Below are 288,358 nucleotides of genomic sequence, written 5' to 3' on the forward strand. Positions count from 1 at the left end.
ACTTGACCCACAGTAATTGGTGTACATCACTAGTGAGTGCAGACCATTACGCCACCGCATACTACTGGTTTTTGAGTTTTTGAATTCTGTTGTTGAGTAACTCTTCGGAAAGCATCATGTCTCTGAATGGGAAAGCGCCCAGTGAGGAGGCAGAGATAGATTTGGAATTCTCGATTGAAGATCTGTACTCCTACTCAGTAAAGCAACTTAGGAAATTCTGCCTTGAGTTTGAGTGCCCCATAAAAAGCGCCTACAGGAAAGAGGAGCTGCAGAGAATCTTGAAAGCCCATTGGGAGGCACAAGAGGGAGATGATGATGTGGATGTAGAAAATGCTTTTCAAGGCAAAGATCTGCCAGTGGGCAGAGTAGGCTCAGGAGTTGGCAGCAACCACTCCAGTAGGGGCCTCACCCCAGAAGAGTTACAAGAAAATCAAAGAATAAGAGAATATGACTTGGAGGTCATGAAAATGAAGATGAAGCAATTGGAAGTAGAGAAGGCGGCGGAGGAGAGCAAGAATGCCCGCGCCTTAGAGGAGAAGAAATTGCTTTTGGCTCACGAGTTGAGACTGAAAGAGCTGGATCTGAAAAACAAGGAGGTGGATGCCAGTTCTAATGGTGGCAGCGCGCAGCCAGTGCATGGGGGTAAAGTATATATTCCCAAAGACCTGGTACAGAGTTACCATAGGAGTGAGGATATTTATGCCTGGTTCACTTCGTATGAAATTGCATTGAAGATGAATGATGTGCCTGACAAGTATTGGGGGGCGGGCCTGTGGAAACATTTTGAGGCGTCTGGGAGGAGTGCTCTAGAGCCTTTAGAGTTGACAGGTGCCATGACCTACCCCAATATGAAGGAGGCCTTATGTCTCAGGTATGGCCTTACTCCAGAGCAGTACAGACTGCAGTTTAGAAACTCCAAGAAGAAAGAGTCTGAGACTTGGATGGAGTGTGTGAATGGGTACTCGCGTGCACTGGAAGGTTGGATGAAGGGCAGTAAAGTAACTGATTTGAAGGGGTTGTTGCATTTAATCAGTTGGGAGCACTTGAGTAGTCTTTGTGTTCCAGAGCTGCGCCAGCATCTTTTAGACAGCAAGCTGACAGACCCCATTGAGCTTGCTAAGGAGGCGGACCGCTGGTCCAGTACCAGGGTCCACAAAGGAATTGTGGGTACCACAGCCAAAGGTGGGCAGGGTCCCCAGCAGAAGAGTGGGGGGGACAAGGGTAGCCAAAAGGAGTTCTCGCAAGGGCCCCAAAGTAGTTCCCCGGAAAAGGATTCCCAAACCCCCAAGCCTAAACAGCCATGGCCCTCTAAGGGTAGGCGGGACAAGAGAAATAACCAGGGTCCCCCTACCTGCTATCACTGCAACGAGGTGGGCCATATTGCTCCGAAATGTCCCAAGAAGAAGCCCGCACCCACTGGTGCTCCCGCCCCAGCGTTAGCTAGTGTAGCTTTGGGTGGGGATTTTGTTTCTAGTGACTGGGGAGAGCTAGCAGTTATGACCCTTGTCTCGCTAGGAGACCAAGAGGTGGTCCAGGAAACCTTACTGCCCTCTAACACTAAGAAATATGGGCAGAAGGTGACCATCAATGGGAGGGAGGTTGAGGCTCTGAGAGACACCGGAGCCAGTGTGACATCCGTGAGGTGTCAGTGGGTGTCTGACGAGCAAATCATCCCGGGCGTACTCCGCCCTGTAGTGGCCGCTGACAGCTCAGTGCGCCTCTGCAAGTTAGCGAAGGTTTCCTTTGAATGGGGAGGAGTCTCTGGTTTTTTGGAGGTAGTTGTCAGTGATGCCTTGCCTGTGGACTGTCTGTTAGGCAACGACCTGGAGAGTTCTCCATGGAAAGACATAGAACACCGAACTCACTTGGAGATGTTGGGTCTGCCGGCGTGGATCTGCGTGACCACGCGTGCTATGGCAGCCAGTAAGGGTGAATCAGCAGAACTGGAGCCTGAAACAGTGGCCCAGAAACCTGCCAGGAGAGGAAGAGGCAGAGGGCACGGGAAACCAGCCCCAGCCGTTCCCACGGTCCAGGAAGAAGCAGAACCTGAGGGGGATGCCCTGGAACCTACAGGGGAACAGGTGGCCGAACTGGGAGACCTACCTGAGCTGACCCATTGGCAGCAAGAAGGTGGTCCCTCCAGGGAGGAGTTCTGCCAGGCGCAGAAGGAATGCCCTTCCCTCATTGGTCTGCGGCAACAGGCTGTAGATCAGGCAGCAGGTGGAGCAGTCAAAGATCACTATGTTTACTGGGAAGGTGACCTACTTTATAGCGAGCCTAAGTTTGCTGAGCCCGGTGCAGCCCGTGTGCTGGTGGTACCCGAGAGCTTCAGAAACTTCCTAATGGGTCTGGCTCATGACGTGCCTCTTGCAGGACATCTGGGGCAAGACAAGACCCTAAACCGGCTTGTCACCCACTTCCACTGGCCCCAGATGAGAAAGCACGTCGGTTCCTTTTGCAGATCTTGCCAAACCTGCCAAGCTAGTGGCAAGACTGGAATGAAGTTGAAGGCCCCCCTTCAACCCTTCCCAGTGGTGAGCACCCCTTTCGAGCGGGTGGGCATAGATATCGTAGGGCCCCTGGACCCCAAGACAGCCTTAGGCAACAGGTTCATCCTGGTCTTGGTGGACCATGCCACCCGGTACCCGGAAGCAGTCCCTCTCAGGACAATCACAGCACCCGTGGTGGGCCGTGCATTGATGGGGATCTTTTCCCGTGTGGGGTTCCCCAGAGAGGTGGTCTCCGACCGGGGTACCAACTTCATCTCTAGGTACATGAAGTCTCTGTGGGAGGAGTGTGGGGTAACTTATAAGTTCACCACTCCTTACCATCCTCAAGGAAACGGGTTGGTTGAAAGGTTCAACCGGACCCTGAAAGGTATGATTATGGGCCTAGCGGAGCCCATGAGACGTAAGTGGGACGTCTTGTTACCATGCCTGTTGTTTGCCTACAGGGAGGTGCCTCAGAAGTCCTTAGGGTTCAGTCCCTTTGAACTCCTGTATGGCCACCCTGTTAGAGGACCTCTCTCGCTGGTGAAGGAGGGTTGGGAAAAGTCCCGTGGGAAAACCCCCCAGGATGTGTTCAGCTATGTGCTGGCCATCCGCAACCAGACACAACGCTTCAGGAAACTCGCTCAGGCGAACCTAGAAGCAAGCCAGGAAGAAATGAAAAGATGGTACGACCAGAATACCACTCTGGTCGAATTTCAACCTGGGCAGAAAGTGTGGGTGATGGCGCCAGTGGAGCCTTGCGCGCTCCAGGACAAGTGGTCTGGGCCATACGAGGTGGTGGAAAGGAAGAGTGAGGTAACCTACCTGGTTAACCTGAAGACTCCCAGGCAGCCCCTGAGAGTTTTGCACGTGAACCGCCTCAAACCACACTTTGAGAGGTCTGAAGTAACCATGCTCATGGCTACAGATGCAGGGATGGAAGAGGATAGCGATCCTCTCCCTGACCTCCTGTCAGTTAAGGAGCACGATGGGTCAGTGGATGGTGTGGTCCTCTCGCCCACCCTGACCCCAGAACAGCAGAATGACTGTCGCCAAGTGTTGGGTCAGTTCTCCTCTCTGTTCTCCCTGACCGCAGGAGTCACCACCTGGTGCGTCCATGATGTGGACACTGGAGACAGTCTGCCTGTGAAGCAAAAATTTTACAGGGTAGCTGACAAGGTCAGGGCCAGCATCAAGGAAGAAGTTTCCAAGATGTTGGCGCTAGGGGTGATTGAGCCCTCCAGCAGCCCCTGGGCTAGCCCAGTGGTCTTGGTCCCCAAGAAAGCTGCTACCCCCGGTGGCCCGCCAGAACTCCGGTTTTGCGTGGACTACCATGGGCTCAATGCGGTCACGAAGACTGACGCACACCCTATCCCCAGAGCTGATGAGCTCGTGGATCGGTTGGGAGCTGCCAAGTACCTCAGTACGTTCGATTTGACTTCGGGGTACTGGCAGATTGCCTTAACTGATGGGGCCAAAGAGAGGTCAGCATTTTCAACGCCAGAGGGGCACTTCCAGTTCCGTGTCATGCCCTTTGGGTTGAAGAATGCCCCTGCCACGTTCCAGAGACTGGTTAACCAGGTGCTGTCCGGGCTGGAGGAATTCAGCGCCGCATACCTGGATGACATTGCTGTGTTCAGCTCCACGTGGGAGGAACACTTGCAACACCTCTGCGAAGTGTTGAAGGCTCTGCAAAAGGCAGGCCTCACTATCAAGGCCAGTAAGTGCCAGATAGGGCAGGGATCTGTGGTGTATTTGGGACACCAGGTGGGGAGCGGCCAGGTGGCGCCCCTACAGGCAAAGATTGATACCATTCTGGCTTGGGAGCCCCCCAAGACCCAGACAGAGGTGAGAGCCTTTTTAGGACTCACCGGGTATTACAGACGGTTTGTCAAGGGATATGGCACCATTGTCGCCCCCTTGACAGAACTCACTTCCAAGAAGTTGCCCAAAAGAGTTGACTGGACTGACGCCTGCCAAACTGCTTTTGAGGCCCTGAAGACTGCGATGTGCACAGCACCGGTGCTCAAGGCACCTGACTTTTCCAGTGAGTTCATAGTTCAGACGGAAGCTTCAGAGCATGGTGTGGGAGCAGTACTCTCACAAGCCACTGAGGAGAATGGAGACCAGCCAGTAGCTTTCATTAGTCGGAGGCTACTCCCCAGGGAACAGAAGTGGAGTGCGATTGAAAGGGAGGCTTTTGCTGTGGTCTGGGCTCTGAAAAAGTTGAGGCCCTACCTGTTTGGGACTCACTTTCGTGTTCAGACCGACCACAGGCCCCTCAGGTGGTTAATGCACATGAGGGGTGAAAATCCAAAACTGTTGAGGTGGTCCATCTCCCTACAGGGAATGGACTTTACGGTGGAACACCGCTCTGGTACAGAACACGCCAACGCTGATGGTCTGTCCAGGTTTTTCCGCCTTAGTGAAGAGAACTCCCAAGAGGGTGGGTAGTTCTCCCCACTTTCAGCTGGAGGGGACACGTGTTAGACCTGACATCTTTGGCGTGATTACCCCCATCTTTTTGCCTCTGCCTCCTGTATTTTTTGATGCTGTGCTGGATTCGTTTTTGCTGGTTTAGATGCTTTGGACACTCTGCCACTGCTGATCAGTGCCAGAGTGTAAGTGCTCCCTATGTAAATTGTTATTCTGATTGGATATACATGTTTGGCATATTTGTATCACCATGAAGTCCCTCGTAAAGGGCACTAGGTGTGCCAGGGCCGGTGATGACAAATGCTGCTCGTGGGCCGCAGCACTGATTGTGCCACCCACAGGAGTAGCTCTAAAATGGTGTCTCGGGCCTGCCACTGCAGCGCCTACGGGCAGTTTAGAACTGCCATGTCCTCCTGGTCCGCGTCCCCGCTGACCAGGCCTAACCCTTCCCTTTTCGTGCACATCAGTCACCCCTATGGAAGGCCCAAGGTACCCCCCTGGGCAGGGTGCAGTGTATGTGAAAGGTAGAGCATGTACTAGTGCAGGTGACATGCTCTGGTAGTGAATTACAGCCATTTTCGTTTTTCACTATTGTAAGGCTATCTTGCTCCATAGGTTAACATGGGGGATGCTGGCTACAGTGGTTAACGGCATTTCTTCCCATAGGAACAAGATAGGACATAAGTATCTAGTATCCCTGAACTCAGAATTTAATAACGCATCTTTTAGGAAAGATGGTTTTTAGATCCTGTGTTTGAGGACAGCGCTTTTAGAAAGTTGCTGTTCTCTTGTCTGACCCTTCTGTGTGCCTGAGACTGTTTGTGTATTGACTGTCTGGTTTGTGAGTGACAGGGGCTGGGGAGTCCCCCCAGAGGCTGGATGAGTCAGCACTAGGCTGAGTGGAGCAATTGCTACCTGAGTGGTGGGAGGAGTTAGCACCTGAGCTGAATAGGGCTGTGCCTGCCTGCCACAGTGCTGGCTCCACCTCCTGCTGGGCGGCTGAGGACTCTGCCCCTCACTCTGAAAGGAAAGATGCAGCCAGCAAAACAAAGTGCTCCGGATCCACCCAGAACTGGTTCAGACCGGGCTCAGGGCCCACATGCACTGAGAGGACAAAGACTTTAAGGGTATAAGTACAGGACCCCTGACAACAGAAAATTAGATCATCCGGGAAATCAAGAAGGAACCTCTGCCAAGGAGAAAGCTGACTCTGAAGAAGGAAGACTGTCCCGCTGTTGCTCTGCTGGACTGACCTGCTGTTGCTTTGCTGCCAAGGAGAGGGGAAGGACTTTGCTGTGAGCTGTGTCCCCTGTCTTGTAAGGAATCTCCAAGGGCCTGAGAAGAGCTGGCTCCCTGTTTCCGAAGTCCCAGGAACAAAAGGACTTCACCCCCAGTCTCCCTGAACTCTGCTGAGAGAGTTCTGTCCTTCGTAGAGTGCTTGATCCAGTTGTGGGGCCTCTAGAAGTTGAACCTGAGCTGGGAAGCTTGAGACTAAGCTGAGAAACTTGTGAAGCTGAAAAGTGTCGCATCGCTCGCTTGCGGAGCGCATCCCCGACAGTGCGAGAAGTTTCCCGCCGCTACGAAGGTCGAGATCGGCGCAGCGCCTGACATCGCTGCCGGAGCCGTCGCACCCTTCGTTTGCGGGACGCACCAGACCGGTGCGGGAGAATCGAACATCGCTGCGAGTGTCGTCGCAGAGCCTGTCGTCTGGGTGAGATCGCCGCACCGCTTGCTTGCGGACCGCATCACGTCGCTGCAGACATCGCTGCAGAAGCATCTCACCGAGGAGCTGCGAGAGAGAGGATCACCGCTGGACCGCGCATCGTCGCCCCGGAGATCGTCGCAGCCCCTACGAGATCATCGCATCGTACCTTTGCGAGAACAGACTTCCCACGGAACCTACGCACCGGAATCTACGCAAGCTGCCTTCCTCCCCTTACAGACCGGATTCGTCGCCGCACGCCCGCTGCTGCAGCGGGGCTGTCGCATCGCCTCCCCAGGGTCTCAGGAGTAGCGCATCGCTTGTTTCCACCGCACCAGCTTCCTGCTTGTGGAACTTTGTTGCATCTAAAAGGTACTGTGAGTAAACGTGACGCAACTGTGAACTTTTCACGCATCTGTGGATCATTTGATCACAACTTAAAGAACTTTGATTACAACCTGAAGAACTCTTTTGAAACCATATCCTTGAATTGTGTATGTTGGATTTTTGCCGTTTTTGGTCTTGTGTAGTTTAGAATAAATATCTTTATTTTCCTAAACTGTTGTGGGATCAGTTTGTGGTGTTTTCACTGTGTTACTGTGAGTGTTGGTACAAATACTTTACGCATTGCCTCTGGTTAGCCTAGACTGCTCAGGCCAAGCTACCTTGAGGGCGAGCAGGGGTTATCTAAGAGGGTTGTCTCCTCGTCCTGACTAGAAGCAAGGGTCCCTATTTGGACATTGGTACCTACCTCTGCCAACTAGAGACCCCCAGTTCTAACAATTAGTATGTTACATCACTCCCATCAGACTAATAATGCTACAAACTGTTGGATATGTGGCCGACTCCCTCCCTATCAGAAATACAAGGGAGTTCTGCCCCTCTTTCCGTACCCGTTTACACACAATGGCTCATGTGGAGCATGGTTTAGAATAATTAATTCCTTAGATCCTGATATTGCTGTTTTCGAAGGAAACTGGGTTTGGGGAAACTTGAACTTAGTTCTGCTTAACGCCTGTTATCCTGACAAAAAGGGACTTCCCACTAGAATAGGAACTGATCTAGAAAATGAAGTATATGGATTAGGTAATTATACAATTAACCTTATGATTCTTACTGTCGAATCCGAAGCTGCACCAGTTCTCCCTGCTATGTCAGTATTACCAGTCACAGGTGACTTATGTGTCAGAAAGAAGGGTTCAGTACATTTAGGTCATAGCAAATGTACTACTGTGGTCGAATTCAGTGATCAAGGCAAATCTTCCTTTAGAGCTACTCGACATTCCTACTTTGTTTGTGGCCATACCGCATACATACGCTTACCTCCAGATTGGGATGGTACCTGTTACATTGCATTCCTTCTGCCACCTGTTTTTCTAGCCCCTCCTGATTATCATAGAAATACAAATCTAGTAAAGAATAGACTCCGAAGAGATCTCCCGATTGTCGACTATACTGAAACGGCATGGGAGCAATACACAGATTTCAATAAAGGTTTCTTCCCCTACTTAGGTACTGTCTTTAATAGTAAACTGATACGAAGATTAACTAGAACACTCGAAGCAGTAGTGAATGAAACTACCTCCGCTCTAGGCAACTTAACAGAGGAGCAATCTGCCATGCGGGTTGTTGTTCTCCAGAATCGTCTTGTTATTGACGTCATCCTAGCAGATAGGGGCGGAGCTTGTAAGGTCATCGGGTCAAGTTGCTGTGTTTTCATTCCAGAAAACGCGCCAACAGTATATAAAGCTATTACACGTCTTCATAAAATTGCAAGTTTGATACATCAGAATCCAGGCACCTGGACTTGGTCCGGTTGGTTCTGGACAACATTGACCGCTTGGGGATGGAAGATCCTATCCTTCCTAGGCATTGCCCTTGTCATAGTATTCAGTTGCTGCCTGTGCCTACAGTGTGGGCCAGCGATTTGTGGTCTGTGCGCCACTTCATGTATTCCACATTCCAGTTTTCACTCAAAACGCGAAAAGAAGAAAGAAGAGCAAATGATGTTACAAGAACAGACTGATCGGTTCATGAGAATCGATATATCATGAAGGGTCCGTAGGGAACAAGGAGGGAATGAGGAAATATAAATTTTATGGTCAAGAAATGTTCCCTAACGTGTACCCCACCGTCTCCATGTACCAGCTTAAAGTGCATGTAACTTCCCTCCTGTGCCAGCTATGAAGACGCAAATACATTTGCGTCCAACGTTAACATGTCCTCTTTCAGATCCACCCTGAACGGGTTGAATATTCCGTTCCTAAGTATGCCATGCCAACGTCTTTTTGTGGTGTACTTTACACGTTTTTCAGCTCTGGCGAAGTAGGCCCTGAATTCTGCCATCGAGCCATTTTCTGCTTTCTGACTCTGAACGCCTCAGCCTGGGCTGCCTCTGTACCCGTGACCTCTGCCTTACTCCCTGTGCGGCTAACGGCGCTTGGCTCAGCCTGCTGCCTGCCAAAACTGTATTCAACCTTTGAATTATCTGTTCCGCTCCTCAAACATACATTCCTGCCTACTAGTTCAAGTAAACATCCTTCCAGCTGCAGAGCAAAGGGCCCGGCCTCACTGTCTCCGTGCAAGTAATTCATAGCCTCTGTTACCATGGTAGGCCCATGCCCCCTCGCATCTCATGCAGACACTTAGACGCTTATACACGCACTCACAGTCAGTATAGAATAGCCTCTGCCCAAGAGACCTTTCCCTCTAGATAATATGGTTCCCAAACATCAGATATCAGATATGATATAGGTACGAGTTGATCTGACATGCCAGACTTCTGTCTCTTTCCGCTAGTGTAAATGTCAAGTCCCCTGTACCCTCCAGTTCCACGTCAATCACGCGTCATGCAGCTGCGCGCGCATCCAGGCCTCAGATTTCTGCTGACATTGCCAAATTCTGCTAAGTACCCACCTACTCGTGACACTTACATGTGACGTTTCTAGCACACACCTCTATGTCCACGCCTAGTTCACGCCTTTTGATTACGTATTGCTAACACGTGTATGCTGTTATCTTGTTTCTCTCAGCTGTTACGCCTACTGTATTGGTATTCATTATATGGTTTAAGTATAAAAGTTATGTCTTGTCAATAAAGTATGCTCTATCCCTTCCTGCACCCCAGTGGATGCAGGAACACGATATCCGGTACCTGAACCATTCCTTTTTAAGGAATAAAGGGACCGATTCACAGAACTAACTTAAGACAAAATCCTAAACTTACTACTATTTTGGTATTCACAGAATGCACTTACTACTTTTGGTATTCACAGAAGTTAGGATTTTGTCTTAAGTCTGTCTTAAGACAGACTTAAGACAGACTTAAGACAGACTTAAGACAAAATCCTAACTTTTGTGAATACCAAAAGTAGTAAGTGCATTCTGTGAATACCAAAATAGTAGTAAGTTTTGAATTGAGTCTTAAGTTCATTCTGTGAATCGGGCCCAAAACCCCTAAGAACTCTAACACCACGGACTCTGCGTCTTTCTTTCCGATTGAGTTATTTTTGTTAAGTACTTACCTGCATAGAAATTAGGACGGTAAATCAAATATTTACCACAGCGTGAGTTGATCACGTTTGAGTTGGTGACAAGAGGGCTGGGGGAATTGCCCCATTGCTGTTATGACGATGGGGAGGTGGCGTTGTTCCGATTGTGCATGGTCTGGATGTTCTTCGGAGCATTTCGGGTGTCGGAATTGTTGGGAGTGCGTGGTGCTCAGGGACGATTGTTTGAGGATGTGAGGGTGGATGGGGCCCGGCTGGGTATATGGTTGGGTCGTTCGAAGACGGACCAGACGGGTCGAGGCAAATGGGTGTGGCTGAGGGAGAGTGGGTGTGTGGGCGTGTGCCCGGTGTGTGAGTGGATGGCCTTTTTGGGGCGAGTGCAGAAGTCGGATGGAGAGATTTTTGTGCATGCTTCTTTGAGGCGCTTGACATCCTTTCAGTTGTTGGCGGTGTTGCGAATGGCTTTGCGGAGGATTGGCAGGGTTCCAGCGTGTTTTGGCACTCACTCGTTTCGGATTGGTGCAGCTACGGCGGCGGCCGGTTTGGGTTGGTCATGGGAGGAGATTCAAAGAATTGGGCGCTGGAGGTCCCGCTGCTGCGAACAATATGTGCGTAAATGAAGGGAGTCAGAGTAAGGGTAGAAGGGGGGGCTGCTGTGGTTGTGTTGAAGATCTGTATTTTGCTGTGGTGTTAATCTCTTTCTCTTCGTAGGTTGCGTTCGGTGGCCAGGGGCCAAGGCGGTCACCTGGATTGTTGGACACTCCTTTATACACTGAGCCTCAAAATATGCGGACAGGCAGGTGTACGGTCATAGCCTGGGCCTGCGGAGCAGTCATCATGAGGTCCATTGGTGGGGTAAGAGCGGGATGCGCTGGGGCGATCTGTTGCCTTGGCTGACGAAGAAGGTGTCTCAGCTTGGTTGGCCGGACATGCTCGTTATACACCTGGGAGAAAAGGACTTGGTTTAATTATCAGGAGTGTCCTTGTTACATTTGATGCAGAGGGATCTGGAGGCAATGAGGAGCAATATGGCAGGTGCCTGTACTGTTTGGACTGAGTTTGTACCATGAAGAATGTGGAGGGGGGCACTTAAGCCTGCAGCCATTGAAAGGGCGAGGCAGAAATTGAACAGGGCAATGATACTCTTTTGTGATGCCCAAGGAATCAAAGTACTGGCGCACGTGGGGCTCCGGCTTGAGGAGTGCACCTTTCGCACATGGAAATGCTTACTATCTAATGGAAATGCGAGATACCATCAGCCTGTTGTGGAACGAGTCTATCAGGTGCAGGCGAGATTGAGTGCGAAAGGTGGACGATTGGTGGGGCAGGAAACCGCCCTCTGGGGGTTTCCTGGGTGGCAGGACTTGGGAGGGGTGGGGAGTCCATGACGGGCAGAATCACCCTTCCGGGGAGGGGGTTACAGGGGCAGGATGGGGGTGTGGTAGACGGAGGTGAGATGGCGGGAGATGCTGGAGGAGTCTGAAGGTGAAAGGGGAAAGTGAATGGTATGCATGAAGAGGTCGTGGTGTGAATTGGAGTGAGTAGTGGAGTATGTGAATGGATGATGTTTGGAGGTCAGGATGTTGGGGGGATTGTTAATGGTTATTGAGGTTATGTTGAAATTTGGTTGTCATACCTGTCCTAATAAATGGCCTTTTACGCTAAGTCATGCGTTGAGTGGATATTTTCGCGACGTCTCACCGCACACCGAAGGGTCAAAATAAAATCAAGGTGTCTCGAGGCAGCCACGCCACAGCTGGGGCCAGCAGACCAGCTCGGGAGCCTCAAAAGATCTCCAGAGCTCTGGGCGTGGTAGAGATGCTCGTGCATGGGTGTCCGCATGGGGCCCCCAGTGCCAAGGTCGGTCTGAGGCATTAAGGGCCCCTGTACTCCAGGTGTTGCTGCTTCCGGACTCAGTTTGACGCCAGGTGGGGGTCTTCTGTGTCAGGCCTGACAGGTTCTTGTCGTTGGTTTACTGAAGGCAGGGCTTTAAGTGGGATGAAAAAATCGGGCGGATCTCTCCAAGGGGTGTGGTCAATGTAATTAAGGGTGTGGCTTTAAACACGTAAACTAAAAATCTGTGTTTAGCACAGTGTGCCGCCAGACTTGTATTTTGCTGTTCCTGTCATAGCATTCAGATATGTGATACAACAAGTAACATCATACCTACAAGTCAGGACTATTGGCTTTGTCAATGGTTGCTGTTGCATAAGACAAATAAGCAGCAACTACGGCTTGTATATAATATTGAAAAAAACTTCCACTTAAAGCCCTGGTGACACCACGACAATGTTGCTGCTCCTGAGATTCAAAAAAGAGAAGGGAAATTCTGAGAGAAAATGACTCTCTTTTAAGGATTTCCCTTCCCCTTATAATGCTCCCCTGGCATGACGTCATGCTGTAACTTCTCCACTAGTGAGAAGTGAGCAGTGTGAGAAGCGCACATCGATGCGCCTGCTGTCACTGTAGTCCGGAAAAAAACCGGACCCCCTGTGCCAGGGCACGAATCAGAGACCGATAGAGACCCGTTTTAAGGCCCCATTAAAAAAGCTGCCAGTGCTCAGACCTGGTGAGACCTGGCCTACTTAAAGCCCTGACTGAAGGGAAGGAAAGACATGCACCACAAAGACACTGCAGTCAGACGGAGGTCAAAGATTCTGGCGTCGATGGTGCGTACTCCAAAGACAAGGCATGGAGCAGCGTAACTTCAGCTGCACCCTTGCTCGTCACGAATACGGAATGCTGACGTGCATTTAGCATTATATATACTATGTGCCTTGATCTTAAGTGAAGTTCCAAACATATTATTGGAGTGCACGCACTGTCGACGTTAGAGATTCACATAGGGCGTGCTTTAATATTGTAACTATAACGTATACATTGTAGTTCTATTCACACTTATATTGTGTATTTTGAATTACGGTTCTTTCACTGGCAGTACATTTCTTATGCACTCCTATTCTTTTATCAATGTCGTATTTATGTTTTAATCGTATCTGCATACATGTACATTAACTGCTTTACTAAGTCAGCCTATAAGGCCTTAATCATTTGGGGGCTCATTTACAAGAGGCCTGCACCGCTGAAGTGACACTTCTATTGACGCTCCTGCGGTGCTGGCCTCTCAACCATATCTATGAGGTCTTGCAAGGCCACTAAGCGTGGCTTTGAAGGGCCTCATACATATGGAGGAAGGCAAGGCAGCGCGAAGAACTGCACTGCCTTACTCCATGCCAGGAGGCATTCCAAGGGCGCTGCAGTGGGTTTTCACTGGCACCTCCCATGGATTTAGATGCTTCCCATTTACAAAAACACGTACACCTGGAGCTACGCCAAATCCTTACACCTCCCCAGAGCCGGCATAACGAGGAAAAATGTTTTAATTTCTCTCTATTTTTTTCCATCCTGCAGGACACATAGAATGAGGGAAATGCATCTCTGGATTGTTTTTGTGAAGGAAAGCTTCCCTTTCTGCACAAAAACTATCCTGCCAACAACGCATACACCATGGTGCAAGGGTGCCTGTGTTGGCACTAGGCAGCAAATTATGCACCGACTGAAAGAACAGGAATGCGCCATATCTAAATACAGAACTTGCCTGCCCTTTTGAGTTGGCATAGGGCAACGCAGCAAAAAGACTCACAGCACTGACCTCGCCAATTCATTGTAATTAATCCCCTTGGTCTTCTCTGTATGACCTTCGACGTGAAAGTTTTGCTTATGCTGCAGTGTTCTTTCTTTTGCAGGTGTTCACATGATCTCATAGCTAGTGAAAGACATCTATGGTCTTGCCTTCAAATGAATCTATGGCGAGCAGGGCATGCTTATTGGGAAAGAGGATTAAGAACACTAGGCCTGAAAGACCTTTGGGGCGTGCAAGTAAGCCATAATGAATTCAAACGACTAGCGAAAATAAGCACAAAAAAGCTCTCTTCCGTGGAAGACAAGGCTCGGCTGGCAAAAAGAAGTCACGGATGGATGTCCTTGCAATCCTATGTCCTGTTGACCCCACAGGAGTACCTATCTCAACCATTCACTGCTCGAACAAAATTAAGTTTCCTAAAGTTGAGAATGGGAGTAATCAACCTGTTGGTTCATTTGCCAAAATGGAAAAGAGCCCATGGACAGGAACAATGTAGACTCTGTGGGAATCAAAAAGAAGACATAGTACACATCCTTTGTCTTTGCCCAAACCTGCTGAACGAAAGACGGTCCCTCCTGAGGAAACTCTGGAACACAAACATGATTAGATCATGTAGAGCAGCAGTCTTGGCTTGTTTTGACCCTCGGAACAGTAAATTAAACTGTGCCCTAGTAAGGTTTTTGGAACAAGCAGAAAAAAAACTTGGTGAGGTGTCCCAAGTGTGCGATCTCTCACCAGCACAATTACTAGCCTAGTTCCAACTCCCACCTTACTGTATAATGGACATGATCCTTAGCTCTCCTTTTTATAAGTATGTTTTACACATTTTTATAATCTTCATAACGCATAGGATCCTATACTTATTTTTATATGTATTTATTGATATATCGTTCTTAAAATTCTGTAACTTGCAAAGGTTTTTAAAAAAAAATGCAATAAAGATTTCTCTATTACTCCGCTTGTCCCGAAACAATATTTCTAGTGAAAGGCATACTGTGTATTAGAGATAGTGAGGTTCGAGAGGAAACATTTGGCAAGGACGAGAGGCACTAACAAACTAGTGGAAAGAAGACCTCCATTCATGTGGTATCAGGATCAGGGAGACAGCCAAGGTTAGCCTAATGTTCAAACGGTAGGATGGGAAAACTGAGTAAAGTTGCCAATTAGTACTGTGAAGAGGTGGAAATCTACTGGAGTTGATGGTGTGGGATTCTCCAAATGTTCTGTGGGTTAAGTGGGTTTGCATTGTTAGTCTTTAGAGCACATGCCCCTTGGACTTGGAGAGGTACAGACCTCTCGGCTCATATTCCCCTTGTGTGGCTTTATTCTGTACATTTCCCTGTTTTGAGAACTTTAACTTGAAGTCTCCACTAAGCTGACATCTTGCTGCTTTCCCTGATTTAACTAGGGTATCTCTGTTGTCCCACATTACTTTCGGATTATCTAGGTGAATTTAGATTTACCCACGCATAGACAGGAGGATCGGAATCTGTATACTGACCATTAAATTCTGTTTGAATTGCTGCAACTGAATTTTTTGCATGCTTTGTATAATTGAGACAAAATGTTGGTTGACATTTGGATTCCCTGTGAGTATCCTGTATCTTTACAGTATATTTTTGAGATTCATTTTCATTAGTTTGGTTTTGAATTTGTAATAACCCCCTTCACATTGTGTGGTCAAATGGACTACACTGTAAGTGAATTGTTTAGTGGATGTTAACTCCCCCTTACCTCTCAGGCATACTAAAAAGATATGTTGCAGGGAAGAATTGGTAAGAATAAACCCAGATCTCCATCAGCCGCTTGCTAGAGCAGCTCTGGGAGCCTAAAATTAAATCCCTTTTCATCTAGAAATGTGCTGCTGACAAGGAGAAAAGGAATGCTGTCCACATGAAGAGTGGGCATTTTGAATCCAGCGAGGCCTGAGCCTGCATGTGGATCCATAGGCTCAAGTGACAGAGGTGCTGTGGCTTATGAGAGCAATACGGTGGGCAGGCGGTGAGAGTGCTGCGACAGTGGACCGGAGGAGATGTCTGTATGCATGGCATCCCTGAAGGAAGGAGGGCGATGCATTGTGGGTACAGGGACCCGTTAAGGAAGGCCAGGCCTCCAGAACAATGCCACTGAGACATTGTGGGGTGTAGTTGGGGTGAGTGCTTCCAACTTCCCATGCAGTGACATTCATTGGTGCCAATTCCTTGCCTGGGCTTTCATGGAAAACCAGTCTGAGCCACTGTAAGGGACCCAAAACACAGCAACGAGGGACAATCCCACACTTCTTCTGAGTCCACCCCATCTCGTTCGGACAGTGAAGGCAACAAGCCACCCAGTAGGGAAAACCAGAAGGCCGCGGGTACGACAGAAGATGGTTGTGCTATGCGCACTGGCAGGCAAAGCTGAATGCAGCTATCTGGCACGGAAAAGATAGCTCTGGAAGAAAGCTGCTTATTTTGCTGTGACCTGTGACTGTGACTGCGCCTACTATGAAAACAGGAGATGCTGTGTCACCAGTACTATGATGGGGGCAAAAGAGGGATAGAGACCCAGCAAAGCAAAATGGACAAGTACTAAGTGGCTATGATGATATCGGATCCAAGCTCACAGACTGGCGAGCGGTTTTCTCTCCTTGCACAAAAAGAAACTCACAAAGAATCAGAACTCTCTCTTAAAGATATTATGGCAGCAATTTAGAAGATGAGAGGCTCACTGGAATCCAAATTGACTCTGTGACAATGGAGGCCCACCTCCTAAGTAAGCATGGGCGGAAAATCCGTTTCGCTCGCGGATTTTGCGGATTTTCGGTAAATTCGCAATCCGCGAGATTCGCGAATCTCCCGCAAAATCCGCAAATCCGCGAGCAGCGGATTTTATGGCTTGCTCGCACTGTTCGCGTGAGTTCGCGGCTTCCCAGTACAACTTCGCGCCCCGCGAATAAGCGCTAAATTGCAGAAATACGATCTTAGCAAAACTGAAACTACTTACCAGGTTCAAAAGTTCAGGCTCATCATTAGTAGCCATTTCCTGTAGTGCTTCCTGAGGGGCCCCTCCAGAGTTCAGTTGCCAGTTGCAACTATTATGTGACCCTGCTCTGAACCTCAGAATAGTTACACATATGCCACAAAGGTCCTGAATTACAGCTAAGGGAGACAAGCAGGAGCCAGGCTGGAAGTTCAAATCCATTAATCAGCCCCTAATTCATTATTGTCAGTTGGGGCAGGGCAGGTGTTGTAACTAATTTTGCAACAATGAAAGCACTTAGCAAGTGCAAAAGATCACTAATCAGGAAGCACTAAGGAAGCAGGTGCCAGCTAAAAAAATATTCTGTGACACATTAATCAGCCCCAAATTAATTCAGGTCACTTGAGGCAGGGAAGGTGTGCTTTGCTTTGCCACAATAATGTACACTGACTGGACAACCAGAGGGTGCTGTGATGAAACAGAGGGTGGCATGGGTGGGCCAGAGGGTGGCATGAGTAGTCAGAGAGTGGCAGTGGTGACAGAGAGTGGCAGTGGTGAAGAAGAGTGTCCCAAACAGGCTGGACACGTAGAAACAACAAGTTCGCAAAACTTGCGACCCGACAGGTAAGTTCGCGTTTGCGAAATTGTACAAAACCCTCGCGAACTGGCAGAAACCAGCGCGAACACAAAAAAAAAATCTGCAAATTCGCGAGAATTCGCGGATTTTGCGGATTGCGAGTTCGCAAATCCGCAAAATTCGCGAACGTGAGATTCGCAAAATTCGCCCATGCTTACTCCTAAGGCAGACGTTAAGAAAAGGAACAAAAGAGTAACAAAGCCAGAAAATTTGCTCGCTGAGCTGCAAGCTGACACGAAAACTCTCCATGCAACGGTAAGCAAAATGAACCGATTAAGGGGAAGCGGAGGACTGTGAAGGGTGAGCTAGAAGGAATAATATGACAGTGGTGGGGTCCCAGAGAGGGTGGAAATGCTCGGGGTCAGATTTACAAGCCCCTTGCCCCACTTTGCGCACCCGTTGCATCACTTCTGTGACGCAGCGGTGGCGTAAACCATGCACCACATTGCACTCTATTTACAACGTGATGCATCTAGGGAGATGTGTCACGTTGTAAAGCCCTGCGCCACATGAAACCTGCGTCAGGTTTCATGTGGGCATTCTGGTGCCGGGTGGGGTGGGAGGCGGGCGGTTCTGGTGCAGGAAAGCCTCGGTAAAGTGCCTGACTGAAATCTACAAGATTCCACTCATTCAATTTTCCGACGCCGCTGCGTCAAAACCTTGCGCCTGCTTGAAGCAGGCGTAAGGCATGACGCACCACGGTAGGTATGGGCAGGCCATGATCATTGCTGGAGTTGCGTCGCGCTTGCGAGACGACTCCAGCAATGCACCATCCTTCCGACGGGAGATTTGTTACGCATCTGTTTATCCTTGCGCAACAATGCTTCGCATAGTAAATGCTGTGCATCTGTGGTGGCGCAAGGGTAAACTTGCGTGACGCATCTTACCTGGCGCATTCCTGCTGATTTGCAGGGATGCGTCAGTCATCGTGAATCTGCCCCCCAGTGTTTAATTTGTTTTTGGAAGACCTCATATTACAGACATGAAACCTAAAACACTGTCTACATTTTCTACATAGAGAATGCATAAAGAGCCCTAGTGCTGCCACCCCTTCCTGGGGATCTGACCCAGTCATATTATCACGGATTTTGAACAGTTTCAACTGGCATGCCATACTCCAGGCAATGTGCAATATGAAAACACCAAAATCCATCATTCTTTTGCCCACTACGCCACTCTAGTTTGGACCCAGCCATATGCAAGTCAGTCTTGGCCCTGTGCCTCATGGGAACAGTCCAGACCGAACTGCCAGGCCGGGACCTCCCTGGACCGGAAACAAGCATCCTGGGACCGGTTTCGGGTTCATAACCCTCATCAGCCAGGCTATCTTGAATCCAGTGGCACAGTGAGCAAGGGATCCACGGCTGGGCATACCCATCCCACTTAGGGAGAAAAGTGTTACAGCAAACAAATGATGGACAGAATGTTGACAATGCAAACATTCTCCCCCAGTCAAAATATCTGGGTTAAATCCATTGTTCTTTTGCCCACTACGCCACCCCAGGGAGGACCTTGCCTGGCAGTTCAGGCTGGACTATTCCCGTTGGTTGCAGGGTCAGGACTGATTTGCATATGGCTGGGTCTAAATTGGAATGGCATGGTGAGCAAAAAAACGATGGATTTAGGCCCAGATCACTGTACTGAGATGAATGTATGACATTGGTCTGCATTCTGTCCATCAATTGTTCTTTTTGCATTTGTAAAGAACAACATCAGCCATACCCAGACGGGTTAACAACCTGGCAACATTAACACCACCATTTCCTACACTCTCGAAATTCCAGAACTATAAAAAAAACAACGTATCTGGCTTTCAAGAAAAACAACTCTTCAACATTAAGTGACTGTAACTAGTAAATAAAGCTCATAAGATCAAATGTTTGGAAATCAGTTTTGGTTGTGGTATGACATATAAAGAAACTTCTGCAGCAAACCTGAAATATTTGGGTAACAGAGGAGCAAGCGGGATTATGCGAAACATCACTGTTTTGAAGGGAAAAATGTACAGGTGCAGCATGGGTGGTAAAAGAAATGAGCATGCACTTTCCACAAGTTGGAAGATAAGTGTGCATCAATCTTTGGTACTGATCAAAAGTGAAATGATCGGTTCAAACTTACAAGTGTAACATAGATACATCATTCTGTGCATATCCAGAACCTTTCAGCAATAAGTGGAAACTGAACTGGGGCTTAGCTATGAGTGGTAAGCAGACAATTCTTATGAGTGATTTAATTGACTATAATGTTGTTTCATGTGTAATAAGAATCTAGGACATATAGGTTGCACACGACAATTGACTTGCTTGCTGCTTCTACCTGCCACCGATGCTCCATCCTCACCACCAAGAATTAAGAATAAAGTATTAACCTTTGATCTAAAACACGAGAAATGAAGAGGTATCCTTTGAGTGGCTTTCTGGGATTCCTGTGGACAAAACTCCAACTCACTAACCTCACCTTGGATTGCTGGTGGGTTCTGCTCCCTGCTGCTACTGTTTGCCGCTGTTTGCCGCTGCGACTTGCCGGACCCGCTTCGCGGGTCCCGCTGCGCGGCTGACAGCCTTGCTACCGTCACCCTTCAGTGGGGATTTGGGCGTTCCTGTAGACCGGCAGGGCTGCGAGCATCTAGCGGGGGACTCCGAGGACCAGGAGTCCCCGCGCGCCCGTCACCACCTGGGCTGCTCTCCCTGCCGGCTCCACCCCCATCCTTCCGTTAAAATCGGCGGCTAAACCCTGGTGAAGCAGATTCCTGTGGACAAAACTCCAACTCACTAACCTCACCTTGGATTGTTGGTGGGTTCTGCTCCCTGCTGCTGCTGTTTGCCGCTGTTTGCCGCTGCGGCTTGCCGGGCCCGCTTCGCGGGTCCCGCTGCGCGGCTGACAGCCTTGCTACCGTCACCCTTCAGTGGGGATTTGGGCGTTCCTGTAGACCGGCAGGGCTGCGAGCATCTAGCGGGGGACTCCGAGGACCAGGAGTCCCCGCGCGCCCGTCACCACCTGGGCTGCTCTCCCTGCCGGCTCCACCCCCTTATCCAGCAGCCTCATAGACATAAAAGCACAGTAACACCCCCGCGGCGCGGGAGCGCGCGGGAGGGCGCCGGGAGAAGCCCGGGACAAGGGCGGGACCGTTTGAGGCCGTTCGAGGACAGAGAGGACTGGCCTGGCCCACCCCCCTTGGCTCTTTGCAAGGTGATCGTCCCTGGGCATTGACTCTAGTGAGTACCATATAGAAAACTGCCACTATCATGTGTACCCGGGGGAGTCGCAGCAAGACCGCGCTGGGTCTAACCAAGCCAAAAGGCACCTTGGACACTTTCCTCGTAAAAACAAACTTGGCAATAGATGCCGAAATCTTAAAAATGCAGAAGAGGGTCTCCATTGAGTTAGATGCTGCACGCAGACTTTCCCAAACATTTGCTAACTCTAAAAAATCCTCCCTGGGAAATATCGCGTCTGCTGCATCTCCCCAACAGATGGAACGTCCGCCTCTTTTATTGATCCCTGCCGATGTCCATCATTCCCCCTTTCCTTCCTCTCCCCCAGCTTTAGATTCTTCATTTATCTTCTCCCCCATGACTGTCCAACCTAGAGAAAGTGACCCATCTACTGATCAGGGAAATCCCTCCACCCTCCCGGTTATAACTGCTCCCTCGTTTTCTGTACCAAAAAGTACAAACCCAGGTCGCCAAGCACCGAGAAAGAAAAACAATGTAAAATCTGCCTATGCTCGCAAAAAAGCTAAAGTTGCAAGGCAGCAGTTTTTCAACCATAGAAGACCATTACCCAATGTAGGGGACCATAAACCAACACTACCCCCAGCCATCCACCAAATAGGGGGGAATAGTAACCTCGCTATGGCTCCTGTGGTAGAAAATCCCATTACCCCAGCAGAAAATCCAACACTGGGAGGGTTAAACGAGACAGCTAGGAACGAGGACAAAGCGGGTGATGATGAAGATTTTCTTCAGACAGTCTGGGTCACCTTAAAACAACTACTGACACCGTTTGAACTCAGACTGTCACGCATTGAGAGTCACTTACTCGAGATGGATAAAACGTTAGTGTCCCTGGCTACGCTCAGCTTAAAACAGCTGGAAGCCGCACATCCCCATATTAACGATAGCCAATCTCTGGTTAGAAAGTCCGGCATCCAACCGGTTCCAGCCTCTAACACTGGCACTAAAACAGCTACAGCACCTAAGGAGGTTTCTTCAGCCCCCTTGACTCTTCCCGCACCCGTACTACCCCCGTCATCCAAACCGACCCCGATCCCCAAACCGAGGACGCTGGCAAATGTTGCGGCCAACCCCCCAAAAACAGAGGAAAAACCCCCTAAAAAACTTCTTCAGCCCAAACCCCCTCCCAGAGCCGAGCAGAAGGCGAACAATCCCATCACTCCCCTCCTAGAGTGCACACCAAATTTACACCCAAATTACCAGAACTTCCGCGGAGGTTACATTGATCTTCCCCCTGAGGCTGGGCCCTACGTGGTCATCCTGGCAGGGGTACCACCACTTGCCCCGGATATTGTTGAAACCCAGTGGTCCTTAAAAAATAAAGTGATCCACTGGTTAAATACTAATAGGCAGATTCCTTACCCTAATAGGAGCAGGGTACTAATGGTCAGGAGAGTCCCTTGGGTGGGCCGTACCCACAAATCGATATCAGGAGACTGTATCGTGGTGTCTTTTGCAGACCCTCATACAGCCCACCTCATTTCCACATGGGACCAATACGTGACCGAACAGATCATTGTCACCAAACCCCTAACCTTCTTCTACCCTCCAAAACAGCTAGTAGAGCATCCCGGGACTTGGACCACTATCCACAATCACAGACGGAAGGGCCAGATGCAGGGATGGCAAAACGCCAATGATGGGTGGGAAGGTATACACACCATGAATAGGTTTGGATGCTTAGATCAGGTGGACTGACTGGGAACAGTAGATCAAACACCCCGATCAAGCGATCAGAACCACGTAATGATTACCACTAACAGCCACTCATTGCCACCCATAGCCAAGCACCGGACCCATTCGATGGTGGTTCCACCCACCCCCGTCCAGTACCCGCCCCCTGTGCAAGCTATACAACACCTAGACAGGGCACATTTCCAAGATCAGGTAGAGTTAATAGAGAGAGAGGGCCACATACATCAGGTAGATAGTGAACCGAAACACTCACTTCTGTCCTGGAATGTAGCAGGACTAGGCAATAAGATCAAGCATCCGCTCTGGCTGGAGACGGTTCACAAGCATGGCATACTTTGCCTGCAAGAAACCTGGCTGGTGGAACAAAGGCATATCCTGGGGTACCGTACGTTCCATACACCTGCTGTTCCTGCCACTCAGGGCCGCAATAAAGGGGGTCTGTGTATATACGTTTCGAATGTGGGGGACATAAAAGTGTATAACTTCCACTCAAACCAATACTTTCAAATTCTTTCTTTTAAATGGGGCACTACACAAAAGGTTTTACTGGTGAATTTCTATAACAATATGCCACTTAACGAGATGGAATTCATCTTAAACAAAATGCTTAGTCGCATCCATAAAGCGAGAGATCAAAATGCGGGAGACCATACAATTATCTGGGTGGGAGATTTTAATTGTGCAGTCTGCCCACTTTCTGAGTTAGGTTTGTGCGGCCTTGCAGATCGTGAGGAGGACGGTCATTTCCACTTCTCACACACCAAATTGGGGTGTCTCCTTAACAGTATTATGTTTGCTTTTGACCTCACTTTCGTTAACCAGGCATGCTCTCCCCCAGTTCCCTTTGCCCCAACATATAATGGAAGAGGTTGTGAATCCACAATCGACTTTGCACTGATATCCCCCACCGCGCCCAACTTTATAACCTCTTGGGAGATAGGGGAAGATCCAATGAGTGATCATTACCCTATTACCTTTGGGGTTAGGCTCCCAGTAGAGAAACTAAAGGAACCTAGTGGCCCACAATATCCATTCGAGGTTTCCTTAGCAAAGATAAATGGATATGTGGTAAAGTGGGAGAATTTAAACCCCAGCATTTTCTTCCACAAATTAATTTCATCCTGCCTTGAAGACATATTCGTATGCTTAGAAGTAGATGCGGAACCTAAGGCGATTATGGCAGCTTTCGCCAATATACAGGAATACATAAAAGGGGTTTTAACCAAGAGCCATAATAAGAAGGGGAGACGTGCATCCAGGTGGTTTGATTCTAGGTGCACTGCCGCCCTAAAGAACTTGAAGAAAGCTTTAAACACCGTCCCGAAAAATAGGGCCCAAATCTCTGAGGCTAGACGAGAATACAAGAGAGAAATCAACCTCCGGAAAGCAACCATAAAAAAGGAGGCCTGGGAAGCACTGGGAGAAGCTGCCAGGAATAAAGACACCAATCTTTTCTGGAAAGTGATTAGATCAGTATACAACCCAAAACATACTGATAACTGCTTAGATGTAGCAGTTACAGCAGAGCTTTGGGTTGAACATTACGAGAAACTCTACACTGATAGACAGGGGAACAGCACGAATCAAGAAAAGGCACTTTTATCACCGAAGAAACCCATGCGGGACTTCCAGCAAAGTGATCCCATAGCCTCGCCATACCCAATTGACTTGGTCTTCACCATCCTAGAGGTTGATAACGCAATTAGGGAATGTCCTTCAGGGAAAGCTCCTGGTCCGGATCACACACCAGTGGATGCCTACAAAACAAACTTGGAATTTTGGGCTCCGCTTTTAACGAACGTTTTGAACATGGGAAATAAATGCGGCTTAATTAAGACCTGGTCTGATGCCATTGTAGTTCCCATTTTCAAAAAGGGAAACAGGGACGATCCGGCTTGCTACCGTCCCATATCCTTACTAGACGGCCTCATGAAAATTGCAGGAAGGATCGTTCTAAAGAGGATCCAGCACTGGGAGGTAGAACATAAGGTTATTTCGGAACTCCAATATGGATTCCGAAAGGGACTGGGAACCCAAGAGCAATGCCTAAACCTGTCCTTACTAATGTCCAAATACACTGAGGCCAAAAAAGGGGATCTATTTGTTACATTTGTTGACCTTAGCTCAGCCTTTGATTGTGTGGATCATCTGCAGCTTTGGTCAACTTTGGAGAACATTGGGGTGGATCCCACAATAGTGGTTTTTATCAAAGAACTTTACAGAGAGGCTGGTGCAAGGGTTAGGTTTGGGACCCAGGGGCAGTGCACACAGAAATTCCCTATAAATAGAGGGGTTAGGCAAGGGTGCATACTCGCGCCCCTCCTATTTAGTTTTTATATTAATTCAGTTGTAGAAGACCTAACAAATCTCCAGAATGACTACCCAGCTATCAATGGTAGGCCTGTTCCCATCCTATTATATGCCGATGACGCGGCTATTATGTCTAGGACTAGGGTAGGGTTGCAGAGAGCGGTAAGAGAATTTTCGTCCTACATGGGGAAAAGAAATTTGAAAGTCAACATCTCAAAAACTTTCTCCATGCCGTGCACCCTAAAGAGTATAAGGCCACAATGCTCGATATACCTTGACGAGCAAAAAATCGAGACCACAGACACTTTTTGCTATCTGGGTGTCGTTTTTGAGAGAAAAGGAGCCTGGAAACATGCAGTAACGGCTAGGAGGCTTGCCTTTACCCGTGCTATTGGTGCCCTGAGAACTTTTGCAGCGAAAATTGGGGGCAAACCGACTGCCGAGATGATACAGATTTACCAAGCAAAGTGTATAGCGACAGTCACCTATGGAGCAGGCTTATGGGGCTTTGAAGATGTGTCCTCCCTCCAAATTTGCGAAAATCATTTTATCCGCTACTTATTGGGGGTGAGCAAATCCACTTCAACCTTCATTACTCACATTGAGACTGGCCTCAAATACCTTAGCGACCTCATAAAGCTGTCACCATGCTTGCTCTGGCACAAAATTTGGTCTACTAGGGAATGCCAACTTAATAGAGAACTAATCAGGGATTGCATGAGCTTGGATGCCGCAGCCAAAATTAAATGGTTGCGACACGTCCGGTTGATGTTTGCCCAGGCTGGCTGCCCGGAATACTATGATGACCCAGAGTCCCTTGAAAATCTGTCCAGGTCGTCTCTTAAAAAACTTTTACTTGCCCACTTGGAGGGACTTAGATGGGATGCAGTGCGTCTCAAAAATACTATCTTGAGTCACCAAAGAATTACTCCCACCGAAGGTTTGCAATTGTACCTCAGGACGGAAACGGCGCCTTACCCTCGTATGCTTCTCACCAGGCTGCGCCTAGGTACCTTCTTTCGTATGGTCACCCTCCCTAAACAAAACGATTGGACTGCCCCAAACCTCATCTGCCCATGCGACGATCACTCATCACAAAGTAATATTCATATTATGTTCTTTTGCAACCTGTATTCTGCCCCAAGGAAATTGTATTTATTACCTCTTTTAAAACAATGGGGCTTAAGAACATGCAAAGACGCTTACCTTAAATTACTTTTGTTAGATGAGGTGTATGTCATCTTTGTTGTTTCACGTTTTTTAATCTCAGTAATGAAATATAGAAATTCCATGATGTAACTTGTACATGTTTTAACCTTTTTCTTATGTTTTTACATGAGGTTAATTGCTGCAATTTCATTATTGAATCTTTTTGATCTGGAAAACTGTTTCATAGAATCTCACAAAAACTTCGTTGAGGTAATCTTTTTAAACTTGTTGTATGAAATGTATCTGTATGCTTTTATGATTTTATCAAACAAATCGAATAAAGCTAAATTTGAATTTGAATTTGAATTTGAGTGGCTGAATTGAACAATGTGAAAGCAGAAATCCTGGAATTAAATCAGACTTCCAAACTTGACTATATTGGGTGATTCAAGGAAAATATCTCTTTTGTGTTTAACTTAGTGGACTATAATGTTGTTCAATTAATAATAGGAATCTAGGCCACATACAAGTTGCACATGGCAAATGACTTGTACATGGCTTCTGCTTGCCACCTAAACTCTAAACTCATGTTTCATGAATAAAAGAAAAGTCATTAACCTTTGATATAAAACAGAAGAAATAAAGTGAAGTCCAACTAGTGGCAGAATTAACCAACTTGTAGGGAGAAAACCTGGGATCAATCCTGGCTTTCCCACTTGACCAAATTGTGTTATCGTAGGCAAATCTTTCTCTTATGCTTGAACTAATACACTAAAATGTTGCTCCATGTGCAATATGAATCAAGGCCACATAAAGGGTGTTCATGGCAATTGACTTGCCTCCTTGTTCATTCTCAGCATAGTTGTCAAGGTTTGGCTGGGTATGAATGTTTCTAAATTCACACTAAATTTACTCTATCACTTTTGGTAAAGGCCTGTGAATGCACTGGTATAATCTCAAATACGATGGCGAAACGTTTCTGCCTTCTTACTAAATTTGTTTCAATTGTGAAGTGATTTTGCGGCATGATTTAATTGTCATTTTCATGGCCCTTCTTGCACAGGCTCCCCCTTTTAAATGGTTAGGGAGCCCATTTCTAAAGAAACTTGGGGCATATTAGCAGGAACCTCAGTAAAATTATCGACGTTTTTAGTGGCAGGAAACTGCTGCTAAAACGTCGATATTGGGCTTGATAATATGCACTATAGAATTCCAATAGAATCCCAGATTAGATCTGCAGGGCATCTAACCTGGGCTTCTATTGGAATTCTATACCGCATATTAGCAAGTCCATTATCGCCATTTTAGCGGCAGTTTCCTGCCGCTAAAAAGGCGATAATTTTACAGAGATTCCTGCAAATATGCCCCCTAGAGTTTTGAAGCAAATCTGGCGGTGGGTGGCTGTAATGGTTTCCTTGAGCCCAGCTTTTGGAGTCAGATACTTTTCCTTGAAATCAGCTGCATGAGAAGCAGATGCCGAATTACAGGGGCACCATTTTCTCCAAAGATAAGATGCAGTATTTCCTTTTGCAGAAGGATGGGGTGAATTCTAGTTGGGGTAGCAGTAGTTGCCAAGAGCTGGAAAGAAGACCTGGAAACAGCTGACACCTCCTCACCAGCAATCTCCATCTTTCTTCTTTCGTCCTCTTCCTGTCCATGAGCAGTGCGTGCTTCAGCTTCAATGCATGATTTAAATTCCAAAAGTGATACTGGCTCTACTTGTGGAAAGTCCATACAGCCAACCCCAAGCACCTGTTTGGCTCTTCCTGTGAATTTCTTGTCTCACCCAGTGCTTGATTTGAGTCGGTGGCTGCAGGTGGGCCTGCCAGCGCAGGACTTAATTTTGGGGACCAGTATGTATTCTTCTCATCAAACTTTGACCCAGAGCAACAAAGAAAAAAACACAAAAAGAAGAGAAAAATAGCAAAAAGTGACAGAAGAGAAAGCAGGGATCAAAAAGAACGTGAATGTGTGAGATAAAGGGGTGGGAATGCAATGTCTGTTGTTGGATGAAAAAGGCATGAGGTAGAATCTAGGATGTGCAGAAGTATTAAGTCTAGGTGGAGTTCACAGAGTTCAGCGTAGCAGAACTCTGCGAAGTGACAAAAAAACTGCCTCTCTACGCGGAGTTCCACGAGCAATGGAGTACGTTGGGGTCAAACTGTTCGCAGTGATTTTGAACAATGGGTATTTTTCCTGCACTGTAAAATCATCACAAATGCCACAATGTGCAGCACAAGAGGGTGCAGCTTCTTTTCAGCTGCTCAAGTAGATTTTCTACTTGAGCTGCAGCTTTCTCAACGCAAACTGAAAGTTTCTCAACATGGGTGTTTACGACCTGCCATGACCACTCGCATTAAGAAATCTCTTCAGGAAGTTGATTTTCCTCACTCATGCTCGGCGAGTACGAGCAAGGAAAAATATCGCCAGGAGGTGTATTTTCCTCGCTCACAATTGCCAACTTGACGTTCACAAGCGCGAGTGAGGAAAACAACTCTGCTCCTCGGAGTGAGTTTTTGGAAACTCCACATGGTCTGTGGAGTGCGGAAAACTCTGCAAACTCTGCGAACAGAGCCGAGTTCACCACCTAGGGTTAATAAGTATTCAGCACTCCGACAGCTGATTGCAAGTTTATGAGCAAAACTTTGGGCATCAGCACCTATTTTTTTAAACAAACGAATCACTGACTGGCCCAATTCTAAGCATTATTCTGGCAAACTCATCTGTAACTCAGTTCTACTTATGATCACAGACGGAACTAGGGACATATTTTCTACCTCTCTAATAAAGGCGATTCCAGGCCAGATTTTTGGCATGATAGGCACCTGGGATTATAGACTAGACTTGAAAGTCTAGCTGTCTACCTCTTCGGCTTCCGTGTGCAGATGGGACTGCGGCATGCTTTATACCTCTCTTACATTTGAAGATTACAGACCGGCCTTGTTTCATGCTCTGTACTGCTCTTCTACTTAAGGTTACAGATTAGATTCATGACACACTCTGTCCACATCTAACACAGGAGATTATAGACTGGACTCAGGGAATGCTCCATACCTCTGTAAGGACGGTGGTTACAGACCAGACTCAAGGCATGCTTTGTATCTCTCATAAGAGGGGCTTACAGACCAGACTCAGGGCATGCTCTCTGTACCTCTCTTAGGAGGAGCTTACAGACCAGACTCAAGGCATGCTCTGTACCTCTCTTAGGAGGGGCTTACAAACCAGACTCAAGGCATGCTCTGTACCACTTTTAAGAGGAAGGTTACAGACTGGTCTCAGGGCATGCTCTGTACCTCTCTTAGGAGGGTCTTACAGACCAGACTCAGGGCATGCTCTCTGTACCTCTCTTAGGAGGGGCTTACAGACAAGACTCAAGGCATGCTCTGTACCTCTCTTAGGAGGGGCTTACAGACCAGACTCAGGGCATGCTCTGTACCACTTTTAAGAGGAAGGTTACAGACTGGTCTCAGGGCATGCTCTGTACCTCTCTTAGGATGGGGTTACAAACCATACCAGTTACAGACTGGTCTCAAGGCATGCTCTGTACCTCTCTTAAGTGGGGCTTACAGACCAGACTGTCTCACTCCAATTAATAAAACAGAAATCTCACATACCTTTGGTAAAACAACAAGTAACTCTATCTTTAGGTGCTAAAACGCATTTAGTCAATGTCATCTCACAAAAGTGAAAATGAAAATATAGCAATCAGTGAGAGAGGTGATGATTTTGGGGTCCTGCCTACCCTAAGGAAAGAACCAAGGAGATGCCTTGAACGCAACGAGCACATCATGCTGAACGATTGGTGGTGGTCCCACCCTCCTAGGACCACCCCATGCACAGTTATTGGCAAAAATACAACCCTAACCAAAGGCCCTGCAAAGCGTTATGGGATGAGATTCTAGAGTGCAGTGAATATTATAGTATCCAATATCAAAACATTCCTCAAGTGGCAGTGGCTCTCCCTACTCTCCCAGCTCAGCTGAGAGCTAATACTATATTATTCACTGCACTCTAGAATCTCACCCCATAATGCTTTGCTGGGCCTTTGGTTGGCATTGTATTTTTGCCCATGACTTTGCTTGGGGTGGTCCTAGGAGGATGGGACCACCACTGAATCGTTCAGCATGTTATGCTCTTTGTGTTCAATGTATCTGCTTGGTCCTCCCCCTAGGTTAGCGGTGACCCCAAAATCATCACCTCTCTCATTGCCTGACATGTTTCAAAGCTCATTTTTGTGAATTGGTTCTATGCTTTTTAGCATGTAAAGTACAGTTATTTTATCAAAGGATTGTGGGTGCATTAGGTAATTCTGCTATCTCTCTTGCAAAGCAAGTTGCTTACAGACTTGTGGTGTTTTCCATTTTTCTCCTATAAAGCATATTACTTGTGGTGTGTTGTATACCTTTCATAAAACAGGTTACCCACAGAAAAGAATGTAGCATGCTTTACACCTCTCTTACAAAGCAAGTGTTTTACAGACCAGACTTGTGGTGTGTTGTACACATTTCTTATAAAGCAGGTTACCTACAGATGGGATTGTGGCATGCTGTATGCCTCTTCTATAAAGCAGGTTACTTACTGACCAGAGGGTGGCAGGCTGTACATCTGTTTTATAAAGCAAGTTACTTAAAGAGCAGACTTGTTGCATGGTGTAAGCCTCTCTTATAAAGTAAGTTACTTACAAACCAAACTTGTGGTGTGTTGTATACCTCTCTTATAAAGCAGTTTACCTACAGACCAGATTGTGGGATGAGCTATACCTCTCTTATAAAGGAGGTTTCCTACAGACAAGATTGTTGCATGCTGTGCACCTCTCTTATAAAGCAGGTCACTTACTGACCAGATGGTAGCAGGCTGTATGCCTCTCTTATGAAGAAAATTATTTACAGACCAGATTTGTGGTGTGCTGTATACCTCTCTTAAAAAGCAGGTTACCTACAGACCAGATTATTGCATGCCTTTTACCACTCTTATAGAGCAGGTTACTTACAAACCAGATGGTGGCATGCTCTATATCTCTCTTATAAAGCAGGTTACCTACAGACCATTGTACATGCTCCACACCTCTCTTATAAACCAGGTTATCTACAGACCTGATTGTGGCATGCTATATCCCTCTCTTATAAATCAGGTTACCTACAGACCAGATTGTGACATGCTCTATACCTCTCTTATAAAGCAGGTTACCTTATCGCTGTTCTGCTGAGAGGAGTCATCAGCTTTGTTGAGGCATTGCGTGTTTTTTATGTTACTTTTAACAATGGCAGCCTGGTTTTTAGCCACTAGAAATATTTTGGCTGGAGGAGGGTGTGCCAAACTAGCATCTTTATTGTCTCTGGAGTCTTTGCTAGAAGCCCCTGCCCCTGTCTGGCCAGTATTTGTTTTTGCCCCAATAGCCCCACTGACCTGTTTGGACTTGTTCTTGCCGGTGTCATCTCCCGCTGAAGAATCCTTTCCTGCGATAGGTGTCTTCGCCTTTAAGTTTTTTTTGCTCCCACGAGAGCTCATCTTTCTGGTTCTGCTGCCGAAACCTGTTCCCTCCAATACTCTGTGCTGCCCCCAAAATCAACACAGCGCCAATAGCACTATGTATACCAGCACCAGGACGCTGAAGCCCCGGAAGAACACTTCCCACCATTCAGAGCGGCACCTCTCAGTCCGTTTCGCCGAGCGCTCAGCGGGTGTCTGTGTCTTAAGCCCACGGCCGCTGCAAAAAACCTCGTTTGTTGAAAATGTTTTTTATCCGGCGGAGAAAACCAGCAGATCCGCGTGGCAAGTCTCTTTGCTGTAGCGTCTCTCCAATGCTCTAACGAGTGCCTCGAGTGGTCCTGTGGCTCCGTGCGAGTTCCGCAACAACCTCCGCCGCCTCAATACTCGGTACACCTGAGCCTGGGATCCCAGCATCACTGATCCACAGGACAGGTAGCCGATCACCTGAGGGTCCGGTGACTAGCGTGGCGTGGCAGCCGCGCACACAAGCTTACGCTGACTCCATCTTGCCCCGTAAAGCAGATTACATAGAGACCATTGTGCATGCTCTACACCTCTCTTATAAACCAGGTTACCTACAGACCAGATTCTGTAGGTAAGAGAGGGATACCTCTCTTATAAATCAGGTTACCTACAGACCAGATTGTGACATGCTCTACCCCTCTCTTATAACTCAGTCTACCTACAGACCAGATTGTGGCATGCTATACCCATCTATTATAAATCAGGTTACCTACAGACCAGATTGTGGCATGCTACACCCTTCACTTATGAAGCAACAGGATACGTTTGTGACACACACTGCACCCCTCTTCTGCTCGAAAGGATTGGTGTGGTCTGTGGCATGCACTGTCTGCACTACTATGCTGCTTGAGGGGATATGGTGGGTTTGTGACAGGCTCTGCATCCCTCTGCTACTCGAAGGGACAGGGTAGGTTTGTGACAGGCTCTATACTTTTCTGCTGCTCAAATGGGCAGGGTGGGTTGATGGCAGACACTGCACCCCTCGGCTGCGTAACTTGTCAGGATGGGTTTGTGACAAGCTGTGCACCCCTCTGTGCCTGAAGGGACAGGGTGGGTTTGTGACAGGCTCTGCCCCCTCTGCGCCTGAAGGGACTGGGTGGGTTTGAGAAAGACTCTGCATTCCTCTGCTGCTCGAAGGGACAGGGTGGGTTTGTGGCAGGCTTTGCACCCCTCTACTGCTCAGAGGGACAGGGTGGGTTTGCGACAGGTTCTGCACCCCTCTGCTGTTCGAATTGACAGGTTGGGTTTGTGACAACTCTGCACCTCTCTAGTGCTGAAAGGGACAGGGTGGGTTTGCGACAGGTTCTGCACCCCTTTGCTGCCCAAAGGCATAGGATGGGTTTGTGGCAGGCTCTGCACTCCTCTGATGTTTGAAGGGACAGGGTGGGTATTTGACAGGTTCTGCACCCTTCTGATGATCAAGGAGACAGGGTGGGTGTGTGAGATGCTCTGCACTAGGCCTGTGTGTAGAACTACGCTACGCTTGTGTAGTTTGCGTAGTTTTCGCAACTACGCGGTACGCAAATTGCATGTAGCACAGTGCAAAAACGCGTAGCAGCAATTTTTTGCTTGCTCGCGGTCCTCAAATTCAAGTTGGCAAAATAACATCCCGGCGAGACTTTTTTCTCGTTCACGATCAGCAACATCAAGTTGCCGATCGCGAGCGTGGAAAATAAACCTCTCAGCGAGATTTTCAACGTGGGGAGGACAGGTTTCTCATTGTTAGTGGTCGTGTATGCTCGCAACCGCTCACGATGAGGAACTATCATTCCACATTAAGAAAGCTGCCGCATGAGTACAAATCTATTCGGGTGGCAGAAAGCAACATCTTGCACTGTGCAAGATGCGGTTTGCAATGATTGCACAGTGCGGACAAGCACCCAGAACTGTGCAATCAGTGCAAACAGCATTTTGCACAGTGCACTACGCAGTTCGCGTAGCTACACATAGCTTGTGTATTGCGAAGTGCACTTCGCTTAGATATGCGTAGCGCTACTACGCAAATTAGGCCCAGGGTTACTCTGCACCCCTTTGCTGCTCGAAAGGACAGGCTGGGTTTGTGACAGGCTCTGCACCCCTCTGCTGCTTGAAGGGACAGGGTGAGTTTGTGACAAGCTCTGCACCCCTGTGCTGCTTGAAGGGACAGGGTGGGTTTGTGACAGGCTCTGCACCCCTCGGCTGCTTGTTGGGACAGGGTGGGTTGATGACAGGCTCTGCACCCCTGTGCTGCTTGAAGGAACAGGGTGGGTTTGCAACATGCTCTGCACCCCTCTGCTGCTCGAAGGGACAGGGTGTGTTGTTGACAGGCTCTCCACCCCGGTGCTGCACGAAGGGACAGGGTTGGTATTTGAGATGCTCTGCACCCCTCTTCTGCTGGAGGAGACTGGGTGGGGTGGCGACTAACCCTGGGCAATGATCTGTGCTCCACTCTCCAAGTTTGCTTAGATCGCATTCCATAAAAAAATCCGCTCACCCACATAGTGTAGCCCACTTCGAAACTGCACCCACAAATGCATTGATAAAGACATTTTACATGTTAAAAAGCATATAACCAATTTACAAAAGTGAAAATTGAAAATGATGAGTCAATGAGAGAGGTGATGATTTTGGGCTCCCTCCTAACCTAGGGGGAGGACCAAGCAGATGCCTTGAACACAAAGAGCATATCATGCTGAACGATTCAGTGGTGGTCCCGTCCTAGGACCACCCCAAGCACAGTTATTATGGGCAAAAATACAATCCCAACCAAAGGCCCTGCAAAGCATTATGGGATGAGATTAGCAGTGGTGCAGGCTCTGCACCACTCTTCTGCTGGAGGGGACTGGGTGGGTTGGTGACATGCTCTGCACCCCTCAGCTGCTCGAAGAGACAGGGTGGGTTGGTGACAGGCTCTGTACCCCTCAGCTGCTCGAAGGGACAGGGTGGGTTGGTGACAGGCTCTGTACCCCTCAGCTGCTCGAAGGGACAGGGTGGGTTGGTGACAGGTTCTGCACAGCTCTACTGCCAAAGGCCAGGTTGGTTTTGTGACACGCTCTGCACCCCTCTGCTGCTTGAATGGACATGGTTGGTTTGTGACAGGCTCTGTCTGCACCCCTCTGCTGCTTGAAGGGACAGGGTGGGTATGTGACAAGCTCTGCACCTCTCTGCTGCTTGAAGGGACAGGGTGGGTATGTGACAAGCTCTGCACCCCTGTGCTGCTTGTAGGGACAGTGTAGGTTTGTGACAGGCTCTGCACCCCTCTACTGCCCAAAGGGACAGATTGGGTTACGGACAGGCTCTCCACCCCTCTGCTGCTCGAAGGGACAGGGTGGGTTGGTGACAGGCTCTGTACCCCTCAGCTGCTCGAAGGGACAGGGTGGGTTGGTGACAGGCTCTGTACCCCTGTGCTGCTCGAAGGGACAGGGCTGGATTTTGAGATGCTCTGCACCACTCTTCTGCTGGAGGGGACTGGGTGGGTTTGTTACAGGCTCTGCACCCCTCTGCTGCTCGAAGGGATAGGGTGGGCTTGTGACAAGCTCTTTCTCCTCAAGGGGCAGGCCTCCCAACCATGCCCCCACCCCTCTATCAGAGCAGAATGTTCTTAAATTAATGTAACACCATCTGCAATCAGCACCTATTAAAGATCTTTTATGAAGTGGATAATTGAGCCCGCAGAAGCCTCGCCTTCAGCAGATCTGTGCAGTGACTCACTTCGTGCCAGTCCTTGGCATCGAGCTCTACGGTTGGTGCCAGCAGAAATGGCATGAGAGGCCAGGAGCGCTTGAAGCCCTGCGGGATTGGGCAGAGGAGGGGCTGTAATCCCTCCTCGATTTGAATATTTAAAATCAAAGCTACGATATAAGGAGGAGAGGGAAGTTTGTCTGTTCATTTGTTTGTCCATCCATCTGTCTGTCCCCCCATCAATCAATGCTCATCCATCCATCCGTCTATCTATCTATCTATCTATCTATCTATCTATCTATCTATCTATCTATCTATCTATCTATTGTCCTCACTCTATCTATCTATCTATCTATATATCTATTGTCCTCACTCTATCTATCTATCTATTGTCCTCACTCTATCTATCATCTATCTATCTATCTATCTATCTATCTATCTATCTATCTATCTATCTATCTATCTATCTATCTATCTATCTCTCTATCTATCTATCTATTGTCCTCTATCTATCTATCTATCTATCTATCTATCTATCTATCTATTGTCCTCACTCTATCTATCTATCTATCTATCTATCTATCTATCTATCTATCTATCTATCTATCTATCTATCTATCTATCCATCCATCTGTACCTCTATTTATCTATATCTGAGAGATAGACTGATAGTGAGATACATTCATATTGCTGTTGTCAACAGTAGAGATATTTGCTTCACTGTCACTCAGCTGGTTAAAATACCGCCCTGACTAATTTGAATTGTGGTGAGTCTCAGTGTGTCTAATAACTTTAGCACCATTTGACTATCATCCACAATACTTTCCAAAACGTCTTTCTTTTTTGACTAGTTCCTTCATGGAAAGTTTTGGGGTGCTACATCAAGTGGGGGGGGCTAGAAAAAGGGGGGATCCACATGCATTTTCCATGGACTAGGCAGTGCGACTGCAAAAACTGATTTAAACTAAATTTGTCAGAAAGCTAAATCTTGATCTAGAAAGAGTGCGTTGTGTGAATTGGGGTAAATATGTTCAGTAGTTTTTAATTCATTAAGGGTAAATAGATGGCTGCCACTACATCAACAGCAATGTGGCAGCAGCTATCTTAGGACTCTGACTCAGTCTCATGTCCTAAAACAAAGCAAAAAAACACTAAAACATGTAAGGGGCTAGATAGGGATATCTTGCCCCCCAAGGCCTGGTGGGTGTTTCAGTGAGACTCCCTTCTGGGGAATAATTTCTTTTTTTAAATTTTACTGCAAATTTACGGTGGATCCTCTGTATTTTTTCTTTTTTTAACCACAATATATATACATTTTTAAAACGCAATGGGCCAGGGCACTGGGGCTGGCTCAAACTTATTAATAAGGGGAGGGGCGCATGTGCCCCCCCCCCCCTTCAAGATCTGAATAGACCCCGGAGACCCATCCTCCAGGCCCAATATGTAAATATTTATTTTTTTATTTATTTTGTATGAAACTTATAAAGCGCACTATCCCCTGGCAGGCATCCTGGCGCTGAACTGCTCAAAGGATTGAGAGTGTGTACAGTATAGCGGCACTAGAGTGTAGGAAATAGCCAGGTCTTAATGGCTTTTCTGAAAGGAAGTAACTCCTGAATTTGTCTGATTTCACAGGGCAGACTATTCCAGAGCTTAGCCGCTACAACTTCAAACAGTCTGCCTCCCATTCTGACTCTTCTAAATTTAGGTATCCTCACCAGTCTTGCCGAAGAGGAGCGAAGACTTCTTGAAGGAGTGTACCAGACAAATTTTTTATGCAGGGATAGGGGACCGGTCTCATGAAGAGCTTTAAATACAAGACAGAGAGATTTAAATTGTACTCTCTGTCTCAAGGGGAGCCAATGGAGTGTTGCTAGGGCTGCAGATGCCGAGGCTCTTCTAGAAAGACCAAGTACTAGTTTGGCAGCTGCTGACTGGATTCTCTGCAATCTATCCAGCACAAATTCAGAAGAATTTAGCAGAAGGGCATTGAAGTAATCGAGCCTGCTAATTATTGTACATCGTGCTACTTGAGCCCGATATTAAGGGGGTGCAACGATGATTAAGGGGCGGGGGGAACGCTGCCTCCCTCCCCGATCCTTAACCAGGCTCCAGGGACCCCAAACCCGGGGAAGGTAATTGACAAAAGGGGAGGGGGATGTTTGACCCCCTCCCCAAGCCTTTTAGAGGCCAGTGGACCCCATCCCCCACGACAACATTCATTTTTAATGGGAGGGGGACACAGCCCCCCTTCCCAGGCTTACTAGGAGCCCTGGGGACCCATCCTCAGGGGCTGATAACTTAAAAAAAGGGAGAAGGGCTTGTGTGGATGGAGCTCAGTGTGCATGTGACAGGAGCAATCCGGAGGAACTTGTCCTTACAAGTAGTGTGTCTCCTGGGCATGGGCAACTCGACTTGGCAGTAGGCGAAGGCTCTACGTTCGTCAAAAGAACAGTTGCCCATTGACAGCTTCATGTGTCTATTTGTTCATTCTGGTCGTGTCACAATGCTCTGGAGCTTTGTTGAAGAGTTCCCTGGTGTTTGTGAGTTCTTGTAGTGTGTTATCATCTTATGTGCAGCCTGTGCTCACTTGTCACTGTAAAATGGTCAAGAGGCCTTGCAGTGTGGAGCAAGCATAGGGTTATACACCGATTGTCATTGAGTGAATACTGTGTGCTGGACTTGTGTGTTCTTGTGCAGTCATTGTGGAAGTGTGGCCTTTATTATTTATTCCTATGGACTGAACTACATTTCCCAGCATTGGGAGTCTTTAAATTGGAGGGAAAGGCAGCATTGTTTACCCTATATAGAGATAAAAAACTAAGGGGCATATTATCAAGGGGGGCCATAGGAAAATATCGCTTTTGAGATAAACGTTGCTAATAGCACGTTATCTCAGCAATAATATCCGGCGATGTGCGGCGATAAAAAAAATTGCCGCTAAGCCTATTTAGCGATAAATATCGCTAGTTGTTGGTAATATGACCCTAAGAGTGAGATGAACTTCAGAAGATAGATGAAACAATAGCTATTTCCAAGGGGTCTCATTTATGAAAAGTGACGCATCGCTGCGTGAAAACAGCGATGGGTCACTTTTCACTGTACCCTCCTTGCGAGACCAATGATGCGTCATATTTACAGTATGACGCATCATGGCGCAAGGAGTTACAGATACGTCAGTGTTTCTGACGTATCTTTATGGCGCATTGATGGAGTGTGTCACAAAAGTGAGACTACTCCAGCAATGTGTCCTTTCACATGGGGCAAGCCCCATGTGAAAGGGCCTGCATCAGTCTTACGCCTGCTGTGAGGCAGGCGTAAGAAATTGACGCATTTGTGTCCTATTGTATATATATATCTTATAGATTTCACTATGTCACTTCTATGACCCTGTCTTGCATCAGAACGCCCCCCTGCACACATTATACCTGGCGTAGGTATAATGTAGCGCAGGGGTTTACAAAGTGACGCATCTACCTAGATGTGTCACTTTGTAAATATGGTGCAACAAGGCACATTTTTTACGCTGCTGGTGCGTCACAAAAAGTGACGCACCGGCGGCGTAAAAGTGACGCACAGCCTCATAAAAGAGGCCCAAGATGTCTACATCATCACAGAAGTCTGAGGTGCAACCCAGCACAACAACTGCTATTTCAAGTACCGTCTATAGTTCACAGATACCAGCCCGACCAGTCCACTCTCCTCATGTTGGTAAACACTCTAACATGCTGTGAAATTCCTCGGGCTACTTCATCGGCAAACTAGAAACAGAATTATATAAATGATGGTAGTGATGATACTAGAAATAGGAAAATACAAAATTATTTATTGCGAAATAAATTCATAACATTTTTGTTTTTATAAGGCTATTAAATCACAGAAAAAAACCTGTATCACATTCTAGCTAGAGTCAATCATTCATTCACACATACTTCATTCTAAGGATTTTTATACATTGTCAGCATACTGGAATGTTTAGATGTCTGACCAAAGTCACACGCATTATAAAAAGTTAGAATATTGAATCTCATGGATTTCTATAATTGTAGGGTAGAGAACTGCCTTCCTCAGGAGAGCCACCTCCAATACAATTTTTCAGGTAAAAGATGTCACAATAGTCTAACCAAGCGGAGCACGAGGTACAATTATTGGCATATAATGAATGCAAGATCCCATAAATATGCACACAGCGGTGTAATAATACTCGTGGTGAGGCCCAAAGTGGTGTAGAACTTCCGAGTGTCTGAATCCTACAGGATTCTTGTAACTAATGGTTGGATGTTAATATGGGCGAGCTGCCATTGCCTATGGACGCATGGATATAATGCAAATACAAAATGATGAAGCGTATAAAAAAAGGAACCTAGCCAACAGATCAATCTTCTCCGTAACTGCGACCGGTGAAGACTATTTTGCAAGCACTCTAACAACTTTCTCTGGCGAGGTAAAGTAAGAAGCATAGATCTGTGTCTAGCCTGGATATTGTATAGTATATAGAGCTGGGGGCCGTTCTTTTCGCATTTTCGGGGCGAAGCTCTGGAATTCGCTCCCTGTTTCCATCAGAGCATTCCAGAACCACCTGGCTTTCCAAAAAGCCATAAAGACCTGGGGCCTCATTTATGAAAAGTGACGCATTGCTGCGTGAAAACAGCGATGCGTCACTTTTCACTGCGCCCTTCTTGCGACACCAATGATGCGTCATATTTACAGTATGACGCATCATGGCGCAAGGAGTTACAGAAAACGTCAGTATTTCTGACGTATCTGTACGGCGCAAAAGTGACGCATTGCTGGAGTGTGTCACAAAAGTGACGCAACTCCAGCAATGGGTCATTTACACATGGGGCAAGCCCCATGTGAAAGGGCCTGCGTCAGTCTTACGCCTGCAGTGAGGCAGGCGTAACAAATTGACGCATTTGTGTCCTAGAAGTGGCGCAGTGAAATCATATAGATTTCACTGCGTCACTTCCATGACCCTTTCTTGCGTCAGAATGCCCCGCTTGCATACATTATACCTGGCGCAGGTATAATGTAGCACAGGGGTTTACAAAGTGACGCATCTACCTAGATGCATGACTTTGCAAATACGGTGCAACAAGGCACATTTTTTACGCTGCTGGTGCATCACAAAAAGTGACGTACCGATGGCTTAAAAGTGACGCATGGCCTCATAAATGAGACCCCTGGCTTTTCCCTGTTTAACTTTCCATTCTTCTTCCCAGGGTTCCTGTTTAGGGTCTGTTGTCGCACTGGGACGCCCCTTCGCTGGGGCAGCTATGCGCTATACAAATCCGTCAAATAAATAAAATAAATAAAAAACCCTCCTGGCTCACACTAATACTAATACTACAACACTCAGCGGTCGTGCAGACGACCGTCGTTCAAACAGGCTGCATAATAAACTGCTTGGCCCTCTTACACTCACATAAGACTGAGCCACTCCCGGTCACGCCCATTACCCAGTGCTGTGCCAGTCCGCAGCAACAAACCACCCATTCTCAGCAGAAGAGGTGTGGGACTAGTGAAGAGATCTGCCACCCAGCGCTGGCTGCCCACCGAGTCTGATCTGCAGGTTGCAAAGAGCTACTTACTATGACCACTTCTGGGCATCTCACAAGGACAGACAGACAGACATAGGATGGTTGTAACAAACTCCATCCCTGCAGATCTCTCCACCATCTCTCTCTCTCTAACTCATACCTGCTCAGGACCATAAACATGGACACAGATCACAAAGTAGAGACGCCTTTGTGGTAACTAGCTCTTTGGATTGTAATCTTAAGAAATACCAGAAAAAGACCTCCAAAGCTCCTCGAAGCTGCCAGCTCACTATAACCCGTAAACTGTGCGCCTCTCTTTCACAGCTCTTCATCCACCACACTGCTAAGCGCTGCGTTCCTTAACACGATAACCACACCTCGTGGGCAGCAAGCCCAATATGGAAACACTTTACACATTGCATCAGAAACAAATGCTGCTCCCTTCCAACCGGAAACCCTACATGGTGTAGGGTGCTACCCATGTTGGTAAGCGCCTCAGCACCCCATATAGTGGTAGTAAACATTATATAAATATTACAATGCAATACAACTGCGCAGTTAAAAGGAGTAGATGCAGAAGAGTGACACTGACGGTCATCTTAAGGTCATTTTGAATTGCTGTTTATGAAGCATGGCTCAGCCTTTCTTTTGTGGCAATTTGGTTTATCTGTCGCTAACATCAGTTAGCGGCAGCTTGTAGGCGATAGCGAGCAGTTTGGGGCCCGCTTTGCAAGTTAGCGATATTTATCGCTAATGACATGCAAAGTGGGTGTACCCAACCTGTTAGCGACTGAAAGCAGTCGCTATCATCGCTATCGCCTATTATCAACGCAGTCGTAGCGATTAAAAAATTTGCGCTAAGTGCGAATGTCGCTGAACACTAACGCCTGCTCAAACCATGACTTAACCTGCATATCCAAAGGGAGTTGGATATTCAGGTTAAGACCCTATTGGCGTTAATGCCTGAATATCGCTGGATTCCAAGCGATATTCACGTATTTCGCCGCTATCGCCGGATATTTTATTGCATTGGAGATAAATGTTGCTAACAGCATGTCATTTCTGCGATAAAATCCGGCGATTGCGCGTTGATAAAAAAAATGTCGCTAAGCTTATTTAGCGATAAGTATCGCTAGTTGTTGATAATATGCCCCCAGGTTCTGCCTCTTCAGGGGAGAAGAACTGTGGACCTTATTGCAACTGCTAGTATTTGGGGTACATGCTGGCGAACAGGGGGATACCGGAGTGAAGGGGCCCCTGGAGAGTTTGATTCTTTTTTTGCTGGCGTGTATTTATGCACATGCCATCCTTAGAGAGGGATGAGTGTGTGGGAGTATGGTGTGATGTGGTCCTTGTAAGTGTTGCCACAGAGTGTACAATACAATGAGTAGGTGCTGCACAACTCTGTATCAACGGCATTTGTATGGTGTGGGAGGAGTTCACTATTGTAGTGTGTGCATTCGTGTAATGTACAAGGAGCACAGAAGGGGATATGTGCATTTGTAGAGTGCGCCACGGTTCACAACTAGGGTGAATGCAGGTGTGTGGTGTGTAAGGAGTGTATAACTGCAGTGTGTTTGTTTGTATACTATACAATAGGTTCACAATCATTGTGGGTACTGGTGTATTTATGTGCAGTGCAGAAGATGAGCACAACTGTGGTAAATATGTTTGTATGTATGCAAAGAGCTCACAACTGTTGTGCATGCATTTGTATAGTATGCACGAAGCGAACTAATGTAGTATGTGTGTTTGCACAGTGTGCAATGAGTTCACAATTATTGAATATACCTATGTGTGGTGTGCGAGAAGAGCTCAACTGTTTTACAAACGTTTGTATGTTGTGTAACGGAAGGGGTTCACACCTGTTGTATGTTTGTTTGTTCAATGTGCAATGAGTTCACAATTATAGTATGTACTTATGTGCTGTGTGCGAGAAGAGCATGACTGTAGTGCATACGTTTGAATGTTGTGCAAGGAGTTCACAACTGTAGTATGTGTGTTTGTGTGGTATGCAAGGAGTTCACAACTGTAGTATGTGTGTTTGCATGATGTGCTAGTGGTTCACAATTGTAGAATGTGTTTGCATGGGTTAAGAGGAGTGTACAACTACAGTATGTGTGTTTGTGTGGTGTGCGAATAGTTCACAACTGTAGTATGTGTGTTTGTGTGGTGTGCAAGAAGTTCACAACTGTAGTATGTGTGTTTGCGTGGTGTGCTAGTGGTTCACAATTGTAGAATGTGTTTGCATGGGGTGCGAGGAGTGTACAACTACAGTATGTGTGGTTGTGTGGTGTGCGAATAGTTCACAACTGTAGTATGTGTGCTTGTGTGGTGTGCAAGGAGTTTACAACTGTAGTATGTGTGTTTGTGTGGTGTGCTAGTGGTTCACAATTGTAGAATGTGTTTGCATGGGGTGCGAGGAGTGTACAGCTACAGTATGTGTGTTTGTTTGGTGTGCGAATAGATCCCAACGGTAGTATGTGTGTTTGTGTGGTGTGCAAGAAGTTAACAACTGTAGTATGTGTGTTTGCATGGTGTGCTAGTGGTTCACAATTGTAGAATGTGTTTGCATCGGGTGCGAGGAGTGTACAACTACAGTATGTGTGTTTGTGTGGTGTGCGAATAGTTCACAACTGTAGTATGTGTGTTTGTGTGGTGTGCAAGGAGTTCACAACTGTAGTATGTGTGTGTTGTGTGGTGTGCGAATAGTTCACAACTGTAGTATGTGTGTTTGTGTGGTGTGTGAGGAGTTCACAACTGTAGTATGTGTGTGTTGTGTGGTGTGCGAATAGTTCACAACTGTAGTATGTGTGTTTGTGTGGTGTGCAAGGAGTTCACAACTGTAGTATGTGTGTTTGCATGGTGTGCTAGTGGTTCACAATTGTAGAATGTTTTTGCATGGGGTGCGAGGAGTGTACAACTACAGTATGTGTGTTTGTGTGGTGTGCGAATAGTTCACAACTGTAGTATGTGTGTTTGTGTGGTGTGCAAGGAGTTCACAACTGAAGTATGTGTGTGTTGTGTGGTGTGCGAATAGTTCACAACTGTAGTATGTGTGTTTGTGTGGTGTGCAAGGAGTTCACAACTGTAGTATGTGTGTGTTGTGTGGTGTGCGAATAGTTCACAACTGTAGTATGTGTGTTTGTGTGGTGTGCAAGTAGTTCACAACTGTAGTATGTGTGTTTGCATGGTGTGCTAGTGGTTCACAATTGTAGAATGTGTTTTCATGGGGTGCGAGGAGTGTACAACTACAGTATGTGTGTTTGTACGGTGTGCAAATAGTTCACAACTGTAGTGCATGTGTTCTCACAGTGTTCCCAGACTGCACTAGTGTAGCACGTTTTCTGGTACAGGTTTGTCATTTTTTCGTCAAACATTAGTTGGGGCGAGGAATGTGACTGTTCGAGGTGTGTGTCGGTTTCTGGACGTGGTTTGGGCCCTGGTTGGTGTGTTGACTAGAACTGCTAGAGGTTACATATGCACATGTATGTGGCGTAGTGGAGGGAGGGGATATGTTGGGTTCTGCGTCTTGCATGCCTCAGTGTATGCGGTCTCTGTAAAGGAGGGGGTGCAGGGCTCTGCTTATGCTGCGCCCTTCATGGCATCGGCTGTGCCCGCCTGTCCTCCTCGGGGTGGCAGAGATGCCACCATGTTTTGAGTGGGAGAAGGAGACCGAGCAGCAGCTGCCCAGCTCCTGATGGGCCTCTAAAGAAACATATCTTGCTGGTTAATTGTCCTTTTTCCTGATTAAAAAAACCCTACAAAACAACCTTTTTACCCAATACAGTAGCTCACTCCTCGGGGCATCTTGAGCTCGCCCGAACGAAGAGTAGGTCCCAGCCCAGGAGGGGTCCCATGCGACCTTTGACCCCAGAAGTAGGAGCTTCGACGTCAGAGTTGGGGAATGCCTGGCTCAGCGACCTTTCCACCGAGGGCCACCGGTTCAAAGCCCTCCAGCTGCACCTTCATCAGAGGTCACCGCCGATCGATCACCCTAATCAATGCACTGATCGACGCTCATTTCACCGGGTGGACGAATGACCTCAGGTGACCCTACCTTCGGGGTGAAGGGTCAGCGCAGCATGTGTGTGTGTCTGTATCTGACTGAAACTTGTCTTCACACTTTAACACACATGACCTCGATGATACACATTAGAATTATGTCAGAGTATAAGCGTGCCATAAATTGTGCACCACGAGCTCCTGGGCGCAGAGGAGGGCTGTCTATTGATGAAATGCAGAGAAAAGCTTTTCTGTGAAAGGCTAGATGGGCTGGGGCTAAGAGTTGGCCTTTTGTCAAGCTTGGTCTTCGAACAGGCGTGTAACTGGGGTGGAGATTCCTACACATCAGACTCCCCTCTGAAGGGCCAATAGAACAAGGGAAGAGACCCTCACAAGTGAGGCTAGTGTAGTGCTTAATTAGTAAAAAAAAATGAAGGCCCTTGCGCTGCCAGTGCGTCACGTTTTGTGACGCACCGGCAGGGCATTTTTCTGCCTCATCTTTTCAAGAACAGGAAAAGCCAACCTGCGTGACTTTTCCTGTCCTTGTGAATATGGCCTCTTTATATACAGCACTTTGGGTGAAAGGGGCGTTCCATGGGTGTTGCTGTGGGTGTTCCCACGCAACACCCATGGAACCAGACATATTTCCAGATTTACAAGAAATCGGAAAACTGGAAATGTGTCTGAATGCTACGCCTCCCCAGGAGAGGCATAGGGAGGCGCATTTCTCCTAGTTGTTTTCCTCTTTCTATGCGTGCTGCATTCTGCAGCACACGTGGAATGAGAAAATAACCTTTAATGATTGTTTATGTACAGGTAGGGTCCCCTTCCTGCGCATAAACAATCATCCCTGTGACGCAGTCATCCGTGCACCATGGTGCAAGGGACCCTGCGTCGGTGCATGGCAGCAGTATTTGCACCAGCACAGGGGGAAGCACAGAGATACGACATACGGTTGTAAATATGTCGCATCCCTGTGCTTCAAAACGAACACAGCACCGTGCAGCAAAATGCCTTGATGCATCGCGCTGCGATAATTTATTGTAAATCTGCCCCTAAGTGTCAGGGCCCTCATCAGGAAGTCACTCCAGCTTGCACTAACTATTGCCCCTGGCAGAACTGCAGATGACAGTAACAACACAACTACTAACCCTTACAAGTGTGACAGTTCTGACTATTCCAGGCCTCCAAAGCGATAAGAATGTCTTGGAAGGCAGGTATTAGTCATTTATAATGTACATTGCATTAATGGAAAGGGGCGACCATTCGGTCCCCCCGAACGTATGGTGGAGTACTACGATCCCCCCGGGAAGCCATCTTGGGCGGGAGGCGAGTCTCGGCTGGTATGCCCGAAGCGGCGTAGCCGGGGCGCGACTTTTCCCGCCCTAGAGTGGGTTGTCCTAGACACGGACGCGACCGGCCACGCCCTCGGAGGCAGGCGGGGGCGGGTTTACGCCCACCCTGAAGAGGGATAAAAGGAGCAACAAGCCAAGAAAGCTTCCTCTTGTTCCTGTGCTCTGAAGCTGCACCTCCCCGCTGCACGTGAGCTCGAGACGGAACGAAGAGTCAATTTTTGAGCGTGGTAATCTTTCTTTTTGTCTTACAGATACTCCGTCTGAGAATGCCCAAGAAAGTCGGAAAGCGGGTCAGTACCGACCAGATGCTCCGCATGCTCATGAAAGAGGTAGCCGACTTGAAGAAGCAGATGGCGGCTAAGGACGGGGAAGGAGGACCGAAACGACCTTTGCCGGGAGTAGTCCCCGGAGGGAGAGGCAAGAGGTCCAGAAGGGGGGCACCTGGGGGGGAAACACCGGTTCCCGATATCCCACTTGAAGAGCCAACTCCGGTGCCGAAGGAGGGGAATCCGATTCCCGTGGTGGTCACTCCCGTGTCCGGGGAAGATATGCCTCCCGAGTTAGCAGCACAATTGGCAGCGTGGTTGGGGAAAGATAGCAAGGGCGCCACGGCTGACGACGCCCGGGTGTTAATGAGACAACTGCGGGAAACTAGGGAGGCTGCGAAGGCACCATCGTCAGTTACCCCTTTGGCTCCGGCGGTGGAAAATGCAACAGGCCCAGGTTCAGCGGCAAACGCAGCTTCTGGTTCAGGTAAGCGGCCATTGCCGATCGCGGGGGAGGGGTCTGCACCTTCACGAAGGGAGAAGGTGGCTCAGCATGTTCCACTGGAAATTAAGGAGAAGATTTGGGCGAATAAGTATGTAAACATTTTTTCTTTACTTACCGACCATTATGAGATGGAGCATGTTAAGAGCCAAAAGGAGCTCATGCACCCGAGTGTTTGGCGCGCAAAAATGGCCGCCTTTAAGGTTGACGAAAACATTGGTACTTGGGGTAGAGCATGGGGAATTTTTACCTCCATCATGGGCGAGCGTAGGCCCGAGCTGCCTATTTATCAGTCACGTATCATGGAGTATTCCGTAGCATATGGGGGCAATCAGTGGTTCTGCTATGATAATATTTTTAGAAAAGCGAAAGAACACGACCCAATCCTGACTTGGGATTGTTACGACTCCGTTTCATGGTCAAAAATGGAGAGTACAGGAATGTTGAAAGTACCATTGGTAGGAAGTAGTGGGGGTGAATCCTCCCGCCAATACTCTGGGACGCCCTTTCGGGCGGGTACAGGTAACGAATATCACTCAAAACCGAGTGGCAATGCAGGTAAAAGGGGGATTTGTTGGAATTTTAACAGAGGAAAATGTACGAGGCCCCAGGGGTCATGCAAGTTCAAACATGAATGTGGGGGTTGTGGGCAGCCATCCCATCCTGAGTCCATGTGCAGAGCCAAAACGGGTGATAACGGTGGTAGGGGAAGCGCCAAACAGGTCTGAAATAGTCCGAGGGGCGCCTTTACCTACTCCGATTGATACCATGGCAATGATTCCTTGGCTCAACGAATACCCGGATCATGCTTCCGCTGGGGTGTTGCGAAACGGGTTTTCATATGGTTTCCGCATCCCAGTGGGGGATTTTCAGGGTGTAGCAGAATGTAAGAACCAAATGTCCGTCTTGCAGCATACGACCGTGGTACAGGTAAAGATTGGGAAGGAGGTTATTAGAGGTCGAGTCGCCGGTCCATTTGATGTGCCACCGGTTGCTAACTTTGTTTGTTCCCCTTTAGGGGTGGTCCCCAAGATGGACCTGGGTGAGTTTCGGCTGATACATAACTTGTCAGCCCCACGTGGTCTTTCCGTGAATGATGCGATAGACCCGGAAGTGTGTTCGGTGCGGTACGCATCTTTCGATGAGGCCGTCGCCATGTTGAATCGCCTGGGGCCCGGAGCGCTGATGGCGAAATCAGATATTGAGTCAGCGTCCGGTTGCTCCCGGTACACCCAGACGATCAGCGTCTGCTAGGTTTCATGTTTCAGGGTCGCTATTACATGGATAGGTGTATGCCAATGGGATGCTCTATATCTTGTGCCTATTTTGAAAAGTTCAGTTGTTTTTTGCAATGGGTCTTCACGAAGAAGACGGGTTTTCAACATGTTATGCATTATCTTGATGACTTTCTGTTTCTGGGGGCAGCCGGGGATCCAGAATGTGGACAGGCTTTGAATACATTTTGTGCCTTGATGAATCAGTTTGGTGTGCCGTTGGCGCCAGGTAAGACTGTGGGTCCCTCGACTTGCCTCGAGTTTCTGGGGATCGAGCTCGACTCGGAGGAAGGTTGTTTTCGATTACCAAGAGAAAAAGTGTTAAAATTCAGGGCATCCCTTGACACGTGTATTAGTGAGTCTAAAGTGAAACTACATCAATTGCAACAATTGGTGGGCCAGTTAAATTTTGCCCTGAGAGTAATGCCGATGGCCCGCCCCTTTTCCCGCTCGATCGCTCAAGCCATGGTCGGCCTTAAGGAGGGTCATCATCGCACGAGGCTCTCGGCAGAGGTTCGCCAGGACATGCGCATTTGGTTGGCATTTCTGGCGGATTTCAATGGTCGAATTGTCTGGAACAAACCGGCGGTGTCCTCCGAGGAGCTGGGGCTGTGGACTGATTCGGCAGGGAGTATTGGTTTTGGTGCCATATTCGGCACACAATGGTCGGCCCAAAAATGGCCGTCATGGTGGCACGAGTAACATTGCTTTTCTTGAACTTTTCCCTATTCTGGTGGCCTTGAAAACTTGGCCTGAGGGGTTCAGAGATCACTCTGTGGTGTTCTGGTCTGATAACATGACCGTGGTTGAGTGTATCAATAGTCAGGCAGCACGATGCAAATAGATTCTGAGACTGCTCAAAGAAATTGTGTTATTGTGTATGCAATTGAATGTGCTATTTAAGGCAAGACATGTGCCGGGGGTAATGAACCAAGCGGCTGATGCGCTTTCTCGTTTCCGTATGCAGGCCTTTTGGGGTTTTCTGCCCACAGCGGACCCGGTGGCGGCACCCTTTCCCGAAGCTCTCTGGTATCTCGGTGATCCGAACTACAAAACCTTGTGGGAGAGAGTTTAGCACCCAGGACGAGGAAGGCATATGAAGGGGCGTTCCGTTCCTATTGGGCCTTTTTGGGGACTGCTAGGGGGGAGCTTTGGGGCCAGGAAGAGTTTGTAGTGAAATTTCTGCTGTCTTTACATCAGGCAGGCAAATCAGTGGCTACGGCCCAGAGGCATCGGGCCGCCATCTCCTTTATGGCAAGGGCTCATGGGATCCAGGACCGACAGCATCTTTTGTTGTGCAAAAAGCGCTACGTGGGTGGCAACGCCTTGAGGGTCGCAGAGTAGATGAGAGGCACCCGATAGGTCTGGATAGGTTGGCCCTGTTATTATCCGTACTCCCTGCAACGTGTTCATCCCGGTATGAAACAGTGTTATTCCGAGCCGCTTTTGCGCTAGCATTCCATGGGGCTATGCGGGTAAGCGAACTAGTGGCGAAGAACAAGCAGGATGCGATGGGGGGACTGTGCCGAGAGCACATTCAGGTCAAGGGGGAGACGATGACTGTCTCGTTTGTCAGGGAAAAAAACCGATCAGGGTGCGATTGGGGATTGCATACTCATACAAAGGATTCCCGGGTCTTCCATGTGCCCTGTGGTTTGCGTAGAGGAATATTTAGCGCACAGGGTGGCATCATGGGGGGGGACCTTGTTGAGACACGCTGACGCCACCCCACTGACGAGGTTTCAGTTCCAGCGGGTGCTTGCGATGTCGATTTCGGCCGTGGGCTTGAACCCCGGCGAGTTTGGGACCCATTCCTTTCGGATAGGGGCTGCTACAGAGGCGACAGCCAGGGGTCTGAGTGTAGAACAAGTAAAACGTGTGGGGCGTTGGTCCTCGAACTGTTATAAGAGGTATGTGCGGTTGCACATGTTGTGAAGCTGTAATGATGTACTCACGCTTCTTGTTTTTGTTTGGTTTTCAGTTGCGCAAGCCTACGAGGCGGGGCGGACTGTGCAGTCGACCCGACACCTGGGGACCAGCGGTCAGACATCACCGGCTGTGAAAAAGGAGGTGTGGGTCGTGGGCCACTCATACGTGAGGCGTGCCACGGACGTATTCAAAGCAGGTGACATGTTTCACGTGGCTGGGGAATACGGGTACAGTGTGTCCTTCTACGGAAAGGGCGGGCTCTGTATTGACCAGTTTCAATCATTTTTTGAGGGTTTGTTAGGGCGGACAAGGTCACCACCGTCTATAATCATAGTCCATCTTGGGGGCAACGATTTGGTGGCCACTGGTAGACGACTTCTTTTTGAGGCGAAGCTTTCCACAGTAAGTTGGTTGGCAAGGAGAGTTCCAGGGTGCACAATTGAATGGTCCCATATGATCCCACGAAAAGTATGGCGGGGGGCTATTTCGGTTTCTGCTCTGAATCATTCAGTAAGAAAAATTAATAACAAAGTGAGTAGATTGTTTCGTTCAAGACACTGCATTCTGTTTCGCATAGTTGTATTAAAGGGGACAGTATGTATTTGGTGGACGGTGTTCATTTGTCCCGGGTGGGGAATGAGTTACTCATAGGAGACTTCATAGCTTAGTTAAAGAGTTTATAACATGACCTTTAGGCAGGAGTGTTGTGGGGGGTCCGGATAGCCGGTCAACTATCTGGCCTGTGGCGGTAAGGTCATGATCGGTGAGCAGTAATTGGAAGATCCCTATGGGGGGGCGTCACCCATTACGGATGGGAGCGCTCGGGGGAGGTGGCCATTGGCCCCTCAACGGGGAGGCGGTCCCGTCTAAGGATAGGCCGCCGGAAGGAAAGGAAAGGTGGTCAAGGCCCCTTCCTGGATAGGAGGGGCTACGGGCCCTCCTGGGGAATTTCCCGTGGCCAGGACATCTGCGACGGCAGATGTGTAAGTTGTGTGGGGTTCGGGAGGGGGTTTACGCTACCTTTTAGACACCTCACACGAGTCCTCGGACGACCGTAAAATGGCGTTGAGTTCATTGGGGCCCCCGTCAAGTCCAAGGGAAATTGGTAGATGCACGTGAGGCACGCCTCTGTGCGGTTGGTCCCCTCACAAGTGAGGGTGATATTTCTGGTTTAGGGATCTGACACCGGTTACGACCTTGCCGTTGGCCCTTAACGTTAGGATGTACAATTTCAAGTCAAATGTTTTGTAGGATGTTAGTTCGGCTAGGAGAACCTTTGTATTAGAAATCTGTTAAGGTTAGCCAAACATCGTAATGTGGAAATGAAATTGTACATAATATGAAACTGTTATTTTAATGTTTTGATTTTGTTTCATATTTTAATAAATACGGCCGGGAGGGTCACTCCCTCCCGCCGTCCAAAAGTTCAGAACCGTTTCCGGATTTCCATCCTTGGGGATTGTGTTGAGAGGGGGTGACGGGTATCTCAGCCATATTAACAACTGTTGTTCTGCTCATCTCCACATTAGAGAATCGGTGACACGATGCGGCAGGCTGTCACCAGTGCTGGTACTGACAATTATGTGGTATAGCCGAGCACCCTAAAAAACCGGCTCAAATTAAGCACTGCTAGTTCAGAAGCGACAGGCTGGACCATATAGGACTGTGTTAGATATAAAGATTACCTTCCACGAGCCGACTGGGCTGGGGAACAGCCATTCACATCAGGCTCATCTGTTAAAGTTTAATAGGGCCAGGTTGAACACAGCCACACTTTAGGGGCACACTTTGAAAAGGCTGAATCTGGTGGAGGTGGAGTTGGCAATTTGCCAGTCATTCAGGGAGGGTATAACTTTGTAATTTCTTGGTCAGTCCGCTGCAGCGCCCAGTGGAAATTCCATCACATGGGAACATTGCAATTTCCGAACACTGAGGTACAGATACACAAAGGTTTAGCATAGGGCTAGTTGAATGAATGATAAATGAATGATGAATGAATGATGAAAAGATTTGTAGAGTGCACAAACACCAGCGGCTTCTTGGCGCTTTGGGAAAGGCAAGAGCTAACTGCAAAATGGGGAGATCTTACTCAAATGCTTGAGAAAACAGCCACGTCTTAAGAGCTTTCCTAAATGACTGATAAGAAGAAATGAGACGGAGGTCAAAGGGGAGGGAATTCCAAAGGTGGGGGGCTTGCGACGCATATCTTAGGCCCCCAAGCCTCTTCCGCTTGAAAGGACATGAGGACAGCAAATTAAGGCCCGCCGAGCGGAGTGCTCGGGAAGGAGTATAACAGTGGAGGAGAGCGGCAATGAATGATGGGCCTTGGTCGCTAAGGGCTTGATAGGTTAAGCAGCCGACCTTAAAGAGGCTGCGCTGGACTACAGGGAGCCAGTGTAGGTTTCTCAACAGTGATTTTGCAGAAATTGTCCTAGGCTGCCGAAAAACCAGTCTTGCGGCTTGATTTTGGACAAGTTGGAATTGGTGGGACTGGTAGGGAGGAATCCCAATATACAGTGAGTGCGCGTAATTAATGCGGGAAACCACTAGCCCCAGTGTGGCATGGACCAAAGCGTCATGGGTAAGGAATCTGCTAATCTTACAGATACTGCTTAGGTGGAAGACACATACCGATATCACAGATTTAATTTGGTGTTTTATAGACAGATCCTTACTGATGGTTACACCAAGACTCTTGACCGAGCTCGCAGGGCAGGGAGCACAGCCCAGCGAGTGTGGCCAAAAGCCCGGATGCCATGGGTTGGTCAGGGGTCCTGTGAGTACCAGCTCAGTCTTGTCTGGGTTAAGCTTGAGCTGATTGGCACTCATCCAGCTTGATGAGTCAATATTAAAAATAAGCTGGAGGTCATCCGCATAGTTGAAGATGACCACCGGCTTTTTCCTAAGGTTAGAAATCAGTGGAAGGATGTATAAATTAAATAACAGGGGAGACAGGGAGGAACCCTGAGGGACCCCACAGGTAAGATCCTTCACCTCAGACATGAAAGAACTAAGCCGAACCGCTTGCTTACAATCTTGTAAAAATGATGCAAGCCATCCGAGCGCGGTGCCCCTGATGCTGGCGTTCTCGACCCGCTGAAGTGATCAACGGTGTCGAACGCAGCCGAAAAATCAAGGAGCACCAAGGCCTGGGAGACATTTTGGTCGGCCCCCTTTCTGAGTTCGTCATGAACTACCACCATGACTGATTCGATTGAATGCTGGGGGTCTAAAACCCGCATGGTGCTGGTCTAAAAAATGTGAACTCTCAATGAAGGAGCCAAGGCAACTGGCGACGTGGGCTTCCAGTAGTTTACCTAAAAACGGGAGCAGGGATATTGGTCGAACGTTGCTAAGAGTGGCCAGATCTGCCCCTGGTTTTTTAAGTATAGGTGCTACAACAGCCAATTTAAAGGACTTGCAGACCAGGCCCTGGCCTAGGGAATTATTGAGCAGAGAGAGGGGGACATCAGGAAGACCCGAAAAAATCTCACGGGCAATATGGGCAGGGCAGCAATCAGAGTGGGAGCCTGATCAAACTCTGCAAAGAAGTGAAGGGAATGTCTCTTTGGTGACTAAGGGAAGGGTCAAGAGAGAGGAGGGATTTGTTGGGGGACAGCCTATATCTATCCCTGATATAGGGTTAGGAATACTTGCTTTGATTAAATCAATCTTCTCAATAAACTAATTGTTGAGAGAGTCGCAGAGAGGCTGAGAGAACAAAGGAGTCATCGTAACGCTATCAGGTTTAGCAAGTTCATCCACTATGGTGAAAATCTCCCTCGATTTATTAGAGGAGTTAAGAATCTTTTGCGAAAAATACTCCATTTGGCTGCAAGGATTCCAGATTTATATTCTTTCAATGCCATCAAAAAGGCTGTCTTCTTGAGGGGGCAGCAACCGGCCCTCCACTTTCGCTCTGCTTGCCAAAGGGCAAGTTTCATATCAGTTAACTCTTTGGAGAACCAACGCTGAGCGTCGTGGGGGCGCTTTATTCTAAGTCTCTTTAGTGGGGCAACGGCGTCTCGGGCGTCTGCCAGCCAGGTGTTGATGTTATCAGCCTGATCATGGACCGACAAGGGAGACAGCCGTCCCCTTGAGAGAGGGAGTCGTTGTGGCCAATAAAAAAGCAGAGTGAAGGGAGGTCGACTCGGTCCCAGTTGCGGATCAAAGGGGGGTTGTTGGAACGTGCTTTTGTAGTGGAGGCCTTGGGAACAACAAAGGAAGTAAAAAAATGGTCTGACCAGACACATGGGAAAATCTGTAAGTTGTGAATGTCCTGATTTAATACCCACAGCTGGTCAAGAGTGTGACCCTTAGCGTGGGTAGGAACATGGATAAACTGCGAAAAATTAAGACCAGTTAAGAGGGAGGTGAACTCCCTGGAGGGGGCATTTTCATGCAAGGCGTTTGGCCAGTAATTGAAATCCCCAATTATTAGGATCCTGGCGTGAGTAATTGCCAATTCGGCTATCATGTTTCCAAAAGGATGCAGGAAGCTGGGTGACGAGACAGGGGGGCGGTACAGTAGAACGAAGGTTAGAGGGAAAATATCCAGCTCGAGAGTGGAGGTAATGAAATCTACAGATTGTATAGGAAGAATCGTTAGGGACTTGGATTTATAAGAGTGAGAGATAATGGCCACCACTCCCCCCCCCAGTTTTGCCCTGGGTACGATCTGCCTGCAGAACATAGAAGCCGTTAGGAACAGCTGCCAAAACATCGGAGGTGGACTCAGCTGTGAGCCAAGTTTCTGACAGTAAAAGTATGTCCGGCTTTACAGTGTCGAGGAGATAAAATATCTCAGTTTGATGCTTGACGAGCAAGCGGGTGTTCAGGTACCAAATTGACAGACAATCAGGTGTAACGGGCAGGTGATGTGAGAGGGGTCTGTAATGTGATGGGTCTACATCCGAGTCGCCAGTTGGCGGTGGCGTGACAGTAGGAGCAAAGGAGGAGTGTTGCGTTAAAGTAGGACATGCTTGCATATCTGGTTAGGGCTTAGGGGGGGACTCTAGGCCGCGTAAGGAAATCAATTCCTCTGATAAGTACACCCGATTAAGAGGGCACCCAGCAGGGGGACTGGGCCCTGTTCCCGGCCAGGAGCGGACGGGCGCAGACGGGCTTGCCTTTGGCGCGCCTTCGGCTTTTAGGGGTTAACAAACCAACACAAATTGGTATTTGCATTGGTTTGCTTGGAAAAGTAGCCCAAACCAGCACGAAACGCTGATTTGCATTACTTAGTGTTACAGGGGTGTTACATGGGTGGGACATGGGCATTCCCATGGACCACCCATGATGTTTGATGCAAAACCTTATCTGCTAACATTAGAAGACAGGGATTTGCCCCAAAAATGAATGCAGCTGAAAAGCAGGTGTTAAAGGAGAAACGTTTTCATTTCTCTTTGCTTTCCCTACTTTGCATGTGTGCTGCTCTGTACAGCACACAAATAGAGTATGAAAAGGTTTTAACTTTGTCTAGCCATAGAATTTTGTAGGAGACGGGGCGGCCTTCCTGTAAAAAAATCCATGGTAGACTCAGGCATGGTGGGAAGGTGTGTGCCTGGCACATAGCAACTAAAATCAGCACCGGTGCTAGAGAGAGGGGAGGAAAGAGCCACATCTTTTTAGATTTTGCCCTCTTCTGCTCCCTCCCTATCAGGCGATGCAGAGCAGCATTTTAGGCTGCTTTTGCTGCGTTCCATGAATCTGTTGAGAATATGGGTCAGAGACTACCGCGTGATGTGGGTGTTAACATACTGCTTCGTGCTAAACTGCAGGGCAAACACCATGGAACAGGAGAATTTCACAGGTTTTAGCTTCAAGGTTATGGGGTGACTTCAGAAGGGTTTTGCAGGCACTCATGCACCCTGGTGCAACTTTGTGCTACACTGGTGAGCTTTATAATGGTAAGTAAATCTACGTGCTTCTTTGCGTCACTTCGCGCCATGCTAGCATCCATCATAGAACAACAGTTCTGCAGCTGAATATCAAATGAGACTATGCAGAAAAGATGATGTACACAGCTGTGCCTGGCACCACATCTCTTACGGTGGAGGTGGTACACTTGTAGTTGAATACATTCATAAACTTCTTGCAAAGGGCGCAATACTCTTGGGCAGGTGTTCGTTGCAGTTCCCCTGAAATCCTGGGGATTTATTTATGAAAAGTGACGCATCGCTGCGTGAAAACAGCGATGCGTCACTTTTCACTGCGCACTCCTTGCGACACCAATGATGCGTCATATTTAATGTATGACGCATCATGTCGCAAGGAGTTACAGATACGTCAGTATTTCTGACGTATCTGTAAGCGCAAAAGGGACGCATTGCTGGAGTGTGTCACAAAAGTGCAAAAGTGCAGCGCAAAACTGACGCAAGGCCTCATAAATGAGGCCCCTGGTCTCGTATATCATGATAGGCTTTGTTGTGACGGCGCAGACACCAGCTCTTGTTTTTATATACCTGCAGCGTATAAAGTGAATTCATTTAACCCAATATTTCTTGTAGTTAATGCTTCATTTTCAGATGATGCTGCTCTGAAACAGTGAACAAGGTTTGGTTCTTTCTTCTGCTAATCTCTTCCCTGCAGCCGGGCTTCTGCAATGTGCCCATATAATTCTAAGCGATCCAATTAAAGTAACTATTGACACAATCCGTACGAGAACTGACTACTGACCTGACACTAACAGGATGTAGGTGCAAAGACGGAAAATGCTGGTTACGTTGCTTTATTCTTTTTTTTAGCTTCCTGCTTTGCAGTCTGATGTTGTTCCGGCTGTCGGTGTGCCAAGAACCACCAGAGATGGTGAGCTTTTCTCCAGGATATGTCGGGTGATGGTCGTGATGGCTTTGTAAATGATGTAGCTGGTTTTGAAGATGGCATGGGCTGGCTTTGGGAACCATTGGCGCTCCATTAACCTGTTTGCTGCTTCTGTCGAAAAACGGCCGTCGCGAACACCACCTCGGTAGTGCTGCGCACGTCCGTTGGCTGACGCAGCCCCGCCCACCTAATAGAAAGTTCCGCACTGGAGCAGAACGTTCAAAGCTGCAAACTGGTTAAGATGGAGGTAATAGCATGAATTTCTTGGCCCTGGATGAACCATGGCCCCGCTTGTAGGGTGCCCCTAAGGGGTGCAGTGTAGAGTCTAAAAAGCCACAGATTAGGCATTACCATTATCCAACTTGAGAAACCAGAGCATGAGTAGCAGCTCTGAAGTCGTTTTCTGCTAGAGATGGTTTTCACTTTCTTTAGAAGAGAGAGACAGTACCGAGCCATCTTTGATTTTTTGGCAATGTGTTCCTTGAGGGTGAGGTTGGTGTCCAGAGTAAATCCAAGAGTATTGGCATTTGGTGAAAGTTGAGGATGATCAAAACTGTCAAAGTTCATGTCATTGAGCCCGATATGTGCAGTATCTTGTTATTCTGGGCAAATAAGAGAAATTATCTCTGAGTTGGGTTGAGCTCCAGGCAGACACTCGACATCCAGCTCTGGAGAATATGCAGGCAGTATTTGAGGCAGTGCATGTCTGAAGCAGAAGACAACTTTCAAGTAGATTTGAGTATCATCAACATATTAGTGGATCTTGATGCTGCTATCTGCGAGTAGAGCACCAAGTTGCCACATGTAAATATTGAAGACAACAAAAGTCAGTATGGAACACTGGGGGACTCGACAAGTGATAGGGATTTTTTGTGACCTGGATATTCCCAAGAGACCAACCTGATCTTAGTTGGAAAGGTAGAAGAACCATTGAAGGTCATTGCTGGTGAATCCCATTCAGGACTCCAAGTTGCGCATGTAGGTTGATTAGTCGACCGTGTCGAAGGCAGCTGTGTGGTCCAGCAATATCAAGCCACAAGTGCTAGCTTCATCTGTGGCCAAGAGGTCTTTGTGTATGAGGAGTATGGTAGTGATCCCAGTGCTGCAGAGTTACCTGAAGCCAGACTGGTAGTTGTGCAGAAGATGCTTAGTAATGATGTGACCTTGGAGATGAACACAGACTGCTTTTTCAATGATCTTGTTCATGAATGTTAGGTGAGTGTTGTTTCATTTAGCAGTGGGAGGATCTGGCCTGTCTTTAGAGCTGCTGAAAGAAGTCATTTGGCTAAGCATCTGTATCGATCTGGAGCACCCTTTACTCTCACTACCTGAAAATCTGCCCTCCACAGCTCAGGTCGCCTAGTGATGTCAAAGGTCACTTCTAGATATTAAATATGAAGGGTGATAAATGGTGAAAGGACAAGATAAAAAAATGATCCCAGTTGCACTGATTGGACTTGTTCCTGGAGAAATAGAGCCAGAGTCTGGAGCCAGTCTAACCGTATAGAGCAGCTGATGGTATAGAATACCACAGAGTTGTTGAACCAGATCGGCATGGACAAGAGACCTTCACCCTTCCCTTGCAGAAGGTTGACTAAGGTGGTCCCGAGGATGTGTTTTGTATTGCCAGTGGTGAAATCCCAACTGGTTGTGGTTCATGCATGATACTATAGCAGTCCTACATCAGTACACCGGCTGCATGTCATCCATCAATGGGGCGATGATGCTGCCGCAGTCTACTGAGTAGGCTGAACCACACGTGCTCTTTAAATCTTAGGGGGCATATTTACAAGCCCCTTGCGTTGCTTTTGCACCGCTGTTACGTCACTTTTGTGACGCAGTGGCGGCGCAAAAGATGTGCCATGGTGTGGGGTATTTACAATGTGACACATCTGGGAGACGTGTCATGTTGTAAAGCCCTGCGCCAGAAGAAGGCGTTCCTGTGCAGGTGGGGTGTTCTGGTGTAGGAACGGCTCCTGAAAGTGGCATCTACAAGATTTCACTCAGTCATTTTGGTGCCCATGCTGCGTCAAAACCCTGCGCCTGCTTGAAGCAGGCGTAAGGATTGACGCAGCATTAGAATAATAGGGCCCCCAGAGCCCTGTGCCTTTTTTGCCCCATGGTGCGCCGCAATTTAAATGCAGCGCAACCATGATGGCGTAGGCATGGCGCACAATAAGTGGCGCATCCCTGCTGATATGCAGGGATGCGCCACTTATTGTAAATATGCCCCTCTGTGTTTTATTTGCTCATCTGTTTGACTCCAGTAAGACAGGAGTCAATGCACAAGGTTCAAGTTCTGAGAAGCCGAAGTCCCAACCCCTTCTTCCTGATGTGTCTGTAGGCTGTGCCGTTTCCTGGCAGCCACTCCTTCATAAACATACCCACAGCTATGTGAAATGTAAAGTAGCATTGAGCTTCCAACTTTTCACTGGAAACTGTGATCATCACCCCTTTTAGAGAGTAAAGGTAAACTGGGCAGAAAAGACGAGTGGCACAATTTGACTTAAATGACCCTGTATGCTCAGGACATTTATGAGATTTGAGAACTTTTATGACTTTATCTCCTACATTGCATTTCAGTGGCATAGACATTCCTGTCTGAAAGCACTTGGCCTTCTTATCCCAATACTGGTCTACATTGCATCATATTAGAGTAGAGGTTGCATGTTGCCTACTAGACAAGTGTTGGCTTCAAGAGAGAACCAGCCTCACCCTTCCGTTTCCACAGTGCAGGATGGGGAGGATTGTCGCTGCCCAGTTGAAGTGTTGACTGGGCAGAGTGGTTGTCCTTTGTGCTTTATATGGGCTTGTTGGGAGGAAAACATTTGGAGATGGGATGTAAAGGAGATATCTGCAGAGCTGAGACAAGGTCTTACCCTCTTTGATCTTAGATGATTGGATCACAGGGACAACTTAGATGCTACAAATGTAAGGATATGTTGATAATATATAAGATATACCCCAATGTTGAAGACAATGAATATTGTCTGTCTATTTGAAGCCCGAAAAAGCTTATCAAAGACATAAATAAATGGTCTATGAATTCACAGAAATGGGTGTCAAAGGTTCCGCTTGCACTGAATCAGCTTAATCGGCTTATGGTACATGGATAATAATGAAGGTCATGTGATTAAAAATACAAAGATGGCGCTGGCGCAGACTCTCATATTGTTACACCAATATAAACTGCAGTGAAGGACACTGGAGATGATACGGAGGCTGCACCTCAACTGAAAGACAGCGTTAGGATATCAAGGCTTCAGGTAAGTGCAAATGTTGGACATGGCCCTTCTTAGGAGAAATTTCCCCAAAACATTTAGATTTTTCCTCCTAGTCATTTCCGACTCTCTGCCTGACCATAGGAATCTGGGCACCTTCCCTCTGTACTGCAGAGGGAAGGTAAGGTGTGCATGCCCGCTAGGTGGGGGTGCGTATGGGATGGGTTTAGGTGCAGTACCTCCATGCAGCCCATAATAGGCACTTCATATACCTGGTGCAGGTACAGCACTGGCTAATAGGGGGACAGCTCACTAAGTGTGTCACTCACTGTATAGCCTGTCAACCATGTACTGGGCCTGCCATTTCAGGCCTGTGGGGAGCTATTGCACACCTGCCAAGGTTGGCAACACTTACGCCTCAGCCAACCCTGAGTGGGTCTTCCCATACCAAGAGGGCACCTCCCAGGCAGCACTGAAGGGCACCGGGAGGTGTTATGCTGAATTCTGAGTGGGTACATATAAATGTTCCCTGCCCAGGTAGTTCCGAACTCTCTGCCTTGGAGTTTGGCTTTTCCAATCAGTATAATCCTGGGGTATTCCCAACTCTCTTAAGGGGCTGCATGGTGCTTCCCCACTGTCAAGGCAGTGAGGAAGTATGTGCGTGTTCCTAAGCGAGCTAAGAAGAGGTGCTGACACGGCCTTCTGGAACAAGGGACTGTCTGCGAAAGCAGACCAAGGAGTACGCACTTCCCCCTGTAGGATGTTAACTAAGCACACAACCTGCCCTTACAGGCCTGGATGTATGCGCCGGCCGATATGCTGTTTCAAATATGTGTCCAGTCTGCTGTTGCAAGCTTGAGGTGTTGCCCTGCCATCTATGGTATTTTGGATATGTGCCTGGCATACCATCATGGCAAATGAGTGCATAACTGTATCCTTGGTGTTCTAATACCCGGGTGAGTCCCGCAGTTGCAGGCCTGTGTGCAAGCACCTGCACCTCTGATGCTAATGGCAAGGTGCCCGGTCCACTGTTGCAGGCAAGGTGTGCCCAGTTATCGAAGGTAAATAGCACATTTGAGAGAACTAAAAAAAACACATGAATACCCAAACCCCAATCCCTTTTCGCAAATGTACACATGAAGTCAAATAAATTTCATTGCCTCCGCTCTTAAGCTTTAGTGCTGTATAAATATGGCAAAACGTATCTGTTAATCAAAGTTCACATATACCATTATATCGTTTTCTATCATATGAGTACATAAAGTGCTTGCTTGTTTTTCCCCAAAAAAAGAAAACTTCTCCTTTTCTCCCCTGTCATCTTTCAAAAAGTTTGAGAGGTCAAAATGTCAAAGCAGACCTTGCTCTGCGAGCCATGCTAGGGTTCTAAATATAGAACTGACTTTTAACTCTTCCCAGCTGTCCTATTTTGTGTGCGAATGCAGCCCCATTCCCCTGTTTGTCAGTTTAGAGTTAAGAAAATAACTTCTGCTCATTTTTTATACATATTTTCAATTATAAGCAGTGTGCAGTATACTTGTTGAACATTATAGAAGTCAGCTATTTGCATTATACCTAAATGTATGCATTTACTGAAGCCTAAGGCACTTTAAAAGCTGCTCTGAATGCAGAATTTGTTTTTAAATTAGTGAATTTTGCCCAATTTTCACTTTGATATTTGGGGCACTTAAAAATGAATATCCTATAATTTTTTTGCATAATAGTCATCCTCAGAATGCTCTCTACATAGCCCAGGAGTTGAAAATTAAAAATAATCATATATACCCTTAAAAAAATGAGTTTTTTACGCCTGCGCGGCGTTATATTTCATATGCAAATTTCATCATTATGCGGTAGAACACAACTTAAATTAAATTTTAATGCTAGGAGGTCACAGTATGTGTATTAAGCTTTACAAATATCAAAAAACAAATTTAAAAGCACTTATTTTTTAAATATTTTTTTCATAATTAATAATTTTCTTTTTTTTAAAATAAATAAAACCAATCATTTTGATAATTCCACATAGGAAAAGCAAGCTTCATTCCTTGCCTATCATATTTAGACGCAATCATTCATAAGCCTAAGCACAGAAGCCTAACTTGAAACATGAAACTTTTTGCACCACTTTTTAAAAGGACAATTATTATTTATTTCAGAACCAAGAATGTGCTTATGTAAAATAGCCTTAAGAAAGGAAATCCCTACTTTAAATGTTTTCCTGTTTTCTAAAATAATGAACCTGGTTTTTGTAACTTTTAAAAACAGCAGTCTGAAATGCAGGATTTTACCCCGTGCTTGCACTGACAAAATCCTAGCTGAATCCACAGCCCTTCCTCTGTGGCCTACAATCAAAACGACAGCTGCTGCTAAGCAACAGTTAAAACACAGCTGTTGTAAAGCTTTTTTTTAGTGTTGAAATGGAAACACAGTGACTGTCTATTTAAAACTGAGGCTTTTCTAGTTCTAAAATGTGTGTGTAGTTCAACAACATCCAATTTACTCAGATTATGTGTTTGCCTGTTTATATCTAGCACAATGTATCTAAGGAAAATGTTGTAACATTTTATAATTATTTAGTTATTGCAAAAACACACATTTGGTTTTTTTTAGGCTTATTTTATTCCTATTCAATGTGAATTCTAATTTTATCTTTTAAGCATTGGCAGTCTGTACATGGAAAGGGGCGACCATTCGGTCCCCCCGAACGTATGGTGGAGTACCACAATCCCCCCGGGAAGCCATCTTGGGCGGGAGGCGAGCCTCGGCTGGTATGCCCGAAGCGGCGTAGCCGGGGCGCGCCTTTTTCCCGCCCTGGAGTGGGCTGGCCTAGACACTGACGCGGCCGGCCACGCCCTTTGGGGCAGGCAGGGGCGGGTGTACGCCCGCCCTGAAGACGGATAAAAGGAGCAACAAGCCAAGAAAGCATCCTCTTGTTCCTGTGCTCTGAAGCTGCACCTCCTCGCTGCACGTGAGCTCGAGACGGAACGAAGAGCCAATTTTGAGCGTTGTAATCTTTCTTGTTTGTTTTGCAGATACTCTGTTGGAGAATGCCTAAAAAGGCGGGAAAGAGAATGACTACCGAACAGATGCTGCGTGTTCTCATGAAGGAGGTGACCGACCTAAAGAAGCGAATGGCGGATAAAGACGAGGAAGGGGGGCCGAAACGGCCTTTGGCAGGAACAGCTCCAGGTGGAAAAGGCAAGAGGCCCAGAAGGGGAGCAGCGGGGGGAGACGTCCCAGTTCCCTGTAACCCACGTGAGACACCCATTCCTGGGCCGGAGGAAGGGAATCCGATTCCCGTGGTGGTCACCCCCGTGTCCGGAGAAGATATGCCGCCCGAGCTGGCAGCACAATTAGCAGCGTGGTTGGGTAAAGGTAGCAAGGGCGCCACGGCTGACGACGCGCAGGTGTTGATGAAGCAGCTGCGGGAAACAAGGGAAGCGACGAAGGCGCCATTGCCGGCTGTGGCAGTCGCAGATACAGCTTCCAGTTCAGGTAAGCGGTCTTTGCCGGTTGCTAGGGATGAGTCGGCACCCTCTCGAAGGGAAAAGTTGGGTCAACATGTCCCTCTAGCTATCAAAGAGAAGATATGGGCAGGGGAGTATATAAACATCTTCTCGTTGCTGACCGATCATTATGAGATGGAGCATGTTAAGAGCCAGAAGGAGCTCATGCATCCGAGTGTTTGGCGCGCAAAGATGGCCGCCTTCAAGGTAAATGAAAACATTGGCAATTGGGGCAAAGCATGGGGGGTTTTTACATCCATTTTGGGTGAACGGAGGCCCGAATTGCTGCCCGAATTGCCGATTTATCAGTCACGAATCATGGGGTATTCTGTATCACACGAGGGCAATCATTGGTTCTGTTACGATAATATTTTCAGAAAAGCGAAAGAGCATGATAGAAACTTAACTTGGGATTGTTATGATTCTGTGTCCTGGTCCAAAATGGAAGACTCTGGTATGTTGAAAGTCCCTTTAGTAGGGAGTAATGTTGGTGAATCCTCCCGCCAATATGCGGGGACGCCCTTTCGATCAGGTACGAGTAACGACAATCACTCAAGGCCAATCGGCAACACAGGTAAAAGGGGGGTATGTTGGAACTTTAACAGGGGAAAATGTACTAGGCCCCAGGGGTCATGCAAATTTAGGCACGAGTGTAGTGGGTGTGGGCAATCATCCCATCCTGAGTCCATGTGCAGAGCCAAGACTGGTGATAACGGGGGTAGAGGAGGCGCCAAACAGGTCTGACATAGTCCGAGGGGCGCCTTTACCTACTCCAATTGATACCATGGCAATGATTCCTTGGCTCAACGAATACCCGGATCACGCTTCCGCTCGGGTGTTGCGGGACGGGTTTTCATATGGTTTCCGCATCCCAGTGGGGGATTTTCAGGGTATAGCTAAATGTAAAAACCAGATATCGGTCTTGCAGCATACGACCGTGGTACAAGAAAAGATCGGGAAAGAGGTGGCTCGAGGTCGAGTCGCCGGTCCATTTAATGTACCACCAGTGGTTAACTTTGTTTGTTCCCCTTTAGGGGTGGTCCCCAAGAAGGACCCGGGTGAGTTTCGGCTGATACATAATTTATCAGCCCCACGTGGTCTTTCCGTAAACGATGCGATAGACCCGGAAGTGTGTTCGGTGCGGTACGCATCCTTCGATGAGGCCGTAGCCATATTGAATCGCCTGGGGCCCGGGGCGCTGATGGCAAAATCTGATATCGAGTCAGCGTTCCGGTTGCTCCCGGTACATCCAGACGATCAGCGTCTTCTTGGTTTCATATTTCAGGGTCACTATTACATGGATAAATGTATGCCGATGGGGTGCTCTATATCTTGTGCCTATTTCGAAAAGTTCAGTTGCTTCCTGCAATGGGTCTTCACAAAGAAGACGGGGTTTCACCATGTTATGCATTATCTCGATGACTTTTTGTTTCTGGGGGCAGCCGGGGATCCGGAATGTGGGCAGGCTTTGACTGCATTTTGTGTCTTGATGAATCAGTTTGGCGTGCCACTGGCACCAGGTAAGACTGTAGGTCCCTCGACTTGCCTCGAGTTTCTGGGGATCGAGCTCGATTCCGAAGAAGGTTGTTTTCGTTTACCAGGTGACAAAGTTTTAAGATTCAGGGCATCCCTGCAAATGTGTATAAGTGAGTCAAAGGTTAAGCTACATCAATTACAGCAATTGGTGGGACAATTGAATTTTGCCCTAAGAGTGATACCGATGGCCCGCCACTTTTCTCGCTCGATCGCTCAAGCCATGGTCGGCCTGAAGGAGGGTCATCATCACACAAGGCTCTCGGCAGAGGTTCGCCAGGACATGCGCATTTGGTTGGCATTTCTGGCGGATTTCAATGGTCGAATTGTCTGGAACAAACCGGCCGTGTCCTCGGAGGAGCTGGGGCTGTGGACAGATTCGGCAGGGAGCATTGGTTTTGGTGCCATATTCGGCACTCAGTGGTCGGCACAAAAATGGCCGTCATGGTGGCATGAGAGTGGACTGACAAGTAACATTGCTTTCCTAGAACTTTTTCCCATTCTGGTGGCCCTGAGAACTTGGCCTGAGGGATTCAGAGATCACTCTGTGGTATTCTGGTCTGATAACATGACCGTTGTTGAGTGTATCAATAGCCAGGCAGCCCGATGCAAATGGATTCTGAGATTGCTCAAGGAAATCGTATTACTATGTATGCAATTGAATGTACTATTTAGGGCAAGACATGTCCCGGGGGTGATGAACAAGGCAGCTGATGCGCTTTCTCGTTTTCGTATGCAGGCCTTCTGGGGTTTTCTGCCCACAGCGGACCCGGTGGCGGCACCCTTTCCCGAAGCTCTCTGGTCTCTCGGTGCCCCGAACTTCGTAACCTCGTGGGAGAGAGTTTAGCACCCAGGACGAAAAAGGCATATGAAGGGGCGTTCCGATCCTATTGGGCCTTTTTGGGGGCTGCTAGGGGGGAGCTTTGGGGCCAGGAAGAGTCTGTAGTAAACTTTCTGCTGTCTTTACATCAGGCAGGCAAATCAGTGGCTACGGCCCAGAGGCATCGGGCCGCCATTTCTTTTGTGGCTAGGGCTCATGGGATTCAGGACCCGACAGCGTCTTTCGTTGTGCAAAAAGCGCTACGTGGGTGGCAACGCCTTGAGGGTCGCAAAGTAGATGAAAGGCGCCCGATAGGTTTGGATAGGTTGGCCCTATTATTATCCAGACTCCCTGCAACATGTTCGTCCCAATTTGAAACAGTGTTATTCCGAGCCGCTTTTACGCTGGCATTCCACGGGGCTATGCGGGTGAGCGAACTAGTGGCGAGGAACAAGCAGGATGTGATGGGGGGACTGTGCCGAGAGCACGTTCAGATCAGAGGGGAGACAATGACTGTCTCGTTTGTCAGGTCCAAGACCGATCAGGGTGCGATGGGTGATTGCATAATCATACAAAGGATTCCCGGGTCCTCCATGTGCCCGGTGAGTTGTGTAGAGAAATATTTAGCACAAAGGGTGGCATCATGGGGGGGGACCTTGTTGAGACACGCTGACGCCACCCCACTGACGAGGTTTCAGTTTCAGCGGGTGCTTGCGATGTCGATTACTGCTGCGGGCTTGAACCCGGGCGAGTTTGGGACCCATTCCTTTCGGATAGGGGCTGCTACAGAGGCTACAGCCAGGGGTCTGAATGTTGAACAAGTTAAACGTGTGGGGCGTTGGTCCTCCAATTGTTATAAAAGGTATGTGCGGTTGCACATGTTGTGAAGCTGTAATGATGTACTCACGCTTCTTGTTTTTGTTTGGTTTCAGTTGCGCGAGCCTACGAGGCAGGGCGAACTATGCAGTCGACCCAACACCGGGCCAGCGGTCAGACTTCACCTGCTGTGAAAAAGGAGGTGTGGGTCGTGGGCCACTCATACGTGAGGCGTGCCGCGGACGTATTCAAAGCAGGTGACATGATTCACGTGGCTGGGGAATACGGGTACAGGGTGTCCTTCTACGGAAGGGGCGGACTCTGTATTGACCAGTTTCAATCATTTTTTGAGGGTTTGCTAGGGCGGACGAGGTCACCGCCGTCTATAGTCATAGTACATCTTGGGGGCAATGATTTGGTCACCACTGGTAGACGACTTCTTCTTGAGGCAATGCTTTCCACTGTAAGTTGGTTGGCAAGGAGAGTTCCAGGGTGCACGATTGCATGGTCCCATTTGATCCCACGAAAAGTATGGCGGGGGGCTATTTCTGTTTCTGCTCTGAATCATTCAGTAAGGAAAATTAATAACAAAGTGAGTAGATTGTTCCGTTCCAATACACTGCATTCTATTTCGCATGGTTGTATTACTGGTGACAGTATGTATCTGGGGGATGGTGTTCATTTGTCCCGGGTGGGGAACGAGTTACTCATAGGGGACTGTATAGCTTGGCTACAGATTTTAAGACATGACCTTTAGGTAGGAGTTTTGTGGGGGGTCCGGATAGCCGGTCAACTATCCGGCCTGTGGCGGTAAGGTCATGATCGGTGAGCACTAATTGGTAGATCCCTATGAGTGGGCGTCACCCATTACGGATGGGAGCGCTCGAGGGAGGTGGCCATTGGCCCCTCAACGGGGAGGCGGTTCCTTCTAAGGATGGGCCGCCGAAAGGAAAGGAAAGGCGGTCAAGGCCCCTTCCTGGGTAGGAGGGGTTACAGCCCCCTCCTGGAGAATTTCCCGGGGCCATGTCATCTGCGACGGCAGATGTGGTAAGTTGTGTGGGGTTTGGGAGGGGGGTCTACGCTACCTTCTAGATACCTCACACGAGTCCTCGAACGACCTTTAAGTGGCGTCGAGTTTAATGGGGCCCCCGTCAAGTCAAGGGAAATTGGTAGTTGCACTTGAGGTACGCCTCTGTGCGGTCGCCCCTCACAAGTGAGGGGGTCATTTCTGGTTTAGGGATCTTGACACCGGTTACGACCTTGCCGTTGGCCCTTAAACGTTAGGATGTACAATTTCAAATTGCAAGTTAATATTTTGTAGGATGTTAGTTCGGCTAGGAGAACCTTTGTATTAGAGCATATGTTAAGGTTAGCCAAACATCGCAAATGTGGTAATGAAATTGTACATAATATGAAACTGTTATTTTAATGTTTTAATTTTGTTTCATATTTTAATAAATACGGCCGGGAGGGTCACTCCCTCCCGTCTTCCAAAAGTTCAGAACTGTTTCCGGTTTCCCATCCTTGGGGATTGTGTTGCGAGGGGGTGGCGGGTATCTCAGCCATATGGAAAGGGGCGACCATTCGGTCCCCCCGAACGTATGGTGGAGTACCACGATCCCCCCGGGAAGCCATCTTGGGCGGGAGGCGAGCCTCGGCTGGTATGCCCGAAGCGGCGTAGCCGGGGCGCGCCTTTTTCCCGCCCTGGAGTGGGCTGGCCTAGACACTGACGCGGCCGGCCACGCCCTTTGGGGCAGGCAGGGGCGGGGGTACGCCCGCCCTGAAGATGGATAAAAGGAGCAACAAGCCAAGAAAGCATCCTCTTGTTCCTGTGCTCTGAAGCTGCACCTCCTCGCTGCACGTGAGCTCGAGACGGAACAAAGAGCCAATTTTGACCCACCCACCAGCCCCTGAGGACAGCTATTTGTTGTGAATAAAGTTTTTTATGTGGTAACTCTATTTTTCTTTCAGGTTGTGACGACTGTCGTGATAATTTGAATCTGCAATAAAGATGGTCATGTGTTGGATGTTTTCAAATAAAGTATTTGCACTAGTGTTGATCAATAATCATGCTTCTAATATATAATTCTTTAGTAATTTAGTAATTTAGATAGTTTGTCGTATTTATTGTCGGGCGGTAAGGTCATGATCGGTGAGCACTAATTGGTAGATCCCTATGAGTGGGCGTCACCCATTACGGATGGGAGCGCTCGAGGGAGGTGGCCATTGGCCCCTCAACGGGGAGGCGGTTCCTTCTAAGGATGGGCCGCCGAAAGGAAAGGAAAGGCAGTCAAGGCCCCTTCCTGGGTAGGAGGGGTTACAGCCCCCTCCTGGAGAATTTCCCGGGGCCATGTCATCTGCGACGGCAGATGTGGTAAGTTGTGTGGGGTTTGGGAGGGGGGTCTACGCTACCTTCTAGATACCTCACACGAGTCCTCGAACGACCTTTAAGTGGCGTCGAGTTTAATGGGGCCCCCGTCAAGTCAAGGGAAATTGGTAGTTGCACTTGAGGTACGCCTCTGTGCGGTCGCCCCTCACAAGTGAGGGGGTCATTTCTGGTTTAGGGATCTTGACACCGGTTACGACCTTGCCATTGGCCCTTAAACGTTAGGATGTACAATTTCAAATTGCAAGTTAATATTTTGTAGGATGTTAGTTCGGCTAGGAGAACCTTTGTATTAGAGCATATGTTAAGGTTAGCCAAACATCGCAAATGTGGTAATGAAATTGTACATAATATGAAACTGTTATTTTAATGTTTTAATTTTGTTTCATATTTTAATAAATACGGCCGGGAGGGTCACTCCCTCCCGTCTTCCAAAAGTTCAGAACTGTTTCCGGTTTCCCATCCTTGGGGATTGTGTTGCGAGGGGGTGGCGGGTATCTCAGCCATATGTGCATAGATGCTTACTCTTATCAATCTAATAGTAACATGTAGTTATTTAGCATATCATATGGTTAATTTCTTGATTTTTATTTAATATTAATTAAATGACATTTTGCATAACAGACTAATGACGGCAAGAAAACACAAACAAACACGTTGAGCTCATTCCAGACATATACAGAAGGGGGTAAAACACTCAGGACACAAAATACAGCGCGCTTAAGGCTAGCACTTATTTCACAAATAACACAATCGCTATTTACTTACAGAAGTATCACTAATGTGAAACCATGAACCACATAGACATTTAAACACACATTTAACCCACAGATCAACACTTAGGACAGAAACAAAGGACAGCCCACAGACTGTACTTAAACCAAACTATTTGTAAATACTAGTTGTAAGTCATATTTACAAGAAGAGCTTCCCAATAGTATTTCAAAAGACTGCAAAAAAAAAAAGCCCAACAGACTGTTTTATTTTCAAGAAGCCAAAATACACTCAAGTTTTATTTTATTTATGTTGTGGAACTCTTAACAGAGGTCCACATAAAATCATCCAACATTGATATTTGAAGCATTGTCAACAATTTACAAAAAACAAATCTAATATATATCCAAGAAACTTTTAAATACACGCAATTCACTAGCTTTGCCTGGCAGAACACCAAAAAATCACTCTGCATATCTCCATTTATAAATGTGCGCAGGAAACGATCTTTGTTTGTTTTATTGTCATATTTTAATTCCTGGGGATAAGTCACCAAGGACGAAATACATTTTTATACCTAAACCTATTTAGGTATTCCCTCAGGGGAGCCGGCTAATTTAATTCTCATCTCACTATGGTACCTCCAAAAAGCAACACATTCTTTGATGTATGCTTGAAACAGGCATGCCAGAAATAGTGCAGAATATGCAGTATTATAATCACGCTTCAGGCACTCTTCGTACGTTGCGCCGTTCAAACAAATTCAAACAGAGAAAAATCTCCTCATTACCTGCCTACATAAATTGCAATGTACATATTACATACATACAAATACAAATATTGGCCAATCATACTAATCCAAAGCCACAGTAAGCGTTACTAAACTACCTTACTAATCTAAGGCATCAAAAACCAACAGCAAGCGCCGCAGAACGACTCTTACCAAACAAATGGTTGTCCAAATTCTAACTGCCAAGTTCTGAATGACCTAACGGTCGTTTTTTTTTTAGAATATTACCAAAAAGGTTCTCAGTCAGGAGTGACATCATGTGGAGGATCAAAATCAGGAAGACCAGAAATATACTGGGCTGCAGAGACAGAGAATCCCCAGAATCTCCATGCACAGAGTACCTCCTTAGTAGACTCCTGTCCTCGTCAGTAGATTTCTGTCTCCTGACAAGATCACTCCCTTAGAAAGCCACTTCTCTGATGAGGTTCACGTTGGAGCGCCATTTGTAGAAAATAGAAACCTTCTCAGTGGTCCCACTGATACTTGGTCCTTTTAAACCAACAAAGAAGAAATTGGCACAGAAGCTGAAATATAAAAGTAACATCTTTATTAACCCCTTCGATGCTCTTGACGAGCTCAGCTCATCATGAGGTACACCTCTAGTGTGCTCATGACGAGCTGAGCTCATCATGAAAAAGGAGATTCAAGAACTTTCAGCACAGGAGGGGAAACCATCAGCAGTGATGGTGTTATCCTCACATGAGGGAGACTACGTCACACAGAAACCTTAGCAACTGAATGAGTTCAGAAAACTGGGGCCTTATATATGCTTAGGGTTACATAGTCAGCATAAGACCAAGGGGAAGTCCTGGCACATGTAAGCATGCAAAATGACTAATATGGACATGCAAGATCTGTTTGCTCAACAAAGTGGGAGGAGCTAACAGTTGCTAATTCTGGTGAACACATCCTGACATTTACAGCCTAGGAACAGTTGCAAGGACAGCTGCAAGCTCAACTGAGCATGTGCGAAGGTGGAAGATGCTAAATATAGTTTGTTTCTAGGCAGTTTACAAGAGCAGTCAACACTGAGGGAGGACAGAGCACATGGCAAGCATGTGGCAGCACATGGCAAACAAGATGGCTGAATAGTCTACGAGTCGGTTTTTAAGTGTTCAGAATTTTGGCGCTCAACTTCTCACGGTAAAGTATTGGTTTGTCCTGGTATCAATGTAGGTGCTTCTTGGCCAGAGAAGAACCTTAACCTCTGTAAATTTCATGGCTTTCCGGAAAGCCAAAAAAACCTTTCTGTTTTAGTTGCCCCTTCTAGTTTCTGCTTGTTTTGTTGTGTTATTAAACTTTTCTACCTGGCACTTACCGAGAAAGGTCATCCTGGGGGCGACGGGGCTGATGAAATTAATTCCAACCTGGACCAGCGTATCCTGGAAGCCCTGAATCAGGTGGCACCTCTGGGTATGGTGAAATCAGGCGGCCGAATACAACGGTCGGCGCCTTGGTACAATGAGGATTTGCGAACGGCCAAAGCTGCATGTAAACGTGCTGAAAGGCAATGGAGGATTGCATACTCCATGCAGGCCAAAATTGTTTACACTGATTGCAGACGTGCCTATCACATGTTGATTAGGAAGGCCAAATCATCGTACTATTGCATTAAAATTGAGGAAGCTAAGCAGTCCACCAAGGAGCTTTTCTCTATCTACAAATCCATTGCAATAGGAAAATCCGCCGCAGCGCCGAAGAAACTTTGCACCACGGAGGGTTGTAATCGTATTGCGGAGTACTTTGCAACCAAGGTCTCCAACATATACAACTCCTTCCCCCAGAGGACTGACAGCGGCCTTGGCCCTTTGGAACTCCCAAGAAGGGAAGGGGAACATCGGCTAACCATGTTCGTCACTCCTTCCACTACGGAGCTTCTCCGCATTTGTGGATCCATCAAATCCGGTTCCCCCAGAGATCCGACCACCCCCAGCCGGCTCAAGGACAGCTTGCCAGTGCTAGAGCCCTATGTGCGTCAGCTGCTGGATACCTCCTTTGAGTCTCAGGTGGTCCCGAAGGCCTGGAAACAGGCGGTGGTACTTCCCCTGCAAAAAAAGGCCAACGTTAGCTTTGAAAAGCTGGATAACCTCCGTCCTATTTCCCTCCTTCCCTACATGGCGAAGGTGGCGGAAAAAATAGCCAACATACAGCTCATGCAGTTCGTGGAGACGGCTTCGCTACTCCACGACTCGCAGTTTGGCTTCCGTCCCCGTCATTCGACGGAGTCTGCTCTCCTCGTGGCGGTAGAAGCACTCAGACAGGGAGTAGACGAGGGCCAGACGATGGCACTGATCCTTCTTGACTTAAGCGCAGCATTCGACACTGTAGCACATTCCACCTTGCTACAGTGTCTGAATGGAGGTGGGGTGACAGGAGCTGCGCTTGGCTGGATCAAGTCCTTCCTCTCTGAGAGGTGCTTTCAAGTCAGACTGGGTGAGTGCTATTCCAGGGAGATTGAGCTGGGCCAGGGCGTACCTCAGGGTTCGTCCCTGAGCCCAACTCTATTCAACATCTACGTCTCCCCCCTGGCGGCCATTGTGGAGGGTCATGGCCTCCGCCTGGTGTCCTACGCCGATGACACGCAGTTGGTCATCTCCCTATCGTGCGCGCCCGGTCTTGCGGCAGACATCTTCAGGAACTGCATGAAAGACCTTGCTGCCTGGATGTCTGCCAACTGTTTAAAGTTGAATGGGAGCAAGACCGAGGTGCTCGTGGTGGGGGGTGCACCGTCGGCGTGGTCGTCGGCGTGGTGGCCACCTTGTCTGGGGGAAGTCCCCGCTCCCTGCCGTGAGGCCAGGAACCTGGGCGTGTGGCTCGATAAGGACCTCACCTTTGGCCCACATGTCGGTCGGGTGGCGGGGTATGCTTCAGTGTTCTGAGAGCCCTCAGGAAAGTCTTAGACCTGCTTCCCATCTCTGCTCGTCAGACGCTGGTGCATGCCTTGGTCACCTCCCGACTTGATTATGGGAATCTGCTCTATTTGGGGGCCACAGGCAGGGTCATCGGCCACCTGCAGGTTCTTCAAAACGCGGCAGCGCGGTTGGTCCTCAGACTCCCCAGGAGGTCATCTGCCAAGCCAGCCTTGCGAGCGCTCCTCTGGCTCCCCATCGAGAGGAGAGTGAAGTTTAAGGCCCTTGCCACTTGCCATCGTATTCTGAACGGCAAGGCACCTCTCCCGCTCCAGAGCCTGGCAGCCTATTACGAGCCCACACGCAGTCTCCGGTCCTCGCAGACCGGGCTGTTAAAAGTTCCAAGAATATCTAAAGCTCGTATGGGAGGCAGATCCTTCAGATACCTTGCTCCCAAGTGCTGGAATAATCTGCCACTGGAACTTCGGCTTGAACCCTCCGAAATCCAGTTTAGGAAAAAACTCAAAACACATCTTTTTCAGTAGATAGCTTGGTTGGGAAGAGGGGGACAGTCACTCCACAGCGCGGGGACACGCCAGTGGCGTAACCAGGCGCTTAATAAATGTCCAATAATAATAATAATAATAATAATAAACTTAGAATGGTCCCTTCTAGTTTTCTGCTTGTTCCTGTTGTGTTATGTTCCTCCTTGTCAATGCGCCAGGACGCTCCTTAGCTGGAGTAGCTGTGCGCACAACAAATAACAATAACATAACATAAAGAAAGGGGGGCAGAGACCTCCCTTTTGTTCTGTTTGGGCAGGGATCCAGAGCACACTATATGTATCTGTAGAATGTTTCCTTGTTAGAGTATCGTTCATTCGGGATAGATCAAACCAAACGTGAATTTTCAAAAGTTTTATTCATCAGCAGTGTTCACCATTTGGGAATCACTGTACATGTCACTCAAGCCTACACGTGTTTCATCACAGCATGTGGCTGTGACTCTTCAGCCCTGAACATTGGGTTTAAAAAGAGCTCAAGTTTTGTGTATTTACAGACTTTTGACATATTTGTGACCTGTGTTGTACCATATAACTGTGTGGGACTGTATTGTCAGGATTGCCAAGGTAGGCCTGGGGTGGAGAGTGTAGGTTAGGATTTGTTCCCAATGTGTATACTCTTGATATCATAACAATATAAGTGGAACTAGAACTGCTGGTGATGTTGCCAAATGTTTTTTATGCCCAAAAGTACCTGATGTTGATGTTATGAATACAAACGTTTTTTTTGCATACAGCCTGTTTGAAGTCTCTTTTGTGACACTCAGTGTATTTATTGTGAGAGTCTCTGCTATGCCTTTGCTTTACACATTTCTCCTGAATTAAGCCTGACTGCTCAGTGCCAAGCTACCTAATGGTGAGCGCATGTTATAAAGCACATGTAATCACCCACCCTTGACAGGAACAATATGTTCTGCCTGGCAGGGGTCTTCCCTTCAGCCAACCTAAAAGTGCCGGTTCCAACCGCAAGTAACTGAGGATGACGAGGCATGAGAGCAATACACAGAGGACAGATCTGGTAAAGAAGGTATGGAAGAAGGGATAAGAGTACCAGGAGGAGAACAAGCATTTACAATGCAATGGTCTCGGCATCATTAAAGGTAGAGCAATTGGCATTGCTCATGACATTTCTTTTTTTTCTTTAAATCATAAATAAATGGCATTGTCATTTACATTGCCAATACACACCACTCTGCACCTGCACTCACTGCTCTGCACACTCACTACTCTGCACACTCACTACTCTGCACACTCACTACTCTGCACTCACTACTCTGCACACTCACTACTCTGCACTCACTACTCTGCACTCACTACTCTGCACTCACTACTCTGCACTCACTACTCTGCACTCACTACTCTGCACTCACTACTCTGCACTCACTACTCTGCACTCTGCACTCACTACTCTGCACTCTGCACTCACTACTCTGCACTCTGCACTCACTACTCTGCACTCACTACTCTGCACTCACTACTCTGCACTCACTACTCTGCACTCACTACTCTGCACTCACTACTCTGCACTCACTACTCTGCACTCTGCACTCACTACTCTGCACTCTGCACTCACTACTCTGCACTCACTACTCTGCACTCTGCACTCACTACTCTGCACTCACTACTCTGCACTCACTACTCTGCACTCACTACTCTGCACTCACTACTCTGCACTCGGCACTCACTACTCTGCACTCGGCACTCACTACTCTGCACTCGGCACTCACTACTCTGCACTCTGCACTCACTACTCTGCACTCTGCACTCACTACTCTGCACTCTGCACTCACTACTCTGCACTCTGCACTCACTACTCTGCACTCACTACTCTGCACTCACTACTCTGCACTCACTACTCTGCACTCACTACTCTGCACTCACTACTCTGCACTCACTACTCTGCACTCACTACTCTGCACTCACTACTCTGCACTCACTACTCTGCACTCACTACTCTGCACTCACTAGTCTGCACTCACTAGTCTGCACTCTGCACTCACTACTCTGCACTCTGCACTCACTACTCTGCACTCTGCACTCACTACTCTGCACTCTGCACTCACTACTCTGCACTCACTACTCTGCACTCACTACTCTGCACTCACTACTCTGCACTCACTACTCTGCACTCACTACTCTGCACTCACTACTCTGCACTCACTACTCTGCACTCACTACTCTGCACTCTGCACTCACTACTCTGCACTCACTACTCTGCACTCACTACTCTGCACTCACTACTCTGCACTCACTACTCTGCACTCTGCACTCACTACTCTGCACTCTGCACTCACTACTCTGCACTCACTACTCTGCACTCACTACTCTGCATTACCACTCTGCACTCACTACTCTGCACTCACTACTCTGCACTCACTACTCTGCACTCACTACTCTGCACTCACTACTCTGCACTCTGCACTCACTACTCTGCACTCTGCACTCACTACTCTGCACTCTGCACTCACTACTCTGCACTCTGCACTCACTACTCTGCACTCACTACTCTGCACTCACTACTCTGCACTCACTACTCTGCACTCACTACTCTGCACTCACTACTCTGCATTACCACTCTGCACTCACTACTCTGCACTCACTACTCTGCACTCACTACTCTGCACTCACTACTCTGCACTCACTACTCTGCACTCACTACTCTGCACTCACTACTCTGCACTCACTACTCTGCACTCACTACTCTGCACTCACTACTCTACACTCACTGCTCTGCACTCACTGCTCTGGTCTCACTGCTCTGCACTCACTGCTCTGCACTCACTACACTCACTACTCTGCATTACCACTCTGCACTCACTACTCACTACTCTGCATTACCAGTTGGCTTAAGTTCACTTAAGTTATTAAAGATGAGCAAACAGGAAAGGAAATACCTAGGTACTTCTCATGGTGGCAGCGTGGTGGGGACGCTTGATCAGTTTATTCTTAGGGGACCTCTGTACCGAGCATCTGTTGTCTCTGGTCCAGTTATTAAATAGGAGATCTTCCCTAGGGACTATAGCTACAGCTCGCTCGCCAGCTCATCAAGATGTAATCATTATTATACCATCGACTAATATTGAGGTTGGCGTTGAAGTTCCATATCCCCTTGGAACACTAGAGGATTCCCCAAAATATCTTCCCTAGGGACTATAGCTACAGCTCGCTCGCCAGCTCATCAAGATGTAATCATTATTATACCATCGACTAATATTGAGGTTGGCGTTGAAGTTCCATATCCCCTTGGAACACTAGAGGATTCCCCAAAATCGCCACTGACCCAAAGTAACATTACAGCCAGTGTCTCTACACGTGCATCTGCCACATCCCCAAATAAAAAAACCTCTACCAAATGATTAACTCTGGAACCGGCAGTAAAAAGGAAGCGGGGAGGAGGACCACAAAGGCCTTGTAGAGCCTTGTAGAGCAAAAGTGGCAAGGTCGAACAAAACCCGTGACAGTGTCTCACCCGAGGAGGGCAGTCCTATAATTAATGCCGATTTGGTTGATGGTGATACCAATTATGCAGCGGGAAATGGTATTAACTCGAACTGTGATTTAGAACAGTGGAAGACATTTGAGAGTATTTTAACTACCTTGCTATCTCCTATTACACAAAAACTAACCAAGATAGAGGAATGTTTGGACAATTACGAATCTCTGGTGAGGTCAAGGTTTGTTGTAAAAAGGGATAACATCTGCAATACACACACACTTGGATCGACAAGCTTTTATACCCAACGAGCTGCAAGCGAAACCTAACGTGGGGCGGGACTGAGAAAACGAAACCTATCGTGGGGCGGGACTTCCGTTTTGTGAAGCCCGCGCCCACGGAGTGCCTGGAGGAGCACCGAGGGAGAGCCCCGCGGTCGGAGGGCCTTTGACCGGTGAGCGGAGCGGAGGGGGGGGGGGGAGGGGAGAGAGAATGCCTGTATGTCTGCGTGTCCGGAGGGCCTTTGACCGGTGAGCGGAGCGGGGGGGGGGGGAGAGAATGCCTGTATGTCTGCGTGTGTGTGTGCGCGACGGCGGAGGGGTGGGGGGCGGGGTGCGACGGCGGAGGGGAGGGGTGCGACAACGGAGGGGTGGGGGGGGATGCTCGGTGCACGTGTGTGTGTGTGTGTGTATGCATGCGACGCTGGGTTCGCTGTATGTGTGGGTGCGTGCGTGCATGAGCGCTCGTGTGTGTCTGTCGCTGTTTCTGCGCATGCGCGTGTGGTGTAGCTGCTTCCCAGGAGACAGCAGCTGAGCGCGTTCGCGAGCGCGTGGCCAGCGGAAATCGCCTCCTTGAGGCAATGCGCGTGACCAAGGCTGTCTCCTGGGAAGCATCGTCCCTGACATAAGATCTCGGCGGAGACGCGCTTACGCGCGTCTTTTAGCCGAGACCTAAAAACTATAAATGTGGAGAAGGTAAAGGCAGGTGACAAAATTTGATAGCAGTGGAAACCAAAACAATAAGGGACATTGCCAGGCACACATGAAGTGGATATGAGATGTTTATATACTGGCTGTGCCCTGCTTGCCCGGGAAGTCGCACCCCACTGAGAAAGTGTAACAGCAAAATCTACAACATTTGTTTCCATGTTTCGTTTTTCTTGCTCTCCAGGTTTAACCTCTTTAGAACTTAAAGAAGGCTCTAACCCTTGCAGACATCAGCCTCGATCCTTTGCTTTCGGAAACTCCCAGATATTTCTGACAACAAAGAACATTTCCAGAAAGGGTAGTAGTCCCTATTGTCTCATAAAAGATGAGTTGGAAGCCTTAAGATATTTATCATAATTTGTTTAGGAATGACCACCAATAGTAAATCACTTTACTCTTTAAAAGCCCTTGCTTGAGCCACTGCAAGGAGAGAACATGCTTGCAACTGGAGGATGGATCTGACCTTTTCCGGCGAATTCACTAATTTGAGAAAATTACCTGAAAAAACAATGCTAACAAATATGCATTTTAAGGAGTCGTCATTATGATTAAAACCTATTTTACTATATAGAACTGAAAAGAAATCAAATGTCAAAGTGACGTTATAGTAAGGTGTTGAAATAACAGAAAAAGTAGCATAAAAAACTGAAATTCAGCAGGCATACAAATAACAGAAAGACCCCATGTCATTTAAAATGTCATCAATGATGTAATCAAAGTTGTAATTTAACAGGACATGAATGATGTAATGTGTGAGATCATGAGCAGTGCACGGCAGGAACACAAGTTATAGCTAGCTCAATGAACTATAAGAACTGAATTTCAGTGTAGTTTCTCTTTTGAGACTGGAATATGAATTGGTAAAATTAGATCCTATTCAAAGAGAACCTTCTTGTTTTAACTTGTACGTTTTTCTTTTTATATATTAGCTCCTTAACCCTGGGCAAGGAACTCCGCTCCGCTAGGGTAGTTTGTGGAGATTTATTAACTACCCATTCCATTAAAAACATCGAATTAAGGCAAAAACTTAGTTCCTCCACGTAGCAGAGTCAGCTACTAAACTGCAGCTACAAATGCTTTGATAAAGCAACTTTACATTCTAAATAGCATATAAACAATTCACAAAAGTGAACTTTGAAATTGCTAAATATCAGGCAATGAGAGAGGTGATGCTTTTAGGGTTTCCCCTAACCTAGAAGGAGGACCAAGCAGATGCCTTGAACACAACGAGCATATCATGCTGAACGATTTAGTAGTGGTCTCATCCTCTTAGGACCACCCCAAGCACAGTTATGGGCAAAAATACCATCCCAACCAAAGGCCCTGCAAAGCATTATGGGACGAGATTTGCAGTGGGCAGTGAATATTATAGTATCCCATATCAAAATAATTCTACAAAGAGCTGCAGTTGAACTAGTCATTATTAGGTGTCTCTCACGAGTCAAATGCAAAAGCATTTGCATTTGACTCATGAGGAACACCTAGGGTCCGATTCACAGAATGAACTTAAGACTCAATCCTAAACTTACTACTATTTTGGTATTCACAGAATGCACTTACTACTTTTGGCATTCACAGAATGAACTTACTACTTTTGGTATTCACAGAAGTTAGGAGTTTGTCTTAAGCCTGTCTTAAGTTTGTCTTAAGACAAACTTAAGACAAAATCCTAACTTCTGTGAATACCAAAAGTAGAAAGTGCATTCTGTGAATGCCAAAAGTAGTAAGTGCATTCTGTGAATACCAAAATAGTAGTAAGTTTAGGATTGAGTCTTAAGTTCATTCTGTGAATCGGGCCCATTGTAACGACTAGTGGAACTGCAGCTTCATGAAAGGGTTTCAATGCTTTTGCATTTGACTGGTGAGGGACACCTAGTAACGACTAGTGAAACTCCAGCTTGATGTAATATTGTCAATGCTTTTGCATTTAAATTTGTGTTTTTTCGTGAGGCAAGATCTTATTACTACGACTATCTATAACATCTCTTTAACCTTTCAGTGGATTTCAATTTTTCATATTCATCTGACACCCTCACTGCACGTGGTCTTCGGCAATGCGGAGCAGGGTGTTGGCCAAGGCACATAGCCTGTGGTTTGCCAACCCACTGCAGCCTGCCTTGCAAAGCCAGGTTGCTGCCTCTGCCCCATGTCCCACCGGTCCTCTGTTCTTCGTCTACATGCCTCTGCCTGCTCCCTCCTTCTATCCTGTCATCTGTGGTCAGCTTGCAGCCCCTAACCATCTCCATCTTCCCCTTTCTGTTTCTGATCTCTTGCCCCCGCCCTGAACTATTGCACCTCCATAACTCCTGTTTTGCCACTCCCCTTCTTTGGTGCCCCTACCCCTTTCCACCCTGCCCACAGTTCTCCCCTTCCTCCTCACCCTTATTCTGTGTGCCCCTCCAACCCACTCTTTGATCCATTGTACTGCTATTGCCCCTGTTCTGTAATTCCCTTCTGTTCCTGCCCCTATTCATCTCCCCAACCTGAGCTCTCTGCTCCTCCCTCTCTCTGCTGCCACTACCCTGGTGCTGCCACTGTGATCCATTGCTCTCCCTCTCCCCCTCCTTCTCTTGTGCGTGCCCTTCTTCCCTCTCTCCCTGGTGCTGTTGTTTCCCCGGCACCCCTGCCTCCTCCCGTTCAGATCATTACTCTATGTGGTGGTGTAGAGAGAACACACTTAGCCTTGCCTTGGTCAATTCACAAGGATTTAGGATCCTTTTGACATTTACCTGAATGGAGCTTCAGCTGGGGCACCTGCTGTGCTCATGTTTGTAAGTGCTTCCTGTTCAGGTTTAATTTCTCTAAATTGAGCATCTGTTCCAGAATGGAAACTTGCCTGTATATTTTTCCAAGTAGAGTCCACAGTTTTGCATTAACTGTCTACCTAACCGGAGTTCTTTCAGTTTAAAAAAAATAAGGCACAACACCACAGTATCAGCACTAGTAGCGTGGTACCGCAGGATGTTGCGCTATGTACTGTGGTACCACCTGTTTAGTATCATGACACCCACTGGCTGAAATTACTTTTTAACAGAAGAAGTCACTTTTGGCCCCCTCGCCCTATACGCTCTTGGAGGTCAGAGTAGGCTCACTCTGTTCCCTTATGGCCTTCTTACAAATAAAATTCAGCACTCTGGAAGTGAGTCCCAAGTCAAGGAGCAGCAAGGAGAAGAAATGGGATCCAGTGGACACCTTCTACGCAGCTTGACGACCTGCACTTTGCAGTCTTCATGGCCTTACTCTCCCATACCCATCTGCATATGCAAGTGAACACTGATGAAGTGGCAGCCACGTCAGCACAACTTGGCCTCAGCATCCGCAGAGGAAAATCCAAGATCCTGAAGAATAACACGGCCAGCATAAGTGCAGTCACTCCTGCAGGCGATACACTGGAAGAGGATAAGGCCTTCACCTACCTGACAGTGTCATACACATTCAGGTCGGCACAGATCCCAACGTCAAGGCAAGAATCGGCAAAGCACGTGTTGCCTTCATGCAGCAAAAAACAGATCTGGAGCTCCAAGGATCGAATGCTGCAAACCAAGATCTACACCAATGTAAAATCAGTCCTTCTGTTTGGAGCAGAAACCTGGAGGACAACAGTAACCACCACCAATGTAATCCGGAGCTTCATCAACACCTGTCTGAAGAAAATCCCACAAATCAACTGGTCAAACAGCATCAGCAACATCAACCTATGGCAGCAGACAAAACCCCCTACTCACATAGAAATCATGAAAATACTTGGGGTCACACTTTCCGCAAGCTCACATCAAACACCACCAGGGAAAATGAAAGGGGATGGCCAAACAGCACCTGATGCCCAGGCCTCGAGGCTGACTATAAGGTAGTGGGTTACACCTGGAGTCAGATTGAAAGAAAAGCTCAGGACAGAGATAGCTGGATAGTCTTTTTTTATGGCCTATCCCCCAGGAGGGGTAGTGGGCATTAGTAAGTAACTGATGTGAGCAGCGCAAGCAGTCCCTGTGCACAACTTCCCTTTGGAAATCAAGTTGAGTGGCATTGGCAGGTGGTGTCCATGGCAACCTATGCAGGCTCCTCCAGAAGTCTTCTCCTTATATGAAGATTTGTTTAAAAGCGCACCTGTCCCATTAAGCTTCAAGTAAAGCACAAATAGCGGCAGTGTGAGCTTCACTCACACACACTGAACAGGAACAGCACAGGCAGCAGCAACAGGAGCTTCATTCATACACACTGAACAGTAACAGCACAGGCAGCAGCAACAGGAGCTTCACTCACACGCACTGAACAGGAACAGGGCAGGCGTCAGTAGTGCGAGCTTCACTCACAGACATAGAACAAAAACAGCACAAGCAGCTGCAGTACGAGCTTCACTCACACACACTGAACAGGAACAGCACAGGCAGCAGCAGTGCGAGCTTCACTCACACACACTGAACAGGAACAGCACAGGCATCAGCAGTGTGAGCTTCACTCACACACACTGAACAGGAACAGCACAGGTAGCTTTAGTGCGAGCTTCACTCACTCACACACACACACACACACTGAACAGGAATAGCACAGGCATCTGCAGTGGGAGCTTCACTCACTCACACAGAACAGGAAAAGCACAGGCATCAGCAGTGTGAGCTTCACTCACATAGACAGAAGAGGACCAGCACAGGCAGCTGCAGTGCAAGCTTCACTCACACACACTGAACAGGAGCAGCACAGACAGCTGCAGTGCAAGCTTCACTCACACACACTGAACAGGAACAGCACAGGCAGCAGCAGTGCAAGCTGCACTCACACACTGAACAGGAACAGCACATGCAGTAGCAGTGCAAGCGTCACTCACACACTGTACAGGAACAGCAAAGGCAGCTGCAGCGGGAACTTTACTCACACACACTGAACAGGAAAAGCACAGGCAGCTGCAGTGCGAGCTTCACTCATACACACTGAACAGGAACAGCACAGGCAGCAGCTGTGTGATCTTCCCTCACACACACTGAACAGGAACAGCACAGGCAGCAGCAACAGGAGCTTCACTCACACACACTGAACAGGAACAGCACAGGCAGCAGCAGTGCGAGCTTCACTCACAGACATAGAACAAAAACACCACAGGCAGCTGCAGTATGAGCTTCACTCACACACACTGAACAGGAACAGCCCAGGCAGCAGCAGTGCGAGCTTCACTCACACACACTGAACAGGAACAGCACAGGCAGCAGCAGTGCGAGCTTCACTCACACACACTGAACAGGAACAGCACAGGCAGCAGCAGTGCGAGCTTCACTCACACACACTGAACAGGAACAGCACAGGCATCAGCAGTGCGAGCTTCACTCACACAAACTGAACAGGAACAGCACAGGTAGCTGTAGTGCGAGCTTCACTCACTCACACACACACACACACACACACACACACACTGAACAGGAACAACACAGGTATCTGCAGTGGGAGCTTCACTCACACACACAGAACAGGAAAAGCACAGGCATCAGCAGTGTGAGCTTCACTCACATAGACAGAAGAGGAACAGCACAGGCAGCTGCAGTGCAAGCTTCACTCACACACACTGAACAGGAGCAGCACAGACAGCTGCAGTGCAAGCTTCACTCACACACACTGAACAGGAACAGCACAGGCAGCAGCAGTGCAAGCTTCACTCATACACTGAACAGGCACTGCACAGGCAGCTGCAATGCGAGCTTCACTCACACACTGTTCAAGAACAGCACAGGCAGCAGCAGTGCGAGTTTCGCTTACACACAGAACAGGAACAGCACAGGCATTAGCAGTGTGAGCTTCACTCACACACACAGAACAGGAAGAGCGTAGGCGTCAGCAGTGCAAGCTTCACTCACACACTGAACAGGAACAGCACAGGCAGCAGTAGTGCAAGCTTCACTCCCACACTGAACAGGACCAGCACAGGCGTCAGCAGTGTGAGATTCACTCACACACACAGAACAGGAACAGCACAGGCATCAGCAGTGTGAGCTTCACTCACACACACAGAACAGGAACAGCACAGGCAGCAGCAGTGCGAGCTTCGCTTACACACAGAACAGGAACAGCACAGGTGTCAACAGTGAGAGCTTCACTCACACACACAGAACAGGAACTGCACAGGCGTCAGCAGTGCGAGCTTCACTCACACACTGAACAGGAACAGCACAGGCATCAGCAGTGCGAGCTTCACTCACACACTGAATAGGAACAGCACTGGCTGCAGCAGTGCGAGCTTCACTCACATAGACAGAACAGGAACAGCACAGGCAGCTGCAGTGCAAGCTTCACTCACACACTGAACAGGAACAGCACAGGCAGCTGAAGTGCAAGCTTCACTCACACACTGAACAGGAACAGCACAGGTAGCAGCAGTGCGAGCTTCACTCACATAGACAGAAAATGAACAGCACAGGCAGCTGCAGTGCAAGCTTTACTCACACACACTGAACAGGAACAGCACAGGCCGCAGCTGTGCAAGCTTCACTCATACACTGAACAGGAACAGAACAGGCAGCTGCAGTGCAAGCTTCACTCACACACTGTACAGGAACAGCACAGGCAGCTGCACTGCAAGCTTCACTCACACACTGTACAGGAACAGCACAGGCAGCAGCAGTGCGAGCTTCACTCACACACACTGAACAGGAACCGCACAGGCAGCAGCAGTGCAAGCTTCACTCTCACACAGAACAGGAACAGCAAAGGCAGCAGCAGTGCAAGCTTCACTCACACACACTGAAGAGGTAAAGCACTGACAGTTATAAAGCAAGTGAAGATGTAGCCATATGGCTAGAGCGTTCGACCTCGAAGCTGGAGAATCGGGTTCGGGTCTCGGCATCGACGCTCAACATCCTGTGATTCTGGGCAAATCACTTATTCTCCCTGTGCCTAACAAAAAAAAAGAATGTGTCCATCTGTCACAAAACTGGTGCTCATGTAAAGCGCTCTGAGACCTGATATCTCCGGGTCTAGTTTGCGCTATTCGAAAAACTCTAAAAAAAAAAAAAAAAAAAAGCTTTATTTACCCAAAGGGAGCAAGTACAAGAGAGGAAGCAGCAATTCGAGCGTCATTCACACACACACAAAACAGGTACAGGAGAGGAAAGAGATCGGTAAGCTTCTGTCCACATTTAAAATCATACAGCAGCAGTAACAGTGCAAGACCTATTTGCATTGCCCCCAAAGCAGGACCAGGAGAGACAGCAGCACAGCAGCTTAAGCTACACTTACATGCACAGGTACACACATTGTGCAGCATTTAACATAAAGCTCATGCTTTGGCTTTATAAAGTCAGAGGACGTGCACTCCTGCCATGGAAAAACACTTTGCTTTAACCCTTTTCATGCTTGACGTGCCTTGCAAAGACCTCCATGCTCAGTAATGTATACTCTGTTGTTCAATGTGTATGTCAAGCTAAGACATCATTTAACCACTTGACTGCCAGGGCTTTCACCCACGGTGCTAGGCCCTTTTTTGGAAGTGTTTATAGTAGCTCATGCTTAAACATTCATAACTTTTGTCAAAAAAAAGGTGTCAATGGCAAATTTCATTCATTTTTTCCCAGCAACCTGGCAATTCTAAATGCATCCGGGTTATGTAGATTCCCATATTGAAAACCAAGAAAATAGCTAAAATATAGCTAATTGTTGGTTTTTGTGCAAAAAAAGAAAGAAATGCAGCGCAAGAAACCGTCTTTTTTCTTTTTTTGTTTTAAATTTCATTAGTAAAAAGTTTCCTGTGCTAGGGTCACCATCTTCTCAGCTTTGAGAAACAAGCAGATCTGTATAAAAAACAAACACAGGCTCTGCATTTTTAAGGTAGTCCATTTTTTTCCTAATTTTTGTGGCTTCAGCTAATTGACCTTTGTGGTGCAAAGAGGTGTAAAACCTATGAGTGATCCCATAAAGCTAAACATTTCTGACAAGTGGACAACGGTCTGAATAAGGCCAGGGGTAATTTGTGTAGATCCCTCATGGTTTCCCCAAATAAACGAATATTACAAATAAAAAAAGAAAATGAAAATAAGTAGGAAAAAGACAGATATATGTAACAGCGCTTGGACGCCCCCGGGCAGCTATTTGCGCTTTATAAAACTCATTTTCATTTCATTTCATTCATCTGTTATTTATTCACGATGTTCGATTCACAAAAGCATAATAATATTACATCTGATAGAGTCTTCTGTATATATAGGTTTGTAGGTTCTCCAAAAACATGTGATACCCAGAGCCAGCCCCTGAGCTGCACCTAAGACTGGTGTACCAACCATACAAGAATTCATAAGGCAAAATATAAGGAACGAAAAATGGGTTTGACGGAAACCTATGTATTTCTGAAATGCGCACAAGAGACTTAGCTTAGAAACAGTGGGCCCGATTCACAGAACTAACTTAAGACAAATTCCTAAACGTACTACTTTTGTTATTCACAGAAGTTAGGAGTTTGTCTTAAGACAGACTTAAGACAGAATCCTGACTTAAGTCTGTCGTAAGTCTGTCTTAAGTCTGTTTTAAGACAAAATCCTAACTTCTGTGAATACCAAAAGTAGTAAGTTTAGGATTTTGTCTTAAGTTAGTTCTGTGAATCGGGCCCTGCTGTGTTTATTTCTACACCTCTGAATTTGTGGCTACCTATAGTACCATTTGGTTCAAACTGCATTTTGGAAAATACCTTCTTTCCTGCACACTTCATTACATGTGGAAGACACAGGTTAAATGTTGTACTATGCTGTATTGCCATTGTCTCCCAATACAAAGGTATCCCTCTTGTGTGAAATGGTCTACAGCCTGTGTCAGAGAAGGACCTGAAACTCTACATTCAGAGATTAAATGTTTCCCCTCATAACGGACTCTTTCTTGCAATGTGGGTAGCTATGATTTTTGGGCCTGTTCTCATCACCACCCAGTGAAGCCTACCAAACCAAGACATGTCTTACAACTAGACACGCAGGGGAGTGCATGGTGGTGTAGCTTGCATGGATCTCATGAGGTGTTTTGTGCTTAGAATGACTTGTAAACTTCAAACTTTGGCTAAAAACACACATTTTCCTCACATTTATGTAAGGGATCCACAAATTTACCTCCACTCAGCATATCCAAATGTCTCCTCATAAAAAAGGCGAACATTTTCCACTTAACGCCAACCCTTTTTTTAAAATGTGGGTTGCGGTGGATTTTACTTCCGGCTCGCCCACCCCTCATGAAACCTACCAAGACCAGTTATTTCTGAAAACGAAACACCTGGGGGAGTCCAGGATGGTGTGCCTAGTGTGGATCCCATGACTGTTTTGTGGTATACACCCGTTACAACGCATCTTTTACTCCGCACTACCATTACAACGCGACTTTTACAACGCATACCATTACAACGCATTGCGCTGGGGGGCGCTCTAGGATAGGGAATAAGTATAATTTACTATCCAACACCTTCCCTAGGGTTCACGGGGACTGGAGTTAGAATAGTAAATTATACTTACCACTATCCAGCACCTCAAAGCGCTATGCGTTGTAATGGTATGCGTTGTAATGGTCGCGTTGTAATAGTAGGTAGTTGTAACGGTATGCGTTGTAACATGGTACATCCCTGTTTTGTACCCACAATGCCCTGCAAAACTCAAACTGTGCTTAAAATCACACATTTACCTCAAATTTGTTTGAGAGAAAGTTCCTGAATCTGTGGCATTCCATAGATGTCCTACCTCCCAGGGTTCCCACACTTGTCCTGATACAGATGCTGCCACACCTGCGTGGGTGGGCCTAGTGCCCGCTACACGAATAGATACAACCAGAGAAAACAGGAGTTCTCCCAAGGTGACATATGCACATGGTGCTTCAAGAGTACCTTTAATTGCTGAACATTCATAATCACAAAATAAATCCCCCTTTTCAATTGACATTCAAACTGGAGAAGGGAAAAATCAAAGCACCTATCTCATGATTCATGCCATTCTATCAAGTGAAATTGGATCATTTTCTCCTTAATTCTTTTGCCCTACCTTCAATCTCCTCTGCTCTTTCTACATGCACACTTCTGGGCAGTAACCTCTGACTCTGCCAAGTAAGAAAAATGGGAGGAGGTGCAAGAAGGGATATAGAGCCAAAGAGAACATTATAGTGAGAAAAGTGAAATAGAGGGAGAATGGAGGTAGAAAATAAGATAAAGTAGAAAGATTGGTGAGAAGGAGAGACATCCAAGGTAAAGTGAGAAAGGAGAATGAGCTAGAGAAAGATGTTGAGAGGTAGAAAGTGAATGAGGTGGGTAAGGAGATGTAGCAATAGATAGAGAGAGCTAGAGAGAGGGACACAGAAATGTATAAGGGGGTGAGGTTTGCACAATGTTAGTACTATAATTGGTGGAGTCCCTGGGAGACTGGTCATTTTTCCCCTGCCTTGACACTACTCATTGTCAATGCCAAGTCTGTTCTTGCACTCAGCACAGTCTGTGTCCGATACCACAATTACTAAACAGAGAGAGACTAACCTGTGATCACCGTCCCGGCAGGAGAAATACACAATGCTTGTCCTTCCACACCCCCTGATGCTAAACCATGCGAGTTGTACACAGCACTCATTCTGGAGGAACACCAAGGGGAATGGGACAAAATAAGAAAATAGCCAACCACTGACTGTGTGACAGCTTCCTTGTATCACGCTTCAGGCTCGTCTGTCATCTGCCTCTCAGTGTGCGAGTGCCTGAACAACAACAACAAATATTTAGTTTTTTTTTGTAAGTCTTCAGCTTTTGATTTACAGATTCAATCATCTACCTTTTGTCTCTCAATCTAGATTCAGAATACCTGTTAATTCTCATGAGAATCCATTAAAACATTAGTTCTCTCTGTTCTATTTGTATCTTCACTAGAATTAAACTAGTTTCTGGATTTATCACCCTCTGCGTGGTTCCCTTAGTGTCTCTCTCTCTGATTAGCACAGATTGCGTGACTCACTGAATATTATTTACATGTCTTACTCCTTTTCACTATTTAGGATCATCGAGAACTCTCTCCAGGAAGTGCAAGGTTCACAGAAGAAGAAGGGGGCATATTATCAAGGACCTTAATTCATGTGTTAGCGACATTTTCCGGTTGCTAACGCATGAATTAATTATCGTCCTATTATCAAAGCGTTGCTAACTCCGGTTAGCGACGCATTTCATGCGTTATTCATTGCCCCCATGCTGGGGGCGATGAATAACGCTAATGAGACGCAGGGTGGGCGTTCCCACGTCCAACCACATGTAAAATGTGGTTGGAGGTGGGATTGCCTTTATCACAAGGCAGGCCTTGGGAGAAGGAGACCTGCGATAAACGTGTCTATCGCAGGTCTCCCAATGCCTGCTTTTAGGCATTGTTAATATGAGGGGGTGGATCATAAAGCTGAATCCACCCCCCATATCATCAAAGCACACATTAGCGCGTGAAAACAGTGCTTGTTTTCATGTGCTAATGAGACCTATCGACTATTTCACATCGCCTGTTGGCTTTAGCGTTGAGAATACGCTGCTAGCAGGCGATGTGTAATCGGCGATAGAGTTTTCCACGTTATCAACGCTGTGCGATATTTTTTGCACAGCGTTGGTAATATGCCCCAAGATTCCCTGGATGCACAGGTAAGCTGAGTTGGCGGGAAAACCATGGGTGATGTCTTCACTGGAACTCTGATTGCCTATCGAAGGGTGTGGTCCAAGAGAGTGACATTTATAACCTCCTGAAATCAAAGATGGCTGCCACCATTGTATGGCTGTTTTTCTAAACCTTGTGGTTTTTCCAGATAGATAGCAATGTGCTTTCAAATTCTATTCATAGGCGATTAGTAGATAACTTTGTTTCGCTCTACCTACAGTCTTAAATTACGCTTGTTTATTACTGTTCAATTACATTTTAACACTTGTGACTTTCCCCTGCCTTTAAAGCTTTGGGAACCATTTTTTTGCATCTCCAAAAACATACCCCAAAATACCACCCTTGGGATAATTTGTGAAAGACCTGACTTTGTAAACTGGGTGGCCACGACAGTTTGCTATTGCTTGAAACAAAAAGAAGACCTATGGCATAGAAGAATTTCGGGGCACCATGCAGGGTTTAAAACTTCCCACTTTTGTGAATTGGGAGCTGTGCACCTTTGACAAAATTAGTGATACTTCTTCAGAAAGTCGTAGGGGGCATATTATCAAGAGACATTGTTAACATTATCGCTGCTTTAGCGGCAGAAAACTGCTGCAAAAGCGGCGATAATGGGCTTGATAATACGCCCTTGTGAATTCCCATAGAATGTTCTGGTGTAAACCTGGGCTTCTATGGGAATTCTCTATGGCGTATTATCAAGCCCATTATCGCCGCTTTAGCGTCAGTTTTCTGCCGCTAAAGTGGCGATAATGTTAACGCCTTGCTTGATAATATGCCCCGTCGTTTTTCCAGTAAGCAGGTCGCATTAACCTTTAAAAGGTGGAGCATTTTATGAGAAGTTCTAGGATAGTTGAAGTAAAGAGCATTGAATCCTTTTGTGTAGGAGCGATTCAAGGTCAGGACTGACTGAATTCAACGTGAGAAGACTACAAATTGAGTGGTCTTTTCTGTGAGTGAAAACTATCTTCACAGCTAGAGGTGAGCGAAGGTAAAAACCATTGCATAAGGAGCCTGGTTAAATAGAACATTCACAGATACAAAGTGTTCCTATACACCGATCACACACTGCAAGGGTGTAGCTACCATTGGTGCAGCTGGTGCAGTGACACTGGGGCCCAGAGCCCTGAGGGGCCCATTGAACCCTCAGAATGTGTGTATATAACTACCCCAGCAACAGTCATATGGACCATTTTCTTCACTTGCACCTGGGCCCATAGCAGCCTTTCTACACTGCTGCACAACTAGGCAATTTCCAGCTGCATGACTTCCCAATTCAAAATAGCCAGGCGCAGGGCTTACTTTCGACCAGGGCCGGACTGGCCGTAGCGGGCACAGGGCGTTTTCCCAGTGAGTCGGAAGGGTGGGACCCCTGGGCGCCGGTTTTAAAACAGTGCTGTAATATCGGCCACCTGTAACAAAATGGGCTGTGGTCAAGCTGGTTGCCAGGGCTGGTTTCAGTTCCCAGTCTGTCCGGGCTTTCGACTAGCAGTTGCACAAATTGAGTTTTACGCAGATTTTGGGAACAAGGACACTTTAATCATCCTCAGAGAGATAAAAGGCAGAAAAGGAAGAAAAAAGGAAGACGCAACCTTGGAGGGGAGGGTGGAGGGTGGAGGGTGTAGGGCTGACGTAGCAGAGAATGATGAGAAGAGTAGAGGTTTGATAGGAGAATGCCAGAGTGATGAGTCTTAAGGGAGATGGCTGCTGTCGGAACTCACAACCTTGCGGAGCTTACCCTAATCTTTTTGCCTTCCATCCTCCATTGTTGCTGACTTGTTGGCTTTAGGTCTCCGACCACTTTACCACTGCTAACCAGTACTACAGAGCTGGTGCTCTCTCCTTGAACCATGATACAATTGGTTTGCAGTGAATTAGCACATGTAATACTTGTAACCCCCTAGCAAAGTGGTACCCCATGCACCCTGTGCTTGCAAATTAAATGCCTCTAGTTGGCTTGCATATCTAATTGTGCCGCCACTTAAGTAGCCTTTATAAACATGTTTCAGGCTTTCCATTGTAGCCTGTGTGTGCAATATTAAAACTGACATTTCAACCTGGCAAAATAAACTTTTTTGCCAGACCTAAACCTCCATTTTCAATACATATATATCACCCCTAGGGTATGTATTAAGCAGTCCAGAGGGTTGGGTGCAGTGATTTTCAATTGTCGGACTTGTACTTCTAACTTTTCCATGTCCTAGTAGTAAAAAGCTCTTAAATCCATTTTCACTTCTGCAAAACCTACATCTCCCATCGGAAAACATTGTGTTTCCTTTAAACAATTAATAAGTGATAACTTTGAATTGGGAGCAAGTAGGAATGTTGAGTGTGGTGTCTAAAGAATTGTAATTTAAAACCCATCTTTAATGGTAAAGTAGGATTTTAAGTCATATTTCTGAAACTGCCACTTTTAGAAAGTTGTCATTTTTCACCCTATTTGGTGCCTACAGCCTGCATCCTGGGTCACATGACTAGGTGTAACTGGCAATTGGTCTCTGTGTAATGCTCCCAGACAGTGAAACAAAGGGCAATAGGTATTGGCAAAATTGCCATCTGTAACTTGATGAGGGATAGGTGCTGTCACCTACCACACTTACAATCACAAAGGCTCTGCCTGTGCACACTGACAAAGGGCTTGACACTAGTCTTTTGTGACCACAGACAAGCTGGTGCCAGGGCAGGAAGGCATGCAATTCCTAGTTCATCTGTGGGTTGAAGTCTTGAGAAACTTCTCCTACTTCAAAGTGGGCGTGAGGTATAAATAATGGATCCTCAGATGCAACACTTCAGTACACCGCTGCTAATGTGGAATACTGAGAAGGACTGCTATGCTGCTCTGCAACCCTGCTGCCTGAGAGAAAAGGACTGGACCCAGTACCACCAGAGTGACTCCATGGGCTAGTTGGCTGGCCCCCTGATCAAAGCCTCCGGAACCGAAAAGGCTCCAACTACCTTGAACCCAGTAGCTGAACTCTGTCTTCTGTAAGTCCTATCCCAGAAGTGGTGCCACCCCATTCTTGGGCCCTCGGAAGTGGGCCTGAGTGCACTCTGACAGCCCAGCTGTGGTCCTGTAAACAAAATGGAAGTGCGATGCATCTTCTTGCAGCCTAATCAGAACTGACGATTCACGACACATCCCCAATGCAGGCCCTCCCATCACAGCCGATACCTTCCTCAGAATTGCCGCACCGTAATGCATCCTCGGTGCAGGCTCTCACATCACAAGCCCCTTGTTGATGGCATCCCCAATGATGATATAGAATTTTCAATTCAATTCATGAAGTTTTATTCGGAACATGTAAAATGACCATAAAAGCACAATTTAAAAATACATGAATCAACAATTTATAAAAAGAATGTCATGGAATACGGACCAAGAACATTAAAATATCATGCCTTTTCGCATACTGATAGACTTGTTTAAAAACACAGCAGTATAAAAACAAATATCAGCGGATATCATATTGAAAATAAGACTCATTGCCTCATCAACTGTACGTGCACCATATTTGACAAACATAGGTTTTAAATACGTAATACGAAGGTTCATGTACAGTTTACATATTAGTAGAAAGTGCAAGGTGCTCTGTTTAGATGTGCCGTCACACAAACATGGACCTTTGGGATGTTGCTTAAGGTTAGGTAAGGCCACCAGATGATGAACTATTCCAAACCTTAGTCTGGTTAGGACAAACTTGTGGGTTTGCCTAGTCACCAAAGCTAGGTAGGGTGGGAAACCTTCAGTGAGGTAATATCTACTGAAAAACGTGACAGTTAACATGGATCCACTGGCAAAAGCTCTCTTCCTTGCCAAATTATCCAGGAATTTTACTTTCAGCTCAGCTTTTGGTATCGCCAAAGCTGCCCTTGGGTCAGTCAGAACATTGAGGTTAAATATTTGCAAAAAACAATCAGCGACATATTTTATCCAGGGGATTTTCCTGTACATGTCCTATGAAAGACAATCCTCAATTATTGATCTATTAAAGGACTTTTCATCCTGGAGCCATATGGAGCGCCATAACATAAGTGGTCTTAAAGATAATAGATCAATCAGGAAGTTGATGTCTAATTCCCGGTGGATCAGCACAGTGGTGGCAGAGGTGGGTAAACACAGGAGCCTTTTTAATTTTCCTCCAGCTGTAATTTATGGTCACAGCTGCAACCTCAAATAGCCGCCCCATACAGTGCAATTGTAGTGCATCTAGCTTGATAAATTTGCAACATGTCCCTGGTTCGTCTGTCCCCAACTTTGGCTGCAAATCTGAAGATACCATGGGCGCTTTTTGCCATTTTATTACTAATATTATTAAATTCATTGGTCCATTTTCTGTCATTAGAAAAAGTAATTCCAAGATAACAAAATGTATCAACTCTTTGCACCTTATTACAATCAATAAAAAAGGCATTAGATTTATTATTGGCCCCATAGGTCACAGTATGCGTTTTTTCCTTATTGATGAGCAGTTTCCTGTCCTTAATAAACAATGAAAATCTGTTCATCAAACGTTAGAGACCCAAAGGGGTTCTGGAAAGAAGCACTGCATCATCTGCATATAATAACACCGATACGGATACGCCTTTTAACCTAGGGGCATCAGCTTGAACACTCTAAAATTACATCAATTTCATTTATGAATAGAATAAACAGTAACGGGGCTAGTACACAGCCTTGTCTAAAGCCGTATTGAACACTAAATTTGGGGGTACATTCTCCCCTAGTTCCATAACGCACACAGGTTTGCGGCTTTTGGTACAGCCTGGCAAGGAAGAAAATAATACCCTCAGGGGCTCCCATCCGTAACAAGATTTGCCATAAAATGGCGTGGTCAACCATATCAAAGGCGCTGCTTAGATCAGCAAAGCATAGATATAATGCACCGCCTTTCGCTTCAACGTATTTACCAATTATGAGGTCAAGGTTTAAACACTGATCTAATGTGACCCATCCCTTCCTAAATCCATACTGGATCAAAGATTTTGTTGTTTGTTGAATTCGGTCTTTGAGAAATGTAGCAGTGATAAAACAAAAATAGAAAGTGTTTCTGATATTCGAAATGTTTTAGACAGACGTTCTGGTGTAAATAAATGTTCACAGAATATTCAGCAAGATTGTCAGGAATTTCTAATGTATATGCTTGTTGTATTGCAAGATGAAGGTATAGATATTGAAAATCTTTTTGGCCTTTCTTATAAATGGCAACATGACTGTAACAATTGTTCCTTTTCAAGTAGTACTAGAATAGACACTGAAAGATTTATATATTTGACTTTACCAGACAGTGTCTTTTAATAATCTAGTTAGGGAAGCAGATCAAAACATGGTCTGTATCCAATGTAACTCTGAAATGCTATCAAGATTATTTATACAAAGATATGGACAGTATGTCATTTTAATGTTCCAACGATGTAGACCTGATGGAACTAAATTGACAACTTTAATTAAAAACTTTGTGTCTTCCCAATTATCAATTTCAGGAAGAACTTTTGTAACTGTTGCAATTATTTTTCATGATGGTCCTTCTACAACATCAGGACATTATACAGCTTATTTAAAATGTAAAAAAGGCTGGACTTATTGTAATGATACTGAATTGACTTTCAGACAACGTTTGCCTTTTGACTTACGAAATTCTTACCTAGTGTTTTTGGAACCCACATTTTAGGGAAAATAATTGGCCTATGAAGATTAGTGCAGTAAATAAAAGTTAGTCTGCTGTTAAAAATTACTTTATGAGTGAAGGTGATCATTCAGAAGATCGCAAAATGGAAGGTTAAGAGTTCTATTAAGTACTTTTCAAAAAAAGGAATTTTTATATACTATTTGGCCATGTGGAAAAGTATGTTATTAAAAATGCGTATATCGGGTAAAAGTTGGTGATATATGTTTATACATAACTTTACTTTGAGAGTATAAAAAAGAAGTACGAATGTTTAATTGTTTTTATTTACGTAAGAAATTGTTGTTTGGAAGAAAACATTTAAGATATGTTTTTTCCCAATTTTGACATTATGTATTGAAATGTTATATGGGTTTTTTAAACATAATCATTTTGATTGTTTTTTTTTTTTGTAAAATTTTTATTTATAGTTTGCAAAGTTGAAAGTAGAAAAAGAGAGGAATAAAAAAAAAAGAGCAAGAGAAGGGAGAAGGAGAAAAAAGAAACAGGCGACATTCTGCGACATAACCCCACACAGGGGGTATTAAAGAGCATTATTGCAAAAAATAGGATAAAAGGAAACCCAAATCGTGCATCAAGAGGGACGGCAACCAGCAGAGACAACCGGAGTGCTAATGATATGGACCTGCAGCCCACATTGTCCGAAGTGTGCACTGAAGTCCCAGCGGTTAGTGCAAAGTTCCCAGAAGGATAATCCAATCACGATCATAATCATAGCGTCCTCTTGCGAAGGTATATCAAGTCGCAACAAGAGAAAAACAACAACCCCAACTAACACCCCGCCTCCCGCCTCCCTCCTTTCCCCCCCATCCCCCACCCCCCACCCAGTGGTGGCGACCAGCACTCATGCAAAACAGCAGCATACACACCGGTGATTAAATTTGAAAGAGATGAAGTGCCCGTAGTGCTGAAGGGCAAACTGCCGAAGGCAAACCACGTGACAAAAATCTCACCAGGGGGCCCCAATTGAACATGAAGTTTTTAAAATTCCCCAGGAAGATATCTGAGAGTCGCTCCATACTCAGTAGACGCCATAGCCGTGCATGCCATAAGGAAATGGCAGGAGCAGTCGGCCTTTTCCAAGCAGCAGCCAAAGTTAGCTTGGCTGCCCCCAGGCATAGCCACACAATGCGCTTATCAGCCCTAGTCTGGTGTTCAAGCAGCGGGTCCCTGAGGCCCAACAAGACAAAGTCCATTGAATCCGGGAGTGGGTGACCCAGCACATCTTTAATGTGGGAGAGGATCTCGGACCAAAATGGCCGGATAGTGGGGCAGTCCCACCAGATGTGGCTGAAGTCACCCAACATCCCGCAGCCCCACCAACACCTATCTGAAGTAGTCGGGAATATTCGGTGCAATTTGGATGGATACAAATACCAGTCGAATAAAAGCTTCATATGAGCCTCTCGGAGATCAGTAGAGTGGTTATGTGCAGTCACATCTCGCCATAAGCTCCTCCATTCGCTGTCGGAAATGTCCCTCCCAAGAGTACTCTCCCAGTGATCCATATACCGGGGCCGAGGGGACATCGCGGTGTCTAATAGCATCCCATACAGAAAAGAAATTGCCCCCTTCATGGTGGATGTGCGAAGAATAAAGGTTTCAAATTTCGTCAAAGGTCTGGTAGCTGCGTCCACCACTCCAGGGGACGTCGCCCAGTGCAGAAGCTGAAGGTGACGAAAGCGCTCTGTTGGCAGAACACCATAATCCCTCATAAAATTATGGAAAGTAAGGGGTGTGGCACCATGAAACAGGTGGGTGAGGGCCCTACAGCCACCCTCCCTCCAGACACCAAAGGGACCCTCCGTCAACGCCGGAGGGAAGGCCGGGTTGAAATGGATAGGGGTGAAAAGGGACGGGAATGTGGTCCACCGATCATCGCTACTGACTGTGTCCCAGACCTTTAACACCGTGCTGGTAGGGGTGCTAATGTACGCGTTTCTGGGCCGGTCCACCTTAGGCTTCCAAGCTAGATCCCAGATGGAACGTCCCGCAACGCTTCGATCCATATGGAGCCAGTGCTTCTCCGAGAGCTGTTGGGACCATTCCACCAGAACTCTCAATTGAGCAGCCTTGTAATACAAGTGCAAGTCCGGGAACCCCACCCCCCCTCCAGTCGCGTACGTCGGAGAACCGCATACGAAAGTCGCGCCCGACCGCCCTGCCAGACGTATTTCAACATCAAGGTCTTAAGCCGACGGAAATAATCCACTCCTATCGGGATGGGCAAGGCTTGGAAGAGGTACAGGAGTTTAGGCAGGAGGACCATTTTAAGCGCATGAATCCTACCCAACCACGAGATATATTTGGGTTTCCACCGCTCTAGTTCCGCACGAATCGATGCCAGCATCGGAGGGAAATTGGCCTGGAATAAGGCGCCTATGGTAGAGGTCAGCCGTACGCCCAGATATAACAGGGAGGAAGCTGACCACGAGAGTGGAGTAAGCGACCGGATCCGGTGCACCTCACCAGGCGGTAGGGTTAAGTTCAAGATGTATGACTTATCAAAGTTAACTTTGAAGCCCGCCACCGTTTCATACTCAGATAGCACTGTATGGACATGGGGTAACGACAACGCCGGATCTCAAATGGAGAATAATACGTCATCAGCGAAGAGTGAAATCTTATGTTGCTCACCCGTGAAGGGGAGACCCAAGATCCGCTCGTTCTCCCGAATCGCCAACGCCAACGGTTCTTTGCTAAGCGCAAAGAGAAGTGGCGAGAGCGGACAGCCCTGGCGTGTCCCTCTGGAGTGGTGGAAACTCCCGGACCTGTGACCGTTAACCAGCACCGAGAGGTGGGACTGTTGCAATTGGCCTGAAGCATTCTTATGAATCGGGGCGAGAACCCGAAGGCCACCAACGTGCGGTGTAAAAAACCCCAATCCACACGATCAAAGGCTTTTTCCGCGTCAAGCCCTACCAACACCGCCGGTATGTGAAACCGCTCGGCCTTCTCAATCGAATGGATGACGCGCCACAAATTGTCGTGAGTTTGTCGACCTTTTATAAATCCGGACTGATCTGGGTGGATCAGAGCCGGCATCAAGTCCTGCAGTCTGCCAGCAAGGATAGAGGAGTACAATTTAGCATCCAGGTTAAGGAGCGCTATCGGACGGTAAGAGGCGCAGTAGGTAGGATCCTTCCCCGGTTTGGGGATAATAGTAATCATGGCCTCGGCCATGGTGTCCGATGTCCTACCCTCAGAGGCCATCGGGTTGAAAAGGGAAACTAGGTAGTCGCAGATGTCGGATGCGAATGTTTTGTAAAACAGGGCCATGTAACCGTCAGGACCGGGGGCCTTATGTAGTTTCAGAGCCTTAATGGCGTCCAGCACCTCCTCCCTAGAGATGGGGGAAGACAGCAACTCATTTCATTCCCTAGAGACCTGTGGGAGAGGAAGACCACCCAAGAACGCAGACTGGGCCTCTGGATCTAGGGCGTCGCCCGAGTAGAGATCCTCGTAGAAGCGACCAAAGATGGCCGCCTTTTCCACATCCTTATGCTGAACAGAACCCGTATGGTCCCCTATACCCCCGATGTAATCCCTCTCGCGCTTATCTCGAAGCTGCCGGGCAAGGTGGCGCCCAACCTTATTCCCCTGGGAGTAGGAGACACGTCTAAGACGTAGGAGGGTGAATTCAGCCCTGTTGCTGTAATGGGCCTTCAATTTCCCTCGTACCGCCGTAAGCGGGCGAAGGGTCACCCTGGAAGGGTTCGACTTGTGCGCCTGCTCCAGGGTCGCAAGCTCCGATTCCAGAGCTTCCCTCTCCTTCCGCCGAAGTTTGTTAAGATTCGCGTTAAGGGCGAGGCACATACCCCGCAAGGAGGCCTTGCACGCATCCCACGTGGTATACACCGACGTGTCAGAAGGCGGGTTAAGAGTAAAAAAGTCTCCGATAGCCTTTCGCAGCTCCTTACAGGACACCTCATCCCGCACCAGTGCAGCTGGGAGGTACCACTTCCGCCAGCCGTCCCCCCCTACAGACCAATGCAACCCAAGCACCACTAAACTATGGTCCGACAATGAGAGCGGGAAGATATCAGCCATTCGAATATCCCCCCTGAGAGCCTGCTAACAAAAATGTGATCTATGCGGGAGTACGAGCGATGGACGTGAGAAAAGAAAGTATAATCCTTGGCCTGAGCGTGGACGAAGCGCCAGCTATCCACCAGTCCCAATTCGCCTACTTGACGTTGCGTTTCCTCCGAGAAGACATCAGTATCTGCCCTGCGCGCCCCCGAACTATCTAAATCCCTGTCCCACACCATGTTGAAGTCCCCCAGCAGTATCAAGTGCCCATCTACAAAGTCCCCCATCTTGTCCATCAAGCATTGCAAAAAACCATTTTGGCCCGCATTCGGAGCATACATCACAACAAAGGTACATAAGCGGCCATATAACGTCCCTTTCACCATTAAAGAACGGCCCTCCTTATCACGGCTCACCCCCAGGGGTTGAAAGTGGAGAGAGCCCCGAAAGAGGAGGGCCACCCCTCTATTTATTTATGTATTTATTTATTTATTTATTTTTAAGATTTGTAGAGCGCAACAAATACCACATGTGGTGTCTCGGCGCTGAGTTAGCAGAAAAAAGAAAAAAGGCGGCACTCCCTGTAAGTTAGTGAGTAAATAGCCATGTCTTCAGTTTCTTTCTGAAAATCATCAAAGATGGGCTGCATTTTATGTGGGTAGGCAAAGAGTTCCAGAGTTTAGATGCGGCCACAAGGAAGCGTCTGTCTCCCCATGTGACCGTTCTCACCCGTTGAATACATAGAGCCGCAGAAGAGGCTGATCTTAAGACTCTGTTAGGGACATATCTACACAGAGATTCCCTGAAAAACTCAGGTCCCAGGCTGTTTAATGCTTTGTAGGTTATGCATAAAGCTTTAAATTTAGTACTCTTTCTGACCGGGAGCCAATGAAGTTGGTGTATAATAGGGGAAATGGAAGCAAACCTTGGGGTTTTGATCAGAATTCGTGAGGCTGCGTTCTGTACCATTTGTAGTTTGTTGAAAACCTGCTCCTGGGCATTCACCAGAAGCCCATTACAGTAGTCCACCTTGGACAACACCAAGGAGGACATGAGGGTTTTTCCAGCCGACAGAGGAAGGAATGGTAACAACTTTTTTACCTTACGAAGCGTAAAAAAGGATGAAGATACCACCGCGTTGGCGTGACTGGTAAAGTTTAACTTGTTATCAAACAACACTCCCAGATTTCTGACCTTCGGAACCGGGATAGGAGGATTACCCATCTCCGAAGGCCACCAAGTTGGAGACCAAGATGGCTGTAGATCTCCAAACACCATTACCTCAGTCTTTTCTGTGTTCAGTTTTAGGCAGTTCCTATCCATCCATTGACTAATTGCTCTCATGCCTGACTGGAAGTTAGCTGCGACCTCACTCCCGTTTTCTTTCACTGCCAGCACCAGTTGAGTGTCGTCTGCATACGAAGTCACTCCTATCCCAAAGGTTTTGATGACCCTCGCCAAGTCCGACACATAGATGTTAAAGAGTGTCGGACTTAGCGAGGATCCCCGGGGGACTCCGCAGGGCAACTTAAAGGTCGGGGAATAGAAACTTCCCATCTTTACCGAATGCTCCCTGTTCGACAGAAAAGAAGCCAGGAGTTCGACAGCTTTGCCCTGTATGCCCATGGCGGTGACACGGTCGATCAGAGTGTTATGATCGACCGTGTCAAAGGCCGCTGAGAGATCCAGCAGAATCAGGACTGCCGTGCCACCCTGGTCCATGATCTGTCTGATCTCCTCAGAGGCCTTTATAAGCGCTGTCCCCGTGCCATGGCCTCCTCTGAACCCAAACTGGGTGTTGTCAAGCATGTTGTTCTGGTCAATGTAGCTCGCTAGCTGTTTATTTATTACCTTTTCAAGTATTTTGGCAGGGAAAGGCAACGCTGCTATCGGACAATAGCTTTTTAGTTCTGAGGTATCAAGAGTAGGTTTCTTCAAAAGTGGCTTTATTATAGCTGATTTCCAGCTTTGAGGGTAGTTCCCTGATTTACAGGTAGTATTGAAAATATTTTCCAGTATTGGGGCCACCACGTCGGTGGATGATTTTATGATGGTCGGTGGACAGGGGTCCAGAGGAGAACCCGACATGGTGGCTTTGATGAGATCCTTTATTTCTAGCAGGGATGGAGGGTTAAATTCAACTAAAGAGGGAGTAGTGGGTGATGTGTTGTTCGGTGATCTCGAGGGTTCCACATCTGTAATGTTATTGAATTTGTCAAAGATTTCTGTGACCTTAGTCCTAAAAAAATCAGCCATTTTGTTACAGAATTCTTGATTCGTATCTATGGTTGTGGGAGTTGGAGTGTTTGATAGTGTTGCCACTACCTGGTATAGTTGTTTGCTGGAGTTCTGGGCCAACTCTATTTGTTCGCAGAAGTATCTGCTTTTTTCCGTTCTTAATGTCTTTCGATAGCCTGACCATGCTAGTTTATATCTTTCTTTATCATTGTTGTCATAGCTGACTCGCCAGCGTCTTTCAAGGTTGTGGCATTTCTGCCTCTCCAGTCTTAAAGATTCTGAGAACCAAGGGGCCGATGGTAATACGCGATTCAGGCGCAATTTCTTTAAGGGCGCTACTTGGTTAATAGTGTCTGTGAGCCATTGATTGTAGTTATTGACTGCTAGATGAGTATTTGACACTATAGGTGGTTTGTTGTTTTCAAGCTTCTCAGCTAAAGCTTTGGTATTTATGTTTTTCCAGTCCCTACATAGCCTATGATTACTTTTAGCCGTCTGTAAATTTTTGTGTTGTTTAACGGGGATGTAGAAGACCACTACTGCATGGTCTGACCACACAACTGGGACAACCGTGGGGGGGTGATAGCTGGATTGCACGTAAATAGGCCATCAAGAATGTGGCCTGCTGTATGCGTGGCTGAGGTGACTAGCTGATTTAGCCCAGCTGCCTTAAAATCATCAGTGAGATTTGATGTATCTTTATCTGCTGTGTTTTCCAAATGAAAATTGAAATCTCTGAGTACTGTAAAATCTGGGGCTACTAATGCCAGTTCCTGTAGCGTGCTTATCGATTGGAGAAAAGGCGCTCTGGCTGCCGGGGGGCGGTATAGCAGAATACCGTTAAACGTTTGAATAGGGGATAGAGTGATAGCAAAGCCTAATACTTCTGCAGAAATGTTGTCTGGTATTACTGTTTTCAATGCTAGCTCTAGCCGTAGGATTATAGCGAGGCCACCCCCCTTTTTTCCCTGCGGTCTATCCTGTCTTACAATATAGTGCCCTCTGGAACGGCTGCTACCAGGTCTGGGCCAGATGCCAGATCGGCCCATGTCTCTGTAACGAAGAGGATGCTTCGTGGGCGCAGACGCCCTGTAGATAAGGGGGAAATGTCTATGACGGAGTCTCAGTTCATCTCTCCTGGCCAAGTGGATCTCCTGGAGGGCAACAACATCTAGGTGGTGGTCTGAAAGATGCTTCCAGAGCTTCTGCTGTTTCTGCGGGGAATTGAGACCTTTCACATTCCAGGTGCCTATACTAACAGGCATGATAAGGACATGAGACTCCATTCTATGCGTTTGCTAAGGCATCCAGAGTCCAACCCCCGACCTCCGCCATTCACCAAACCACACTCATACTGAAAGTAATTATACAAAGACAGCCAGAATAAATCCCCAAGCACCTTCCGGCCATGGGGGACCACACCCACCCCTCCCCAGCTCCCCAGAGAGGCCTCCCCCCTGCAAATCACAAGAAATGGAGAGGTAACATCGTAGTGCAAGATAAGAAGAGCAGAGAAGAACACCACTAGCGTCAACAACAGCACACAGACACCATTCTCGGTCGCCATCACACCCCCCCTCCCCACCAACCCCAACCCCAACAATCCCACCATAGTACCAACTTCCAGAACTCCCTCCTTCCCACCCCCCTCCAGCAAACCAAGAAACAAGAAGACAGAGCTCAAGGCCCTAAACCTGAACCAAGCACTCAGCAGTTCCAATGGGCCACGGGCCACAAGGTCCACATAAGACTGGAATCGGGGTGGGGGCACCAGTTCAGGGGCCCCCAGGGCCACGGCCCGGGGTGTCTTCTCCCATAGTACCCCGGGACCTTAGGGACAGAGACTCTCCGGCGCCCAACCATCAAGAAAGTCAGGGATCATGCCGCTCCAGAGATCTGCTGAGTATCTGCAAGCGTGGCCGAAGCCACCAACGGCACCGCAGACCCTCTCTCCTGTAAGCTAGCAGCGTGGTCCGGACGCCCCCGGTCCGGGGAAGAACCAACTCGATGCCACGAGGAAGATCGGCGCCGTCCCCTCGATGGGGAGGGATGCGCCGCCTGAGAGGAAGGAACGTCCTCCATCCCCAGAAGATCTTTCGCGGCCTGCAGGGAGCGAATTTGCACCAGCCTGTTCTGCCATCGGAATATTATACGGAAGGGGTGCCCCCAGGAATACGAGATGTTACGCTCCCGCAAGAAAGCAGTCACTGGGCGGAAGTCTCTCCTCTTCTGGAGCGTGGACGCCGCTAAGTCCTGGTATAGTTGCGGCCGGTGGTCTCTAAATTGTAAGGAGGTGATGGCTCTAGCTTTCCGGAGGATACGCTCCTTCGTCTGAAAGTCATGCACACACACGAGGATGTCCGGGGGGGGCCACCCCCTCGCCTAGGCAGGCCAACTCTGTGCACCCTATCTATTTTGATTTCCTGCACGTCCTCCTCGTCCAATATCTGCAGGAACAGGGCCTGGACATACTCTCGCAAGTCTCCAGCCTCACCGTCCCAAGGGACTGCTCTAATGCGAATATTGTTTCTCCTGGAGCAATTCTCCAAGTCCTCCGCGTGGGCCTGCAGGTCCAAATTCTGCTCCATAAGGCGAATAATATCCTGTTGTAGTTGGTGCACATCATTCGCCACACTCAAGTCGTGATCTTCCAGGGTTGCCACTCGTTCACCAATGCCATCGACATCCCTCCGGACCTCCCAGAGATCCGAAGCCAGCTGGGCGCGAAGCTCGGAGATATCCTCCTTGATAGAGGCGAACAGCTCCGTCATGAAGGCCTTGGGGGCGGGCGCCTCCTCGTCCGATTGCCTAGACGAACCACTAGCCTCTGGGGAAGATGGCGGCTGCGATAATTTAGAGGCTCCGTCCTTTACCGTCCTCCCCTTGCGTGGCACATTAGACATCACGGAGGCCCGGCCGTGCCGTGGAGTCAAGGCTATCGCACCCCCACCGGGGACGAAGAGTGCTCAGGAGTAACTGCGTCACGGGCGGCTGCCGCTTGACCAAGATGGCGGCTCAGGAGCTTCCCGCCAGAGTCCAAAAGTCAATGCAGGGATAGTGTCGTCAGGCAATAAGGCCCAGGTTCTCCGCCTCTATCAACCGGGCCACCAAGACAGCCACGTGCCCCCGCCAAACCTCAAATCAGTCCACGGCCACCGGAGAGAGAACAGCGTGGGTCAGACAGTCAGCCCGCAGGGCAGAATAGGCCTCTAGTTCCGCTCACATGCCGGACCGGGGTCCAATGCCTTCGATCCGTAGTCGTTTCACGCCACGGGCTCCACCTTAGAGTGTTAGGTCGCTTGCAGGGACGAGGAGGACACTCTGCCTCATCAGTGGACGCAGGTAGCCGTCTCTGCGATGTCCAGTAACAGCCACGCACGGGGTGTACAGCTCCGCTGAGGATCCGAGGCTCACCCTCCACGTGGCCAGTCGTCTGTTGAGGTCTTCGGTCCGTTGCAGCAGAGCGCCCAAGATCGCCCCAGTGCCTCGATAGTGCGGATCAACACTGGCGGCGATAAGGGGGCAGGAAGTGAACCGCTGCTCTGCGATGCCACGCCCAGCCGGCGCCGGCTCCACTGCACTCACAGGCCGGCCTCCCCCTCATGCAAGGCCAGTGCGTAATAGGCCGGGCGACGAACTGTCCGCAATGGCGCTGTTCGGTCACTTAGGGCCTCGCCGGGGGCACCGGACCTCTCCACTCGATGCTGGTGGTCTCTGCGAGTGTCTCAGAGTCGATTGGCACCCCGAAAGCGATGCTATACAAAGCTTAGCAGGTCGGGTGCCGGAGCGACTCGAAAGCACGTCTTACTCCGACGCCATCTTGGCCACGCCCCCTGATTGTTTTTTTTTACCGCTGTCATATGATGAGTAGTATTGAAGTCACTGTTTTTAGTGAAATTCAATATATTCTGAGAACAGCAAAATAAAACATATGACATATTGAACAAGTTATTTTGTATTTTGTATTGTGAAATATATATTATAACTCTATTGTTTATTATCTTCCACAGATATTACATTTATAAGGTAAGTACGACAAACAAAAAATACTTTTTGATCACTTTGTTACTTGTCTTTCTCTTTATCCTTTCTTCAGTTTCTCTCTTACTCCTTCACCTTTACTCATCTTACTCTTCTTCCCTCATTTTATTTACTCACGTACATTCACCTTTACACTCCTTCTTTCACATCAGTACTCTTCCTTCACCCTCACTTATCTTGTGCAACTGTCTCATTCGCCTGTCTGTCCTTCACTTGTTTTTTATCTTCCTCCATCACTACTCTTGTCTTGCTATATCGATCATTCTGTTTTCACTGCCCTCTTACTGAATTTCCTTCACATCATCCCCGGAGTGACCTTCACTCACTTCATTTCTTTCACTTTATCACTCCCTTTAGTTCAGTCCCCTTTCTTCCACCCATCTGTAAGTCTGTTCCTCTGTGTCTGTCACTATAACTGATTTAGTTTTTCCCAGTCCGTCACTCTTCCTCTGCTTGTCTCTTTTACTGCCTCCTTCTCTGTCCACCACTCTTCCTTTTCTTTTCTATCTCTTTCCATAAATCCTTCTGTCTGTCACTTGTTTCGTTTTCCTTTCTCAATATGCTTTGTTTTCCATCACTCCCCTTCCCTTACCTTTATATCCCTTCCCTCACTGTCACTCCCCTTCATTCAATCTGAGTCCTATTCCTCCACTTCAACCAATACACTTACTGCCCTTCCTTCCATTTTACAGTCTTTCTGTCACTATCAGTACTCTCTGTTCATCCTCAATCATCTTTTCCAACTCCTTCTTTCTTCTGTTTGTCTCTCATTGCTCTTTTCTATTTTCCTCTATCACTACCCTTGTGTTAGTGTATGACTTAGTGTCTTCTCATTCACCTCTTACTCTCTTTTAATAACATTACCCCTCATTCACCTTCACTCACTCCCTTTCTCTCAGTCCCTTACTCCCTTTTCCCTTTTGCTCACTCTCCTTCCTTTATACCCTCCCTCACTCCCCTTTTTTTCATCTGTGTGTAAGTCTCTTCCTGTGTCTCAGTCACTATAACTGCCTCACTCCCTTACAGTCTCTCATTTTCCCTCTCTTTCTCTCTCTCCTTGTGTTCCTCTGTCTTCACAAATCTACCTTTGGTCAATGACACAATTGTTAGTGATAGCCTTATGTGCCTTTTTAGCTTTTTTCTTGATGTTTTGCTTTGGCCCTCCCTTAGTTGTTTCCCGACTCTCATCTTGAACCGTTCTCTTTTGCATAACCTTGGATCAATCTTGGTGCAACAAGTGCTAAGTTATATGTGCTTTAACCAGAAAACCCAGAATTCACTCTTTACCCAGTACTCGGGAAATCACAAAGGTAGAAATAGTAAAAAAATAACCATAGTACAATGGTTGTCCCAGAGTCCTTAGCTGACAAAAATGTTGTTCACAACAGTACCTCTTTAAAAAGCTGCAATGAAAATCTGGGTACGTCCACCAGAACTAAGAGGGGGGGCCCAGCCCAGCCACTTTCTAGCTAAGAGAGGCACAGATGGGCCTGCCCTTGGCCCAGGTTTTGCCTGCGTGTGTCCCACGCTGCGGGAGCCCTGATGTAAATGTAAGCTCCTCCTGGTGCACACAGATGGCGGCAAACTTTGGCGCTCTCCCTCTCTTTCTCTCTCTCTCTCTCTCTCTCTCTCTCTCTCTCTATCCTTCATTCTTTCTCTCTTTCCCTTTCTGTTTCAATCACTCCTACTATATCACTCAGTCCCCTTTCCTGACTCTTAATCTCCTTCCTTTTCTCTTATATTGTGAAATATATAGTGTATATATTATAATTAATTTTTTTCTTGTCTTTCAGAGATATTATATTTATAATAAATATTTAATTTACTTTTTTTATTTCTTAGAAGGTAAGTATAACAAATAAAAAACTACTTTCTCAAACTGTCTAAGTTTTCATTATTTATAAGGTAAGTATGAGAAACAAACAAAAGTTTTATCATCACGCTCTTATTGTGACAGAATAACTGCCTCACTCTTTCTCAGTCCCTTGCTCTCCCTCTCTCTCCTTGTCTCTTCCTTACACTTAATCATCTTTCCTCTCTCTTTCTACCACTCCTCCTCTCTCCCTCACTCACTTTCCCTCTCTCTTAATTTTTTTTCTTCGCCCTTATTCCCCTTCCCTCACTCTCTTATCCATTTCTTAACTGTCACTAAGCCTTCACTCATTCGCACTCCACTTCCCCCACTCCACTTCTTCCTGTCTGTTTCTCGCACCCCTTCCCTTTTGCACTGACTTTCGCTTACTCCCCTTTGCTTTCTTTTGCAAAGAGGTGCAGGATTTGTATGTAGTATAAGCCCAAAAGTGTCTGAATGAAATATTATACATTTTACTTATTCACTTTTAGGAGGCGTTCCTGCATCTGAACATTCCCCATGTATGCAGGAAAGCCTTCTTTTGGTGCATTGTTTTACAGTAAATGCACCTTGCAAGTACATCAGATTGTAAAAACCATACTTTATGGTGCATCTTTTGTACCACTGCTGCATCACAAATGTGATGCAACAGTTGTGTAAAAGACACACAAGGGGATTATAAAACTGCCCTTAATAGATATAAATTCATTCACGCACTTTCACTAATAGTGCAAATTGAAGCATAGAGTTGTAACATATTTATATACATATGTTACATTTTAGTGCTTTGGAAGTACTACAGTATACTATAGGTAAACACCCTATAGATTTATGCTGTACCACATCCTTATAGTTTTGCACTTTGACATTTACTATAACAAACCTTTACATACAAACATAGAAATATAGTTCTTTTTTTTGACCAGTAGAGGTAGTTCTAAAAAGAACTGGGTTTATTTTGTATTTTTTTTTTTTGCTGGAAAAACGGTGAGAAAAAATGAACTTTTTAACCAAAACGATTGTTCAACATGAACAAACAATGAAAAAGAAAGAAAACAATTATTTGGTGCACTTGTGGCTCCTGTTTTTTTGCAAATAACTTCTATGGACTGTTGTCCGAAGGCAATTAATTGATTGCAGTGTATGCATTGCATCATCAGATTTTTGAGATCCGGCTGGATATTTGCAACCATGGAAGATGGCATTGGTGGTGGTCCTGTTGTTGCTGTGGAAGTTCTTGGAGCAGAGCCATGCTCATCAGATCTTCGCACTACAGCTCTAGCCCAATTGTTGGGATGCATATTTTTGACCTGACGTTCCATGCTATGAGTACCAAAAGAGTACTTTTTGTTTGGATTGCCTCTAGACAATACCGTGTGACAGATTATGCATGTGACATGCGGTGCATTAACTTTATTTAAATCTTCTGGGAAGGTAAAAGACTTCCACACTATGGACTCCTTTTTTTTTGTTGGGCGGGGGTCCGCTTCAAAATAAAGTGACACATCTGTATAGATGCATCACTTTCCCTGCTCCACCATTAGAAACCCTTGCGCCACTATGGATGTGCCGTATTAACAATACGGTGCACCATGGCGCAAGGATTGACAGATGCATCAGAAATTCTGACGCATCTGTTGACGCAAAAGTCATGCATTGTTGAAGTTGTGTCGCAAGCACCACACAACTCCAGCAATGTAGGGGACGCCTATCCTCATTCCACTGCGTCACTCCTTACGCCTGCTTCAAGCAGGCGTAAGAATTTGACGCAGTGGCGTCCTAGAAGTGGCACAGTGAAATCTCGTAGATTTCACTGCGTCACTTCTACAAGGTTTTTTTGCGCTGGAACACCCAACCCGCGTACATTATACCTGAAGCAGGTACAATGTGACGCAGGGCTTTACAATGTGGCACATCTCCCGAGGTGCATCACATTGTAAATGGGTTGCATTTTTAAGCTGCTGCTGTGTCACAAAAAGTAAAGCAATAACGGCAAATAAATGACGGAATGGGCTTGTAAATCTGCCCCAGTGTCCCTTAGGGCTCCTCACGTAGCCCAACTTTATTCAATGTATACATCTGCCCAGTGGCGGTTCTTCCATGGGGGAGTTTGGGCACCGCCCCCCCGCTTTCTCGCCGTGCGAGAAGAAGGCAGAAACAAATGGTAGTTATTTATTTATAACTACCATTTGTTTCTGCCTGCCCTTCTCGCACGGCGAGAAAGCAGTCAGCAGAACTTCTTCCTGGTTACAATACTCGAGCCTCAGGGCAGGGGGGAGTGGCTTGGGGGAGTGGCTTGCCCACTGTTGTTAATACTGACTGTTTGGACAGCCTGAGAGGCTGTCCAAACAGACAGTATTAGCAACAGTGGGCAAGCCGCCCCCCCCAAGCCACCTCCCACTCTCCGTTCTGCAGGATGCAGACTAGGAGAAATGACGCGGTTAGGGCAGCCGGCCGAACCAATCAGCGCCGGCTGCCATGGAGGGGAGAGAGGCTGCCTGCAGCCTTCAGTGATGAGAGCCGACACCAGGTCAGATGCAGCGGCGCCAGCGGCATTCACGGGACTCGAGTCGGGAGTCAGCGCGGGAAGCCAATGTACGTTTTTACTTTTTTATATTTATTTAAAATAAAAGCCCAACTTGCAGAAGACTGTCAGCGGTAACTGGTTCTGAGGATTCGAGGAGGGACGGGGGGGTGGGGGGGCTGCGGTGAGCACTGATGCAAGTATATGAGAAATCAATGGCGCTCTTTCAACACCCCCATCCCTAGCAGCTCTGTTTTGGTGTGGCCTTGTACTGGACTCGAGGGTTTTGCTCCACAGCACTTAGTGATGGGCAGGTTTCTGTAAATGTCCTGCAGACCCTCGGCTGTTGTAATGAGGACCGAGCATTTTTACCATCAACAAGGCCGGTTTGGTGTAGGGTCTGGGGCATTTATCAGTTTTACTTCATAAAAACATATCCCTACCGCTCCTTATTGGCTTATCATTCACTATTAGGATGAGACCACCGTGCTGATGCAGCAAGTGCAGTGCCACCGGTCCCCAGGATCGTGCTTACGCCTCACCAATTTCAAATGTCACCAGCCGCCACTGCATCTGCCAAATCATTTTTATAACCACCATGCATAATGTGGATGATAGGCAAAAGAATACCACCAGCTCTGAACCAAATGTTAAACCTGCCTTTCGGAAGCCATTATGTGGATGAATAAACATTTCCTAACCTGCAATGCCGATAAAATGGAAAATGTACTTTTTGGGAGTAACAACCAGTTCTCTATCTTGGACTGGTGCCCAAACAATCATGATAGCCACCCCCAGCATCTACGAAGGTGGTGAAGAACTTTGAAGTCAAGTTCTATCATTTTTATTATCCCCAAGTAAATATCACGTGAGGGATGTGTTTATCTGTGATTAAGTTTCTAAAATGTTTGTTGACCTCCTACCTTTTTTGGCAAGTAAGTTGTTTGTTCATGTCCTGGTCACCTCAAGGCTTGACTATTGAAGTAGTCTCTTCTTGGGTCTTCCAAGTTATCTGATCCAGAAGCTGCAGGTGGTACAAAATGCTGCAGAAAAACAGGTACTTCCTCGTCAAAGCTCCATCACAGAGGGTTTGTGGGAGCTCCATTGATTACCAGTTGTTATATCAATTATTTTTAAAGTTGTAACACATTTTCTTTTTTTATGTTTGTTTGTTATGTGTCTTTTGTTTACCTGTCCAATTCATACCTTACTTCTTGCCATGTAAAGCGCTCTGATACCCTCTAGGTTCATGTTCTCGCTATCCAAAAGTTTATAAATAATATATTTTTTTTATTGAGTACAGGGCTTATTATCAAACCTTTCCCAAATATCTCTGTGTTCGATTTCTTCCCTACCGGCCAATGAGAACGTTGTGATCTGACTGTAATAATATTCCATCTATCCTGAAGTTCAGTTTACAAACTACCTCTCAAGGTGGCTGTTCCACTTTATAAATGCCAAGTTCATTCCTTCATTCGAGGCTCATATGGAGAAGGCTGTCCATCTCTGCAGTTCCCATTTAGAGTAAGGTTCCAGTTCTGCACATCACAGTGAGAAGAGTGAGCTTAGCTCTGGGTGATGAATGTGATGGTTATGTCCAGTTCTTGAGATCAGGTCTACAATATAGTGACCCAAATCAGGAGCACATATGGAGAAGGCTGTCTAATTTTGGAGGTCCAATTTGAAGTAGAGTGTCCAGTTCTGCACATCCTAAGTCTGTCTTAAGTTTGTCTTAAGACAAACTTGAGACAAAATCCAAACTTCTGTGAATACCAAAAGTAGTAGGTGCATTCTGTGAATACCAAAATAATAGTAAGTTTAGGATTGAGTCTTAGGTTCATTCTGTGAATCGGGCCCTCTGTGCTTATTTATGGGCCCTTGCATCACTTTTGCCCCGCCGGCGCATCACTTTTTGTGACGCACCGGCAGGGTACAAAATGCGTCATGTTGCATCATATTTACAAAGTGACGCATCTAGGTAGATGCGTCACTTTGTAAACCCCTGCGCCCCATTATACCTGCGTCAGGTATATTGTATTTTATGGAGGGGTTCTAACCCAAGTAAGCCTCGTAGAAATGACACAGTGAAATCTGACGTATCTGTAACTCCTTGCGACATCATGCGTCATATTGTAAATATGACTCATCAATCACATCGCAAGGAGGGCGCACTGCGAAGTGACGCATCGCTGCCTTCACTTCTCATAAATGAGGCCCTGAGACTAGCTCCTGGTGATGCCTGTGGTCACCATGTCCAGTTCTGGAGATCAGATTAAGGGGCTCATTTACAACCCGAGTGCGCTGCCAGAACTTCACTTTTTTGACGTTCCGGTAGTGCACAGTACAGACTGATATTTACGAGGCCTAGGAAGGCACTCTACATGGCTTTTCATGGCCTCCTAGATATGGTGTAAGGTAACACAGCGAAAGTCATTGCGTTGCCTCACACTGCGTCATGGAGGGGTGCCATGGGAGTTGAAGTAGGTGTTCCCATTCAGCACCAAAGGATTTTGACACTTTCTCTGACTTACAACATAGCATAAATCAAGAAATGTGTGAAAGCCATGTGCCTCCCCAGGGCAGGTGCAATGGTTATTTTTGCGAAGGAAGGTGTTCCTTCCTGTACAAAACTATCACAATTTCAATGCAGGCACCTTATCGCCATGGCACAAATGAGTCTATGTTGGCACAAAGCTGGCTAACCATCGGCACACCAAGGAAAACAGCAGGGATGCGTCTTATTGCCACAAGTAGAACACATTCCTGCGCTTTCCTTATGGCGCGGCACTGCAAGCTGGATTGCGGCACCGTGTAGCGTAATTTTCTTGTAAATAAGTTCCCTACTGTCTAATGTTCAACATCAAGAGCACATATGTAGAAGGTTGCCTAGCTGTGAGGTTTCATATGAAGTAGTATGTCCAGTTCGAGGTCACATAAAGGTGGAGACCATGCAGCACTTTTGTGTCAAAGGTTATCAGGGAATAGAGGCAGTCCAGGCGCCTGAGTGTGAATGCCCAGGATGCATGTCTGGGATTTGTTACACATGATAAAATACAACACCAAGGGGTTCGGGTTCTGGTGTGGGTGAATGCATCAACTTCTGCATGTACCGGTAATTACCAGGGTTTTCCACCTTCCTATATTCCAGCAGGTTTGACCTGCTAACATATAATAGGGCCTCGAAAGTTACAGGTATCTATTGGGGCCCCAATTGCAAATGCCCAGAGCAGTGGATGCTATTTTGTTAAAAACTGATACCCCTGGGTTTAGAATTTAACTAATTCAATAATGATCACCAGGTACCAGCAGAACCCTTAAAAATGGTGCATAATATGCAGATTGTTGTGCTTTTTTGCATCAAAATGCACATGCCCCATGATTTATCATGGTTTTTCTAAACTTCGATATTCGTAGGTTTGACCTGCTGACATTTATCGTAGAAAAATTCTAAGGTGTGGTTTTTAATGTTTCGGGGAATAGTCAAAGGGAAAAGATGCAAGCAGCACATTTTTATGGACTTTTCATTCTCTGGGGCTCATTTACACCACTTTTGCGTCATTTTTAACATGGGGAAAGTGATGTATGGGTGGCACAATGGGTTTGTAAATAAGCCCCTCTAGGGAATATTATCAAGGAAAGTTTTGCCGCTTTTCTGGCACATATTGACTGGAATTATTTGGGAAGTAGGGGACCCCTATATTAGAATGCACTAGCTATACAAAGGGAAAACTTACTAGTTTGGAAAGGTCTATAGCTAGTAAATAGTTAAATAAACCTAACTTAGGACATACAACTATATTTTATAGCCCATTACATACAAACTTTTCACCAACTCCATAAATCAGTTTTGCCGTTTTATTATTTAAATTCATATTTATTTTTTTATGTTGTATATATAGCCATTTTTTTGGAGTATAAATATACTTTTTTTAAATACAAAATGTTTTGATATTTTTGAGATAATATATACAGATTAGTTCATAAAAAACATATAACACACACATAGATGAGCATAAGATAAAAAAAGTGATGGAGGCAAAGTGGTAGATGACGGGAAAGCAGCGATTTCCCTTTCACACTATCACCATGGACTCGCTAACATGCGTTAGCGCTAGTATCCTTCTGATAGCTGCCGTGCATCCTGCCGCTTTGCATGTCAGCGATATTTATCGCTAATAATATGCAAAGTAGGCGTTCCTCACTGAAATAACATGAAAACTGTTGCTAACACAACTTGCCTCTATTATCAATCCGGCCCCGGGCCTGCATAGCGATAATAAAGGTAGCGCTAACCGCTATCGCTGGAATTTGAACGCCAGATTGAAACCTGACTTAGCCATCCTGTCAATGGGAGGTGGATTGTCAGGATAAGTCCAATATGGCTAAATATCAACGATTTCCCTATCGCTGTTTTTTATCGCTGGATTTCCAGTGATATTTAGGCATTTCGCCGCTATCGCTGGATTTTTAATCGCTTTGGAGTTAAGCGCTAAGTGCTAACTCGGCGATGTAATCCAGCAATAGCCGGTGATATTAAATATTGCGCAAAGCGCGCTTAGCGATAGTATTAGCTGCCTGTTGATAATATGCCCCTCTATATTTAAGGAAAAGAAGGCTGTTGTAATCTCTCTTCCCCTTTTCCCCCTCACCTTCTGCTGTGTGCTTCCTTCCACTCCTCCCACTTGGTACCTTCACCCTCTCCCTGCCTTTACCTGCCTTTTGGAACGTTCCACTAGAGTTCACATTAGAATGTTGGATGTGTTTTCAGTTGCGGAGAGCAGATGACAGAATAAAGACATTTTGAACGTACCTTGCCTCAGAGTTCATTTTATTTACAACAAAAGCATTGGGGCAAATTAGCAACAAATAGCGATATTTATCGCTAAATGCGCTTAGTGCATTTATTTTATCGCTGCCTATCGTTGGATATTATCACAGAGATAACATGCTATTAGCAATGTTTATCTCTAATGCGGTAAAATATCCGGCGATGGCGGCTCACTGCGTGAATATCGCTGGAAATCCAGCGATATTCAGGTATTTACGCTAATAGGGACTTAACCTGAATATCCACCTCCCATTGGATATACAGGTTAACTAGTGGCCTGAGCAGGGGTTAGAATCTGGCGATAATCGCGCTTAGAGTGACTTTTTTAATCGCACAGCCTGCCTTGCTAATAGGCGATAGCTGTGTTAGCGACTGCTTTCAGTCGCTGACAGGTTGGATACGGCCACTTTGCATGTCATTAGCGATAAATATCGCTGACATGGAACGTGGGCCCTAAACCGGTCGCTATCGTCTACAAGCTGTCGCTAACTGCTGTCAGCGACTGCTTGCTAATAGGGCGATAAAATTATCGCTGCTTTAGCAGGAAAAAGTCCAGCTGAAGCGGCGATAGTGCCCTTGCTAATATGCCCCATTGTTCTTTGTTCTGCTATATACCACATGCAAGTGGGAATCCTGCTCAAACATCTGTGATATGAAAGGCACTGGTAATGGACTCCTAGGTGCGACCTCAACTGGGATTTCCAACTCCTGAACTGACAGAAGTTTGTGCATGGGTGGGTGGGTAGCTTCAGGCCCGGTTCCAACCAGGGCGTAAATCGCCCAGTCTGAGAGCTCATTATGCGGTCTTTCTTAAAAGATGATTATCACCATTGAACGTCAAAGTGAGCCAGGAGTTCAGATTTCAAGACACATTAAAATTCCAAAGCTGTGTGCCTGGTGAGCCGTTCTTCGCTTAAAAGCAGCCGAGTGTGCGTTCAGAGGCTGTTAAGAAAGCTCCCCGTCCGGGGGTCTCTCTCTCTGCTGTAATTCACGCTTCTTCGCTTGATAATTGAGGCAGAAACAAATGCCTGTAAGAAAGTGGCTGTTATCAGCTTGATACAGCAGCACAAAGAACAATGCCTTCTTTTCCTTAAATACAGGGAATGAAAGTCCATTAAAATTTGCTGCTGGCAATTCCTTTTACCTTTGACTTGTGAAACTATCTGTCCCACACTCTGATGTTAGTGGAAATATGTATTAACACTCAAGTAGTAACAATACATCAGTTGACAGATTTAATAAGGCCTTGAGTTGTCCTTGTGTGACGTCTGACGTCGCAAGGCGATGCAAATCCTTAAATTTGATTTAAAAAGCCACACAAGGGGTGAATTGCTCTGCCTTCCATGACATTATCAAGAATTGTAATGTAATGCAGAAGCTTGTGCTGTGTTGCATTGCACTTCGTTGTAGTAGGCATTTCATGGGTGGAATATTGGCGTTCTCATGCATCCACCCATGGAATTTGAGGCAGTCCCAGATCTAGTAAAGTCACCAAAACTGCACGAAAATGGTGCGCCTACCACAGAAACATCTTACTGTAAATATGACACATCAGGAATGTCGCAAGGAGTGTGCACTGAGAAGTGACGCATTGCTGCTTTCACGCAGCGATGCGTAATTTCTCATAAATGAGGCCCCTGGGACTGTCAGTCCAATTTGAGGATCATCTCTGAAAGGCTGTAGGACTAGAGAGTGTCAGTGTCACGTCAGGATTCTTTCAAAAAGCACATTAAGCTGAGGACGAGTCAGTCGTGAATTAGGGTCAGCTCTTAAAGACGTCTAGAGCTGGGCAGGGCTGAGGCCATTATCTCAGGCATCTGATAATTTGGCAGATGGTAGTTCACCAGGGTGGCAGAGATAATGTCTTTTGCCAATCTGTGGGACTGTACTTCATCCGCCAAAGTCTAAAGCAGACCCTATGTCTCATGTTAGGTTCACCAGTACATTGCTGGAAGGGCTGGAGTAGGTCAGTCATATCCATCTACGTTGAAAGGTCGGTAGAGCTGGGAGTAAAATCAATCTCTTCCTAGGATCACCTCAAAAAGGATGATTTAGGATACTTGTCATATTGCCAATCCCACTAGCTGTGACTGAGTCAGGCTCAATGCAGACATCACACTGGAAGGTGTGTGAAGGAATCGGTCACTAGTCATAACGACATCTGAATCGTAGAGAGGGTTGGGGGTCACCATTTCCAAATGTAACCGTCCTTTTTGAAAGGTCAGATGTCTGATGCTAAGGTCAGGGGCTGCGGTAGAATGAGTGGCTATTCAGACTCTCATCTGAAAGCTCTGAGCCAGAGTCAGTCGTCCGTTGTGGTCCTATCGTAAGGGTGATGGGTTCGGAGCAGGAGCCAGCCACAGGCAGGAGGTGCTGTGATCCGAGTGTGTGGGGAGGACAGAGTTGGAGGCCATGGACAGTGCTTAACTTGAGCCAGTGGTGGCAAATGTAGGGGCTTCGGGCCCGATGTAGGTGGCCCAAATACCAGTCGGTAAGGGTGAAATTCGGTAAATTTCACCGTTACGGACCGGTATGTAGGCATTCCTGATGTAGGGAAGGATTCGGTATTAAGGAATCGGTAAATACTGATTCCTTAATACCGATTCCTAATTGCCCTTGCATTTAAGGAATCGGTAATACAGATTCCTTAAATGCAATGTAGGAAGCACTTTTAAGAGTGCTTTTGGGCCTTAGGAATTTGTTAATTACCACCAACTTAATTTGGTGGTAATTAGCGAATTCCTTTAAAAAAGCACGTTTGCTTCTTTAAAAGTGCCATGTGGCACACATCCATGCCCTTAGGGCATGCATGTGTGCCACATGTACACACATGCACATTTCAGGGGTGCAACAGGGTGTCCTTTGGACACCCTGGCACCCTTGAAATACCTCCCGGTATTACCGATTCTGTAATACCGAATTGGTAATACCGAATGTCTTCACATTCATTCCTATGGGCCTCCAATCCCATAGGAATGAATGGGTAGGTATTCCTTATTACCGAATCGGTAATAAGGAATATTAACGATTCGGTATTTTTTACCAAAAATTTACCTACATCACAAATACCAAATTCTTAATACCGAATCGGTAAAATTCGGTATTTGGCAATTACCTACATATGGCCCTTCGTTACAAGCCCCTTGAGCCACTTTTGCGTCACTTTTCTCATGTTAAAAGTGAAGCAAAAGTGGCGATAGGTACTTGTAAGTCTGCCCCTTAACCCCTTAGCAATCTTTTCTTTGAAATGGACTTAATTTTAATCATCAGCCTTCGACCCAGGTCAAGAGTAGGAAAGGCAGCAAAGGGGGAAGAAAGGAGGAAGAAAGATCAAACAATAGGAAAGGGAGAAAGCAGATATGTAAAAGAAGCTGAAAGAGTGAGATAAAGGGGCAGAGAGATCAAAATGGCGAATGAGAGGCACCCACAGACTTGATTTACGAATTAAGTAATGTCTAAGGCCATCATTAGGAGTGGCATCTTAATTCCGATGCGCACTGGCCTTCCAGGCTCTGTGGCAGTGCCGCACTCCACATGGGTGACAGAGTTACTTCCTTTGTGCTCTTCATTCCCCAAGGGTAGGGAGGGCTAGGGTTGGTGACCTTCTCAGCAGGTGATAGATGATTCTAAGCCAGATACTGTCTGACACAAGTGATGGGACTCGATAAACGTAATCTACACTCCGAGTTATGGGGCTTATTTACAAGCCCCTTGCCCCACTTTTGCGTCACTTTTCCCATGTTAAAAATGATGCAAAAGTTGCACAATGGGCTTGTAAATCTGCCCCTATAACTTTTAAAACATGTTAATTCACATATGAGAAACCAGGGGCGCTACATTAAAACCAGCACGGATGTCCTGAAGGACTTATCAGAATCTAGGGCCAGGATATATACCCCAGAGGCCCTAAAAATATCCCATAGAGAAGGGTTTGGGAATTTTCAGCTAACTTCCAGATGTTTACTAGGGGAAACTAATACACATTCCAGTCAACGGGAACACAGTGTCAAACAGTACACTACTTTGTGAAATTGCTAAGATCTTTTTGTCTAGTTTCTCATCTGCCCTAATTGCAATGCGGGAGAGATAAGAGTGTTTGAGTCCAGGCTGCTGAAAATGTATATTGAACATTCAAGTCTTCCAAAAGCCGCCACACTTAAAAATAAGAATCCCTCTAAAACCAAAAGTTAATGTATTCTAATTGTTAAATTCAAGATAGACCTGGAGGCATATTAATGTCTTTTGTGGCACAGGGCAGTGCTCAAGTCACTTTGCTGCGCTTCCCTGCGTCACAGGGAAAGGGCACGAGTGTGCTGTATTTATCCACTATGGTGCATTCCTGTCCTTTTCCCTTGCACTGGTGTCAATTTGGCAGCCTGGTGCCCTTGCACCATATTACAAGGGTGCATGCGTTGTAGGTAGGATTTATTTTGTGCCGGAAGCTACACCTTCCTGCACAAAAAGAAACCAGAGAGGCTTTTTTCTCTTTTTATGTGTGCAGCAGAATACAGCATACATAGAAAGAGAAAAAAACGAGGAGAAATAAAGATATTTCTCCTTGTTATGCCTTGCCTGGGAAGGCGTATCTTTTTGGCCCATTACCAAGTTTACAAGTCCCGTTAATATGGGAATGTGTCAGAAACCATAGGAATTGTGTAGGAACACCCACTGCAATGCCCCTGGAATGCCTCCCTTTGCACAGTTTAACGCAACGCAACAATTTGCGCTGGATTGCCGTACTCCAGATTTTTTAAGCCATTGAAAGTCACATGAAGTGGTTTTGCGTGGATTAAAAAAGCTGACTTAGAGGTTTGTGTCTCGCAAGTACTATGCTAGGAAGTGTAAGCATGATGCAAAGCTATGCCCTCTGGTGTCTAGTTAGCAGGTCTTCTGTGTAGTTCATAGTTCGTGTCTGGAGCACTGGGCACAATTGAAAGAAGACAAGTTGCAAGCCCACATGGTCTTGTGAGCCAAAATAATGGAATTGGACAACTGGTGCAGGAGACGTGATAACAGAAATACAAGTGGAACACAGGCATGTATTGTGAAATTGCCATATGTTAGTTTGCATTTTATGAAATGAAATGACGAATTTCTAAAGCGCGACATGATCAGAAGGTATCTAGGCGCTAAGACATTAGAAAGCAGTTCGTCCCAGAGAAGTGTTACTGGTAGAGCTATGTCTTTAAGCGCTTTCTGAATTGTAGCAGATTATATTCGTTTTTCATGGCGGTGGGCAAGGAGTTCCAAAGTTTAGTGGTAGTATCGGAGAAGCTTTTGCCTCCCCATTTTGCTCTTGAGATCTTGGGGATGGCAAGATTTCCAGTCTTGGCAGATCTTAGTGGTCTTTCTGGGATTTAGGGCCCGATTCACAAAATGAACTAAAGACTCAATCCTAAACTTACTACTATTTTGGTATTCACAGAATGCACTTACTACTTTTGGCATTCACAGAGTGAACTTACTACTTTTGGTATTCACAGAAGTTGGGATTTTGTCTTAAGTCTGTCTTAAGTCTGCCTTAAGTTTGTCTTAAGACAAACCTAAGACAAAATCCTAACTTCTGTGAACGCCAAAAGTAGTAAGTGCATTCTGTGAATACCAAAATAGTAGTAAGTTTAGGATTGAGTCTTAAATTCATTCTGTGAATCGGGCCTGTAGGGTTTAAGGGGTTGTGATAGTTGGACCACTTGATGGAAGAGGGTTTAAGCGCTAGGTTTCAAAACTGCTACAAACTATAATTTCTAAAGAACTGTGAGGACTACCAATGGAAACACCGTGGCGGTCCTAAGAGGAACGGGCTATTGAAAAGGCCAGTGTTAGCACAGGGTGGGCCTGGTGTGGTGAAGTGATACTGCTACAATGCTGATTGCAAGTCCATGAGCCTTTGACCACAAAAATGTCCTTACGGTTGATGCTCACCGGTTCAGTTCTCATCAATAACATTATCAACAATATCATAGAACAGCTTGAGTGATGTCTTATAAGTCATTAAGTCATATTCCCTGCGTGGTGAGGGCACAAGTTATAGTTACATTAAGGCATGAGTTATAGTTATTTGAGACAACTATAACTGCTGAGTTTCAGTGGTTTTGTAAATTTAAATTGGTATGTTTTAAATGACCCTTACACTTTACTATAACGTCCCTTTATGCTTTGTTTTTTTCAGTCTCTCTCTGTCTATATATGTATATAAATATACAAGTATAGCCAGAGGTCCTGGCGGGGTGTCCTGGGAACTGCTAGTGTGAGAGCAGACCGTGCTTTTAATTGCTTCTTGCTGGTTAATACATCAAGTATTGAACACATTGAACATGTCAGTGAGCTGGTCACCTGAGGGCGGATCACAAAGAAAATGCTTAGCCCATATTGATCTCTTCTAGTGCATGGCCACTGCTGGGCCTGTCGGGACTTGTCCATCTCCCATTGATGAGTCACAGGCTTGGGTCACAGGCACAATTGTTCACGTATCTTTCAAAGGGAGACCTACGTCTTGCACATATCACTGGCAGAGAGAATATTGGATGGAGACTGCTCTAGAACTCAGAACACATAAATGAGACAACAAACAGCTAGAGAGGAGATGGTGAACTGGCAAGAATACCTCAGCCAGCGCAGCCTTCAAGACCTCCCTCAACCTCTACCACCACCTGCAGAGGACAACACAAAGACAGCCCTATCCACACAAATTGAAACTAGCGCCAACAACACCAAGTAACTTTTCACTATTGTTAAGGAACTCTCCAATCTGGCTGCCAGTGTAAACAACATCACAACCTTACAGGAGCTGTGCGACAACCTCACCAACTTCTTCCATGAAAATATTGCAATCATACCCAGAAATTTCAAACCGCAACTGACACCTACAGACTTCCTCAACAGATATACCACCATCGCAACCGACACAAACCACAGACCACTTTAAACCTCCTCTTCACCCAATACACCACCTCCACCATGAAATCCATCCATTTAGTAGCTCCCACAGATGCATTCCCGCACCAAATCTTCAACCTCCAAGACCAAAGGATCCACCAGAAACTCATCACTCTGTTCAACACCTCTATCACCACCGCAACATTTCCTGATACCTGGAAACACGCCAACGTTAAAGCACTACTCAAAAAACCCTCCTTCAACCTCAGTGAACTAAAACACTACTGGCCAATGTCCCTGCTCCCACTGCCAGGGAATGTACTGGAACATAACATCTAGAACAGAACAAGTTACTCAATGCCTCCCAATCTGGCTTCCACATCAATCACAGCATGGAAATTGCCCTGATCTCAGCCACCAATGACATCCAAATACTCCACGAACAAGGAAAAACAGGAGCTTTAATTCTCCTTGACCTCTCAGTCGCCTTTGACACCATATCCCACCACAAGCTGATTGAAAGACTCCACTACATCGACATTGAAGGGTACGTGCTCAGATTCATCTCTGTCTTCCTCACCTGAAGAAGTTGAACCCAGAGGACTCATCTTCCAACTTTCACCTCCGAACGCAAGGAGATAACCTGCAGTTTCACCCAGGGCTCATCCCTCAGCCCCAGGCTCTTAAACAAATATATTACATCTCTGGCCAACATCATCCGATGCCACATTCTCAACATAATATCCTATACAGATGACTCCAACCTCATCCTCTCACTCACCAATGACCCCACCACCACCAGAACCAACTTCCTCAGATGCATGACAAGCGTCACCAATTGGATGAAGAACAACTATCTGCAGCTGAACACAGACAAGAAGGAAGTACTGATCTTTATCAACAGCAGCAACACACGGAACAACTCCTGGTGGCCATCAGACCTTAGACCTGCACACACTCCCTCCGATCACGTCAGAAACCTCAGAATCATCACTGACAACAAACTCACCATGAAATCACAGATCAATGCTTTCTCCTCTGCCTGTTTCCTCACTTTGCGCATGCTACGTAAGAAGTTCAAGTGGCTACCCCTACCCAGGAGATCCACCGTGACACAGGCCCTCTTCACCAGCCTACTAGACTATGACAATGTTCTCCATGTTGTAATCGCTGCACACATCCTACAGAGACTTTAGACCATACAGAACACCACACCCAGACTCATCCTCGGCCTTCCCCGATGACCCACATCACACGCCATCTCAGGCAGCTCCACTGGCTTCTTATACAGAAAAGATGCCGATCCAAGCTGCTGACCCACGTATAAAAGGCTCTACCCAACCAAGAACCCACCTACATTGGCCACCATCGGAACTTCCGCCAACCACCGTGAAGCCTACGCTCCACCTCCCTTTCACTTGCCCATACTCCCCACATCTACCGAAGCAGAAGTGGAGGACGCTCCTTCTCCCACATCACAGCAAACTCCTGGAACATCCTCCGGACCATCACCTCACTTCTGGAATCCCGATGGCCCTCATGACCTGGCTGTCGGAATAAGCCTCCTGGACGTGCATGCACCTGGATACCCTATTGGGTGATTAGCCGCACTTTATAAATCCTGATTGATTGATTGATTGATTGATTGATTGATTGATCTATGCAAAAAGGGAGAAGCCACATCTAGTGGACTGGAACAACTTGAAAGCACACAAGGCCGGCGTGTGACCCTGCCCCAGCCCTCCCAAGCTTACCGAAAAAACTACTTTGGCAGGAAAACTCCCATCACTATCCACACGCAGATTTTCAACAAACAGTTAAAGCACTTCCCTTTTTAGAGCATTTTTCAGCAAACAAAGTCCTGTTATATATTTCCAAACGAACAAAAAAAGACCCGAGGTAATTAAAAAACGGCATTAAAATGAAATTTGTTTTTTATTTACTGTACTGCTCGGTAATGGTCTTTACTCTAAAACGAACCAATAAGGTCGAAAACAGACGTGAAAGACATTTTACAAAAGGAAACACTTTGAAAATATTTCAAACATAAATTTACATTAGATCACTCATTTCTGTTCACTTTCGGTCTTGAGAAAGCAATTTCTTTGATAAACAGTATCATCTGAAGTACAATAAAGAGCGAAAATTGTGCAGGGCTTCGTGTCCCAGGTGTTTTGATTTTTGTGGGTGCTGGATAGGAATGGCGCGGGGTGCTCAAGTCTACCGTTCTAGGTGCTGATGCTGACATATATAGGTGACTGACGTCAGCTAACCAGTGCTGCTGGCTGCTCGAAGTGATCTGCACAGGATGTGTTGCTCGGGGCGCTAAAGGAGGCGCCCTAAAATAATAAAGGCTGCTGTCGAGGGGGATGATTCTGCTTTCATGTTACAGAGATAATCAATCAATCAATCAATAAATAAGGCATTTGTTAAGCGTGACCACTCACCCGTAAGGGTGTCAAGGTAGGTGCTGAGGGTGGGGGGTGGGGGGGTTGCAGGGGCGAGCAGGCTCCAGTCCATCAAGGGAGGGGTCTGTCAAAGAGCCAGGTTTTGAGGTTTATTGCGAAGATGGGGAGCGATGTTGTCTGTCTGAAGTGGAGCGGCAGGGCGATAATTTGACCTGAGTGCTGCTGGCCGTTCAGTGCTGAAAGTTGCTGTGCAGTGTGCAGTATGAGTTACCTGGGCAGTGAAGGAGGCGCCCCAGATTATGAAGGCCGCTGTCCAGGGTGCTGATGCTGTTTTATCCCTCGCTGACGTCAGCTGACAATGACCTGCTGGCAATTCTCGAGCCTTACAGCTGTTCTGCAGTGCAGGGGATGCATTGCCTTGGGCACTGAATGAGGCGCCCTAGATTATGAAGGCTGCTGTCCAGGGTGCTGATGCTGTTTTATCGCTCGCTGACGTCAGCTGACAATGACCTGCTGGCAATTCTCGAGCCTTACAGCTGTTCTGCAGTGCAGGGGATGCATTGCCTTGGGCACCGAAGGAGGCGCCCTAGATTATGAAGGCTGCTGTCCAGGGTGCTGATGCTGTTTTATAGTTTCTGACGTCAGCTGACCAGAGTGCTGCTGTCTGTTCTCGGTGCTGAAAGCTTCTGTGCAGTGCACAGGATTTGTTACCCAGGGCGCTGAAAGAGAAGCTCTATAGATTATGAAGGCTGTTGTCCAGGGTGCTGATGCCTTCGCATACATTTTGACGTCAGCTCACCACCTTGCTGCAGGCCGTTCTCGGTCCTGTACGGTGCTGTGCAGTGCATGGGACGTGTTTTCCTGGGCTCTGAAGGAGGTGCCGTGGAATGACGAAGGCGCTGTCCAGGGTACTGATGCTGTCTGATTGGTTGTAGAGGGCCCTCTCGTGCACTTTGAAGGCCGAGGTCAGGGGTGCTCAAGTTTGCTTCCAGTTTGAACTGAATGCATTTGCTTAGTAGAATCGACACATTTCTTAGGAAAAAAGACCGGCCATTGATTTATGTTTTAAGATTCTGTAAGGATGGGGATCTGACATTTAAATATAACTTCATGTAAAATCCTTTGTAATTATTTATAACATGGCATTTCTGCCTTTGTTTGCCTCAAATTCCGTAGAGGGGTGGTTTAGGCGGCTCAGGTGCACCTTTTGAAAGTGATTTCTTCTTGTATTAACTGCTGTGAGTGTGTACTGGAAAGGGTAAAAATACCAACTTTGGCTGACTTTCCTGCATGTCTTGCCCACATTGGCATGAACACACTGGTCCGGCCAGTGAAAAAGGCAGCCAGATGGCAACCTTCAAACGCGTGTTGTTGATAGATGAAATCCAGGATGCTAACTGCTGTTGTTCAGGGGGCACTTTGAAGGTTGATCTTTTGGGTGTCTCTTCTTTTGGCTGCTGTCAGAATGTGCTGAAGCACCTGCCAGAGTGCTGCGAGTGAACAGCCTCAATGCTGAAGCCTGATGTCCTGGATTCTACAGGCTGCTCTCTTGGATTCTACAGGCTGCTGTCTTGGATTCTGCAGGCTGCTACCCTGGATTCTGCAGGCTGTTGAGGGGATTCTGCAGGCTGCTGTGCTGGATTCTGCAGGCTGCTGAGGGGATTCTGCAGGCTGCTGTCCTAGATTCGGCATGCCTTTGTCCTGGATTCCGCAGTCTGCTGTTCTGGATTCTACAGGTTGCTGTCTTGGATTTTGCAGGCTGCTGTCTTGGATTCTACAGGCTGTTGTGCTGGATGCTGCAGGCTGTTGTCCTTGATGTTTCAGTCTTCTGTGCTGGATTCTGCAGGCTGCTGTGCTGGATTCTACAGGCTGCTGTCTTGGATTCTGCAGGCTGCTGTGCTGGATTCTGCAGGCTGCTGTGCTGGATTCTGCAGGCTGCTGTCCTGGATTCGGCATGCCTTTGTCCTGGATTCCGCAGTCTGCTGTTCTGGATTCTACAGGATGCTGTCTTGGATTTTGCAGGCTGCTGTCTTGGATTCTACAGGCTGTTGTGCTGGATGCTGCAGGCTGTTGTCCTTGATGTTTCAGTCTTCTGTGCTGGATTCTGCAGGCTGCTGTGCTGGATTCTACAGGCTGCTGTCTTGGATTCTGCAGGCTGCTGTGCTGGATTCTGCAGGCTGCTGTGCTGGATTCTGCAGGCTGCTGTCCTGGATTCTGCAGGCTGCTGTCTTGTATTCTACAGGTTGCTGTCTTAAATTCTACAGGCTGCTGTCCTGGATTCTGCAGGCTGCTCTTTGGATTCTGCAGGCTGCTGTGCTGGATTCTGCAGGCTGCTGTCTTGGATTCTACAGGCTGCTGTCTTGCATTCTGCAGGCTGCTGTCTTGGATTCTACAGGCTGCTGTCTTGGATTCTACAGGATGCTGTCTTGGATTCTGCAGGCTGCTGTCTTGGATTCTACAGGCTGCTGTCTTGGATTCTACAAGCTGCTGTGGTGGATTTTGCAGTCTTCTGTCCTGGATTCTGCAGTCTTCTGTGCTGGATTCTGCAGCCTGTTGTCCTGGCTTCTGTAGGGTGCTGTGGGCATTCTGCAGGCTGCTGTGCTGGATTTTGCAGTCTTCTGTCCTGGATGTTGCAGCCTTCTGTCCTGGATTCTGCAGCCTGTTGCCCTGGCTTCTGCAGGGTGTTGTGGGCATTCTGCAGGCTGCTGTCCTGGATTCTGCAGGCTGCTGTCCTGGCTTCTGCAAGCTGCTGCCCTGACTTTTGCAGGCTGCTGTCCTGACTTCTGCAGGCTGATGTCCTCGATTTTGCAGTCTTCTGTGCTGGATTTTGCAGTCTTCTGTCCTGGATTTTGCAGTCTTTTGTGCTGGGTTCTGCAGGCTGTTGTGCTGGATTCTGCAGGCTGCTGTCCTGGCTTCTGCAAGCTGCTGTCCTGACTTCTGCAGGCTGATGTCCTCGATTTTGCAGTCTTCTGTGCTGGATTTTGCAGTCTTCTGTGCTGGATTTTGCAGTCTTTTGTCCTGGATTTTGCAGTCTTCTGTGCTGGGTTCTGCAGGCTGCTGTGCTGGATTCTGCAGGCTGCTGTGCTGGATTCTGCAGGCTGCTGTGCTGGATTCTGCAGGCTGCTGTGCTTGATTCTGCAGGCTGCTGTCCTGGCTACTGCAAGCTGCTGTCCTGACTTTTGCAGGCTGCTGTCCTGACTTCTGCAGGCTGATGTCCTCGATTTTGCAGTCTTCTGTGCTGGATTTTGCAGTCTTCTGTCCTGGATTTTGCAGTCTTTTGTGCTGGGTTCTGCAGGCTGCTGTGCTGGATTCTGCAGGCTGCTGTGCTGGATTCTGCAGGCTGCTGTCCTGGCTTCTGCAAGCTGCTGTCCTGACTTCTGCAGGCTGATGTCCTCGATTTTGCAGTCTTCTGTGCTGGATTTTGCAGTCTTCTGTGCTGGATTTTGCAGTCTTTTGTCCTGGATTTTGCAGTCTTCTGTGCTGGATTCTGCAGGCTGTTGTGCTGGATTCTGCAGGCTGCTGTGCTGGATTCTGCAGGCTGCTGTGCTGGATTCTGCAGGCTGCTGTGCTGGATTCTGCAGGCTGCTGTGCTTGATTCTGCAGGCTGCTGTCCTGGCTACTGCAAGCTGCTGTCCTGACTTTTGCAGGCTGCTGTCCTGACTTCTGCAGGCTGACGTCCTCGATTTTGCAGTCTTCTGTGCTGGATTTTGCAGTCTTCTGTGCTGGATTTTGCAGTCTTCTGTGCTGGATTTTGCAGTCTTCTGTCCTGGATTTTGCAGTCTTCTGTCCTGGATTTTGCAGTCTTCTGTGCTGGATTATGCAGGCTGCTGTCCTGGATCCTGCAGGCCGATGTCCTGGGTGCCTAAGACTGTCCTGCTGTCTTCTGCCTGCTGTCGTCTTTGGTACTTAAGGCTGCTGTTCCAGGTACTGATTCCTGATGTTTCAGACTGATTTCTTACATTCTGCAGGCTGCGGTCCTGTGTGCTGAATACCACTGTCCTGGATTGTGTAGGCTGCCATCCCGAGTGCCTGAAACTGCTGGCACAGAAACACCTAGGACAGCAGACTAGAGCACCTGATACAACTGACCACAGCATGTAGGACAGCAGTCTACTTCACTTAGGACAGCAGTCTAAAGCCCGAGGATAGCAATCAACAGCACCAGAGACAGCATTCTTCAGGACTGAGAACAGCAGTACACAGCAATTAAGATTTCAGACTACAGCACCTCTAACAGCTGTCTACAGAGTCTAGGACAGAGGTCTGCAGCACCTATCAAAGCAATCTATAGCACCTAGGACTGCAGTCTAAATCATCTATTAACAGCAGTCTACAGCACCTAGCACAGCAATGTATAGCAACTGTGACTGGATGCCACAGCACCTTGGACAGCGCCTTCAGGGTTTAGGATAGCAGTCTTCAGCAACCAGGACAGCAGATTACAGCACCGAGGACAACAGTCTGCAGAGCCCAGGAGAGCAGTCTACAGCACCTCGGGCAGCAGTCTTCAAGCGTGTGAGACGCCGAATGACTGCACCTAGGATTGCAATCTACAGCACCGAGAGCAGCACCTTCAGGATTTAGGGAAGCAGTCTACAGCCCCTTGTAAAACCACAGACTTCATCAAGTAGAACGGCAGATTATAGCACCTAGGACAGCAGTCTCAGTTGTTTACACAGTACCTAAGAGAGCAATTTGTATTTCCTGAGACACTGACTACAGCACCAAGGACAGCAACTTCAGGACTTAGGACAGCGGCCAGCACCTTGTAAAACCACAGACTTCAGCAACTAGGATAGCAGATTACAACACCTATGACAGAAGTCTACAGAGTCTAGCAGAACCCTGGGCAGCAGTCTGCAGCATCTGAGATATCAGATTACAGCAAGTAGAACTGCAGTGTACAGCAACTAGGACATCAGTCTGCAGTGCCAGAGACACCAAACTACAGCACCTAGGCCTGCAGTCTACAGCACCAAGAGCAGCACCTTCAGGATTTAGCACAGCAGCCTGCAGCACCTTGTAAAACCATAGACTTCATCAAGTAGGACGGCAGATTATAGCACCTAGGACAGCAGTCTACAGAGCCTAGGAGAGTCGTCTACAGCACCCTGGGCAGCAGTCTCCAGCGCCTGAGATAGCAGACTACAGCACCTAGGACTGCACATTCAGGACTTAGGACAGCAGTCTACAGCACCTTGTAAAATCGCAGACTTCATCAAGTAGGACCGCGGATTACAGCACCTAGGACAGTAGGCTGCAGAGCCTAGGAGAGCAGTCTACAGCACCTAGGGCAGAAGTCTGTATTACCTGATACACTGACTACAGCATCTAGGACTCCAGTCTGTAGCACCTAGGACAGCACCTTCAGAATTTAAGTCAGCAGTCTACAGCACCGCGTAAAACCACTGACTTCAGGACCTAGAAAAGCAGATTACAGCACCTAGTACAGCAGTCTACAGAGCCTAGGAGAGTCATCTACAGCACCTAGGACAGTAGTCTACAGAGCCTAGGTGAGTTGTCTACAGCACCTAGGGCAAAAGTCTGTATTTTCTGAGACACTGACTACAGCACCTTGGATAGCAACTTCAGGATTTAGAACACCAGTCAGCCCCTTGTAAAACCACAGACTTCAGCAACTAGGACAACAGATTACAGCACCTACGACATACGTCTACAGAGTCTAGCTGAGCCCCGGGCAGCAGTCTGCAGCACCTGAGACAGCATAATACAGCAACTAGGACTGCAGGCTACAGTACCTAGAACAGCACCTTCAGGACTAAAGACAGCAGTCTACAGCACCTTGTAAAACTACAGACTTCATCAAGTAGGACGGCAGATTAGAGCACCTAGGACAGTAGTCTACGGAGCCCAGGGAGCAGTCTACAGCACCTACTGCAGAAGTATGTATTACCTGAGACACTGACTACAGCATCTAGGACTCCAGTCTTTAGCACCTAGGGCTTCACCTTCAGAATTTAGGTCAGCAGTCTACAACACCTTGTAAAATCGCAGACTTCATCAAGTAGAACGGCAGATTACAGAGCCTAGGACAGTCGTCTACAGCACCCTGGGCAGCAGTCTCCAGCGCCTTGAGATAGCAGACTACAGCAACTAGGACTGCACATTCAGGACTTGGGACAGCAGTCTACAGCACCTAAGACAGCAGACTACAGCACTTAGAGCAGAATTCTTTAAATCCCGACAGTAGTCCAAAGCACCGGGACAGCATTCTTCAGGACAAAAAAATCTGCTGTCTACAGCAACTAGGACATCAGTCTACATCAAGCGGGACAGCAGATTACTGCACCTTGGGCAGTGGTCTACTAAGCCTAGGAAATCAGTTTACAAACCACAGGACAGCTATCTATAGCACCTAGGACAGCAGCCTGCAGCACCTAGGACAGCAGTCCATGAAACCTAGTACTGCAGGTTGAAATGAACCCTTCAGGACGTAGGATAGCAGCCTTCAACCTCTTGTAAAACCACAGACTTCAGCAACTAGGACTGAGTCCTTCAGCAACTAGGACTGAGACCTTCAGCAACAATAAGAGCCCATTGTCACCAATGATGGCAAATACTCAGCAGCCAGGGCCTGCAATCTTCAGCATAGACTGCTGCAGAATGTAGCACACAGGAACAACTCCAGACAACATCATTTTGAGCAGAATAATGCACCTGTCTGGGCAGACTTTACACTGTGCAGCAAGCATTCAGCACCCTGGGCCGTAGCTTTCCTACCCTGCAGCACCCAGGACAGCCTTCAACAGCCTGGAGAGAAGCTTGTGCTGCATAGGACAGCCTTCTGCAACCTGCAGACAAGCCTCTGAAGCACCTGATAGACTTTAGCAGCCTGAAGAACAGTTTTTGCTGCGCAGGACAGGCATCTGCAGCCTGAAAATCAGCCTTTGCAGCACCTGATAGACTTCTGCAGCCTTGAGAACAGCCTGTGCTGCACAGGACAGCCTTCAGCAGCTGGGACTGTGGAACAGGAGCCCATATTACCATCGATGCCCAGGCTGCTGGCGCTATGCGCCTCTTAGTTCCCATTCTGAATAGTTACCAAATAAAGAGACGGGCGCTGGAGGCAGGAATCACAAGAACAGGATTTATTACTCATGAGGAGAGCCTGTCATTTCCGACACGAAACAAGGTGTCATCGGGAGGTGCTCTAACAAGTGAGCTGAGACATCGTCTTTTATACCTTACAAAATACTTGGCATTACAATCACGATATTGTGAAACAAGGAAAAGACATCCCCATAATCCTCGTGTCAATCCTAGTATCTCCTGGCTTAGGCGATGACCTCAGACATGTGTGGACAGTCAATCGCGGAGGGAGGGTTTACTAACAGAGGGGTTATTCATGAAAGGAAAGGAGGTGCTGGTCAGGCGCGGCCGTGACTCCCAAGGACAGGGTCTTGCAGAAGAAGAAGGTTTATGACTTGCCCGTGTGAGGGAGAAGGGGAGGGGGGAAGCCAGGGTGTGCACAGGGACAGAGTCGCACAGAGAGAGATCTTATGACCCGTGCATGAGAGAGCGGGGGCAGTCAGGTGCAGCTGGGGAGGGCTATGTCAGCTGAGGCAAAGGATGCCTCTTCAAGAGGAAATGGGGGGTTTGCGTGGGTCAAGCAGAAGGGTTGCCTTTCAGGGCAGGGTCGCGCAGAGGGAGAGGGTTTCATGGTCTATGCATGTGAGAGAGGGGGGGGGGGGGGTTTCAAATATGCGCAGAAGGGAAGCCGGTGATTCTAATGAGCGGGAAAAAAAGGCCAGGGTGCCTAGAATGGCTGTTATGTACATATGGGTACGGGCTTTTACTGGCGGAGTGATGCGGTCAATATTTTATGGTATTCATGGTGCTTACAGGGAGAGGAGTGAAAAAGGGCAAATGAACACTGCTTATGTACATCACTTTTCCTAATTTTCCACAGTCGCCCCTTTTTACATAACAGAGTTTATTTTTGTAATTGATGGGGGTACATATAAACAGGCGTGGTTGAAGAATTAGCATTTGTCAATACTAACATTTGGCATATAATCATGGACAGTTGATGTGATGGGCAGAATGCAGCACATAGGAAATTGCATTTGTCGAGTTCCTAACATTCAAACGCACTACACAGCATAAATGTTTCTGACTTAAAAATGTGACCAATGAACATTTTGACCAAGTAGTTGAGGGCGGAATTCAGTTCAATACGCAAGATCTCTTCGTCACAGTGTCTTTTTAGCAGTGAGCCATCACTGGTAGGCTCTAGTCCGTGTCCTTCAGTTGGCGCTGTTGAGCACCGGCGGTGGAGCTATAGGTCCAGCTCGTATTTAACCTTTCGCGTTGCAAGGTGCGGTCTGTCCTCTGCTGTTAGACCACAGTCCTGTTCCCTAACCAATCCCTTTAGTGGCGCCTTATGCTCGGCACCTATATTTCCGTGGCAACACCCTATTCCCACCTGAATGCTGTTCTTCCTTTTGGCAAAAAGTCACATGGAAAAGAGGGTGTGTTGTTCAAATAGTCGATAGGAGAGGGGGCGGAGTGGGGTCAGATTTCCTGGGACACACCAATGGGACCAAGGGAGCAATGGATAACAAGCAGGCAGGCCCATCAATCGGGCTTAAAATGGGGGACGGAGGCTTCAGGCACACGTGGGTTAGCAGACTGAGGGCTTCAGGGCAGCCCGTCAAGTTTCATTTTCCACGTTTGGATTTGTTGTCTCGTCCCGTATCTTGTTGCTCTGCAGCTCCACCTTTGGTCGAGGTCATATGTGTCTCAAGATCTGTAGCCAGGCTGTACGTCACGTCCGACCCTTCTCCTCCGGTGATCGTAAATCTTTGAATAGGTACAAAACAAGCTTTAGAGAACTGGTCAGGAGAAGACATTTATGCATGTGAATTCTTCCCTCAATCCTACGCACTTGGGAGATACGCTCATCGGTCACAGTCAGAGGTTCATTACCAAGCAGTGCATATGTCAGTATTCCTACTGAGTTCATGCCAAGTTTTATTCATCGTCTATTCATGTCACATATGGAGAAAAGTCAGACTCTTATCAACTGTGCATTTCATCAAACTCAACATTTCGGAACCTCCAGGGAGACTCGTCTTTCTAACCTGAGCCTTAACAGTCTAACATTTCCCTTCAAGGCTGGCTAACCTTTTCAAACAGGGCGGGGGTGCTATCATCGAGAGTCAGGGTAAAACAGGTTTTTCTCGAGGGACGACAGTTACTCATGGTCATCATGTTTATATCCGGGACAGCAGCTGGGGTCAATCAAGTGGGGCGGGGATGCTTCGGGCATTTGCGCTTGGGTGCAAAGGGGTGGGGCAATCTGGGCATTGGGGGTCAATCTTGACGTTGGCGTTCGTCTCTGATGAACTAAAAAATAAGTTGCCATTGACATACAGTTCCCCTGTAAAAGGCCAGATTGGGGGACTTTAGTCGTCTTACCTGTCCTTTCCTTCTCAGCCAATTCGAGTTCATTCATTTTGCAGAAAGGAGAGGTAGTAATATGGTGAGATACGATCATTTTAGTTTCGGTCAATTTCGCTGAACACCTTCGCGTTCAATAAGTATCCAATCAGACTGGTGCCGGTGGGGCACAATTTTACCACAAAAAGGAAGAGGAAATAGGGAGACTCTCATAGAGAGTGAGAGTCGTCCGCAATCTAAATGAGCCATTCGGTACACGTATGACATGTAGAGAGAGAGAGAGAGAGAGAGAGAGAGAGAGAGAGACGTGTACGAAAATAGGTCATTTAGTGCGCTCACAACACAGAGCAGCAGGGAGTCAGGTAACGGAGAGACGCAAACAGAGGGAGGACATAAATCCCTACAGTACACACACACAAACTCCGACAAAGGAAGACAGTACATGTATTACATATATAAGACATTCACGACAAAACATAAAACAAATTTTGGCCAGAAAGATCTATCTTTACATCCTGCGTATCTTTAATATCCTATTTACCTACGTGCTTAGCTCTTTTTACCTTTCCCTCCTTTTCCCTCTCGCTTGCTATCTTTGCGAACGTTCTCAATTGCCAATACTTACGCCTCGGTCAGCCGGTCAGAAATTAACTTGGTGGGGCTATTTACCCACGGTTGGATCTTAAACCATTTTTCAGTTTCTTCCTCTGGTGGGAAGTTCTCCAGGCTGAGGCAACGGCGGGTATGGATCGGGAGAACAGTCGGACAGCTTGGTTATATCTATAAGAGTGTGAGAAGGAGGCGGTACATTTTGAACATCAGCAACATTCCTAACTTCCCAGACGGGTGGTGCCTTGGTAATCCTTACCCCGGCACTCTTCTTTGTCCTTTCCCTATCTAGTCAAACGTCTAGTTACATTATTTAACATGCTATTTCGAGTCAATTTTCGTCATACAGTACCCGTCAAGTTTCTATGTCAGTCCATCCTCCCAGTCGCTACATTCTAAGGAGGAACAGTCATGTCTAAGTCTACGTCTTTTTTAAAAACTCAACAACATAAGGGCTATGCTCATATTCCCTCCTTCCCTTTTCGTCGGTTGTTTGATCATCGCTCTTCCACACTTCAGTCGTCGTTCCGACGCGACCTGCAGAAGGGAGGAGAAAGAAGGGGGTGGGGGCAGCATTCAAACCACATCAGCATGCAGTAGTCCGAAAATGTTTTTACTTACCACATACTCGACCTATCTCAATGTAGTGCATTTCTCTACCATCTCGGCGTTTAAGCCCAGTGGGACCAGTAGTGTCAGATAGATAATCATTGACGATCTGCGTATCTACATGAGTCACTTGGTCGCGACCCCTTTAGGTTGCGTGCAAGGGTGGCGGTCAGGTGGCATTTCTGTGGTGTCGTTTAAGGGCGTCTAAAACACTTTTCCGGCTGCCTGTGACACATAATGTAGCTGCTAAATATCGGGCCCTTTTTAACCTTCAGCCTTAATCATACTTATTCTTCGCTCACAGTAGTAATACATTCAAAACTCATTAATGCAACCGCTACAATTATACTTTCTTTTTCAAAATACCTTTAATAAAAAGTGTTGATGTACAAATACGGGCCTACAACCCAGTGGACCGGCCACGGAGCAGACTGGAACTGTACATAAGAGGGACGAAGTTGGTGGCCGTTCATTGCATAAAGTGCAGCAGTGCAATAAAATCGTATCGAACTTTCCTACAGGGCAAGCATGATGCATGTCAAGAATTCAGTTTTTCAATTAAATCATTAATTCATTATCCAAATGCTCACTCAGTGCCTACATTACACCAATTCATTGCTCCCAATCATAATTAGTACCCACCCTAAATCAGTTCATTGTCCCAACACATGATCAATATCTGTCTTACATTGCTTTCTTCTCTAAGCACATAATCACTATCCATCTTATCGACTTTCATTGTCCAAAAAGTGCATACATATCTCGGAGCATCAAGATTTGAGCAATCCGGGTGAACAGGGAGTTGGGAAAGTTTTGTTTCGTGTATCGGCGCCATTTTGGGCGAGGTCAGGCAGGTTCCAGTATAGTCAGAATGTCTCCAATGACTCGTGGTTGGACCAGAACCTCTTTTGGCAGTTCAAAAAGTTTTCGTAATGGGGTGGCAGACTAACAATATGAATCATCAGTCAAAAAGTGGGGAGGGAGGCAACAATCTTTTCCTACCAGGTCATTCTGGTGTTCCACCGGAACTGAACAAGTCTGTACCTTGGCTGTATTTTAGCCATTTCCAAACTGAGGCTGGCGCAGGCAGGAGTGCGCCGATGTCGCGACTCCCAGTGAGGGGGACGGGGGCGCCCATGCGGAGGGGTCGGGGGGGGCCCTCCGGCTCTCATAGAATCTTCAAAGTTGAGGAGAGAAGGCATGGGGCGTGTGCCCGTCCCGGGCGAAAGACCGCTTTTCGATGTGGACCCTCTTTAAGCAAGAGCGTTGGGGTGTCGCTGGAAGCCTCCACCTGGAGGGAGGTGGGGGAGGGTCGTTCGCGCCGCCTCCCCCTTCCAGCGACCCCGCGCCGTTCTTCGGCTCCAGCGCTTCGGTATTGGCCGTGCCAGCTATTGAAGATGGGGGGGGGTCGGTGGCTGAGGCAAGACATCCCCCCCTTGACATGTGGCGGGACTACCTGCAACTGTCCAGGCGTTACCGTGTGGCTGGACTACCTGTCACTCTCAGGCGTTGACATGTGGCGGGACTACCTGTAATTTTCAGGCGTGGTCATGTGGCGGGACTATCTGCAACTCTCAGGGTTGTCCGACCTCGCCTTGGCTCCGGTCCTCGTCGATGGCCAGATCAGGCAAGAGAGGGGGTGGGGGGTGGTCGGTGGCTGAGGCAAGACAGCTCCCCCCCCCTGTGGCCTGCAGGGCAGCAGAAGAGGGGAAAGGGGGAGACCTCCACGATTCCTCAGGCCGTCCACCCTACAGCCTCCCCCTCCGACTGCGGCCAGCCGAGCCCTGCACGCATCGAGGCCTCGCCTTCCGGATGGGCGTAACCGCGGACCTGTTGCACTTCGGAAGCTTCCGGAATGGGGGTAGGTACCTATTGAATTGTTCCTATTTCATGTGACCGTTATTTGGGCGTGGTGGGCAATGAGGCAGACATGTTTGGGGCAGGAATAGGCAACGGAACCTAGCTACCTCGTGGCTGCCTTGGTGTCAAGCTTGTCTCCCCTCGCCATTTTTATGTTTCTTATTGCGGGTTATTTCTAACGTTTCTTATTTTATTTTTAGCGAAGTTGATAACTCATCAGTGGCCTACTGATTTCGCTCAACTCTTTTTCTTGTATTTTTATGCCATAACCTATTATAAGCTATAGCGACTAGTCCACACTTAATGAACATGTCCTTATTAGGTGTGCCCTCCAGTGGAGCTGGATGGTTCATCTCTAATAAGCGGTCCGGGCTAAACAGGCTACCAATCAGTGGGGAGAAGATAGGCATGACGGATTACAACGGGGACAAAAGTCTGCACTACCTATCTTATCACGGCGGGCAAAGACTTGACAGAATATTTCTATTCTCTGTTGTTTGCCGGCGATGAATACCTCAAAAGAACCAATACCGAACAATCAATGTTCGGTCAATCAAACAATCAGTGGGGAGAATAAGTGGGTGCGAAAAGGTTTGCGTTACCCACTCTTTCTCTACCTGCAAAGAGAGACCTTGTTCTTCCCTGTTTGCAGACAAAGAATCTCCAGACAATAATCCACGAACGACAGTTCGGGAAACAGTGGGGGAGGAAGATAGGCACGATGGATTACAACGGGGACAAAAGTCTGCGTTACCTATCCTTCACTGCTTGCAAAGGGAGAGCCTGTTGTTTCTCCGTTTGCAGACGGTGAATCTCCAGAGGTACCAACAAAAGAGTAATACTAGTATTATCCAAATCAAACAATCATTTCACAATTTGTCGCATTTACGCGACCTTACCCGGACCGTGTGGGCAGTTCTTCGCCTTCCTCCTTCCAGCGCCCGATCGTTCTCTTACTCCATGATTTTACCGCAGCAGTCCTGTGGGATTCCAGTCAGAACAGTAGGTCACTCGAGAGAGGTCCGTTCAGAATCGGTGAAGTTCATTCAATCGGCAGCCGGACGAGGGCCCTCTCAAGGCAGGTATACTCCGATCATTTAGATGTTCACCTCATCGTCTGGATCTCTCTTACTGGACCTTATGTCACTGATGGACCCCGCGTTGGGACGCCAATTGTGGAACAGGAGCCCATATTACCATCGATGCCCAGGCTGCTGGCGCTGTGCGCCTCTTAGTTCCCATTCTGAATAGTTACCAAATAAAGAGACGGGCGCTGGGAGCAAGAATCACAAGAACAGGATTTATTACTCATGAGGAGAGCCTGTCATTTCCGACACGAAACAAGGTGTCATCGGGAGGTGCTCTAACAAGTGAGCGGAGACATCGTCTTTTATACCTTACAAAATACTTGGCATTACAATCACGATATTGTGAAACAAGGAAAAGACATCCCCATAATCCTCGTGTCAATCCTACCCCACATATGTTCACAATAGGGACCCTTGACCTGCTGATAAGAGGGGAGGGTAATCACGCAGCTGAGTGTTCCGCCAATTTTTAGGATGTGTGCGCCTGATCGTAGCCCAGGGGGTGGGGTGGCCAGGATCAATAGTGGGTCCTTTGAAGAGGAGTGACTCCATACTATAAGCAGTAAACAGTATCTCCTGGCTTAGGCGATGACCTCAGACATGTGTGGACAGTCAATCGCGGAGGGAGGGTTCACTAACAGAGGGGTTATTCATGAAATGAAAGGAGGTGCTGGTCAGGCGCGGCCGTGACTCCCAAGGACAGGGTCTTGCAGAAGAAGAAGGTTTATGACTTGCCCGTGTGAGGGAGAAGGGGAGGGGGGAAGCCAGGGTGTGCACAGGGACAGAGTCGCACAGAGAGAGATCTTATGACCCGTGCATGAGAGAGCGGGGGCAGTCAGGTGCAGCTGGGGAGGGCTATGTCAGCTGAGGCAAAGGATGCCTCTTCAAGAGGAAATGGGGGGTTTGCGTGGGTCAAGCAGAAGGGTTGCCTTTCAGGGCAGGGTCGCGCAGAGGGAGAGGGTTTCATGGTCTATGCATGTGAGAGAGGGGGGGGGGTTCAAATATGCGCAGAAGGGAAGCCGGTGATTCTAATGAGCGGGAAAAAAAGGCCAGGGTGCCTAGAATGGCTGTTATGTACATATGGGTACGGGCTTTTACTGGCGGAGTGATGAGGTCAATATTTTATGGTATTCATGGTGCTTACAGGGAGAGGAGTGAAAAAGGGCAAATGAACACTGCTTATGTACATCACTTTTCCTAATTTTCCACAGGACAACACACAGCACACCTAACCGCAGCCTTCGAACCCGGTTACAGCAAAGTTCAGCAAGCGCTCAGCAGCCTAGCACAATTACAACACCAAATATCACAATTCCATATTTTATAAAATTTCAAGATGACCGACCAATTGGCAATGGAAAAGGTTTGCATCCTTATTTTAAGCACATTTCAGTTGGAGAGGCACACTTAGCACCCCTGGGACACTAGTTTGTCACTTGTTGAGACGTACTGGAGACACATTTCACTTCTCCATATTTACAAGGGGAGGAAAAGCCCCCCTGCATGACTTTTCCTCTCCTTGTAAATATGGCCCCTTCGCACACGCAGCACTTTGCGTGGAAGGGGCGTTCTATGGGTGTTTCTATGGGTGTTCCCACGCAACACCCACGGAACGAGACACATTTCCAGATTTACGAGAAATCGAAAATCTGGAAATGCAGGTCAATGCTAAGCCTCCCCGGCGTAGCGAGGTGCAATAGGGAGAAATATTTTCATTTCTCCTCGTATTTTCCTTTTGAAAGCGTGCTGCATTCTACAGCAACCATTGAAAGAGGAAAATGCCTGTAGTGATTGTTTCTGTGCAGGAAGGTGCCCCTCCCTCCACAGAAACAATCTCACCATGACGCAGGCATCTTGCGCCATGGTTGCAGTTTGTGCGCCAGTGCACTGGAGAGCACAGGAATGCCACATATTATTGTTAATATGTCGCATTCCTGTGCTTTGGAAGCGCCGCTGCTTGGTACAGCCAAAAGGCTTGCGTTGCCGCGCTACAGCATTTTCTTGTAGATCTGCTCCCCTGTTTTTAAGAAGGGGGATAAGTTTAATTTCCAACGGATTATCAGCTTGTCTCTTTGCTTGATGTTATATCCAAAATATACCGAAAATGTTTCTACGTTCTTAGAAAGATTGGGCAAATTACCTCCCAATTTCACTCAGAAACTAGTGGTGTTTTGCAAAAGCCATCCACTGCTCACCATGCTTTTGTTCTGACATTTTATGAACAGCATACAGGAGGCACACTATGTTTGTGTTTTGTTGATTTTAAATAAGCATTTGATAATGTTGACCGGATAATCTCGTACTCTAATCTTAGTTCCGTGGGGTTTCTGCTTGCATCTTTAATTGAATATGATACCAAACCATGAATGTGCACAGCTAAGGCCCTCAAACTAGCAAAATCGAAGGAGCTGATGAACAAAAACAAGGAGACCTCTTGACCCTATTGCCTCTCTCCTTCTTTCCCTTATTTATTGATGATATATTGCCCTCATAAAACACTGAATGCCAACCCTCCACCTTTAGATGCCCTATCAGAATTGTCGAATTGCAGCATCATGAAGATGCATGTTTCCACTGCCTGTGAAAATGATGTCATCTGCACAATTCAGCTCCCTTATTGACCCTTGGTCACTTCCTGCTATCCGCATGGATGGCCTATCTTAATTAAGATAGTTTATAAATCTAGATTAAGAATTGATCCAAGTATATCTTAATTTTTGTTAGATTTGGGAGTTCAGAGAAAGTCCCTTGCTCTGGGTTTATTTTTAAATGTAATCATGAAATGAATAGTGATTTTATTATTCAGGCATACTATTGCCTGTTTGTGTTTGTAACCGTGCATTTTTACTCGTGGTACATGCATGACGCAAACCGTTACGTCAGATTTTTGGAGCCAGCAAAGACACTTTACGTGGCTCTAAATTGGCTAACAAAAATCTGTAGTAAAGCCACATAGCTCAAATCTCTGTGATGCGTCTCTCTCTCTCTCTGCCCTGTGAAGGCATTACATAGGCACTGCATGAGTGTTCCAATGCAACTGCCATGGATTTTAAGACATTCCCAATTATACAAGAACATGCAAATCTGAGGATGTGCCAAAATCTTATACCTTCCCAGAGGAGGCATAGCAAGAAGAAACATCTCTATTTCTCCTTGTTTCTTTCTCTTTCTATGTGTGCTGAATTCTGCAGCACACATAGAAAGAGGTATATGCCTCCCAGGATCCCAACAATCCTGAACGCATCACAGGCATGCTTGCACCATGATTTACTCACTCCTTCTTCCATTGGAATTGAGCGCCTCGACTCTAAAGTGATTCCTTTCCAGACCATTCATACTGGAATCATCGATACTTATCCTGTGAGCAGCTGTGCTGTCCCAGGTCAGACGCATACACACACCAGCAGGAATTTCTCTACAGGGCTGATTCACAGAACTTACTTAAGACACATTTCTAAACTTACTACTTTTGGTATTCACAGAAGTTAGGATTTTGTCTTAAGACAGACTTAAGACAGACTTAAGTTAGGTTTCTGTCTTAAGTCTGTCTTAAGTTTGTCTTAAGTCTGTCTTAAGTCTGTTTTAAGACAAAATCCTAACTTCTGTGAATACCAAAAGTAGTAAGTTTAGGAATTTGTCTTAAGTTAGTTCTATGAATCGGGCCCCTAGTGCCGGGGATACCGTTCAGGCAACCTATCAACTTTTTGTGTTATTCTTCTAATGGTGACTATTATGATTTATAATGTTTTCTGATGAGCATTGCAGCTTTAATAAAATTCGGCACAGCAGTGCAAATATCAAGGGTAGCCAAGGAGTGGAAAACATTAAAGCCTTTGATGTAAGTCCATGGGCGATTTTGCCTCAAGAGTGGAGCCCAAAACTTTCCTCTCGGCTCTACATAAATAAGACAAAACAACATAAAGTGCAGGATGCTTTGAGCTGCCATTTAGTCACAAGGGAAAGGTACGGGTTTATCAACCCATCCTAACTGTTTTGGAAATGCCACTAGAAAGTGCTATGTGCATAAGCGAAATCTAGTTAGGAGAAATTGAGTCCGGGCATTGGTAGTAAAAGTGAGATAAGATTGCTGTTGGCAGCAAACATACACGAAGGTCCTGACACCTCTCTATGTGAGCGAAGTTTGTTTGCTTTGGAATAAAATGCCTCTTTTATTGTTGTTTTTGCATTTGAGTTAATACTGGCAGGGTTGTCATAGTAGTGCCCCAATCCTATCTCATGGAGTCTATCTCTTCACAATGGAGCTAGGGGATCAACAAAGCACTATCTAGATGGATACAATCCTTGATAACGTCCCTTGTTAGCGTTAGATCCTTTGACAACCACATTTTGGCCTATAAAAGAAGAGGGACCATATCTATTCGATCCTCTAAAAATTCCAGGTCCAACTCATGATGACAAAAGAGACGAGGGGTACTATTGGGTGTCATCAATATCCTTTTGATGAATTTGTTTTCCACAACCTGTAGATAGCGGCTTTTGTGGTCAGGAGCCCCACAGGATGTGAGAGATTGAAATTTAGCTTTATATAAGGTAACCGGCTCTGTCACCAGTTTGTGACCTAGTTTGCAGGCAAAACGAAATAGCCCCTCCACAACCCTGCTAGTATGTTGCAACCTGGCAGTGAGTAGGGGACCCCAATTCATAGAATTATTAAAATGATTCCCCAGATATGTAAAGTTAGTCAGCTTGTCGATATTCTTTCCACAGTGAACTTTCTAGTTTTAGTAGATTTGGGGGCCACACACCATAATTTAAGGTTTAATAAAATTGACCTTTAAGTAAAGAGCGACATAAAATCAGTAAAGGCATTGAGTGACTTTTGAAGCTATTTGCTGTCAAAGCCATTAACACAGTATCATCCGCGTGTGATAATAGCGGGACTGGATTACTACCTATTCGGTGAAAGTCAAAATTCTTGTCTATTAAAAATTCCACGAGACCATTGGTATAACTTTTAAAAAAAGGAAATGGATCTAGGATACACCCCTGCAGTACACCTTCTGTAGATACAATGGACCTAGTCTTTTCCCCCTGGGAAGACAAAAAGTTATTTCCCTTGGTGAGCCGATCTTTAACTCAAGAAGACCCACAAATAGGTAACTTGGCCAGCCTAGTTGTTAGACCCACTGCGGCAAATCCTAAACTAATACACTTAAACAGTAATGTAATTAATTTTTTATTTAAAAAAAGAATATTCATACATATGCAAATACAATTAATTCATTAAAAAACCGCTCACTGGGAACCGGGGGTAAAAGTATGCACACAAATTAATTAAAAAACCTTCAATACACATGCATTACATAAATCATGAAATTTGATAGTTAAGATGTTCAAAGGATATAGAAAAGGAAGGAAAAAGAAAAGAGAGACATATACAGGACATAAAAATTGTCAATTGGTGTTGCACGTTTATGGGATTTCAATAGAACACAATCCTGACAACATGTACTCGTAAATGGACAGGCTAGGTCTTTTCTCCCGTGATCATGCTGTAGGGCGTCGACGCGTTTCGATGGTCTTGCTAATAATTTACCATCTTTATCAAGACTATACTGATAAGTCTCTCCCTCCTATATGGCACTGGTTGGTTTCCCGTAGTTTAGAATTCCTGTAGATAAACATATTGCCATCAGTAACTTGCAAATAGTTAATTCTAAGTCTCATGCTCCTAGTCCACATGTAGACAATTTCCTATCTTCTAATGCATGAACATCATTCCCCCTGAGAACCATACCTTATGGCGACAGTAGTAGAGACGTGGAGCTCATGAAGAAGGGAGATGAGAATCTCCTCAACCCCAATTGTCCCCATCAAGGCCCGGAGCTTCACCCTGTTAACAGTATCAAAAGCGTTGGACAAGTCTATGAAGGTCAGGTGGGTCAAACCCCCTCCCCCCCCCATCCCTGGGCCCTCATGTACTTGCCCATAATCAGGAACAGGTTGAGGCACTGCTCTGTAGTGCCCATCCCTCTCCTTAAGTCATATTGCGTCCTTAACAAGATCCCTGTGTAGGACACTCAGGTTTTGAGTCATGGGAGAACAACCCTCCCCAAAACCTTGGCCATAGCATCAATGAGGGAAATTGGCATATAGCAGGCTGGGTCACTACTATTATCCTTTTTAAACAGAGGAACCACGATGGCCTTCTGTGGTGTCCAGGCTTGTCTGCTTTAGTATTGCATTTTTAGTGCTCTTATTTTACAGGTCATTTGTGGAATCTTCTATTTTACCTGTGCATGTATTCCATTAATATTGCTGTATTAATGTATGGGAGAAGGTCTGTAAAACCGCTGTGTCAGTTGGTGCTGCCATCCTGAGCCCTCATTACTCCTGTAACTTACTTCTACTTTTATTCCTAATAAAACTCTAAAAACATCTGAAGACATCTGGAGAATGCTTTTCCACGATTCAAGAGTACAGGTAATAACTTGTGTACACTACAATTTTGGCGACAAGCTTGGGATACAATTTTGTTTTTATCTTCCCAGTGTTTCATCTTGCAGCAAGATTGTTGCTGCTTCCTAAGGTACTGTACTTCTCTATTATTTACATTGAGGGCTCAAGGACTTTTCTTTACTTCTGATGACTCCAAAGCTTGCGGAGTCATTTAAAAGGGACATAGTTCTCTTCGCTCAGCCCTGTACGTTCCAGCCCTGTTTCGCTCTGCTGTCATTGTGCCTTAGGGCCCGATTCACAGAATGAACTCAAGACTCAATCCTAAACTTACTACTATTTTGGTATTCACAGAATGCACTTACTAGTTTTGGCATTCACAGAATAAACTTACTACTTTTGGTATTCACCGAAGTTAAGATTTTGTCTTAAGACAAACTTAAGACAGACTTAAGGCAGACTTAAGACAAAATCTTAACTTCTGTGAATACCAAAAGTAGTAAGTTCATTCTGTGAATGCCAAAAGTAGTAAGTACATTCTGTGAATACCAAAATAGTAGTAAGTTTAGGATTGAGTCTTAAGTTCATTCTCTGAATCGGGCCCTATGTGTATTATTTTTAAATCACTCATTACAGCTTTTGGCACAATATCTTTAACTCTTGGACATATTTTGTTTGAAAGTTTCACATTTTGGCATTTCAACCGTTCAACATCTTTTCGCCCATTCAGGCGCCCGAGCGTTGTCAAGACAACCTACTTTATACTACGCTCACGCACACTGTTCCCTCGAGCGCTTTCTTCCATTGTCTTCAGGAGCTTGCGCTGAGGCCAGTGCTCAACTCTACACGCGCTGACACACGTGCTTGGAGCTTGTGCTCGTATCAATTGTTCTTGTAGTCTGATACTCGGCGCGTATTTTGGTACAGGTCAGACTACACATTAATAGTGTAACATAAACTAAAAAATAACCTTCACCATTTCTGTTGTGACCTGGTTTCTTAGTGACAACTTTATATGTGACTAGCAGCCCGTCCCGACGTTGTCCGGGTATGAATTGCTGCCGGCCAGTAGTATATTGTTTTGTAGGATTTCGTTTTGATAGCATTTCTTAACTGTGACAGGCCTGTGAAATGCTCCGATTCACAGTGCACTGCTGATGCACTTAAGAGTGCGCATTCAGTAGTGTGTGAACTCCAGTTTCCCTACTTTATTTTTCCTTGCAATATTATATAGTGCGAACTCGACAACATGGCATGAGCACAATTTACATTACAGAAGAACACATTCATTTGTGGTAGGCACGGGGAGACAAAGCAATTTGCCTGGAATCACAGGATGTTGACCTGATGCCGAGATTCGAACGTAGCTCCCCAGCTCTAAAGTTCGCAATTCTAGAACTTGTGGCAGGAGGTGTGTCTAAAAGTGTATGTCGGTGCTGGCCATCAATGAGAGAGACCTGTGCATTTTTCAAATCGGTGGTGAAACAATATGAGTATGTTGCTGGAGATGTGGGCCGCTGTGCCACCAATGTACTTACCGGGGTAGGGTAAACACCCATTATTCGCCAAACTTTCTTTCCGCAGACCATCACTCCGCATACTTTCATTATGAAAGTACCATGACTCCGCAATGCGATTATAACACATGGCATTACAATTTTTTATGCTTTTACCACTCATACATTTACAACGAATTTCGTTGTAAATGCATGAATGGTAAAAGCATGTTTTTTAGAAATGTTTGGATAAGGCAAGTATGGGTATAGGGGTATATGTTTTGGGGTACTGAGGTATATGTTTTGGTGTGTTTGGGTATTTTAATGGTTCAGATATAGTTTTGGGTTATGGGGTACAGGGGTATTTTTAGGGTTCATGGCTAGGTTTGGGTTTTGGGGTACAGGAGTATTTTTAGGGTTCATGGGTAGGTTTGGGTTTTGGGGTACAGAGGTATTTTAAGGGTTCAGGGCTAGGTTTGGGATTTGGGGTACAGGGGTATTTTTAGGGTTCAGGGCTAGGTTTGGGTTTTGGGATACAGGGGTATTTTAGGGTTCTGGGCTAGGTTTGGGTTTTGGGGTACAGGGGTATTTTTAGGGTTCAGGGGTAGGTTTGGGTTTTGGGGTACAGGGGTAATTTAAGGGTTATGGGCTAGGTTTGGGTTTTGGGGTACAGGGGTATTTTAGGGTTCAGGGGTAGGTTTGGGTTTTGGGGTACAGGGGTATTTTTAGGGTTCAGGGGTATGTTTGGGTTTTGAGGTACAGGGGTATTTATAGGGTTCAGGGCTAGGTTTTGGTTTTGGGATACAGGGGTATTTTTAGGGTTCAGGGGTATGTTTGGGTTTTGGGGTACAGGGTAGATTTATAGGGTTAAGATGGGTTAGTGTTTAAGGGTTTTGGGGTATTTTATAGAGTAAGGGTGGGTTATGATTATGGGGTGCAGGGGTATTTAAAGTAGGGGTGGGCGGAATTGGCGCGAACTTGGTACAATAAATCCGCAATATTTCGTTCCGTCAGATTTCCAATTATTAAAACAGAAACCTCATATATTCAAGGTAAAGTAACAAGTATTTCTACATGCTAAAATGCATATAGTCATTTCACAAAAGTGAAATTAACTTCCAGCAAGCAGTGAGAGAGGTGATGATTTTGAGATCAAGCCCCTGCAAACCATTATGGGAAGAGATTAGCAGTGGGAAGTGAATATTATAGTATCCAAATAATTCTACAAAGAGCTGCAGTTCACCTGGTTATCCCCAGTTGTCCCCAAGAGGCAAATGCAATAGCATTTAAAATATTATACATCAAGCTGCAGTTCACCTCATGGTCCCTAGATGTCCCTGATGAGGCAAATGCAATAGCATTTAATTATTACACATCAAGCTGCAGTTCACCTCATGTCCCTAGATGTCCCTGATGATGCAAATGCAATAGCATTTAAAATATTATATATCAAGCTGCAGTTCACCTCGCCGTCCCTAGATGTCCCTGATGAGGCAAATGCAATAGCATTTAAAATATTATACATCAAGTTGCAGTTCACCTCGTCGTCCCAAGATGTCCCTGATGAGTAAAATTCAAAAACATTGAAACCCTTTCATGAATGATAAAAATTATGCTAAGCATATCCCATAATGCTTTGTAGGGCCTTTTAGTTGTATTTTTGCCCATAACTGTGCTTGGGGTGGTTCTAAGAGAATGGGACCTCCACTGAATTACTATTTAAAGGGAGCAGGAATGTATAGAACCTGGGAAGAAAAAACAACACTCGTGACGGAATGCCCCCAGCAATTGTCACGCCCCCAGCACACACCCACAGCACAACGCAGACACACCCACAAGGGACTACTTTGCTGGCACAGTTCTTTTACATTTTAAATGTATATGGTGGGCGTCTGCATAGCCTATGTCCTTCTGTTGCAACTGCCCTTTCCAACGCTGTATTGGGTGTTATGATTGGTGCAGTGGTTCCCGAGTTTACCTGGCCAAAAGGTGCAAGTTCTCTCTTTATAATAGTAGTATAGATTTCTGGATTCTTTGACGTTCCTCCACCCTCTGTCCTTTGTTGACATTCTCTGTGCTCTTTTATACAGAGCAAGGAACACTTTTAGCACCATCTGAACTTTCACGTTCACCCACAGCTCCCCTCAAGATGTTTCCCAGTACTACATGTGTATTTTCCAGCTCATGTTAACGTCAGCAATTAACATTTTGTTTCTTCATGTTGACGCTTATTTCCCTCATCAATTTTTTTTATTTGTGTTGATGATAGCGATTAACACACTTTTAAAACACTTCATCCCTATTTCCTATCATACCTTTTTTTCACTCTATTGCTTTTATTCTCTTTTCTGTTCATTCATTCTATCCCACATTGTTCTTTTACTCATCTCACATTACACTGTTCTATATTTTATTTCTATTTTCCTCTTTTCTTTTCATCTTCTCTCTTGCCTGTATCATGCAGTCTGTCTCTCCTCCTTCACATTTCTTACAAGAACCTGGAGAACCTTCTATTAAATGACACCTTTGGTATAGATCTTTTTAGGCGTACCTAGGTGCTATTGATGGTTTAAAATGTAAACCCGATTGAAAACGCAGTCTTTCATACAATTATTTGAATGTGGAGGGGCAGAATGTTTTTGATAACCTACCTGCGTACTTAGGTCATGATTTGAGTGTTCTTGATGAGTTTCAATTGGCTGTAAAGAAGTTATTTATTCACTTTGAATGGAAAGTTAACCTGGTGGTTCACAGGCACAAGTTTTTACTCACATTCAAGGTCCCAATGAGTTGATCGACACCGATGTAACCGCTCTGAAAGTTCTAGCAAGTTACTGTGATTTTGAGAATTTTACTTCACAACTAAATAGGGACCAAATAGTTTCCAGTTGTTATTCTAAAAAAATTCAACAACATTTATTATCTTGCAAAAATCCCTCGTTGGATGAGGCTATTGACATAGCAAAAAGTGTTGAATCTTCTCAACTTAATGCTAAGCAATTAGAAATTGAATCTTTGGCTACTACTGTTGTCAAGTCAGCATCTAAAGATTCATACATTCCTGATACTATTTCAAATAAGTTAAGGGGTTCCAAATTTTACTACTCTAGAGGTGGTAGATTTGTATTTTATGGCCATGCTAAATTGCAATGTTTCAGGTGTGGATCGAATTCTCATGTTTCAAACTTTAAGAATTGCCCAGCTGCCGCTAAGAATGCTGGAAGTGCAAACCGATTAGCCGCTTTGGCAATGTTTGTAGAGGAGGCAAACACACTTTTGTTCGTTATGTTGAAGAACATGCCGTGGAAGAACATGACATAGTAGAAAAAAAAAAGTTACTTTTGCCCGTTGATTCTGTGGATGTTAACAATGTCCATGCTGATAAAACTATCAGTGATCCTTTAGTTCAGATAAAAATTGACAATGTCGACATTCATCTTCTCATTGATTCAGGAGCAAGAATTACTATTATTTCCATTGATAAATACACACAAAACTAGGTACATACAGTTTTATTGCCTCCTGATGTTGTCACCACAGCGTTTGAAGGTAGTAAGATTGACTTGGCAGGGTATTTCTGTGGTAACATTACTTTTGAAACCAAAACTATCCATGGGAAAATGTATGTAGCCTATGAAAGTATCAACGTAATGGGTTGGTGGCATCAAGCAAAGTTTGGCATGATCATCAAACCAGGCCATAAACATCCTGTGTCTCTTACCAATACTGTTTCTGATCATACTTTATGGAAGGAGACATCTGAAGATGTGTTTTTTGATAAAATTGGTTTGATTAAGAATTTCACTCACACTATTAAAGTGAAGGAAGGTGTATCTCCAGTGAAGCACAGGTTACGCAATGTTCCTCATAGTGTAAGAAGTGAACTAACCCAAATGTTACAAAACATGCAAGAAGATGGTATTACAGAGAAAGTGTATGCCACACTCTGGCTTTCTCCCATTTTTCTTGCCAAGAAGAAGAATGGCGAGTTACGCTTATGTGTGGATTTACGTTCACTTAACAACGCTATATGCATAGAGAATTTTCCCCTAACTCGCATTGAGGACTTATTCACAGCTGTGGGCCAGTCCAAATGGTTTTCTAAATTATATCTACGGGCGGCTTACCATTAAGTGGAACTGGATGAATCATCCAGAGATTTAACAGCTTTTGTCTAACTTGATGGTACATTTCAATTTCGCAGTATGCCATTTGGACTGGCGTCTGCCATGTCTGTGTTTCAAAAGGTTATGAGTAACATGTTTCAAGGAGTGCCTAATGTTGTTGTATTTCAGGATGACATTTTAATTCATACCATGTCAGAGGAGAAACACTACGAGGTAATTGAACAAGTTCTGACAATTCTACAAAATAATCGAGTCACTGTTAGGGAGGATAAATGCATTTTAGCAGTTAATGAAATGGAATATTTGGGCCATGTGCTCGCCAAAGATGGTGTAAAACCTAAACAAAGTATTGTGGATGGTATAAATAATGCGCCACATCCCATTGATAAGGATCAGCTACGTTCTGTCATTGGTTTGTGCAAATTTTATTCAAATGTTTTAGGAGCTAGTTAAAAAAAAGGAACTGATTTTGTTTGGACATCCATTTGCCAAGAGCATTTTCAAATTATCAAAGAAAGCATTTTTTCTGCCCCGGCTCTTCAAGCATATGTTGAAGGTCGTGATACTTACATCACTGTTGATGCCAGTTCCTACGGTATGGGCGCTGTTTTGTCACAGATGATTGGCAACAATGAGGTTACCATTGGATTTGCCTCAAGGAGAATAAAGGATGTGGAGTTAAGGTACTCTGTCATTGAAAATGAGATGCTTGTTTGTGTGGGGGGAGCAGAGAAATTCAAATCTTCTTTGTGGGGGAGAAAGTTTTGGCTTAGAACGGATCACAAACCGTTAGTGGACATCTTGTCTGGCAATAAAATTAAGAAAGCCATCGCCAGATTAGCTAGACTGGCTACCAAATTTCTGGAATAAAATTTTTCTAAACAACACATAGCTGGTGTTAAGAAAATCAAGGCTGATTTCTTGTCTAGACTTCCTGTTCAAGATGTTGAGTGTAATAGGAAAGAGGAGAAGGATATTGAAGAATGCATTACTGCCACTGTTGACGACTCTGTGATTTGTGCCAATATCGAAGAATGGCGCAAATCTTTAGAAAATGATACAGTTTTAAAACAGGTGATGAATTTTGTTGTGGAAGGTTGGCTCAAAGAAAGATGTATTGATCCGGTTTTACAACCTTTTTGTAAGGTTGCCAATGAGTTATCTATTGAAAACAATTTGATAGTTAGAGATTGAAAATTAATTCCTCCGTCCTGTTTCAGGAGAAGAATTCTGGAAACGGCTCACTCTGGTCATTTAGGTATAACTGCAACTAAACGCAGAATTGATAATGATTTTTGGTGGCCTTCTGTTGATCGTGAAGTTGAAGTTTTAGTAAATGAATGTACCCAATGCTTGTACATTGATAAACATGTATCTACATCCTCTCCATGTTCCAAAACTGTAGTGTCTCCAAGTAAAGTTTGGCAAAGAGTTTCTTTGAATTTTCTAGGACCTTTTCATGTTCTTCTCAATTGAATGAAATATTTAATTGTTTTGATTGATCATCTATCTATGCGGGTGGAAGTCAGAGGCGTTTCTGAACCTAACACTAAGGGCCGGATATAGGCAGGCTTTTACCGGTCGGTAACGGCCGATTTTGGCCATTACCGACCGCTAAAAGCCTTTTCCGATGTAGGAGGCTATTTTACCGATTTGGTAAATAACAAATCGGTATTTACCTATTCTGTATTTACCGAATCATCATTTACCGATTCGGTATTTACCGAATCAGTAAATGAGATGTAGGAAGCACTGTAAACAGTGCTTCTGGGCCTTAAGAATTAGTTATTTATCACCAACTATTAATTGGTGGTAAATAAGGAATTCCGATGTAAATGTATAAATGTGCATTTACACCTGTGCCATGTGACGGACATACATGCCCTTAAGGCATTTATGTATTCCACACGTGCACCCCAGCACTAATCAGGGGTGCAACAGGGTGTCAAAGTGACACCCTGCCACCCTTGATTTTTTCCCTCTTTTACCGAATCAGTAATTACCGATTCGGTAATTGACATTCATTCCTATGGGCCTCCAGGCCCATAAGAATCAATGGCAAATACTGAATCGGTAATTACTGATTCGTAATTTCAGAATCTTAACGATTCGGTGATTTTTACCGATTTTTCACCTACATTGGATTTACTGATTCTAAAATACCGAACGGTAAAATTCGGTATTTTAGAATCAGTAAATCCAATTTACCTACACCTAGCCCTAAATCTGTTGTTCGTTTTCTTCAAGATGTATTTAGTTGAGAGGGTGTTCTTGAAGAACTGTTAACTGACAACGGGGTGCAGTTTACCTCTGTTTGCATGCAAGAATTTCTAGCAAAGATGGGTGTCAAGGATCTTCGCACTCCTCTTTATTTCCCTCAAGCCAATGGTAAAGTTGAAAGGTTCAACAGAGTTTTGGTTGAATGTATACAAAGTGCGATCAAGGCGAGAGTGGATTGTGAGACTGCTGTCAGAGATGTTGTATGGGCGTACAGAACTACTCCTCATTCTGATTTGGGTTCTGTACATTTTGAGCTAATGAGAGGAGGAAAAGTTGTTTTCACTCTTAACCCATTTTGGAAAATTAAGCTTTTGAACGAAGAGTGCAATGTGGTGAAAGAAGCATTCAAAGCCAAACTTTTGAGTAATAAAGCTGGTCTTCGCAGATGTGAAAGGTCCAAGCTTTCTGTTACCAGAAGGGATGTCAAATTTTCCATTGAGGACTGGGTTTGTGTCAAAGATCCTTTAATGTCACAAAAGGGTAAGTCAAAGTCCAGAGATCCTGCATGCATTGTTAGCATTAAAGGTCAAACTGTGAAACTTGACAATGGCCAGTGCTGGAATGTTGGTCGCTTGGCAAAGACTAAGAGGAATGATGTTCGTTCTGGTGAACAAAAGAAAGTTCAAAACTATCCTGTTGTCAGAAGAAGCTCAAGGGCTAAGAGAATCCCCAGTAGGTGAAATGATTAATTTTGTGTTCTCTTTCTTTTTCTCGTTAAAGGGGGAGATATGTGGTGTCTGGGCTTTTCTGCTTTAGTATTACATTTTGTTAGTGCTCTTGTTTTACAGGTCATTTGCAGAATATTCCATTTTACATGTGCATGTATTCCATGTATTTTTGTTGTTGGAATGTATGGGTGAAGGTCTGTAACACCGCTGTATCAGTTGATGCTGCCATCCTGAGCCCTCATTACTCCTGTACCTTACTAATACTTGTATTCTCAATAAAACCCTAAAAATAACTGAAGACGTCTGGGGAATGCCTTTCCACAATTGAAGACTGCAGGTGACAGCTTGTGGACATTCTACACCTTCTTCCATGACACTGGGATAGGACCAGTCACCACAGATTTGAAGACATTGGCCCGCAATTGTGCCCAGAGGTTGGAATGACTTTTAAACAAATCTAAAGAGACCCCATTGAGGTCTGGTCTTTCATACAAGTTCCTTTTACTAGAGCCTCATCAACCTCGGCCGCAGTGAGGTATACACTTAATTGGACAGCCATGGGTGGGTCTGGGGGTAGGTCCTCACTTTCCTCCTCTAACTGCACAAAATTTGGATTGAATATAGCAGTAAAATGAGATTCTCATGCATCCCCCATGATCAGAGAGTGCATCTGCGTAAACTCATCCGAAAAGAAAGGACAATTAATGATTATCCAGAAGCTCTCTCCAAATCATCACAGGGTCATTTCCTCAGTTCTTCCTTCCCTTGGTTAATAACCCTGTTATATAACTTTCATGTGCCTTTAATTTGGGTCTGTCACAAGGATTTCCACGAAGGCCATTTTGAGATTCTTTTGGGCTCTAGAACACTCTGTGTTAAACCACCGCCTCTCTTGGGATTCCGTCATCTGTATGGATCTAGTAAGTCTTTTGGCTACATCTGCACAAATACGTTCAAAATCGTGAATGACCTCATCTGGGGGAGTGTCATGTTGAGGGTATCTCATGATAGAGTCCACATTAGCTCCCACAATTTTTCCCTCAAATTCTATGGGGTTTATTTTGCCCCATCTTAATCTTACCACTTGCGGTCATTTCATTTCATAAAGCTTTATTCGGAACATTTAAAAAAACATGTCCATAAAAGCACATATAATACAGACAATTCATACATAATTCATTGAAGAAAACACATGATATAAAATATACAATTATTAATTACAAACAATACATTAAACAATACATATCTCCAAGAAATACCACATGATTCACAAAATATCCAGAGGGGGATGGAATAAATATTACATATATTTAAAAACACATACTTTTCCTGGCGCTAATAGCTTTAAGCAAAAAAGAAGCGGTAAAAAAGCAAATGTCCGGGTGATTCAGATTAAAAAGCAGTCTCATAGCATCCAAAGTGTTTCTCACTCCAAATCTATTAAATAATGGCTTCAAGTAGAATTTCCGTAGCTCCCTATACAGTTCGCATGTTAATAAAAAGTGCTTAGTGCTTTGTTCAGTTTTATTATCACATTCACAGGGGCCAATAGGGCGCATTTTAATGTTTGGGCAAGCAACCAGATAATGTACTATACCCATCCTCATTCTGGTTAGTACAAACTGGTGCGTGGTTCTTGTTACCTGTGACAGATATGGGCTGAAACCAGTAAATTCATTCATGCTATTGTACAGTACACATGTTGTTAACTTAGAATCCTCTTGAAGGTGCCTTTCATTACAGTGATTTAAAAAGATTGTTTTCACATTAGATTTGGGGATTTCCGAGAGACTGTAAGGGTCCATTAACACATTGATCCCGAATAGTTTTTGTAAACATTCAATAATATATTTGATCCAAGGGATCTTCAAGTGCTGGTCCAATAAAAAGCAGTCCTTAATAATTGCTCTGTTCAATGAGCTATCATCACTGAGCCAGATAGAGCGCCACAATAGTATGGGCCTTAGCATAATCAGATCATTTAGGGCTTGGATCCCTGTTTCGTTATGAACCAAGGAATTGGAAGTAGACTTGGGTAAACATAAGAGCTTTTTCAGGAAGAGGTTCTCCTCTACCTGAAGGCTCAAGGCAGATGACACACCCCAGACACCTGCCCCATAGAGGGCCGCAGAGAAACATTTAGCTTTGTAGATATTTAACATGTCTTTAATACGTCTATTCCCCAACTTCTTGGCAAACAAAAAGACCCCATTAGAGCTCCTAATCATTTTAGTTCTGACTACTTTATGTTCAGTGGCCCAGCTCCCATTATTAGAAAAGGTAATCCCCAAATAGCAAAAGTGTTCAACTTTTTTAACTGGTTCACCATCAATAACATAGTGGGTTTTACCTCTGGTTTTTGCTTTTTCCGAACTGCATTCCATTACATATGTCTTAGACTTATTGATCACCAGTTTCCTATTCTTAATGAAGGATACAAAACAATCCATCAGACGTTGGAGACCCAAGGGTGTCCTGGACAGTAGCACTGCGTCGTCCGCATAGAGTAATACAGTTATTTTAAAGTTATTAACTCTAGGGGCATCCGCAGCGACTGCCTGCAGGGCAGATTCAACCTCATTAATAAAGAGGGTAAAAAGCAGGGGTGCTAAAACGCACCCCAGTCTAATACCTCTTCCTATCCCAAACTTTCTAGTACATTCCCCATTGGGTCCATAGCGGACACTGGTGCGAAGCTTTTCATACAGTCGGGCTAAGAAATATATAATGCCTTCAGGTGCACCCATTTCCAGTAATTTGGCCCATAATATTGCGTGATCTACCAAATCAAAGGCGCTACTAAGGTCAGCGAAACATAGATAAAGCGACCCTTTTTTCGCCTGGGTGTATTTTCCCACTAGTAGCTCTAAATTCAGGCACTGTTCAATAGTACCGTGGCCTTTCCTAAAGCCAAACTGACAGTTGCTTAGGATCTCATTTGATTCTGCCCACTCCTCTAGTCTTACAAGAAGGACCCTACTCATAATTTTAATAGATGAGTCCAATAAGGATATAGGTCGATAATTTTTAGCATCCCCCCGGTCTCCTTTCTTATAAATGGGGATGATTATTGACTCTTCCCAAGTAGACGGTATTTTACAGCAGATGGCTGTGTTAAAGATTTTGGTAAGCAGAGGACCCCAAATATCTGGCGCAGTCTTATACACGTCTATGGGAACGCCATCCGGCCCCTGGGCCTTACCTCCTTTACTAGATCTTATACTAGCCATGGTTTCTCCAATGGTAATATCTAAGGCTAGGATGGGCCATCTATCTCCATTGGAATCTGTTAAATTACTAGAGTCAAAGATGTTAGAAAAATGCTGGATCCACGAGTCCATGCTCACATTAGATGTGAGTTCTGGGACCTTGTCATCTTTTAGGAAAGGGCTGTTCACCGTGGACCAGAACAGGGTACAATTATTCGTGTCCGCAGCTTGGGTGAGATTATCCCAGGCTTCTTGCTGTAATTCAGCTTTTCTACGTTTGAGGGTCGTGTTATATCCCTGTCTAAGTTGGACCACCAAATCCTTGTCCCTTGGTTTTGCTGCAAGAGCCTCTTTAAGGTCATTCCGGGCAGTAGAGCAAGCATGGTCAAACCAACCCCTTATACACCTGACTTTAGACCCAGCCTCTTTAGTAAACTTTTTATTGATGATAGAATTAATCCTGTTAAAGTGGTCGATACTGTCAGACGAGGTGTCTTCCTGTTCTAAAATTGCCGTGATCTCCATCAGACAACTAGAAATAATGGAATCTGATGTTATGTCCGCTTTTTCTCCTTTCCACCTCAGTCTATATCCATTCTGTCTATGGGGTTCGATATTGGCAATGATACCCTGTTCACAGACATGATCGTTTTTCCAGAAAGTTAATTCAGTAGTCAAACAGTTATGGTCACTCAACATAATATCTATCACCTTGGGCATTGGGCATAGCGGAGCAATGGTTTAAGACATGCACATAAAATCAATAATGGTATTCGTGCCCCTTCCTTTAAAAGTTGGTATATTTTCACCCATGTCGTTTTTAGCATTGTCCATAATTTCCATGTCATATTGAATCATAAAATTATTCAAGGTTTCCCCGTAGGTGTGATGGGGAAAATGGACTTCAGCTTCCCCCAGTCGGTTATACACACCGCAAACCTTCTGGCTGGATAATGGGCACACAGGAACATTAAAATCCCCCACAAAAATAAATTCAAATACACCATTAAAATTCTTCACGAAATTATTCACTGCCGTTTCTAATTCATTAATTGCTACATGTCTAGTGTTATCAAAAACATTATTATAGAAATTTATCAATAGAATATTTCTGCCAATTTCTTGTGTAAGCCATACAATTTGCGAATGCGCCCCCACATTAACAAACTTTTTCACTGAGATGGGTAATTTGACAGAAATTAGCACCATCAACCCGCCTTTAGCTCTACCATGGGTTGAGGGCAGTGCTGGGAGCTCATAAGACACATACCCATCAATGCCTTTGAAATTTTTGCACCAGGTTTCCTGTAAGCACAGGATATCGAATAAATGCACAAAATCCTTCCAACCTAACGCATCCTCTTTGCCCGCAATTCCAGCAATGTTCCAGCTAGCAATGTAACAGGTTACCTTCACTCTTTCTTGGCTAACATTAGGCTGTTTGACACTAGATATGGACATGTTATTCTCTATAGTAAAAGGCTCTATGTTATGTATAAAATTTGGGATGTCACCCCCTGTCAACGTACAGTTAAAGCACACATCATTACCCGTTTCCTCAATTAACAAAATAACTTCTTCATTAAGGGTACTATTTCCTACATCCCTAGGAGGGTCAATCTCATGTCAGTCGTTCTGATCTAGGTAACTCAGGGACTGAAACCTGTTCTGGGTTGGGACCTGGTAAACCATACCATTATCGCACAAAGGGGTGCTACCAAAAGGTACAAATGGGTTGGGGGTATGCATTAAGGGAACATTCCCCCCTAGCATAGAATTCCCCATATGCAGCGGTGGGGTGAAAAGACCATTTTGTGAACCAAAGAAAAAGTTGGACATCACTGGTCTATTTACCATAGATGGATAGGTAGGATTACTCGGTACCCTCTCCTTACAGTTTGCCAGAGGTTGCCGACCAAGATGATTATAAAAGTAGCCCAATGGTCTAGCAACTACTTCAGTCTCCGACTGTGTGATTGCGGCCGCTCTAAGCAAGACAGTCGCCACATGTTGTGGGTGCTTAAAATTTATTATCACACAATCCCCCCACCGACTTTTTTGGTGTTACCCATCCAGTTGACTCTTCTGATGGAGACAATTTGATCAGAATAGCCGACTGGATAGCCACAATGACGGTTTAACCAAGAGATGGTTTTATTCCTCAAGGAGTCAGGTGTCTCATAATCATTTGGGGGCTGAGTGAGGATGGGGACGATAGTTAATACCACAACGTAGGGTACACAGTCGGGTGGGAGATCAACTGGGCGTCTACATATCCTAGTGGACACCCCATTAGACCCTCCCGTCATATCAGATGGAACTGGCACCACAGGTGCCGATACTTGCATGGGGGCTGGTAATTTGACACCCGGCAAAGTGCTTGTAACCCCATTGTTAGATTGCTTTGAAGATCTACCTGCCTCCTGAGTCGATGTGGGTAGTGGTTTCAGTTGTTCTTTAGAAGAGTGTTTCCTGGTGGTAATGGGAGGGGCACTAGTTGAGGCTTGTGGCTGCTCCTTATCCTTAGTGGGAGCAGTGGCTGGACAAGTTGTCTTTTTGATGTGGGCTAAAGACTTTTCTAGGTTGTCGGCATGCTTGTCCACCATACCCCTTAACCTAGATACTTCCTCCTGGAGATCTCCTATTTTAGTTAGCAATGGCTCTACCACCATACTAAGTTTACTGAGAATAGTACTCATTAGTGAGTCAATTTGGTCAGGCTTAATGGAAACATATTTATCTTGGCTCAGGGTTCCTAAGTCCTCGGTATGTTCCAAATGTGTGGTGTCTTTTTTCTTTCTAGAGATATGACTACCTCGCTTGGGGGCTGTTTTTCTACAGGCTCGCATAAATTTGGAAGCCCTCCCAGATTGCTGAGGTGTCCCCCCAACATTATCACATTGGTCATCATCCCCCATTATTGACTTGTCTGAAACCTTAGTCACTTCAACATTAATACTATTATCAAGCTCTACAGGAGCGACCATCTCATTAACAGTATTATCTGAGTTAATATAGTTATTTGCATCAGCAGACAGGGTCAAAGGGGGGTCTGCAATAGTACTTTTTCCTAGTGACTTCCTTCTGTCGCTGTTGATTTTGGAGACCACTTTCAATAAGTAATTGTCCGGTAGTGTACTTTGGACTGACATTTCAGGGCTTGATTTGACAGTATCAGGTGAATATTATTTAAAAAACAAGGGGAACAAGTGGATTTTCCACGATGTGTCCTTCAATAGTACTCACAGTTCGTGCCAAGGGGGATGGCCCAGCCCGGCCTCTTCTGGCCCCTGACGGCCACAGACGGCCCCGCCCTTGTCCCGGGCTTCTCCCGGTCGCGACTCGCGGGGCGAGAGGGGGTGTCAGGCTTTAACTGGCGCCTCCGGGCGCTCTTTGCGCGTCACGGGCGCGCTGCAGGCTCTGGGCGTGCTGGGTATTGTGGTCCGCTTTCGTTTGGCGCCTCCCGGCGTGTTCTCGACCAGCCGTTTCCCTCACGGCAAAGCCCGTCGGCCAGTAAGTGCAATTACGCTGTTGGTGTTCCCCCAGTAGGCTCCCGGGGGGTCAGGCTTTAACTGGCGCCTCCGGGCGCTCTTTGCGCGTCATGGGCGCGCTGCAGGCTCTGGGCGTGCTGGCTATTGTGGTCTGCTTTCGTTTGGCGCCTCCCGGCGTGTTCTCGACCAGCCGTTTCCCTCACGGCAAAGCCCGTCGGCCAGTAAGTGCAATTACGCTGTTGGTGTTCCCCCACTAGGCTCCCGGGGGGTCAGGCTTTAACTGGCGCCTCCGGGCGCTCTTTGCGCGTCACGGGCGCGCTGCAGGCTTTGGGCGTGCTGGGTATTGTGGTCCGCTTTCGTTTGGCGCCTCCCGGCGTGTTCTCGACCAGCCGTTTCCCTCACGGCAAAGCCCGTCGGCCAGTAAGTGCAATTACGCTGTTGGTGTTCCCCCCACACCACATATTGAATGAGCCGCCTACTGCCTTTCCCTACCTGGGCTATTATGCTAATGGAAATGGTTAGGGGATTATGATCACTGGCAAAATTTGGTTCTACCTCAAAAACGCCAACAAGAGGAAGATACATCATTGATATGAACTTAAAATCTATAAAATTCCCTCACCTCCTCCAATATACGTGGGGCACTGTGCTACACGGTTAGAGGCCAAATCATTGATGAGGCCCTGTTCATCGTCAATAATAATAGAATTTAAGGCCTTGCCCTGAGGTGTATGAATAAAATGTGACTGAGGCTGGTCTTCTAAATCCAGCCACCCACAAACTCGTTTTGTGTTATGCGTGCAGATAGTACAGTTGAAATCCCCCACCGAGAGGATGCATAAAGGCTGCCAATTCCCTTCTGCTTGAAGGGCTTCAATGACCAGGCAACTATTCTGTTCCAAGATATTATAATACCAGTTTACCAGCAATAACTTGACCCGAATCAGGTTAGAAATCAAGACTAGCTGGTACCAGGGTGAGTAGTTAAAGACACAAGCTTGTACAGACACATATTTTACCGAAATTTGCAGCACCAGCCCTCCTTTAGCCCTCCCTGCCGATGAAAGGGTTGCATGTACGGTGAAGGAACAATAGCTGTCCATCATAATGTCATTCTTATAGCAAGTTTCCTGGAGGCAGATGATATCAAAGCTCCTGATGTACTCTAGACACTCCTCGTTTAACAACTTTGGGGTCCATTAGGTTAGCGAGCAGATCGCCACCGACCGCGTGCCGGTGGTGATCCACCCGCTAAAAACCACCGCCTGCAGTGCATTTCCCCCGCCACATTACCATGGCGGGAGGGACCCCGGCGGACGGAAAGACCGTCCACCGAATTTCCGCCTGGTCCCAGCTCTTGTTTTTGTGGGGCAGGGAGGACAACTCAGTAGTGGCGGCCCAACATTGTTTGGCTTCGGTTTTCCAGTGGTTGGCTATTGCTCAATTGAAGTGCAATGAAGGAAAATCGGAGCTACTTCTTTATGGGTCGTTCTCTTTGGACTTTAAGGAAAGGCTTTGTCCTCCTGACTTTCCTTGTCCTATGGCAGGTAAAAGTGACGCAAAAAATCTGGGCGTCTGGTTTGACAACAACCTGAGTTTCTCTACACAAATAAGGAAGCTGGCTGGCACTTGCTTTGGGACTTTAAAAATCTTGAGGAAGTTTCTTCCCCTTTTGCCAGGCAATGCCAGAGAAACAGTGGTCCGGGCTCTTATCTTGTCCCGGTTGGATTATGCCAACGCCATACTGGTAAGCAGCCCGGGGTACCTTATTAAGAAACTACAGGTTGTCCAAAACTCGGCGGCCAGATTGCTCTTTAGTTTGACGTCTAGGGATAGTGTATACCTTCATTTGCGCTGGCTTCCAGTTGACTCCAGGGTAAAATTCAAGATGCTGATCAATGCCCATAGGGCCCTTCATGGGCTTGGTCCCATCTATTTGCAGAGGAGGTTTGCCTTCTACACACCAGGATGACAGCTGCGCTCGTCCGCTCTGCGGCTGCTTCAGGCCCCCAGGTTTAACCGGCAAAGACTGGGTGGTGTCTCGTTTGTGGGGAAGGCCAGCCTGGCCTGGAATACGTTGCCCTGGGCGCTTAGGTGCACCCAGGACCCCCTGCTTTTGAAAAAAAACTGAAAACGTTGCTCTTCAAGTGGGTTTTGTGCGCTTTTGTTGGTCCTTTCCCTCTGTTAGCGTCAGGATACTTTAGAGTAGCTGTGCGCTTTATAAATTTAATATAACATAACATAACATAACACTGGGTGGAAAAGCAGCTAACATGGTGGCGGTGTCTGGGAGACACTGCCATCCATCTTAGCATAGATAAGGGGTTGTGCCTTTTCATGGTGGCAACGTGGAAAGGCTTGCGATTTTTGCAATTGGGGACCTGTAACAGGCCCCCAGAGATTCTGTGGGGTGGGGCTGCACATGGGGTACCCCCCTGTAGTTCCATGCTCAACATAGCAGGCACCACGCGGTGCCTGCCAAGTTGTGCATGGATGTGCATGACATGCCTTCCTGGCATTGCAGCTGGCGGCGCTGAGAGCACCGCCGGCCGCAATGTCGGGAATGCAGGATGTGCCCGCCAGTGTGGCGGGCGCATCCTGATGTGTGCGACGGGACCCCAGCCCAATGGCAGGCGGTCCCAATCCCCGAAAGGATGGCGGGCGGACAAAGTCCGCCTGCAATCCTAATGACTCCCTTTGTGCGGATACCAGCAATATTCCAGGAGATGATTTTAAATAGGTGAATAGTGGGTTCTTCATTCGCAGTGCTCACCAATGTGGAATTAATGATGGGCATAGCAACAATAGTTGCCAGGTCCGACCCCTCACCTCCGAGGTTATCATTGAAGATAGAGGTAGGAGAACAAGAGGACTTTCCAGTTTGAGCTATATTATTAATAGTGCTAATGAGGTTGGATGAAGTGGTTCCAAATGGCTCAAAAGATGGTTTTCCACCGATGACAACAGCGTCTGAGGTCCACTCTAGACTGGTGTGTTGTAAGATAGATCTTCTTGTTGTTTCGGCTGTGCTGTCCGCCCATGTGGACAGTCAGTCGATTTCACTCAATCCAGAGGGAGCATCAAATTGTTTGGGATGCATAAATGAGGAGAACTGGGGGAGGGGGAATCTATTCTGTTGTTTCTGTACGGGCTGTTGTCTCATAAAAGTTCCCTGGAAGGGTGGGTAGAAAAACACCAAGTGGGCGAACCTTTATTAATTAACTAGATGAATGTCTGAGATTTATCAAAGCAAAATGCTCGAACCCAGCCTTCCTAAAGTTAAGCACAACATAATCCCAATCCATACCTATATCAGTATTGCCCAACCAGCTCACCCTCCTTGTCATAAGAACTTTCTTTGAAAAACAATGAGCAGATTTATCGATTAGGCTCTGGCAACTGTCTTGATGTCCTGGGGCGAGCGTGGTAACCCCTGTCAAGATCAAAGTATATGGTGTACAATCTGGGGGTAGATCTAACATATCAGAGTCACCCTGCCCACCCTGAGGGACATGCAGCGGGCCATTTGTATCCATAGAATCTCATGTGTGTCTCTTCCCCCATTCAGAGGGCCAGAGTTCTCTCAATTAATAACTCCTTGTTCCCGCTTTTGGTTGTCACCAATGGAATTTCCTTCCCGTACAACATCCCCAAATGATTTGAACTATTGTTTGCTTTGTCGGAGGGGGAGCTCTTGGGTCAGGTATTGTTTTTTTGTGATGGATAGGTCACTTAAAGGGGCTGACCCTCTCAGATTAGCATTAGCGGAAACATATTTTTCCCTCTTATTAGTGCAACTTGGTTGAGTGACCATATTGTCTTGTTTTCCTCTTATCGGGCCCGATTCACAGAATGAACTTAAGAATAAATCCTAAACTTACTACTATTTGGTATTCACAGAATTCACTTACTACTTTCTAGATTCACAGAGTGCATTTACTACTTTCGGGATTCACAGAATGAACTTACTACTTTCGGTATACACAGAATAGATTTAAGACTACTAACTTTACGTTCTGCACTCGGGCTGGAAATTCCGGCCCGGGGGTGGAGCTTCCGGCTTGGGGGAGGAGCTTATGGAGATCATGCTAAATCCCCACCTCCGAGCCGGAAACTCTGCCTCCAAGCCGCAAGCTCTGCCTCCGGACCATAAGCTCCGCCCCCAAGCCAGAAGCTCCGCCTCCGGGCAGAATTTCCGGCCCGAGTGCGGACGTAAATTTAGTAGTCTTAAATCTATTCTGTGTATACCGAAAGTAGTAAGTTCATTCTTTGAATCCCGAAAGTAGTAAGTTCACTCTGTGAATCACGAAAGTAGTAAGTGCATTCTGTGAATACCAAATAGTAGTAAGTTTAGGATTTAGTCTTAAGTTCATTCTGTGAATCGGGCCCATCGTTCTTTTCCCTGAACCATTTGATAGACAGGCAAGATGTTCTTCTATGCAAAGTAAACGGGCTAGATTATGTGTCAAAGCTACTTGTACTACTTTACTGATTCTGTCAATGGATATGTCAATGGATATGTCTGTTTCATCCTGTGTAGTAACTCTTCCCCCTCTTCCTCCTCCAGCACGAGGTTTACACGGAAGGCTTTGTTTAGGTCTCTTTACCCTTGGTGAATGGCCCTTCAGTCTTTGCTCAGCCCCTGCGCCTGCACCTGCCAATTCATTGCATTTTCTTTTTCCTCCTGTTGCAAACTGCGTCCCAGTCTCTGCTATTGCTGGGAGGGGAATAGACTCAGCTGTACCACTGTACCACTGTGTAGGCGAAGCCCTTGCAGCAGAGCACCTTGACGCTTGCCCATATCGCCAGAAGATCGGATTCCAGCAGCTTAGCCTCCCGCCCCCCGCAGCCTGACTCCTTTGCCAGCTTGGAGCCGCTAGCCGTGGGGAGCGCGGTCGAAGGCGGGAAAACTACATTTCCCAGCACCCAGTGCGGCGCACGCCGCGTCATCTGCGCGCCCGGAGGCGCTGAAATAGCGTGAGACCCCGGTCGAGGGGGGGAACCACTGTACCACTGTGTAGGCGAAGCCCTTGCAGCAGAGCACCTTGACGCTTGCCCATATCGCCAGAAGATCGGATTCCAGCAGCTTAGCCTCCCGCCCCCCGCAGCCTACCTCCTTTGCCAGCTTGGAGCCGCTAGCCGTGGGGAGCGCGGTCGAAGGCGGGAAAACTACATTTCCCAGCACCCAGTGCGGCGCACGCCGCGTCATCTGCGCGCCCGGAGGCGCTGAAATAGCGTGAGACCCCGGTCGAGGGGGGGAACCACTGTACCACTGTGTAGGCGAAGCCCTTGCAGCAGAGCACCTTGACGCTTGCCCATATCGCCAGAAGATCGGATTCCAGCAGCTTAGCCTCCCGCCCCCCCGCAGCCTGACTCCTTTGCCAGCTTGGAGCCGCTAGCCGTGGGGAGCGCGGTCGAAGGCGGGAAAACTACATTTCCCAGCACCCAGTGCGGCGCACGCCGCGTCATCTGCGCGCCCGGAGGCGCTGAAATAGCGTGAGACCCCGGTCGAGGGGGGGAACCACTGTACCACTGTGTAGGCGAAGCCCTTGCAGCAGAGCACCTTGACGCTTGCCCATATCGCCAGAAGATCGGATTCCAGCAGCTTAGCCTCCCGCCCCCCGCAGCCTACCTCCTTTGCCAGCTTGGAGCCGCTAGCCGTGGGGAGCGCGGTCGAAGGCGGGAAAACTACATTTCCCAGCACCCAGTGCGGCGCACGCCGCGTCATCTGCGCGCCCGGAGGCGCTGAAATAGCGTGAGACCCCGGTCGAGGGGGGGAACCACTGTACCACTGTGTAGGCGAAGCCCTTGCAGCAGAGCACCTTGACGCTTGCCCATATCGCCAGAAGATCGGATTCCAGCAGCTTAGCCTCCCGCCCCCCCGCAGCCTGACTCCTTTGCCAGCTTGGAGCCGCTAGCCGTGGGGAGCGCGGTCGAAGGCGGGAAAACTACATTTCCCAGCACCCAGTGCGGCGCACGCCGCGTCATCTGCGCGCCCGGAGGCGCTGAAATAGCGTGAGACCCCGGTCGAGGGGGGGAACCACTGTACCACTGTGTAGGCGAAGCCCTTGCAGCAGAGCACCTTGACGCTTGCCCATATCGCCAGAAGATCGGATTCCAGCAGCTTAGCCTCCCGCCCCCCGCAGCCTGACTCCTTTGCCAGCTTAGAGCCGCTAGCCGTGGGGAGCGCGGTCGAAGGCGGGAAAACTACATTTCCCAGCACCCAGTGCGGCGCACGCCGCGTCATCTGCGCGCCCGGAGGCGCTGAAATAGCGTGAGACCCCCGTCTCGCGGGACGCCGGGCGAAGCCCGGGCCAAGGGCGGGCCCGTTTAATCCCGTTCAAGCCCGGGTAAGACTGGACTGGGCTAACCCTTTGACATTTTATTTTATTTAACGTAGTGGTTCTACAGTAATATCAACATCTAGGTGTTGTTTCATTGTATTCATTTATTGTGCCCTCTTTGAATCTGTTACAATGTCACCCAGAATCACTAGAAATACCAAGCTTACACATGTTGCTCAGGTTAAAGGGCCAATTGACCAATTCATCGCCAAGGCGAACGATGCTATCAATCAAGGAGTCCTCCTTTTAGAAAGGAGGGTCTCGCAGGACTTAGCGGCAGCAAGACGTTCCTCACTGGGACTACTCGCATCCGCCGTAACCCCTCAACGTACTCTCGTCTTTGGCACACTACAAGAGACCCCAACGGTCCCTGGGACTGTAGACTTGTCCGTGTCTATTGATCTATCCACAACTCAAATATCTCAAACCTCTGTATCCCATCTCCCCCCATCACTTGAGCGAACCCCGATCCTGTTTATAAACCTCCCAGATGAGGACATTCCATCCCCCTCCACGAGGGGCCAGAGAGAAGGTGCTATCCCGAAAAAAAGCAAGGGAAAAAGAAAAGGAAACAAGAACTCCCCTCAAAATACTAGCAATACACGACAGGATCCTCTGATACAATCAGATAAAAATCCTTCCTCTTCAGCAGCTTTAAACCACTCGGCTACGCCTCAACAGCCGATTGATATTCCTGCCCCAGAAATCATAAACCTTTCATCTGACACTCATAACCTGTTCCCGAGTGGCAATATGTGCACTAGGCAGGACGTAATTACTCATGATACCAATCTGCTAACCTCAATTGAGGCCCAAATAAAGCAACACCTTCAACCTTTCATGGTATCACTAGCTAAAATCGAAAAATCTTTAGCCACACTAACTTCTGATCTTAAATCCAAGAAAAACTTACTTCCTATGCACCCACTTCCAGCAGCTCCAACCTGTAATCCAAAACAAAAAACTGCCGGGGGAATAAACCTTACACAAGCACACAAAGCACCCAAAGCGGTTAACGCTTCAACGGTGGTCCAACAAAAAATAGTGACCCAACAAAAACCAGTAAATATAACACATGCTAATTCGCAGCAATTATTAGTCAATACACCTGCAAACAAGCCTACTACCTCTGCTTCTTCTTCCCTCCCTGTTCCATCTGTACCAGAGGGCCAATCCACCAACCATCCACCCACCCCAATTCCAGCAAAGACACCAGCCCCTAAAAAGACGACTGTACCCAACAAGACACCTGCTACAAAGAATGCAGCATATAATACCAGACGCAATGGTGCACGCCCAGCTTATCTTCCACCAGAAGCAACGCCCTACGTCATTATTATGACTGGGGTCCCAGAGTTACATACTAACTCCGATGAGCCCGGATGGTCCCTAAAAAACAAGGTGCTTCACTGGTTGTCACTGAATCGTCCACTTCCCCCCTACGCAAACAACAGAGTTGTATCAGTCCGTAGAGTTCCGTGGGTAGGGAAGGAGCCAAAACTGATCCCAGGGGACTGTATAATAATAAACTTTGAAGACCCCCAAACCGTGGAACTTATTTCCTCATGGGGGCCTCAAACTTCCCCTGAAGGAATCTCAACAAAAAGATTAGCTTTCTTCTACCCACCAGCCAAGTCCCTACTACCAGGACACGAATGGAACTGGACTCAAGTTGGCAACTGGAACAACAAAACGAACTGGTCAACATGGCAAGGACAAGGAGGCAGGGAAACTACGTCATTCCCGGATTGGAGGGGTGTCTCCACCTACAACAGGTTTGACTGCCTGGAGATGGTGGACTGACCATCAACAGTCCAGGGACTGGATAATGAGATTACACCTCTATCTGATCTACCATCCTCAACCCTAGCAAATCTCCCTCAATCCCGAAGTCCGCAGGCTAGAATGATGCTCTTACCTCCCACAGTAGACACAACTGCAATAGATATAAATAATACTGAGGCGGAAGGTTCTCACCAACCAGTCCCGTCCCGGTGTACCATTAATGCAATCAACGCTACTAACCCTAACAATGGTGTTTCTTTATTTTCCCCCCTTAACAACGTCAATTGTGCATCCTTGGATCCACCTGCACAGATAAGAAGCCCTGTACCTATTAATGAAACAGAGTCGTTCCAGCTAGTATCAATATTGTTCTGGAACGTGGCAGGTCTCCGAACTAAGATCTTATCTACTCCTTGGTTGGACTTTGTTACCACACACCAGATAATCTGTTTGCAAGAGACTTGGACAATCGATCCACTGCACATACAGGGTTACCTAACGTTTCATACACCGGCCTGCCCATCAACTCATGGTAGACCGATGGGGGGCCTTGTTCTATATATTTCAAACAAACTTGAAGTAAGAAAATCTTTTATAAAATGTGCTACACCGAATTACCAAATTCTTTTGATTATTTTTAAAAACGGTACATCATACTGCATAATTAATTTTTATAATAATCTATCTCCGATAGACTGTACGAAAACGGTGTCAGAAATTACCATGTCTATAAGCGAACATCGCGCTAAACATTCACCTACACTGTGTAATGTAATATGGGGTGGCGATTTCAATGCACAACTGTGCCCAAAATATAGGTCAATTGATTGTGGCCTTTCAGACGAAAACGACTGCCCACTGACACATTTTATTCACTCCCCGGTAGGAGATTCCATTAATGAAAGTTTAATGTTTTTAGAATTGTTGTATGCCAACGAACTTGTCGACCCCCCAGTGGAATTCAAACCTACTTTCCACGGTAGGGGCTGCTTTAGTATTATAGATTTTATTTTGTGTTCATATTCTTTAAAGGGTACGCTTTTTCAGTTTACTACAGGAACAGAAGTATCTGGTGACCATTTTTCCAACAGCATTGTACTGAAGTTATTTACTAATATTCATCACCCTACACTGAAGAGTTTACTGACTCAAAATGCATTAATTATGGACAGAACCAATGGTTATTCGGTGAAATGGTCCCGGGTAGACCCCCAAATAACAACAACCAAAATTGTAACCAAAGCACTCCCCTGGATAAATTCCTGCCTTGATGAGGATTCTACCCCTGAGCAAATCATTTCCAGTTTTGGGGAAATCCTCAAAACTATCCAGAGTGAACTAGCTCGAACCCACAAATCAGGTACCCACCCAGGTCCAAAATGGTTCAACACGGCATGTCGAAAAGCATTAAATGCCCTAAAGAAAGAACTCCATAATCCAGTCAGAGACAACGCCAAAATAGCTAAGTTAAGATCTGAATATAAGCAGGCCCAAATTAGATGTAAAAAAGAGATCAAGGAAAAACTATGGGCACAGCTACATGAGAGCTGCCAAACAAAGGACAGCTCTCAGTTCTGGCAAGTTGTAAAATCTCCTTTCTTGCTTGAGGCCAAATCCCATCAATACCTAGACGTAGCAGTGTCCGCGGACGAGTGGGTGACTCACTTTTCTAAGATCTTTAGTGATCTCCCCTCGGACAGTGCGGCACAACTCAACCAAGAACCTAGATCCCCAAGAAAAGGAGTGTACCCAATTGATCTATCCTTTACCCTGGGGGAGGTTATAAGCGCACTATCCTCCTCAAAAACTGGAAAGGCTCCTGGCCCGGACGGCGTCCCATTAGATATATTTGTCTCTAATATCGACCTATGGTCTCCAATTATCACCCAGCTAATGACAGCAGTTCTTAGCACTGGCCTTCTGGATTCTTGGTCTTCCTCCATACTTCTTCCTATTTTTAAAAAAGGGGATAGAAATGACCCTGCCAGCTACAGGCCCATCTCCCTCCTGGATTCATTGGGAAAAGTCGCGGGTCGCCTAATCCTTGACCGTTTGCAGGATTGGGCGGAAGAGAATAACATCATCACCGACCTCCAGTATGGATTCCGGGAGGGACTGGGCACTGTTGAACAGGCTTTAAATTTAGCACTTTTAATAGGAAAGTATGTGGGAGCCAAACGGGGAAACCTATACATGGTTTACGTCGACCTTGAAATTGGGGGTTGACCCGCCGCTAATCAAATTCTTGCGCGAGCTTTATTCAGAAGCTTCGGCTCGCGTAAGGTTTGGAACAGGTGGCGAATTAACATCTTCCTTTCAAATAACACGTGGAGTTAGGCAGGGTTGCGTCCTGGCTCCCTTCTTGTTTAATTTATACACAAATGGGTTGGAATCAGCCATGCTTGAAGGGAGCCAGGACCTACCTACCATTAACCATCGCCCTATCCCAGCATTGCTCTACGCTGATGATTCAGTTATCTTTGCTAGATCCCTGGTACAATTACAGAAGCAACTAGATAAATACTGCAACTATATGCTTTCCCTGGGGTTAAAGGTAAATAAGACCAAGACCTTTGTTATGAAAACGGGGCCCAAGGTGACAAGCTCGAAGTATCTCTCTATCGAGCATTCAAAATTAGAACGAGTCAGGGAATACCCTTATTTGGGTATACTAATAGATGACCAGCTAACGTGGAAAAGGGCACTGGTAACTAGAAAACTGCTATACCAGCGTGCAACATCTGCCCTAATTTCATTTTCTAGAAAACTGGGTAAGCCATCTCCCCCCGCACTACTTAAAATCCACCAAGCTAAGTGCCAGAGCATTGCTACATATGGGGCTGGCGTATGGGGTTATGTAAATACGACCGAACTCCAAAAAATTCAAAATGGCTTCGTAAAATATCTGTTGGCCCTTCCCCAGAGTGCCCCCACATACGGATGCCACACCGAGCTTGGGATTGACTTCCTAGCTGATTACATCAAATGTCAACCAATGCTCCTATGGCATCGTATCTGGTCTAAGCCTGAATGTCACCTTACTCGGGCCCTGATCTCGGATTGCCTGGGGCTGTCCTCTTGGAAAAAGATCCCATGGTTGGCTTACGTTGTCAACTTCTTGGAAGATTTGGATCTTAACCAATACGTAACAGAGCCGTCATTAATCAGTGAGCTAAGTAGAAAAACCTTTAAGTGCCATTGTCTTAACCATCTTAGGGAACTTCGTTTGAGCGGCGAATTACCCAAGCAATCAAATGCCCACGTTATGATGGTACAAGTTTCTCCAGGCTTACAGCCTTACCTCACTTATTATTTGACTAACTACGAAAAATACCTTATAACCAGGTTTCGTTTTAATTTGTTTTTCCGATTGATAACCTTCCCAAACCTATTAAACTGGTCTCACAATCTAGAGAAATGCCCATGCGATAAGGTCTCATCCCAATCCACCTTGCATGTAGCTTTTTTCTGTTATTATTACGCCATACCCCGCAAACGCTGGGTTTTGCCCGTGTTGCGTCAGATGGGGTTGAGGACCTGTCGACCAGCGCTTCTTGCATTGCAACAGCCAAATTCACAACACGAGGCAAAAAGCCTGGCAATGTATTTGAAATCATGTATAATAATACGCAAAACAATAAGGAACGAGGATTTAACACCTTGAAACATTGTGCTGGTAGTTGACTGAAAGCGTAATTTTCCCTTCTGTTATTTTTTCTGTAACGTTATAGGCTTTTTTTTTTTTTTAAATTGTACTATAATGTTATAATAGCATTATTTGTTCCGAATTTATGTAAATATGTATTTTTAAAATTATGATGTACTTTTTATGGTTAACTAATTGTCTAACCGAATAAAAGAATTTGATTTGATTTGACTCAGCTCCATTTTGTAAGGTACTTAAGTCTCTCTGGTCCAGAATTACAAATTTGGTGAATTTGGCAATTGTAACCTCTGCATACCGTCAGTGTCAGCCACAGCTGCAGCTGTATAAGAGTCGGAAAGGGCTGGAGCTGATAGGTCAGGGGGTGGAGCTGATAGGTCAGGGGGTGGGGCTGATAGGTCAGGGGGTGGGGCTGGTAATAGTCTACACTCTGCCAGTTCTATTTCTTGTTTATGGCCCCAACCTCCTTTTGAAGGAAACCATCTGGAGTTGTGTCATTATGTTTTATAACTGGCGTTGGATTCCTTCTCCCCATACTTAAGGTTGCCTTATACTTGGGAAAACTTGAAACTTTTTACCTTAACACAGCTTCAGCCAGTTGTATGCTGTTGTCTTTTTCTTGGGATCCGAACAGGAAAACCAAGAGGGTAGTCCCAGCCCAGCATCCTCCGGGCTCCGAAGGGGGTGGACGGGCCCGCCCTTGGCCCGGGCTTCGCAGGAGCTCTCGGTTTAATCTAAGCGCCTCCGGATGCGAGAAAAGTTGTCGGCGTTGCCGGGGAGCCTGGGAAGTGGAGTCCCTGGTCCTGGCTCTCACCCCGATGTGACAGAAGAGAGTCAAGGATGGCCGAAAAGAGAGTCATTTGGGTTAACTAGCTATACTTCTCTCTCTGGACGTGTTAAAATCATGTGCTTCATTGTGTTGTCTCTATTCTATTGTATTGTATCTACTGTAAAGTGCTCTGATACCCCAGGGGCTCGTCCGCGCTGCACAAAACTACAATTAAATAACCTACCCACCTGAGCTCTCTTTTAATTCTATTCTCACGTTTCACTTGTGCTGTTTATTTTTTTTCACGAGCACAATGTGTTCACTCTGCACTTGAATCACAAATCTTAATGATGGCTGACGCTGCTCCATAACCCTTGAGGAATTCTTTAGCCTGTGTTGAAAAATATATGGGCATCTACAAGAAGATGGGGCTACGTGGTGTTGTTTCTTGTATAATAGATTCATTCCTAATGTGTGCCCTTTCAATTGAATTGTATTTATACATTATGGCACATTCCTGTCCTTTCCCCTTGCGCCTGTGCCATTTTGGCAGCCTAGCGCTCATGCAGGCACCCTTGCACCATGGTGCAAGGGTGCCTCCGTTGCATGCAGGGTTGTTTTTGTGCTGGAAGGGGCACCTTCCTACACAAAAACCATCCTGAGCGGTATTTTCCTCTTTCAGTGTGTGCTGCAAAATGCATCACATGTAGAAAGAGGAATCACTGAGGCGAAATAAAGATATTTCTCCTCATTATGCCTCAACCTGGAAAGGCGCAAGATTTTGGCACATTACCATGTCTACAAGTCCTTGTAAATCTGGGAGTGCCTTAAAAACCATGGGAGTTGCGTGGGAGCACCTACCACAATGCCCATGGTGCACCTTCCTAGTGCAGAGTAATGCAACGCATCGATTTGTGCTGCGTTACCGTCCTCCAGATCTTTTTAAGACATTCAAAGCTGCGCAAAGTGGCTTCATAAGTGTGATTTAGAGGTGTGTGTCCGGCATGTACCACTTTGCATAGTGCAAACGTGAAGCAAACCCCTCATAATTATGCCCCTGAACGCCCTTCACAAAGCATGTTGAGGGTTGGTGGAAGTGCAATCTGTTGTGCAATTCATCCAACAGACCCATTGGTGATGTCCTTTTGAAATTCCATGCCAGGTGGACTTATAGGAGCGCGGAATGGAGAAAGTGTTTTATAAACTGTTGCACAAACTGTGACCTTAAAAAAACCATCATTTGTAGTATACTTTGCATGATAGAGGGGAAAGATTTGGTGAAAGAAAGCATGTCTTGTCAAATGTGACCGTGGATACTGCATCAAGTTCAGACCCCACAGATTGCTACACTGCACTGGCATTGTTAGGTGTGCAATTGAAATCTTTTCACTTTGCTACATCCGTATGAAAATTGTTACTTTAAATGTTACACACATCCTCGTTTGAAAGTAACAAAATGATTTTAAAAAAATACACTGACAGGAAAAAGTCGGTCTTTTTTGCTCAAAGAAAAGTTTGGAGTATGGTAATTGTGCCTTAAAAATCTTTTTGCCATTTATCACAGAAAAGCTTTGCAAAAGTTAAACTCACAGAGACATATTTTGCACATTTTTACCAGACTGTTTGGGTACAATATGAGTAATTAGTGTCTCAGTATGCAATGAAAATATCTTCCAAGGGTGGAACAATCTTTGCAAGAGCACCGGTGAACCAGGAAAATATGCAATCTCCACAGGGCAAAATTTGGGAATTTTGCAAAATATTGGTGACAATAAAAAATTTCCTAATAATGTTAAGTGTTTACCATGCTTGACACTGCTAGTGTTTCTAAGATTTCAGACATTTCGCGTAGTTTAATGATTTCCACAGAGATTTGTTTTTACCCAAATATTATTGCCTTCTCTGAGACACGCAAAATACTATGGGCCTCATTTATGAAAAGTGAGGCATCGCTGCGTGAAAGCAGCGATGCGTCACTTCTCAGTGCGCCTTCCTTGCGAAATGATTGATGCGTCATATTTACTGTATGACGCATCATGTCTCGCAAGGAGTTACAGATACGTCAGTACTTCTGACGTATCTGTATGGCGCAAAAGTGACGCATTGCTGGAGTGTGTCTCAAAAGTGACGCAAATCCAGCAATGTGGGCCCGATTCACAGAATGAACTTAAGACTTAATCCCAAACTTGCTACTATTTTGGTATTCACAGAATGCACTTACTACTTTTGGCATTCACAGAAGTTAGGACTTTGTCTTAAGTTTGTCTTAAGACAGACTTAAGACAAAATTCTAACTTAAGGCTGTCTTAAGTCTGTCTTAAGTTTGTCTTAAGACAAACTTAAGACAAAATCCTAACTTCTGTGAATACCAAAAGTAGTAAGTTCATTCTGTGAATACCAAAAGTAGTAACTGCATTCTGTGAATGCCAAAAGTAGTAAGTGCATTCTGTGAATACCAAAATAGTCGTAAGTTTAGGATTGAGTCTTAAGTTCATTCTGTGAAACGGACCATGTGTCCTTACACATGGGACAAGCCCGATGTGAAAGGGCCTGCGTCAGTCTTACACCTGCTGTGAGGTAGGCGTAAGATATTGATGCATTTGCAACCTAGAAGTGGCGCAGTGAAATCTGGCAGATTTCACTGCGCCACTTCTACGAGGCTTACTTACGTGGGAACGCCCACCCTCCATACATTATACCTGACACACGTAAAATGTAGCGCAGGGGTTTACAAAGTGACACATCTGCTTAGATGTGTCACTTTGTAAATATGGTGCAACAGGTGGCATGTTTTACGCCACTGATGCATCACAAAAAGTGAAGCAACGGAAGCGCAAAGACTTTCGCAAGCCCTCATAAATAAGGCCCTATAGGTGCAATGAGGGAAGGATTGCATCCAGAGAGTAATACAATCGCATTTGTTATTCACGAGGGTTTGAATTGGAGGCCAATCACAAACACATATTGACTGAAAGAATGGTTAAAGTAACGCTATAGTTAGGATTTAAATAATGCAAAAACTAACAATTAAAAACAAAAACTTGCACTGCTAATGACCTTACATATTACATCCCTCATGAGATGTAAATGACATAATTGATGACATCACTGATGACATCACAGGTGACATCATCCAAGCTCCTCAAACAGCTATATAAACTGCATCGTAATTTTTTTTTTAAAACACAAAGTAAGTATTAAATGATCCATACATTTTTACAGCATAGACTGACTTTATGTACATGTGTACATGTACAAAAAAGAAAGAATGTAGTACTGGAAACCAGTCTGGTTCAGCATGGTAAAAGTTAAATAGTACAGACTAAACCTACATGTGAAGTTTTTAGTTTAAGCAGCACTTCATTTCAACAAGGTAAGGACTAAGCACAACTAAAGTGAATTGCTGTTGTATGTTTCATATAGGTTGTGAGTTAATTCAAAGGCATATTGCCAAAACAAGCGTGAAAAGTTGAAGCTTCTCCTTATAATACATTATTCATTTGTGGATTTCTGTCCACATACTAACATTAAAGAGTTCTCATGTCATGATATAAACAATTTCTATATGAACTGGTGGATTGTAAAGTGCAGATATTTAATTCAAAAAATTCTGTGAATACTCTGAGACAGTATACATTGTTTTAGAATGTATAAACTATGGGTGACTCATTGATGGTTAAAGTTGCAGTATGATTACAGCCATCATCAAAAGCCACTGACTCAACATCGCCTCCTACGCTGATGACACCTAGCTGATTTTCTCCCTCATACACGAACCTACAGCCACCAAGAACAACTTCCACAATGGGATGAAGGCAGTCACCACCTGGATGAAGGCCATCTGCCTCAAGCTTAACTAAGCTTAACTAAGACAAGAATGAAGTCCTCAAATCCTAAGCTCCTCCCCTCTACCTGGGATGACTCTTGGTGGCCAGCAGTGCTCGGATCCCCTTACACCTATGGATCACGCATAAAACCTCTGCATCATTCTGGACTCCTTGCTCTCATTGAATATCAAAGCAACACTGCCACATCCTCCTGCTTCCTCAAGCTCCACCGCCTTCATAAGATCTTCAATTGCATCCACACTGAGTCAAGGAAAATGGTCACCCATGCACTTGTCAGCAGTACACTTGACTACGGCAACACACTCTATGCTGTCACCACCCAGAAGTTCCCAAAAAAACTGCAGACAGACCAGAATGCCTCATCAGGACTCCTCCGGAACATCCCACGCCGCAGCCACATCACCGGCCACCTAAGAGACCTTCACTGGCTACTTCTCAACAAAAGAATCATCTTCAAGCTTCTCACGCATGCCTACAAAGCCCTCCACAATGTCGGACTTGCATGCCTCAACCACCCCCTCTCGTTCCACATCCCACCAGACCTTTTCACTCTGCTCAACTGGCCCTGGCCGCTGTCCCACAGATCCGCAAGACCAGGACTGGAAGAAGATCATTCTCCTACCTTGCTGCGGAGACCTGGCACTCCATGCGTCTGCACCTCAGGCAATCACCATTACTGCCGCAATTGAGGAAGCACCTCAAGTCCTGGCTCTTATGTGTGGTCAGCGCATTGAGACCCTAACGGGTGGGTAGTTGTGCTCTATAAGAAACCCTGATTGAGTGATTGATTGAGGTCATAAGCGGTGCATGGCCAGGGCGAAAGTTATAGGAAGCTCAGTAAAATATAACTGGTTCATTTTAGTGTTTTTTAAAAAGTTTAAGCCTTAGTGTTGTATTATTTCAACACCTAACTATAATATCACTTTAACCTTTGATTTTTTTTCAGTAACTTTCTAGTTTGTTTTAACATAAGATAAAAAAGTTTACCTTATCTAAATATAAAGGCACTTCAATCTTTGTTTTTTTCAGTGAATTTCAGTTTATTTTTAAAAAATGTAATGAGACCATACCTAACTATCACGTCGCTTTAACCTTTGGCTTGCTCAGTCAATTTCTGGGTGTTTTTATTACATTCACCCAACTCCCTTAAGCACAACTTTTGGCTGTGTTCAGTCGTGGGTTGGCTACATGGCCTAACCTTTGGCTAGGTCCAGCACTCAACCCCCCACATGCACCAACCCTCCCTCCGCCACTAATGGCCTTTGGCTATGCACAGTGGAAGGGTTGGCCACAGGGACTGGCCTGTGGCTAGGCCCTGCACTCAACCCCCAATAAGTGTTAACCTTCTTTCAGGCATGGCCACAAAATGTATCTTCTGGTTGAGGGCAGTCAATCACTCTATCCCACGGTATCAGTACCAGTTCCACGGAACAAAGATGATTGATAGAAAAAAGCTCCTGGGCCAATCAAATCTCTTTATTTTTAAAAAATTGATGGCACCATTTCTACTAAGATATGGCTCTGTTTTCCTCTCTCCCTAAATTGGTACACTAAAGGCAGCCATGCACCAATGCACATCATTTTGTACAGGAAGGAGGCACTTTTAGCATAACAACTATTCTTTAGCACTGTTCCTACTTTAAATGTTTGCTGCACAAAGCAGCACACATTCAAAGTAGGAAAAACAATGAGAAATGAAAGCATTTCTCCTCATTATGTCAGCCTCAAGGAGGTATAAGATTTTGCTACAAATCCCTGTCTAGTCATGTTTGTAGATAGGGATTTGCATCAAAATCCCTAGGAGGTTGAATGGGAAAGTCCAACGTACCACCCGTGGGATGGACCCTTGACACATCCAATGCAAAGCAGCGCATAGCTGTACCTTTACTTTACTTTGGGTGACTATCCCACACAAATCCTGACTGCATTGGATAGTAAACCCCAGCATAACACTTTGCATTGGGTTTACACAACAATCCAGCTGAAAGTATTAGTAAATCTGACACAAGCTTTACATTTATTTTGGCTTTGGTGTCTTAGCACTGTATAATCAAATGCAAATATAATTTTAAAGACCCAGTGCAAGGCCTGTTGCATAGACAATCTAGTGGTAGTCTCTACAAACACTCAAGTAGGGACTGACTGTTAGAAAAGATATTGATAGCTTACAGTAGGCTTCGAGCCTGCCTCTTTCATACCATTGCTTGGCTTTATTGTCATTCACATTTGCTTGCTTCCTATTTGCCAGCTTTTGTAGGCGTTTCTTCCTCGTCTGGTGTTTGTTATGTTTTGTTTTTCTCACATGACCCACTGTTGTTTTCCCTATGTTAGCCTAATCGTGCACGTTGTATGCACGTTGTATGCCGGTTTGGGTTTTCAAACATTACTGAATCATCATGCCGTATTGTATTTTCACACAGTACCAGCATGTATTTTCGTATTCTACTCTTTTCCTGGGATTTAGTCTGAACAGTCTAGGCAAGGTCAAACAACATTCTGCCAGATTCATCAAAGACCCGTTTTGCGAGTCTGTAATAGCGATTCATAAGGAATCGCTATTACAGACTCGCAAAATGGGATTCATGTAGGAATCGCAAAATAAATTGCGATTCCTACACGTTCCTTATTTGCGATTAGCAATTTGCTAATCGCAAATGAGGATGCGATTTCAAGGGTGCTAGGGGTGTCCAAAGGACACCCTGTAGCACCCCTGAAAGGTAATCTACATTGGTGTTGCGCACACACATGTTCAAAGGACATGTGTGTGTGCAACATGCAACTTAAAAAAATGCTTTTAAAAGCATTTTTCTAAGTTTTCGCTATTTACCACGAGGTTTGACCTCGCGGTAAATAGCAGCCCGAAATTGCGATTTTGCAAATTAAAAATGGATAATGAACTGCATTTAAGGAATCTCAAATAGAGATTCCTCAAATGTAATTCCTCGCAAATTAGCGAATTCGCTATTACCGATTTTTGCATTTGGGATGATGAATCCCAAATGCAAAAATTGCGCTCGCAAAGGGCCAGATTCTCAGAATCTGGCCCTTTGCGAGCGCAATTAAGCTTCATGAATCTGGCCAATTGTCCCTTGTTATTTCTCAGGTTAGACATTAGCTCCTAGGCATAATAATGGAATGCAGCTGCTGTTTTGAATACATGCATCTTGGCATATAACTAGGGAAAGAGGATCTGAAGAAACACAGCCTGACAGCGCAAAGGTCCTGAAACATGAGCGCTGCATCAGGGGAGATGTACAACATTCATCTATGTATGCTAAAGTACAGGGTCTGTCAAAAAACCCAGAGATCTAACATGTATAAACACTTAGCTTCAGTAGTATGGGAGGGTTTAGGCAGATCTATCAGATAACATGACAGGGCTCTTTATGGTGTATGGTTTATTAACCATGCTGATGACATTAATGACATGTATTTGTTTACTAATTGTGGTACAATTATTGCATTTTAGAGCACTATAGTTTAAATAAATATTGTGAACTTCCTTTGTGTCTCTTTCTTATCTTATTGTGGACAAGAACGAGTGAGAGTGTGAAAAGGTATGTCCTGTTACTACTATTCCTGAGAGAGTGGAGAGTGTTGGGTTCTGAGGTGTCAAATCACTTGCCTCTCTGGAAAGGTTGGGAGAAAAGTGAGGCACTATAGCCAGTCGGATTATTCAGGTTCATAGATACTGAGGCTCTATAGTGACTCAGTCCCTACAGGCTGATGTACTATGGACCCAAGCATAGTTCTGTTCCTGAGCAGAATCCCTGAAATAGTTCCTCCTCTGTAGCATGGACCCCTTACATGTATCCTTTCACTGCTCTCTCTTCAGGCTCTACTTTTTTACTTTAGTTTAAGCACTCAACAAGAGTGTGAAGGTTTTCCAGCTGTCTATTTTGTACTTCCTGATCATCTTTCTTGCTCATGTGTTTCCCCCCTTACCATACCTCCCTCCGTTGGCAATTCTGCTCCCCTATATCACTACACTGTCCGTTTCCTTCTCCATCCTTACCTGCCCACCCTGCATTGTCTCTTACTTTAACCATTTCCGCCAGCTTACCCTATGTTATCCATCCAGCTCACCCTATGTTATCCATATATGTGCATGTGTATGTGTCTTTATGTGTGTGTATGTTTCTGAGTGTGCTGTGAGTGAGTGTCATTTGCTACTCAGACACTTGCGCTTACTAGGGGTGGTAGGTGATAGGTTGATAGGTGGAGTCTTTACAAGGCACTCTCTTGTCCCTGTTCTTCCCCATTCCTGCCTGCCCTCCACTGTCCATGTGTTCACCCATGTGATTCCACATCCTATCTCCCAACCCTCCGTTGCTTGTGTGATTCCACATTCTCATCCACACATACTCAATTGAATGCATTGTTTCTCGTCCCCCCCGCCCTTCACTGTATGTGTGCTTCTCCATTGCTGTATCTCGTTTGTGATCCGCTTCCTTCTCAAACTGCTGTCCCTCCCTTTGAGTTGCCTAATCCACCACCTGCTCATCATCCTAAGCCATTTCCTGTTTGTGTTTTTTAAATGCGCATTAGCACTATATCTAATAAAAGCATTTCATGCAGCTTTTTATTTATGAATCCATCTAGAGTTGGAAAATAAAATGAAAGAAATGCTCAACTTATTTTCGAGACTCCTGCACCCATATTGGTCCAGCTCTACAAAGTGATGCAATGGCAACTTTATCGCTTTTTTAACACTATTTTCAGCCAGGCTGTTGTACAGCATGACTAATAAATCATTTCCAAAGCCAATAGCTCTCATAGGCTTTGCCAATGCTTGTTCAGTTAAGGTTTGTATTTTGCATTTTAAATTCAATTACATGTTGGTTAAAAACCAACAAAATAGTTACAGAATATTTTGTTCTTTTCAGCGACCTGTCTTACCCCTTCTCCACACCCACTGACCCTACCCATTTGTACTTACGATCACGGGGGCATATTATCAAGACAGGTGATAAAATTATCACCGCTTTAGCGGCAGAAAACTGCTGCTAAAACGGTGATAATGGGCTTGATAATATGCTCTATGGAATTCCAATTGAAGCCCATTTTAGATGTGAAGGACACCTAACCTGAGCTTCAATTGGAATTCCTAGAGCATATTATCAAGCCAATTATCGCCCTTTTAGTGGAAGCCTTCTGCCACTAAAGCGGAGATCATTTTATCGCCTGTCTTGATAATATGCCCCACAGTTCCTATACAATTATTTGAACTTCAGCTGTCTGCTCAGTCAAACTTTTAGCTTTGAGCTGGACTGCCTTGGAGCTGTCAGTTGGTATGTCTGACCTCAGCGCTGGGACACTCCTCTGGGAGTAGCTGTGTGCTTTATAAGCTGCCTCATTATTATTAAAAGTACACTGTGAGTAGAATCAAAGCACATAACCGGAATAGCGTACAAAATTACCCTTGCAACACTTATTTTTCGTTTTTTGAATCTGGGCTTTGTTTTTACAGCCATTTCAGATGGCTCTATGAGCATGGCAGTGAAGGCAGAGAAGAAAAAGCAATCTCCGTTTAAGTCTGTAGGTGCCTGAAAAAGACCACAGGCTCTTTGACCCATCCTGTATGTAAGCCAAAGGTTGGTGAAATCCAAACTCATACAAGGTATCCTTAAACTCAAACCTACAAATACCACTAAACCACCAACTCCAAATGATGCTATAAAAGAGTCTTTTTCAACACCACCTTACTCACTATCATGACACACAAACTTAAAACATCCTTCCTCATATGGACCAGCCCATCTCTAGGTCAATGTTCATGAAAGCTATCTCCACATCATTCGCAAATCCCAACCTTGTGCTTAACTCTAAGTGACTCTATTATCTCCTTTGAATTCCTTGGATGCCACATCTGCGTCACACCCTTAAAATCTCGGATGCCCCATCTCATCTAAGGGACTAAGCATGTGGCAACTAGTTCATTCTCAAAATGTTACAAACTTGAAATTGTTATGACCGTCACAGGTACCACCATCGTCCCTCACTGCAATCTTCACGCCCCTCAAAGGATCCAACATCTTTTTCAACTGCAATCTTCACACCCCTCACATGATCCAACATCCTCCTCCACTGCAATCTTCACACCCCTCACATGATCCACCATCGTCCTTCCCTGCAATCTTCACGCCCCTCACAGGATCCAACATCCTCTTCCACTGCAATCTTCACACCCCTCACATGATCCAACATCCTCTTCCACTGCAATCTTCACGCCCCTCACAGGATCCAATATCTTCTTCCACTGCAATCTTCACACCCCTCACATGATCCAACATCCTCTTCCACTGCAATCTTCACGCCCCTCACAGGATCCAATATCTTCTTCCACTGCAATCTTCACACCCCTCACATGATCCAACATCCTCTTCCACTGCAATCTTCACGCCCCTCACAGGATCCAATATCTTCTTCCACTGCAATCTTCACACCCCTCACATGATCCAACATCCTCTTCCACTGCAATCTTCACACCCCTCACAGGATCCAATATCTTCTTCCACTGCAATCTTCACACCCCTCACATGATCCAACATCCTCTTCCACTGCAATCTTCACGCCCCTCAAAGGATCCATCATCCTCTTCCACTGCAATCCTTATAACCTTCACAGGATCCAACATCTTCTATTGAAATATTCATGTACCTCGCAAATTTCGGCATCTTCAACATATTCCCCCGAAATTTCAGTCCCATGGCAAATGCCCAACTGAAAACGTACCAAACTACATCCTCCATCGCCTCCAGACTTTCCAGAGCTCTGCTGCCAGACTCCTCCTGGACCTCTACTGGCACACCCACATCACACCTCTACTGGCTGCTGATACACAAACACTGCCAATTCAAACACTTTACTCATGCATACGAGGCACTGCACAACATTGGACCAGCATACCTCAACTCCGCCTCCACTTCTATCAGCCCACAATACACCCACACTCTGCTTCCCTCTCTCTTGCACACACATCCTGCCTCTGCAGAAGCAGAACAGGAGGACTAGCCTTCTCATACCTCACACCCAAAACACAGAATGGCCTCCCTCTGTACCTAAGGGCCGCCTTGCTTCTGGAATTCCGTAAGAAGCTCAAAACCTGGCTCTTCAATGTATGACCCTGCAGACAACCTCCAAATCTGCTCCAACGCCTGGATACCCCTTAGGTGATTAGTTGCTCTTTACAAATCTATGTAGCATAACATAACAAAACATAACAAAACCACTCATAACCTCATCAGTACAGACACAACAACCCAGACTTCTTCATCTCATTACCACATTCACTCATCTACCACAGAGTAAATCATCTGCACTGTCTCTTTTCTAGAACGTGCATTCGTAAACCAAAGAAGTGTGTTTAACTTAGAAATGTCATCCATCAAAATACAGAAAAAGGGGTCAATATACATGTCTACCATTAATACTGGAGTTTGCTATGATCTTTTTTTCCAGCAAAATGTTCTTTTGCAGAGAAAAGTTTTCTCAAGACCACATGCCCCTAAACCACCTGATCCTGCTTCAGTAAAGAAAAAGACCCCAAGCAAGCCATATATAATGCTGTTACCTGACAACAGTGAGCCCTGCTCCCTAGCCCTTCTATGCCCCTAGCCTTCCTAGTTTTCTGAGCCCTCTTAGCCTTCCTACTTCTTCTTTGTCCCCTAGTGCTCCATGTGGGCTCACCGTGGGCCTCGAATACTTCCTAGTAGTCCTTGTACTAGCCCTCATCGGCACCTGAAACTATTACTCTGCATGGGATTCTTAGGCTACTGAGGTGTCTGGTCCCTCCTAGACCTACTTTTTCCTCCTACAGTTTTCAGGCATCATACTCCTCTTGGGTCCCCTTGGCGTCCTTAGCCTTGTTGTCCCCTGAGAACACATATTCCTTCCAGACATTCTCAGTCTGTTAGTTCTCTGGACCTTCTAGACATTTAGTGCATATACTCCTAAAATTTACCTACTAACCCTTGCAGGACTTAGGGACATATTTACAAGCCCCTAAACGCCACCAGAACATCACTTTGTTTTACACTCCGGTGGCATAGCGACATTCCCCATATTTACAAGGTGGTGCGAAGCCACTTAACGTGGCTTATACCACCCTGTAAATATGCACCTTTCTGCCACAGTCTACTGTGGCAAAGGGGTGGGCAATGGGTGTTACAGTGGGCATTCCAACGCAACACCCACTGCTTTTTGATGTGGCCCCATATTTACAAGGCTGAGGCAGCACCATAAACTAAGGCCAGGTAATGCCTGGTCTTAGAATGGCAATAATCAAAAGGGAATTAGTTCCTTTCTGTGGTTCCTAAGTTAAAGCGCAAAACGCTTTGAGGAATAAGACACCAAAAACATTTCTGATCTCAATGATATATATCCTGACATGTTCCACAATTATCTCAAAAAAGCATAATTTTCATTAAAATCAAATTTATTAAAAACTTAATCAAAAACAGCATGATATATAATCAACAGTTTTGCATATAAAAACAGTCACAATACATTCACATTCAACGAATATACATATTAACAATAGTTAAAAGAAGCCAAGTTGTCGACGCGTTTCGGTGTTTAAGATTGATGATACACCTTCCTCAGGACTACAGTAAAATTCTTCAATTCAATTCGCAGTATTCAATTTGCGGTGTCAGTCTAAATCCTGGGGATAGATAAATCTTATCCACTCTTATAATTCTGATTTGTTCCTTTGAAAGACTTTATTTTTTGTGGTAGGAGCCTTGGGGTTTCGTTCTCTTGTGGAAATATTCTTGTCCACTGTTAATAATCAGGTTGGTTCCTTAAAGTAACTATGTAGCTGGTAATAGGAGCGTTGGATTTCATTCGTTATACGGAAGACTCAGGGTAATCATCGGGTTGCCGTCTTTCCACTCCTCGCTCTTGCTTTAGCGTGATGGAGATGGAGTACTTCTTTTTTTTAAAATTGAAGAGAATTCCTTTTATCTCCGTAGTTAGAGCTCCACGCCGCCTGCCTGGTAACCCGGTCTGGAGACCGGATTACCAGGCAGGCGGCGTGGAGCTCTAACTACGGAGATAAAAGGAATTCTCTTCAATGGAAAGACGCCAACCCGATGATTACCCTGAGTCTTCCGTATAACGAATGAAATCCAACGCTCCTATTACCAGCTACATAGTTACTTTAAGGAACCAACCTGATTATTAACAGTGGACAAGAATATTTCCACAAGAGAACGAAACCCCAAGGCTCCTACCACAAAATATAAAGTCTTTCAAAGGAACAAATCAGAATTATAAGAGTGGATAAGATTTATCTATCCCCAGGATTTAGACTGACACCGCAAATTGAATACTGCAAATTGAATTGAAGAATTTTACTGTAGTCCTGAGGAAGGTGTATCATCAATCTTAAACACCGAAACGCGTTGACAACTTGGCTTCTTTTAACTATTGTTAATATGTATATGCGTTGAATGTCAATGTATTGTGACTGTTTTTATATGCAAAACTGTTGATTATATATCATGCTGTTTTTGATTAAGTTTTTAATAAATTTGATTTTAATGAAAATTATGCTTTTTTGAGATAATTGTGGAACATGTCAGGATATATATCATTGAGATCAGAAATGTTTTTGGTGTCTTATTCCTCAAAGCGTTTTGCGCTTTAACTTAGGAACCACAGAAAGGAACTAATTCCCTTTTGATTGTTGCTATATTTCCCAGTCCTTTCTGGGTTTGTTAGGGAAAACTCTCTCTTTTGTTCAACTTAGAATGGCAATACAATATGAAATGATCAATTCTTCCTCATATTTTGGTCTTTTTATGCGTTTCTGCATTCTGCAGTACACATAGTAAGAGCAAATCACCATTATTGATTATTTATGTGCAAGAAGGTATCCCTTCTTGCACATAAACAATAACTCCAGCAGCGTAGGCACCCATCCAGTGCTTAGGGAAACACAGGGGCGTGCCGTATGTTTGCAAATAAAGTACATCCCTGTGTTTTAAAAATGTTGGAGTGCAGCATTGCCAAATTTTGGTGTAACATTTTGTGCTCCAGAATTTTATTGTAAATATCTTCCTTAGTCCATCCAGTCCTCTTGGTCCTTCTAGGCCTCATCAGGCTTCCTCATCCTTCCCTCCCTCCCAGTCCTGGAGCTCTGAGCCCTCCCAATCCTCATTGGTCTCCAATTCTTTCACGACCTTACAGCACCCTATGCCTCCTAATACTGCTGTTACCCCTAGCCCTAAACCTCTAAGCCCTCCCAAACCTCCCAGAAACCCCGAAGCTGCCCAAGCTGTAGAAGGAATACTTGTCCATCATCATATGTGTTATACAGTTCCTAAAATTATGCCAAGTCCTCATCCAAAGAGAGGATTTCATGAAGTTATAAATGCTTCCTAAGTTTGCATAGCATTTATTCGAACACAACCACTTCATAAATATAAATAACTGTATTCGTTTTTTTAAAGAAGGCAGTAAAATGTAATATTTTCCCCCCTCAAAATTACACAAAATGTTGACAAAAAATTACATGAGATTATGAACAAATTACTTGAAATTTGAAAGCAAGTGCATATCTTGATTTTAAATGTCACTCAAGAAACAGGCAAGAGAACTGGTTTACAGAGAAAAAGTTGCTTATGCTATTTTTTCTGTTTGAGCAGGTCTTCTTTCAGAAATGTTCTGCTTGCTTGAGAAAGTTCTCTGCATTCTGCAGCAAAAATTGAGATACATTTTGCAATGACCCATTTTCTGACATTTTTTGTAATTTCCATAATAGTAAATTCTGAGAAATACACAAAATAGATGAGTGCATAGAAGCTTTTTAATAGACAGTAAAATGGAGCACTACCCGAGAGTGGGATATGGACTATGTGTAGCAGATGGTTGTGATCCACCTTGGCGCGGTCCCGCTACCACTTACCGCTCTAATATCTTAGAACACAACTATAGTCTCTGCTAACTGGAATGCAGCTCCTAGAAACATGATTCACAGCAGGCAGGGAATGGATGGTGCAAAGACACTTCAGTTTTTCTCTGTCTCCCCTCAGGGCTCACAACTGCACTGAGTGTCAGGTGGTAAAACCGAAGTGCCACTCACTTTCCTGCAACCTCACATCTTGCTCTTCTCAGGACGTCTAGCTGCAGGACAAAAAAAGTTAAAGAGGGCATCCAGAGAAAATAAAACAGTCCATTTGCTTAAATATTCAAAAATAGGTGTTTCAGAACATGGTTCTGTTCAGTGATGACAACTTGGGTGAGGTGTTCTGAGAGCTAACTCGCTGGGCAGCCCCCTTAAACTTTGTTTTGTTAAATTCAAGTATAGAATATATAGAAGAGAAAATAAAATGTAGGATGCAACAACAAGTGCAAGCTAGCATTGCCAGCCAACACCCACGGACCCTTCAGCTGTCACTGCTGCCGGCACACCTGCTACACCACCAAGACCGCGGACCCGTTGAAACACGACCGCACGACCATAACCCAACCCAAGACCCTGCAATGCATCTTCCTCATTGTCCGATCCCTCCACAAACACGCCACCAAAATCTGGGACCTCCTCAACAGCACCACCCAGGATGTAGCGTCCTTCACCGAAACATGGACCAACACCACCTCAGGACCAGACATCGCCATCGCCATTCTCCAAGAATACAGGATCTCCAGGAAGGAACCCCCACCCGCCCGGGAGGAGGAATCGTCATCATCCACAAATCCAACCTCTGCCTGAGCACACTCCCTATCGAGCCCATAGACCTGATGGAACACCTTCACTTCAATATACTGGCCAGCCCTACAACCACCCTCCGAGGATCCTTCATCTGTCAACTCCTTCGACCCTGCAGACTTTTCGCCAACTCCATCACAAACATCATCTCCCTGCATGCCATTGCGTCCATCAACTACACCCTACTGGGAGACCTCAAACTTCACCTCAACATCCAACTGGACCCCGGCACCACATCCCTCCTGGATAACCTCCACAACATTGGACTCCGCCAGATTGTGACCGAACCCAAACACTCAGCAGGACACACCCTCTACCCCCTCTTCACAACAGGTAACTTCATCACCTTCAGCCACACCATCGAACTCTCATGGACTGACCATCGATGCGTCCACTTCACCTTCAGAACACCCACCATCCACAGACACCTGCTCCCACAAAGAAACTGGACCAGAATCACTGATGACCAGCTAACCTCATCACTCAGCAACTCCACCCCAACCATCGCGGAAAACGACGACCCCCACACTGCAGCCCGAATCCTGCACAGATGGATCTCGGACATCGCCAACACCATAGCCCCCCTCAAGAAAAACAACAACACCCACGCCAAGAAAGTCAGATAGTTTACCTCTGAACTTCGAGAGTCTAGATGCATTTGCCACCACCTCAAAAAGGCCTGAAGGAACACCAAATCCACAGAAGCCTACAACAACTTCAGAGCCGCAATTAATGCCCACCATCAACTCATCAGAAAAATTAGGAAAAAAGCGATTGAAGACATAATCTCCACTGACGTACACAACATCAAAGAACTTTTCAACATCATCAAGGAGTTCACCAACCCACCATAGAGTCCACCGACATCCCTCTCTCACAAGACCTCCACCACAAAAACAAGATCATCTACGACAACTTTGAGGAAGACAACCAACACACTGAACCCTCACCAACCACTCTGAAGCCAGTGATCAACAACTGGACAGACTTCAGTGGTGAAAACAAGTCAATACAATCCAATCTGGGGCCCCCACATACCCCTGCCCGACCTCATTTGCAATAATCCCACCACATTTTCAATAAGAGTGGGCCAACTTCACCCTACCAACAGACACCTCATATATTTTTGGTAAAATAATAAGTATCTCTGTCTTTACATGCTAAAATGCATATAGTCATTTCACAAAAGTGAAAGTGATAAATTAGCAAGCAGTGAGAGAGGTGATGATTTTGGGATCCTCCCTAACCTAGGGAGAGAACCGAGCAGATGCCTTGATACAAAGAGCACATCTTGCTGAACGATTCAGTGATGGTCCCATCCTCTTAGGACCACCCTGTTAGACCTGTCAGCCCTAGGGTGGTCTTTCCCTATTTTTTTTGCCCTTGCCTTATTTTTCCCACCTTCTTTTTGTTGGCCCTTAGGTCTCTGGGCACCTTCCCATTGCAAATCAATGCTAAGGTGCAGTTGCTCTCTACTCCAAACATGGCTGCCACTTGCCCCTGCTACTGCAGCGTGGTCTTTTTCTAGTACCACCCTAGTTGCCAGGAGCCGGCTGGGACCCCAAACATTGTTGCAATGCCAGCCTTCCATCGCCTGCCCACAGATAGAGTGGGGAAGCTCCTGGAACCTTCCAGAAGAGAGGCGGAGCCTATGTGTGCCGCCTTAGAGAGTGGTCACCTGACCTGGGCATATATAAGGAAGGGAGAGAAACTTTCCAGTCAGTTGGGATATCACTGACCTGGGGGACCCACGCAGGAGATTTAGGCGGTAGGGCCTAGTCAGGGGCCTATGCCACTGGGAGTGACAGGGCGTAGGTGCTGCCTTCCAAGTAGAGTGAGGAACCCTGAACTAGCCCACTGATCTGGCCCGGCGGGAGGGGAACCCAGGGACCACCTGAAGTGACCTGCTGTCAAGCCTTCAACTCACCCCCCCCTTCAAGGAACCAAGAATCCACTTCAACCAAAGGACGCAGGAACCAACAAGCGCCAAGAAGAACCTTCCCTGCGCTAATTATGACTACTGGGGATCAACCAGGTATTGGGCCTTGCCCCCTTTGCCCCAGCGCTGACCTGCCTGGCTTGAACTGTCCCCGTGTTGTCCTACCCCTGGTGTAGCCTGTCCTGAGGAAACTACCACGGCTGAAGAGACTGCTAGGCGTTCGCCCTGCACAGCGCTAGTCCTAGAACTGCCTAATTTGCCCCAGCAAACTGAATATCTCGAGCGCTCTCCCGCTGTATCACTTAAGGAGCGCTGTAAACCCCCCCAGGCGCGATCCTCTTCTAGCGCCGTATTTTCTCCTCAAGCGCTAACCTGCGGTGTCCGGCGAAGCGCTGAGATTGCCCCCAGGCAGCCCTCGGTGCCAGGAGAGGGCCTCCGCCGTGTGATTGTGGGCCGCGCCCGGCCTGAGAGTCTGCCGTCCCTGTGCCGGCCTCCGGAGCCCTTGGGAGGCCGCCCGATCATCTGCCCGGCTGTGCCCTGACTGGAGGCCTTCTGCCCCCGGCCTTCGCAAATTCCTGTCAGTGCGCTTCACCTGCCCTGAGGCCTCTCACTCCCCCATCACGTGACGGGGAACGCCAGCCGCGTCATCGGCCGTGCCCCCGTTCCTCATCGCGCAGCCATTGGCTGCGAGTGTCACGCCCCCTGCAGCCGCTCCGCGAGTGGCTGGGAGGTCGACAACCTCCACCAGCCTCCCCCTGATTGGTCTCCGGGCCGGGAAGTCACGAGAGGCCCGGGAACAGCCTGTCGGGACCCCGGAAGGCTCGGAGAAAGAGCCAGGGCCCCACCTGTCAGCGCCAGCCCCCGAAGGGCCGGGAATCGATTGGGAGGCCGCAGGAGGCCTCTTCATCATCTGCAACCCTCCGCAAGGGGCCGTGTGCCTGAAGAGTGAAGGTAAAACCCCCGGGGAGGAGGGCGGAAGGAGGCCAGGGGAAAGTGGTAGTTGGACCCTGTTGGACCCAGGTATATGGCTGAGATCGCTGAACTGGGCATTAGCCCTCATTGCTGACTGTGGTTAGGCCTAAGCTGGGCAGACGCGACGGATCTGCCAGACTGGTGACATCAAGCCTGCTGGTACCAGGGCTACTGCTGGGCCTCCCAGCAAAATATTCTGGGCCCGATTCACATAATGAACTGAAGACTTAATCCTAAACGTACTACTATTTTGGTATTCATAGATTGCAATTACTATTTTTGGCATTCACAGAATGCACTTATTACTTTTGGTATTCACAGAATGAACTTACTACTTTTGGTATTCACAGAAGTTAGGATTTTGTCTTAAGTTTGTCTTAAGACAGATTTAAGACAGGATTTTGTCCTAAGTCTGTCTTAAGTCTGTCTTAAGTCTGTCTTAAGTCTGTCTTAAGTCTGTCTTAAGTTTGTCTTAAGTCTGTCTTAAATCTGTCTTAAGTCTGTCTTAAGTTTGTTTTAAGTCTGTCTTAAGTCTGTCTTAAGACAAAATCCTAACTTCTGTGAATACCAAAAGCACTAAGTTCATTCTGTGAATGCCAAAAGTAGTAAGTGCATTCTGTGAATACCAAAATAGTAGTAAGTTTAGGATTGAGTCTTAAGTTCATTCTGTGAATCGGGCCCTCTGTGAGTTACCAGAAGATAGATGGGCACGGAGTTATAGTGAGTTATTGATTGACTGCCTACAGTTACATAGTGAAAAGTTGCATGATCTCCAATAAAATGTATATTCCTGCCTGGTGCAAAGTTTGACCTACATAAGGAAGTGGGTAGTTCTGCTTAAAGGAACTGTGTTACTCTTACCTAAGGAGGTGGTTATTTTTCACATATTAAGATGTTGCCTGGTTTCCTTAGGCACTGCTTTTTCTTGCCTTGTTGAAATGCTCTGCATAGGTCCAATAAAATGTTCTATTTTCACTTACTGAACCGGTTGATGCTGTAGTAATGACCCTTGATTTCCTTTAATGCAATGGTTAGGGAGTCATGCTATATTGCTTACTGAACTGAACCCCAGATGAAATAATTTGATGAGATGTTGATGTATTGATTATTGAGTACCCTGCATTTTATTCTAGATAAAAGCTAATGTTTTAATTTAACTCACTGGTGTGGTCATTGCGTGCATTTAGTGTCTCAGTGGGTGTGTGCTGTGTAGTCACTTTACACCTAAACTTTCGGGTGTCTACCTGCTCGTGCCAGGCTACCCCCAGAGAACTGGTGACCCCAGTTCTTACATTGGTGGCGAGCGGTAGGATCCAGGACCTGTGACTATACAGCACCCTCCAGTGGGACAGAGTGCACTGCAATTAGACTGGAAACCTATCATGCATGCAAGCCTAATTAATTGACCCCCCACTGTCTAGCCTGTGTGTATAGAGACCTGTGTTAACCCAGGAATGTTACCTACGTCCTAGTGCTTTCCCTTTATTTTTGTATGGGTCCCCACCTGGCAAAATGGAGTTCCAGCTAGCCGACCTGGAAGAATACACAGTGGTGCAGCTTAGGGAATTATGTCAGGGGATGGGGGTGCCGTTTGGGCGGAGAGCCGCAAAGGAAGAACTCCGTACCGCCTTGAGGGCAGGGGTAAGGGCCCACCCAGAGGGGAGAGGGGATGAGGAACAGGAGGGACAGGTCACACAAGGGGAGGCAGGTACTCCAGAAGACCCAGGCCTGCTCAACATTGATATGTCTGACAATATGCTGCCAGGAAGACGTTCCGGGGCAAGGAGTAGTGTATCCAGGGGGAGTGCATCGTCGCAGGAGTATGAGGACAGGAGGGAGGAGAGGCGATTGAAGTGGGAGCTTGCCAAGCTAGAGCACGAGAGGGAGAGAGAAAGGAAAGATAAGAAGCTTGCTTTGGAGAGAGAAAGATTAGCTATGGAGGAAAGGAAATTGGCGCACAAGCTCCAGCTTAAAGAAATGGAGCTGCGAGCATAGCAGTTGGGTGCGCCTGGAAGTCCTAATGGTGGCAGCGTACAAGGGGCTCAACAGGAGCCCAGATTCTGGTTACCCAAGGAGGTGATAGCGAGCTACACACAGGGGGATGACATTGCTCGGTGGTTGGAGGCATATGAAGTGGCCTTGACCGCCCATGGGGTGCCCGAAAAACACTGGGGAGGTGGCCTGTATCGTTATATACCGCCCAATGTCAGGGACACCCTGCTGTACTTGGATAAGGCGGTCCAGTTCAGGTATTCCCCCATGAAGGAGGCGCTCATTAAAATGTTTGGCCTCAACCCCGAAAGATATCGCCAGAAGTTCTGTGGTAGCCATAAGCTGTCCACGCAGACTTGGGTGGATTTTTTTTACTATGCCCGTAAGGCTCTGGATGGTTGGGTGCGTGGCAGTGAGGTGCATGATTATGAGGGCCTGTACAATCTTTTTTGAGAGAGCACCTCTTGGATAAGTGTTTTCCAGATCTGCGCCAACATCTGATGGACCGCTAGCTGACTGATCCCCGTGAGCTTGCGGAGGAGGCGGATACCTGGGTTAGCACCCAGGTGTCACAGAAGGGCCCCAGGGGAGATGGCCCGAACGGCGGACAGGGCGTCCCCCAAAAGAAAGATGGGGAGATAAAAAGAAGGAGTTCTCACGAGGCCCACAAACTAGACAGTTTGGGAGAGGAGTAGGTACCCCACCTCAGTCCAGTTCCCCGAAACCCACTTACCCTGACAAGAGTCAGCAGCCAAAAGTGGTCCGGTGCTATGAATGCGGAGAGGTTGGACACTACAAGGGAGATGCCCAGTGTCGCAAACGACCCCCAGCCCCCACTGGTGGCAAGAGACCCGGGGTGGCTAGTGTAACGCTTGGGATGGAGCTGCCCCTAGATAGGAAGGGGAGTGAATATGCCTGACCCTGGTTTCACTTGGGGATAGAGAGATGGTCCCAGTGACGCCCTTATCATCGAATACTGCTAAGTACCAGCAGAGGGTGAAGATCAATGGGGAGGAGGTGGATGCTCTGAGGGACACAGGTGCCAGCATGACCACCGTAGTGAGGCGGCTAGTGTCCCCTGAGCAGGTAGTACCTGATGTGTTCCATCCGGCCGTGTTGGCTGACGGCAGTCTGAGCTACTATCCCGTGGCTCAGGTTCCCTTTGAGTGGGGAGGAGTTCAAGGCCCATTGAGAGTTGCGATAAGCCCTGCCTTGCCTGTGGACTGTCTGCTGGGTGACGACCTAGAACATACCGCCTGGAAGGAAGTGGAGTTTAAGGCCCACACTGAGATGCTGGGGTTACCAGGGTGGACTTGCGTAGTCACGCGGTCCATGGCTGCCCGGCAGGAAGCTCAACCCGGGTTGGAGCCTGAGACTACGGCCCAACCCAATGCTGGTCGTGAAGAGGAGAGTGTTGTGGAGGACACACCCTGTGTGATGGATGGGGAGCCCGCAGAGGTACCCCCGGAGTCCATGGAGGTGGATGTCGTTCCCGTGGGGGACTTGCCGACCCGTACCGAATGGCATGTGGAAGGAGGGCCTACCCGGGAGGAATTCTGTTGGGCGCAGAAGGAGTGCCCCAAGCTTGAAGGCATGTGGCGACAGGCCGAGGCCCAAGCAACTTATCAGGAGACCGGAAGTTTTCATGTGTACTGGGAGGATGGCCTCCTTTACAGTGAGCCTAAGGTTCCGGTGCATGGATCCTCGAGGGCCTTAGTGGTCCCCCAATGCTACCGGGATTTCTTATTGGAAATGGCGCATGAAATACCCTTGGCTGGACACCTGGGCCAGGACAAGACCTTTGCGAGGCTAGTCCCACATTTTTATTGGCCCAGGATGGGAGTTGCCTCTGACACCTATTGCAAGACCTGCAAGACTTGCCAGGCAATTGGCAAGACGGGGACTAAAGGGAAGGCTCCCTTGGAACCGCTCCCGGTGGTCGGGACCCCTTTTGAGCGGGTCGGTATCGACATCATTGGGCCGTTGGACCCTCTGACCTCTGTGGGACACCGGTTCATCTTGGTGTTAGTGGACCACGCCACTCGGTACCCAGAGGCTATTCCTCTGAGGACCGTCACTGTACCTGTGGTGGTGCAGGCCCTGATGGGGATATTTACCAGAGTGGGATTCCCCAAGGTCGTGGTGTCAGACAGGGGCACAAATTTCATGTTGGCCTTCATGCAGGCCACGTGGAAGGAGTGCGGAGTGACCTATCGGTTCTCCACTCCTTACCACCCCCAGACTAACGGGCTCGTAGAGCGCTTCAATAAGACCTTGAAGGGGATGATCCGAGCCTGCCAGAGGACTTGAGGCAGAAATGGGACATCCTCCTCCCTTGCCTGCTGTTTTCATACCGCGAGGTACCACAGAAGGGAGTCGGGTTCAGCCCCTTTGAACTGCTCTATGGCCTTCCCATTAGGGGGCCCCTCAGTCTTGTCAAGGAGGGGTGGGAGAAGACTTCGAAGAAGCTTCCCCGTGATGTCGTCAGCTACCTGCTGGCATTCCGCAGCCAGATGGCCAAGCTGTGGAAGGAACCTCAGACAACTTGGAGGCTAGCCAGGCCGTCATGAAGGAGTGGTATGACCGCAACGCTCGACCGGTGGAGTTGGACGCTGGACAGAAGGTGTGGGTCATGGAGCCTGGTGGGCTTAATGCCCTCCAGGACCGGTGGACTGGTCCGTACGAGATTGTGGAGCGTCGAGGCCAGACCACCTATGTTGTGGATTTGAAGACCCCCCGACAGCCCCATCGGGTGCTCCACGTCAACCGCCTGAAGCCTCACAATGAGCAATCGGAGCTTGCTCTCCTCTTGGTGACGGATGGGAGCGAGGAGGAGGAGAGTGAGCCTCTTCCTGACCTTCTGGCGGCCCAGGAGAAGGATGGTTCAGTGGAGGGAGTTGTCCTCTCCCCATCCTTGACCACAGAGCAACAGAGGGACTGCCGCCAGGTATTGGTGCTGCACGCCTTGTTGTTCTCTCTGACGCCTGGAATTACACATCTGTGTACCCATGATGTGGACACAGGGGACAGTCCGCCCGTAAAAACCAAGTCTTACCGGCTGTCCGAGAAAGTGAAGAACAGCATCCAGGGTGAGGTGGCAAAAATGCTGGAGCTGGAAGTGATCGAACCTTCCAGCAGCCCGTGGGCTAGTCCGGTTGTGCTGGTGCCGAAACCGGCCCCACTGGGCACCACACCAGAACTTCGGTTCTGTGTGGACTATCGGGGATTGAACTCTGTCACCAAGACAGACGCTCACCCGATCCCACGGTCGGATGAGCTGATCGACCGGCTGGGAGCAGCCCGGTACCTCAGCACCATTGATCTAACATCAGGGTACTGGCAGATTGCCATGGCCGAAGGAGCGAAGGAGAAGATAGCATTCTCCACCCCCGAGGGCCACTTCCAATTCAGAGTGATGCCCTTCGGGCTCAAGAATGCTCCGACCACCTTCCAGTGGTTGGTGAACTAGGTGCTGTCTGGCCTGGAGTCCTTCTCAGCGGCATACCTGGATGACATAGCTGTCTTCAGTAGCACCTGGGAGGACCATCTGCAGCATCTCCAGGAGGTGCTGCAGGATCTGCAACGCGCTGGCCTCACCATCAAGGGCCAGCAAGTGCCAGATTGGACAGGGATCTGTCGTTTACCTGGGACACCTGGTGGGCGGGGGTAAGGTGCAACCCCTCCAGGCCAAAATTGAGACCATCATGGCCTGGGAGCCCCCCAAGACCCAAACTGAGGTCCGAGCCTTCCTCGGCCTCACTGGATACTACCGCAGGTTTGTCAAGGGATATGGCACCATCATAGCCCCCTTGACCGAGTTGACGTCCAAAAAGCAGCCACGCAAGGTGATCTGGACGGCTGCTTGCCAATAGGCATTCGAAACACTGAAGCACGCGATGTGCACCGCTCCGTTGCTGGCCACTCCTGACTTCCAGAAAGAATTCATTGTGCAGACGGATGCCTCAGAGCACGGCGTAGGCGCCGTGCTATCGCAACTCTACAATGACGGCCAAGACCAACCTGTGGCCTTCATCTCCAGAAGACTCCTCCCTCGGGAACAGCGATGGAGTACCATCGAGCGAGAAGCCTTCGATGTGGTCTGGGCTTTGGAGAAGTTGAGGCCATACCTTTTTGGCTCTCACTTCCTGATTCAAACCGACCACCGACCCCTTCGCTGGCTCATGCAGATGAGGCAAAAATCCCAAGTTGCTAAGGTGGTCCATTTCCCTACAGGGGATGGACTTCAGGGTGGAACATCAGCCCGGAGTTGACCACGCCAATGCTGACGTTCTCTCCCGGTTTTTCCGCCTTAGCGACAAGAACTCCCCATAGGTTGGGTAGCTCTCCCCCCTTTCGGCTGGGGGGGACGCATGTTAGACCTGTCAGCCCTAGGGTGGTCTTTCCCTATTTCTTTTTTGCCCTTGCCTTATTTTTCCCACCTTCTTTTTGTTGGCCCTTAGGTCTCCGGGCACCTTCCCATTGCCAATCAATGCTAAGGTGAAGGTGCTCTCTACTCCAAACATGGCTGCCACTGGTCCCTGCTACTGCAGTGTGGTATTTTTCTAGTAGCTCCCTAGTTTCCAGGAGCTGGCTGGGACCCCAAAACATTGTTGCAATGCCAGCCTTCCATCGCCTGCCCATAGATAGAGTGGGGAAGCTACTGCAACCTTCCAGAAGAGAGGCGGAGCCCATTTTTGCCTCCTTAGAGAGTGGTCACCTGACCTGGGCATATATAAGGAAGGGAGGGAAACTTTTTAGTCAGTTGGGGCATCACTGACCTGGGGGACCCACGCAGGAGATTTAGGAGGTAGGGCCTAGTCAGGGGCCTATGCCACTGGGAGTGACAGGGCTTAGGTGCTGCCTTCCAAGTAGAGTGAGGAACCCTGAACTAGCCCACTGATCTGGCCCGGCAGGAGGGGAACCCAGGGACCAACTGAAGTGACCTGCTGTCAAGCCTTCAACTCACTCCCCCCCCCTTCAAGGAACCAAGAATCCACTTCAACCAAAGGACGCAGGAACCAACAAGCGCCAAGAAGAACCTTCCCTGCGCTAATTATGACTACTGGGGATCAACCAGGTATTGGGCCTTGCCCCCTTTGCCCCAGCGCTGACCTGCCTGGCTTGAACTGTCCCCATGTTGTCCTACCCCTGGTGTAGCCTGCCCTGAGGAAACTACCCTGGCTGAAGAGACTGCTAGGCGCTCGCCCTGCACAGCGCTAGCCCTAGAACTGCCTAATTTGCCCCAGCAAACTGAATATCTCGAGCGCTCTCCCGCTGTGTCACTGAAGGAGTGCTGTAAACCCCCCCAGGCGGGATCCTCTTCAAACGCCGTATGTTCTCCTCATGCGCTAACCTGCGGTGTCCGGCGAAGCGCTGAGATTGCCCCCAGGCAGGCCTCGGTGCCAGGAGAGGGCCGCCGCCGTGTGATTGTGGGCGGCGCCTGGCCTGAGAGTCTGCCGTCCCTTACAGGGGCAGGAAGCAAGATCTGCTAATCTATATTTATTTTGTCGGTAGCCCAGGAGTATCGGAATCATATTCAATCTGTCCTGTGTTATATCGTTTCAATCTGCTTTTTGGGATTCCAGGTGCCATGTGCGGCACAGAATTAAGTGTTAGTGTAAATGCTTTGGGACCCATTCACAAAGGCATTTTGGGATATGCAAAGTAGTACTTCTTTAATGCTCTTTTACATACTACTACATGTCTGTGAATTGGCTGCAAGGCACCGCAAATGGTAATAAAGTGGGAATATTCAGGGGATATGCATGTCCAATTAACACAAATAGAAAAGACTGTACCTTGTTTGTACTTTTACTCATTGGAAAGAGTTGGACTTTTTGAGGCTGAGTTACATACAAAGCCATGAAGGTGCACATAAAAGAATACTCCTAAAGTACTTCTTCAGATACTCATAAACACTTTTGTGAATCGGCCCCATTAAGTTTAAATCTCACCTGCATGGAAATCAGCAGCTTTTTTCAGTGTAGGGGCCACATGCATGTGGTCATCAAGTACCCACAAAGGAAGCAGCAGCAGAAGGGACCTCAGCAGCACCCTTTGGCACCAGGGGCATCCCAGCCTGTCCACGTGTCCTACTCTCAACCCTCTTTGCTGCTGATGAGAGAGCAGGTGAAAGGTAAAGGGGGGAAACGACAGAGAGTGAACAGGTCTGCTGGACCAAAACACCAGAGTTACTTGAGTGACATAATTCTCTTTTTGGCACCGGTGACATTACTGAGTTGACTCCTTTGCCTCTCCCTGTGCTCTGTAGGAGCCTCCTACTTGCTATAGTGAAGCTCTTGTTCTTTTCGTTATTTTCACCAACTCCAATCCCTTTGTGCCAACGCGTTTCGCTGTGGTAGGGTTAGCCTACGGCTTCGTCAGGGCTTTAGCTTTTCTCAGGTGTAAATCCTCGCTGGAGTTATTAAAAGTTATTGACTCCGTCCACAAAGTTCCTTAACCCTTTGCACGCTGATGAGAACTGTTCGGTCATCAGCTGCGGGTGCGCTGTGCTGATGACGGAACGGTTACGTCATGGCCCGCTCGCTGCTCATGCGAGGCGTGAATTCCGCGCCTGCGCTGAGCGTTCTATTGAGCGGGGCGGTCCATGACGGAACCGTTCCATCACAAGCACAGTTCACCCGCGTGCCGTGATGGAGCGGTTCCGTCACGAGCACGGGACCGCCGCGCGCCCGCCCCGCCCCCCCTTAGCACTGCGGCGGAATAGCCGCCGCAGTGAAGGGGTTAAGGTGAGCAGTTCAATTCCAGATTCTAGTCACAAATTATCACAGACTACAAGTATACTGAGTCCAGTGAATTCAAGCGACGAATTCAGTCTTCCGGAAAAAAAACCCTACCACAGCGAAACGCGTTGGCACAAAGGGATTGGAGTGTGGTGAAAATAAAGAAAAGAACAACAAGAGCCCTACTGATACTTTTGCAGATTTCTTTTCATATTTATAAACTCAGACTTTGACTGCGCATGTGTGCTCCATGAATCATTGTTTAAGTTTTCAATCTCTGATTGAGTTTAGGGAAGAAGGGTGTTCTCTTCCCATGCTTTGGATGCACCAGACTGATCTGTTTTGCGAAGCTATACTAAGTGAAAACTACTATATGAGCGCCCATTCATCCCATACACCTGAAAGTTTTGTACTTGCTATAGTGGGATTAGAAGAGCTGTGCAGTGGCCAGGGCAGTTGACTTCGGAGCATAGTGTTTCACGGTTCGATCCCCGGCTCTGGCGGCAGCTCAGCTCAGCACCATGTGACTCTGGGCAATAGCTCACTTAATTTCCACGACGGCCCCCAGCACCTTGAGACCCGTAAGGGTGAGTAGTTTGCGCTTTACATTTACATTTTAGGAGTATAGGGTGGGATGAGCTGAAAGAAAAAAGGGTGCTTCTCTTTCTGATCCTGGCGCTGCTTTCATGACCCCTTGGATTGGACGCAGGAGGGACTGGGCCAGGTTTAGAGAAAGTGAAGCAACGGGTAGCAGCTGCTATCCCTGCTGGGGCTGAATGATGCTCTCAGGAAGTCTCCTTGTACTCTTCGTGTTGAGATTTATTAACCTTGACGCTTTTGCGTTTATTTAGATGTTCCAATCAATCAAGAACTACAGTAATCGATATACAAGCCCACGATGGCTGTGGTTCTCCACACGAGAAAAATCGATTCTTCTTAAAAATGATAGAGATAAGTGTTCTCTACAACATGCTGTCCTTGTGTGTTCCCTTCCCTTTCTGAAGCTCAGCAGAAGCCCTCAGCTTGCCTGCAGGGATACAGCTGGCCCTGCCAGTCTGAATATCTTGATAGTTGCCTTAACTTTCAGGAACTTTGTTTGAAGTGCCGGCAGCAAAAAGCTTTCTTCTTTTTATTCAGACTGAGCCAGTTGGCATTCATCCAAGGATGGATTTTATGAAATATACGCTGAGTGCATGTTAAGTCTGTGTCTTGGAGGCTGGCTCCACTGCCTCTTAATTAATCCCACTGCCCCTTTGATGAAACCTCATCTGCTCTGCAAGGGTTCCTCACTGTGGAGAGATGGGGGTCCTGTTAGCTTCTGAGCAGTGAAGTTACATGAAGGATATGCTCTGGACTCTGCCAACTTCTACTCGTGGTTTGAGTGGTGGGATGAGCAACAAACGGTGGTGTGTGGCACACCAAAACTCCAGGCAATGAAGGGTATATTTACTGAGAGTTTGCACCGTTATTGCATCACAAAAGTGATGCAAATTGTTGTAAAATCTTTTTTCCTCTATTTACTTTCCAGTGCAAAACTTGTTATGCGACGGAAAATTATTTAAAATAATGCAACGTAGTGCATAGTGCAGCGTCTCATTACTTAGCACCAAGGGGGCATTCCATGGGTGGTGCATGGGCGTTCCTAAGCAGCCACACTAGGTTTCTGACACAACCATGTTAACTAAAAAAACTGATTCAGAAAAGGGGGTGGTGATGAACAGAGTGTCTGAATTAAGCAGACCACTCTTACCCAGTCCAAAGTTCAGGGCTTGATCCATCACCGTTTTTTAGCTCACTGCACCATCCCAGCTCAGAACCTGGCTACATGCAAATTAGTCTGACCCTGGCCCAGTGCATCATGGGAACAGGGCAGACCAAACCAGATCAAATGGGGCACACAAGTACAGTCTACTAACACCTTTCCCGTAGAGAGAGGTGTGCGACAAGGTTGCGTAATTGCACCTACACTTTTCTCTCTGTTTATTAATGGGATCGCAACATTTATGAAACCTACCCTCACTGACGCTCCTGTCCTAGCGGGTGTGAGAATACCGATCCTAATGTTCCTGGATGACACGTTGATAATCGCAAAAACACCAAGTAGTCTGCAACGAGCCCTGCTGCTCTTTGAAGAGTTTTGCCATCGTCGGGACCTGGTAATCAATGTGTCAAAAACGAAGTTTATGACCTTTAGTCCACAATGCACATAGATTTAGAGGAGGCGTGATATTGAATAATTGGGCTCTAGAGCAGGTAAAATAGTCTAGACTTCACATAGCTAGGGGTCACAATGCAGGGAGACATGAAGTGGAACAAGCAACTTGAAATGGCAACATTGAAGCATCGCCAACTGGTGGGAATTCGGCAAAAAGCGTTCAATACTTCACTATTAAACCAGTTAGTCCAGTCCTGCAAATATATAACACAAAAGTTATTGCTTCCGTGTTATATGGGGCAGAGTTGTGGGGTTTTAGCAATATTTCCAAACTAACATCAGCAGAAAACATGTTCTTGCAGAACATTACTAAACTCCCACAAAGCACAGCAATACGTCGACTGCTCCACGACCTGGGTACGAAATCACTGGCGACATAGCCAGATTGCGACTCCTCCTACATTGACGGAGAATCTGGTCAACACCAGAACTAAGGGGCATATTACCAACGAGTAGCGATATTTATCGCTAACTAGGTTTTGCAACAATTTTTTTATCGCTAAGCATCGCCAGAAATTATCACTGCGATAACTTGCTATTAGCAACGTTTATCTCCAGAGCAATAATTTTTCCGGCGATAGCATGAATATCGCTTAGAATACAGTGATATTCACGCATTAGCGATGAAATGCTCTTAGCCATGTTATCCACCTCTCATTGGATGACATGGCTAAGAACTGGTCTGAGCAGGCGTTAGTTTCTGGCGATAGCTGGAATATTTCCATCGCTACGCCCGCCAAGTAATAGGCGATAGCGACGTTAGCGAATACTTTCAGTCGCTAACAGCTTGGGTACGCCCACTTTGCATGTCATTAGCGATAAATATTGCTGACATGCAAAGCGGGCCCCAAAACGCTCGCTATTGCCTAAAAGCTGTCGCTAACATCAGTTACCTTGCTAATAGAGCGTTAGAATTATCGCCGCTTAGCGGCCGAAAACGGCCGCTATACCGGCGATAATTGCCTATCGCCCCACCTGGTAATATGCCCCTAAGAGCTTATGGACTTGGACTGAAGGTCCTAATTAGAGTAGATCATTATAAAAATGTCAGATGGTTGCAGGAAATCAGAATCATGGGATCCAATATTGGCATGGCTACACTGTGGGAAAATCCAGAAAGTACCCCGTTTCCAATTAAGGCTTTGCTAAAGGAAAGATACTGGAGTTGGGTGACGGATAAAATCGTCAGAAATAGTGATCCCTTAACACTAACAGGATACTTTCTGAATGTGAAGCCTATGCAAAATCAGGGACCATACTGGGACATAATCACAAAACCATATGATAGGAAGCTATACTTCCAATTCGGAGTTGGCACCTTGCTAGTAAAGTCATTTTTGGCAAAATGGCACATGCAAACCATTGTCTCCTGTCCAGTATACCCCGCTCACCCAGAATCTGTGGCCCATTTACTGTTTGCTTGCCCAGTGTATACGGCCCGCGCCGTATGTGGCTGACCCTGATCTGTAGATCACTGAGAACTGGAAGCAATGAAGTGGCGCTTAGACTACATCATGCAGAAACAACAACATCTATTGCTATCGCTTTGGCAAAGTTCCTAGGCTGGGCATGGTCTATCAGATCTGAAATAGTTTCAGTTGGGTAGCTGGTATGTTATGTGCATATGTACTGATTCCCAAATGCCCCTAAATCTTTGATTGATGTTATTTGACCTCCATAGTCCATCTGTTTTAGATAACAGTGGTTTACAAGAATAGCGTGGAATGCAAAAGATTGATAGTAACACATTTTCTTTTGTACAATAAGTAGCAAAAAGATAATGTATTTAACTATTACTAATTCAGTTTTTTATTCCCAAAATGTTTTAACTGTTTTTAAATTTCCTAGTGCAAATCGATTTTTAATGTGTTATTAATTAATGGTCATGAGTCTTTTTAAGTTTTGTACATCTGCTTTGATTACTAACATTGTCGAATAAAGCTAATATGACTGACTGGCTACTACATCTTGCCGGGTGCCTCCATGGAGATGTCTATGTCACCAGGAGTCACCCTTGCTGCCTACTGCCACCATGTCTGACTTTATTGTCCCAATGAACTGCTGTCTGTCTGAGTCACTCTTTTGATTTGCTAGAATATGTTCCTTGTGTTACAGAAAAAATGTGCCATTTGAATCATTCTTTCCAAGACCTATAACATTTAACAGGATCCTAACTATACACCACTTATTGCCCAAGTATCAGATACTTATTTGTTTCGGTTAGCCGAATGAGGTGGGTATACATAAGACCGCCATGTGCTCAGTGAGACCTCCTTTCACACTAAGGGGAAAGTGAGAGGAAGTAATGTCTATATCCTAATCGGTAAGATCCTGCCTTCTGGGCCTTACAGCCATATCCAAATATACCTAGATTCTGGAAGGAGACACTCACCCACATTATTGTGCCATGCTTCATTGCGGTGTCCCTGCCCCTTGAGGTAGGTGAATACCACCCAGAGGGACTCCACCAGCTATGGAAGTTCTTAATATAAAGGCATTCTGGATAGAAGTTTGATCCAGTGACTGAAAATACCTTACTGGTATCCCCTGCATGGGTTCCTCTTTATTATTAGGCACCCATTGTATGACTAAAAACTGTTTTTTTTTAAAGTTTCATTGAGAGCTGGTTGTGGTGCTCTGGGCCCCTGCCTATTCCCCTTGAAAGTCTAACCCAATGCACAAAGGGAAAGTGGTCCAAGGGGGCTATTCCTTTTTGCAAAAGTGTTACCAGCCAGCTTCAGAATCAATACCTTTTAATGGTTTACGGCGGTAATTCTGGTAACAAACCATTGATACCTGGTACCTATTTAGTATTTGGAACGGACACAAAACACACCTGTTCCAACTACCAAATTGTCATGTTGATAAAACTTTTCTGACACCAAAAAATTATTTTTCTACATGGCTAACATTTTTTTCATTCACAAACTTCAAATCAGAGTATTTAAGACCACAAAAAGATTAATCTGGCCCCAATATTTGTATCATGTGATATTTTACAATATTTATCTTTTTGCCAACACTATACTGTACTATGTGGGGAACAACACCTGCAGTCCACCTCCACTGTCTTCCAATCCTATTTTCTTTACATACAATCCATATTAAAACATTATAATCATGCATACTTTACAGATGAATTCGGCTTTCCGTGGCCTTGTAGATATGGGTCTGCACTGTACATCACTGACACATCACAAAAAGTGACCTTCCGGCGCCGCACTGGGCTTGTAAATAAGCCCCCAAGTATTTAGGATCTTCCAATTTGGTATTGAGTAATTCATTAAGGTGATGTTTAAGATCTAGATAAGCTTTTATGATACCTACTAGTAAAATATGGGAAAATGCAGAGAAGCAATCTCTTGGCTAGAACATCAGTGCTGAATGGTCACAAACAGTTTGTCTAGGTTCAGTTATGACAAAAGTGCGAGGAACGCGTCAGCCCAAGTTGTTACAGATCTCATCAGTCAAGAAGATATAGGAAAAAAACAGATGAACAATCTCTTCTTTCAGATAAAATACGAAAAGCACTTTAGGAATTAAGGAAGGGTGAGTGAAGAGAACCTGTCTGTCTTGAAGGGGACTAGGATCTTATGTTATGTTATATAAACTTATAACGCGCACAGATACTCCGAGGAGTGTCTCGGCGCGAGCCTGAAAAGGGGTCAGAGTCAGGAGGCAGAGCTGGAAGAGAAAGGTTTTCAACTTTTTCTTAAAGATCGCAACATCTTTGACGCCACGTAGGGCCAATGGCAATGCATTCTATGCCAACACAGCTATCCGAGCAAATGAACTCCCGCCAAGCCTTTGGCGATTGAACCAAGAGGTTTGCGCCAAAAGTTTGGAGGAGAAACGCAACTGTCTCACCGGAGTGTAGAAAGTGAACCTCTTCTGCAAGTAGATGGGTCCAAGACCATGGAGAGCTTTATGGCCGATAGATAACATTTTACATTTTATTCGAGCCTCCGCCGGGAGCCAGTGCAGAGATTGTAAATGAGAGTGCACACTGCACCTGCTGGAAAAGCCTAGCAGGAGTCTGGCAGCCGAGTTTTGTATCACCTGTAGTTTGTTCACAAGGTAACCCAGGATGCCAGTGTACAGTGCGTTGGCGTAATCAAGGCGAGAAAGAATTAGAGCGCGGACAACAGTTTCCTGGTCTTCAAAGAGCAAAGCACTTGTCATTTGAATAGGCATCTGACCAACCTGAGGGCCACCAAGAAGAACATCATCTATGAAAGAAGTTTTATCTCCAAGGACAAAGGGAAGTGGTATTTACATACTACACTCACATTCACTCCAAAGTAATCCAAATCAGAAATTCACAACCCCTTGTAAAATGAATCCAAAACCCCAAAATTATAAAAAATCGAGGGCCTCATTTATGAGAAGTGACGCATCGCTGCGTGATAGCAGCGATGTGTCACTTCTCAGTGCGCCCTCCTTGCGACATGATGGATGCGTCATATTTACTGTATGACGCATCCTGTTGCAAGGAGTTACAGATACGTCAGTATTTCTTATGTATCTGTAGGTGCAAAAGTGACGCATTGCTGGAGTGCATCACAAACGTGACGCAACTCCAGCAATGTGTACTTTCACATTGGGCAAGCCCCATGTGAAAGGGCCTGAGTCAGTCTTACACCTGCTGTGAGGCAGGGGTATGATAATGATGCAATTGAACCCTAGAAGTGGCTCAGTGAAATCTCGTAGATTTCACGGAGTCACTTCTACAAGGCTTACTTACGTAGGAACATCCACTCTGTATACATTATACCTGACGCAGGTATAATGTAGCGCAGGGGTTAACAAAGTGACGCATCTGCTTAGATGCGTCACTTTGTAAATAGGGCGCAACAGGACGCATGTTTTATGCCACAGATGCATCACAAAAAGTGACACATCAGAAGAGCAAAACTGTCTCAAGGCCTCATAAATAAGGCCCCTAATCTTAAGTGCCCTAAGAAAACCCAGGAAAACATTAATTTTAAACAGAATGTTTGTATTTTGTTTAACTTACCTACAAACTTAAATATTGTTTTAAGCGAATTGGCCTTCAATGCTTCAACACAGATTACTGTGAAAGTAAACTGTTTGAGGTTGTTCATCAATGCCCAGTGAGAGAAACTCAACAACTCCCTCTTAGTGGCAGGACCAGAAACTCCAAGGTAGATGAGGACGGATATAGATGTTTAAAGGTACATTAGCCAGGATTCTTACACTCATATTGACCAATGATAGGGAGGGGTGCAGTAAGCTTTCTCCCTCTAGGGACAGGAGGTTCTCCATTGGGAACAGGGATCTGGTCCTTTTGTAGAATACGGAGTTGGCCCGCATGTCCGATTTGGTTAGACCAGAATCCCACAGCAGCCTGGCCTATCCCTGGTCTTTAGAAGCACCCTTGGAGTCAGAAAGGGTGATGAGAAGCATTCAGAAGCCCCATCCCCCCATACAATCCAAAATCAGGCTGGTCCCTATGAATCTGACTTACCTTTCCATCCAAAATGTGAACTGTTTTACCTCAGAATCATCTTGACTGCACCAGCTTCCACCATGCAGAAACAACAGGCACATGAAATGGAACACATTACAGAGAGCACTCTCCACACATCCAGCACAGGTGTAACACTGTGATTGCAAAGCAGCAGCACCCCGACAAAGCACACACCATTATTCCACAACAACAGATAGTGCACTGAATATCCAAGTTTTAAAATGCGTTCTTTATCACCATAGAAAATATTACCACTCCAAAGTAATTGGTTCACACTATGTTTCGGTAATATAATTACACAATTGACAAAAGCAAAATTCAATATTATACTAAAGCTGCTAATATAACGTTATACAACATCTTATGTGGGTTTCATGAGTGAGCACAAAAAATATGGAAAGGGGAGGAGTGTGGAAGGGGAGACTGACTAAAAATACCATTAGTGGAAATGTATATAGAGCATCAAAAAAATTAACTACCTGAATCAACTAATATCTAGATTGATAGAGCCCAAGGGAGGATCAGAAACACTGGGCCAGTTTCACAGAACTAACTTTAGATAAAATCCTAAACTTACTGCCATTTTGGTATTCACAGAAGGCACTTACTCATTTCGGTATTCATAGAAGTTAGGAGTCCTAACTTTACTACTCCTAAACTGAGAAAAATCCTTACTTTAAGACTTTCGATATTCACAGAAGGCATTTAGGAGTCCTAAAGTTAGGAGTCCTAACTTTACTACTCCTAAACTGAGAAAAATCCTTACTTTAAGACTTTCGATATTCACAGAAGGCATTTAGGTGCCCTAAAGTTAGGAGTCCTAACTTTACTACTACTAAACTGAGAAAAATCCTAACTTTAAGATGTTTGGTATTCACAGAAGTCTTTTAGGAGTCCTAAAGTTAGGACTCCTAACTTCTGTGAATACCGAAATGAGTAAGTGCCTTCTGTGAATACCAAAATGGTAGTAAGTTTAGGATTTTGTCTTAAGTTAGTTCTGTGAATTAGGCCCACTGTTTTCAGGAGATGAGTAGAGAAAAAGGAGGTTGGAGGCATCCACAACTAGTCCCTCTAATTTGGGCAGAAGATGAATAACTTTGTCAAGTCTGTGAGTATATATATAAGTTTCACCATCGTGTGAAAGTAATCTGCGTAGTGTCTTTCCAAAAGGAAGTTTGTAGTTGCAAAGCAAAAGCAATAAGAAGGTCCACACACTTTCCAGTCATGATATCCACATTCCAGGCGCGAGAGGATCCTCTGAGAGAAATGGAAGATGGATCAAATGGTAATTGAGCAAAGCATACATCAAAAATCTTATCCCAAACCTGTATGTAAAAAAGTAAAAAAAAGAAAAATATGTAAAACATCACTATTATCCACATTAGAGGACCAGCAATGTGTATTGGTAGAGAGTTTCTTTTTATAAAGAGAGAAAGGGGTTAAAAATAACTTATCATAAAACAGGGAAAGGAGTTTTGATACTAAAAGGTTTGAAAAACACAAATACAACTCTACAGTGAGTCCATTAGGACCATGTGCTTTGTTATGAGGTAACGTTTTGCAGGCAGCAGATATTTCCTGAATATTAAAGTTGTTTTCTAAAGGGGAGGGATCAATTATAGATTGCTGGGGATTCTTGGGTTTCGTAGCACCGGGACACCTCTGTAGAGGTAGCTGCTTGCAATTCATAAATGTCGGTATTATTATTATTATTATTAGCAAAAAAGTTGCATGGTTCCCTATCTGATGGTGTTGTTTCAGGATTATAAAGTTGTTGATAATAATCCATAACACAACGTAGGATCTCAAATCTTTTCGGTTTGTGAATTTGTTCATCAGCAATAATAGTTCTTTTCCACCTTTCTTTCCAAATTTTTAAATAGTGGGCTATGGTCTTCCCTGCTCTATTACATCCACCATAATATTTTGCATTAACTTTAAATAATGCTCCACATGCACTAAGTCTCAAAGAAGAACAAGGAGAACCCTACTCACATAGGAACCAGGGCATTAAATTATATCAAAAAGCAACGGCTCCTGTGGTGTGGTACTATATAATATATCATTCAATGTGTAGCTTAATAGCAATTTCTAGGAGCACTAAGGGCAGAGTTCCTATTGAAATATAATTTCACTTGGGTCAGACTGATTAATGTATTGGGTGTCCGACAGGACCGGGCTGGGAACGCAAACTGGCCCTGGCAATTGAGTCCGGGAGGGGGGTTGTGGCGTGGAAAAACACTGCAGCTACTTTTGTTACTAGGGGGCCGATATTGCTGCAAAACTGGCTCCTGGTAAATAAATGGCCCTCCAGGGGTCAAAAACCGATCATCGTCCTGGCGGCTCACCAGGGAAATGCCAGTGCCCTCTACGCCCAATCCGACACTGGTGTTCCAGGCGAAATATTCATGTTTAAGGTCTTTGAAACATTTTTAAAAGGAGGAAGTTTCAGCTAATGCTGTCTTTTTTTTGGCCGCTTAGTAATTGATAATAAAACCTATAACTGTCACTTTTTAAACATCCCATACCATATCAAAGGACATATTTTGTGTGTTATTGAGTGAGAAAAATTATTTGTCAAGGCATTCAAATTTAGCAACAAAAGATTTATTTCGTAAAAGTGATTTATTAAAACGCCATCTTTTGAATCTAGGGGTGAATCACAAACAAGAGCTAAATCTATAATAAAAGGTGCATGGACTGAAATTAGAATAGAATTTAGTTCTGAATTTACTAGAGATCCTAACATATTCTGTTCACCAGATTCAGGGCCTAACAGGAACATGCTTTGGCCTCCTCAGGAAGCTCCGCACGTTTCTTCCTTTGCTCCCGGCAGAGCATAGGAAGATCAGGCCTTAATTGGCTTGAGATTGGACTATTCCAACGTCCTTTATCTCGGCCTGCCGGAGTATCTTTTGCAACGGCTGCAGGTGGTCCAGAACTCGGCGGCGCGGGCCATTTTTGGCCTACGTGGGCGAGCCAGAACATCTGACCTCCTGCAGTCACTCCACTGGCTACCTATCCGGAAGCGGATAGTTTTTAAGGCCTTGACGTTGGCTCATAAGGCTCTCTATGCCTCTGGAGCGAAATATCTTCAAAAGAGGCTAGCTTTCTACCATCCTGCCTGATCCTTGAGATCCGAGTCTTTGTTCCTGGCCGTGGTTCCTCGTGTAAAAAAGGCACGCATTGGGGGCCGGTCTTTTAGGCTGTTGGCTCCACAGTTGTGGAACACTCTGCCCGTGTCACTGCGCAGCACTTCCAACCTGTTAGCATTTAGGAAGGGCCTTAACACTTGTTTTTTTGTTCTCTAGATTTGCTGTTTCTTTTGATTTCTGGTCTCTTTTTCTTTTGCCCCGTTGTGTTTTCTGTTACAGGTTATAAATAAAAGCGCCGGGACACTCCTCGGAGTAGCCGAGCACTATAAAAGACACAGTTAACATAACATAACATAACACAACATAACATAACATAGTGGTATTCAAAAAAATATAATGTATCCTGCATCTAGACTGATTTACAGGTAAGTAAAAATTATATTTCAGAATAACAGGATTGTAAATATGCCAGCATCAATAAGACCCCTGAAAGAATTAGAATGTAAATGTTTTTGCATCTTAGTAGGTGCATATTGTGAAGTCGGTTATATGTCAATAAATGGATCCATAATGTAATTACATCACCACTCATCACCAAATTAGAATTGGAACAAAACATTAACTTCAATGAAACAGTATCCCAAAAATTCTAATGAACTCCAAAGGGACCACAGGTATCAAAATTTCATAAGGGTACATCATTATTCCTAAGGTGGAGCAAAAACCATCTACCTTAATCATCCATTCCTTGATGTTCCGCTGTGACCAATATTGGATTGTGAAGTAAAATAATAACCCCATTTTATAATTGGTGGCAGGGGAACATAAAGAGAGACCAATCCAGTTTTTCTTTAAAGAAATTACGCCTTTTTCCATTAGCTGAGTTTCTTGCTGGAGGACAATTTGCATTTAAATCAGGATAAGTGAGTAATAACTCTCTGTTTCTAAATTACGTTGAGAGGATCTTCCTCATTCCAGGAAATGTTGTGGAGTGAGTGCAGAGTTACAATGCATATTACAATAATTGAGATAAAAAAATTATTACATAATAAGAATAACAAGTCTGGTGAAAAGTAGCATAAGATGATACAAATGGGTACGATAACAACTATGTAAGACATAAAGAAAACAACTAATTAAGGCATAACGAAAAAATTGAAAAATAAGAAGATAAGAAAGAAAGGTATGAAGAAGAGAAAAAGTAGAGTAGGGGGAGACCAACTAGTCCCCCTGAAGATGGAAAGAAAAGAATGGAAACGGTTGGAGCAACCCATACCATAATAATGACAGTAATGTAGAGAAAGGATATCATTGGAACCAGGAAATGGTGAAGCACTGAGGCAAGAGCTGTCATGGTTCCATGAGCCCCCAATAGAAGAGAAACTAGAAAAATTCAGGGATTTTCAGTTATAGAAGATAAGAACAAGAGAACTGCACAAGGTACAACTTGGAAACACTTACCAACCATGAGAAAGGAAGAAAAAAAACATATGTGTATACAGGAGAAACATGAAAGATGCAGTAACATACTGGGGACCCCGTCCACTTCAACCAACAAGACAAGCAGGAACCTGTAGAAGAGATAAGGAGAACAAAAAATCAATGAAGAGACAATGATCCAGGTGCAGAACAGAAATATTAGAAACACAACAAAAGGACTATCAAAATTTCCCAACATCCATAGCATCTCCTTAATGATGATGAAGGAATTCTCTTAGTTGCGCTGGAGTCTCATAGACACTCGTCTTGTCTTCGAAAGTAACATTGAATAGACATGAGTGTATGAGACCAAATCTCACATTCATAGATCTCAAGGCTGGAGGCATCTAAGGAAACTCATCACAATGAGTGACTGTGACCTTTGCCATATCCTGAGCAAAGAAGATCTTTTGACCCAGTCATAACATCTGTTTCCTCTGTTTTGCTGCTGAAAGAATCATCCTAAGATCAATGTGCTGGAAGAAGAAGGCGATAACGCCTCTAGGGTTTGAGATTGGGATGATGTGGGCACTTGATGGCCAATTCGATGTACTCATTGTATGTTTAAAGGAGGGCAAATCGAGAGACTAACCAATTTAAGAATAGCAGATTGAAGAAAAGTGATTATATCAGAACCTTAATTTCTCTCAGGAACACCATGTATGAGTAAATTATTATGCCTGCTTTGATTCTCCAACTCTTCAGTCTGCTTTTGGATAAGAGTGATTTCCTTGGCCATTGAGTCCACATTGGTGACATCTTGGGCATCACTGATGCATTGTTCAACTTCCATTACCTAGGACTCCAAACCACACCATTTCTCTTCAATTCATTGTAGGGTGAGATTGGTTTCAGCTGCAAAATGTTTTAAGCTCTTGATTTCCTCCATAGGATCCTCGAAGGTGAGCACAGGTAGAGATTTAGGAGGAGAAATGTGGCCTTTTTTCTGAGATTTAATATCTTCAACTGAACTGTCTTTAAGAAGGTTGGCAGCTGAAGCCAGAGAGGTGAAAGGTTCATGGATGGATGTTGCTAATGGTACCCATAGTGGCTGTTGTTGACTCCCACATATCATAGGAATTAACACCACAATAAAGGTTACAAGAACACTTTTTCCTGTAGAGTGGCACTTTGCTGCTTTGTTTTTTGAGCGTAGATCTTCCCATCCAGAAATAAAGCAAAATTACCATAAAAAAATGAGGAAGCGTTGTCTCAGAACTGTAACTGCATTTTCAGACTAGATGGACATCTATCAGAAGCATGTAAAAGAAGGCTTTTCTGCCCCGAAAGAAGAAAGTGCAGTGAGAGTAGAAGATTCCCAAAAAAGGTGCACCATTAGGTAAAAAGTAGTTTTTTTAGAAGAGTTCTTGGGCAGGAATAGTACAGTTGTAAATATGAAATGATGTTTATATTCTATGAAGGCAAGTGCAGTTATCCTGCGTCAAGCTGGAGCAATGTAGCTTGAAGAAAAGTTAATTATAAAGAGGCACCAGTGATCACATGCAGCGTTTTATGCAAGAATATTTGCATTAAGGACAGAGGCATCACTTTTAAGGAGAAAATACAGCCACGATGGAGGCCGCAATGGGGGAGCATTAGGAGCAACAAACAAACAATTTTAAAAAAAGGCACTAACTTGGTTGGAAAAATGTACTGTGCCTATCCTGCATATCTGCTGCCCCCGTCCACCTTCGCGCCATACCCCCACCAGGCAGCAGAATTCCCTGGTAAGTGGCCAGGGAAAACGGGAGCCAAAGGGACCATGGGCCATCGATTGGATGGTCAATTCATGAACCTAAGTGCACTGAAGCATAACAAACACACAGAGATAGAACAACATACAGCTAATGGAGATCTGCATCAATGCATTCTTATCATCTGGTTCTTGCACATACTAACTACATGTCGAGGAAAATACATACCGGATTCTCAACCACACACAGGCACACCAATCATGCATATGTACACTGCCAAGAAGCCACTTTTACTATACAATTGAGCAGGCAAAACACCAGACACCAGGCTCTGGTTTGGGACTGGATCATCGAATACACATGAATCCTGGCAGTGCTGCAAACCCATACTAATGGCAGAATGTGTGTCTTAAAATCACTTCCTTCACAAGAGGAAGAGATTTTCAATGCTTCCAGCACCCGTTTCCAGTCTGTGCACTTCCTGAGCTGTGATACCGCTGGAGTTTGGCATGTTTTCATGTTGTTATTGATTCTATGGTGTGGCTCACCCATGTGATATAACTTTTGGGCTGAGAAGGAAGCATTGCTGTAATGATGAGAATTACAGGTTAGTTATCTGAACACTGTAGCACAGCAGGCAGGTAGCAGAAAGAGACAGCAGGGGTCAGAATTCAGTGCCTGTCTCACAGGACTCCCTGCTCCTGCAGACCACAGGCACAGCAGGATTAAAAGCACTGTCTGGGCACTGCTCCCTCATAACACAAACACATCAGGATCACTGTCACCAGCCCTGATTGATATAACAGCTTTACAAACACATTCAATCCCTCCATCATGGTGGATAAAGAGAGGCTGTCCTCCTGCAGGCAGGGGGCTGCTATCCTGGGGCCAAAGACAGCTCAGAAAGAAACAAAACACGCTGTCACTGTCTGCAGATGGACAGATCTCACAGTGGCCCTTAAATCAACATTTTATCTAGCAATGCGGCTTAATGTCCTCAGGAGTAGGTTCACCTGTCTGCACAGGATAAACGGATGCCTCAATGAATACCTGTCTGCACAAGATAAACAGAGAACTCGGAGAGCACCTGTCTGCCCAGGATAAACAGATGCCTCTGTGAACACCTGTCTGCACAGGGTAAACAGAGGCCTCAGTTAACACCAGTGTGCACAGGATAAATAGAGTCCTCAATGAGCACCTAACTGAACAGGATAAAAAGATGCCTATGTGAACACCTGTCTGCACAGGATAAACAGATGCCTTAGTGAACACCTGTCTGCACAGGATAAACAGAGGACTCGGTGAGCCTCTGACTACACAGGATAAACGGATGCCTCAGTGAACACCTGTCTGCACAGGATAAACAGAGGACTCGGTGAGCCTCTGACTACACAGGATAAACGGATGCCTCAGTGAACACCTGTCTGCACAGGATAAACAGAGGCCCCAGTGAGCACCTGTCTGCACAGGATAAACAGATGCCTCAGTGAATTCTTGTCTGCATAGGATAATCAGAACATTTGGAGAGCACCTGCCTGCACAGGATGAACGGAGGCCTTAGTGAACACCCATCTGCATAGGATAAACAGAGGCCTCGTGAGCCTCTGTCTGCATGGGATAAAAAGAGACATGGTGAACAGGATACATAGAAGCCTCAGTTAACACCTGTCTGCCTAGGATAAACAGATGTCTCGATAAACACCTGACTGCACAGGATAAACAGGTGCCTCTATGAACACCTCTCTGCAAAGGATAAACAGAGGCATCAAGGAGCATATGTCTGCACAGGATAAATAGAAGTCTCAGTGAGCACCTTTTAGAAATGGAGGTCTTGAGGTGGCAATGACTAGCGTCAATGTCCAAATAGGGACCCTTCTTCCTAAGTCAGGGCAAGGGGGCCACCCCCTTTGTCAACCCCTGCTCAACCCTGTGGTAACATCGCACAAGCAGTTAGGCCTATCTCAGAGTCAGTGTGTGAAGCGTTTATGACCATGTGCAATAAGGCAGTAATGACACCACAAAAGGACACAACTCAGATAGATGTAGAAAAAATAATATCTTTATCTAACAGTTTAACTCAAAACTCTCAAAGCGTTTCAACAACTACATTTCACGTTAACCCGTAGGGACTCAACAAGACAGTAACGTATTCACCAAAGCGTGACACTGACTGAGTTCAGGGATGGGGCCTACGTGATCCATTGCGCACCAGATACCTGTCGTTGAAAGGGGTTACAGCACGCAGCTTTGCAAAGAAGCAGAGACTGTGGCAGGTGGACTCCCAGCGACCACAAGTCTTGGAGGCTGGGACCTGCAAAGTGCACCCACAATGATTCGGGCACTCAGGGACAGGCGGGCGCTCTGCGGCAGCAGCACACGGCTGCGGTGGCCCGGGCTGGTGGTGGTGATTCCTTTCATGGTGCTGGGTATACTCAGACGTGAGTCCCAGGCTCTCCACACCACTGAAGTCAAGCTATTCAGGCTGATGAAGGCTGATAGCCAGAAACCAGTCCTTGGATGCTTGATTCCGGTCTGGGAAAGACATGGCTTGGTAGTTCGGACTGGACTGTTCCCATGAGGGAAAACTAGTATCTGACACATCCACTACTTCTGCAGGCAAATGCACATCAAATTCCTGCTACCTAGCGCCGTGATATCCTCCGAGATGATTGTTAGCGCTCTGTAAATAAATAAATAAAAGAGTAGCGCGGAGTGTCGAAAATTCTGCCAATTTCGCAGGTGGAATGAAACATTCTTTTTGTTTAGTATTCTGTTTTCTATTTAAGTATGCAATGGAGTGGAACATTATTGAAATGCTAGTTTTATTTGAGCCATAATGGTTTTAAATGTGGTTGTAAATTTATTGTGAACCTGTTCTCATTTTAAAGAAATTATTTTATGTTCATGTTTATTTGTGTATAAGTATTCTTTTATGGTGTGATGATGAAACATTCCACAAACTTCTTCAAAAAAAGGACATTTTTATCTCTGCTTGAAAAATAAATGCAGACTGAGAACTATTTTTCTCTTCCTATTTATCTCTAAAATAAGTACAAACACAAAAGGAGAATCTTTCTTAAAATGCACAGGCAATTCCTTTAGATGTAGGACCAATAACTCATCTATGGAACAAAGCCAGAATCGCAAAAACTCCCAGGGATTAGAAGATCATTGGCTTGATTCATCATTCTCCCGTTTTGCGAGCCCCTAATAGCGATTCATAGCGAATCGCTATTAAGGACTCGCAAAATGGGATTCATGTAGAAATTGCATAAAGAAATGCGATTCCTACATAATCCTTATTTGTGATTAGCAAATAAGGATTAAATCGCAAATAAGGAATAACTCGCCATTCATTCCTATGGGCCAAAAGGCCCATAGGAATGAATGGGGAGTATTCCTTATTTGCGATTAGCAATTAGCTAATCGCAAATAAGATAGCGATTTGAAGGGTGCCAGGGGTGGCCAAAGGACACCCTGTAGCACCCTCAAATGAAATTTTACACAGGTGTTGCACACACACATGTCCAAAGGACATGTGTGTGTGTGTAACATGCAACTCAGAAAAATGCATTTAAAAGCATTTTTCTGAGTTTTCGCAATTTACCACGAGGTCTGACCTCGAGGTAAATTGCGGCCAGAAATTGCGAATTTGCAAGACAATATTGGATGATGAATTGCATTTAAGGAATCTCAAATAGAGATTCCTTAAATGTAATTCCTCGCAAAATTGCGAGATCGCAATTAGCGATTTTTGCATTTGGGATGATGAATCCCAAATGCAAAAATCGCACTCGCAAAGGGCCAGATTCTCAGAATCTGGCCCTTTGCGAGCCGATTTCGGCTTCATGAATAAGGCTGCATGTCCAGCGGGTAGAGAGCTTTGCCCTGACACTTGGATATTTATTTTGAGCCAATTAATAACTGCACGCTTTTCTTTCATTTTGCTTTTCTTTCATTTATCCTTTATGAAATATAATTTATGTGAGTTTGCAGAACACTACTACGGGGCAAGCACACTTGTAAAATACTTTGCAGAATGTCACTGTGTTGTAAATATAATGAGCTGGAGTAAGGCTTTTTCTTGAGTTTAGTTTATTTCCAGGAGAACCCTGAACATACCCCACCTGACGCAGCTGGCTAAACTGTCACTGTCCCCACAAGATCATGACATCACACATAGATCACTAAGTGCATCACGAGTGACATCACCCAGCCTAGCATAAAACATTCCAATACATTATAACACACTGCTTTAAATGAACATTGAGATAGCACTGTATGAGTCTAATGTGTCTTAATTTATGCTCAATAAAAGCTGACAATGCCAAGTGTCATGAGGCTGACCTTGCATTACTGAGGGCCATGTCCTCATAACCTTCTATTGTGACACACATGAAGGGTGGCCAGACACTTGTGAGTATGAATCATCAAAGTGAGTCACAGAGATTGCCAGGATTTGTGACCACTATTTGCAACCTGTCTCTTGGCACATCGAGCACAAAGTCATAAATACATGAAGATGCATTTTCCAGTGGCGGCTGACACAAAACGAAAGTGGGGTTGTGGGGGAAAGGCGAGGGCAGGATGGGGATTTTAGGGGATTATGATGATTTTAATGTACTTACTTTTTGCTACCACGCATCTGAAGCTGAAGGCCACCTCGATTCTTAAATCCCAGCAGTCTCTGGGAAGGCACAGGCTCCACAGCCAATCCAGACCCTTCTCTCATGGTATAAGATGAGAGCACCGCCATGTGGTCTGAGTGGCTCGGTCTGCCACTCAGACACTGCCTGGGAGCCTTGGGCTTTCCCCCAACCCTGCTGTGAACTCTAAGACAGCTGGCCAAACTTACATGTGCACTTTTAAGTTCCCTCCATTCCTCACTTTCATGGCCCAGCCTGCCCCGCTCCGCCCTATCCAGGCATGCCATGCAAGACAGTCACAGAAAAATAAAATCATATTTTTTTTAATCATTTTGGACCCGATTCACAGAATGAACTTAAGACTCAATCCTAAACTTACTACTATTTTGGCATTCACAGAATGCACTTACTACTTTTGGTATTCACAGAAGTTGGGACTTTGTCTTAAGTCTGTGTTAAGTCTGTCGTAAGTTTGTCTTAAGACAAACTTAAGACAAAATCCTAACTACTGTGAATACCAAAAGTAGTAAGTTTATTCTGTGAATGCCAAAAGTAGTAAGTGCATTCTGTGAATACCAAAAGTAGTAAGTGCATTCTGTGAATGTCAAAAGTAGTAAGTGCATTCTGTGAATGCCAAAAGTAGTAAGTTTATTCTGTGAATGCCAAAAGTAGTAAGTGCATTCTGTGAATGTCAAAAGTAGTAAGTGCATTCTGTGAATGCCAAAAGTAGTAAGTGCATTCTGTGAATGCCAAAAGTAGTAAGTGCATTCTGTGAATGCCAAAAGTAGTAAGTGCCTTCTGTGAATGCCAAAAGTAGTAAGTTCATTCTGTGAATACCAAAAGTAGTAAGTGCATTCTGTGAATGCCAAAAGTATTAAGTGCATTCTGTGAATGCCAAAAGTAGTAAGTGCATTCTGTGAATACCAAAATAGTAGTAAGTTTAGGATTGAGTCTTAAGTTCATTCTGTGAACCGTGCCCTTTATTTTTCTGTGACTGACTCTGATAAGTGTGGCAACTCTCTTCCACCTTTACGGTGGAGTTGTCACTGAAATTTTCACCAGTTCCTTACTATAGAATCGGGGTAAGCTGGGTTCAGGGACCTTAAAAGGGTAGACCTTACTGCCTTTGTAATTCCATGGCTGTTACTAATTGTTCAAATTTTATTTGCATAATTTTGGGAATTTTTACATTACATTTGTTACATGAAATTCCAGGAATACTGCCATTATGCCACTTTGTATAATTAAGTGCCATTCGTTGTAAACATTTACCACAAATTGCTCAATTTGTGGTAAAAAATGTGGAATAAATTAACGGGAACAACAGAACGTGAGCAGCTGATATTCACGATGCTTTTGTTCAAATGCATCCTCGAACCAAAAACACAAAGTTGCATTTCACGCTAAAATATAGTGCAAAATGACGTATTTGTATTTCACATAAGTATCTGTAATTTTGTGTAATTTCAAATAAGTTTGCGTTAATTTTAAGTAATAGCAAATCACATAAGTTTCACACTCCTCTATTACTGATGAAGTAACTCTATTTACATGCAAGTTGTTACTTGTAAAGATGGAAGACAATGGATGTTTGTGCATGTTACAACCGCAAAGCAAGATCCCTGAAAATAATAAATGTTTCTTTCTTAGAAATTGCTAAAACTTTGTTTAACTTTTATAATGTTTGTTTAGTTAACTTTGGAAGGGGTAGACTCAGGCTGTTCTGTATTCAAAACGTATTCCTTAGAAGAAAAAAAAACTCACATTTCCCAGAAAAAGTGTCTCTTGTATCTGTCATGTTTCACAGCTCTCAAGTAACCCACATTATAGCATAATTTGTCATGTCATCAAAGAATGAACAGTATTCTGTCCTAGTCTTTGCCAATATGCATCCACTCCAAAGAATGTCAATGTCTGTTTAAACTGTGCCAGGCGCCATGTCAGAAGACAATATTTGCAACTGAGGGAGAATGATTTAGAGAGAGTAGTGCTGAGCTTGCAAACGATGAGCTATTCCCTCCTAAACAGAAATGGGGATATAAGGTTAATGCTTTTTCTTATATGTCGAAAATTGCAACTTTACAGTGCCAATTAGAGCCTGGTAGATGGCCTTCCTGCCTGCCAAGTCTGCAGAGGCCTCTGATGGCCTCTTCCACTGGCAGAGGACTTCCGTGCCAATTTAAAGGTCCACACCTGCCTGACTAGAGTTTCTAGGCCTTCCGATCAACCATCGCTACAGTGGTTGCTCTCAAGCATGAAGTGCTTGCTAGATTTTTTTGTTCGTATGTTTATTTGTTTTTGGGTTTTGTTCTTGAAAAAACAAAAAATCAATGGTATGCTTGATATTTTTCTCCATACATATTTATTTAATTTTAGAGTTTTATATAGCGCAAACATGACCCAAGAGGGTATCATAACGCGTTACAAATAGTCAGGGCCAAATGAGAAGGAGATAAGCAGGGCAAAGCAACAACATGATCATGAGAGATCCAAGCGTTCACAGGAGGACCGATATATATCATAAATCCGAAAACGTCTATATTCAAGAGCATATATAAGCAATAACAAAGAAGGGGGATGAATACAACAATATGCTAAGGAAAGAAACAGGAAGAAGCAGCGCCAAGCTGGGAGAGCAAGCCCCTAAAAAGAGGGAAAACATGTTTGAAGAGGAAGCATCATACCATGGTCCAAAGGGTGGAGTTGGTGAGTTTCTAGTTCAGAAAGTATTCATTAGTAGGGGAAACATCCTTTACAACGAAACTTTTACCACGCAGTGCTGTTACAACGCAAGTATTACAATGAAAACCTTTCCAACGCATTACACTGGGGGGTGCTCTAGGATAGGGAATAGTTTTAATTTACTATCCAACACCTTCCCTAGTGTCCACGGGGACTGGAGTTGGAATAGTAAATTAAACTATTCACTATCCAGCACCCCCAAGTGTAATGCGTTGTAAAGGTTTGCGTTGTAATACTTGCGTTGTAACAGCATGCGTGGTAAAAGCATGCGTTGTAACGTCATACATCCCATTAGTAGTGCTTTCACTTCTTTTTTGAAAGACGCAGTTGAGGGATTCAGTCTGGGATCATTGATGGATTACGATGACGAGGTCTGCCATTCCTTGCACAGTGATTCCATGCAGGGAAATTATGTGATGGTCTCCAACCATAATTACTGTGGACTGGTTGTCACTGTTACCTAAAAGTCCTGGAAGACTGGTCATGAGGTGGGAAGTTTCCATCAGTGGAGCAAGTTGTTTCTCTGTCGTCTGAAATACTGCATCCTACAGACCTCTAAATGAGGCAGCCACTCCTGAGTTTGGTTGGATGGTGGTGGACTTGGTCCTCTCTGCAAGGTCACCCCCAAACATTTTGCGATCAACCCTCCTCTTTTTGCTGACTTTGCTTTTGTTGGCTTTTAGGACTCTGTACACTTCACCACTGCTAAACAGTGCTAAAATGCTTGCTCTCTTCTCCTTTAAACATGGTGAAATTGGTTTACACCCAATTTGCATATTTAATTTACCTATATTTCCCTAATACAATGGTACTACATGTACCTAGGGCCTGTAAATTAAATGCTACTATTGAGCCTGCAGCACTTATTGTGACACCCTCTTAAGTTGCTCATACAACATGCCCCAGGTCTGCCATTTTGGCCTGAAGGCAGTTTTAAACTGCCAATTTGACTTGGTACTAAAACCTCTTTGCCAAGCCCGAAACTCTCCTTTTATTACATATAAGTCCCCCCTAAGGTATGCGCTGTTAGTGAAAAACTCCTACATTTACTTTTCACTAATGAGAGGCCTACCTCTCCCACAAGATAACATTGGGTTGTGTAAATATATTTAATAAGTGCTAACTTTTGATTGGGATCTGGTGAACATTTCATGTTTAGTGTCCGAGATATTGCAATCAAAAATCCTCTTTTTTTTTTTAAAACAGATTTTATTTGTAACATGTTACGCTTAGCTCCGTAACCCGGAGACTACAGCACACAGCAATAAAAATACAATAATGCCATTTACTTTTCATCCCAACAAACAACCCCCCTCCCTACCACCCCCCGATTGCGTGTATATGGGTCCCAATTGAACAGTTGCATAGCCAAACGTACACACTGAGTCTGTCCTGCACCCCATAGATTGCCTTCATCATCCCAATTTAAAGAGGTACACCAGATGTTTCGGCCGGCGGTGGGTCTAGCTCCAATCCCCTATAGTCCGCCCACCGTTTCCAGATTTTATAATGTTTACGGGGGCATCCCCTAGCAAGAAATATTGGCAACTCAAGCCACATGCAGAAGTCCATCCCAGATCGCCAGGCAGCCAGTGGCAGGGCCCGAGCCGCCTTCCAAGCCCTGGCCACATCCCTCTTCGCCAGCGTGAGGCCCAACAGGAACAGGTGACGCTTATACCTATTTCCCCCAACACTCTCCATCACATGTAACAATGCCAGCTTCGGCGTGTAGGGAAGCTTCCAAGCCAACACCTCTGACAAACAGGAGAACACACCCCTCCAGAACCTACGCAGCGCAGAGCAATCCCAAACTGTGTGTAGAAGCGTACCCTCGTGCGTCCCACATTGGAGACACTCAGGGGAGCCTATCATGCCCGTATTCCACAGTCACATTCTAGTAAAGTACACGCGGTGCAGATATTTAAATTGTACAAACCGCAGACGTGTGGAGATAGCGGCTCCTCCGGACTCTCCAGGGCCTCCGCCCAGTCCTCCTCCTCCAGCTCACCCACATCCCCCACCCACGCTGTGCGGAGGCGCTGTAAGTCAGTAGAGCAGTGATGTACTAGTGTCTGGTAAATACGTGAAATCTTGCGGTCCGGCAATTCACCCATAAACACCGTTGCCTCCAAGGGGCTAAACTCAGGCAGGGACTCCAGCCCCACTAAATGAGGCGACAATGCGTGCTTAAGCTGTAGGTACTGAAAGAATTAGGACCACGGCATTCCATGCTCATCTTGAAGTTCCTGAAAGGATTTAAGTGTCAGGTCAGTCATCACGTCACCCAAGGACAAGATCCCTATCGAGTCCCACCCCTGAAAACCTTGCAGCGCCCCCAGCTGAGGCAGCCGCCCATTATTCCACAATGGCGTCTCCCGAGTCAACACATTCCAACACCCCATCCTATGTAGGGTCCGTCGCCAAACATGAAATAACACCTGCCTGGCCGAGTAGAGGCTCCGCCACAACGGCGCTGAATAAAGCGTGCAATGACCTAGTGCCCATCAAGTGGCGTTCCACCGCATACGCCGTGTCTTCTCTATCCCCGTACCACCATTCGTTGAGCACCAGCAAGTGTGCCGCCTGGTAATAGGAGAGAACATCCAACGTTGCAAGCCCCCTAGTGTATGTAGAGAGGAAGCACGTACATAGCGCTATGCGCACCACCCCTCCCTCCCAGAGAAACCCTCCCAGGGCCGCATTCACCTGTTGGAACCAACACGGCAGGATCAAATAGGTGTGATTTAGCAGCTGATATAGCAGGCAAGGGAGCGCTACCATTTTAAAAATAGCTGGTCAGCCATAAATAGTTAGGGGCATGCGAGACCACACCTTGAGTTCTTCTCGCGTACGGTCCCATACCACGGCCAAAGGAGTCCCCCACTGCGCCACCTGTCAAGCCCGGGTTCCATCACATCATTCCAGTCCCCCCCTACTATGAACAGAGTGTCCGGCATTGTCCCCCACAACGTCAACAGCCGTTCCACCAATGACCACTGTAGTGGCGGCGGTGCGTATACACTACTGACCATCACTGGGTCACTTCCAATCTTACCCTGTATGACCACATACCTGCCCTGAGTGTCAGTCCATGTCTTATCAGGTGTGTAAGAGATCCTACGGTGTATCAGAATTGCAGCACCCCTGGAGCCCCTCGTAAACCCAGAGTGATAGACCTGATCAAATCCAGAACGTTGCAAGCAGAGAGTCTTCGTGCCCAGGAGGTGTGTTTCTTGAAGCAATAGAATATCAGCCCCCACCCTCTTGGCATATCGCAGAATGGCCCCTCTCTTGACTTTATCCAACGCCCCTCGCACATTCCAGCTGACTATGCACAGGAACCCTGGGACTACCCGCCCCCCTCCGTCAGTGTCAGGCATAATACCACGCACCCACTCCTCCCACCAGTGCCTCCCCGACCCAGTGCACCCGAATTGTGATGGACAGACATTCACGCAATCAAAGAAACCCCAAAACCCCCAACCCCCACAGACCCCCTCAACCCTCCCCCCTCCACCCCATACCTCCCAAACACGGAAGTACCTGTCGCGGTCGGAGCAAGGTCTAGTCCCCAACAGGGGGACAAACACCATCCCCTCCAATGGATCCCCAAGAAAACACCCATAACTGCGGGGGAGAAAAAACCACACCCCCTCACGTCCACAAAGGTGTGAGCGGGAACCAGCCTCAATCAAAGTAGCCCATCTGAGCGTCCAAGCAATAATGCCACCAAATCATTCCTCCAGCTGCTGCTTCTCTGGTGACGCGGCCTTCTGACTGAGGACAGAGCCACACCTGTTGAGACGCCTGGAGCGGGACCTCCTGTTGCCACCCCTGTGGCCCCGGGGCCCTCTATGGGTCACATCATTGGAGGAAGATTCAGAGTCCAAGCCCGGCGGCGTATGAGGTTGAATCCACACAGTTTCATCAGTTCATTTGAAGACTTCTTCCGGGGAGTCGAAGAACACTGTACGGGACCGGTAAATGACTCTCAGTCTGGCGGGATACAGCAACGCATATTGGAGCTTTAGTTCACAAAGACGCGCTTTGGCCACCAGGAAAGACTGTCACTGCTGTTGCACCAAGCGAGTGTAGTCTGGAAAGATAAGTATAGAGGCATTGTCGCAAGTGAGGGTAGACTTAGACCTGGCCTGTCGCAGGATAGCGTCCCGATCCATATAGTTAAGAAACTTAGCTATGATCGGCCTAGGGCGAGCACCCATGGGGGGCTTCCGCATGAGGGCACGATGGGCACGTTCGATGACAAAACAGCGGGACAGCACATCGGATGGGAGCCAACCCTATACCCACTGGGTCAGAAAGCGCTCCACGTTATCTCCCTCGCATCCCTCCCGAAATCCCACGAAACATAGATTGTTCCGCCTGGCACGCCCTTCCGCATCCTCAACCCGCATGGCCAGACCCTTCTGTATCTTTTCCATAGCCGCAACTTTCTTCTTCAGAACCGTGACGTCATCCTCCACCTCCGAAACGCGAGTCTCCGTTGCAGTAATGCGCTCCAAGGTGTTCCGTAGGTCTTGCCGCAGCAGGGTAACATCGACAGCCCCAATCTTGGCGTCCAGCATATCTCGGGACTGGGTGATAGCCTCCATGAGCGCCGCGTTGTCAGGCACTTGACTCTGCGAGCCCGCAGTCCCAGCGGCGGTCCCTGCGCCAGTATATTTGTCGAGTGTGCCCTGTTTAGCACCGCCGCCTCCTCCCTTGTCGCTGGTCATGGTGAAGGTTCGTGTCCCGCCCGCTGTAAGGATTACCAACCATAGTGGCAGTCGCAGGTCGCCACCCCTGTGAAGTATGGAACACCCACTGGAGCAGCAAGACCCTCCAAGTGGACCTCGAGCAAGCGCAATTGTCCCCTGGATTATGAGGCACGCAAGGGGCGACTCCACCTCACCACCAGAGGGCAACGCCCTGTCCCCCGCTGTGTGGCCCGCACTGACCACCGACTTGCGTCAGCCGCTCCCAATCACGACAGGGGGCACCACCATCCATGGGACCTCGCAGGGCCCAGTCACAGACACAGCGGTGTCACAGTGCCTTAGCCGCCACTCCCAACTTCACCGCGGACCGGCCAGAACGCCGAACACACCAAAGTCAGGGCCACCCCCACCTCAGAATTAAATCCAGGGAGGGCAGGGGGGGAGGAAAAGGTGGGGGCGCTCTCACCACCCAGTACCCTCAAACTCACAGTCCCACGCCGCGACCGAATGGACTCACCACCGCGGGCACAGGCCAGGCAAGTCCGCCTCCACATCGTCCAGGACACCCAGGCCAGGTATGATGTCCACTCCGGCAGCCCCCGCCGGGGCCCGTGTCTGGGGATTACTGGCAGCATCACTTCGCGCCCCACCGTGCCGCCAAATGTCTGTGGGAGGGGGCCTACCCCACTGCCAAAGAAGGGGGACCCACCGCAGTCTGACACATGGCGGGACAGAGCAGCCGCCGCATCTCTCCCGGTCCCAGGGGCCACGCAGGCCGATCTCACCGGCTAGCCGCCCCGCCGATCGTCGTCCGCCGCCGCTCCTTAGCCCCAGCAGTACTCTCAGCTGGCCAGAGCGGGTCTCCTCCGGGATGTAGTCCTCAAGATGCACCACCGCCGGCCGTAGAAAATGGCTGCCACCCTCCACAGGGCCGCCTAGTCCAGTGCGATAGCTCTCCCGGCCTGCAGCTCCAGACCCGTCTCCCACAGGGTCTCAAAGCAGTGCCATGCAGCGCGATCCGCCGCCGGATGTACCACCTCAAGGCAGCCTCCCCCTGTGTTGCGTGGGGGAAGTGCCACGATACACCACCACACCAGCTCTTTCACGCCGGCCCCGGGAACCACAGCCCCGGCACGGCACGCAAGGTCCCGGCGCCACCTCCTCCGTCACTTGCCAGGCCGCTCCTACACTGCAAGTCGCACCACAACACTCCAGGGGTCCCCAAGGAGATTGGGGGAACACCGAACGAAGCTGCGGCACCTCCGACGTCTGTGCAGCAAGTATAGGCGCTCAGGGCAGGATATTGGTGAAGGATATAAGCAGGCTGGCTGGAGCTAGCCTAATGCTCGATCGCCATTGTTCCCGGTCAAGCCACGCCCCCATCAAAAATCCTCTTTAATGTTAAAGTGAGATTTTAAAGTGCCACTTTTGGAAAATCAGCATCTTACTGCCCGATTTGGTGCCTGCAGCCAGTCCTAGGTCACAGAACTGGGTGTAGTAGGGAGTTGGACTTTGTTTATTCCTCCCAGACAAATTGGACCCTCAGACCCACTCTTCAGTAAACCACTGGACTGGCGAAAAACTCCTAAGGACTGATGTGCTGATCTTCAAGAAGGACTGCTGCTCTGTTGCCCTGCTGCTATGCTGCCTGAGTGAAAGGTCTAGACCTACATCTTGATCCCAGGACCACTAGAGTGACTCCAAGGGCTAGTTTGCTGACTTCTTGATCAGAGTCTTAGGGACAGAAACATCTCCAACCACCTTGAACCCAACACCCGGACTCAGTTTGCTGTGAGTATTGCCCCCAGTGGTGCCTCCCCAGTCCTGTACCCTCAGAAGTGGGCCTGAGGGTGCTCTGCCAGCCCAGCGAAGCTGTGATCCTGTGGGCTTAACCGATGCTGTGGCAATGCAGTTCCGCTTTGGAACCACTGTTGTGCAACACATCCCCCTACACAGGACTTTGCATCACAGCCTGCAGTCTCCTCTGAACCACCACTCCGCAATGCATCCTCTATGCAGGCCTTCATATCCCAAGCCCTTATCGATGGCATCCTTGGTAATGCCACAAGACCTCGCATTACAGACTCACAGCATCTCAGAACCGCCTCTGCATGGTACATCCTCGAGAAGGGATCTTGCAATTCTCCTCAACCAAGATTCAAGTTACTTTGTTCAGCTGGTCCAACCTGGTCCCTATATCAATCCCTTGCTCCATTGTGGTCAGCTTGAACGTGTGTCTTTTTCCTGGCCCAGTGCGACCTGGTAACCACAGTAGTCAATTTATGCTTTTAGGCACTATTCTCAATTACATTTTTTAAATTGCAGATCTCCGAGTCTAGAGATTGGACTTTTCTCATGTTGGTGTGAAATAATTTAATACTTTGTACTCTCAGTTTTTCATTTGGTGTGGGACTTTTCTTGTTTGTGTTTTCACTTTATTACGGTTTGAGGTGCTGCATAAATACTTTACACATTGCTTCTAAATTAAGCATGACTGCTTTAGTCAAGCTACCAGAGTGTTAAGCACAGGTTAATTTGGGGTCTGTTTGTGTGTCACTATGACAGAGATTGTGGTTGCTCCTTAAGAAGGCTTACACTCCTCAACCAGTAACCCAATTTCCAACACATGGTTTAACCACCTGTTTCTAGAGGACACTCATTCCATCCCAATCTAAATTAAGACCGTAATCTCCTTTGGATTATTAAAAATAATAAAAGGCTCAGGAATACCAAAATGTTTGTTAAATTATGTAAATGTGCCACATGAAGGCCATATTTTGTACTACATTTAGGTGATGGCTGAAAGCTGGAATAGGAAAGGGCTGCTCTCAGGGGTGACACTGATAATGCGCCTCCTGAGGGCTTCTTTGCCTCTGCACCCGCGTCTGTAATATGGCACAGAGGCCAAGAGATTCCCTCATCTATGTGGGGCACACCCCCATGCAAATGAAGAAACGCCCCCTTGAAGATAGTGCTGGCGCTTTATGTGTGCCAGCGCAATTGGTAGCACAGAAGGGGCTGCACAAGCATCCGTGGCCCCTTCTGTTATGCCAAAGTGCCCAGGGGTGTGCAAAGCAGGCTCAAACACCCGTTGCGCTCACGGGGCACTTTATGTAATATGCCTCAGGTGTCCTAAATTTGAAATCAGTAATTAAGGAGAGTAGGATCTGCTTGATTTGGTTACCCTCACTTTTTGCTGATGTTTCACTGTTTTTGACTTTAGTCTGGCTGGGGCCCTGATAACCAGGACCCCAGCCTAGCTGTCTCCTCTCTAAAATGATTGCAAGTACTTTAGGTACACTTCAGTTTGGTTACTGGGGTAACCTTGTGAGTCCCTAGTATATGGTACACCAGGTACTAAGGGCATAGGTACCCCAGAGGCCTAACAGGGGCTGCAGCATGTATTATGCCACCCCTGGGAAGCCTTCCAAAATGACACCACAGGACTGCTACTGCAGCCTGGGTAAGGTGGTGCATGCACCTCTTACTAAGATATATGTTACCTATATCTACCTTATATCACTGCACATAGAAACCTATCAGTCACCCCCATGGCAGGCCTTAACAATCCTGAAGGCAGGATGCTTGGTTTCGTGTGAGAGGGTCCCCACGCATGAGCAGAACTCCTCTGTAGCCTTTGGAACCTATTCTCCGGGGCAGTTCAGTGATGCAGCCAGACCATATACTCGTAAGTGCATTATAACCTTGCAGTAAATGCTAACTTTGGAATGGATGCATGGAAACATGTCATGTTTGGTTTCAAACACTTTGGAATTCTACCCCCTGCCAGTCCTGGTGGCAAGGGTAGAATTCCACCCTTCTAGACGGAGAGACATGTACACACCGGTATACCCGGTACCAGTTTTAAAGAGCCCTGGCATCACAAAATGGATGCTGCAGCCACAGACATGAGTCTGGCCTCCTGCTGCTGACCAAAACTCCGGCAGGGGAGGCCTGGACAATAGGTCTCCTCTCACAGGGAGGTGTGATCTTGACCAGCACGAATCGGAGCAAAACCATATTCTCGCTACTAAAGGACTTGACCTCTCCATCAGCAGAATCTGGTAACACTATCGCCTCTAACTCACACTGTGAGGACCTGGCTACTTTCTTTGTGAAGAAAGTTGAAGATATATACTTAAAACTGGGATATAACATTGCCCCCAATGCTTGGAGTATGAACGTGAATCCCGATTCTGAATTTCCCTGTCTCTCATCTTTCCTCCCTATTACCCTCAATGAGTTAGAGAAATTATTAATTAAAATTAAATCTGGCTCTCCGGCCGACCCCTTAAGCCTGAAGTCTTTAGAAAAATCCAATTAGATCTTATGCCTGCATGCTTAGACTTACTTAATCACTCCCTCTCCACTGCGTCAGTGCCTAAAACATGGAAGCATGCTAAAGTCGTACCCTTGTTTAAAAAACCCACACTTGACTGTTCCAAAGCAGAAAACTACCGCCTAATTTCATTGCTTCCGTTTATGTCTAAAATCTTGGAAGCTTATCTGACTACTACACTTACGCAATTTTTAGACACTAATAACATTCTTGATAACTCACAGAATGGCTTCTGCCCTCGGTACAGTACCGAGTCGGCCCTGTTAGCAGTGGTTGAACATTTCAAATCCGCGCTGGATGCCGGCAGCACATCTGTCCTGGTGCTGCTCGATCTAAGCGCGGTATTTGACACAGTGTCACATGAAATACTACTCCAACAATTGGAGGAAATTGGAATAGGTTACACGGCACTAGCCAGGCTCGCTTCTTCCCTATAGGAAAGAACGTTCCAAGTGACTGCCCCCCATTTTGCCTCCCAGGTCCACACACTTCGATGTGGGGTCCCTCAGGGCTCCACACTGAGCCCCACGCTCATCAATATTTACATGAGCCCTCAAGAGGAATGTCCCTGGTGTCATACGCCGATGACACCCAACTGGTGTTCACCCTATATAACAACCCCACCCAAGACAAACAAAAATTCAAAGAGGATATCTCCGCCATAGCAGAATGGATGACTAAAAATTGTTTGCAACTGAACTCCTCCAAATCAGAAATCTTCTTGGTGGGTAAAGATTCCCATCTGTGGACTAATGAATGGTGGCCTTCGGCACTTGGTAACCCCAAGGACCCTAAAACCATGGTAAAAACTTGGGCATCCTATTAGATAAAGATCTGAACTTTGAAATGCATGCAAAAACAGTGGCTGGAAAATGCTTTGGGATACTCCGAGGCCTGAGACCGATTCTGGGTCTCTTTGATGCTCAAACACGTCAGCTGATTGTTCAGGCTTCTATTCTCGCCCGTCTGGACTATTGCAATGCTCTTCTCCTTGGTTCTAACGAATCTGTGATGAAGAGATTGCAACAAGTCTAGAATGCAGCAGCACGTGCAATCTTTGCTATGCCGAAGTTCAGCCATGCCTCCAACCTCCTCCATTGTCTTCATTAGCTGCCGATTGAGTAGCGGGTCAGCTTCAAGACACTCAGTACCATGCACAAGATACTGATAGGTATAGCCCCAGATATTCCTAATGGGCTGTGCACCCTGTACACTTCAGCTTGAGTATTGCGCTCTTCAAACCAGTGTCTTGCATGCACTCTGCTTAAACGTAAGGCCAGATCCGGCGGCCGGTCTTTCAGTCGCTTGGCACCTACATTATGGAACTCCCTCCCTTTTTTCATTCGTGCTGAACCTGACCATAACACCTTCAGACTGCACGTAAAAACTTTGCTCTTTTCTCAGATTTAGTTCCCTCCTGTGTTCACCGCTCTGATCTGCTCTAAGCGCTGGGACACCTTTTTGACGAGTCAGCCATGCGCTCTATAAATACTCTAATCTAATCTAATCTAACCACCTCCCAGGCAGGCTTTAGTGTATTGGGTCTGGGTGGGTGCACTCTGAGAGTGCTTTGACGTCTGCTCTGGGGGCACTTTTGGTGTCCCTGTGCATAGTCCAGTTCACACCGGTTGCAGGGGCTACCAGCCCATACTCTGGCGCAAAACTGGACAAAGGAAATGGGTGTAGCCACCCCTCTTTCCAGACCCTCCCATAGGTGGGTCCCCAGAGTATGTCCAACCCCTTTCTTTAGTATAAGTGAGAAACCCCTGGCAACAGGACTTTAGATTACACCTAGACGAAATCTGAAACTGAATCCTGGAACTTCAATGCTCTACTAAAGACTAGAGAATGGAAGAATCTCCCTTAGGGTCAAGGACTGACTCCCCTGCTTAGCAGGCACCAGCAAAGCATCTTGCCAGTCTGCATTTCTGAAGCTCCCGTCAGACTCTGAAGTATTTGCAACACAAGAAGAGGGTTTCCAGACTTCTCAGAGGCTGACCCGAGTCCCCAGCAAAGCTGAGACCCGCAGCCCTCGTGAGTGATGTGGCACCGTAACTCCTGGACACTTTGCAAGTGCATTGACTTCTGAACGTCTCTTGAAGTTGTGCTTTGGGTTACTTTACTTGCATCGCAGCGCTTGTCCTTATTGTAACCGCCCGCATTTGACTGCTAACATTTGCATATTTCATTTAGCACTGCGCTCGCGTTGGTTAGCTTCTACCATATATATTGCTGTTCGTTTACCTGTGCCTTCTTTCCATTGCTTAATTCACTTTTTGGCCCCAAGCTCGCCCAGCTCGTATTTTCCTCTACTGCCATTTTGTTTGTTGTGCTTTCGAGCAAGCCCCTCCTCTCCGCCCCGCACCCGCCTCCCCAGCTGCTCCTCCCTCCCAAGGATTGATTACAATTGCCCCGTAGATTGAAGCGCTGTGACCTCCCTTACGCTGTAAGAGGCGGCCGCTCACTAGCTCTCTGCCGATTCCATCAGCGCTATCCTCATCCCCTGAGTGATTCCCTGATTGAAAACTGCCGACTGGTATCGTAGCGCTTCTCTTTAGCACTGCTCTTCTTTACTTGCATCACAGCGCTTGTCCTCATTGTAACCGCCCGCATTTGACTGCTAACATTTGCATATTTCATTTAGCACTGCGCTCGCGTTGGTTAGCTTCTACCGTATATATTGCTGTTCGTTTACCTGTGCCTTCTTTTCATTGCTTAATTCACTTTTTGGCCCCAAGCTCGCCCAGCTCGTATTTTCCTCTACTGCCATTTTGTTTGTTGTGCTTTCGAGCAAGCCCCTCCTCTCCGCCCCGCACCCGCCTCCCCAGCTGCTCCTCCCTCCCTCCGCCCCCCTCCACTCTCCATTTATGTCAGATGTCCCAACGTGCAGCGTCCACGCGCTGCGGCCGCGCCGAAGGTGCGCCAAAGGTAAGCCCGTCTACGCCCGTCCGCGCCTGGACCGCGCCCAGCACCAGACCCCCCGCATTACATACGATGCTTCCACCCTCCTAGCCCTTAACCCCGGCCGACTCCCCAATTGCGCCCAAGCCGCTCCTGGACACACCCATGGACCCTTCACATGCTACTCCTGCAAGTTCGACGGCACCAAGATAAACTCCTCATCCACGATCGCACAACAGATATCTGACTCCAACCACCTAAAATGCATCCTGCTCAACACCCGCTCAGTCCACAGACACGCCATCGACCTCTGGAACCTGCTAGACACCACTTCTCCCGACGTCGCCTTCCTAACAGAAACATGGATGAACGCCTCATCAGCCCCAGACATCACCATTGCCATCACGGAAGGCTACAAGATCATCCGTAAGGACCGCACCGACCAAACAGGAGGAGGCATCGCTATCGTCCATAAGAACTCCATCCGCATCTCAACCAGCTCAGACGTCAACCTTGCCAGCGCCGAACACCTTCACTTCCAGATCCACACCGACCCCAAGACCACACTCAGAGGCACACTCCTCTACCGACCTCCAGGACCCCGCGCACAATTCAGCGACGTTATCACTGACTTTATCACCCCACACGCCCTCCCCTCCGAGGAATACATTCTACTGGGAGACCTCAACTTTCACCTGGAAAAGAGCAATGACAGCAACGCCACCTCCCTTCTGGACAATCTCGCCAACCTCGGACTCAAACAACTTGTCACTACGCCCACCCACATCGCAGGTCACACACTCGACCCTATCTTCACCTCCAGCAAACATGTCTCCTTCAGTCACAGCACTATTCTCCATTGGACGGACCACAGCTGCGTACACTTTACCTACAATAAGACCACAACTCAGAACCTTTCTCAACCTACTCTGCGAAGAAACTGGAACAAAATCACCATCGACCAGATCTCCTCATCGCTTCTTCAAAACCCCCCTGCCCACTCCTCAAACCCTGACCAAGCAGCAATTAACCTCACCCAATGGCTATCCAACAGCGCCGACATCCTAGCACCGCTGAAAAAACGTCAAACCAAACTAGGCAGCAAAAACGCCTCCTGGTTCAACGATGATCTTAAGAAATCAAAGAAACTCTGTCGCTCCCTCGAGAAGGCCTGGAAAAAAGACCCAAAAACCAGCACCAGGGACGCCTTCAAAAACGCCACCCGCATACACCACCAACTTATCCGATCTGCCAAGAAAGCCGCATTCAAAGACCGACTAGACAACAACGCCCACAACAGCAAGGAACTATTCAACATCGTCAAAGAATTTACCAACCCCTCAGCCAACTCCAACGACATCACCCCCTCTCAAGCCCTCTGCGACTCCCTAGCTTCGTTCTTCCACAACAAAATCGCAGACATCCACAACAGCTTCGACAACCGACCCGGAGACCAACCCACCCAACCTTCTGCAGGACCTTCACCCCCCTTGAACATCCTTAATGACTGGAACCCAATCTCCACTGAGGACACCATTCGCCTGATGAACTCCATCCATTCAGGATCCCCCTCAGACCCTTGCCCTCACCACATCTTCAACAAAGCAGACTCCATCATAGCACCACACCTCCGAGACGTCATCAACTGCTCCCTCAAATCCGGCACCTTCCCAGAAAGCTGGAAACATGCCGAACTCAGCGCCCTTCTGAAAAAACCCACAGCTGACCCCACCGAACTCAAAAACTACCGCCCCATCTCGCTCCTCCCATTCCCGACCAAAGTCATCGAGAAAGCTGTCAACAACCAGCTCGCCGCCTTCCTCGAAACCAACAAATCCCTCGACTCCTCACAGTCCGGCTTCCGAGCCAAACACAGCACTGAGACCGCACTCATCGCAGCAACAGACGACATTCGAACTCTACTAGACAATGGAGACACAGTCGCCCTCATCCTCCTCGACCTCTCCGCAGCCTTCGACACAGTCTGTCATAGCACCCTGTTACATCGCCTCAGCAACATCGGAATCCAAGGAATAGCACTGGAATGGATCACCTCGTTCCTCACCGGAAGAACCCAGAGAGTCCGCCTCCCACCATTCCACTCAGACGCCACTGAAGTCATCTGCGGCGTACCACAAGGGTCCTCACTCAGTCCCACCCTCTTCAACGTATACATGAGCCCCCTCGCGGCCATCGCACGCCAACACAACCTCAACATCATCTCCTAAGCTGATGACACCCAACTGATCCTATCACTCACCAAAGACCCTAACACTGCCAAAACCAACCTACATGAAGGAATGAAAGATGTAGCCGAGTGGATGAAGCACAGCCGTCTGAAACGTAACTCAGACAAAACAGAAGTCCTTATCTTAGGTACCTCCCCCTCCGCCTGGGATGACTCTTGGTGGCCAGAGGCCCTTGGAAAAGCACCCATCCCGACGGACCACGCACGGAACCTGGGCGTCATCCTGGACTCCTGACTCTCTATGAACAGACAAGTCAACGCTGTTTCATCATCTTGCTTCAACATTCTTCGCATGCTCAAAAAAACATTTTGCTGGATCCCCACCGAAACCAGAAAAACGGTCACCCATGCACTGGTCACCAGCCGCCTGGACTACGGAAACACCCTATACGCCGGTATCACTGCAAAACTCCAGAATAAACTCCAACGCATCCAGAACGCATCAGCCAGACTCATACTAGACATCCCACGTAAAGACCACATCTCTAATCACCTGAAAAACCTCCACTGGCTCCCCATCAATAAGAGGATTACTTTCCGCCTCCTAACCCACACACACAAAGCACTTTACGAACTTGGACCCAAATGCCTCAACACACGACTTTCCTTCTACACCCCCTCCCGCCAACTACGATCCTCCAACCAAGCGCTTGCTACCGTACATCGCATCAATAAAACCACCATGGGAGGTAGATCCTTCTCCTACCTCGCAGCTAAAACCTGGAACTCACTCCCCACTCACCTTCGTCTCACTCAGAACCACCTAGCATTCAGAAAGCAACTTAAAACTTGGATATTCGACAAGTAATTTCCCCACCCTTCTTCAAGCGCCTTGAGACCCTCCGGGTATGTAGCGCGCTATATAAATCTTTGACTTGACTTGACTTGACTTGTAGCCCAAGCCCGGAGCACCATCTGCACGGAAGATTGTGGGCCTAAACTCCACGAGTGTTCCGTGAGCCCGCTTCTTGCGTTTCCACTCGAGGCTCCTTCGCGATCCCAGGACCATCAACTGGTGGGTCCCTGTCAAGGCAACTCTAATTTTCCTTGGGCTTCCCTGGTTGCTCCAGATGTGCCCTGACTCTCCATTGTGGGGTGAGTCCCTCAGACCTTGCTGGTCGGCACCAAAGCATTTCTTTGATTCTAGTGTGGGTTGCTGTTGCCAAGGCTTGTTGGGTCCAATCCGGGCACCAACACTGCTGCACTGGACATCCTTTGTGGGACAGCTTGATTCCAGATCCTAGTCATCGTTGACACCTCCTGGTACTCGTGGCTGAAGAGTCAAGCTTCACCTGAAATCACCCAACATCTGTGGGCATTCGACTATCGTGCCCCTGGTCGCTGGCTAGTGACTCAGACTCTGTCCCCTCTGCTTTCAGGTTCTTCTCATCTTTGATCCAGGCTTGGATCACCCGGACACTTCCCACTTCTTCGGCAGAAGCACTTTGAAGCAGGTCGCCATTGAAAACGACAACGATTTCCGACTCCAAAAGACGCCTATGCACCTGGCTTCCCTGGGTGAGGTAACTCGAGTACTCCAGTGCTCCCATGGGTGTTGGCCCTAGAACCCCTTAAGTCTAAAGGGGTTTGCTCAAAGTCTTCTCCTAAGTGTCCTTTATCTTTAAATTTCCAACCGCGACTTTCCCTATAGAAGCTAACAGCGTCTCGCAGCTGTGTTCTCGCACTGCACGCGTCCCCTGTGGGTCCCCTGTGTCACTACCTTGGGTAGTTCCTTGTGGGACCAGCGATTCTACAGGCTCTAGGCCTTGTGTCTAGTCAAGTCATGGTTCTTATACCACTTTAATATATGGTTTGGTAGACCCCTAGGGCTCAACATATATTGTGCTACTTTACTGTGTGATATTAAGTGTAACATATGTGTTTTGACCACTAGTCTCATAAAGAGACTAGTAGGGTGTGTTTAGAATAAATACATATGTTTTATATATATATATCTGGTGTGGTTCTCCTTTCATTTGGTCATGCAAGAGATTATAGACTGGTAAAACAACTGCTTTACATTTCTCCAAGACTTAGCCTGAAGGCTACTCTCCATAGCTACCACTCGGATAGCTTTCAAAAAAGGTTGTCTTTAACCTATCACCTCTAAGGGGTTGTTTGGACTGGTACAATGTGCCCACTATAACTAGTGGACAGGATATGCCAGGCCAACTTCTCACAGTAATCTATTCTCTAGATCACATGTCCTACCTACGTGAATGAGGTGATAATAGAAGAGCATGGAGGTTTTTCCAAGACAAGTTGGTCAAACAGCTGGAAAGATTATGTTACAGTTAGAGCACCCTCTTTACCTTTGTAAGAAGACCTTATAGGACTATTTGTTGAAGTATAGTGCCCTATTGTAGTCGATACTGTCTAGTGGGCCCATAAGGAATCTGCCTGAAAGTGACGCCGGCCCAAGGCATTGATGCTACACCAACACATAGGACTTGTTGGTGCTTTGACCTGTTTTTCCAAAACCTAACACCCCACCCTTCCTGTCCCATGCAACCACTCTCCATTTTCTACAACCACTTAATCACACTCTTTTTAACACTTTCTTCTTCCTCTCCGTCACTGGACCTTTTGCTGCCTTTACTTGCCGCTGATTGGCCAAATGAAGAAAATTGAGGGAACTCTTATGCCCTTCGGGCCCGATTCACAGAATGAACTTAAGACTCAATCCTAAACTTACTACTATTTTGGTATTCACAGAATGCACTTACTACTTTTGGCATTCACAGAATGAACTTACTACTTTTGGTATTCACAGAAGTTAGGATTTTGTCTCAAGTTTGTCTTAAGACAAACTTAAGACCGACTTAAGACAGACTTAAGACAAAATCTAGTGAAATTCTTAATAATATCATGTAATGCGAATGTCTCAAACTTAGAGAATTTTGTAAGCATAACACAAATCTTGCAGAAGTCTAACCAAACAAGAAGTCAAAGGAAGGGCAGAGAAGCAGAACTGCTTTGTCTCCACAGTCAACCAGGCATCAAGGCTGGGAGCCAGCCTGCTTGGTATCTTTCCAACTGTCTCCCCCGATGCAGAGCACTTGGTTTGAGAACCGATGTCAAGGAGTGATCTGTTGAGTGCCCTTCCAGACTGCCCAAGCGAAGGGCGGCTCTTCCTCATTGCCATCCTGCATAGAACAATACATGTGAAAGGCAACAGGTCTTGCCTTCACAGATAGTGGGAAACCCCGCAAGGTAAAAAAAACTCCTTTGGCAATCTATATAAATGTAGATTGATGATGTGGATTGCATTGGTGATAATCAGCAAAGCACCAAACTTACCCTTACATCGGGAAGGAGAAAATCTCTAAGCAAGATAACAGGTCAAGAGACAAACCAGCCTAAAGAGAGATGAACCAAAACTGTTTAGAAGAAAAATAGCGACATAAATAGCACACAGAGAAATGTTGTAATCACATAGGGTCCATTCTATGCAGTATCTTCAAGTTGATTTATTTAAGTAGATTTTACAAGGTAGAACCCCACCAGGAGCAGCCTCATTGCTGCTCAGCCCATCCACCGACTGACAGTCACACTCACGAACATTCCATTCACCAATATTCTCACACACAGTCACCCAGGCTGAGCAGCAGCAGTATAACAAGAATGTTTACTAATGAACTAGAACTATTGGGGAAAATCAGGATCAATTATGTATACCAAGGGGATAATGAGTGGAATGAAAAATCAACACAGCAAAGTTGTGTCCACCCTTTTCAAGCACTGCCTTTTATATCCCAAAAATATGAACCCCCCTCACAAGAAGATACTCTGCTACATCTTGGATTGGGTAATTTATGCGGTTCTCAAGAAAGAGACCGCCATCTTGGATTGGACACAGTAGATGGTCAAGGTCAAGTTCCAAGGGAACTCATGACATCCATCATCCCACAAAGAAAAAGCCCTAGTTTGACATTGCATTTGTTATGAAGTAAACTGGAGGCCTGCTTCAGTAGCCAGCTGAACCACATGTGATGGAACCCTCTAGGTTCATGAGGGCTTAGCATGGGTGCAAAATCCGTTCCGCTCGCGGATTTTGCGGATTTTCGGCAAATTCGCGATCCGCGAATTCCCGCGAATTTGCCGAAAATCCGCGAATCCGCGAGCGGAACGGATCCGGGGGGCAAAAGTTCAAGCTTCAAGCTTGTAACTATTTTAGAACGGTGCCAGCAGGCTGCCAGCACCATTCTAAAATAGTTACTAAGTTAGTTTCAACAGGAAGCACTAATAGATAAAATGCAGGTGCTCGAGCACCTGCTTTATTTTATCTATTATTATTCGCAAAATTCGCCCATGCTTAGGGCATAGAAGCGAAAAGGTTCTAACAAACAGAGGACCCTGCTCCAAACTTGCAATGGGAACAGTGATGCTCTGAACAGCAGCTTGTCCAAAACGTTTCTGAAATTTGCACCAACTTATTCAAGCTTTTGGCTTTTAATAAACTCTGGGCATGAGCAAGAATCCTGTGTGAAAGTGACCTCAGGCTCATTCTTCACAGACAAGGCAGAGATCTGTAGAGCTGGTACAGCCAGGGAGGCGATGCACCATGAAGCCCACCTTGCATATCCTAGCAACAGGGCAGAAATACCTCTTGATGTAAAAGAGGCTAAGGAGACAAATGAGGCTGTGGTTGAGCAGATGACAATTTACCTGGATATATGAAGCTGTCATTGTGTAGATAAGGTTGTGGTCATGATTTGATGTTGCGTCTCAGCATTTAAAGCTGTGTGATGGTCTGGGAGTTGAAGTCTGTGTCTGGGCACTTGACGCTGTGCCCTGAAATATGATGGCTGTGTAAGCCCATGGATTGGGGGCATTTTACATTGGGCTTGAACAATTGAGGCTATGTCTTGTATGAGTGACTAGATATAGCCTCACATGTTCACGCTCAATGTAAAATACCCCCAACCCATGTGCTACTGCTTTCACAGCAATCATATTTAAAAACTAAACCAATAGCCATAAAGCATCACAGAGGCCTGGCATGAAAATTCACAGAGCATTACTGACATTTGTCATGCATCCTAGTAACTGTTTACCGAACCAGTGGGTACATAACAGACACAATCACAGCGGCTGCAGCCAAGACTTTGGTGGCAAAATTCGTTTTTGAAATTTAAATGGTTCCAGTCATCTGACATGTCTTCATGTTACTGTTCCTAGCCCCCCAGATTTCACTGTCTTTTGGGGGACACCCTCTGGCTTCATATAGTGGGAACTCAATGATGTGACATCTGCCCATGCTGTGTGTTGAGGGGACACCCCCTGTCTTCATATAACGGGATCTCATGAATGCAACATCTGTCCATGCTGTGTTTTGGGGGAAAACCCCTGACTTTTGTATGGGGATCACAAGAATGCAGCATCTGTCCATGGTGTTTTTGGAGGAAAAACCCTGTCTTTTGTATGGGGATCCCAAGAATGCGGCATCTGTCCATGGTGTGTTTTGGGGGAAAACCCCTGTCTTTTGTATGGGGATCCCAAGAATGCAGCATCTGTCCATAGTGTGTTTTGGGGGAAAACCCCTGACTTTTGTATGGGAATCCCAAGAATGCAGCATATGTCCATGGTGTGTTTTGGAGGAAAACCCCTGTCTTTTGTATGGGGATCCCAAGAATGCGGCATCTGTCCATGGTGTGTTTTGGGGGAAAACCCCTGTCTTTTGTATGGGGATCCCAAGAATGCAGCATCTGTCCATGGTGTGTTTTGGGGGAAAACCCCTGTCTTTTGTATGGGGATCCCAAGAATGCAGCATCTGTCCATGGTGTGTTTTGGGGGAAAACCCCTGTCTTTTGTATGGGGATCCCAAGAATGCAGCATCTGTCCATAGTGTGTTTTGGGGGAAAACCCCTGTCTTTTGTATGGGGATCACAAGAATGCAGCATCTGTCCATGGTGTGTTTTGGGGGAAAACACCTGTCTTTTGTATGGGGATCCCAAGAATGCGGCATCTGTCCATGCTATGTGTTGGGGGGACACCCCCTGTCTTCATATAATGTGATCCCAAGAATGCAGCATCTGTCCATGGTGTGTTTTGCGGGACATCCCCAGCTTCATATAATGGGATCGCAAGAAGGCAACATCTGTCCATGCTGAGTTTTGGGTGGACACCCTCTGTCTTCATATGTCAGGAGCTCAAAAATACGACATCTCTCCATGGTATATTTTGTGAGATACCTTCGGCTTCATATAATGGGAACTGAAGAATGCAACATTTGTCCATACTGTGTTTTGGAAGATGCCCCCTGGCCTCATATTTCAGGCTCTCAAGAATGTGGCATCTGTCCACGCTGTGTTTTGAGGGACACCCCCTGGCTTTATATAATGGGATCTCTAGAATGCGACATCTGTCCATATATGTTTTGGGGGCAGCCCCCTGGTTTCATATATCAGGATCTCAAGAATGCGGCATCTGTCAGTGCTGTATTTTGGTGAACACCCCCGGCTTCATATAATGGGATCTCAAGAATGTGAAATCTGTCCCTCTGGCTTCGTATAATGGGAAGTAAAGAATTAGATATCTGTCCATGTTGTGCTTTGGGGGACGCGCCCTGGCTTCATATAATGGAATCTCAAGAACGTGGCATCTGCCCTCGCTGTGTTTTGGAGACACCACTCGGCTTCATATAATGGGATCGGATCTGATGAATGCGACATGTGTCAATGCTGTATTTTGGGGGACCCCACACAACTACATAATCATATAATTGGATCTCATAAATGTGGCATTTTTCCGTGCTGTGTTTTCGGAATTGCCCATGTATGTTTTGGGGATACCCCCTGGCTTCATATATCACAATCTCAAGAATGCGGCATCTGTCCAACCTCCGGCTTCATATAATCTCATGAATGAGACATCTGTTCATGCTGTGTGTTGGGGGAAACCCACTGGCTTCCTATATCGGGTTCTCAAGAATGCGGCACTTGCCCATGCTGTGTTTTAGGGGACACCCCCTGACTTTATATAACCGCTTCCATGCTCATGACGAGCTCAGCTCGTCATGACCACACCCGTTTTTATTGCTGTCCAGCACAGCAGGGGAAAATCTCTAGAAGCGATGGTGTTAATGGGATCTCATAAATGCGGCATCTGTTCACACTTTTTTAGGGACACCCCCTGGCTTCACATATTGGTATCTCATGAATATGACATATTGTTTTTGGGGGACACCCCTTAGCTTCCTATATTGGGATCTCAAGAATACAAGAAGTTATATCTAGCCCTGGGCAAACTACGCCAAGGGTTAGATATACCTTCTTGTGATGTCACTGGGGATCAAAAAGTATATGCTACAGCTTCTTGCGATTTCACTGGGGATTAAAAAGCATGTGATATAACTTCTTTTGATGTCATTGGGGAACAAAGAGCATGTGTTATATAACATCTTGTGATGTCACTGGGGATCAAATGGCATGCAAAATAACTTCTTGTGATGTCACTGGGGGCCTAAGAGCATGTGATATAACTTCTTGTGATGCCTTTGGGTATCAAATGCAAAAACAACAGTTGATGGACAGAATGCAGAACATTGTCATACATTCACCCCAGTACAGAGATCTGGGCCTAAATCCATCATTATTTTGCAGTTCACACCACCCCAGTTCAGACATGGCCATATGCAAATCAGCATTGACCCTGTGCCTCATGGGAACAGTCCAGCCCGAACTGCCAAGCCATGTCTTTTTTGGACCGGAATCAAGTATTCTAGGACCGGTTTCTGGCTATCAGCCGTCTTCAACCAGGATAGCTTGACTCCAGTGGTGTGGAGAGCATGGGCTCACATCTGAGCATCCCCATCCCACTCGGGGTGGAAAATGCAAAAACAACAGTTGATGGACAGAGTGCAGAACAATGTCATACATACACCCCAGCACAGAGAACTGGGCCTAAATCCATTGTTTTTTTGCACTCCACACCACCCCAGTTCAGACATGGCCATATGCAAATCAGCCTTGACCCTGTGCCTCATGGGAACAGTCCAGCCTGAACTGCCAAGCCATGTCTTTCCTGGACCGGAATTAAGCATCCTAGGACCGGTTTCTGGCTATCAGCCTTCTTCAGCCAGGATAGCTTGACTCCAGTGGTGTGGAGAGCATGGGACTCACGTCTGAGCATACCCATCCCACTCGGGGTGGCAAATGCATGGGATGGGTATGCTCAGACGTGAGTCCCATGCACTCCACACCACTGGAGTCAAGCTATCCTGGCTGGTTGATAGCCAGAAAAAAAGGGGAATGGTTTGAACTGTTCACACTACAGGCTGATCCTCCTTTTGGATATTTCAGTTAAGGTTTTATCAAAAGTCATTCTGTCAAGGCTGGAGGGTTGGCCAACCAAATACACAATTGTACCAATTGAGCAAGGAGGGTTTCGGGATGGTCACGCAACCATAGACCACTGCTTTGCTCTTTAGGCCATCATCCAGAAGGCTCTGGAAGGGAATCAGGGACTATGGGGCATATTACCAACCTACAGCGATATTTATCGCTAAGTAGGCTCAGCGGTGATAATATTATCGCTGCGGTTCACCTGTTTTTATCGCAGAGATACCTTGCTATTAGCAAGGTATATCTCTAAAACGATAAAAAGCAGGCGAAATGCGTGAATATTGCTGTAAATACAGCGATATTCACACATTATCGTGACAATGCTTTTAGCCATGTTATCCACCTTCCATTGGATGACATGGCTAAGAACTGCTCTGGGCAGGCGTTAGCTTTTGGAGATATTCGCGCTTAGCGCAAATATTTCCAAAACTAAGCCATTGTTGGTAATAGGAGATAGCGATATTAGCGACTGTTTCCAGTCGCTACCATCGTGGCAAGCCCACTTTGCATGTCATTAGCGATAATTATCACTGACATGCAAAGCGGGCCCCAAGATGATCGCTATCACCTACTAGCTGTCACTAACTGGTGTTAGCGACACCTTGGTAATTGGGCGATCAAATTATAGCCGCTTTAGCTGGAAAGAGTCCCGATAAAGCGGCGATAATGGCCCTTGGTAATATGCCCCTATGTTGCTGTTTTATTTGTTTCCGGATAGTCTTCAGCTCAATCCACAAGGGACTCCTATGGGAGAAACTTGTCGTCTAGAAGCTTCTAACCGATCTCCTTAGTGTGTTACATGCTTTACACACTCCCAACTGGGCACAGTTCGTACTAGGTAACAGGTAGGCTATATCACAGATTCCCAGCAAGAATGGTCTTCAGCAAGGGTATGTTTTAGCCCCCTTGCTTTTCAGTTTATTTCTAGCAGACCTCCCGGCATCTAAAGCCCAAGTAAAGTCATTTTCCCCCAAAGCATGGAATAAGCACATTACTTGCCTGCAATATGCAGACAATCTATTTCTGCTGGATTATTTTCCAATCAGTTTGCAGAGAAAACTACATTCTCTCGAAGAATACAGTAAGCAGAATATGTTGAAAATAAATCTGGAGAAAATCAAAGTGTTGATCTTTGGGGAAAGTTAAAGACTTCCAATGCTACTTGTAAGCTCAAGAGGTGTAAATTGTGAATTCTTATAAATTCTTAGGTCTGCCCTTTAGAAGGAAATTGAAGTGGGACACACATATGAGTTTTATTAAGCAGCGGTCTATGCTGCAAGCTAGTTGTCTGGTGAGATTCAATTGGAAATATGGTAGCCTGGCCCTTACCCCTTTAATAAAGGCTTATGTCGGAAATATCACCCCATTGGGGTGTACCGAGCTGAGGTACTTGCCCACGGTCCTTCTTGCGAATGAGATCAGTTGGGGGAACAGTTCTCACAAGGCTCTTGTCTTGGCTACTATAGTACAATGGTCAATGGAATATGGAAGGAACTGAATCTGATCTCCTGGAACCTGTTGGTGCACTCCCAGGTCCTCAAATTTCTCCATAAGCGTTTGATGGATACTGAAGCTTTAAAGGTGTCTAAACTAAGTTTGGATGAGATCCGAGGAAGTTAAAGAAGGTGGGAAAGGGACACATGGAAAAGGCTAAGGTACCTTGAAAATATACATTTTGAGTGGAGTACAGTCGTAGCCTGGTCCCCTTTCCCTACCAAACAAGCGTGGAAAGAATCTGCAGGACAGGTTGTTAGGCAGTGCGCCTTGGCCTCTTTGAGATACAATCCTTCCATTAGCTTCTTAGTAAACACACTGGGCCTTGGCATGGTCTTCCCCTGTCTTGCCCAAAAACCTGATCCCCACTCACGGAATTAAATTGTAAAGATGAGAGTGGGATGTAACCCAATTAATTCATCCCACAATTGGTGCAATGTGACCCAGAATAGCAATGATTTCTGCAAGTGTCCTCTGAACGCTGAGAAACAAGTACCCTACTACAATCAAAATGAAGGGCTTCCACTCTTCTTAGTAATTTGTAGATCCAACAGTTAAACGACACAAGCCAAGAATTTTTTCCTTGAAACTTGAATTTTCAGTCAGGAAAAAACAGCTGACACGTGTTTTGTCACACAAGTGACTTTTTATAAGCTGTAATTACATATATACAGATATATCAGTCAATAATGCATGACATATTAATCTATTATTTCAGATATTCTATAACACATTTGTTTTGTAAATTGCTTCCATTTATTGGAACCGGGAACTAGGAAGGAACGATGAGACAGCCCCTGCCCACAGTCAAATGCTCTTTGGCTTATGTACCCAGGGACTGTGGGGCATATTATCAAGACAGGCAATATAATTATCGTCGCTTTAGCAGCAGAAAACTGCAGCTAAAGCGGCGATAATTGGCTTGATTATATGCTCTATGGAATTCCAATTGAAGCCCATGTTAAATGTGAAGGACATCTAACATGGGCTTCAATTGGAATTCCATAGAGCATATTATCAAGCCAATTATCGGCGCTTTAGCGGCAGTTTTGTGCCGCTAAAGCTGCGATAATTATATCACATGTCTTGAAAATATGCCCCAGTGTTTTTAAAATACAGAATATTCCAAACATTGGAGGCGATTGAGCGGTTCTCCGAAATGAGCAACCTTGATGTGGCTACCAAAGGGCCATAAGATCTTACTGGTTGGCCAAAATAGACAAAGACTTTGAATGTGTGTGAACATTGACAATGCGCACATCCCAGTACTTGGGCACTCCCTCTGGTTCACAAATAGGTAGACTCCATTTGATTTTATGAATTTATTCAGTAAGAGTTGATTGTTTTTCAAAAGTTCATCAGTGGATTATTTGCATCCAATTCATTAGACTCTACACGAAATCATCGTCGCTCCAATGCATTTCGGGTCCATTACCCTTTCTCAAGGAGCACTGAAAAATGAGAACGATCTATATTGGTATCATGGTTACATTACCAAATGATAATATATTCAAAACAAACATTTCCCAAAGTGTGAATCCAAAAGTGTGAATTCAAAGGCAAACAAAAGTCTGTGCAGAAAGGTATATAAGTGACCAAAAATGTTGGGATAGTTGACCATAACGGGGTAGTTCAGGAGTGTCAGGAAATAATTGGCGCACCCAGAAAAGGAAACGAGTGAACGATGGAAGTGCTAGGGTAAACAAGTGATAAACGCTCACGTGTAAGCGGGGCTGTAATGCGGTGCTGGAACGGAACAAAATGTAAAGACAAGCGGTTAGAGGAACGCTCGAAGAGCGAGTGCAAATGTGAGCGGAAGCTTGCTAACAGGGCACAGCTTATGGGCTTACCGATGCGGGATTCCGTGGGGGGACTAGTAAAGTCTCCAGGTGGTTGACTGCAACTCGAAGTCGCCGGGTTGAAGTAATGGCTCACGGATGAAATTGACTCAATATAAACACGGAGTGGGATGGGCGGACATGGAAATCAACAAGGGACCAAGTTGTGTTGACAGTGGGGGCCATATTAGAATGGGCAAATAGAATGAACGTGAGGTTAGTGAGACAAACGATGTGACGTAGGTTGGCGGAATCATCAAGGAATGAAAAGTGTGAGGTTATAGATGAGTGGCAAAAACATTGTCAAAAGCGGGTGATATTAAAATAAACACAATGAGTACATAAATATCTCAGTAAACTCGCACAATATGAATGTGTCCTTATATACCCGGCCGGGTATTTTACAGGAAGCAACTTAGTTCAATGCGGTCATTAAGACCGAAAGGTTTGTATGATTGTAAATGATAGATCCATGAAGTTTCCCTTTGTAGTAGAAACTTATTGTTGTCTCTTCCTTCCTTTTTTTCGACAATTTCAAGGACCAAAAATTTCAATTGTGCCACAGTATGATGATTTTCCATGAAATGTGTAGCCACACTAGATTTGGTTTGTTTTGTCCTGATGTTAGATTTATGTTCATTCAATCTGACTTTGATTTTTCGCTCTGTTTTTCCTATGTAGATCTTTCCACATGGACATTTGAGAAGATAAATCAGGTTGGATGAGTCGCACGTTGCGTTAACTTTCAGCTTGATTTCTGTGCCTCTCATGGGGTGATTGATTTTAGTACCATTGATGATGTTATTACAGTTGTTGCAATTAAGGCACGGTGCGTTCTGGCAGCCACTGGGAGCCAATGGAGTTCTTTTAGAGCATTTCTTGCTGATTGCCAGCGAGGGATGTTGAATAATAATCGGGCGGCACAGTTTTGGGTGACTTGGAGCCTATTAGTCACTGCCGCCGGGGCTCCTAAATATAAAACATTTTCATAGTCCAGGCGAGAGAGTATCAAGGCCTGTACCATGACCCTTCTCGCCTGGAATGGAAGCAGAGGGAGCACTTTGCGGAGCATTTTCATTAGCCCCACACATGTGGAAGCAGTTTTGGTGGCTTGGACTGAAAAATCCAGCGCTCTGTCAAGCCAGATTCCCAGACTCTTTATCTGCGCTTTAGGGGGAGGGGGGGCACCGAGACATGGAGGCCAGATAGACGCCAAGGAGGTCAGAGAAGGGTTACCCAGTAACATGATCTCGGTCTTCTCCCCGTTGAGTTTGAGGTGGGAGGATTGCATCCACTTAGCAACAGCCTCTAGACAAGGGCCCAAGGTGTTAGACGAACCCTCATCGTGGTCCAGAGAGACCACCAGTTGGGTATCGTCTGCGTAGGTGACAATCCGCACACCAAAAGGAAGGACTATCTTCTCCAGAGGCTGCATATAAACATTAAAAAGGGTGGGGCTCAGGGAGGAGCCCTGCGGAACCCCACAGCTAAGCGGATGCTTGGATGATACCACCTCGCCCTCAAACACCTGGAAAAAGCGCTCCTCCAGGAAGGAAGTCAGCCAAGTCAAGGCCGCCCCCGGCACACCCATGCCTTTCAAACGATGTAATAGTGTGGCATGGTTAACAGTGTCGAACGCGGCACTGAGATCAAGAAGTATGATGGCTGTTTTTCCTCCCTGGTCCAATATAGCTCTAGCTGCCTCCGACACTGCCAGAAGGGCGGTTTCAGTACCATGCTGGGGGCGAAACCCCGTCTGGGAGACACGTAGAAGATTGTTGGACTCTAAATAATCCACTAAGATTTTATTGATATGCCTCTCTAGCAGTTCACTCATCCACGGAAGCAGCGAGATAGAGAGGAAATTGGACAGATTGTTCTGATCCAAATTCGGCTTTTTCAACAGGGCCCTTACCATCGCACACTTCCATGTGGCTGGAACGGAGTTGGAGGTGATAGAGGTGTTAAGAGCATCCAGGATGAACGGGCGGATAGTATCAATCACTTTAGCTAAGGTCTGCGGAGGGGCTGGATCATTTGGAGAACCCGAGGTGACTTTGTGGACCAATATATCTAATGTACTGGGATCCAGAAGTGGAAAAGTGGCCAATGAACAGGGCACAGGCAGGTCAGAGTCCAGGGTAGAGGAGGAAACCGTATCTTCACTACCTGTCGAAAGTAGGGAATAGATGGCCTGAATCTTTTGGAAGAAGAAGGTGGCTAGGTTATCACAGGGGGCCTGTGCACCCTCCGATGACAAGAGCTCAGAAGGAAGAGAAATTAAAGATTTCGCAATTTTAAAAATTTCTCTAGGGGAGTTAGCTGCCATGTTAATTTTGGTTTCACAGAACTCAGCTTGAGCAAGTTTTATTTCACTCTTATAGTGCCTTATTGCCGCTCTATGCTCTAATTCCTTCTGTTGGGAGCGATCTTTCCTCCAGGCTCTCTCCGCTTTACGGCAGACTTGTTTCCACGTCCTGAGGGCCGGAGAATACCAAGGTGCAACTTTAGATCTTTTTATTACTTGCAAAGAGCCCTTCGGAAGAACTTGATCTAGTGTCCTGGAAATCCAATTATCAAAATTGACAGCTGCCGTGTCGGGATTCCTAGTCTTTTGGGGTGAATGTTCAGAGAGAGCCTGTTCCCACTTAGGAAGCGGAAGAGAACTCCATTTCCTACCCCAATGTTTATCATGAGCTTGTGAGATAGAGGGAGTATTGATGGACCATGTAAGGGGAATTAAAAAATGGTCGGTCCAGGGCAGTGGTATTGGCACTTCCACAGATAGATTGTCTAAATTACTATAGACATGATCTAGAAGATGACCCTTGTTGTGTGTCGCCTGAAATCCCTTTTGGGACAGGTCGATGGCCTGAAGATTTGAACGAAGATTGTTTGCGGCGACGTCAAGGGGATCATCTAAGTGCAAATTTAAGTCACCCAGCAGAGTGAGATTTGCTGAGGTGAGCACTAAGTTAGAGGCCATATCTGTCATGTCAGCGATGAAATCGCCGAGGGAGCCCAGTGGTCGATAGGCTAGAATACCGGAAAAGGTAATGGTGGGGGAAAAATCAAGAGAGAAGTGTAGACTCTCGCAGGCTGGAGTGGTAGAGGAGGTAACACGACATCTGTAAATATCTTTATAGATGATGGCCAGTCCTCCACCTCTACCTGACTGGCGATCCAGTCGCTTAAGGGTATAGCCTTGAGAAGTGGCCCATACTGATGCAGGATCATTTTGCAACTGAAGCCATGTCTCAGTTAAAAAGAGGGCTTCAGGGTTAAACTCCTCAATAAGTAACGCCAGTTCAGTGTGGTGCTTTGGCAGGGACCGACAATTAAGAAGAAACATTTTCTTAGCATGTGTAGACGGGTGATTGCCTAAAATAGGAGGAAGGAGACACCAGTCGCATGATTTACAACCAATATTAGTGGAGTGAGGAAGGATTGAGTTAAAACAGAGGGGATTAGCAATGGGTCGTAAAGCATGCAGTGTGGAAGCATTATATGTAAGGCGCCGCCCTACCATATTGCCCGATCCCGAAGCCAGAAGCGTCTGGACGCGGACTGGCGCAGACTGGCTTCTCTTTGGCGCCTCTTCGGCGCGTCTATGGCGCTTCCGCTGCGCGTCACCGCTGCGCGAAAGGACTGAAGCTGATATAGATTAGGAGGTGGGGGGAGACTAGACCGTCACCCTCGGTAAGATGGCTGCCCACCAAGGAACAATCCGGAAGTACAAGCGCTATTCCTCCCTCCACACAAACAGCATGAATTTGCTGCGGTGGACCGGGGAGTTAGCGCGCCAAATGTCAGAGTAATAACAATTTTATATACATTTTTTTAAAAATTCGTCAGGTAAAAAACCTCTTGCAACAAATTCGTCTTACAATGCACCCGTTAGCGCTGCAAAGTTAGTATTCAATCTGTCGAGCGCGTAGGTGCCCAGCCCTTTTGTAGTCAGGGAGGTGGGGGGAGACTAGACCGTCACCCTCGGTAAGATGGCTGCCCACCAAGGAACAATCCGGAAGTACAAGCGCTATTCCTCACTCCACACAACTAGCATGAATTTGCTGCGGTGAACCGGGGAGTTAGCGCGCCAAATATCAGGGTAATAACAATTTTATATACAGTTTTTAAAAATTCGTCAGGTAAAAAACCCCTTGCAACAAATTCGTCTTACAATGCACCCGTTAGCGCTGCGAAGTTAGTATTCAATCTGTCGAGCGCGTAGGTGCCCAGCCCTTTTGTAGTCAGGGAGGTGGGGGGAGACTAGACCGTCACCCTCGGTAAGATGGCTGCCCACCAAGGAACAATCAGGAAGTACAAGCGCTATTCCTCCCTCCACACAAACAGCATGAATTTGCTGCGGTGGACCGGGAAGTTAGCGCGCCAAATGTCAGTGTAATAACAATTTTATATACAGTTTTTTAAAATTCGTCAGGTAAAAAACCCCTTGCAACAAATTTGTCTTACAATGCACCCGTTAGCGCTGCGAAGTTAGTATTCAATCTGTCGAGCGCGTAGGTGCCCAGCCCTTTTGTAGTCAGGGAGGTGGGGGGAGACTAGACCGTCACCCTCGGTAAGATGGCTGCCCACCAAGGAACAATCTTTGCTTTGTTTTAACCAGTACTGGTAGTATAAACAAGATCACAATACTTTAAAATGTTGCCTCCCAACAGTAGCTGCGTGAGGAAATCACCCCTAGTGCTTTACCAGTAGCCCAACAGGGAGCGTTCAAAACTAGTCTCCCATCCAAGTACTACCCAGGGCCGACCCTGCTTCGCTTGCTGTGTGTCTACTAACACGATCTCATTCATGTATTGAGGGACGGCTCGAAAGTACTTTCACCCGCGCTCCGAAGTAATAACAAACCCCAGCCGATGTTCTTGTAGTTTAATATAGCACTTAAATAACCCCCTCACACGCGTCAAGTGCGCGTGCCCTTTGTTCACCACGCTGCTCCCAGGTTACATCCACATAGCGCCCCTTTTTGCACTTGCCGAGGCGCTGGGTCCAACTTTCTTCCCCAGCGCGCTTTAAATACCTGGGAAATTTGCCGCACTTACAACCTGCCCGCTCTCTCCCCGCCGCAAATGTCGGCTCGCGACTGCGGACCTTAGCCCGACGATGTAGTCCACAGCGCCCAATGCCGCTTCCTCACGAATGCTGAGTGCTGGTTCCCTTGGTCCGGGCGCCGGCCGACGGTCAATCCTGCAATGGAAAAAAGACAAAAAATTATTCAGCCCCTAGCTGAGGGGCACGGAGCGAGCCTGGAGAGCGCGGGTGCAAGAGGGCGCCTCCGACGCTACCCAGGCCTTTTAACCTCTCCTGTGATGGGGGCTGTCCAGCTACCGCTGGCCTGCCTCCACCTGGCCCCTCCCCTTGACCCGGAAGCACTCTTACTGCTTTCGGGTCAACGGTGGGGCCTGCACCAATCGGCAGTGGGGCGCACCCCAGCTGCATCATCCATACGCTGCAAGAAGGGGTGGGGCAACCCCACCAACGAGGATACGGGGAGGGGGGAAGCCAGGCCCCGCCATACGTGCGTGGGGTCCGAGCGGCCCCCCCTTTCCTTTCTGGTGCTCGGCACCAGGACTTAATTGTCAAAACAGGAGCTTGTGACAGTCTCTCACAAGGTGGTGCCGTCTGGCTAATTTAGAGATGACCACAACAACAGTTAATTATTAATTCAATATACATTAAAAATGACTATTACCTGCTGTCAAGGACATTCTTATAGCGTTGGGGGCCTGTCACACTTGTAGGGGCAATGTGTGGTACAAGCTGCAGTGAGTGACCTCCTGAAGACAGCTCAGGCACTTATTTTTTAAGCATTAACAGCCTGACTCATGAAAGGTAATTGCGCTCGCAAAGGGCCAGATTCTGAGAATCTGGCCCTTTGCGAGTGCAATATTTGCATTTGGGATTCATCATCCCAAATGCAAAATTCGCTATTTAGGAACTCGCAAATTTGCGAGGAATAGCATTTAAGGAATCTCTATTAGAGATTCCTTAAATGCTATTCTTGAAACATTTAAAAATTGCGAATTCGCAATTTTGGGCCGCTATTTACCGCTATTTAAAAGCATTTTTCTAAGTTGCATGTTACACACACACATGTCTTTTGGACATGTGTGTGTGTGTAACATCTGTGTAATTTGACATTTCAGGGGTGTTACAGGGTGTCCTTTGGACACCCCTGCACCCTCGAAATCGCAATCTCATTTGCGATTAGTGGGCCTTTAGGCCCATAGGAATGAATGGGGAGTTATTCCTTATTTGCGATTAGCAATTAGCTAATCGCAAATAAGGAATCTGTAGGAATCGCAAAACATATTGCGATTCCTACATGAATCTCGTTTTGCGAGTCTGGAATAGCGATTCCTTATGATTCGCTATTTCCGACTCGCAAAACTTCACAATGATGAATCTGGCTGTAAGCACTGCTTTAGACTACCTGCATCACCACTGAATCAAGGGTTTACCGTTTGTAAGGGCAGTACTATGGTGCAAAGGGCTAACCAGGGATAGGAACTGCAACCCCTGGTTATCCCTAAATGACATTCTTGCTGTGAATTAGACACTCTGACGGGCAACGTATTCATTCATTGCTAACAACAGGCCCTACGTCATAAAGGTACTGTCCAATACCTTTACAGCTAACAATAACAAACATTCTGAGGCCGGTAGTCCCATGGCACAAATACAATGTAAGAAAGAAAACTACAAACCCCAGAATTCTTAGTGCCAGTGGCTAAAAATCCCAGAGTCACGTGGCACGCCCCATGACAGACATTGTATTCACGTTTCACGTTTCAGTTGAGGTCTGTACGTAACAAACGCAAATCTTGCTGTTCCAAGCCAGAAACGTAGCTCAGAATCCAATCAGGCTGGTGCAGTCTGGTACCGACGTGCTCTCCCCCCCCTGCTCCGCAGTGTTATTGTTTTTTGGGGGTAGGGAGGAGGTCTATTGAACCTACACTTAGAAGTCAGAAAACAGACTTTCAAACGTTCTGTTTCCTTTTCATCTGAACAAATACTTACATGTTGGGAATTTGCAGTTAAGCCGTCGACGTTGCTTTGAAATGAAGTGTTTGAAGCGATGTTAGTTTAATGTTTTGCACATATTCTGTTTCCTGTGTGTTCTAAATGAAATCTTTCATCCTCTCTTGTAAACAACTTGCGGTTTTGTTTTTTCCCCGCTGGGGTTTGGGGTGGGGGAGGGGCAGTATTCACCCTGTGCGTGAAAGCAAAAGTAATTATGTGTCTCTCGCAAGATTCTCCTTAATGGTCACGTTTTTTCATTCCAAAAGCCTCGATCATGCTAAATGCATAATGGCTACATTACAATAACAACATAATACTTGCCCTCTCTTGCCCCCGAAAAAGCTTTAGCTCCTTCAAGAATTCCAAAGCAAAGCTAAGCCACTCTATGATCAAGAAACAGCTTAAAGAATCTTAAAACAAGGCACCCCGGCTGGTCACTCAGCCTTCGCGGGGGCCTCATTTATGAACAGTGACGCATCGCTGCGTGAAAACAGCGATGCGTAACTTTTCACTGCACCCTCCTTGCGACACCAATGATGCGTCATATTCACAGTATGACGCATCATGGCGCAAGGAGTAACAGATACGTCAGTATTTCTGACGTATCTGTATGGCGCAAAAGTGACGCATTGCTGGAGTGTGTCACAAAAGTGACGCAACTCCAGCAATGCGTTTTTTCACATGGGGCAAGCCCATTTGAAAGGGCCTGCGTCAGTCTTAACGCCTGCTGCGGGGCAGGCGTAAGATATTGACACATTTGCATCATAGAAGTGGCGCAATGAAATCTTATAGATTTCACTGGTTCACTTCTATGACCCTCTCTTGCGTCAGAACGCCCCCCTGCATACATTATACCTGGCGTATGTATAATGTAGCGCAGGGGTTTACAAAGTGACGCATCTACCGAGATGCGTCACTTTGTAAATATGGTGCAACAAGGCACATTTTTTACACCACTGGTGCGTCACAAAAAGTGACACATAGACACTAGTCTTTTGCGGCTGGCCACACCCATGAAGAGGAACATGGCGGCGCGCTGAGAGCCGGTCGCGGCAGCTCCAGGAGTCTTCCAATGGCTGACATTATGATAACGCAGTAGCGAGAAGATGAGAGTTTCCCCTGGACAAGGTAAGCTACAGATGTATTTATGCCCCAAGCGCCCTAGATCAGACTAAGCCGGCTCCCTCTTTTCTCTTTCGTGAGGTTACTGGCAGCTTCAGCGGTGGCGGTAGCAGGCGGCGCTAGGACCTGCGCATTTTCGAGACCTGTATGAGCTGAGGAGCCACCTTTACTACGGAGCCCGGGAGAACGCCGGCGGAGCTTATGGGTTAAGTTCCGCTTCGTGCTTGCTCTGCTCCGACTTAGAGGACCAGTGTGCGAGGGACTACTGAGCGTCTCACCCGGAGAACAGGACAAACTTACTCCCGCGGTAAAGCAGTACTGAGAATTCTGGACCCGAGTTATAAACATCGTCGCATCATGACAATTTTGGTATCAGCAGACCGGAAATGGTTCGAGTATTATGCACATGCATTTCCGTCATGATCGAGTGACGAAATCACCCAGAAATCGGCATTTCCGTTCCGAACCCTCGGGTTCCATTTTGTGAACGGCATCCATTTTGTGATTGCCCTCACATAGCTAAATGACTAAAAGCCAAACTCGAGTCCGAAGGACACGTACGCCTTTGCTGACTCCTCTGTGACCTGGGCAAGCTGACTCCACTGCCCGAAGCCAAACCTGTTCGGCCAGGTCCTTTCCCAGTGGCCGAGCGAGATTAGTATCAAGGCACAACATATCATAAACCTTCCATCACACACAAACCATGCCTAATCTTACACACGCCTGTCCCTGTTTCTTGCTTTATGACTTGCTTTACGAGGAGGAGGTGCCCGATTTTATTGGGGGTCCGTCGATATCTGATGAAAATACTGGGCCTTGCCGGGTAATCAATTACGGGCTGGACGACCTGAAATGTGGACTTGTCATCATGACTCTGCCTTTTCTTTGTAATGAAAATATCAATCAATCAATCAGTGACACTTATATAGCGCGCTACATACCCATAGGGTCTCAAGGCGCTGGGGGGGGGGGGGGGGGGGGGGGGGTGCCGCTACTGCTCGAACAGCCAGGTCTTCAGCTTCTTCCTGAAGGAGAGGTGGTCTTGGGTCAGGCACAGGTCGGTCGGGAGGGAGTTCCAGGTCTTGGCGGCCAGGTAGGAGAAGGACCTTCCTCCCGTACTCGCTCTTCGGATGCGGGGGACGGCGGCGAGGGCGTGGTTGGCTGATCGGAGGTGGCGTTTGGGAGCGTAGAAGTTGATTCGGCTGTTGAGGTAGCTTGGGCCTTGGTCGTGTAGGGCTTTGTGTGCGTGGGTGAGGAGGCGGAAGGTGATTCTTTTGTTGACGGGGAGCCAGTGAAGGTATGTGAATGGTCAACTGTAAAATAAGGAATGTTTGCCTAAAGCATATTATTTTGTATATAAGGAGAAGACTGGTTCTGTATGGGAGCAGTCTCCTGAGAACATACATGCTGTTGTACTTCTAGGATACCTGTTACTGGCTGCAGCCAATAAATACGATCTTTGACTTCACCTAGAAGACTCTGAATTTCTGTAGTCTGAAACAGGAAGGAATCGAAGTTTTCAGGTGTGTTCCCTGGCACCGCCGGGTTCTAAAATACCCCGGTACTCCAGTTGGCGCCCATTGTGGGGCGGTATCAGCGGTACCAGTCCAAGCCAGAGGTTCGTGAGGAGCTTTGTGTGAAAATTCTGGAGGATGGCCAACCACTTCATCGACCCCTGCATGTCGACGTGGTCCGAAAGTCGTTGCTGCGAGGTTCCCCGCGTCCCGACGGCTACGAAGGACTGCTGCCCTGACTATCGCCCTGTTTTGGACCCTTGATGATTGGTAGAGCGAAACGATAGACGAGTCTTCTGGTGACGTCATCGATACCTCAGTTAAGTATTATTATTAATATTATTAAGGTATTTGTAGAGCGCGTAGTAACCCTTGAGCATCCCAGCGCTTGAACCTGAATTCAGGAGGAAACAGCAGCGGGAGGGACAGAGAATCAGGGGAAGAGAAGAGTTTTCAGTGCCTTCCTAAACTGGAGGAGATTTGGTTCGGTTCTTAGACTCCGGGGGAGACTGTTCCAACGTTTAGCAGTGTGTACCGAAAAGCGGCGGCCTCCAGACTGAGCTTTATTTACTCTGGGAACAGTAATGAAGTTCTCGTGGCTTGATCGCAGATCTCTTGTAGCTTTGTAGGGAATGATACAATTATTGAGAATGGGTGGGCCTTTGTTATGGAGAAGTTTATGAGCCAGACAGAGGGCCTTGAAAGAAACCCTCTCTCTGACTGGGAGCCAGTGAAGACGCTTCAAAGCTGGCTTTGCCGAAGATCTGGCCGGGGTGTGAGTGAGTAGTCGGGCCGTGGCGTTTTGGATTCTCTGCAGGGTATTGAAAGTGGCTCCAGGGGCACCCAGGTAGATTGCATTGCTGTAGTCTAGCCTCGCCAAGATGAGGCCCTGGATCAGGAGTTTCCGGGAAGTGGCGGGAAGCAGGGGGAAGACCTTCCTACATGCCCTGAGAAGTCCGAAGCATATTCCTGCTGTCTTTTTGGCCTGAGTTCTAAAGCTCAGATCCTTTTCGAGCCATACGCCCAGGCTCTTAACCTCCTCCTTAGGGGCAGGGGGGTCACCTAAGCAGTCGGGCCAGATGTTAGGCGGCAAGGAGGGCCCTTTATGTCCAAGCAGCAGGATTTCGGTCTTAGACCCATTCAGTTTCAGCGCTGAGGTGTTCATCCAGCTGTGGATTTCAGTGAGGCAGCTGTGTAGATCGGAGGGGTCTTGGTGCGGGTGTGAGAGGGTCACCACCAGCTGGGTGTCGTCGGCGTAATTGATGATCGTCACGCCTAACGGGGTGACCAATTCCTCCAGCGGAGACATGTAAACGTTGAATAACGTCGGGCTAAGAGATGAGCCCTGCTGTACTCCACAGCGGAGGGGGATCGCGGGGGAGTGGCTGTCATTCTCCCAGACTTGGAAGGAGCGGCTATCTAGAAAAGACATGAGCCACTTCAAGGCCGAGCCCCTTATTCCGATGTCTCTCAGGCGCTGGATTAAAACCTGGTGATTGACAGTGTCGAAGGCCGCACTGAGGTCCAGGAGGATCACTGCCACTGATCCTCCTGTATCCAGAATGCTTCTGGCCTTCTCCACTGCCGCCAGGAGGGCGGTGTCAGTGCCCTGGCCTGGGCGGAAGCCTGTCTGGGAGTTCCTGAGTAGATTGTTGCTTTCTAGGAATAGTGATAGTTTTTTATTCACTAGCTTCTCCGTGATTTTACTGTTTTTTAGTATAAGTGGAGCGTCTCCCAGTCCTTAGTTTGGTTCCTAGTTTTTGGTATCCTTCGGGATTATTTTGTTTGGAACTTGCAAGTGCCAAAACCGAAGGACTCGTGTATTTACGAGACTATCGTACTCGATAATCCTTCGAAGTTTAAAGCTAGACTAGTGATCGAAGATGCCTGGTCTTAGCAGACTTGGAAATTTGTTTTGTTTTCGTTGTAATAAGGATTCCCGATTGGAGGACTTGTGTCCGGTTCCTCCGATTGGAACTCCAACATATGAACTCTATGTGAAACACGGCGTAGGCCCCATCACATATAATGAAGTATGCATCCGATACACCAGAAACGATGGTGTTTTAAAATGGCCCCAATATGGTAGTTTTGACACAGAGATTTGAGATAATCTAGAGGTAAAACTTTTTAAGAAGAAAGCCCGGCCGGCAATGTTTGACTCTTTCCGCTTATGGCGAAAGGAAGCCAAACAGAAAGAAATTAAATTAGCCAAGTAGAAAAAGAGAGAAAGGGGTATCTCGATAATACAAGCCGCTACGCAGTTTAGAGATAACGAAGAGGAACAGGCAAACAAGCAGTTGCACAGGCAACGTAAAATGGCGATCGATAAATGTTATCCAGTCTTGCCACCTCTCCACCCAGATTCACAAGACTCTGAGAGGGATCCTTTAATGTCACACATATTAAATTCACCACCCCCCTATGCATGGAATGCTACAGCACCTCCGCAACCTTTTGTTATATAACACCCAGCCGTACAACCCCTAGTTCTGCCACAGCCACCAGCTCCCCTTGCGGTGGCTCCTAATCTTCTGGTGCAGCCTCCTCAAGGGCCACCGAGCACACCTGCTCCGCCTGTGCTCTCTACGACTTCGCCTATTGTCCCGACTACTTCCCCTAATACTTCTTCTGTTACTGCCTCCGCCTCTGCCTTACCTCACCCTGTTTTTCCTCCTGTCCTTCCGTCAGTTTCTCCTTCTGTTCGACAGAGAATGGCCAACACTGTTACTGGTCTTTTCTCACCTTTCTTTGGGTCACCTAGTACGACCCCTAACACAGAACGAAGACAGTTGCGAAGTCAAATTCAAATTTAGCTTTATTCGATTTGTTTGATAGAATCATAAAAGCATACAAGTACATTTTATACAGCAAGTTTAAAAAGTTGTCCCCAACGAAATTTTTATGAGATTCTATAAAACAGTTTTCCAGATCATAAGATTCAATGATGAAATTACAGCAGTTGACCTCATGTAAAAACATAAGCAAAAGTTAAAACATGTAAGGGTTACATCATGGAATTTCTATATTTCATCACTGAAATTAAAAAACGTGAAACAACAAAGATGACATACACCTCATCTAACAAAAGTAATTTAAAATAAGCGTCTTTGCATGTTCTTATGCCCCAGTGTTTTAAAAGAGGTAATAGGTACAATTTCCTTGGGGCAGAATACAGATTGCAAAAGAACATAATATGAATATTACTTTGTGATGAGTGATCATCGCATGGGCAAATTAGGTTCGAGGCAGTCCAGTCATTTTGTTTAGGGAGGGTGACCATACGGAAAAAGGTGCCTAGGCGCAGCCTGGTGAGAAGCATACGAGGATAAGGTGCCGTTTCAGTCCTGAGGTACAGTTGCAAACCTTCGGTGGGAGTAATTCTTTGGTAGCTCAAGGTAGTATTTTTGAGTCGCACTGCATCCCATCTAACACCCTCCAGGTGGGTAATTAAAAGTTTTCTAAGAGACGACCTAGACAGATTTTCAAGGGACTCTGGGTCATCATAGTATTCGGGACAACCAATCTTGGCGAACATCAACCGGACATGTCGCAACCATTTAATTTTGGATGCGGCATCCAAGCTCATGCAATCCCTGATTAGTTCTCTGTTAAGTTGGCATTCCCTAGTAGTCCAAATTTTGTGCCAAAGCAAACATGGTGACAGCTTTATGAAGTCGCTAAGGTATTTGAGGCCAGTCTCAATATGAGTAATAAAGGTTGAAGTAGATTTGCTCACCCCCAATAGGTAACAGATAAAAAGATTCTCACAAATTTGGAGTGAGGACACATCTTCAAAGCCCCATAAGCCTGCTCCATAAGTGACTGTCGCTATACACTTTGCTTGGTAAATCTGTATCATCTCAGCAGTCGGTTTGCCCCCAATTTTCGCTGCAAAAGTTCTCAGGGCACCAATAGCACGGGTAAAGGCAAGCCTCCTAGCCGTTACTGCATGTTTCCAGGCTCCTTTTCTCTCAAAAACAACACCCAGATAACAAAAAGTGTCTGTGGTCTCGATTCTTTGCTCGTCAAGGTATATCGAACATTGTGGCCTTTTACTCTTTAGGGTGCACGGCATGGAGAAAGTTTTTGAGATGTTCACTTTCAAATTTCTTTTCCCCATGTAGGAGGAGAATTCTCTTACCGCTCTCTGCAACCCTACCCTAGTCCTAGACATAATAGCCGCATCATCGGCATATAATAGGATGGGAACAGGCCTACCATTGACAGCTGGATAGTCATTCTGGAGATTTGTTAGGTGTTCTACAACAGAATTAATATAAAAACTAAATAGAAGGGGCGCGAGTATACAACCTTGCCTAACCCCTCTATTTATAGGGAATTTCTGTGTACATTGCCCCTGGGTCCCGAACCTCACCCTGGCACCAGCATCTCTGTAAAGTTCTTTGATAAAAACCACTATTGTGGGATCCACCCCAATGAGCTCCAAAGTTGACCAGAGCTGCAGATGATCCACACAATCAAATGCTGAGCTAAGGTCAACGAATGTAACAAACAGATCCCCTTTTTTAGCCTCAGTGTATTTGGACATTAATAAGGACAGATTTAGGCATTGCTCCTGGGTGCCCAGTCCCTTTCGGAATCCATATTGGAGTTCCGAAATAACCTTATTTTCTGTCTCCCAGTGCTGGATCCTCTTTAGAACGATCCTTCCTGCAATTTTCATGAGGCCGTCTAGTAAGGATATGGGACGGTAGCAAGCCGGATCGTCCCTGTTTCCCTTTTTGAAGATGGGAACTACAATGGCATCTGACCAGGTCTTAATTAAGCCGCATTTGTTTCCCATGTTCAAAACGTTCATTAAGAGCGGAGCCCAGAATTCCAAGTTTGTTTTATAGGCATCCACTGGTGTGTGATCCGGACCAGGAGCTTTCCCTGAAGGACTTTCCCTGATTGCATTTTCGACTTCTAGGGTGGTAAAGACCAAGTCAATTGGATACGGCGAAACTAGGGGATCGCTTTGCTGAAGGTCCCGCATGAAGTTCTTCGGTGATGAAAGTGCCTTTTCTTGATTCATGCTGTTCCCCTGTCTGTTGGTGTAGAGTTTCCCGTAATGTTCAACCCAGAGCTCTGCTGTAATTGCTACATCTATGCAATTATCAGTATGTTTTGGGTTGTATACTGATCTTATCACTTTCCAGAAAAGGTTGGTGTCCTTATTCCTGGCAGCTTCTCCCAGTGCTTCCCAGGCCTCCTTTTTTATGGTTGCTTTCCGGAGGTTAATTTCTCTCTTGTACTCTCGTCTAGCCTCAGAGATTTGGGCCCTATTTTTCGGGATGGTGTTTAAAACTTTCTTCAAGTTCTTTAGGGCGGCTGTGCACCTAGAATCAAACCACCTAGATGCACATCTCCCCTTCTTATTGTGGCTCTTAGTTAAAACGCCTTTTATGTACTCCTGTATATTGGCGAAAGCTGCCATAATCGCCTTAGGTTCTGCATCTACTTCTAAGCAGACGAATATGTCTTCAAGGCAGGATAAAATTAATTTGTGGAAGAAGACGCTGGGGTTTAATTTCTCCCACTTTAGCACATAACCATTTATCTTTGCTAAGGTGACCTCCAATGGATATAGTGGGCCGCTAGGTTCCTTTAGTTTCTCCACTGGGAGCCTAACCCCAAAGGTAATAGGGTAATGGTCACTCATTGGATCTTCCCCTATCTCCCAAGAGGTTATAAAGTTGGGCGCGGTGGGGGATATCAGTGCAAAGTCAATTGTGGATTCACAACCTCTTCCATTATATGTTGGGGCAAAGGGAACTGGGGGAGAGCATGCCTGATTAACGAAGGTGAGGTCAAAAGCAAACATAATACTGTTAAGGAGAGACCCCAGTTTGGTGTGTGAGAAGTGAAAAGGACCGTCCTCCTCACGATCTGCAAGGCCGCACAAACCTAACTCAGAAAGTGGGCAGACTGCACAATTAAAATCTCCCACCCAAATAACTGTATGGTCTCCCGCGTTTTGGTCCCTCACTTTATGGATGCGGTTTAACATTTTATTTAAGATGGATTCCATCTCATTAGGTGGCATATTGTTATAGAAATTCACCAGTATGACCTTTTGTGTGGTGCCCCATTTAAAAGAAAGGATTTGAAAGTATTGGTCAGAGTGAAAATTATACACTTTTATATCCCCCACATTCGAAACGTATATACACAGACCCCCTTTATTGCGGCCCTGAATGGCGGGAGCAGCAGGTGTATGGAACGTTCGATACCCCAGGATATGCCTTTGTTCCACCAGCCAGGTTTCTTGCAGGCAAAGTATGCCATGCTTGTGGACCGTCTCCAACCAGGGTATATGCTTGATCTTATTGCCCAGTCCTGCTACATTCCAGGACAATAATGAGTGTTTCGGTTCACTATCTACCTGATGTATGTGGCCCTCACTCTCTATTAACTCCACCTGATCTTGGAAATGTGCCCTGTCTAGGTGTTGTATAGCTTGCACAGGGGGCGGGCGCTGGGCAGAGGTGGGTGGAACCACCATCAAATGGGTCAAGTTCTTAACAATGGGTGGCGATGAGTTGCTATTAGTGGTAATCATTGCGTGGTTTTGATCGCTTGATCGGGGTGTTTGATCTACTGTTCCCAGTCAGTCCACCTGATCTAAGCATCCAAACCTATTCATGGTGTGTACACCTTCCCACCCATTATTGGCGGGTTGCCATCCCTGCACCTGGCCCTTCCATCTGTGGTTGTGGATAGTGGTCCAAGCCCCAGGATACTCTACTAGCTGTTTTGGAGGGTAGAAAAAGGTTAGGGGTTTGGTGACAATGATTTGTTCAGTCACGTATTGGTCCCATGTGGTAATGAGATGGGCTGTATGAGGGTCTGCAAAAGACACCACGATACAGTCTCCTGATATCGATTTGTGAGTACGGCCCACCCAAGGGACTCTCCTGACCATTAGTACCCTACTCCTATTAGGGTGAGGGATCTGCCTATTGGTATTTAACCAGTGGATCACTTTGTTTTTTAAGGACCACTGGGTTTCAACAATATCCGGAGCAAGCGGTGGTACCCCTGCCAAGATAACCACATAGGGCCCAGCCTCAGGGGGAAGATCAATATAGCCTCCGCGAAAGTTCTGGTGATTTGGGTGTAAATTTGGTGTGCGCTCTAGGAGAGGAGTGATGGGATTATTCGCCTTCTGGTCGGCTCTAGGAGGGGGTTTGGGCTGAAGAAGTTTTTTAGGGGGTTTTTCCTCTATTTTTGGGGGGTTGGCAGCGACATTTGCAAGTGTCCTAGGTTTGGGGATCGGAGTCGGCTTGGATAACGGGGGGGGTAAGGGTGCAGGAAGAATCAAGGGGGCTGGAGGAACCTCCTTAGGCGCTGTAGCTGCTTTAGTGCCAATGTTAGAGGCTGGAGCAGGTTGGATGCCGGCATTTCTAACCAGAGGTGGACTCTCATTGATATGGGGATGTGCGGCTTCCAGCTGTTTTAGGCTAAGCGTGGCCAGGGATACTAACGTTTTATCCATCTCGAGTAAGTGATTCTCAATACGTGACAGTCTGAGTTCGAAAGGTGTCAATAGTTGTTTTAAGGTGACCCAGACTGTCTGGAGAAAATCTTCATCATCACCCACTTTATCCTTGTCCCTCTCTGTCTTGTTTAACCCTCCCAGTGTTGGATTATCTGCGGGGATAATGGGATTCTCTACCACAGGAGCCATAGTGAGGTTACTATCCCCCCCTATTTGGTGGATAGCTGGGGGTGGTGTTTGTTTATGATCCCCTGCATTGGGTAGTGGTCTTCTATGGTTGAAAAACTGCTGCCTTGCAACTTTGGCTTTTTTACGAGCATAGGCAGATTTTACATTGTTTTTCTTCCTCGGTGCTTGGCGACCTGGGTTTGTACTTTTTGGTACAGAAAAAGAGGGAGCAGTTATAACCGGGAAGGTGGTGGAATTTCCCTGGTCGGTGGGTGGGTCACTTTCACTAGGTTGGACGGTCATGGGGGAGAAAATAAATGAGGAATCTAATGCTGGAGGAGAGGAAGGAGGGGGGGAATGATGGACGTCGGCAAGGATCAATAAAGGAGGCGGACGTTCCACCTGTTGGGGAGATGCAGCAGACGCGATATTTCCCAGGGAGGATTTTTTAGAGTTAGCAAATGTTTGGGAAAGTCTGCGTGCAGCATCTAACTCGATTGAAACCCTCTTCTGCATTTTTGAGATTTCGGCATCTATTGCCAAATTTGTTTTTACGAGGAAATCGTCCAAGGTGCCTTTTGGCTTGGTTAAACCCAGCGCGGTCTTACTGCGACTCCCCCGGGTACACATAATGCGTGACAGTTGCAGTTTCTATATGGTACTCACTAGAGTCAATGCCCAGGCACGATAACCTTGCGAAGAGCCAAGGGGGGTGGGCCAGGCCAGTCCTCTCTGTCCTCGAACGGCCTCAAACGGTCCCGCCCTTGTCCCGGGCTTCTCCCGGCGCCCTCCCGCGCGCTCCCGCGCAGCGGGGATGACACTCCTCTTTTGTTGCTGGCTGATTGGACTCTAGGGGCGGAGCCGGCAGGGAGAGCAGCCCAGGTGACCACGGGCGCGCGGGGGCTCCTGGAACTTGGAGTCCCCCGCTGTGGCTCGCAGCCCTGCCGGTCAGAGAGATAGCACACCTGATTGCCTTACAGGCCGCTCCTAGCCGCGAAGCGGGACCCGCGAAGCGGGTCCGGCGAGGGGCAGCGGCGGGAGCAGGCAACAGGCAACGCAGGCAGCAACGACCGCCCTCAGCTCCCTCCTGGTCACTGGAGCAGTAGGTCCGTAGTTTGGCAAAGAAATCCGCTGAGTCTGATGTGGGACGCCGCTTTGTTCGTCCTGGTGGGGGCGAGCCGGCAGGGAGAGCAGCCCAGGTGACCACGGGCGCGCGGGGGCTCCTGGAACTTGGAGTCCCCCGCTGTGGCTCGCAGCCCTGCCGGTCAGAGAGATAGCACACCTGATTGCCTTACAGGCCGCTCCTAGCCGCGAAGCGGGACCCGCGAAGCGGGTCCGGCGAGGGGCAGCGGCGGGAGCAGGCAACAGGCAACGCAGGCAGCAACGACCGCCCTCAGCTCCCTCCTGGTCACTGGAGCAGTAGGTCCGTAGTTTGGCAAAGAAATCTGCTGAGTCTGATGTGGGACGCCGCTTTGTTCGTCCTGGTGGGGGCGGAGCCGGCAGGGAGAGCAGCCCAGGTGACCACGGGCGCGCGGGGGCTCCTGGAACTTGGAGTCCCCCGCTGTGGCTCGCAGCCCTGCCGGTCAGAGAGATAGCACACCTGATTGCCTTACAGGCCGCTCCTAGCCGCGAAGCGGGACCCGCGAAGCGGGTCCGGCGAGGGGCAGCGGCGGGAGCAGGCAACAGGCAACGCAGGCAGCAACGACCGCCCTCAGCTCCCTCCTGGTCACTGGAGCAGTAGGTCCGTAGTTTGGCAAAGAAATCCGCTGAGTCTGATGTGGGACGCCGCTTTGTTCGTCCTGGTGGGGGTGGAGCCGGCAGGGAGAGCAGCCCAGGTGACCACGGGCGCGCGGGGGCTCCTGGAACATGGAGTCCCCCGCTGTGGCTCTCAGCCCTGCCGGTCAGAGAGATAGCACACCTGATTGCCTTACAGGCCGCTCCTAGCCGCGAAGCGGGACCCGCGAAGCGGGTCCGGCGAGGGGCAGCGGCGGGAGCAGGCAACAGGCAACGCAGGCAGCAACGACCGCCCTCAGCTCCCTCCTGGTCACTGGAGCAGTAGGTCCGTAGTTTGGCAAAGAAATCCGCTGAGTCTGATGTGGGACGCCGCTTTGTTCGTCCTGGTGGGGGCGGAGCCGGCAGGGAGAGCAGCCCAGGTGACCACGGGCGCGCGGGGGCTCCTGGAACTTGGAGTCCCCCGCTGTGGCTCGCAGCCCTGCCGGTCAGAGAGATAGCACACCTGATTGCCTTACAGGCCGCTCCTAGCCACGAAGCGGGACCCGCGAAGCGGGTCCGGCGAGGGGCAGCGGCGGGAGCAGGCAACAGGCAACGCAGGCAGCAACGACCGCCCTCAGCTCCCTCCTGGTCACTGGAGCAGTAGGTCCGTAGTTTGGCAAAGAAATCCGCTGAGTCTGATGTGGGACGCCGCTTTGTTCGTCCTGGTGGGGGCGGAGCCGGCAGGGAGAGCAGCCCAGGTGACCACGGGCGCGCGGGGGCTCCTGGAACTTGGAGTCCCCCGCTGTGGCTCGCAGCCCTGCCGGTCAGAGAGATAGCACACCTGATTGCCTTACAGGCCGCTCCTAGCCGCGAAGCGGGACCCGCGAAGCGGGTCCGGCGAGGGGCAGCGGCGGGAGCAGGCAACAGGCAACGCAGGCAGCAACGACCGCCCTCAGCTCCCTCAGCTCCCTCCCGGTCACTGGAGCAGTAGGTCCGTAGTTTTGCGAAGTCAACTGCCTGACTATCAAGAAAGGGAATTACTGAATTGTTTAGTGCATCGATGGGTTGTCGATCCTATAAGGTATGATATACAGTCTATCCTGGAAGCTTTCCGTCAATGGGAAGCATCGAAGCAGAGATATGTTTTTGAGCAAATGTGTGCTTTCCTCTGTGAGGATTTGAAGGAAAATGATCTGGAATACGATCTGCCTAAGTTGTGCCATGTGCGTTTCGAGTTTTCAGAGGGCATGATTGTAGGCCCCGATGTTGAAAGGGCGGTTGCGACATTGTTGTCGTATCGGAGTGAGGAGGGCACTTCTCGGTCACTACTTGGGCGTGACGGCAGGAAAAAGGCGCGACAGTATCCCATGAGAGAGGTTCCGCCGGTATGGAAGGAAGAAGTGGCCGCTGGTCCGGGTAATAACCCACCAGGTGTACCGGCTCACTTTCAGCACGTTTGAGTACACGTTCCGTGGAAACGAACAGAGGTTTTGGCTCTCAAACAGACATTACCTGACCCCCGTAAAAATCCTGCAGGGTATTATAAGGAATTATCACAGACTGTAAGCTCATGTATTATGAACTTAGCCGATATAGACATGTTATTCGGGAATGTGGTTCCACAGCCTTTATGGGGAAAGATTTACCATGCCGATCACGATCAGGAGTTAGGTCATACATGGGTCAACGTTGCTGCTGTAGATAACAGACAAGTTGGTGGTGCTAAGCCCGAGCCTTTAATTGCGGAACTCCCTGGTAGAATCATCACTTACATGAAGCCCCTAATGCATGAGTTGCATGTCAATTGGGACAAGTTGTCTGCATGTAAGCAGAAGAAAGACGAAGCGGTGTCCGACTTTTTCACGCGGTTTGAAGAGACTTTTGTAGATCATAGCGGTCAGTATATGGCTACTGAAGGTGGCCAGAGATTGTTCGTCGACAAATTTGTACATAATTTACTTCCCGAGTTGTGTGCTAAATTGAAGGATTCTGAGAGTGCTTGGGCTGTTTCAACGTCAGCACAGATTTTGGCTACAGTACAGCCCAGTACTATGAAAAGAGGCACAAAGATGAGTTAGAGAGAGCAGATAAAAAGGCTAAGGAGTTAAAAACTAAAATTCTGATGCAACAAGCTTATCCACCCGCACTAATAATCAGCCCGATTATCAGCAGCCTCAGCAATATTCGGGAAACTCACAAAGAAACAAGTCTTCTCAACAACGTTTTCCGTATGGGCCCAATCAGTGTGCGTATTGCAACTTACACTAGGTAAGAGAGTGGTTTCTCCAATGTATTTATCGAAGGATAAACTTCCGACAGAATTGTCTTCTCTTCCGGATATTCTTTGGGCTACTGGTCCTAATGATGTAGGTCTTTTGGAAATATCGCTATATGTTGTGACATTGAAAGCCAATGTTAGAATGCCGCGCATTCCCCAATACAAAATCTCTAACGAAGGTGAAAAGGCATTGTTAGCGATCATCTATGACCTGATTGATAAAGATGTAATTGAAGAGACAAAAGGCAATGTTTGTAATAGTCCTGATCTGCCTGTTCTGAAGCGCACTGATCCTTCTGAGCCACCTGTTTACAGGTTTGTGATTGATCTTAGAGAGGTGAATAAGATCGTTGTGCCACAGTTTCCAGTTGTCCCTGATATCACTACCCTATTGACAATGATTCCAGCTTCAGCGGCTTGGTTCTCAGTGATTGACTTGAAGAATGCTTTCTTCAGCATCCCAATTGCAGTGGAGAGCAGGGATATGTTTGGCTTCAGTCTAGGAGGCCGTAGCTTCCGCTTCAAACGCGCTCCCCAAGGCTACTGTGAAAGTCCATCAATATATAGCCAGGCTTTGAAAACACAGCTTGACACAATTGTTCTACCTGATGGCGCTACCCTTATTCAGTACGTCGATGATTTGTTAGTTGCTGCAGATTCTGAGCAGATTTGTGAAGAAGCCACCTTGTCGTTGTTGCATCATTTGTCTGATTTGCATCACAAAGTGTTGTCTGTCGAAGTTGCAATATTGTCGACAAGAAGTGACCTACCTAGGTCACCTCTTATCGAAGGAGGGAAGGAAACTGACCCCAGAAAGAATTCAGGCAATTGCAAAGTTGAGTGTGCCAAGGACACAGTGAGAAGTGCGTGCGTTCTTAGGCATTACATCATATTGTAGGCAATGGATACCGAATTTCTCATTGTTGGCCAAACCTTTGGTGGCATTAACTTGTAAAGATACACCAGATCCCATTCCATGGTCTAAAGAGTGTCAGAAAGGTTTTTTAGAATTGCGCGATGCATTGTGTTCGGCTCCTGTGTTGGGTACCCCGGACTACAGTAAGCCCTTTACATTGTACGTCCATGAGAAAGAAGGTTGTGCATTGTCAGTGTTGACACAGTCTTTTGGGGACAAGCAACGTCCATGCGCGTATTTCTCGTCGACTTTGGATCCGGTAGCTAAGGCGCTGCCAAGTTGTTTAAGAGCCACAGCCGCAGCAGCTGTCTCTATCCGACAGTGTGCTGGGTTAGTGATGAATAACATGTTGATCGTGATGATTCCACATGCGGTGGACACTTTGTTAAATAGAACCAAGACACAGCACTTAACCAGTGCTCGATTGTCAGGTTATGAGTTAACCTTGTTGGCAAGTCATGTCCACATTAAAAGATGCAACGCATTAAACCCAGCTACGTTGTTGCCGATTCCAGTTGAGACAGAGAATGCTGAAAAGCAGCACGACTGTTTCTTTAGGACAGAAGAGGAAACGAAAGGGAGAGTAGATCTTAGGGACACTCCTCTTACTGAATGTGAGGGTACTTTGTGGGTTAATGGTTTGTGTTTCAAACTTCCGAATGGCGACACGACTGCAGCATATGCTGTTACGACTTTGCATACAATTGTTGAAGCTGCACGCATCCCACATAACTCAGCGCAAGCAGCAGAATTCATTGCAATTACGAGAGCGTGTGTTTTATCGAAAGGAATGAAAGTGACCATATATACTGACAGCATGTATGCCTTTGGTGTGGCTCATAGTTTTGGACGTTTGTGGCGTGAACGTGGTTTCCTGACTTTGCATGGTGCTAAGATCCAGCATGGTCATTTGGTAAATGAGCTTCTTGAGTCACTGACCTTGCTGTTGCAAGTGGTGATTGTGAAATGCAGTGCACACAAAAAGGTTACAGATGATGTTGGTCGTGGAAATGCGTTTGCGGATGAGGTCGCGAAAGAAACTGCAAGGAATGTGATGAGTCGAATGTATGTTGCGGGCCCTGCAAGATGGATTGGTGACGTTGGTATGTGTGAAGATACGATTGAGAGTGTGAAGTCCATTCAAGCTGAAGCTATAGAGAAAGAGGTGAATGAATGGAGGGAAAGTGAGGGTAAACTGGATGCGAATGGTTGCTGGGTCCAATTGTCATCACATCAGCGATGGTTGTTACCCGATGCGTATGTGCTTGCAGTGGTGACAATGGCCCATGGAATGGCGCATATCAGTGTGAAAGGGATTTGCAAGTTGTTGGCTCCGGTATGGCAAAATGCTGGAATTCCCAAGTGTGAAGACAATGTGGTCAAGAATTGTAGGGTGTGTCTGAAACACAATCCTGGTAGGGGAACCCCAACTCCAGCTGGTCATTTGGCTCCTCCTACGTATCCATTCGAGGTTTTGCAGCTAGATTTCATCCACACAGAAAGGTGCAATATTTTGAAATACGTACTCGTTGTTGTTTGCACATTTTCAAGATGGATAGAAGCATATCCCCTGAAAGACAATACTGCCTTATCGACAGCTAAAGCCCTTGTCAAAGAATTCTTCCCCAGATTTGGAATGCCGAGAATGGTCTGGAGTGATAATGGGAGTGACTTTGTGGGTCGAGTGATGAAGAAAGTATGTGACGGGCTAGGCATACAGCAAAAGTTCCACGCTGCAAATCACCCCCAATCAGCTGGACAAGTAGAGTGCTATAATGGCACCCTGAAGCTTAAATTGGCCAAAATACAAGCGGTTTCTAAAATACCCGGTACTCCAGTAAGGTGGGGAGTAGAGGGGGGGTTAACATCAAAAAAGCCCCTGGTGTTTATTTTGAGGCAGGGTTATATGGAGCCAGCATCAACAGAGGTCCCTGATAAGAGTATTTGTGAAAGAGAGGTTTCAAAAACTGTGGAGAATTCCTTAAAGCTGGTCATTGTACAAAGGCAAGAGCAGAGGCAAACGGAGCCCATTAAGCCAGCCACGGTAACTGCTTTAGGCGTCTTAAACTGAAGCCTGAAAACAAGACTGTTTAAAACAAGAACTACTCCCCCTCCAAGGAAAAACAGATATCAGCTGAGATCTCGGCAAGAGTTGAAGGAGGGAGGAGCTTTAGACTTCGAAGAGAGAGAGAGACCTATGCCATTAACCCCCTGCAAAGGGAAAAACAAAAGGGCGACCTCTGTAAAAAAGCCTAAAGGGTCCAACATAGACAAGCAGGTGGTGAAGAACACTCCCTCTCTCAAAACCTATTTCAAAATTATGGATCAGTCCATAAGCTCCGCCATATAAATAGTGGGAAGTGATATTACATTGCCTTTAAAAAATCGCTTTGGGCTTTTGGAAAGCCTATCTAACATGGAAGACGCCAGACAGTTAGATCCGTTAAACGGAGGGGTAACAAGTGAAGAGGTCGGGGCTACAGAGACTTTGGAGACTCTAGATTCAGAGCCTCAGCAGGTTCAATCAAAACATCCAGAACATATAAGCTCCAATACATCTCCCTCATTCTTTACTTCCTCCTCCACTTCCTTTCCTTCCCTTCCTCCCCTTCCTCCTCTCCCTTCCCATAATATTCAGGCCAGTGACAAAGTGTCAGGTATACAAGATACCAGACCTAAGACACCCTTAGCAACAGCCGAGCCTTTATCAAATGGTTTGACAGGTACTCAAGAAGGAAACGCGAATCAGGGTCACTATAAAGATAAGAATCTAGAGCTTGTCACTCCTAGATCGAGACGAGGATCAGAAGAATTGAGTGAGCATGATAGTGATCGACTGGGACATCTTTTTCAGTCTTTGAGGGGGGACTTGATGTCTAAATTTGAGATATCTGAAAGCAATCAAAAGGCAATACACAACAGATTCGACCTTTTGGAGTCCAAGCTAGACGATGTTATCTGCCGTACTGGGAAATTAGAAACGGAAGTGGTAGCATTAGGTAAATCTGTACAAGGAAACTCAAAAGATATTGATACCCTGAGAGCGCAAAATAGATCTTTGGCTACTGATGTTGAGAGATTGGAGACTCAGGCCCGAAGAAATAATCTGAGAATCTTGAAGATACCAGAGGGTGAGGAACTGGAAGTCATTAAGGGATTTGTTTGTCGGCTTCTTAGGGAAGGGGTCTTAAAGGACCGTCCGGATATAGACCTGGAGGCGGAAATTCAAAGAGTACATAGAGACCCTTTCAAGAGACACACAGATAGGAAAGCTCCTAGAAAGATATTGGTAAATTTTCAAACTTTTAGTGTCAAGGAGCTTATTTTGGGGAGATGCCTGTCAAAAATAGACCTTCGTTATAGGTCAAACCCCTATCTCATCAGGTCAGATTTAGGAGCAAGAATAGCACAGCGACAATGGGAGCTAGGCACTGGAATGCCAGAATTGAGATAACTAGGAGCCCACGTGCAGATGAGGTTCCCCGCTCTATTGAGAATTATGTGGAAAAATAAGACTTACAGTTTTTCACAGCCTGAAGAGGTAGATAACCTTTTAGGTCGGATGAGAGAAAATCAAGAAAATTAAGTGAAGAAAGAGAAAGTCGAGATATCTATACTTGAGTTGGGTGCAAAAAAAAAAGGGGGGGCTATAAGGTGGAATAAGTTGAAATAAGGAGAGCATAAAATATAGAAGTTAATTTAAAACATGTTGCAACACAATGTATTGATAGGAATTAAGGGTGTAACTAAAGGGGAAAGGGAATAATTAGGCACTGTACTTCACTCGCTGTTAAAGATTAGTTTAAGTTTGAACCCAGCCAGAGGATTCTTCTTGGAGCTCCAAAGGCGATGTCATCGTCTGGTATGTTGGGGGGGTTCCTCTGGGGGGTGGGGGGGATGGTGCACTGGATGGAGGTGTGGAGGGGGAAAAAGCAACAAAAAAAATCCTCATATACAGAAAAAATTCATTTATACAAAGCTCTGGATGGGCGGTATATTATAGCCGGGTCATGAGTAAGCCACATAAGTTTAAAGCCCTCTCATGGAATGTGAATGGGTTGGGGGAAAAAAGGAAGCAGTCCCGGATCTGTGAATTTTTAAGGAACTCAGAGGCGCATCTTATAATGCTTCAGGAGACTCATTTAGAGGCAAATGTTTGTAGTTCACTTTTTGAGAAACTGAAGTGGGTGCAGGAAATTATATGTTCTAGGCAGACGGGAACAACTAGGGGGGTCACAATAATAATTCGTGCAAATGGTGGGATATGTCTGAAAAAATATGAAACAGACCAGACTGGAAGATGGTTGGTGGCAGCCATATCTATTCATAACATCCCTTACACGTTTTCAGTATATTACGGCCCAAATGACGATAATCCTGTCCCGCTTCTTAAGTTAGCGACAGCTTTATTAGGGACAACTGGCCCAGTAATCTTGGGAGGTGATTTCAACCTGGTATTCGATCAGACATTAGACAGAACATCCAAAGCCAAGTACCATGCTCCCACCAAATCACTTTCTACTTTCGGTGGTATGATGAAAGACTTCAGTCTCTCAGATGTATGGAGGAAAAAATACAGCTCTACAAGGGGATTCACATTCTACAGCAAAAAATACAAACACTATTCAAGGATTGACCACTTCTTAGTTGATCAGCACCTTCTCTCAGACATTAGTTCTCTCTCGTTTATACCTGTCGGGATATCAGACCATGCAGTCTTGGAACTGGTTTTCTTATTAAACTTGAGTCCCTTAAAAACCAGATGGACCTTGGAAAGGACATTGTTACTTAGTGACCAGGTAAAAAGAGAAGTAATAGAAAAAACTATAGAATTTTTTGCAATAAATATAGGCTCCTCTATCCCTCAGGTTGTTTGGGAAACTTATAAGGCTTTCTTGAGAGGGGTTTTGAGCTCCTAATGACCTACAAAAGAAAGGCTATAAAAGCCAAAAGGAGGGAAGATTTAGCGGCAATAACCAGAAAAGATTCTGAGCTACAAAGTGCCATCTTATAAAATTCCGAGAGGGTCCAGGCTTTAGAGAAGGAGCTTTTAGATTTACAACTTCAGCTTAAAATTTGCGACGAGAAAATTATAAAAGAAAAGTGGGAGACCAGTAAACTAAAGAACTTTGAATATGGTGAAAAATGTGGGGCCCTTCTAGCATGGAAATCTAGAGAGGAAAGAACCAGGAATAACATCAAAGTTTAAACTCAGAGAGAGACAGGGGACTCGATAGTGAAAGATGGAGATATTAGAGATGAATCTAGGAGCTTTATGAAAAGCCTCTACACTGAAGATAAAGACCCAAAGCCAGAAGGGATAGAGACCTGGCTGTCCCAGAAAAACTTACCCCAAATTTCTGACCTGGATAAGAGATATTTAGAAAGTGAGATCACGGAGGGAGAAGTATTAAACCAATTAAAGAAAATGAAGCGGGGCAAAGAGGCAGGTTCAGACGGGCTTCCGGCTGAGGTCTATTTAGACTATACAGAACAACTGTCGCCCGTCCTTACAACACTCTTCAATCGCTTATTATCCCAGGGTCATAGCACCCCCCCTACTTGGGCTGAAGCCACAATAACGCTTATCGCAAAACCTAATAAAGACCCCAAGAAAATAGAATCCTACAGGCCAATCTCTCTCCTGAATACGGATATGAAATGATATTCCGGGATCTTAGCGACTAGACTTGCGAAGATAATAAAATCTATAATCCACCCTGATCAAAGGAGCTTTATTCCAGGGAGACAATTAAATGAATTAACTTTTCAAGTGATAGGAGCTATAGACTACGCTGAAGATAAAGGCCCTTGGTCGCGATAAATGCGGCCAAGGCTTTCGATCAGGTTAATTGGAATTATCTTTGGGCCACAATGGCTGCGTTTGGGTTCCCCCCAGTGTTTATAAAGGGTATCAAATCATTGGATCATAACCCAATGGCAAAAGTATTGGTTAACGGGGCATTATCTGACTGGTTCGACATATCCCGAGGAACTCGACAGGGTTGCCCCCTGTCTCCTCTTTTGTTCGATATTTATATGGAGCCTTTTGTTTGTGGCATCAGAGATAATAATGTTATTCAACCGTTTAGGATGGCTAACTTGGAGTTAAAAACTGCCCTATATGCTGACGACCTCCTTTTATACACCTCCAACCATATAGAAGCTATACCCAGGCTATTTTACCTGGCAGAGGAATTCGGAAAACTGTCAGGTTACCAGATTAACAAGGAGAAGACAGAGATAATGGGGTGGGATAACAACACTCCTAAACAGGGGGTGAAACAAAAAATGTGATATTTAGGAATTTATTTAACTCAAGAATTAAAGAACATACCCATAATTAGTTGGCAGACTGTTGTCAAAGACATTATTAAAACATTAACAAGATGGGGCAATCTACCATTAAATATATATGGACGAGTAAATCTCATTAAAATGTCCATACTCCCCAAATTGACTTTTCTTTATAATTCCATCCCTTTATCTTTCCCGTTTAAAGAAATCACGAACCTCCAGGGTAAGATTGGTTCTTTTATCTGGGTCTGTAAATCTCCCAGGATAGCCTGGAAAAAATTGAATTGGAGTTTAAAAATTGGAGGTCTGGCTTTACCGGACTTACTACTATACTGCCATGCTTTCCATTTTAAAAACTTCAGGCTACTTGCTAACATACTAGATGTATCCTCACAGGGCCGTCTATTCCAGGCTTTATTACATGACCTACCATATGGCCAAGAGTTTTTTTTACTTAAGTTCGGCGACCAGAAATTCTTTAAGAAAGTTTGTCTTAAGATCTTACAGACTGCACTTAAAAACTGGGGGTTCATTCGGAAGGTATTGGGAATTCCTTATTATCATACTTACACTCCAATTTGGGATTTCCCGGGCACTCCTGCATGTCTCCAGGACCAGCTCTCACTGCCCTTGAGAACAGCTGGAATACTGAAATGGGGGGATTTATGGGTGGATTCAGGCCTTATGGACTGGAACTCCCTAACGTTACTCACAAATGGGCTACTGATGAGATTAAAATGTTACCAATTATCTGCATGGTGGTCAAGCCAGACATTACAGCGGGAAAAAAATACTGGACTTATGGATGCAATCCGCAGAGGGGGGGGCTGGATTAGAGAATTATCATTCTAGTATAAACTGCTTACAGATGAAAAGATTAATTTAGATCTTGAACTGACGAGCCTCTGGAGGAACACAATAGCTGAATACCCCGAAGAGCGCAGTAAAATCTGGTCAGACTCTTTTTCTTTATCCCAGAAATTAATTAAACCAGCTAATTTAAGGCAGAACCATTTGTTCACGTCTTACAGGGTATATTGGACCCCGGCTAAATTATATAAAATAACGCAGAATAATTACTACTGCCCCCGCTGTAAACTCACAGCTGCAGATGACATGCATGTATTTTTGGAATGCCCCGAGATTCAGGAGTACTGGAGAGCGATATTATCTACAACTATCTTATGTACCCCTAGGCTAGTATTTTTCTGTTTACCCCATGACTATAATATTAATAACTTACATTCACAGTTTATTTTTTTTTATGTGGTGGTTATTGCCAGGAGGGAGATATGTAAAGAATGGAAGTCAGCTGCCCCTCCCAGATTTGCAGATTGTCTAAAAAGCATAATGGAAGTCTGTAAGATGGACATGGTTGGTCGCGATGGAAGTACAGAGAATATATGGTCAAAACTGGAGGCCTGGTCGAACAAGTAAACGTTCCGATGATTATGCCAGAGGTTGTGTCAGTCCTGTCCTCCCCTAGCCTGAAGTATTCCATCATAAGACAGGGAAGTTGGATAAGGAAACAACCTACCTCTGGGACATTTCTGTCAGCTAGATACTGACCCCGGGGCGGCTTCAGGAATGCCAGTATAAAAGGCGACAGTGAGACCCATCTAGAGGATACAAAATCTGGTGGCATATATGAGGACAAAAAAAAAAAAAAAGTGACGCACCGGCAGCGTAAAAGTGACGCACAGCCTCATAAATAAGGCCCTGGGTATTCTGAGACACCGCAGGCATAGTAGCCTGCCTCACCTCCAGGATAAAAAATGCTTCTGCCTCTCTAAGACATCAAAGAGGCCAATCAGGCTGAGCCCTTGGATCTCTCTGCATGTGGCCACATCAGGCAATGTGGATAGCTCTTCACTTCCTCCAGACGCAGCTGGCAGAGCAGCATTTCTCTAAAGGACCCATCCTTTGTAAGCGCCAAGAGGGCTTCTAAAAGTTTCTAAGGTGGTGTCTAACCCACATACCTCATTGAACAATAGAGTGTTGTGCTGTATAGAGAAGGTCATTGACCCGTTGTCTTTCTCTGGGCTCAGTAGCTTTGGAGTCCCAGAAAGCAGATAAGCTCAGGCTGGCTCTGATGTGCCAGTGCTGAGTGCTTAGATCTTCTGCGAGTGCTTAGAGCTTCTGCGAGTGCTTAGAGCTTCTGCGATTGCTTAGAGCTTCTGCGAGTGCTTAGAGCTTCTGCTTGATAAATCTCATTATCCAAACAAGTTGAAGATTCCTCTCTGACTTTTATTTGTCTGTACTCAGCTGAAATACACTTTAGTAATTATTTTGAAAAGGGCAGTGCTCATGTCCACTGATTCCAAAAGAAAGAATTAACATAATAATCTTGTTGCACCTCTACCAAATTCTATAAAACCTTATAAACAATGTGAATACACTTATGTGAATAATTGAGGCACTATTAAACTAAAATAATGAAAATGTCATGTTATACATGTACAACCAACACTAAGGGTTTGATTACGATGTCGTTCGGAAATCATTCAGACCGAAACAGTTTCGGAATGGTTTCCGACCAAATTGGATTTTGGGGTCCGTCTGACCAACTATGATGGTTCTGAACACCGTTCGGTCAGACTGGAATGCCTTACCTGCAAACGGTTGACCATTCATAGTAGAAAGGGATTGTGTAAAATAGAACACTTTCCAAAGTAATTGAGTAACTGGAGACACAAAGGGGCATATTTATAAAGAAAATCATGCAGCGCAGAAAGCCACCTTTTGGTGCTGCGTGATAGGGAACAGGCAGCAATGCACCATATTTAACATTCTACAGCACATTCCTATATTTTCCCTGCACTGGTGAACAATGTGCTGCCTAATGCCAATGCAGACACCCTTACGCCAAGGTGCAAGGGTGCCTATGTTTTAAGCAGGATTGTTTTGTGTAGGAAGAGACACCTACTTGCATAAAAACAATCCCCTGAGTAATTTTCCTCTTCCCTTGTGTGCTGCGGAATGCAGCACACATAGAAAGAGAAAAAACAAGGAGAAATAAAGACATTTCTCCTTGTTACGCCTCACCTGGGAAGGCGAAGCATTTTGGTGCATTCCCAGGTCTACCAGTAATGGTAAATTTTGGAATGCGGCAACATCCATGGGTGCATGCGTGGGAACATCAATGCTACACCTATAGAACGCCTCCCTAGGGCAGAGTAATGCAATGCAATGATTTACGCGCATTGCATTACTCCAGACCTATCGAACATAAGAGTTGTGTCACTCTTGTGCAAGGGCGAATCAACTCTTTGATAGATTTGACCCTGAATGTTTCTCAACTCACTTGTGAAATGAAGCCCGGCATCTGGGGCATGACTTTAGAGTCAAAGGCCTCCAAGACGTCTCATAAGTTTTTGCCAAATAATAATCTAGATCTTTCTCTGTAAATATAACCTTTCAACTCTCATGCCCATAGAGACAGTCTGAGAGGAAGAGGAGGACAACAGATTTTGAAAGTTGATGATGATGGAGAAAGAATCAACAGAGGAAGAACAGCTAGGTCCTTAAACAGAGGGAACCAAGATCTGCACGGCTAAAAAAGAAACATAACTATCCCCTCTCTCCCCTCCTCCTGAATCTTTAGAAGTAGCTTTACAATTAGAGGACAATTAAAAGTATACAACCTCCTTGTCAACCTCATCTGAAGTTTAGCCACTTCCCCTGCTTCCTACTCTGGGAAGTGGAGCAGAATGTCAGTAGCAGGTTGTTGTTTTTAGAGGGAAACTGGTCCAGGAAAGGGATGACATTCATACTGTACACTTTCTGAAGTGTTGCCTGGGTATACACCTGTTACAACGCATTTGTTACAACGCACTACCACTACAACGCATCTTTTACAACGCATACCATTACAACGCATTGCGCTGGGGGGCGCTCTAGGATAGGGAATAAGTATAATTTACTATCCAACACCTTCCCTAGTGTCCACGGGGACTGGAGTTAGAATAGTAAATTATACTTACCACTATCCAGCACCTCAAAGCGCTATGCGTTGTAATGGTATGCGTTGTAATGGTCGCGTTGTAATGGTAGGTAGTTGTAACGGTATGCGTTGTAACATGGTACATCCGTTGCCTGTGATGACAACAGGTTCTGAGAAGTTGGAAATGATCTGCTCATTGGATCAGTCCGAACATTGCCTTGTATTGTGATTTTAGCTGAGGGCATTGACAAGAGATAAGTGTTTGCCCATGATGCTAACTGGACTGCTACTCCCTTCATCTATCTATACTACTATTATAAAGAGAAAACGGTGTCCTTTGATCCAGGTAAACTCGAAAAGTACACCACCAATCCAAACACCCAAGACATCTTTGAAAACCTCAGGGCAAGCAGAAGGACATAGGCTATATAAAAATAAAAAATATACGTTCTTTAAAAAATTTAGAAATAAAAAAAAGTAGTCCCTTGCAAGTAGCGCCGGCCGCGATGTGCGTGATTACATAGGGAGCGCGGGGAGGAGCGGCATTCAGGAGCAAGAGGAAGAGCGACGGACATGAGCGCGGGGAGGAGCTGCGGACAGGCCGGGAGGAGCGGCGAGCGGCGGACAAGCAGTAAGGAGCGGCGAGAAGCAGAGAGCTGTAAACTCAGCAGCGCAGAGGAGCAGCGGCCGAGGTAAGTGAAGCAGCCGCGGGTGCGCACCGAGGGACGGGCGGAGGGACGGGCGGGGCCATAAGTGCTCGGAAGCCTTTTCCTCAAGGAGGGGACGTCGGGGGAAACAGCGGACACGAGCGTGGACAGAAACGGCCAGGAGCAACAAAACCGGAGCAAGGAAACACTGTAAGTACGCTCTGCTGCTTCCGGCCGCTCTGCTGTGCCTCTCCTGCTGCGATGCTGCCCCCAGTCCCCTTCTGCCTCGGGCAACGCCGGGGCGGGCTGCTAGTTATTGATAAAAGTTACTATCACAGAGTTGCCTGACCTGACAAGAACATTATGATGGAGCAATTCTTGTTGAAAGTGTTGCAAAGCTTTTAGAACTGCTGCCAGGTCCTCCTGTTCAACGATCTGTAGATCGCTTGTCAGGGACCAGTACGCTGGTAACGTGCGGGTATCCAGCATCTCTCACCTCCCAGTGAAGTGGCATTGAAATTATTACATCAAGCTTCAGTTCCACTAGTTGGTACTAGATGTCCCTCACAAGTCAAATGCAAAAGCATTCAAACCCTTGATTCGTGAGGGACACCTAGTAATGACGAGTTGAACTGCAGTTCTTTGTAGAATTATTTTGATATTGGGATACTATAATATTCACTGCCCACTGCTAATCTTGTCCCATAATGTTTTGTAGGGCCTTTGGTCGGGGTATTTTTTTTGCCAGTAACTGTGCATGGGGTGGTCCGAAGAGTATGAGACCACCACTGAATCGTTCAGCAAGATGTGCTCATTGTTTTCAAGGCATCTGCTTGGTTCTCTCTCTAGGTTAGGGAGGATCCCAAAATCATCACCTCTCTCACTGCTTGCTAAAATGTAATTTTTTGTTTTTGAGAAATGACTATATGCATTTTAGCATGTAAAGACAGAGATTCTTGTTATTTTACCAAAAGTAACAGAGGTATCTGTTGACAGAGCGGTATCACTTTGTCAACTACGCCCACCTTTTTGCTTTATACAGATAATTCTCTTCCTATGATCAGAAGACGAATCCCTGATAAACATTACTGCATCCAAATACGGTCAGGTGAGAGGGAGATCTTTTTCCTATTCTCGCAGCCAAACCAAGGAATGCGTTCCACCCTTTCCGCAAAAGATCTCTAAACCTGGATTTTCTTGCTGTAACACTTTGCATGTATCTTATTCATCATTCATGTATTAATTCATGGAAGTTTAGCTTTCCCTAGCTAGCAATGTACACATCTCTTTTTAATCTCTATGCTGCCCCACTAGCCACAATCGTCAGGAACTGCGGGTTCATTCCATTGTCCTATGCGGATGATACCCAGATTGTGGTGGCTATCTCCAACAATTCTGTGGAGACCGCGAATAACTTCAGATCTTGCATGGATCAGGTCGGCAACTGGATGCAGGACCACTGCTTTAAATTCAACGGGGACAAATCAGAGGTTATGCTACTGGGGGCTAACCCGGACATATAGTCCAATCTCTGGTGGCCGCACAGCCTAGGGAGATGTCCAACGCTGGTGGATAAAGTGAGGAATTTAGGGGTCATATTTGACTCTCACCTTTGAAGCACAAATTAACAATCTCTCTTCTTCTGTTTGGTACACGCTTAAACTCATTAGAAAGTTGCTGCCCTACATTCCACATGACACCGACAAAACCCTGGTTACCTTGTTAGCTCTATCGAAACTGGATTATGGCAATGCACTTTATGCGGGTTTACAGAAGCAACTGCTATACAAACTTCAGCGCCTTCAGAATGCGGCAGCCAGATTAGTTCTGAATATTCCGAAGTCCCAACCAGTAGCGATTGAAATTCGAGGTCTACATTGGCTTACGGTTGAGAAAAGAATCAAGTTTAAATCAGCTTGTCTAGCGTACAAGTCACTCGACGGCTCAGGCCCCTGTTTCCTAAACACTAATCTTAAACCATATGTACCTACCAGGACGTTAAGATCTAGCAGCGCTAAACTCCTGGGAACCCCCAGATTCAAACAGCTTAGGTGGGGGGTAGAAGTTTCATAGGGAACACGGCAAAAATCTGTAACAAACTTCCGGCCAAGCTGAAAAACAGCCCCTCCTTATGGTCGTTCCGCAAAAAACTTGAAAACGTGGCTGTTTTCATCTTAACCTGGAGTGACGCTATTTTCTATGCCAGGCAGTTTTTGATCTCTTACAGCGCCAAGACGCCCTCGGGCATTCGCGCCTTCTATAAATCCCTTACTCAAATCAAATCAATCAAATCAAATCAAATCAAATAAAAAAATGCATCTTCAAAATAAGCATTCTTTGAACAAGCAGGAGAGCTCGAAAAATACCTTCATATTATACAGGTGCATTTGTAGGTTTTTCGCCAACAGAGGAGCTGTTTTCCATACAAAGGAGAGAGAACATCAAGTGGCCACCTTATCTTACATCTGTAGAATCCTTTTAAAAGAAAAGAAATATGCACAGAAGCAAGGAATTCAGAGTTTGATAATGTATGCATATGAAGAGGTTTTAAGCAGTATAAAATATTTATTGTTTGATTTTATATGGCTTTACCAGGGTAACCTCCAAGTCCTTTCTCTATCAACAGAAATTATGTAGGTGTTTCTTGCATGCATATTATTCACACCAAACTACATGAAAAGGGAATATTGTTTCATAAATAGGGCTCCCAGTTTATTTTTTTTATTTTTTTACCATTTTCGTCTGTATTTTTACATGTTTATTTTTGGGACATTTTATCCGTATTTATTCATATTTATTTTGTGTTCTGCCTATAAATGAAGTTGTAAAACTCTACAATTCCATATATGTTTAACTGATAGATGTGCACTCATACTTTGATGTCTGTCGTGTTTTAGCTATTTAAGCTGCCAAATATTACATAGCAATACCTCCACTGGTAAATACTAGCATTATACCATACATGTATGCTGACATATGCTGTTATTTAAAAAAATGTCATGCTGTTTTTTAATTTCCCATGCTGTCAATCTGCTCAGCAGGTGGCCTATAATTCTTTCAAGACAGCACGTAGAGTCATTTAAAAAAAACACAATTTTCTGTATTTATCCACGTTTAAAAATAAATGCAGGCAGAAAACACTAGTGGTGGACGGAATTTGCGAAATTGACTTTAGTAAATTATCTCGAAAATGTCTGAAATTTCCGCAAACACGCGGAAATATCGCGAAGACGCATATGTTTTTTTCCCGCCCGTTCGCTGTATTTTTCTGCGTGATCGCGATGGAAATGACCTGTTTGCGTCCTCACACCCTTGCTCACGGTGGAGAATGACGTGTTCGGGTTCTCTTCTCTCGCTCCTTCTCGCGTTCGATATGACTTGTTCACGTCCTCACGCTCTTGCTCGCGGTGGAGAATGACGTGGTCGAGATCTCATACCCTCGGGGTGCATGATCACGAGACAAATGACGTGATCGCGGGCACAATCTCTCGCAAGATAGAGCAAAACGGCTACCAACAATCCAACATCTCGTGAAGCACATGACCGGATCGGGAAAACATGTCGGCGAGCGCGGGGATCCAGGTAAGGTAAGGCGATCGTGTGCGCGAGAAAGTAGTTTTACAGCACGAGCATGAAAAAAATTTCCAGCTCGCTGCGGATCGCGGATAATTTGGCATGTTCACGCTCTCCGCGAAAATGTCAAATTATTGCAATTTCCACTAGCGGAACGGAATTTGACACCCAGGCATAGAAAACACATTGTTTTCTGTCTGTATTTATCTGTAAATACCCATAAAAACAGAAAACAGAGAGCCTTAATCATAAACAAAAGCTCGCTGTTTGGTTCAGGATGGAATTAGAATTTTGAACATGATGTTTGGCAATGATGAGATGTGTACAACTTGATATAAAATGAGATCATGATAGAAGATGTCACTCAACAGAGAAAGTAAACGTAGTAGTCATTTCGACTTTAGCATCCACAATCAGTATTTGCCAAGGAGTACACATTTTCATCACTGACTGACAGCGATCTATCTTAAGAAAAGGATTAAGTGACCTCTCCTTAACTGCACATGTGATGGAGGATGGAGTATATGATAATACAGCCAAAGGTTGTCGGGTCATGCTTAACAATTGTGTACACATGCATAAAATACATTTCTTTTTTGTTATATATTATACAAAAAATTACATTTGTGTCCCTACCAGGTCCATGTGGCCCCTATGGGAGGCAGGCAAAAATCAAATACAATGTTTTAATAATTGCTGGTGTCCCTCCACGGCCAATGGGTGCACTTTGGGAGGCAGCAGGAGACAAGAAAAATAAAAAATAAATAATGTGTCCAGTGTTCCTCCATGGCCCAGGGGACTTCTGTGAGGCAAACAATAAGTGATATAAATAAACCTAGAAAAAAACCTTTAAGATCTTCTTCTATCAATGTTACTAGAAAATGTTTTTTTAAAGTGGAAAACAATTATAGAAACACATACTGACTGCACAAAATAATGACCGCTTATTACCACCACATGGTTTATAAAAAGGAATCATGGAGAAGAACACAAAATGGCAACCACACACACACATTCACTGTCTCTAAGCTGGTCGTCACATGGCTGGCAATGAAGAAGGCATGAATAACAAATAAAAAATGTGCACCATACACGCTCTTTCACACTGGCAACACACATTGGTGGTTGCTGTATGGCCAGCGAATAGGGAGGCATAGAGAACCAAGAACATGGCTGCTCTAGCCTATCTAGAGTGCATTCCTCCCCTAAAAAAATATAGCATTGCAGTTAAAGGATTGCAGAATTATATATATATATATATATATCCACTATGTGTTGATCCCACCAATAGGACTGCACTGGACCTTCCCCATCACCAATAAATCTGCAATGCCAGATACGAAAATAACTATAAAAGTGCCCCACCGACAAACAGCCCAAGGAAACACAAAAAAAACCTTCAAAATGTTTTATAAAGTTGCAGAATAAAACACAATAATCAACCATCTCACTCGTATACAAACTCAGAGAAAATGCTGGCAAGCAAATGGGGAAGAAGGTAACTGAGAAGAAAGAGAAATACATGTGTGGTCTCATGGGTCTTGACTTCAGGATTCACCTTAACCCAGCCACCCACAGGCACATGCACGCACACAAATAATCTACATTTTAGATGAATAACAGGCCATCAACAAGCATCCAAAAAAATTGTTTCTAAAACAAAAAACCTATATCAATGCCACAGTGAGAATATGAATGTACATTACAAAAATACCCCCAAGGACTATTATAGGGCAGTCCAGGCACCAAAAAAATAAAACACCTACACAGTAAACAAATTGAAGTAATCTCTACCAAAATTGAAGAACAAAACCCACAATGAACTGAAGAAAGCATATTACATTCCCAAACCTCTGCTGGACAAGAATATGCAAACATTTTCCCTTACAAAAAACAATCCCACAGGGCCCCTACCACTAACTCCAGGCCATCTTACAACCAATAAACAAACCATAATTGATTTTCGCTAACCAGTTAAGATTTCAAGGGTGTGAACGTATCAGTGTTGCAGACAAAAAGTGAGTGATGCTTTCCCTTCTAAGCAGCAGCAGGAGGCTTCACGACAGGAAGATCAAGTTGCTACTCTATATTCAGTAGCCCCCCTGCCTCTATGGCACTATCATCCCATTATAAAAAGCTGTTTTGTTGTAACAAAATAAGTTGAATGCTCCACTCTGTGAAAAGTTTAATTTGAAAATGCATGTTCCAGTTGATTTTTGTGCATCTGTGGTCAAATAAATCCAGTTTGTGTTTACAACTGTAATATTGTGCACAAGAAAATACCTGAATGGTTTGCTTGGAAAAAAAATCAACTTAAAATGAATGCTGACCACCCCAGTTAAAGAACTGACTCTTACATTGGGAAAATGGTACTCAGAGTTGTGCCAATTCTGCTACTTTCATACTTCTTGAGTTAGAATTTTTTCCAGAATTGAATTCTCGTTGCCCATAAAGATATAATCTTAGTGATTCAGCGTAAATTTTGTTCTATGAAATTACCAAAATAATGCAGATTATGCCAGCATAATTCATATTTTCCACAGCAGGGGTAGGTACAAAATCATGATGTTATCAAAGTCACAGATGCTGATTTCATGCATGTCCCCTTTATTGCCAACTCACAGCAGCAACTTAAAAAAACAATAGAATTTAGAATGAAAATCTTAGAACATTCCAATCCAATATAACCCCATGTCAGGCAGCTAACTTTCTTCGTTTTTGCTGCGTCTTGAAAGAACAAAGGCTCAAAAATATACTTGAAATCGACTTTTCGTGGATACAAATGTATCCTCAAAAGCTTCTCAGCTCCGCTATTCTAAATTACTTATTATATTCTCTTCCTCCTGGACGACATTGTAAGTTGGGAAAACTCAGGGAGGGATAATGTCAGCCTCTGTGCCTTCAATAAAATCATGTTTCTCTACCTACCCTGCTGTGGACAATTTGAATTTTATGGCAAGGCACGAAGGCCAACAAGGCAAGGCATGTTTAAAGCCTTGCCATAATATTCCTGACAGCCCACTCAACTGGTTTAAAATAAAATGTCTTAAGCACAGAATCTGATGACCAATCTGCTGCAACTAATCCATTATTCAATCCACCACCAGTCATCTATGCCTTGGAAGCCATTGCCAGTCCTGCAGAATGGACACAAAATCTCTCAGCATCTATTCCTGACTTTCTCATGACCTCCTCGCCAGCCCACCTAGCCAGCGTCGGGCTTGATACAGGTTTAAAAGGGTGCACACACAAAAAGAGGAGGGCCTGGAGGAGATTTAAGGACCTGCATGGGCACACTCCACATTAAACAACATCCAAGCACACAAGAGAAAATCATTTGTTCACACACCTGGATCACATAGGGTTTTAGTACAACCCAGATACCCATTTAAAACATCCCTGAGCTCCTCCCTCGTAGAGAGGGGGTTGTAGCCTGCGTTAGAGCTAGGTTCTGCTGCGAGGAGGCACCCGTAAGATGAAGCATGACATCAATGGTGTGTGAGGGGAACGGTCCTGATAAAGCTTGGGTGTCTTAAATCCATTTTCTATTTAGCCTTTAGTCTGGACCCGTGGGTTCTTTTGTGCTTAGAGGTTTAAAAGGGTACCCGAAGGAAACTATCAACTGTATTTCTACTTCACTTCTCAAGCTCTCAGTCCTTCTCTCAAACACGCAGCTTTCTGTTCTCCTCCAAACTTAGATAAAATATTGTACTAGACATAGTTTTTTTCCTCTCCTTAATATTGAAACAAACACCCTCTGGTACATAACTTCTTGACGTCACATCCAAGGCTTAACATCTGATATCCTTCTAAAAGATATCAAACAAAGTAGCATGACAAATCTAAATGAAAGTCTCCTTCAATCTAAAAACTCATTTACTGTCGTGCTGATCTGCTAATGTTCACAGAACTGTAGAAATTCCCTTCCATAATAAAACATTTCTACCACAGGAGCTGATATGGGTTCCAAATCCCTTGCCAAAACCACCTCTTCCAAGCCAACCTGTATGCCTTTGAATTTCCTGGAGCCCAGGACTCTTTGATGAGCATTGAAGCCTCTGACGATAAACCTGACACCTGCCAGGCCCTCCTGAAATCATCCATCCCATCAGTCTCAACTGTCTGTGTAAAACCAAGTTGTAAGTCTCTCCCATCGTATTCACTAACAGATCCGACAAATCTGGCAAAAGCACTGGATCATCTACTAGCAACTCCATGATGTCTCGATACTATACCCGAGACTGACAAAACTGAGGGGCATATTATTAAGGACCAGTGTTAAAATTATCGCTGTTTTATCGGCAGGAAACTGCAGATAAAACGGCGATAATGGGCTTGATAATATGCCCTTGTTAATTCCCATAGAATCCCATGTTAACACAAGAACATGGGCTTGTTGATAATATGCCCCACCACTTTCCCACATTCTCTCCTCACTTTCAACAATACCCTTTGAATCAAAGCAAATGGAGGGAAAGCATAACTGTGTACCTTCCCCCAATGCTGCAGAAACGTATCTACTGCCTCTACTTCTGGAACTGGACTCCAACGGTAAAACCTTGTCATTTGAACATTCATCCTGTTTGAAACAGAACCACACTCAATGGACCCCATTTGTTGTTCAACACCCTGAACAAATCTCTGTTAAAAATCCAGTTGCTGAAATCCTTCGACTTTCTTGAATTCCACTCTGCCACTGTATTGTCCATTCCCAGAATGTATTGTGCTTGAACCATAAAGTATTTGTTCAAACAAAAATGCCAGAACTCTTTGCTCAATCTGCTAAAGCCTTCGACCAAGGACCTCCCAACGTGTCGACATACCTTACAGCAAACACATTGTTCATTCTTAATAAAACACAACACTGCAGCTGCTCTCTGACAAAACTACTTATCGCAAAAGATCCTGCCAACAACTCTAGGTAGTTGATATGCAACTCCTTTTTCTGCCTCATCCATTTCCACTCCTGAAGGCTGGCTTCTGATTTTACAACCACATCC

Source organism: Lissotriton vulgaris, chromosome 1_2 (assembly GCF_964263255.1).
Source record: "Lissotriton vulgaris chromosome 1_2, aLisVul1.2, whole genome shotgun sequence".
NCBI lineage: Eukaryota > Metazoa > Chordata > Amphibia > Caudata > Salamandridae > Lissotriton > Lissotriton vulgaris.